We start from the raw sequence: 288,358 nt of genomic DNA, 5'->3' as shown, positions 1-288,358 counted from the left end.
ACTACCCGGAGGTTCCATATTTGAAAATTTGCCCACTAGCTAAAATTTATTTGTAACTTCAAAATCAATACTTGTGATACTTTGGACTATAAGTGAAAAATTTGAGTCACCTGATGCACATATTCCCAGCTAAGGTAGAACAAAGCCCTCTGCCTTCTTTCACTTCTCATATTGTAAACAAGTATTCTTTTCACAGTCCATTTAGTTTTATATTTTTCTCATTTTTTGCTTTTTTGTTGATTTTTTTCTTTGAAATGGTCTCCAAGTAAGTGCTGATGTGCTGTCTAGTGTTTCTAAACACAAGAAGGTTGTTATGTGCTTTATGGAGAAAATATGTGTGTTAAGTAAACTTTGTTAAGCATGAGTTATAGTGGTGTTGGCCATGATTTCAATGTTTATGAATCAGTCCTATGTATTAAATAAGGTGTCTTTAAACAGAAATCCATAAAACAAAGCTGTTTATTAATTGGTTGATGAAAATGTTGTGATCAGAGGCTCATAGGGGTCTATCCTTGGATTTCCCCTAGGAACGGTGGTTCAGTGTTCACTATTTCAGTGTTCATTGGATACTGTACAGAATGTAAATACTACAAATAATGAGAATCGACTGTATTTCACCCTGTTTTCTAAGAGCAAAGAAGGAAAATCATGATTATCTCAGCTTATGCAGAAAATTGTATTTGACAAAATTAAACATCCCTTCTTGTTAAAAACTCTAAGGAAACTAGGACTAGAGGAGAACTTTATTACTGAAAGACTGTTTTATTATATATATATATACGTGTGTGTGTGTGTGGTTGGAACTTTGCGGGGAGGGGGCATTGGATATAAAAATGCCAAAACTTATATTACAGATTTTCACCGCTGCTCCTGTTTCTCCTTTGTCCTCTTTTTCATCCTTTTCCTCTTCTGTCCATCAGTGCATGACGTCTAATACTACATATAGTCCTAGCTGATGCCAATAATAAAAGAAACCAAGAAAAACAAAACAAAAACACACACACATAAGTCTACAGCTAACATTTTTTTCCCCCATAAGATCAGGAATAAATCAAGGATTTTAGCCCCTGTGACTCCTATTCTCATCTTAAAATTTACAGTAACAGTACATAAAATTTGAAAAAACAAAAATGCATAAAATTTGATTTTTTACTATTACATTTAAAAATTATATGAAATTTCAAAGACCTGAAATTTATATTGAAATGCAAGTAGACAAACAATATTGAAAAATAACAATTTAAAGTTGAAGAACTTACACTATACTGCCTGTGGACAGAGATATAGCTCAGTGGAATAGAGTAGAATATCCAGAAATAGCCCACATGTTTCAATAAATGTTCCTAAGTTCAGTGGGGAAAGTATATTTTCAAGAAATGGTTCTGGAACAAATGTGTGTGTGTGTGGATAATCCTTGATCTGTTCCTCAGACTATACACAAAAATGAAATCTAAGTGGATCAAAGATCTAAGTGTCAAAGCTGGGGCCCCTGGGTGGCTTAGTCGGTTAAATGTCTGCCTTCAACTCAGGTCATGATCACTGGGTACTGGGATCAAGCCCCGCGTTGGGCTCCCTGCTCAGCAGAGAGTCTGCTTTTCCCTCTCCCTCTGCTGTTCTCCCTGCTTGTGTGTGCTCTCTCTCTCTGTCTGTCAAATAAATAAATAAAATCTATTAAAAAGAAAAATTTAAAAAATAAATAAATGTCAAAGCTAAAATTGAAAAATGTCTAGAAGACAACTTAGGAGCAAATCTTCTTGATCGTAGAGTAGGCAAAGAGTTCTTAGGAAATAAACTGTTAGAAGTAGTTGATAAATTTATTATATTGAAATTAAAAATTGCTTTTCAAAAAACATCACTAAGAAAATGAAAACACACACCTCAGACTAGACAAAAATTTTCACCTACATATATTTGATATAAAGGACTTGTGTCCAGAATACAGGCATACCTCAGAGATATTGCGGGTTTGGTTCCAGACCACCACCATAAAGTGAATGTTGCAATAAAATGAGTCAAATTAGTGTTTTAATTTCCCAGTGCATATAAAAGTTATGTTTACACTACACTGTAGCCTATTCAGTGTGCAATAGCATCATATATATATATGTATATATATATAAAAGCTAAGGTATACACCTTAATTGAAAAATGCTAACCATCACATGAGCTTTCAGTGAGTCCTCTTTTGCTGGTGGAGGATCTTGCCCTGATGTTAATGGCTGCTGACTGATCAGGGTGGTGGTTGCTAAAGGTTGGGGTGGCTATGGAAATTTCTTAAAATGAGACAATAGTGAAGTTTGCCACATTGATTGACTTTTTCTTTCATGAATGACTTCTCTGTAGCGTGTGATGCTTTTTGATATTTTTCATCTCTTTTAAAAGATTTTATTTATTTGACAGAGAGAGACACAGTGAGAGAGGGAAAACAAGCAGGGGGAGTGGGAGGGAGAAGCAGGCTTCCCGCCAAGCAGGGAGCAGGATGCTGGGCTCGATCCCAGGACCCTGGGACCATGACCTGAGCTGAAGGCAGACACAACGACTGAGCCACCCAGGCGCCCCTCATCTTTTTTTTAGATTGACAGAAATTGATAAAGTACACTGCTGAATGTGGGCAAATGAGTATTCTTGTGAGGGCAAAATGCTTTCTGGTGGGAAGCAATGTGGCAGTGCTTAAAATTTTAACCTATGTATGTCCTTGGATATGTAATTTTTGATGTCTAGATATTTTTTCACTAAGATAATTAAATGTAAAAAGATCTATATCTGCCTCTGGAAATGTCCATCGTTTATGGGATTAAGTCAAGGTATATCCATTCAATAGGATCCTATACAGGTATTAAAAATGGTAATGTACTGTAGATTTATATTTATTGCAATGGAAATAGGTCCTCAAGTCCGTTTCATTTCTCAACAATAAGTAATAGCACGCCTAATGGGGCCTCATTTATATAAAATTGTGTGTGTGAGTGGTAGACAAATTTCTGAAATAAATACTCATTAAAATGGTTATCTCTTGAGTGGTCGCCTGTTGGGGTTGCTTTATTTATTTGTACTGTTAGGTTTCTTTATGAGGAGTATTTATCATTTTTATACTTGAAAAAGGAGAGTTTTTTTTTTCCCCTTTCTGAACAAATATGAATACAGCCTTTTAAGGTGGTACCTGATTAAGTTCTGCAAATACCTAAATCTAACAAGGTCTGTAGAACCTGTTAATGTAATACCCAGGGGCTGTGGTTTGGGATTCTCTACTATTGTCATTGAAGTCACTCAGGAACCAGTAGAACAGGTCACAGATAGCTGGGGAGTTCTGAACTCCAGAGCCCAAGGCGCTGACTGCTGGTTTTTTTTAGTGCCACACCCTGCTGTGGTTAACTTCTTTAAAGACTTGATTGTTAAAAAACAAAGTCAAGTTTAAACCTTTGTTTTGTTGTTTTGATTGACTTTTTTTTTGTTCAGCTTTATTGACATAATTGACAAAGTAGTAAGATATTTAAAGTGCACACCACGGTGATTTGATAAACGCATACATTGTGAAAGGGTTCCTCCAGTCTGTTTAATTCACACATCCATCACCTTACATATTTATCTTCAAGTTCTGCACTCAGCAGATTTTAATTGTGCGATGCAGTGTTAATCAGCCCTGCCACGATGTTACATGTTAGAGCTTCAGACCTTGTTTATTTATTGTATAGCTGGAAGTTTGTACCCTTTCATCAACCTCTCCCTATTTTCTCATGACCTGGCAGTCGGTTTTCTGAGTTTCACTTTTTTTAAGATTCCACATGTAATTAATACCAGGCAACATTTGACTTTGTTGCTTTACTTTGGATTAATAAGAGTATCACAATTTATTGTGCACACTTGCCCTTGTTGATGAAGAATAGTAACATTAGAAGTCATTCTCTTCTCTGCGTGCATATCAGGTACTGTCTTAATCATTGGGATGGAGGGGAAGTAGAATTCCTGCCCTCCAAAGTTTTATTCTCTAGTGGAGCATTCAAGGGACTATTTCTGTGAACCATGCTATGGCAGCACACAGTAGGACTTTTGACTTAGAAGTTGATGTGTTTCTTGGGCTTGGGTAGCTGTTCAAGGAAGATTTTCCAGAGGAAATATCTGAACTGAATTTTGAATTTCAGTTTAGACAGCTGAAGTTTTGAAAGGTTAAACATGAATTAGCCAAACCAAAGAAAGGGATATCTAGGGAAATCTAAGTGGAGACAAAGGCGTGGAGGCATGCAAGGGCATGGCATTTGTTGGGAACTGCAGTTCATTCAGCAGGTAGGGATTGAGGTGGTGCAGGCAATGGAGTGAGGCTGGGGAAGCCCGATCAAGAAGGGTCTTGTCAGCTGTCAAAGAGGTTCTTTCTCTGGACTTCCTTATAAATACAGCCTTTGTTCAGGTAGGATGGGAATCTTTGAGTCATCTTTGACTCTTGAGGCTCCCTCCCATCCCTTAAACTCCCTCATAATTAGGCACCAAATCCTGTCAATTTTGGGAACTTGGATTGAAATGGAAATGTAGACTGTGCTCTTTACAAAAGGAGACTGTAACTTAGTCTTTTTAATTTCTAGGGCTTTGCACTGGCTCACAGACCTTTAATAAATGTTCAAAATGAATGGGTTACAGGAAGGGAGTTCTAAAGAGAAAATGTTTCGTATTTTTACATGTGACCATGTGTAATTTTCTATTCTCCCATTTCATTATAGAAAATTTAATAATCTTAGGAGGCTTGAAAAGTCAACTCTTGGATAATTAAAAGTCTTCAAAATGGAATCAGACCCATTAGTAAGGACTGTTTGATTAGTGTACTGGTGGGTGACTAAAGCAGCATCACAGCAGGGAAAAAAGTACCAGACAGCTTCTGGCAATTTCGTTTTGATGAATATACCCCAGTTTACCGAGTATATGTGTCTTTTTTTTTTTTTTCCTAGCTGAGAACAATCTTCTTATGACTGTCCCAATAGAGATTAATTTTTTTTTAAAGATTTTATTTATTTATTTGACAGAGAGAGAGAGAGAGGAATCACAAGTAGGCAGAGTGGCAGGGAGCGGCAGAGGGAGAAGCAGGCTCCCCGCCGAGCAGGGAGCCCAATGCGGGGCTCGATCCCAGGACCCTGGGATCATCACCTGAGCCGAAGGCAGATGCTTAACGACTGAGCCACCCAGGCGCCCCGAGATTAATTTTTTAGTTAAAGGAAAATTGTGAACATGTACATTTATTGCTTTTCACTTGTCATAATGTGAGAACATGCTTTCTTGAACTTGTGGATATGTACTCTATTTTCTGCTTATTATAAAAGGAAGACTACACAGAGATGGTTAGCATTTGTAACAATTAGGCATTGTTTTAGTGAAATAATTGTGCCGTTTTGAAAGCAAATTATGTATCTGAGGCATATCTGAAGCAGCTTTATGATTATCAGCAACACAGCTGCTGTAACTATTATGTTAGTGGAATTGAATCTTTTGTTATATGGGTCACATAACCAGCAACTGAACTTTTATACTTGTAACTATGCAAGACTCTTATTAAGACATAATGTAATACAAATGGGGGGTATCTCAAAGTGTTTTCATATGTGAGCTTAAGAAGAGCAAAGTATTTGTTACATAGAACTAGAATGATACCATTATAATACAGTCCTACTTACGCATATATTTATATTTAATATTTCTCAAGTCTTTTCTTTCTATGTTTATTATTTTTAAAACTTTTCTTTTCCTTCCTTGCCTGCTTGCTTGCTTCCTTGCTTGCTTGCTTTTTCTTTTTCTTTCGCTTTCTTTCCTTTTAAAGCATGAATTAGCTAAGCCTATTTCCTTCCCCCATTAAAAAAAAAAAGATATAAAGGTGTTTTTCCTATGTCACCTCTCACTTCCCATTACCTCTAATTTTTTTAGTTTTTATGTTTTGCTTACATCTAAATACATAACCTGTAGCTTGCAGTGGAAAAGACTTTTGCATTATGTGGGCTTCAACAATAGCTCCTGTAGCCTGGTTTACTGTAACAAAATCTACCTGAGATATGTGTCCTATAGAGCTGATTAAAATGGAATTTTCCTGTAACTTTGTCTTAACTGCCTTATATCATTTTGAGTATAGGTGGTGTAATGATAAGTATTTTGTGTGTTATACCTATTTAATCTTAAAACCAAGATGAACATTTTTAAAATGGGTAGATACACATTTGTCTTATTTTCTGTTTTTCTGTAGAGATGATTACAGTTGTAACAAATAATATAAGTCTTGTATACTTTGCCCCCGTCTCCCTCAATAACGTTTTGTAGAACTGTAGTACAATATTATAACCAGGATATGGATGTTGTATGATTTGCTCTTAATTCAGATTTTTCCACTTTTACTTGAACTCATTTGTGCATGTATATAATTCTGTACTGTTTAATCTCCTTTTTATGTTTGTATATCCATCACTGCAGTCAAGCTGAATAGCTCCTTATCACAAGGGTCTCTCTTGTTGCCCTGTTACAATGCCTGCTTCTCTTCTGCCACTTCATTTTCCCTCTCCTAGCTCTAACTTCTGGCAGCTACTAATCTTTCCTCCATTTCTAACATTTTTTTTCATTTCAGGAATGTTATATAAAGGAAATCCTACAGTATGTAGCCATTTGAGATTAACTTTTTCACTCAGTATAATTCCTTGGAGATTCATCCAAGTTTGTGTGTATCAGTAGCTTATTCACTTGTTTTTTCTATTTAAGTTATTTCCACATCGTTTAAAACTTAGTTTCTACTTTGTTTCCTTCCTAATCTGTTTTAAAAATACATGTATTTGTTTTAAATCTAGGTGACAAAACACGACCACCATCTTCGAGCCCCTCTAGTATTATCCGCCGGACTTCCTCTCTGGATACACTTGCTGCCCCATACCTTGCAGGACACTGGCCTCGTGATAGTCATGGGCAAGCTGCTCCTTGCATGAGGGACAAGGCTACCCAGGTAGGTGTATTAAAATTCTTATCCTGAAGTGTTTTACTCTTAAACCCGTTTCTTATAACATTATTTGGTTTATGCTGTGCTCAAATTCTTTTTTTTTTTTTTAAGATTTTTATTTATTCATTTGAGACACAGAGATAGAGAGAGAGAGAAAGCATGAGCAGGGAGAGAGGCAGAGGCAGAGGGAGAAGCAGGCTCCTCGCTGAGCCAGGAGCCCGATGTGGGGCTCGATCCCAGGACCCTAGGATCATGACCTGAGCCGAAGGCAGATGCTTAACCATCTGAGCCACCCAGGCGCCCCGCTGTGCTCAAATTCTTAAAACATTAGTGTGTATTAGAATTACCTGAGAAGCTTATCAAAAGTGCAGATTCCCAGGCCTGACCTCCAGATACTCTGTAGTAGGCTTTGGTTGAGGCTTGGGAATGTACATTTTAAACAGTTCCCAAAGTAATTCCAATACATAAGGATAATTTATGGATACACTTTTCCCCCCCACTTCCTCTTTATTGTTAGTTTAGAACATCAGAATAGATTTAATATATTGAATTTGTAACAGTAAGGATTACTTTACTTTCCATCTAACCTTATATTTTTGTGCCAAAAAATCGTCACATGTCGGGAGATAGGGATTATATTATGTTGCAGATAGATTCTGTAAATGTAAATATCCTGACAAAGAGACCCTGGAAGCAAAATTTTATACTTTTAGATTTCTGAAATTTTTTCATTAAAAGGATCTTAAGAGGGGCACCTGCCTGGCTTAGCTGCAAGAGCATGCAACTCTTGATCTTTAGGGTTGTGAGTTAAAGCCCCACGCTGGGTATAGAGATTACTAAAAATAAATGAAGAAAAGGTTCCTAGGAGATCATTTAGATCTACTTCCTGATTTTACAAATGAGGAAGCTGAGGTCCAAGATCATGAAGCCAGGTGATGACTTTCATAGCACTTATGGTTTAGTTTCTTTCATTACGCTTACTATAATTAAAGTTAATTAAATATTTGTCTAATCGTTTATTTAATATTTCTCATACTTACTAGATGTTGAGCCCATGGCCTAGCTCATCCATTTCTGTATTTTCATCTCCAGGATTTAGTACTGTACCTGAGAGAGTAAACACTCAAGGATTGTTTGCAAAGGGATGAATGAGCAGAATAGTTAAAGCTTTATTGCTAGTGAAGAATGAAAATCAGTTAAAGAGTTAAAAGATTCTTTATACTGACTATTGAAAATCAGTTAAGGTATATCTCGATTTAGACTTCAAATTTACATCACTGATGGTAGTTTGATCCCAGCACTTTATGAAGAGAATGTCCTTTTATAGAACCAAGTAAACATACTTTGTAGTGGTTTTTGGATTTGTATTTGGGTTTCCAAAATTCCACGTATTCTTGTTGGGCTTAGTTTGTTTTGTGGTCTGATATTCTTGAAACTGAGTCCCACTGTTAGGGTAGATGCTTGGGATATGAGATTACCTTGAGGTTTATATTCCAGTGGCAAATACAGAAATGAAAACAGAGCCTGTGCTCCTCAAATTTACAAATATTGTGAGAAACTGACTTTAACCAAAGAGTTATAGAAGATTCTTCATTTATTCAAAATCTGTAAGTTTGCTGAAATTAGGGCATATAGTATGGAAAATGAGTAATTCCTACTTGCTTTCTGCTTAATCCACATGCCATGTTTAAATTACTCTGGGTATATTTCCTTGAACATTTCTGCAACCCTTGTTATCTCCTCTGCAGTTTCAGGTTCAGTGGGTTCAGATACTTTGTCTTAACAGTAAGAATAAACAATCTTAGAAGCCACTGGGAGCCCACCTAACTCTGACTACATTGAATTAAAGTATAAAGAGTAGTCTCTTCACCTTTTTCTAAATGGCCCCCAAATTAGGAATGTTAAGGGTACAAATATAAAGAAAACTTATAATTATCATACTGTTAATCTTGCTTGTAAAGTTCACATTAGAATCTCCTAAGGTAGGGGCGCCTGGGTGGCTCAGTTGGTTAAGCGACTGCCTTCGCCTCAGGTCATGATCCTGGAGTCCTGGAATTGAGTCCCGTATCGGGCTCCCTGCTCGGCAGGGAGTCTGCTTCTCCCTCTGACCCTCCTCCCTCTCATGCTCTCTGTCTCATTCTCTCTCTCTCAAATAAATAAATAAAATCTTAAAAAAAAAAAAATCTCCTAAGGTATAATGCAGCAATAGCTGGGCACTCTAATCTTTCATTTACATAAGTTCTCAAATTCTCTATTGGTAGATGTTGGATTCCCTAATATATGTATGCTAGTTAATTAAGTCAGCTTTTTAAAGATTTTTTTTTTTTTTAAGAGAGGTAGAGAGCATGAGCAGGGGGGAGGGGCAGAAGGAGAGGAAGAGAGAGAGTCCCAAGCAGATTCCATGCTGAGCATGGAGCCTGATGGGGGGCTTGATCTCAGTCTCATGACCCGGAGAGCATGACCTGAGCCGAAACCAAGAGTTGGACGCTTAACTGACTGAGCCATTCCAGGCGCCCCTTAAATCAGCTTTTTAAAATTTGGTAAAATGAATTTAACATAAAATTTGCAATTTTTAAGTATACAATTAAGTAGCATTAATTACATTCACAACATTGTGCAGCCATTGCTGTTATGTTTCCAAAACTTCTCATCACCCCAAACAAGAACTCTGTAATTCCTCTTTCTCCAGCATCTGTAACCACTATTCAACTTTCTGTTTCTGTGAATTTGCCTGTTCTAGATATTTCATATAAGTAGAAGCATATAATATATATCTGACTCATTTTGCTTAGCATTATGTTTTCAAGATTTATCCATGTTGAACCATTTCTTTTTCATGGCTGAATAATATTCCATTGTATGGGTTCTCCATTTATCCGTTGATCCATTTATCTATTTGTGGACATTGGGTTTTTTACAAATTTTGGCTATTGTGAACAATGCTGAAATGAACCTTGCTTTATAGGTGTCTGTTTGAATCTCTGCTTTCAATTCCTTTTGGTACATATGTAGGAGTGAAATTGCTGAGTCATATATTTAGCTTTTAGGGGAACTGCCAAACTGTTTTCCACAGCAGCTGCACCAGTTTATATTCCCTCCAGCAATGTGAAGGGGCTCCAGTTTCTCCATATCCTCACCAAAACCTATTTTCCTGTTTTTTTCTTCAGTATAGCTATCCTAATAGGTATGAAATTGTATCTTATGGGTTTTATTTATTTATTTATTTATTTTTTTTTTTTTAAAGATTTTATTTATTTATTCATGAGAGACAGAGAGAGAGGCAGAGGGAGAAGCAGGCTCCCAAGGAGCAGGGAGCCCGATGTGGGACTCGATCCCAGGACCCTGAGATCATGACCTGAGCCGAAGGCAGACGCTTAACCATCTGAGCCACCCAGGTGCCCTCTTATGGGTTTTATTTATATTTTCCTAATGACTAATGATCTTGAGCATCTTTTCATGTGCTTTTTGTGTATCTTCTTTGGAGTTCAGTCACTTTTGTGCCTTTGTTTCCGCTTTGTAAAATGGGAAAAGAATAGTACCTATCTTTTAAGATTATTATGAGGATTAAACAAGGAAATACATGTAAAACACTTAGAACAGTGTCTGGCACATAGTAAGGATTTAGTAAATACTTGCCATTAAAATTACTACCTTTGATTATTGTCAGAACAAGGATGGCATGTCGGTTTTCTGTCTTAAGCAGTTTGTCAATTGCTGTTAGCTTCCTGGAGCATTTTGTTGAAAAAGGTTCGGGCTAACGATTCCTGATTGGCTATTTTGCTCTAGTTGAGAGGCCCTGGGCTCTTTTATCAGCCAGTCCATATAGTGCTAGAGCAGTAAGTATGATGGAAGTAATTTATTTTATATTATAGATGGGTGCTTCCAGGAAGTTCCTCCTAGACTTTTGACAAAACATATCATGTCACCACTCTGAGCCCTGGTTCTTCATTAAAAAAAAAAAAAATTATGTTTGAGTCTAAGGTCTAAGTATCTCAGGGATGAGTGGGAATGGAAAGAAGAGGTTCTGGAAAATACAGAGAAAGGCAGCATCAAAAAAGTTTAGGAATATGACAGCAGGTTTTTTAAAGATGTTAATCTCCCCTCCTCCCCTCCCCCCACGCCATTATTTGCTTTGGTCATGAGGATGAGTGGATGATTAAAATTTTATTGTACATGATTATTTGTCATCCTAATTACTTGACACAAAGATAGCAAAAATATGGCATCATTTCTTTTTTTCTGTATCTTTGGCAGACATTGCTCATTCCCTGTGAACTCAGATGGCCTGAGAGTCTCTCTAGCGCAGTGCTTTAGCTTGCCATTGCCAGTGGAGCGGGGCTGGTCTACCATTTCTGCTTTAGAGTTTGGTACACTTCTTAATACTACATTGTTCCCAACCTCTGCCTCCTGTCCCCCCACCTCCCATGTTCTTTTAAAGATTCCTTTAAAAACTGACCATTTATCAGTTTGCCCTCCCAATTTAGACTAACTTATATTCCCAGCATTATCTATGTTGCAGTTCTATTAATTTAATTCACTTAATTAGTAAGGGATGCCTTTTGAATTTTCTGACTGTACCAATTTGTGTGAGGGATAAAATGAAATGTGTATGTGTGGTTGGATTATTTGACATTCTTTTGACTCAAAACGTATTCTCTTCCCAACTTTCCTAACCACCTAGGCTTCTTTACCTTACTGGTGGCATGTATGAGTATGTGAATTTATGACTCATGTGATTGGGGTCTGGTTTTCTTTATTATTTCTTTTGTTTTTTTTAATTACATAAACCAGTCATCTTTTGCTTTTAAAAATCTTACGTTATTTTCTCTTGGAACTCCTACATTTCAGAGACTATTTTCCCTCTTCAGGGGTTGATTTTGATTAAGAGCTTACTATTTTATGCACTGGCTTGAAATTGAAATCCAAGTTCAGAAACTATAAGATGGTCTGTTACTAAAACCTAATAAAATTAGGGGCTTCTGGGTGGCTCCATCGGTTAAACGTCTGCCTTCAGCTCAGGTCATGATCCCAGGGTCCTGGGATCAAGCCCCACATCCGGCTCCCTGCTTAACGGGGAGCCTGCTTCTCCCTCTCCCTCTGCCTGCCCTTCTCCTTGCCTATGCTCTCTCTCTCTGTCAAATGCATAAATAAAATCTATTTTTAAAAAACCTAATAAAATTAAATACTTAGTAAATTAGAGACTAAAATAATGTTGAATTACTGAAGATAGCTGTTTATGAGTCTATAACCTTGTTTAGAGGTGGTTTTTTTTTTTTTTGAAAGAATGATCTGGAATTTATAGCAAAAAAATAACTTTTATATATTTGATATAAGCAACACTACAATGTGTCTTAGTGTTATGAAATGAAAGTACTGAAGAGGTGGATCAGCTTTTTTAAAAAAATTACTTTTTGAGGGGCGCCTGGGTGGCTCAGTCGTTAAGCGTCTGCCTTCGGCTCAGGTCATGATCGCAGGGTGCCCTGGAATCAAGTCCCGTATCGGGCTCCCTGCTCAGTGGAGAGCCTGCTTTTCCCTCTCCCTCTGCTGCTCTCCCTGCTTGTGTCCTCTTGCTCTGTCAGATAAATAAAATCTTATAAAATTTTTTTTAAAAATTACTCTTTGAGTAACTCTTGCTATTTTGTATAAAACCTTGGTCCACTGGTTAAAATTGGTAATATTAAGAGGGAAGGAAAGTGTTAAAATCTTTTTTTTTTTTCCCCCCAGACCTAAATCTAATGACCTCTTTATAAGCTCTTTGGTTGGCTTCTCAGTAGCTTTGCCTTTCTTGGTTAAGCCTAGGATTCTGAAATAATCTAGATTTCTAGATATTTTACCACTTGACTGGTGTTCCTGTCCTTTTTTCACATTTTAGATCAGATTTCTTTAGGCCAGCGACTCTATATGTTTTTTAAACAGGCTGGGCTATAAAATAAGGTTATATCATGGAATCCTTTAAAACAAATACAGTTTCTTGACTGTGTAAATCATATATATATTTTTTTACCTACTAAAAATAATTTAGAAAAAACACCCCTACTCTCAATAATGAACTTGCAGTGCCCTGTACTCTCTTCACTGATGCTTCTCACGTTTTCTATTTTATTTGGAGTGCCTTCCCACCATTTGCTTAGATACCTTATACTCTAATGCTCATAACAGCCTCCCCCCATCCCATAAAATCTTGCCTACCTCCTTCCCTGTCTTTCTGGTTCTGGGTTAGATGCCTTTCTTGGGGGGACCTCTTCATCACATGGTACCATAATTGGCTATTTGTCCTTTCTCTCCTAGAAAAAACCTTTTGAGAATAAGAAGTGTGTTTCTTCCTTAACCCTAGTACCTAGTCCAGTGCCTGACGCATTGGCAGTAGAGGCTTAATAGTTTTCTGGTATACAGTGCAAGACTGAACAAAGTTGAAATGTACTTAATTAAAACTCAATTTTACTTTTTATTAACATCTAAGTGGAACAAAGAAAGCAGTTGTCTTTTGAGTTAGGAGTTTAAGTAAAATTAGTGACTTTTGGTAAGTATTTTTTCCTGTTTGAATATCTTATAACTGAAATTAGCAAAGCTGTCTGTTGCTCTTCATGCTTACTTTTATTTTTCTTAATCAATACTCTTGTTCTCATTTTCTTTAATTTGTTCTTAACGAATCTGTAGGAAACTTTTGTATTCCTTTGCTTTTCCTTGAGTTAAATTTTATACTTAATATATTTAGATTTCCCTAATTTAAAAAATCTTTTTATTTGGAAAAAGTCTTACTTAGAGAAAAATTGTAAGAACAGATTAAACACCAGTAGACTCTTCACCTATATTCACCAATAAACATTTTTATGTTTTTTCTTTATTTTTTGGTGCAGATATAATTGCTATTGTTACTATTTACTAATCATTAGTAAGTTGCAGACATTCTGACTCTTTTCAAATACTTAAACGTGTATATGAACAAGGACTTAAGTAAAAATTACCAAAGTGATTACCAAATCCAGGAGATTTAACATTGATACAGTGCTTTTAAGTTTCCTCAATAATGTTCTCTTAGTAATTTCTCCTGTAAGCCAGGATCTAGTCAAGAAGCAGACATGGCGTTTAGATGTTATTTTTTTTTTTTAGTATCCTTTAATCTGAAACAGTTCCTTAGCTTTTCTTTGTCTTTCCTGACCTTGAAATTTTTTAAGAGTATAAGCCAGTATTTTTGTTGAGTATTGTCAACTTGACTCTGTTTTTTCACAATTAGATTCAAGTTATTACATTTTTGGCAGGAATATTATATATGTGATGTGTATATATTCTACAATCTTGTTTTTTACTTACGGACATTACTCCATCCATATGAAAGATTCTCCCTTAAAAGTCCTGCCCCCACCCCCCGGTCCGTATATAGAGAGGTATTTTTTTGAATAGGCTATACATTCATTCTTATAGTACAAAATTTAAGAGGTACAGAAGTACATACAGTGAAGGAAGGATCTTCCTCCCATGAGACAGCCACTGTTATGTTTCTTTTGTTACCATGTATATTCTTCCAGAGATACTTTACATATGTGTATATTCTTTCCAGTGGCACTGGTTAAAGGAAGTTGCTATACATACTGTAGTGAACCTTGAGTTTTTCACTTAATCTCACAGAGATTATTGTGAATTTCCTTACTCATTTTTTATAGCAGAATAAGTATTCTGTTGTAAAGACACACCATTATTTAACAAATCCTTTCTTTACATTGTTCTAATCTTTTACTTGTAAAAATAGTGCTACCGGGAATAATATGCTGTATTGTGCATAAAGATACATATTTTGTACATCTGCATGATAAATTACAAAAGAAGGTGAGTGAAACAGTATGTGCATTTGTAACTTTGACAGCAATTGCTTAGTCCCCTTCCATAAAGGCTGTACTAATTTAATTTACACTTCACCAGCAATATAGGAAAGAGTATGATATCAAATTGCCCAATCTCAGTGAAGTTTTAACTTAGATTTCTCTAACGGGTGAGATTGGGCATATTTTCACATACTAAGAACTCATTTGTACTTTTTTTTTCCTAATACAGTGTCTTTAAATTCTGGATTTTGTATAACCACTAAGAATTTGCCATTTTTGAGGCTATGTTTTGCAGATATCTAAATCAAGACTAGACATAGTATAGAGGTTAAGATTATGAACTTCAGAGTCTTAGGTTTTTATCTTGGCTTTGCCACTTCTTAGCTGTGAGACATTAGGCAACTTATCAAGCTTCCTTATCTGCAGAACTTGTAGAGCTTCTCGTATGTATTCAATCAGATAATACAGTGAAGACCTTTCACTGTACTTCCATAAAGCAAAGTGCCTAGCACATAATAAGATCACAGGAATGTTAGTTGTTTTTTTTTTTTTAAGATTTTATTTATTTATTTGACAGAGAGAGACACAGAGAGAGAAGGAACACAAGCAGCAGGGGGGGGAGAGGGAGAAGCCAGCTTCCCGCCAAGCAGGGAGCCCAATGCGGGGCTCTATTCCAGGACCTGGGATCGTGACCTGAGCCGAAGGCAGACGCTTAACGACTGAGCCACCCAGGCGCCCCAGGAATGTTAGTTATTATTAGTATACATTTGTTCAATAAATGCTATACTTATAATTATGTAAAAATAATAACTAAGAATTTATCAATAGAAATGAAGGAAATATGCTAAAATATTATAATTAAAGTAACGTGCTGGAAGAATTTTGGGTCATTGTGTTTTTTTAAATACTCTAGTACTAAATTTTCTTTAATGGGAATGTATTGTATAATAGAAAAGTGTATACTTTTTTTAGAAATGAAACTTTTTCAGATTTATTGAGATAAAATTGACATATACAGCACTGTATAAGTTTTTGTACAGCGTGACTTGGAATACATATATTATGAAATGATTATCACAGTGAGTTTAGTTAACATCCATTACCTTATATAGTTAAAAATTTTTTTTCTTGTGATGAGAACTTTTAGGATCTACTCTTTAACAGTTTTCAAATATACTATACCAGCAGTATTAAGTATAGTCATCATATTATACATTACATCCCCAGTACTTATTTATCTTATAACTGGAAGTTTGTACCTTTAGACCACCTTCATCCAGCTCCACCTCTGGTGCCTCTGATAAGCACAAATCTGATTTCTTTTTCTCTGAGTTTGTTTTTTAGATTCCACATGTGAGATCATATGGTATTTGTCTTTCTCTGCCTGACTTATTTGAGCATAATACCCTCAAGGTCTATCCATCTTGTTGCAATTAACCTACCCCTTCCCTCTTTTTCCCATTATAGACAGAGAGTGCATGGGCCGAAGAATACTCTGAAAAGAAGAAAGGGTCTCACAAGCGTTCAGCATCGTGGGGCAGTACAGATCAACTTAAGGAGGTCAGGAAAATGATTCCAAAGAACTGGTGTGGAAGTTTGATCCCTTCCTTGCCTAGTTCCTTGAAATTGTAGGCAACAAGGATTTGTCAGTTTCCATTGTTTTGTTCGGTGTTGTTTTATTTTATTTTTTTGGTTGTTTTGTTTACCTGAAAAATAACAGAAAAATAGTTACTACATTGATTGGATAAAGATTTGAATGGGGGAGATGTACACATTACTTACCAGATTATTTGGTTTCCTTTGTCCTTTTGTTTTATTAAACAAGAGTTTATAAGAGTTTATGTTAACATAACCTATGCATCAGATGTATAAAATTGTAATAATACAACAAATTCACATTTATTATTTCTATATATAATGGTAGTGTTTCTGAAATTCAGTAACCCAATACAACCAAGTTGATTATGCCCCATGTTGATTACCATTTTCTGTGCTTATAATTATGATATTTGTACTTTACATATAATATATAAATAAAACAAAGATTTGCTCAAGGAATAATACAGGATATTGATTGAAATTGTATTTGTTATGTAAAGATTGTGTCTGTGAATGCATTTCATGGCTTGAATTGATGTTTTTTCTCTTTATTTTTTTTTCAATTGCGGGCTAGTCAACCTTTTTTTTTTTTTTTAATTAACATATAATGTATTATTTGTTTCAGGGGTACAGATCTGTGATTCATCAGTCTTAACACAATTCACAGCACTCACCATTGCACATACCCTCCCCAGTGTTCATCACCGAGCCACCCGATCCCTCTCACCCCCCTCCACTCCAGCAACCCTCACTTTGTTTCCTGAGATTAAGAGTCTCTTATGGTTTGTCTCCCTCTTTGGTTTCGTCTTGTTTCATTTTCCCCTCCCTTCCCCTATGATCCTCTGTCTTCTCAAATTCCTATCAGTGAGATCATATGATACATGTCTTTCTCTGATTGACTTATTTCACTTAGCATAATACCCTCTAGTTCCATCCATGTTGTTGCAAATGGCAAGATTTCACTTTTTGATGGCTGCATAATATTCCTTTGTGTGTACACACACACACACACACACAACACAAACACACACACACCCGCATCTTCTTGATCCATTCATCTGTTGATGGACATTTAGGCTCTTTCCATAGTTTGGCTATTGAGGACATTGCTGCTCTAAACATTGGGGTGCACATGCCCCTTTGGATCACTACATTTGTATCTTTGGGGTAAACACCCAGTAGTGCAATTGCTGAGTCGTACGGTAGCTCTATTTTCAACTTTTTGAGGAACCTCCATACTGTTTTCCAGAGTGGCTGCACCAGCTTGCATTCCCACCAACAGTGTAGGAGGGTTCCCCTTCCTCCACATCCCTGCCAACATCTGTTGTTTCCTGACTTGTTAATTTTAGCCATTCTGACTGGTGTGAGCTGGTATCTCATTGAGGTTTTGATTTGGATTTCCCTGATGCCGAGCGATATTGAGCACTTTTTCCTGTGTCTGTTGGCCATTTGGGTGCCTTCTTTGCAGAAATGTCTGTTCATGTCTTCTGCCCATTTCTTGATTGGATTATTTGTTCTTTGGGTGTCAAGTTTGATAAGTTCTTTATAGGTTTTGGATACTAACCCTTTATCTGATATATCATTTGCAAATATCTTCTCCCATTCTGTCTGTTGTCTTTTGGTTTTTTTGACTGTTTCCTTTGCTGTGCAGAAGCTTTTTATCTTGATGAAGTCCCAGTTTTCATTTTTGCCTTTGTTTCCCTTGCCTTTGGAGACCTGTCTAGCAAGAAGTTGCTGCGGCCAAGGTCACAGAGGTTGCTGCCTGTGTTCTCCTCTAGGATTCTGATGGATTCCTGTCTCACATTTAGGTCTTTCTTCCATTTTGAGTCTATTTTTGTGTGTGGTGTAAGGAAATGGTCCAGTTTCATTCTTCTGCACGTGGCTGTCCAATTTTCCCAACACCATTTGTTGAAGAGACTTTTTTCCATTGGATTTACTTTCCTGCTTTGTCGAAGATGAGTTGACCATTGAATTGAGGGTCCATTTCTGGGCTCTCTATTCTGTTCCATTGATCTCTCTCTGTTTTTGTGCCAGTAACATACTGTCTTGATGATGACAGCTTTGTAATAGAGCTGGAAGTCCGGAATTGTGATGCCACTAGCTTTGCTTTTCTTTTTCAACATTCCTCTGGCTATTTGGGGTCTTTTCTGGTTCCATGCAAATTTTAGGATTATTTGTTCCATTTCTTTGAAAAAGTTGATGGTATTTTGATAAGGATTTCATTAAATGTGTAGATTGCTCTAGGTAGCATAGACATTTTCACAATATTTGTTCTTCCAATCCATGAGCATGGAACGTTTTTACACTTCTTTGGTTTTCCTCAATTTCTTTCATGGGTATTCTATAGTTTTCTGAGTACAGATCCTTTGCCTCTTTGGTTTGGTTTATTCCTAGGTGTCTTATGGTTTTGGGTGCAGTTGTAAATGGGGTTGACTCCTTAATTTCTCTTTCTTCTGTCTCATTGTTAGTGCATAGAAATCCAATTTATTTCTGTGCATTGATTTTATATCCTGCCACTTCACTGAATTCCTGTATGAGTTCTAGCAATTTTGGGGTGGAATCTTTTGGGTTTTCCACATAGAGTGGAAGAGTGAGAGTTTGTCATCTGCGAAGAGTGAGAGTTTGACTTCTTTCTCGATTTGGATTTTTTTTCTTTCTTTTTGTTGTCTGATTGCTGAGGCTAGGACTTCTAATACTATGTTGAATAGCAGTGGTGATAGTGGACATCCCTGTCGTGTTCCTGACCTTAGGGGGAAAGCTCTCAGTTTTTCCCCATTGAGAATGATATTCTCTGTGGTTTTTTCATAGATGGCTTTTATGATATTGAGGTGTGTACCTTCTATCCCTACACTGTGAAGAGTTTTAAGCAAGAAACGATGTTGTACTCTGTCAAATACTTTTTCTGCATCTATTGAGAGGATCATATGGTTCTTATCCTTTCTTTTATTAATGTATTACAATCAAATCACATTGATTGATTTGCGGATGTTGAACCAACCTTGCAGCCCAGGGATAAGTCCCACTTGGTTGTGGTGAATAATCCTTTTAATGTACTGTTGGATCCTATTGGCTAGTATTTTGGTGAGAATTTTTGCATCCATGTTCATCAGGGATATTGGTCTGTAGTTCTCCTTTTTGATGGGTCTTTGTCTGGTTTTGGGATCAAGGTAATGCTAGCCTCATAAAATGAGTTTGGAAGTTTTCCTTCCATTTCTACTTTTGGAACAGTTTCAGAAGAATAGGTATTAATTCTTTAAATGTTTGGTAGAATTCCCCTGGGAAGCCATCTGGCCCTGGACTCTTGTTTGTTGGGGGATTTTTGATTAAGACTTCAATTTCCTTACTGGTTATGGGTCTGTTCAGGTTTTCTGTTTCTTCCTGGTTCAGTTTGGTAGTTTAAACTTGAATTGATTTTTAAATATTGTTTAATTTTTGGAACTATTGAAGGTTAGGTGTTTAAAGAAATCTAAATAAAATGACTCATTTTTAAGACCATGGGAATAATTTTCATTATTTTTAAATTCTTTCTGACAGTTATAACGTAATTTATTCTAAGTGCTGAAAACTTCATTGGTTTAGTACTTGGGAAGCTTGAAGGCTGTGAACAGTGTTGGAACATAATTTTTGTTTGTCTCCAAAAGAAAGATACACATATGTGCACACATAATGTATGTGTATATATATAAATTTTGTACAATAAATCAGATTTTGTGACAGGGTTTTAAAAGTCAAAAGATGTATTAAGGTGAATTTTACTGGTTCTTACTAAGCAAGGATATGTTTTATGTAGCTTGGAAAACTCTGATGCACTTTTTATTTTTCCCCTTTTCAGATTGCAAAATTACGCCAGCAATTGCAGAGAAGTAAACACAGCAGTCGACATCATCGAGATAAAGAAAGACAGTCTCCATTCCATGGCAACCATGCAGCTATTAACCAGTGTCAGGTAGGAGCACAAATACCACAAAATCCAAACAAGGGATTTGTTGTTTTCCTGGTGATATGTTATTTTATAGGTAACTCTTCAGAACAAAAATGTCCAAAAGCATATTTGAAACCGTGATTAAGTGCTGAATCAGCCTTAATAAAAAAAACAACTCAGAATACTAAGTTGATAAATGATACTTTGCTTTAGTGATCTGTGATTTGACTTTTAGAAGGCATAACTAATTACATATTTTGATTTATCATATTTTTGTCTTTATCAATTCAGTATATTGAGGCAGAATAATAAGAGATATGCATTGGCTATAGAATCAGACCCTGGATGAACAACCTGTTCTAAGTCTCAATTTCCTCATCTGAAGATTGAGGATAATAATGATACACATCACAAAATCTTTTAGTAGGGGAAAACCTTTAACTGCTTTGATTCCTTTATAGAACCCTATGAACTGCTCTTGATGGCATCCTTGGCAAAAAAAAGCAAGAAAAAGTTTGCCAACCCCTTTTATAGGTTGATAGCTTCTGATAGCCAAGTATATGTGGATTTTTTTCAAGAGAAAGTGTAAGTAGAGGTATATATTTTTTCAAATTAAATTTGCCCTTAAATGTTGATACATGGGTCAAATTTGATTTCATAAATTTATAGTTTGGTTGTAGTTTCTAACAGCTTTTTTTCCATTTATAAGGTATTTTAATTATGAAATGTGAGTACACGCTAATACGTTTAAAAACCTAAACCAATTGGATTTGTGTTTGGAGAAATAGAAAATGTAAAATTGACAAAATAAATGAATAATTTGAATAGACTAATAACTGCCAAATTGGAATACTAATTAAAAACCAAATTTCTTCACTTTCAAAAGGCTAAAGACTCAGGTAGATAGCTTTATAGGTGAATTTGCCAACCTTCTACTCTAATTTATCCATTAATAATTTGTATGCATTTCTTTTTTTTTTTTTTAAGATTTATTTATTTGAGAGAGCGAGAATGAGAGAGAGAGAGAGTACATGAGAGGGGGGAGGGTTAGAGGGAGAAGCAGGCTCCTCACCGAGCAGGGAGCCTGATGCGGGACTCGATTCAGGGACTCCAGGATCATGACCTGAGCCGAAGGCAGTCGCTCAACCAACTGAGCCACCCAGGCGCCCAATAATTTGTATGCATTTCTAAGAGATAAGGCCACTTTTTATCTCCAAACTCATATTTTTACCCTCAAGTAGAATAGGGGTAAAGATTGAACTTCATTGAATTAAGTGATACGTTTTAGGAGTTAGTAAGTTTCTGAAGCGATTTTTTTTTATAGTTGCATTAAAATCAGCAATTAAAGTAGTAAAATTAACCAAAATTTCTTTTTTCCCCCTCTTGTAAGTTGAATTTGTTTAATAACATTATTGGTGTTTGCACAAAGTTCATGTTTAACTCTAAAACATCTCAGAGAAAGTAAGGACTAGAAAATAGAGTAACTTGAAAAATAAATTTATGTAACTTAAGTTTTGTACACTTGACACAGCAAACATCTTGAGTTTTTTGAGTGCTCATAGCCAACCAGAGATGAAACACATGTGCATCATAATAGCTATGACAGTAGTATTCATGTTTAATTGAAACTTTCAGACTCTGGAACGTGAAAATATTATGAAGTTACGGATTTTGTTTTGTTTTAGTTGGTTCTCTCTCTAGTGGAGAAAAGTGCCACTTTGAGATTGTGTACTTTTGAGGTCATTCCTCCATCCATGCAACATTTATTAAATATCTACTGTATGGCTCATACTGTAGTACTCATTAGGGGGATGCAGTGATATATATTGGGGCTTGCCCCCCACCAAGTCTCAGATAGATATAAGTAAAAAAATTATTACACAGTGTAATGAATGTGTTAGTAGTGTTTGGGAGAGTTTACACTGATATAGAAGGGGTATTATCCTTGGACTGGCTCTGGAGCCATCTATAAAGGCTTGTCAGAGAAAGTGGTGTCTAAGCGGATCCCTGAAAGCTGATTTAGCCAGTCTTCTAGAGGTGGAAGAAATCATGCCTCCAGGTAGGAATAATAGTAAGAGATTAGGCTAGAGTTAAAGAGCAGCCAAACCTAAAAGTCTTCATGTCTCAGTTGTTAAGAAGTTTGGACTTTGTCCTAGCACCAGAGAACTATTTTTTTTTTTAATGCAGGGGATTGATTTTAATAGTGGTTATTATGAGTTCAGAGTAGAGAATGAATTTGGAAGAGGACAAGATTAGAGGGAGGAAAACCATTTAAGAATAGGGTTTATAGGGACACCTGGCTGGCTCAGTCGGTTAAGTGTCTGCCTTCAGCTCAGGTCATGATCTTAGGGTCCTGGGATCGAGCCCCGCATCGGGCTCCCTTATCAGTAGAGAGCCTGCTTCTCCCTCTCCCTCTGCTGCTCCCTCTGCTTGTACTCTCGCTCACTCTCTCGGATGAATGGATGGATAAATAGATAAATAAAATATTAACAAAAAGAAGAATAGGGTTTATAATCCAAGTAAGAAATGACGGTGACCTAAACTAAGGTAGAAGCTATGGTGCTAGAGAGAATGGCCAAACCTGAGTGATATTTAGAAAGCAGTAATTAATAGTTGAAGTCTATTAAGTGCTTACGATATGGCAAACACTCTACTCAGCATTTGTATGTATTATTAGCACTTAATCCTCATTTTTGAGGTTGGGTTTGTTACTGTCTTTGTTTTACAGACAAGGAAATTAAGGCCCAGAGAATTTAGGAATCTTGTTCTAGGTCGTATGAGACAGAGCTAGTACTCTAACCCAGGCATTTTGACTTCAGATTCTGAGTTTTTAAAATCTGTGTTAGCTGATGATTGATGAGAGGGGAATGATGGAGAGATAGGAGTAAATGGGTAATGCCAATTCTAGCCTTTAAAACATGAGTTAAAAAAATACATCCACCTACCTCACACCATGTACAAAAGTAACTTAAAATGGATCAAAGACCTAAATGTAAGAGCTAATACTAAAAGCTCATAGATGAAAACACAGGCATAAATGTGGGGTTGGATTAGGCTGTGGTTGGTTAGGCATGACACCAAAAGTACAAAGAAAAAATAGATAAATTGGATTTTGTCAAAATTTAAAACTTTTGTGCTTCAAAGGACACTACCAAAAAAGTGAAAATATAACCAACAAAATAGAAGATATTTGCAAATCATGTTATTTGATAAAGCACTTGTATTTAGAATATATACAGAATTCTTGTGGCTCAGTAATAAAAAGATAACTCAATTTTAAAAATGAGCAAAGGATCTAAATAGAGAGTTCTCCAAAGAAGATATACAACTAGCCACTAAGCACCTGAAAAAGATGCCCATCATTATTCCCTGTTCAATAGGGAAATGCAAATTAAGAATTCCAGTGAGATACTACTTTATACGTACTAGGATGACTAAAATTAAAAAAGACTGCTAAGTGTTGGAGAGGATGTGGAGACATTGGAATCCTTAACATATTGCTGATAGGAATGTAAAGTGGTGCAGCCACTTAGGTCTGGCAGTTTCTCAGAAAGGCTGAACATAGGGTTACCATATGACTCAGCACTTCCTCTCCAAGGTATGTACCCAAGAGAATTGAAAACACGGGCACATGGGTGGCTCAGTTGGTTGAGTGTTTGACTCTTGGTTTCAGCTCAGGTCATGATCTCATGGGTCGGGATTGAGCCCAGTATTGGGCTCCGGCGCTTGAGATTCTCTCCCTCACTCTCTCTCTCCCTCTTCCCTAACCCCTGCTCGTGCATGCTGTCTCTGTCTCTGAAATAAGTAAATGTAGGGGCGCCTGGGTGGCTCAGTCAGTTAAGCGTCTGCCTTCAGCTCAGGTCATAGTCTGAGAGTCCTGGGATTGAGCTTCATGTGGGGCTCCCTGCTCAGTGGGGAGCCTGCTTCTGCCTCTTTCCCTCCTCCCTGCTTGTGCTCTTTCTCACACTCTCTCTCTCAAATAAGTAAATAAAATCTTTAAAATAAATAAATCGTAAAAAAAAAACAAAACTTGTACACAAATGTTCATAGCAGCATGGTTCATAAAATTTGGAAACAACCTAGACGTTTATCAACCGGTGAATGGATAAATAAAATGTAGTGTATCCTACAGTGGAATATTATCCAGCCATAGAAAGGGAGTACTGATACATGCCACAGCATGGGGGAACCTTGAGAACATTACGCTAAGTGAAAGAACTCAGATGCAAAAGAATGCATATGATTCCCCTGTAAATGTCCAGAATAGGCAAACCTGAAGAGACACTTTATAAATTGGTGGTGACCTGTTGCTGGGAGGCTTGGGTGGAAATGGAGTGACTGCTAATAAGTGAGGGATTTTTTTTAGTGTGCTTCTAAAATTAATTGTAATGGGGTGCCTGGGTGGCTTAGATGGTTAAGCGTCTGCCTTCAGCTTGGGTCATGATCCCAGGGTCCTCGGATTGAGCCCCATGTCTGGCTCCTGGCTCAGCGGGGAACCTGCTTCTCCCTCTCCCTCTGCCTCTCCGCCTGCTCATGCACTCTCTCTCTCTGTATCTCTGTGTCTCAAATGAATAAATTAAAAAAAAAATTCTTTAAAATTGTAATGGTTGTACAACTCTGTTCAATAATCATTAAAAAAGCAAAAGTTTTACACTTTAAATGGGTGAATGGTATGGTATTGTGAATTATATTTCATAAGCTCTTATAAAAAATACCTACCAACCAACATTAAAAACAAATACATAAAATACAAATATGTTTGTCTAGAAATAATAGGCGATATGGTAGAAACCAAAAAGTAAACTGGGAGGTCATATAACAGTATAGAGAGTGAGTGCAGGTGCTCTGAGGTCAGACTGTTTAGCTTAGATCCGGGTCCTGCCACTTGCTGACCGTATGAAGTTCCTCAGGTTCTTTGCATTATATCTGTTTGTTGTGTTGTCCTAAGGATTAAATGGGATAGAATATTATAAAACACTTAATGCAATTCTTGGTGCATAATAATTGCTCAGTAAATCTTAGGCTGTTTGAGGTAGGACCTAATATAAAAGAAGTAATGAACCAGTTGGGTTTTCACCAGGTTTTTCTGCCAATTTCATATTGAACTTATTTTTTAAAGCTTTTATTTTTTTAAATTTTGGGCTATATTTTATTTTGTTTTTATTTGTTTAAAGTAATCTCTACACCCAGCATGGGGCTCAAACTCATAACTGCAAGATCAAGAGTTGTGCTCTACTGACGGAGCCAGCCAGGTGCCCCAAGCTTTTATTATTAAAAGTATTTAGGGGCACCTGGGTGGCTCAGTCGTTAAGCGTCTGCCTTCGGCTCAGGTGATGATCCCAGGGTCCTGGGATCGAGCCCTGCATCGGGCTCCCTGCTCGGTGGGAAGCCTGCTTCTCCCTCTCCCACTCACCCTGCTTGTGTTCCCTTTCTTGCTGTGTGTCTCCCTCTGTCAAATAAATAAATAAAATCTTAAAAAAAAAATAAAAGTATTTATATGCTTATCACAGAAATTTTAGAAACAAAAAATACCAAATAGAAAAATTGTATCTTAATAAAGGTGTTATTTTTTTTAAAAATCAAATAGAAAAAAATCATCCAGAGTCTCATCCTGTAAAGACATTTTCTTCTGTCTTTTTTTCTTTGCATTTCTTGTTGAGATCATACCATATTTTCTTCTTTATATTTCTTTTGGTATTTAACATGGAAAAATGTTATTACAAATGCTTCAGGAATATTTTTAATATTTAACATTCTGTAGAGCATCTCCCAAATTTCGGCCATACTTAGTTGGGTCAAGTATCTGTGTGCTTAAAGCTTTTTCTATATTTTTACTTTTCTGGGGAATGATTTTCCATTATTTGGTTAAGAACTTTGATATTTTGGGGGAGGAGTCTTTGACTTTTCTCTTGGGCTTTCCAAGTTATTAAAATTTTTTGTTTGTATTTCATGATAACGTAGGTTACTTTTACTGGGGAAATTCCTTTACTATTCCTTAACAATCAAAGAACAGTATTGCTCTTCTGATAGTACTATAGTCTACAACCACTAGTTAACAAAAGGTCTTTTTCTTGGGCTTACGATGGATTTATTACAGTTGGAAAAGAATTCTCACATACTTTTTTGAGTGGTTCTTTCCCTGGAAATTCAGGGGGGAATTATTTGTTATGACGAATAAATGCTGCCAAGTTTCTTAGAAGAGAATCTTTCACATCTCATTGGTTTCCAAAATTGACAAAGCCCTCAGATGCTTTCCTTATTTCAAGAAATACTCTCATTAGAAAATATAGCCAACACATTTCAGAATTGTTTAGGGATTAGAATCAGATGTTAGAAACAGAGGAGTGGGAGATGCCGGCATCTTCACAGCCACATAAAATAATTTAGAGGTGAGAATTAAAATATCATGCAGGTGTTTTTTGGCTGTTTGTTAACAGCCTCAAGCAAGAAAGGCTTCCCCTAGGATTTCCTTACTTTATACGGGCTGGGGACACTATAAGTTTTGTAGCAGCCTAGGTGGGTTTGAGAGCAAAGGGATAGTGAGGTAAAAAAGGAAAGAACTTATTTTCATCTGAGGAATCAGGGGCATTGCACCTTAAAAACGAAATTGCTGCTCTGCACTGGAATCTTCATATGCTAGTCCAGAAAGTGATTGCTATTCTTAAATTTTTAAAGATCTTGCCACTTAGAAATCAAAAGAGTAAGTACTTCTGCTATGTCCTTGATTAAAGAGTACTGCTGCAGCTTAGAAGAACTAAGAGGTGGATACCAGATGAGAACAGTGATTGCTGGAGGACAGAACGAAAGTAATGGGGACAGGGTAGGAGGGATCAGGGCCACGCGCGGAAGCCCTGATGCGTTCTAAATTTTTTTTCTTCTTCTCTTACCATTGCAGACATCAGTTTTCCCCTCCCTTTTGTTATGTTGGGCTCATATTTGTTATATTCTGGCACATATTTCTCTCCTAGATCTATGTTGAATTGCTGACCAGATCTTTTTCTATCCTACTTGCCTCTCAAGGCACATTTTTCTTCCTTTGAAAATTTAACTCTGTATTTCTTTTCCCTATTCAGCTACTGCTTGAGTGGGTATTCTTCCCATCTTTCCTATCTCTCTATTGTACACAGTCTTATGTCCACACTTTGAAACAGGTATTTAAGTTGTAATATAGATTGATCTTAGAAGATTCAGTAGTGGCCAAACCTTTTGGTGATCTTTTCTTTCTTTATTGGCTAACTCTCAGTTTTTAGACAGAATTTGATCTCAAGATTTTATTTATTTATTAGAGCGAGAGAGAGAGAGAGAAAATGAGGGGAACAGAGGGAGAGGGACAAGCTGACTTCCTGCTGATCAGGGAGCCCAACGCGGGGCTCCATCCCAGGATCCTGGGATCATGACCCAAGCCAAAGGCAGACGCTTAACCAACTGAGCCACACAGGTGCCCCAGGCAGAATTTGATCTTTAAACTGTAATGTATATAGACATACAGAGAATGTAAATGGAAAAATAAATCTTTATAATGGAGATTAATCTAATTAAAACCCTTAATTGATTGGAAAATATTCTGATTTGAAGAGAAAGAAACAAAAGTTGAGAAAATAGGAGGTCCTTGTTCTTGATGTTTCCAAAGGATAGATCTTAGAAGAGAGATTTACCTTAGTACAGTGAAGAACTTTTAATCTTTCAGTGCTGTCTAAAGATGATCTCTCAGTTACTATGATAACTCACTTATATTTGCATATACTGATTTATATTTAGAAATACAAATTTTATTACAGAAACATATATAGATATGGGAAAAATAAATTATACACACATGCACATAAAATTCCCTAAGAGTCCTTGAAATGAAGCATGAAAGTTTGATCATTTTTTAAAAATTTTTAGATATTTTAGAGTATGGTTTATGTGAGGAATGAAATCAGAGGCCTGTTACCTTCTACTTCTGGAACAGTAATAGTGTGTTTAATAAAGAAAATCTTTCCTAGGCAGCTTGAGTGGATTACTTTTCTTCTAATTATATAACTAGTTAAATTAATTATCGTTGAACCTTTGCTTCATTTACTTATTAAATTGCTTTGTTGACCTTAGGGAATTGGCAGTTTTCTTTCTTTTCCTTCTTTTCTTTTCTTTTTTTTTTTTTTAAAGATTTTATTTATTTATTCATGAGAGACAGAGAGAGAGAGAGAAGCAGAAGGAGAAGCAGGCTCCCAAGGGGCAGGGAGCCCGATGCGGGACTCGATCCCAGGACCCTGGGATCATGACCTGAGCCGAAGGCAGACGCTTAACCGTCTGAGCCACCCAGGCGCCCTTTTTCCTTCTTTTCTTTCCTTTGCTTTAAATTGACTATTGATAAATACTTGCTGCTCTTTAGATGATATTTGAGAAAAGCCTACCAGCTGTGTAGGGCATGACTTCTTAGCTACCTTGACAAGCAGTAACTAGATGTACAGTTGGTTATGATATTGGCAGGTTTCTGTGTATGTGCGTTTCCCAACATAACAGCCAGAAAACTTAAGCTTTCTGTTCTGAAGATATTCATGGTTCTAAAGTCCAAGAAGGTCAACATTTTGCAAAAACCTTGTCAGAGCATCCTTCCCTTCTGGTCTCCCTCTTCATTTCTATAACTTAACAGAAACCAAATGCCATATCTGAAAATGGCATCCAGTGCAAGCTATTACTTGTTTTGTGACATTCAGAAAAGAAAATTAAGCTTAGAGTTGAGTATCTTTAAGTTAAAAAAAAAACAAAACAAAAAACCTGTTTGTTAAATATGTACTAAGTCCTGAGATCTTTCTTGGTCTGCCATTATTTCCTGACACGGGAAGAGTTCAGGCATAGGTAGGATGAGTGCATGACAGAAATGTTCTAATATGTTCTCCACTCCAGGCTCGTGAGCTGTAGATTTCTTTTAACCCCTAACTGCTTTAGTCTGAATCCGTTTCCTGTCACCTCACGATTTCCTTTCTTATATGGGATCAAGTCCTCATTCTTATGTAACCTTAATTACTTCCTTACAGCCCCCAGCTCCAAATAATAGCCACGTTGGGGTTAGAGCATTTTAAAAGGGGACACAGACATTCAGTTCATAGCACCAGCCTTGTTGAATAAGCCTCATGTCTTAGGCAGTGGCAATAAGGAGATGCCTAAGAGGCAACATTGCTTCATTATTCTTGGGCCCCTGAGTCTCACTTTCTCTGCATGTAACCTGGGGAACACTGCCACCACCTCGAGAGTGGTTCTGAAAATGACATGAGAGGACCTGTGGTGTTTGGCCCATGGTGGATGGATGCTCTGTAAACGGTAGCTACAACTTTTATTTTGTGTTTTCCCTATTAGGTATTTTATTCTTAAAATAATTTCTTGTCTTGGGGCACCTGGGTGGCTCAGTCGTTAAGCATCTGACTTTGGCTCGGGTCATGATCCCAGGGTCCTGGGATTGAGCCCCACATCGGGCTCCCTGCCCTGCGGGAAGCCCGTTTCTCCCTCTCCCACTCCCCCTGCTTGTGTTCCCTCTCTCACTGTGTCTCTCTCTGTCAAATAAATAAATAAAATATTTAAAAAAAAAAAATTTCTTGTCTTTTCACAATCTTTTTCAGGTATCATTTTCTTCTAGTAGTATCTTTTCATTTTCCCCTCTGTTTTTTTACAGTCCCTCTGTTCCCCAATATTCTCTCCATACCCTCAAGCTTCTCATGTTACTATTCCCTTTGTACTTCCATCTCTTCTTTCTGTCCACTCCAGATTGAAGCTTCCTCTTGGCTTTTTTCTCACAAATTTTCCAAGGATGGAAATTTGCCTTTTCTAAAGATTATTGTTGTGTTATGCTTATTTTTAAACGTTTTTATTTATAAATTTATATTTTATTTATAAATTTTATTCATAAAAATTTTATTTATAAATTTTAATTTATAAAATTTTAATTTATAATTTTTTATTTATTTTTATTTATTTTATTATATTACAATAAATAAATATTTTTATTTACAAAAGAGGAGAAATACAGGTTTAACACGAAGTTCTATTCATACAACAGGGTAGTATCCACTGAATGGAAACCAGTGATGCTTGGCAGCCCTGTTACCTTTGTCTCCTTGCCCACCTTCCCCTGAAAGAGGTTTTTCAAAGAAACCCCCCTAAATGAAGAATCACATTTCTTTACTAGATAGCAGGACAGTAGGTGGGATGATCTTCTGGCACGCTGTTGCTATTAACTTTAGCAGATACCTCTGTCATTCTTGTTTCATATTTTACTTTGAGTATCTTGTCAGGAAACCATGTAATATCCTTTAATTATGTAATCCATTTTTTCTTTTCAAAAGTAATGCTGTGCCAGTGGAAAAAGAAGAAAATGAATTATATCTTTTTTTTCCTTAATATATTAAAATCATCACAGGGAAGTTATGCTCATTTCTACAATCTTGCTGCTATATGTGGACTTTGAGACTGATTTTGTTTTTTCCAACCAAAATATTTTTCTTTTTTATTTTTTAAGACTTTTTATTTATTCATTTGACAGAGAGAGAGACAGCGAGAGCAGGAACACAAGCAGGGGGCAGTGGGAGAGGGAGAAGCAGGCTTCTTGGTGAGCAGGGGGCCCGATGCGGGGCTCGATCCCAGGACCCTGAGATCACGAACTGAGCCCAAGGCAGACGCTTAATGACTAAGCCACCCAGGCACCCCCAAAATATTTTTTTCTGATAAATCACCTTTTAAAAAACTTTTCCCAGGGTTGCCTGGGTGGCTCAGTCATTAAGCATCTGCCTTTGGCTCAGGTCATGATCCCAGGGTTCTGGGATTAAGCCCTGCATTGAGCCCTGCATCGGGCTCCCTGCTCGGCGGGAAGCCTGCTTCTCCCTCTCCCACTCCCCCTGCTTGTGTTTCCTCTCGCTATGTCTCTCTCTGTCAAATAAATAAATAAAACCTTTAAAAAAAAACAAAAGAACTTTTTCCTTGGACTATAGATAATTGTGACACTAGAGGACTTTTAAGTTGTGTTCTAAAATCTGAACTCTGTTACAGTCATAAAAGAATTTTTGATATTGACATTCTTTTAGTATTTCCCTTTATCCATACTCTCTTTACAGTCCTCATAGATGTGAATAAACTTCTGAATTCTACCTTGATTGTCTGGAGTTTTGGCTTTAAATTATATTTTGTGTATACCAAGGAGCATATTTGATGGTTACTCACGCTTTTTGTGAGGCCTGTAAGCTTAATTTTGATTTATTTTAGAGTTATGCATGTCAATGGGAAGTATGCTTCAAACTAGAGAATTTAAAGGAAACATATTAAAGCTCTCTTCTCCACTGCTTTTTCTTCAGGCTCCTGTTCCAAAGAGTGCACTTATTCCAGTAATTCCCATCACCAAATCAACAGGTTCCCGGTTCCGGAATAGTGTGGAAGGATTGAATCAGGAGATTGAAATAATCATTAAAGAGACTGGGGAAAAGGAAGAACAACTTATAGTAAGTAATCCTGTATCTTAAACTTGTCCTTCCACATTAACTGTTCTAATTATTTAAAAAGTTACAATTTCAGTTTCCATATTTACTTATGTTCCTTCCTCCCTGTTGAGAGACAATGAAAATATGTCTCTCTTGAAAAACTTTATCTTAGCAAGTGAATGAAAAGTTGTCGTTTCTTTGCATCTCCTAGAGACAACTGATACGGCTTAAATTTAGGTCCCTGAACAGAAACTACTTTTTGTTTACCATATTTAAAAATCACTAGACAGGTGATACACTTCTCATTTGCTATAACTCCATGTAACAAAAGTTTAGATTCCAAATTTGTTGGAGAGGGAGGGATATGACTTCAAATACTTTCTAAGCATGAATCTACCTCTTCCTTATTGTTTGATTGTGAGTTACTATTTGGTTGACTTTATGATCATGAAGTGCAGTTCTGCTTACCTATAATACACCGGGCATCTGGGAAGCTCAGTCGTTAAGTGTCTGCCTTCGGCTCAGGTCATGATCCCGGGTCCTGGGATTGAGCCCTGCATCCAGCTTCCTTCTCGGTGGGAAGCCTGCTTCTCCCTCTCCCTCTGCCTCTCTCTCTCTCTCAAATAAATAAAATCTTAAAAAAAAATATATATATATATAAAAATGATTCCTATGTAAGACACAGAAAATTCCTGTTTATATTTAAAATATTTTGTCACAGAGTATATTTAAGCTTTCATTCTTCAGTGAAAGAGGAATTGGGGAGTTTGAAGTAGTATTTTATTCATGCTTAAGATATCCTCTCCATGAAGATTAAAGGTTGGTTTAGCTTAGAAAAACACAGCTCCCACACCCTCTTGTCCATCCTGCAGGATGGGAGTAACCCCCCGATGTCATAAAGGTAAATGAATCAAAGGTGTACAGGGAGCTGGTTTTCCTGCAAAGTGAGCCACACAAGATATCCTCTGAATGTTCTTCTTGATTTCCCCCTATAATTACCATTGCTACCATTAACCTTTCCCTTATTAAGGAAGGTTTCTTTGGAAAAACTCTTTCAGGGGGATGTATGTGGGCAGAGGGAGAAAGTAACAGGACCTGTTATCAAGTATCTCTAGTTCACACAATGGATAACCTTCTCTTCCGATCTGGAACCTAGGGTTATACCTAGATTTCTCCTCTTTTCTCTTTTACCATGGCATCTGGCACAATAGGGGAAGGTTGATTTGGGGTGCATTTCTGGTGAATTTTGAAATCGATGATAAATACACATATGTTTTTAAAATTTCATCACAGCCACAAGATATTCCAGATGGCCATCGTGCACCACCCCCGCTCGTCCAGAGAAGTAGCAGCACACGCAGCATCGACACGCAGACCCCCGGGGGGGCGGACAGGGGAAGCAACAGTAGCAGCCGCTCTCAGTCTGTGTCCCCCACATCATTCCTCACCACCTCAAACGAAGGTAGCGAAGAGAGCCCTTGTTCGGCTGATGACCTGCTTGTTGATCCCAGGGATAAAGGTACAACGCAGGGGGAGTTTGTTACCAGATTAATGAGCACCACCTATTGTATTGTTCATTCTGTTCGTTTTGTGGTAGAACACACACACTTAAGGCTACTAAGGTAATTACTTTGACATACATTCTTAACATAGATTTTAAAAAATTGAAGTACAAAACAGTAAGTTTTACTGTAGCGCTCAAGTGATGGTCTAGTTGTGTGGGTTTATGGACTTCTGTTTGTACCTTTTTTTTTTTTTCTTCACTTGTTAATGCAAATTCCTTATTAATGAGAAACATTCTTTTTGGTATAAATGAACATTTGTCTTGAAAAGCACTTTTGTTCTCGGGCGCCTGGGTGGCTCAGTTGGTTAAGCGACTGCCTTCGACTCACGTCATGATCCTGGAGTCCCGGGATCGAGTCCCACATCGGGCTCCCTGCTCAGCAGGGAGCCTGCTTCTCCCTCTGACCCTCACCCCTCTCATGTGCTCTCTCTCTCATTCTCTCTGTCTCAAATAAATAAATAAAATCTTTAAAAAAAAAAAAAAAGAAAAGCACTTTGTTCTCTTTCACCTTAGTTGTATTGTTTTTACTACCTTAGTATTTTTAATTGAACTTGAAACCTTCAAATTAATGTTTTTTAGAATCACTTCGTGTGAAATTTCTAACAAGAATTAAGCTGATTTATGTCAATGCAAAATGAGTATTGAAGGCAAGCCTATAGTAAAAGGTTGGAAGGCTTAGAGTACTAAACTACCTATGCAACTTAAAAGATAATTTGGAGACTTAAGCTGTTTGAATATTAATTACTAATGTTCTTGACTTTTAAAACAAACATGACCTGTCATTTGTCTGTATCAGGACAAAATTTTGTTAGTCTAATCCAAGTTACTCTGTGTACTTGAGAGCAATAATATATTTGTAAATTCTGCAGCTCAGTTTAGTAGTCATTTATTGAGAACCTACTACTCACAAGTGTGTTGAATGTCCTAAAAAGTTACAATTGGCCATTACCATCAACTACCTAAATTACTGAGACTGTAACAACTGAAAAGAACATAAGATTTCCTGAAGAAGTCAGTTAAAGGTATGGGCAGTTGTAAATGTTATTATTTGAACCCTTTTTTACCAGCTTCTAGGTTAAGTAAAATATGGCTATTCCAACACCCTCCACCAATTAAATCACAACCCCTGGGGGGTTGGATACAGGTACCAATAGTTTTTAATGCTCTCAGGTGATTCCAGTGTGCACCGAGGTCTGACACTCACAGAATTAAACCCTTTGGTTGGGCTGTGTGTTCCTTATCAGGAATCTGCATAATTAACTACTACTTATTGTTAGGATTAAAAGGAATGGTAAATGCAAACCTTTTAGCACAGCTTCTGGTACTTAGTGCTCAATTAAATGTAACACTGCCCCCCCTTTAAAAAAACATGGCTATTAAAATCTTCCCCTTGTCGCCCATACTTTCTACTTTTACTTCAGTAACAAGTTGGAACTCCGTGAATTTTGTGTAATGCTTTATTTCACTTTAGGAGACTGGTGACTGGTTAGCTTCTCTGAATTTCTTTTATAAGAAAACAGGCCACAGTGCTACTGCCCGCAAAGAAAATTTATAGCTTAGTTGACACAGTCAGACTGAAAATTTAGAACACTTAGGTAACATATCAGGAATTTTAAGTTAATGTAGTAGAAACTGAGGATATCAACACTGAACAAGAATGCCAGAGTTGAAGTATTTGCTTTGATAGGGAAAATTTGGAAAGATTTCAAAACTTCGAGTTAGACTTTGAAGGAAGTTTTGGCAAATGAATAGAGATGGACCTCTGAAGTAAGGAGAAGCCTTTGGCGTACAGTGCAAGATGTCTCCTGACTGCTGGAACAGAGATTGTAACTTAGAGGAGCAGAGAAATCAAATTGAGAAATTCTGAAGGGCAGGCCGGGAGTGAATGATAAGCAACCAGCGAAGAGCCATCTCAGTTACATGTACTGGGAAGAAAGGAACTGGCATTTGAGTCTGATTGCTGCGTATATATCAGAAATAAGGGAGCAAGATATCAGTGTTAAGTGCTGTGAATTAAGTGAGATAGGCCTAAGCTGTAGTAATTGTAAGTGGAAAAGAAATAAAATTTTTTTGTTTATGCATTTATTTAGCAAACATTAATTATCTCCTCTTTAGCAGGTATTGTGTCAGATCTTGGGTGGTGGTATTGATGAGTAAAACACTGTTCTTACCCTCAAGTAGTTCGTGGTGTCGGGGGAGGCCATATACAATTAAAATTTAGTATGACTGCATTTATGTGGCAGTATTTCTTAGTAATCCAGCATGCCATTTTTTGCAGAGAATGGGAACAACTCTCCTTTGCCCAAATATGCAACCTCACCAAAACCTAACAACAGTTATATGTTCAAAAGGGAACCTCCTGAGGGCTGTGAAAGGGTCAAAGTCTTTGAGGAATGCTCGTAAGTATCCCCCCAAATAACTTTTATTATGAGAATTTTCAAGTAAGTTGAATAGTACAGTGATCACTCCTGTATATCCACAACCTGGATTCTGTAGTTAACATTCTGTTAATATGTGCTTTGCCTGTGCATGGTGGTGGTAGTTTTTGAAGTGTGTAGAAATAAGTTGCAGACATCATGACACTTAACTGTAACTACAATTTAATATTTGTTTCCTAAAAGTAACCATAGTACTCCTACATAACCACAAAACCATTATCACACCAAACAAAATTAACAGCAATGCTTAATACCAACTAATATCCAGTTGTTTTTCACGTTTCCTCACTTGTCCCCAGTGTATCCTCTGTGGCTGTTCTTTTTGAATCTGTATACAGTCAACTTCACACATTGAATTTAGCAGTATTTTTATTCAAGGTAGACTATGGATCTCACCTAGTGTGGTTTCCTTCTTTCACGGATTGAATTCCCTTCAGATTTTATGTACTTTTGGTCTCTAGTTCTTTAAACAGTATTAGAAGTATTTTGTCTGTATTGGAAATAGAATTCTACAACTTTGTAGAATCAGGTTACTGTGATGAAGATAATGTAAGAAGCAGGATTTTAAATAGTGTCTCGTACTGTTAGTATGTGATCTCCTATGCTCATATTTCTGCTGACTGGCACTCTAGGGAAGTACTATAATTTTAGACTCAAAATTTGCTCAGAATTAGCCTTAGTATTTTCAGTAGCCATGGCTCCTGGCTTTGTAAGTGATGGCTACAGGATTGTAGGTATGTGTGAGATAGCAGATGAGGTAATGAACATTATTTGGGGGTGTGACGGTAGTACCGAGCCCTTCCCTTCCAGTCTCACTACGGTTGCACGTCTAAGAGTCACCCTTCTGGCTTTTTCTCGTTTGCAAAACCTGAAACACAATGTGAAGATTGTCCAGCCTTGTCTGACTCACATCATTGATCTTTTTGCTCCTTTATGAACATCTTGGAATCATTTTGAAATATGGCATCCTTTTGTTCCTCCTGTGTGCTCCTACTGTCAGAGCTTCCTTTAACCTAAATTCTGAATAATTTTGCCACACAAAGAGCATTGTTTTTGAATTCCCTCAATTTCTATACTAGGAAATCCCAGATGTCAGTCTCCTATCTGCTTTTGTGACAGTAATTGAAAACTCCGTTTTAGCAACTGCTTCCCCCCCCACCCCGCCATGCCTACTATGTGCCTACTATGTTAGTCTAAAAGCTTGACTGGTGCAAGCGGAATTTCTCCGGATCTGTTCCATGGACTCCCTGAATCATCATCGTCTGGGATATGAGTTGGAACTGCAGATTCCCAGGCCCCATCCCAGGCCTAATGCATAAATATGGAGGTAGGACCTGGACTGCGCATCTCTAACAAATACCTCATATTTTTTATGCCCAATTTGCAGATGCTGGCTTGGACTTTTCCATGAGAATTCTTAAGACGTGGAATCATTTTACTAAGTAAAAATCACATGGTCTAAGTGGACCTTTTGGAGTTGAGCTCATTGATTTACTCATTGGTAGTTAAAATTGCCCAATGCAGGGATGCCTGGGTAGTTCAGTCAGTTAAGCACCCGACTCTTGATTTCAGCTGAGGTCGTGATCTCTGGGTCTTGGGGTCGAGCCCCGTGTGGGGCTCATACTCAGCACGGAGTCTGCTTGGGATTCTCTTCCCCTCTGCCCCCCCGCCCCCTACTCGTGCTCGTGTGCTCACTCTCTCTCTCTGAATAAATAAATAAAATCTTTAAAAAAAAAGATTGCCCAAATGCAGAGAAATCGTTGATTCGCTCAAAAGCAGTTTGAATTCCTTTTATAAATGACTTCAAGTGAATATTTGTTGTGTAGGTTGGTGTCCTGTGGTACCTGCCTTAAACTCTTGCATTTGGAACATTTCTCAGGACTTAATATCTGAACTATGTATATACTGCTACATTATTTGTATCTAAAGGGAGGGAAAAATGGATAGGGGTGTGTGTGTATATGGCTGGATAGCTAGATCAAAGAAATAGAAGGTAAACCCTAACATCTTACATGGTTTATGGCATATCCATCTGTTATTAGAAGAGTACTCTTTTTAAAATGTACATAGTTTGGGGCGCCTGGGTGGCTCAGTCGTTAAGTGTCTGCCTTTGGCTCAGGTCATGATCCCAGGGTCCTGGGATCGAGCCCCGCATCCGGCTCCCTGCTCGGCGGGAAGCCTGCTTCTCCCTCTCCCACTCCCCCTGCTTGTGTTCCCTCTCTCGCTGTGTCTCTCTCTGTCAAATAAATAAATAAAATCTTTAAAACAAAAATAAAATATACAGTTTGTTATACATTATATTGATATAAAGGATGTGTAGCATACAAAAACTTACTCTTTTTTTAAGCATTTTCATTACGTTTCAAAAACAAATGAACAGCAGTAACCCAACAATGGATTCCTTAGACGTAATTTTAACTTTCTGTCAACAAAACAAATTACTCAAGGTCTAAAAAAATTAGTCTCTTTTGCCCTACCTCTGTCAAAATGAGAGCAAAACCCACTGGGCACACTAGCAACAAACACACATAGATTATTGGTCCTAATTAAAAATTTTAGGCTTATTTAATCATTCTTCTAGAATATTTTTAACTCTTCTGGTCTAAAAGCAGTAACTCTGACCTGCCTGGAGATTGGAGTGGGGTGAGGGTTGATCTCTGGTTTCTAGAAATGCACGTTTATTTACCTGAAAGAAAATAGGTGGTTGAATTTAGACCTAGAATTTAAACCACATTTTGTACTTTCAGTCTCTATATTCTTTGTGATACAGTACATACCATAGCCCTATCGTTTCTACTTAGTCCTTTTTAAAAGAAAGTCAAATATGCTATTTCTTCCTCCAAACTAATAAATTCCTTGGCCTCAGTTACCTTAGAGTCCTAGATATAATGGCCTCTTTGCAGTATAGAGGTATTAGTAAAAATATAACATGACCCTCCTTGTCTCTCTCCCTCCTTTCGATTATAAGTAACTTGGACCCACCATTTTCTTTGCTGATAATTTATGCCTGCATTAAAAAAAATACACAAGCCTTTAAAAAAAAGGAAAGAATTCTTTGCATCAGTATCAGAATACCTAGAATTACTATGCAGCCCATCCATCAGTTTTTCAGAAAGTTAGCTTGCAAACAGTTATATCCGCTTTGAGACACAGTCCTTTTGGAATAATTTCTTAAGGAAAAATGAAAATTTTAAATTAGTTCTAAGATTTTTTTTTTTTTTCTATTTATGGTTATTAAGTTGAAGAAAGCTTTAAAGTAGTATTAGTACTTGCAGCTTCGATTACCATAGGTATATACCGGTTTTCCACTCCAGTGGTGGTTAATATGTTTCTTGGGTAGTATGCGTCTAGAAAAATGTTAGGGATCAGGAGTGATTCCTCTTGCTAGGTTGGGGTGGCCACTGGAAGAGGGGACATTAAGGAAGGTTTTTTGTTTTTGGGGAGGTTTTTTTTGGGGGGAGGTTGGTGCTTTTTACTGTTACTGTTTTGTTTGGTCTTGGTGCTAGTTATTACTGTTTATATTATTTTGTGTGAGATCTATTTTAATGAAAGCAGTAAGGAAATTAAGTAATTTTTAACAAGATAACCCCCCCAAAATTAATTAAGGAGGATTGGCCTTTTTTCCCTAAAAATGAAAGTTATTTCTAATAATTGTACCTTCAGAAGAAAATTCAAGCATTTTTTTAATTATAGAAACCTAACCTCGACCTCCTATCTTCTTTAAGGAATTGAAAACCATACTCCCATACAGTAAAAATAGAGGAGTGTGTGCCCTTCTTATCACTAATCTATCCAAATACACTTGTGGTCCTAAAAGTACTTGATGTTGGAACAGTGCACAAGTAAAACATCAGTTAAATGATTTCTTTGTTCTTAAATTATTGTATTTGTCAAAGCTGTCCTTGGGTAGTATTCACTATTAATAAAATCTGCCCACCAAAAACATGGTCTACTTGGAGCTTTTTTGGGGGGGGGCACCATTCCCATTCCCCAGGTCTGTTGTTTATTCATTTCTTTTTTATTTTAAGATTTTATTTATTCATTTGTTAGCACAAGCAGGGGGATTGGCAGGCAGAGGGAGAAGCAGACTCTCCACTGAGCAAGGAGCTCCATGTGGGACTCACTCCCAGGACCCTGGGATCACCACCTGGGCCAAAGACAGATGCTTAACCGACTGAGCCTCCCAGGTGCCCCTGTTTATTAATTTTTTACAACCCAGCTCAGATGTTACTTCCCTTGTAAGCCTTCTTGCTACCAAATTCTCCCTCTTCCTCTGTGCCACAGATTATCCACTCCCCTGTGCTATTTTTAAACCTTTTACAAGACATTTTTATCACATCTGTCAGACCCTTTATAGGCGTTCTTGACCTTTTTTTGTGCTGTGGGCACCTTTGGCAGTATGACAAAGATTAGAGATGCTTGAAGTAATTCATAACTTCTCTGAATAATGTTTTAAATGCAGAAAACATGTAAGATTACAAATGGGATTAATTATATTGAAATACAGTTCTATTCTCAGTATCTCCCTCCCCCCAAGAACTACATATTTAATCTGTCTCCTTGTAAATTGTTTCATTTTTGGGTCCCCAGAATCTATCTAGTGCAGACTTGGCACACTTGAATTTTAATTTTTTAAATTTCATTAGGAGACATGAGAACCATGCTTTTATCATATGATCAAATTACCTTTTCCTACCTGAATCTTGATTTACTTAGGTTCTCCCACCTTAATTTCTTTTTAATTTTGTGGCACTTCCATGTTACTTTAACAATTTAATTTTTTAATATCTTTATTTTCATAGAATACCATTAATACTAGTATCCATTTCTAAACATTTGGGTTAGTTTTCAGGAGTACCTGGGGATAGGAAGGGACAGTGATTAGTTTTATTTTGATTTTATGTTTCCATTATGTTTCTCAGAAAACCATCATGGTTAACTCAAAAAATTTCTTTCAGTCAGAGATTTTTAAGCACACTTGAAGAAAAAACTCATGCCTGCCAAAGTTTAGTCATGCACTGGTGGAATTTAGCAAAGATGGATATTGTATGTCATTCCTTTCAAGATAGTACAGGCTTTGGAAAAATTGTAGTAGTGGAACATATTTTTGTCTTTAAACAGCTAGAATTTCTTTTGCTTTAGGAAATTCTTTATTTAATGGTTGTCTTAGATCTTCACTGAGATGCGGTGGTCATCAGCCTGAGTCCCCTGTGTGGTGTACCGGGCTCTCCAGGGAATTGAAAGCGGCAAAGATGAGTGATGTCCTTTCGGCATTCTAAGATACATATTTTGAATCATGTGTCTCCTTCCACTTTGGCCCATAGCATTTGAAGCTTTTGATATAATTTGAGTTTTGTATTTGAGTTTTGTATTCATGTATCTATAACTTACCTGTTTAGAAAAAAAATAATAAAAGAACTTACTTCGGTGATCTGTGACTTAAAACTACTGGGTTGTCTGTTCTGTGCCTAGGCCAAAACAACTCCATGAAATCCCAGCCTTTTACTGTCCTGACAAAAACAAAGTGAATTTCATTCCTAAAAGCGGCTCTGCCTTCTGCCTCGTCAGCATCCTCAAGCCACTCCTTCCCACACCAGATCTCACCCTCAAAGGCTCTGGTCACAGTCTGACAGTTACCACTGGTATGACCACCACTCTGCTGCAGCCTATTGCTGTGGCCTCCCTGTCTACAAACACGGAGCAAGACCGAGTCTCTCGAGGAACGAGTACAGTCATGCCATCAGCCTCTCTACTCCCACCACCAGAACCCATTGAGGAAGCTGAAGGGTAGGTGTGACCGTTTTTCTGGGCAACTGAGAACCTCCTCAGATCATTTCATCGTGGAGGCATCGCACGCTCCCAGTTGGCTGTGAAGTGCTCCGGCTTTCTGCGGCGACGAGTCACAGTGTGACTTCTGGAAGAAGGCAACGCCCTCTGACGGCTTTGCTCACTCATGAAGGCCAGCCCTCATTGCTTAGCCTGCTTTTTCTGAAAGCACCGGTTGAAACAAGAAAGGTCTCATTATTTACTTTTGGAGGGCCGATATCATACTGTTTTTTGTTTTCAAATTAAACTTCTTAAAAAAAAAGACAACTGATCCCTGCAAACATAATTCCTGAAGGGAGACATGAATGATGCTGCAAGAACCATCTTTTATATGAAAATGACTATTTTATAATACCAATGTTACATTTTCTGAAATGGAGCAAACAGGATGTTCAAAGATTCTTTGGTGGCCTCTTGTTTCTTGTTTCCCTTTCTAGGTGTGTGCTTTTCTCAGCTGTTTTCAGCTTTGGGACCAAAGGGATTGTTGACATTTTCCCAGCAATCTTAATCTCATGACTATGTTCTTCTCCCAAACAAGAATTGATAGGTAAATGCATTGAACAAATATATAACAAGAGATAAAAAGCAATATTAAATATTAGTACATTATGTGGTTTATGTTTTTTGATGTCAGAAGTTTGTGCTTTGGGTGAAATACTTGTAAAACTGCTGTTTTCTTCACTATACTTGTACACATTTCACCATGTGGTCAGAAAAATTATAGTCTGGAGACCAGTGCTTTAATATGTTCTCACCCATCATTGGAACTTGGTTGAAAAGTCAGTGAGCCAAAAGGAAACTACCCAGTGTTGATTGCTAGCTAGGAATAAGGAGCCCCTTTGGTTTTCTACAAAATACTTACCACATGATCTCCCTTTATCATCACTGTATCATAGTTCTAAGAGGTCCTAAAATGACTGTGCATGGATTTCCTCCTTTGCTTTTGTGATGTTGTTGTCTTGTGGAATTGGTCAGGGTTAGTAGTTTGCCAGGAGTGTAATCCACTGAATAGCAATCCGGAGTCACAGAATCTTGCGACTGACATTTTCTTTATGGTGGTTGGCACTGAGATATGTTGCTTACAGATTTTGCTAGTTTTCCTCCAGCATTCCACACAGTGGGGAAGACAGGCCAGGAGAGCTTTGGAGCATATAAACAACAGGGATCTTTGAAAAATCCATACAGTTTTGGATTTAGGCTCAACTTAATACAATCACTGCCAGTATCACCTGACAACAGTATTTCATGTTTGTGTGTGTGGTAGTGAAATTAAGGAGTAGCTCTTTTTAAAAATGAGTTTCTGCAAACAGTATTGATAAAAAGCATCCTTCTAAGATCTTCATATACTACCTATGATGCAATAATTTAATGTTCCTATACGTATTATAGGGAGAAAGAAATTTAAATACTTGTAAAGGGGATACAGTTTAGAAGGTTTAATAGGTCAGTTCGGACATATACCATCAGGGGAAACCTAGTGGTAGCAATAAATCTTCTGAAAGGACTTCTTATACTCATGCACCTTTAAAACATCCAAGTAATTAAAATTATGCCCTGTGAAGTTTAAAATGGAGATGTATTTAGGCAAATTAGATAAATTCAAACATTTGAATAAGTCTGTCAGGTTTCAGTTGGTAGCACTGATGAATTTTGGTACCTTCTCCATCCAAAACTAATTTACTTGGAATTAGTACATTGTGGCTTCTCAATCAGTAAAACTCAGTTATTCAGGATCTAAATTTTCTGGTTGGTTGGTTTCTTGAGAACCTTGATTCTTTGCCTTATTTGTTATGTGTCTTGACTTTACCATTTCACCGCTGAGAACTGCTCTATCAAAAGTACAGAAGAAAAGGTAAAACTCATCAGGGGAGTTGGTATGAATGGGAGGAGGAGGAAGTTAAAAACAAGTTTTAAAAAACTCTCAGTTTTTTGATTACTTGAATTCCATTAAATCTGTTCTTTTCTTTACCTTACACTTGTTTTCTTCTGTCCATTCCTGTAAATCGCAAGGGTATTTTATAACTAAAATGCCACTTTATAAACAGTTTTTCCCTTTACTCTTTTGTGTATATTTGTGTAATTCACATCTTTCTGTAGAGTTTCATATATCCTTAATCTAAAGTAATTTAAAACCGGAACGGGAGAACAAGTTTAAGAGTTATTATTTACATAGTCTTAGAGGTGGAACTTCTAATGTTTGGTTGTAAGGAGAATGTGAATTTGCAGGTAAATTAATTGTATGGCAACCAAGCATATCCCTTGGGTTTGGGAGAAATGGAGCCTGAGATTTGAAAGAAAGCAAAAAGGTCCAAGGACAAAGAACTCTAACTGCCAGTGCCAAAGGGCTAATTTTTAAGCATATGAGCTTTATTGCAGTCTTGAAAAAATATTAACCATAGGTCCATTCAGCTCTTTTGCTTACCCTTAGTTCACAGATGGCTGATTTTTTAAAAAATGGATCTACTTTCAAAAGAATATTTTCTAAAACTACATTCCATAATTATCTTGTTATTCTGTAGAAAACTGTACAGAAGATAAATTAGAATAGCTTCAATGGGAATATAATTTAAATTTTTAAAAGTTTTAAATAAATTTACTTCTATTGCAGTAAAAGAAATAGGTGACATGTATATTTTGGCAAAAGGAGCTATTCTCTGGTTATTTACTTGGTCTTAAGTTTCTTAAGTTATTTTTTACTCTTGATTTCTTCCTTGTGATGATGAAAACATAAAACATTATTGTTTCTGATCATGACTAAGTCTGTTACTTGTCATGGCTTTTGTTAGCAGTTACATTTTTAAAATACCTGTTCTGCCTCTTTGGTTAATACGATGAACATGGATGCCAAAATTATTTTTGAACTAGAGTCTTCATTTTGTTTAAAATATTTCTTACTACTTAAGCCAAATCAGCCTTTTAGAAGGTGCTACTGCTAACTGTGGAGTAATTGGCAACAAGAAAGGCTCCCCCCCCCTTTTTTTTTCTTTTTAATGTTTGGCTTTTACTGGAAAAGAGATATTTTAAAAAAGGGCAGAATTTATAGCCTTCTGTATGTCCAAGATTAGGACTGGGTTGTCAAGATATTCTTCTGTTAAAGGAAATAAAAGAAAAATTGCCATTACTGAATTCAGTTTACTATTCTAAACTTAAGATTCATTCCTTAATGCTTGGAATTTTGATGTCTCAAAACTGGACCAGTGGAAGTGCTGAATTTGCATTAAAAAAAGCTAAGAATACTTCGCACTTTAAGGTTTAAGTTTTGCTCTGCTTAAATTAATGATAATCAGAGCAGCCCTGAACAATATTTTGTTTATACAATCCTGTTGAATATAATTTATGTTTTTTTTTGAAGTCTGTATCTTTCATCTCTGTTTAAGCTGTGTAAATCTTTTTAAGATGCAATTTTTAAAAATTTTGTTTTTCTAACAAAAGTCTCCCCCAAAACAGCATTTCTGATGGTGATAAATATTGTTATTATGTACTTATGTATTCCCTGTATCTGACACTGACACTTAATTGCTGCCTCACAAGAAAATAGAACTTTTATGTTAAAAATAAAGTCTGTTCTTCTTGCGAGTTTTTTTTTTTCCTGTGTACTTTTATGAATGCTGTTGCCTCTATTCAGATTTTCTTTTCAGACACTCCTAGCCTGAAATAACTTATAAATAGTATATTCCTTTTCACAAATGTATAGAAAAATGAGTGTGTCTAAGTAGCAGGATATATAATATTGTCAGTTGTTACTTCCTTGCTTCTCTTTACTTGTTCTGGAACTTAAAGTACCTAATCTTTGTGGTAAGTGATAAACACACTGAAAGATAATACATGTTTATAAGTAATTCATTACTTCATAGCTAGACATTTAGCTGGTACAGTCATTTAATTTTATCCTGAAGTACACATAGAGGATTTTTTCCTTTTGTTTGGTAATTCACTTTTTCTAAATCAGCCATTTTCTTCCATATCTACAGTGGTTTACATATGCAAGGTAGTTGTTTAGGCTCAGGGGTTTAGTCAGTATGCACAGAACTAGTTAGATATGCCCCAATGAAGGTTGCATACGGTGTATATATAACACATAGAAAGTAAAAGTCACCACAGCAGTCAGTCATAAAAAGTGGTCATCAAATTACATTGTAAAAAATTCTAAAAACTATTTGTGGGGGAAAAAGTTAACTAGAATTTGGGGATAGCTAATGAATATATATTTACATTACAATGTAACATAGCATCAAATGCAAAGAAAATCTCAAATTGGTTCCAAATCTTCCATTTTTTTTTTTCTCTTAGTCTTTCCCCTCCAACTTTAAAGAGTTTGAGAGGAGAAAATTTATTTTTTTTAAAGATTTATTTATTTTAGAGCAAGAGAGAGCACGCAAGCGTGGAGAGGAGGCAGAGGGAGAGGGAGAGATCTCATGACCCTGAGATCACTATCTGAAACCAAGAGTCAGTTTCTTAACCGACTGCGCCACCAAGTCACCCCAAGAGGAGAAAATTTAGGTCTCAAGTTGGGTGTTCCTCTCTTCTCCCATTTATTTGATTTTTCTTTGACTCATTAAATATACCACACACACAAAACTTTTTAGGTCTATCTTTTCTCCCTCAATTGCTTTTCAGTGGCTGGGTGTGAGATACAGTATCCTCTTCATAGCAGTTCCCTGCAAAGAAGTCACCTTTCTGAGCTTCAGTTTTCTTATTGGTGAGATGAAGGGAATAGTGCCACCCAGTAAATGACTACTGAATGAAAATAGCTTAACTTAAAAAACTGGAAGCAAACACTTGTTATCTCCTTTATATTTTGTTAGGTAAGTTTATTCATGCCATAAGAAAGCCAAAGTTTTCAATCTTAGGAAATGGTCCCATGTAATTCATTTTAGCTTATAAAGTTATAATACAATTAACCCTTGAACAACACAGGTTTTTTCAATAAATATTGGAAAAATTTTTAAAGGTTTTTGACAGTTTGAAAAAACTCACAGATGAACTGCATAGCTTAGAATTATAAAAAAAATTAAGAAAGGTATCTGATGAATGCATAAAATATATGTAGTCTATCTACCATCGAATATGCACAAATTTATTGTAAGTTAAAATTTATCAAAACTTAGTTGCACACACAACCATACATGGTGCCATTTGTAGTCAAGAGAAATGTAAACAAATGTAAAGATGCAGTATAAAATCATAACTGCATAAAATTTAGTACAGTGTATTGCTTTAGTACATAGTGTATTGCTTTAGTAATTTCATTTATACCTGTTGCTATTGCAGTAAGCGCGTGTTGAAAGTATCCTCTTAAAATGCTGTGTGACACTAATCACGAGCAGTTCATCTTTCCAGTAAATTGTGTATGGCAGTAAAAAGTGCTCTTGCGGGCGCCTGGGTGGCTCAGTCGTTAAGCGTCTGCCTTCGGCTCAGGTGATGATCCCGGAGTCCGGGATCGAGTCCCACGTCGGGCTCCCTGCTCCGCGGGAAGCCTGCTTCTCCCTCTCCCACTCCCCCCTGCTTGTGTTCCTGCTCTCGCTATCTCTCTCTCTGTCAAAAAGAAAAAAAGAAAAAAAGTGCTCTTGCAGTTCTCATGTATTTTTCATGTTTCGTGCAATACCATAAACCTTGAGTAACACCATGGGACCCATACAAAGTGCCACTAGATATGCTGGAATTTCTCCCAAGAAGCAGAGAAAAAAAGTAGAATTGCTTGGTAATGTATCAGATTGAGATCTGAAGCTGCAGTAGCAACCATTTCAAGATAAATTAATCCAGTATATGGACCATTGGGGAAAAAAAAAAAGATGTGAAGCCATTGTAGCTACATCAGCAGGCATGAAAACCTTGCAAAACACCTTTTCATCTTGTATTGAAAATGCAGCTTTTATGTGGGTGCAGAATTGCTGTAAGAAAGACATACCTATGGACTAATATGAGAAAACCTGAAGTTATTATATGACAAAGCAAAAAGAAAATGAAGGATCCAAAGCTGGAGAATTTAATGGCAGGAAAGGATGGTTTGATAATTTTAGGAAGTGGTTTGGCTTAAAAAATGTCAAGATAACAGAACACTTCTGATGACCAACAGGCAGCAGATGAGTTCCCAGACATCATTAAGAAAATAAGTGATGAGAAAGGATATCTGCCTGAACAGGTTTTTAATGCAGATGAAAGTCCCCTATTCTTGGGGGGGGAGGGGGAATGCCATTAAAAGACATTTAATAGGAAGAAAAGTGAGCACCAGGATTGAAGACAGGAAGAGAGAAGCTAATTCCACTTTTTTGTGCAAATGTAGTTGGATTTATGATCAGGATTGCCCTTCTCTATAAAGCTGCTAATCCCCAATCAAGGGAAAAGATAAATATCAGCAGCCAGTCTTCCGGTTGTGCAACAAGAAGGTTTGGACAATGAGAACTCTTTCTGGATTGGTTCCACTGATGCTTTGTCCCTGAAGTCAGGAAGTCCCTTGCCAATGAGGTACTGTGTTTTAAAGTTCTTTTGATATTGGACAATGCCCTCGCCACCATAAGACCCCATGAGTTCAGCACCAAAGACATAAAAGTGGTCTACTTGCCTCCAAACACAGTGTCTCAAATTCAGCCTGCAGGTCAGGAGTCATAGGGACATTTTTTGTTAAGATTTTATTTGTCAGTGAGAGCATAAGCAGGGAGGGCAGCAGAGAGAGAGAGGAAGAAGCAGGCTCCCCACTGAGCAAGGAGCACGATGTGGGGCTTGATCCCAGGACACTGAGATCATGACCTGAGCCGAAGGCAGACGCTTAACCGACTGAGCCACCCGGGTGTCCCAAGGGACTTTTAAGGCTCATTACACACTGTACTGAATGGAAAACATTGTCAACACCATGGAAGAGAACCCCGACAGAACATCATGAAAGGCTTGAAGGGTTATACCACTGAAGATGGATGGTGTCACTGTTACAGAAAAAGCTGTGAAAGCCAGGAAACCCAAAAGAATAAATTCCTACTGGAGAAAATTGTGTCTGCCTGTTGCATATGACCTCACAGGACTTAGGACAGTCAATCAAGGAAATAATGAGAGATTGTGGATGTGGCAAAAAAGGTGTGTGTGTGAAGAGTTTCAACAGATGGGTCCTGGAGAAATTCAAGAGCTAACGGACACCATGCAAGAGGAATTGACGAAAGATCTGAGGGAGACGAGTGCCCCCGAACCAGTGCCGGACCATGAGGAAGTAGATGTAGAAGCAGCAGCACCAGAAGACAAATCCACATTCGACCATGTGGCAGAAGGGTTCCGTTTATTCAAGACGACCTTTTATGATACAAGCACTGAAACTAAAGCAAATGGTGGAAGGAGCCTTGATACCAAATAGAAATATTTTTAGAGAAACGGAAAAGCAAAATCAGAAATGACAGTGTATTTTCATAAAGTTGGCACTGAGTGCACCTGCCCCCCTTGCCTCGTTGCCCCTCCTCTGCTGCCCCCGAGACCTGAGATCAGCTGCCCTGTCAACGTGAGGGTGAGGATGAAGACCTTTATGATGCTTCCGCTTAAGGAATAGTAACTCATCAGTAGGCCATGCTGTTAATAAACTTAACTGTTGTGTATGTTGTATCTTCGTGTGAAAACCTAGTAATTGTATGGCAGGAACCACACAAGACATTTTTGTGGCATCGTCATATTGCCTAAGTATTCATTGTGTAGAACGTCATGTGCAAGACTTCAAGTGGTTAGCCTGTCCGTACGGAGGCAGAAGGTGAGTGATCTTTAATATAAAATTAATGTGTTAGCTTTGTTTTTTAACATTGTTTTCAAGAATTACATTACCGTACAGTATGCGTCTCATATAATTGGAGCAACTGTATCAGCCTGTCATCACAGGGAAGTGGTATTTTTAAAAAAGTAGTTTCCAATGCCATATTATGAGTGCCACTCCTACTTACTGAGTGCCATAAAAATGGAACAATCCGCTCGTTAGTGTACAGGCCAGGCCACCGTGGGGCAATCGTATGGATTATACGAGGCTACTGCGGGGCAATCAGACTGATGCTGCTTCATTATCAGTGCACGAATTGTTATGCCTTTGAGTAAATATGAATTTCTTTTTCACATTATCTTCATTTTTGATGTCTGGTGTTAGTAATACAGAGCATCTACAGTGTCTTGTATAAGACTATTGATGTAGGTGCTGACAGTTGATTGAACTTGTGAACACATGACATCAATAAATTATAGCACAGTACTATAAATGTATCTTATCTCTTAATGTTTTCATTTCTCTAGCTTCATTCTAAGAATGCAGTATATAATATACATACAAAGTGTGTTACTGGTAAGCCTTCTGGTCAATGGTAGGCTATTAGTAGTTCAGTTTTGGGGGAATCAGAAGTTACACGCAGACTTTCAACTGTGTGTTGGGGGGATTGGATAACCACCCTGCACTGTTTGAGGGACAACTGTGTAGTCGAGGATATTGAGCCGAAATCATAATAAAAATAGGTAACACTATTGATAGCTTACCAAGTACCAGGCACCTTATATGATAACTGTTTACCCTATAAAGCCAAACACTGCTACTTTTACTATCTTATGGATGACCAGATTGGAATTAGATGAGCTCTTCATGGCCATGCGGGAAACATCAAAGTCTGACCGTAGGACTCAAACACAAAGCCTTCCTGCTACTTCCTCCATAACAGTGACATTAAATTAGGTGTTCAGTACACTGCAGATTATGTGCCACTCAGCCAGTGCCTTGTTTCCTTTGCCATCCTCTTCTTGACTTCAGCTACTGGCAGCTTGGTTCAGACGGTGAAGAGAAAGTACGCTAGTTAGACACCAGTTCCTTACCAGAGAAGTTACTGACACACATCCTCAAGCTGTTAGTTTTATGTTGCATAGCTGCAGAAGTTCCAGAGAAATATTTTAACTTGGGGAGCACAACTTTTAGAGAGGCAGAGCTGACTTCAGTCACATTTTTGGTGGATTTTCTTTTAACCTGATCTTTGAGGAAAAAACTTATTTAATCAATCACAATACATGTACTCCTTAATCCCCACGCCCTTTTCCCCCATTCTTCCCACCCACATTCCTTCTGGTAACCATCAGTTCTCTATAGTTAAGACCTGTTTCTTGGTTTGTCTTCTCTCCCTTTTGATCATTTGTTTTGTTTCTTAAATTCCACGTATAAGGGAGATCGTATGGTATTTGTCTTTCTCTTACTGACTTATTTCACTTAGAATTATACTCTCTAGCTCCACGCATTGTTGTTGCAAATGGCGATTTAATTCTTTTTTTTATGGCTGAATAATGTTCCATTGTGTATACACACACACACATATATACCACATCTTCTTTATCCATTCATCTATTGATGAATACTTGGGCTGTTTCCATAGTTTGGCTATTGTTAATAAAGCTTGCTATAAACATCGGGATGTATGTATCTCTTTGAATTAGTGTTTTTGTATTTTTAGGGTAAATACACAGTAGTGTGATTACTGGATCATATGGTAGTTCTATTTTTAATTTTTTTTTTTTTAAGATTTTATTTATTTATTTGACAGAGCGAGAGCACAAGTAGGCAGAGTGGCAGGCAGAGGGAGAGGGAGAAGCAGGCTCCCCGCTGAGCAGGGAGCCAGATGTGGGGCTCGATCCCAGGACCCCAGAATCATGACCTGAGCCGAAGGCAGCCGCTTAACTGACTAAGCCACCCAGGTGCCCTCTATTTTTAATTTTTTGAGGAACCCCCATACTGTCTTCCACAGTGGCTGCACCAGTTTGCAGTCCCACCAGCAGGGCAGAGGGGTTCCTTTTTTTCCACATCCTTGCCAAGGATGTTTGTTTCTTGTGTTTTTTATTTTAGTCATTCTGACAAGTGTGAGATGGTATCTCATTGTGGTTTGGATCTGCATTTCCCTGATAATGAGTGATGTTGAGCTTTTTTCCATGTGTCTGTTGGCCATCTGGATGTCTTCTTTGGAGAAATGTCTGTTATGGGGTCCCTGGGTGGCTCAGTGGTTCAGCAGCTGCCGTTGGCTCAGGTCATGATCCTGGAGTCCCAGGATCCAGGCCTGCATCGGGCTCCCTGCTCAGCGGGGAGCCTGCTTCTCTCTGTCTTCCTCTCCCCCTCTCCCTGCTCATGCTCTCTAATAAATAAAATCTTTAAAAAAAAGAAAAAAAAAAAATGTCTGTTATGTGTCTGCCCATTTTTAAATTGGGTTATTTGTGGGTATTGAGTTTTATAAGTTCTTTATATATTTTGGATACTAACCCTTTATCGGATATGACATTTGCAAATATCTTCTTCCATTCAGTAGGTTGCCTTTTAATTTTGTTGACTGTGTCCTATCCTGTGTAGAAACTTTCTATTTTGATATAGTCCCAATAGTTTCTGTTTTTATTTCCCTTGCCTCAGGAGATATATCTAGAAAAATGTTGCTATGATCAACGTCCTTGAGATTACTGCCTGTGTTCTTTTCAAGTATTTTTATAGCTTCAGGTCTCACATTTAGGTCTTTAATCCATTTTTAGTTTATTTTTGTGTATGGTGTAAGAAAGTAGTCCCGTTTCTTTTTTTGCGTGTTGCTACAAGTTTCCCCAAAACCATTTGTTGAAGAGACTGTCTTTTTCCCATTGTATATTCATTCCTCCTTTGTCAAAGATTAACTGACCAAATAATTGTGGGTTTATTTCTGGGTTTTCTGTTCTATTCCATTTATTTTTTTTATGTGAGTACCATATTGTTTTAATTACTACCACTTTGTAGTGTAACTTGAAATTTGGAATTGTGATACCTCCAGTTTTTTCTTTTTCCAGATTACTTTGGCTATTCAAGGTCTTTTGTGGTTCCATACAAATTATAGGATTATTTGTTAGTTCTTTGAAAAATGCTGTTGGTATTTTGATAGGGATTGCATGAAATCCCTTAGATTGCTTTGGGTAGTATAGACATTTTAACAATATTTGTTCTTCCAACCCATGAACATGGAATTTCTTTCATTAGTGTTTCATAGTTTTCAGAGTAGAGGTTATTCACCTCTTTGTTTAAGTTTATTCCTAGATATTTTGTTGTTTTCAGTGCAATTGTAAATGGGATTGTTTTCTTTTTTTTTTTTTTTTAGATTTTATTTATTTGAGAGAGACAGAGATAGTGAAAGAGAGAGCACAAGTGGGGAGGAGAGGGAGAAGCAGGCTCCCCACAGAGCAGGGAGCCCGATGCGGGACTAGATCCCAGGACCCTGGGATCATGACCTGAGCCGAAGGCAGACGCCCAACCGACTGAGCCACCCAGGCGCCCTGGGATTGTTTTCTTAATTTCACTTCTTACTGTTTCATTATTGGTGTGTAGAAATGCAACAGATTTCTGTACATTGATTTTGTATCCTATGACTTTACCAAATTCATTTATCAGTTCTAATAGTTTTTTGGTGAAGTCTTTAGGGTTTTATATATATATTTAGTATCATGTTATCTGCAAATAGTGAAAGTTTTACTTTCTTACCAATTTGGATGCCTTTTCTAAAATTGTTTTCTGATTGCTGTGGCTAGTACTATGTTGAATTAAAGTGGTGACAGTGGACATCTTCGTCTTGTTGCTGGGCTTAGGGGAAAAGCTGTTTTTCACCATTAAGTATGATTTTAACTGGGTTTTTCATATATGGCCTTTATTATTTTGAAGTATGTTCCCTCTACACTTTGTTCAGGGTTTTTGTCATGAATGTATGTTGTACTTTGTCAAATGCTTTTTCCTGCATCTGTTGAAATGACTATATCATTTTTATTCTTTCTCTTGTGTATGTGATGTATCCTGTTGAGTGATTTGCAAATATTGAAACACCCTTGCAACCCAAGAATGAAATCCCACTTGATTGTGGTGTATGATTTTTTTAATGTATTGTTGCATTTGATTTGCTACTATTTGGTTGAGCATTTTTGCAACTATAATTCATGAGTGATATTGTCCCATAGTTATCTTCTTTGTGGTGTCTTTATCTAGTTTTGGTATCAGGGTGATACTGTCCTCATAGAATGAATTTGGAAGTTTTCCTTCCTCTTGTATTTTTTGGAATAGTTTGAGAAGAATAAGTATTAACTCTTCTTTAAATGTTTGTTAGAATTTGCCAGGGAAGGTATCTCGTCCTGGACCTTTGTTTTTTGGGAGACTTCAAATTACTGATTCAGTTTCATTGACCAATCAGTAATTGGTCTGTTCAAATTTTCTACTTCTTCCTGCTTTAGTTTGGTAAGTATATGTTTCTAGATGTTTTTTTTTTTTTAATTTAAATTCAGTTAGCCAACATATAGTGCATCCTTAGTTTCAGATGTAGAGTTCAGTAATTCATCAGTTGCGTATAACACCCAGTGCTCATCACATTATGTGCCCTCCTTAATTGCCCATCACCAAGTCACCCCATCCCCCCCACTCCCCTCCCCTCCAGCAACCCTCAGTTTGTTTCCTATAGTTAAGAATCTCTCATAGTTTGTCTACCTCTCTGATTTCTTCCCAGTTTTCCCTCCCTTCCCCTATGATCCTCTGCACCATTTCTTATATTCCACATATGAGTGAAACCATATGATAATTGTCTTTCTCTGATTGACTATGTCGCTCAGCATAATACCCTCCAGTTTCATCCACATCGAAGCAAATGGTAAGTATTCATCCTTTTTGATAGCTGAGTAATATTCCATTGTATATATGAACCACATCTTCTTTATTCATTCATCTGTTGATGGACATTTAGGCTCTTTCCATAGTTTGGCTTTTGGATATTGCTGCTATAAACATTGGGGTGCATGTACCCCTTTGGATCACTACATTTGTATCTTTGGGGTAAACACCCAGTAGTGCAATTGCTGGGTCGTAGGGCAGCTCTATTTTCAACTTTTTGAGGAACCTCCATACTGTTTTCCAGAGTGGCTGCACCAGCTTGCATTCCCACCAACAGTGTAGGAGGGTTCCCCTTTCTTTCTCCACATCCTCACCTACATCTGTTGTTTCCTGACTTGTTAATTTTAGCCATTCTGACTGGTGTGAGGTGGTATCTCATTGAGGTTTTGATTTGGATTTCCCTGATGCCGAGTGATGTTGAGCACTTTTTCATGTGTCTATTGGCCATTTGGATGCCTTCTTTGCAGAAATGTCTGTTCATATCTTCTGCCCATTTCTTGATTGGTGTTGAGTTTGATAAGTTGTTTATAGATTTTGGATACTAGCCCTTTATCTGATATGTCATTTGCAAATATCTTCTCCCATTCTGTCTGTTGTCTTTTGGTTTTGTTGACTGTGTCCTTTGCTGTGCAGAAGCTTTTTATCTTGATGAAGTCCCAATAGTTCATTTTTGCCCTTGCTTCTCTTCCCTTGGCGATGTTTCTAGAAAGAAGTTGCTGTGGCTGAGGTCGAAGAGGTTGCTGCCTGTGTTCTCCTCAAGGATTCTGATGGATTCCTGTCTCACATTTAGGTCTTTCATCCATTTTGAGTCTATTTTTGTGTGTGGTGTAAGGAAGTGGTCCAGTTTCATTCTTTTGCATGTGCTGTCCAATTTTCCCAATACCATTTGTTGAAGAGACTTTTTTCCATTGGATATACTTTCCTGCTTTGTCAAAGATTAGTTGACCATAGAGTTGAGGTACATTTGTACCTTTATTTTTCTAGAATTATCCATTTCTTCTAGGTTGTCTAATTTGTTGGCATACAGGTTTTCATAATATTCTGTTACAGTTGTTTGCATTTCTCTGGTGTTTGTTATTATTTCTCCTCTTAGTGATTTTTATTTGGGTCCTCTTTCTATTTCCATGAGTCCTCCTAGAGTTTATCAATTTTGTGATCTTTTCAAATAAATAGCTCCTGGTTTCATTGATCTGTTCTATTGTTTTTTTAGGTTTTGTGTTTTTTTTTAAGATTTTATTTATTTGAGAGAGAGTGTGTGTGTGTGTGTGCACAAGCAGGATGAGTGGCAGGCAGAGGGAGAGGGAGAAGCAGACTCCCTGCTGAGCAGGGAGCCCAACGCAGGGCTCGATCCTTGACCCTGGGATCATGACCTGAGCCGAAGGCAGACAGTTAACCAACTGAGCCACCCAGATGCCCCTGTTTTTTTAGTTTTTATATCATTTATTTCTCCTCTAATCTTTATTTCCTTGCTTTTGCTGGGTTTGGGTTTTATTCTTATTTTTCTAGCTCCTTTAAGTGTAAGGTTAGGTCATTTTGAGATTTTTTTCTTGCTTCTTGAGGTAGGGCCTGTATTGCTCTAACTTCCCTTTTAGAGCCACTTTTGCTGCATCCCAAAGATTTTGGACCATTGTGTTCTTTTCATTTGTTTCCATGTAATTTTTTTTTTTTTAAGATTTTATTTATTTATTTGAGACAGAGAGAATGAGAGAGAGAGAGCAGGAGAGGGAGGAGGGTCAGAGGGAGAAGCAGACTCCCTGCTGAGCAGGGAGCCTGATGTGGGACTCGATCCTGGGACTCCAGGATCATGACCTGAGCCGAAGGCAGTCGCTTAACCAACTGAGCCACCCAGGCGCCCTCCATGTAATTTTTTATTTCTTCTCTGATTTCCTGGTTGACCCATTCATTGTTTTAGTAGCATGTTATTTAATCTCCATGTATTTGTGCTCTTTCCATATTTTTCTTGTGGTTGATTTCTGGTTGATTTCATAGCATGTGGTCAGAAAAGATGCATGGTATGACTTTAATTTTTTTGAATTTGTTGAGACTTGTTTTGTGGCCCTATTTGTGATCTCTTCTGGAGAATGTTCCATGTGCACTTGAAAAGAATGTATTCTTCTGTTTAGTATGGAATGTTCTGAATGTCTGTTAAATCCATCTGGTCCAGTGTGTCATTCAAAGCTACTGTTTCCTTGTTGATTTTCTGTTCAGATGCTCTGTCCATCGATGTGAGTGGGGTGTTAAAGTATTACTATTCTATCAGTGCTATTGTATTACTGTCAGTTATTTCCTTCATGTTTGTTATTAACTGTTTTATGTATTTATGTGCTCCCATGTTGGGTGCATAAATATTTACAATTGTATCCTTTTTTTTTTTTAAAGATTTTATTTATTTGAGAGCGAAGAGAGAGTGCACAAGCAGGGGCAGGGGCAGAGGGAGAAGCAGGCTCCCCACAGAGCAGGGAGCCCAACTCAGGGCTCAATCCCAGGACCCTGGGATCATGACCTGAGCCGAAGGCAGATGCTTAACTGACTGAGCCACCCAGGTGCCCCCACCATTGTTCTATCTTCTTGTTGGATTTTCCCCTTTATTATTACATAGTGTCCTTCTTGGTCTTGTTACAGTCTTTGTTTTAAAGTCTAGTTTGTCTGGGGGAGCCTGGCTGGCTCAGTTGGAAGAGCAAGTGACTCTTGATCCTTGGGGTCGTGAGCTTGAGCCCCATGTTGGGTGTAGAGATTACTTAAATAAACTAACTCAAAAAAAATTAAGCCTAGATGTTTGATAGAAATACTACTACCCCAGCTTTGACATTCATTTGCATGATAAATATTTCTCCATCCCCTCACTTTCAAAATTAGGTGTCTTTTAGTCTGAAATGAGTCTTCTGTAGGCAGTATATAGATGGATCTGGTCAAAAGTAATTTTTTAATCTTAATTTGGTATGCTCATTTCAGACAGAAGACAAAATAAAATCACCTGAATCACAATTTAATTTATATGTGAGGCCAAAGGCACTATAAAATAACAATATATAATGTTAATAGTGGTTATTTTGGGTGGTAGGGTTGTGGATGATTTTTCTTAAACAAGAGAGTATTACTTTGAAATGGGAAAAAGGAAACTTTTTTTCTTTAATGTAAAAACATGCACTTCAAAATCTTACCTATGAAAACCACCCAGGGGCTCCTGGGTGCCTCAGTCAGTTAAGCATCTGCCTTTGGCTCAGGCCATGATCCCAGGGTCCTAGGATTGAGTCCCACATCGGGCTCCCTGCTTGGTGGGGAGTCTGCTTCTCCCTCTGCCCGCCCCCCCCATTTGTGCTCTCACTCTCTCATGCTCTCAAAAAAAAAAAAAAAAAACCCACCACCCAGATCTCCTTTTTTGTATTTTACTCTTTGGATGTTGATTGGTTATTTATACCACTGAATGAAGAACCATGTTTCAACTTTAAATGCCAAAGACAGTTTTTAATTCAACTTTTTAGTGTCTTTAAATGGCACATAAAAAAGGAGGAGATATTTTATGGTTGGCATATTAAGGTGACCCATCCTGTTCAGTAGGTTTTTATTGCCATATTTAAACACCTTACCATTGTATGTGTTTTATGTGCATTACTTTCAATACTGCTGAATTAATATTTAAGTTTGTATTTCCTTCCTAGTTTAATTTCAGTATCCCAAGATTCTGGGGCTATTTCATTGCTCAAGGTAAGAAAACACAGGGCCCTGCCAATACTATGGCAGAAGATATAAACTAGATTGATTCTGGCTTCTTTTTATTCCTGCCTTCAGTAAATCAGGTTAAATACTATGCTTATATTTCATTGGTTATTGTTTCTAGGCTCAAATTTTTAATATTTGATGGTTTGTATTTTGTTAGTGTATTTACACAAAGAACACATTGTTATTTCCCATATGACGTCCCTTCTGTATGAAGTTAAAAAGAATCAGTCTTACAGAGATATTAATTGCCTTGGTTTTATTTTCATTCTGTGTTATCTGGATCAATTCAGACTACCTTTTACTACTATGGTCCTGAGGTAAAACCCAAATTTTTGAATACGTTAACAATAATTGGATTTGTATTGAGTACTTTAAGAAATCAACTTTTTTGTTTTATGGCATCTTGTAATCTTTATTAAAAGAGGCTCAGAAAAAGAGAGCACGAACTTCCTTTGTTCCTATGCTGTAAGACCTCTACATTTCCAGATGGTCTATAGTTATGTGAAGTAAATATCCATAGTTGAAATACAAACACTGAATTTCATTGTGCAAATACAGAAACCTATTTTTTTTTTTTAAAAATACAGTTCATTTCTAACCATATCAGAGCTATGTTTTACAATTAATGAAAGATTTCAAAAAATACAAAGTTACACCAGTCTGATCTTAATATGCCCTGGTATTCCTGTCTCACTTGTAAAGTGGTCGTAAGAAAGATTAGACAAATTTTAGTTCTTGGGCTTTTCTAAGGTTAAATGCATTCTTATTTGGTAATAAAAAGTAGGAGATATTATTTTCCCCCATTTAATATAAAAACATCCGTTTACTTTGAAAGAGTTCTCAGCCTACCTTTGGTTAAGGTTATTTCTTATTGAATGTTTGATCTAGATTTAGACAAATAGCAACTGATCACCTTTCTGTTCTATGTTTATCATGTCTTTCCTTCACTCCCTACTGAATAAGTGGTTTGTTTCCTCTATTAGCAATCTATTTTATAATATAGCCAGATTTCTGTTTCTGGCCTCTAAATGACTGAACTTCGAATAATTAATCTTGAAAAAATATGGTTACCTTCATTTTAATAACAAAGTTTTCAATGTGCTCTTCAAAAATGGAGTTGTTAGATTTGTTGAAATTATAACAACTTGCTAAGACAGTCAATGTGCTTTTGGATTAAATGGGCAACTACATACTCAGAAGAAATGTTAAGAGAATCTAAGAACTGAATAATAATAATCTATTGTGTGTTTCTATTTTTTTTTTTTTTTTTTTGAGGACTTTTGTTCTTTGGAAATTGAGGGCAATGTGAATACACTGATAGTCTGGGATTCTGGCTTCTGGCTTGGAAAGATCAGTGGTTTTCCTCTGTGTTCAGGTTTTATTTATTTGTTTATTCGAGATAACAGGGACCACTTTGCATGCATGTGAAGGAGATATAGAAATATTTTGTGAACTAATGTATTAGTGAAAAAATTAATGAAAGAAAAATGGCACAAACTCAAGATACAAAGTTAGCATTATTTTTGAAGTATTCAAAGTTGAGAGCACAGAGTCACCATAGGTACAGAATTTAGATTGTAATTACGAATCACAATCCTTGGTGACTGACTCTTCTGGAGAATTTCACTGAATAAAAAGGAAGAGGTAAAAAATGCTTCTGACTGAAAAGATAACTAAATAAAGAAATAAATAGGAATAAGCATGAAAAGACTACATAACCTTTTCCTGAGTCAATGCTTCTGATCCTCAGATAAGGTCTTGCCAGCCTAGGTGGTACGGCCCCACCACCAGTGATTTCCTGGAGGGCTCGGGGGCAGATCCAATTATAGCTAGGCCAGAGTGCTGTGCATGGAGGTGGACTGCACTTTACCCAACTCTGGTGTAGTCCCCAAAAATGTTCTATTTACAGTGACTCGGACATTACAAGCCATTCTCTTATAAACAATAAATAAGCCTGTTGAAAACTGGGAGCACATGGAAACTGCTGTGAACACCTCAGTTAAAATGTTCCCTTATGGAGATGTAATGGACTGGATGACAAAAATAAGACACCTGGAGAACTGCCTCAAATCTGAAGGATGGTCAAGAAAAAAGAACAGGAAATTGAGTGATATGTATATACAGTGGCTATGGGTTCACTGGCTTACACTAACCTCCCTCCAGTAAGGGTAACAATTTTTCCTCAGTCATCAAGTAGAGCCTTAGATGATGTCACCCACAGAAAGGGAAAAGTGGAAAAATAAGACCCTTTCTGTTTGATCATGCGGAGTCTTCTATGACTGCCAGAAAAGTAATCTGGATTAAATCGTGTCAAGAAATAGGTTATAAGTGTACAAATATGTACAAGGATAAGCTTAGAATTTTTCCCTCATTCAGATAGAAGTTTCTGGGTAATTTCAGGAATACTATTGCCAGGTGCTTAGGGATTGTCCTCCCCTTGCTTTCTTTTCAGAAAGAATATGAATACTGTACATTATGGTAACAATGTGTGAAAAACCAGGCCTAAAGACACCTGTACAATGTCTTGAATATTACTGGACATTCTTGTGGTTTAGGAGATGGGTTTATGAGCTTCTGCAGAGGATAGATTTAGCAAATGAATCCTCCTGCTATTTTCCCATGAAAACTCAATAATGGAATTGAGGGGTATCCATGATTTTCTGTGAAGGAAAAAAACTAAGTAATATTACATTTTAGCCTCCAAGTGGAGAAAAGCACCAAGTTTCTCTGGGATTTCATTAAAGCAAACTGAGTTCTCAAATCTTACTCTACTTTTCTAACTAAAGACAAAACTGTTCTGGTTCTAGTGTTATTTTCCACAACAGAAAACTCCCCCTGCTATGGTTTTATTTAAAAACCAACCCCAAATCACATCCAAATTTACATGCTGTTTTTATCCACATACAGAATTCTCAAAGCCAGCAAGGCAACTTACACATAAAAGGCTTTCCAAAGAAATAAGCCCAATTCCTTATTTACAGAAGTATTCCTAATTATTATTTTGAAATAAATTTTGGTATCTATTTCCGACTCAGTGGTTCATAGTATTTTCCACATATTATCAACAGCTGCAAATCCAAGATATTAAAGAAATACTTGATCTATTCAAACGTAGTCCTTACCATCTCTTTAAAGTTGGCTGAAAAGTGTTAGATTCACAAACACGATGCTTTTGTGTATGGGTTACAATATAAACTCCTTTCCACAAAGGCAATATGTTGTGAAATTGATGTTTCAAGGCCACTGAAGTGACGACATAGTTTCAGTCAAGCATTAAGTAGTTCATCATCTGAGTGTCCAATAGCATCTGGGTTTGAAAGTGGATCCAAGTCTGCAAATAGATTGAACCAGGCTGACATGTCTTGGTTACCATTGTTGAGAGCTATTAAAGAAGAAAAGACACATTGAAGAGTCTCAGGTTTTTAAAATCACATTACTGTACTATTTGTTTTTTTTTTTTTAAATGACAGATACTTCTACTTTGTTCTCCTGGGATGCTAGCTTTTATTTTTATTTATTTATAAGATTTTATTTATTTGCAAGAGAGAGCACAAGTGAGGGCAGGGGAGTGACAGGCACAGGGAGAAGGAGAAGCAGACTCCCGGTGGAGCAGGGAGCCCAATGCGGGGCTCGATCCCAGGGTCCTGGGATCATGACCGGAGCCGAAGGCAGACGCTTAACGACTGAGCCAGCCAGGTGCCCCTCCTTGATAATTTTGAAAAGCTAATAATGTAGATACCTTGTGCTTTGCTGAGGCCCTTCTATGTAAGTAATTTTATGTTGCTCTGAGAAATGATTAAAAGTGAACAGGCAGGCAGTAATAGTATTAGAAACACAGATAATTTATAGAAGTCTCTCAGGTAAGTTTCAAAAGTAAAAGTAACCTTTGTTCCTACAAAGTAGGAACATTACATTTATAAACTTGGTGCTTAAAAATCTATATTTATTATAAAATATTAAACATGGGGGAAGAAAATCCTTCTATCACATTAACATACCCAACAGTTCTCATTTCAGTTTACAGTTGTCTTTTCCATGTGCATTTTACAAATTTTTTATATATATTTTATGGAGTGGATTGTGTCTCAGATATAAGTTCCTGTTAACCAACTCCCTCTCACCTCCCTGTGGAGACTGGAAAATCACATGTATCAATAGTCTACAGGTTGTACTGTGCCAGAGATTTCAAGGATATACATTTAGGCTGAAGGCTGAAACTAGTAAAAGAATGCACAATGGCACAGTGAGTCATCTCAGAAGGCTAGGCTCTTGAGGGTTGAGGGGTCCAGTAGCAGCACTGAGACCCAGGGGACAATCTGAAGACCTAGATATGATATGAGAGACACAAGGGGCAGAGAATGGAAGGCAGTCATACTCAGAAGAATCTAAGGCAACCCTCTTTTACAAACATGGTTTCCCACTTTCTGCAGGTCAGAGGGCTGTAGTTTGGACTGTGGGGATTCCAAGCCTTAAAGAGCAGGGAGAATGAAAGGCTTCTGTGTGTGTCCACTTCTATTTCTGGGAGCCCCAGATTAGTGATACCCACACAAGTTGTGGCCTTGAGTCCTCAGCACACTACCTATTAATAAGTAATAATGGGCAAATCATTTAACCTCACAGGCTCTTATTTCCTCATCTGTAAAGTAATAATCATTTAGCATTAAACCAGGATACCTGAGAGGGAACAGGAGGCCTATTAATAATTATGCTGGGGGTGCCTGTGTGGTTCAGTTGGGTAAGCATCTGACTCTTGATTTTGGCTCAGGTCATGATCTCAGGCTTGTGAGATCCAACCCTGCATCAGGCTCCATGCTCAGCAGGGAGTCTGCTTCTCTCCCTCTTCTCCTTCTGCCTCGTCCCCACCCCCCCACCATGCTCACTTGCTTTCTCTCTCAAAATAAATAAATAAAATCTTTTTTTTTTAAAAATGATGCTGGAAGAAGCAAAAATCTCAAACAACCTTACACCTAAAGGAGCTGGAAAATGAACTAACAATACCCCAAGTCAGTAGAAGGAAATACTGAAGATTAGACTAGAAATTAACAAAACAGAATCCAAAAAAACAATAAAACAGGTCAATCAAACCAGGAGCTGGTTCTTTGAAAAGATCACAAAATTGATAAACCTTTGGCCAGACTTATCAAAGGACTCAAAATCAGAAATGAAAGAGAATAACAAACACCACAGAAAGGATTCTAAGAGAACATTATGAAAAATTATATGCCAACAAACTGGACAACCTAGAAGAAATGGATAAATTTGTAGAAACATATAATCTCCCAAAACTGAATCAGGAAGAAATAGGAAATTTTTTTTTTTAAAGATTTTTTGTTTATTTATTTGAGAAAGAGAGAGAGCACATGAGAGGGGGGAGGGTCAGAGGGAGAAGCAGACTCCCTGCCGAGCAGGGAGCCCGATGTGGGACTCAATCCAGGGACTCCGGGATCATGACCTGAGCCGAAGGCAGTCGCTTAACCAACTGAGCCACCCAGGCACCCAGAAATAGGAAATTTTGAACAGACCAATTCCTAGAGATGAAATTGAATCAGTAATTAAAAAAAAAAATCCCAACAAACAAAAAGTCCAGGACCAGATGCCTTCACTGGCAAAGAGTTAATACCTATTCATCTCAAACTGTTCCAAAAAATACGAAAGGAAGGGAATCTTCTAAATTCATTCTATGAAGCCAGCATTACCCTGATACCAAAACCAATACATCACCAAAAAGAGACAACTATAGGCCATTATCCCTGATGAACACAGATGCAAAAATCCTCAACAGAATACTAGCAAATCAAATCCAACAATACATTAAAAAAAAAAATCACTGGGCGCCTGGGTGGCTCAGTTGGTTAAGCTTGGCAGGGAGTCTGCTTCTCCCTCTGACCCTCCGGACCCTCCCCCCTCTCATGCTCTCTCATGCTCTCTCTCTCAAATAAATAAATAAAATCTTAAAAAAAATCACCATGACCAAGTGGGATTTATTCCTGGGATGCAAGGGTGAGTCAATATTTGCAAATCAATCAATGAGATACATCAACAAGAGAAAGGATAAAAGTCTTATCATTTCAATGGATGCAGAAAAAACATTTGACAAAGTATAACATCCATTCAGAATAAAAACCCTCAATAAAGCAGGTCTAGATAGAGGGAACATACCTCAACATAATAAAGGCCTTAAATACAAAACCCACAACTAACATCATACTCAATGGGGAAAAACTGAGAGCTTTTCCCCTAAGGTCAGGAACAAGACAAGGATGTCTACTCTCACCACTTTTATTCAACACAGTACTAGAAGCCCTAGCCAGAGCAATCAGACAACAAAAAGAAATAAAAGGCATCCAAATTGTTAAGGAAGAAGTAAAATTTTCACTATTTGCAGGTGACATGTACTATATATAGAAAATCTGAAAGACTCTACACCAAAAAAACTGCTAGAACTGATAAATTCAGTAAAGTTCAAGGATACAGTATCAATGTACAGAAATTTGTTGCATTTCTATAGCTAGTAATGAAGCAGCAAAAAGTGAAATGAAAACAATCCCATTTACATTTGCACTAAAAATAGTAAAATACTCAGGAATAAACTTAACCAAGGAGGTCAAAGACCTGTACTCTGAAAACTATAAAGCACTGATAGAAGAAACTGAAGATGACACAAACAAATGATACTCCCATGCTCATGGGCTGGGAGACCAAATACTGTTAAATGTCCATACTACCCAAAGCAACCTACAGATTTAATGTGATCACTATCAAAATACCAACAACATTTTTCACAGAACTTTGAACAAATAATGCTAAAATTTGTATGGAACCACCAAAGACCCTGAATAACCAAAGCAATCTTGAAAAAGAACAAAACTGGAGGTATCACAATCCCAGATTTCAAGATATATTACAAAGCTAGTAATCAAAACAGTATGGTACAAAAAAAAGAAGAAAAAACCAGTATGGTACTGGCACAATAAACACATAGATCAATGGAACAGAATACAGAACCCAGAAATAAACCCACAATCATATGGTCCATTATAACAAAGGAGGCAAAAAATGCAATGGGAAAAATTCTCTTCAACAAATAGTGTTGGGAAAACTGGACCACTTTTTTATACCATACATAAAAATAAACTCAAAATGGATTGGTGACCTAAATGTGAGACCTAAAGCAATAAAAATCCTAGAAGAGAGCACAGGCAGTAATTTCCCTGACATTGGTCATAGCACCTTCTTTCTAGATAGGCCTCCTGAAGCAAGAGAAACAAAAGCAAATATAAACTATTGGGGCTACATCAAAATAAATCTTCTGCACAGCAAAGGAAACAATCAACAAAACAAAAAGCCTACTGAATGGGATAAGATATGTGTCAATGACATATCTGATAAAGGGTTCGTATCCAGAATATATAAAAAAACTTACACAAATCAACACCCAAAAAACAAAGAATCTAATTAAAAATGGTCAGAAGACATGAATGGACATTTCTCCAAAGAAGACATCCAGATGGCCAACAGACACAAGAAGAGATGCTCAACCTCACTCATCATCAGGGAAATGCAAATCAAAACCACAATGAGGTATTACCTCACACCTGGCTAAAATCAAAAACACAAGAAACAAGTGTTGGTGAGGCTGTAGAGAAAAAGGAACTCTTATACACTGTGGGTGGGAATGCAAACTGTTACAGCCACTGTGGGAAACAGTGTGGAGGTTCCTCAAACAATTAGAAATAGAATTAGCATATGATCCAGTAATTCCACTACCAGATATTATTAGCCCAAAGAGTATGAAAACACTAAACTGAAAAGATATATGCACCCCTATGTTTACTGCAGCATTATCTGCAATAGCCAAAGTGCGGAAACAGTCCCAAGTGTCCAATATATATATATATATACACACACACAATGGACTATCAGTCGGCCATAAAGAAGAATGAAATCTTGGGGCGCCTGGGTGGCTCAGTTGGTTAAGCATCTGCCTTTGGCTCAGGTCATGATCCCAGGGTCCTGGGATCGAGCCCCCTGCTCAGTGGAGAGCCTGTTTCTCCTTCTCCCTCTGCCCACCCCCCCCCACCCCGCTCATGTTCTCTTGCTCTATCTCAAATAAATAAAATCTTTAAAACAAACAAAAAAAGAATGAAATCTTGCCATTTGCAACAACATTGATGGATATAGAGGGCATAATTCTAAGTGAAGTAAAGTCAGTCAGAGAAAGGTAAATACCATATAATTTTACTCACTGTGGAACTTAAGAAATAAAACAAACGAGCAAAGGAAAAAAGGGAAAGATAAAATAACAGACTCTTAAATATAGAGAACTGGTGGTTACCAGAGGGAGCATGTAGGGGGGATGGGTGAAATAGGTGAAGGGGATTAAGAGCACACGTATCATGATGAGCACTGAATGTTGTATGGAAGTGCTGAGCCACTATATTGTACACCTGAAACTAGTAACACTGGATGTTGACTATACTAGAATTTTTTTTAAAAAGTAACTGAAAAAATAATAATTATACTGGAAGAACAGATGTCAACGAGGATATGTCATTCCTGTGGTCATTCCAGCAATACCTGACCTTCTTGGTGCAGATGTGGAGAGGTTCTGATGAGTATATGAAAATTCTACAGCATTTTACAAATGTGGGATGGTTTTATATCATGACCTGAGCCTGGGCCGAAGGCAGGTGCTTAACCAATTGAGCAACCCAGGCACCCCGGTGTTTTTTATAACAAAAGAGAACTTTTTCTTCCTTTCCTAATGCAGGAAGCAATCCAGATTCCCACATTGCATTTAATATCATGTCTCTTCAATTGCTTTTAATCTGGAAGAGTTCCTAAATCTTTGTCTTTGATCATCTTGACTTCTCTATAGCATAGAGGCCATTAATTTTGTAGAATATTCCTCGAGTTGGGTTTATCTGATGTTTTTTCATAATTAGATTCAGGTTAGGGATTTTGGCAGGAATAGCATAACAGAAGTGATGTTGTGCCTTCTTAATATCAGGAGGCACATGATGTCTGAATGTCCCATTGCTTGTGATGTTAACTTTGATCTGTTGGTTAAGATGGTGTCTCCCGGCTGACTGCACTATAAAATTATATTTTTCCCTTTGTAAGATCTTGTGGGAAAATATTTTGAAACTGTGTAAATGGCTTGTTTCTGTCATTACCATTACAACATGAACCAGTTCTACAGATAACAATATGGTGAGTACTCAATCAATGTTAGCAATCACTACGTGCCAGGCCCTTTGCTAAGTGCCTGAATGCACTGTTTGTCAACAGGCATCCTGTAATCAAAGAATACCTTCTATCCCTAATGGTTATTATCCATTACCAACAAACCTTAACAGAAAATATAAAAAATTAAAGTACACAATTTAGTTGACTATGACAAGCTCACAAGTTCTATTTAATTTTTCCATGATGAGAGATAGCCAGGTATAACTTACATTTTATTTATTTAGTTAAAGACTTTATTTATTTTTAAATTTTTTTTTTTAATTTTATTTATTTATTTGTCAGAGAGAGAGAGCACAAGCAGGGGAGCGGCAGGCAGAGCAGGCAGAGGGAGAAGCAGACTCCCTGCTGAGCAAGGAGCCTGATGCGGAACTGGACCCCAGGACCCTGGGATCATGACCTGAGCCGAAGGCAGACGCTTAACTGACTGAGCCATGCATCCTTATATATTTATTTGAGAGAGAGAGAGCACACAAGCGCGCACTCACACAAGTGGGGGGAGGGGCAGAAGGAGAGAAGAGAATCTCCCACAGACTCCCCACTGAGAGCAGAGCCTGATGTAGGGCTTGATCTCACAATGCTGAGATCACGACCTGAGCCAAAATCAAGAGTTGGACGCTTAACCAACTGAGCCACCCAGGTGCCCCTATAACTTTCATTTTAATTTATTATTAACAAAATATTTTTCTGGACAATATGAGGCAAACACTATAAAATGATCCTATTCTAAATTTATCTGCATTCAACTGATTAATATAATGGCAAAGAATATAAATAAATAACTTACACTTTGTTAATTTCTTTGGACTCTGTGAAGGCACTGGCTGGTTATCAGTGTGTGAAAGAGGAACTTCTAATCCCCCTTGCAAGGCCCAGCCTGGGGGAGGGAAGGAATTATCCATTGTTAGTCAAGTAGGAAGCAGCATCAGAAAAAATAAGAAAAGGTAAAAATAACTAATGAGTCCTCAATTCTATCAGGGTGAGATTCTACAATGTAAGACATAGAAGACATTTAAAATGTATCTGCAATTATATATTTTAGTCAAATCATCTAAGTTTAGTTCCAGCTAGAATTAGACTTCCTTACAGTTTTCAAAGTGGTTTTGAAATAAATACATAAGTTTTCTTTTCAAACAACTGCAAATAGATAAGGTATAGAAAGAATTTCTAAGGAGTTGGGAGAATGGAAATAGACCTGCCAATTAGAATCTTGAAACCTTTAAGTATGTTTATACCCCTGGACTCAGTAATCCTATTTCTAGAAATTTATCTTAAGGAAATAATTTAAGTGAAGAAAAAAAAGTACATGTATGATAATGTTTATTGCAGCATTATCTATAAAATGAAAAACTCGAAACAGTAAGGAAGGAATTATGGGAGATAAACGTGACAAAATATTATGCGGTCATTAAAAAGTATCATTATGAATACTCTTAGTAATACTCTTATCACTAAGACATGAAATGTTTGCTCGTAACATGAGAAGTTATTTAGGCTATAATTAAAATACAGGACTAGAAATGAACTTAGATTGTCCTGCCTTCCACCTTCCTTGTACAGAAGAGATCATGTGAAGCCCAAGTTCTTACTTAGGGTTCCTAGAACATAGCTCTTTTAACTCAGGGCAGCTCACTTTCCTGTTTACATTGCAGGGGAATAAGAAGGCGAGTGAAGGAGGAAGAGTCCTGTAGTAGGAGGCAGAAGACCAGATTTTGGTTCCCTCTTAATTGTTGACTGCCTGGTGATCTTAAGCAAGACACTCATTAAACAAGTATCAACTGCCTCAGCCATTGCCTGGGAACATCTGTCAGCCTGCAGGCGGGGACCAGAACAGATGCTCTGAGTGGTGAAGAAATACTGTTGATAATGTACTGCCAGGAAAGAAGAAAAGAATCCAGTGCTGCTAGAGATGTGGCACGTTAAGGAGAAAGAGCAGTAGGATTTCACATGGAGAATGAATCTGTTTGTAAGTCTGTGTAACTATTAGGCCAGTGATAATGCATATGAGAGTAATTGTCTTCTAAAATTTTATAGTAAAACATCTGAATTATCCTAGATAGAGTGCCTCTTTATCAAATAATACTGTATTCTTACTTCTAGGCTATTTAACAAATTCTTACTGAGTGCTTATTGAACTGCTATTTATTTTATTTTTTGAGCTAAGTTTATGCTGCTGTCACAGAAAGAACAAAGATAAATCATCCCATAGATCGTGCCCTTGAGGTGCTTACAGATTGGATAAAGTATGATGGTCTTGCAGATATAGTATGAACATAAGTATTTTAATACAAAGTACAATGCATTAAGATACTGTTAGGTGTTGTGAGCCATTTTCTCAGGGATAAAATCTACTAGGGGATGGAAGACCCCTGTCTGGGACAGAAGGCAAGATGAACTATGATTATAGCCATGAAAACAGAGCACTATGGGAGGCCAGAGGCGGGAGAAACCACGCAATGGGCAGTACTGAAGAAATAGTCAAGTGTTGGCCGCCATGGAGAAAACACTGGACCGGGAATCTAACACACAGGCTCAAGTCCACGCTCCATTACTGAACATCATAAGTAAAAGCAGCAACACAAGCAATGATGTCTCAGAGGGATCTAAAAATAGTCAATATAGTTACAGAAAATGCTAAGTATTTTGAAGTAAGCTAAGAGATAAGAGTGGAAATACAGGCACAAGTTTTATCCTAGAGCCCATGATCCTTTTTTTTTTTTTCCCCCTCCCAAAGTATTTATTTTAAATCCTCTGCATGTGAAGTCAATAATTCCACCTGCAACAATGCACAACTTCAGGGGCATCATGCATTTTGTGCAACTCAATGATTCTGTGAGATATTATGCTACACATAGGTGTATAAGGACATGCAATAAAGGACATTCTCTGCCTTCATGATTCTTAAAACCTAACGGAAGAGCATAGACATAAATAAGGTCGCTATCAAATAAATGAAACACTGTAAAGATATAACCGGAAATGATGAGTGAGCCAGAAACTGAAGTATGAGGGAAAGATAAAGAGTTGAATATGGGGCGCCTGGGTGGCTCAGTTGGTTAAGCGACTGCCTTCGGCTCAGGTCATGATCCTGGAGTCCTGGGATCCAGTCCTGCATCAAGCTCCCTGCTCAGCAGGGAGTCTGCTTCTCCCTCTCCCCCCTCTTGTGCTCTTTCTCTCTCTCACTCTCTCTCTCAAATAAATAAATAAAATCTTAAAAAAAAAAAAAAGAGTTGAATAAAGGAGGATAAAAAGTCATGTGGGCAAATGTCTTGGGGCCCAAGCACTGTGAAGCATATTTGTCACTGAAAGCAGAGTGCTGACATCAGAATCTGCCTCTTGGAGAAAGAACTCTGGGGGAAGCACTAAGGTGACCTGGGATTTGGGCAGCCTGGTAGGAGGACTCCTGCAGCAGCCCAGGAAACCAAATAAGTCTCTAAATGCCTCTGGTAATAGAGGTAGAAAGGAGGAATGTGAAACTGGAGACATGTTTTAGAAATAGAATTGACAGTACTTAGCAACCAGTGTGGAAGTGGGGAACAAAAGAACTCTGAAGGTGCTGGGTTGGACACAGGCTGGTTGGGGCAGTAGGTCAGTAGAGGGAGTCCCTGACATATAAACAAAGCAGGTGACCCTTAGGAAAACACCCTGCCCAGCTTTCTACCACCATCCTCCAGTCCTGCTGCCTTGCCCAGGACGCTGCCGTGGAACTATCCTTGTCTACTCGGAACCCATGGGAAGAGAACACACCAAGCTTGGCTAGATGGAAGAAACGGTATTGCCTGCCCTATGCAGGGGTAACTTAGCAGGGCAAGAGTTTAAAATAAGACCCTGATTTTCTATGTAGAGAAGACTTCTGGGCAAGTCAATGTACAAAGTGTGGGGTTTGGCAGAGGGAGCAGGACAGCAGCTCTTGTTTCATGCCTGTCGATATACTCCAGTGGTAATATTTGTTATTTTTTCAGTTGATGGGTGAGACACAGATTTCATCTAGTAGTACTGAAGTTAAATCAATATCCTTGTTGATTTTTGCATCCACATATACATAGTTTTGCTTCACAAAGATAAAGTAAGTCATGAGTGTCTACATGTTTCATAGGCACTTACTGTTAAAAGCTCCGGCAGCATGAAGGCCAAGGTCAAAGAGCTGTGAAGGAAGGAATCGTGGGGAATGAGCAAGAGGCTGAGACCCCACAGCAGGCTCCCGCAACATGAAGCTGGCGCCAGGGCTCCCAAAGGCGGTCTGGCATTCTTGGGTAAATTCACCAGTACCTGAAGAACCAGGACTTAGGAGGTTGTTGAGAAATGAGAATTCCTTCTCAAAATCATCTTCCAGTGAATCTATAGGTAAATCTTTTGCAACTGTTGAGTGAAAATAAAAAGAGAATGGCTTTTTTCTTTTTGAGGAAATGAGAGTAGGACATGGGGCAAATCAAATTTGTTTCATTGTTCTCATACATTAATGTAATTTTTGAAAGTTTTTAAAACAATTTATAATGAACAATTAAACTGATTGGAAGTTTATGAGAAATTATTTCTAATTGCGTAGGTTAGTCTCTAGAAATTGTTCCAAGGACACACATGAGGAAACATTTACTCAAGACAATCTATTAAAATTCAGACTATGGTATTTGAACTAAGAATCACTCCCTTCCTACCACCCTCGCAATTCAGCACAATGGAAATTCAACTCTAGACCTGTGTGGCCAAAAACATAAGGCTCCCTTCTCCCCCCAGTTGTGTTCCCAGGAGGGGCAGGATGTCAGCATTTCCCATCCTGTCCTGAGTAACTTGTTGGCTAAGTCTGGGCAGTGCAGTCAAGAGGTGCAAGCTCCCATTTCCCACCCAGATAACAAGACCACAGTCATAAGATGGAGATTCTGATTTGAGTCTCAAAAGGATGGGGAAGAGGGGCAGAATTTGAAGAAAAAATGGATAATATTTCCCAAATTTCTTGAAAACATCAGTGTACTCATTCAACAAGCTTGATAAAACCCAAGTAGAATCAATATAAAGAGATCCATATCTAGATACATCATAGGCAAACCACTAAAAGTCAAAGAGAAAATCCCCACATTCACAGATTGGAAGAATCAATATTGTCCAGATGGCAATTAACTCCAAATTGATGTATGAATTCAACATAATACCTATCAAAATCCCAGTAGGCTTTTTTGGATAGAAATTGACAAGATGATTGTAAAATTTTTATGGAAATGCAAAGGAGTTAGAATAGCCAAAACAATTTGGGAAAAAAAAAAAGAACAATGCTATGGGACTTATGCCACCTAATTTCAAAATTTCCTATAAAGCCACAATAATCAAGATAATATGGTACTGGCCAAGGACAGATATACAGATCAGTGGAACAGAAAAGAGAATCCAGAAACACAACCTTACATTTTTTTTTGGTCACTGGATTTTAACAAAAATGCCAAGAAAATTCAATGGAGAAAGGACTGTCCTTTCAATAAATGGTACTGCACCAACTGGATGTGCATATGCAATAAACATAAACAAAAATTAAGGGGTGCCTGGGTGGCTCAGTCATTAAGCGTCTGCCTTTGGCTCAGGTCATGATCCCAGGGTCCTGGGATTGAGCCCCGCGTCGGGCTCCCTGCTGAACTTCTCCCTCTCCCAGTCCCCCTGCTTGTGTTCCCTCTCTCACTGTCTATCAAATAAATAAATAAAATCTTTAAAAAAAATTAAAAGACTTACCTACCTCACACCATAAACACCAATTAACTCAAAATGATCACAGTCCTACATATAAGAACTAAAATTATAAAACTACAAGAGGAATACATAAGAGAAAATCTTCGTGACTTTGGGTAGGGAGAGTTTCTAGATATGATACCAAAAGAACATACAAGAAAAAAAATAAGTTGAACTTCATAAAATTTTTAAAATTTTGTGTTTCAAGAGGCAAAATTAAGAAAATAAGATGACTGGGATAAATATTTATGAGTCATATATCTGACAAAGAACTTGCACCAAGAATAAAGAAATCTTGCAACTTAATAATAAGGTAAATAACCCAAATCTGCCTTCGGCTTGGGTCATGGTCCTAAGGTCCTGGGATCAAGCCCCGCATCGGGCTCCCTGCTCTGCGGGAAGCCTGCTTCTCCCTCTCCCACTCCCCTGGTGTGTTCCCTCTCTCTGTGTCTCTCTCTGTCAAATAAATAAATAACAAATCTTTAAAAGAAAAAAAAATAGGCAAATGGGTCTTCATAGATTTGTCAACAAAGAAGATATATGGATGGCCAATAGACATAGGAAAAGATACTCAACATCATAAATCACTGGAGAAATGCAATTAAAGCCACAAATTAAAAGCACTAGAATGTACATGTTAAAAAGACAATACCAAATGTTGACAAAGACATGGAAAAACTATACACCTCATTCTTTGCTAGTGGGAATGAAATGGTAGTAGAGCCATTTTGAAAAAACAATTTGGCAGTTCCTTAAAAAGATAAACTCAAATTGACCACATAACCTAAAATTCCACTCCTAGGAATCTAACCAAAAAAATGAAATCTTATGTCCATACTCGGATAAGTCTTTGAATGTTCACAGAAGCAACATTATAATAGCCAAAAACTGTAAATAAGCCAAATGCCCATCAACTGGTAAATGGATAAATATAATGTGGTATAATACAACCATGAATAAAAAGTAAGGAATCAGAGTTAGCAAAATGCAGCATATACATGTAATGGAATATTATTCAGCCTTGTAAAGGAAGGAAATTCTGCAACATGCCACAATATGGATGAACCTTGAAGACATTATGCTAAGTGAAATAAGCCAGTCACAAAAAGACAAATATATGATTCCATGTACATGACGTACTTGGAATAATCAAAATCACAGAGACAGAAAGGAGAATGTTGGGTGTCAGGGGCTGGGCAGAGATGGGGTGATGGGGAATTACTGTTTAATGGATACAGACTTTCAGTTTTATAAAGAAAAGAGTTATAGAGCTGCATGGTGGTGATGGTTGAATATTATGCATTTAATACCACTGAATTGTACACTTAAAACAAGATGGTAAATTTTATGTGTATTTTACAATTAAAAATTTAAGGGAAAAAAAGTAATGAACTACTGCTATATGCAACACATGGATGAATCTAGAAAAACCTTAGGCTTAACAGAAGACATCTAAAGCCAAACACAAGACTACCTTTTGTACAATTTTAGTTTAGAAAAGGGAAATTTATAGAGACAGAAATCAGATTAATAACCTCCTAGGCCTGAGAGTTGGGAGTGAGGATTGTAAACAAGTATGAGAGAATTTGGGGAAATATTCTAATATTCAGTGTGGTGATTGATGCACAACTCTATAAATTTAATAAAATCACTGAATTTTACATTTAGAATAGGTGATTTTTTTTTAAAGATTTATTTATTTGAGAGAGCGAGAATGAGAGAGAGAGAGTACATGAGAGGGGGGAGGGTAAGAGGGAGAAGCAGGCTCCTCGCTGAGCAGGGAGCCTGATGCGGGACTCGATCCGGGACTCCGGGATCATGACCTGAGCCAAAGGCAGTCGCTTAACCAACTGAGCCACCCAGGTGACCCTAGAATGGTAATTTTTTAAACTTATATCTCAATAAAGCTCTTAAAAAATCAAGAGATTTTTATACAAGTCTACGCAAATAAATCTGACAATCTAGACAAAATGAGTAATTTGAGAAAAATAAAATTTACTAACATTGATCCCAGTACATATAGAAAGGTTAAACAGACCAATTTCCGTAAATATTTATCCCAGTCATCTTATTTTCTTAATTTTGCCCCTTGAAACACAAAATTTTTAAAATCTCTCTATTTTTTTGATACAATTTCCATAGAGAAGAAAACACAAAAAAGTACCAGGCCTAGGGCGCCTGGGTGGCTCAGTTGGTTAAGCGACTGCCTTCGGCTCAGGTCATGATCCTGGAGTCCCGGGATCGAGTCCCACGTCGGGCTCCCTGCTCAGCAGGGAGTCTGCCTCTCTCTCTGTCCCTCCCCCCTCTCATGCTCTCTATCTCATTCTCTCTCTCAAATAAATAAATAAAATCTTTAAAAAAAAAAAAAAAAGTACCAGGCCTAAATGTTTTCACAGGGAAATCAACAGCAATGCAAAAATAGTAAATAAAATATCAACAAATTAATGCGCAGTGACAAAGCGGGACTTATAGCTGGAATGCAAAGATGGTGTAATGTCAGGAAGCCTATTAATACAGTTCATATTAATACATTTAAGAAAAATCAAATAATTGCTGGCATAGATACTGAAAAAGCTGTTGGCAAAATTCAACAACCATTCCTAATAAAAACTCTTCAGAAATTAGAAATGTATGGATACTTCTTTAACATGACAAAACATATATCGCATATCAAAAGCCAACATCCTAATTAATTCAGAAACATTACAGGAACTCGCACTAAAATCAGGAACTGCCCACCGCTATTTAACATTGTTCTGGTGGTAGTAACTAATGCAATTAAACCAAAGAAATCAATTACAGTAACAAGAATTGGTAAAGAAAGAACAGGATTATCTCTATTTGCAAATGACATGTTGGTATACCTGGAAAACCCTAGACAATCAATGATAAAACTAACTCAAACTAAAAAAAATTCAGCAAGGTAGCAGCATATAATATTAACATGCAAAAAATCAATAGCAATTATATACACAAAATAATAACCAGTTAAAAATACAATGGAAAAGGGGCACCTGGCTGTCTCAGTTGGTACACAACATGCAACTCTTGATCTCATGATCGTGAGTTCGAGCCCCATGTTGGGCATAAAGATTACTTAAAATAGATATATATTACACATATATATGTAAGACATATATACATATATATGTATATGAAAAGAAATATAAATATACATATGAAAAAAACCCTCATTTATAATGGCAACAAAAAAATAAAATACTTAGAAATAATAAGAACTGCTCAAATCCTTTATGAAAAAAAACCATATAAAAGATATACAAGGAAATTTTAACAAATAGAAAAATGTCCCTTGTTTCTGGTCAGGATGTCTAAGCACCGTCAAGCTGTCAGTTTTTCACATTTAATGTGATCACCATAAAAGTAACAATGAGCCTTTTTATGGAGCTAGACAATATGATGTAAAGTTTATATTGAAAAATAAACATGCAAGAATAGCTAAGAAAATAAGGAAAAGGATACTAGCCCTACCAGATATAAAAACACAAAAAAAGTTTCTGTAATTAAAACCACATGGCACTGGTGCATGCACGCATCAATGAAATATAAAGAAAGTCCACAAACAGACCCAAGTACATATAGAAACCTTGTATATGACTGGAAGTTATCTCAAATTCCTATGGCAAAGATAGCATTTAAAAAAATGATAATAAAAGGATGGCCACTTGCAAAACGATAACATTTAAGCCACTGCTAGTACCATATGGCTAAATAAACTCCAAGTGAATTGGAGATCTAAATGTAAAAAATAAAAGTATACAAATACTAGAAAACAGCATAAATGAACTCTTCTAACCTGGGTTTTGCATATGACAAAAATCAAGATCCAATAAAAGAAAAGATTAATAAATTTGACTACATAAAATTAGTTTTAAAATTTACATGCAAGAAACAACTACATGAAAAGTCAAAAGACAAGTGACAAAGTGGGGGAAAATATTTGCAACATAAGTGATTGGGAAAGATATTCAAAATCGTATTTACTGAGTGTCAACAACTGCTGGATGGTGGAGGTACACCAGACAGTGAGACAGACACTGTCCTACCAGTCCTCACAGTTACACAGATACGTTTGGACAAGGGCCCAAACATATAAAACAAATAATGACTTCATTTCCATTGTGATGTGCTACAAAATAGAAATAAAGGGTTGTATCCCTGTGTAGAGACCTATACAGGTTTTAATGTTAAGGAAATAATTATTAAATTAAAACTAAAGAATTTTAAATAATAAATTATCCATATATAATGAAATTATAATTTCTTACCATTTTCAGAATTAGAAAACTGAGGTGCTCCAAATTCTCTCATTTGAAAATGTTTTTCCTTGTGATCTTCGGCTGCTGAAACAAAAGCACATAAATGATAAGCTGAATAAGGAGAAATCTAGCATGCGTATTTACTGTAATATCTTATAATAATTCGGCCTAGGGGCACCTGAGTGGCTCAGTCGTTAAGTGTCTGCCTTCGGCTCAGGTCATGATCCCAGGGTCCTGGGATCGAGCCCCGCGTCGGGCTCCCTGCTCAGCGGGAGGCCTGCTTCTCCCTCTCCCACTCCCCCTGCTTGTGTTCCCGCTCTCGCTGTGTCTCTCTGTCAAATAAATAAATAAAATCTTAAATAAATAAAAATCACTCTTTCATATTAAAAATAATAATAATTCGGCCTAAGCGTGCAGTTGACCAAATCAGTTTATAATACATATAAAATGGAGATGTAAAAATTTAAAGAATTACTTTTTAAAAAATCACACTTGTGTGTATGTGTATATATATGCATATATACATGTATATTTGTGTGCACAGATGGTCCCCTACTTATACTGGTTTGACTTACAATTTTTTGACTTTATAATGACGCAAAAGAGATACACATTCAGTAGAAACTGTACTTCAGATTTTGAATTTGATATTTTCCCAGGGTAGTGAGACGTAATACAATACTTTCTTGTGATGCTGGGCAGCAGCAACAAACCACAGCTCCCAGTCAGCCATGTGCTCACAGGATAAACAACTGATATACTTACAACCTGCTGTACCCATAAAAACATTCTGTTCTCAGTTTCAGCTTTCAATAAATTACATGAGATATTCAATACCTAACTATAAAATAGGCTTTGTGTTAGATCATTTTGCCCACCTGCAGGCCAATGTAAGTGTCTGAGCACGTTTAACAGAGGCCAGGATAAGCTATGGTGTTCTTATGTTAGATATATTAAATGCATCTCGACTTACAATATTTGGTTTTTTTTTTTTTTTTTGGTATAGAAAGAAAATACCTTTTTTATTTTTTTGATTTAAAAAATTTTTTATTTTAATTCCAGTATAGTTAACATACAGGTGTTGTATTAGTTTCAGGTGTTCAACTTAATGATATTTTCAATTTACGATGGGTTTATCAGGATGTAACCCCATCTAAAGTTGAGAAAGATCTGTAATACTATATAATTTATATATATGTGTGTGTGTGTGTGTGTATACACACACAAATAACTTTATAATACGCATAGGTATTCAGGTCCTTTGTTGCATCTATGTCCCCTTGAAAGTTAAAAGTTTTCACATTCCATGTAAATTGGTACAGCTACTATGGAAAACAGTATGGAGGTTCCCCCCAAAATTAAAAATAGAACCACCAAATGATCCAGCAATGCCGCGTCTGGGTATTTTATCTGAAAAAACAAAACAAACAAACAAACCAAAACCCACTACCTCGAAAAGATATATGCACCCCCACGTTCACTATGGTATTATTTACAATAACCAAGACATGGAAACAACCTAAGTGCAACAATGGATAAATGGGTAAAGAAAAAAAAAAAAAATATATATATATATATACATACACACACACACAATGGAATGTTAATCAGTCATTAAAAAAATGAAATCTTGCCATTTTTAACAACATGGATGGACCTTATAGACATTATGCCATGTGAAATAAGACAGAGAAAGACAAATACTATATGATTTTGCTTATATGTAGAATTTAAAAAACAAAAAGACAAACAAAAACCAAGCTCACAGACCAGATTTGGTGGTTGCAAAAAAAAAAATTCTTCCAAAGAAGAATTTACCTAGACCTGAAGAACAGAAGGAAAGGAGATGGAAAATATGAAAGAGAGGCTGGGGATGGGGGGGGGGGGCAAAATAGGTAAAGGGGGTCAAAAGGTATAAACTTCTGGTTATAAAATGAGTAATAGGTATGTAATATAGCATGGTGACTAGTTAATAATACTGTATTGCATATTTGAAAGTTGCTGAAAAAATAAATCTCATCACAAGAAAAAAATGTTCTGTGTATGGTGATGGGTATTAACTATTGTGGTGATCCTTCTACATTATATACAAATATCAAATCATTATGTTGCAAATCTGAAACTAGTATGTCATTTATACCTCGATTAAAAAAAAGTTTTCACATTCAGAAGCCTATCCCTTCCCTGGTGGACTTGTGTCTAATTCTGTATTCTCTGAAAGTCCATTTTATGTTTTATTCTGCTTGATCTCCGTGTCTCTGCACAATAGATACTTATTTTACGTGCATAGTTGTAAGCAGCTTCTCTGCATTCCTCACCTCCACCAAAGTGAGAGTAGTAATTTCATATGAAGGGAAAGATCAAACATATGTGCTAAAAGACAGCATACTCCCAAAGCTCCCCAGGCAAAAAAATGTTTAAAAAAAAAAACACAAAACTATCTCCAAGTTTGGGGTGTATACTGAGACAAATTATGCCCTATCATTAATTTGGGATCCAGTTGCCCATATAATTCACCTGTACCTCATTTACTACCCAGTATAAACAAATAGACCAGAAAAAAAAAAAAGCAAAGAAAAACAAAAACAAAAAGCCCAAGATTTTGACATCTTCAACTATTATCAAGGATACTTTTTAAAGAGATAATGAAATGTAAATGTCTCCTATGTAAAACATGAATAGTGTTGCTGTATAGTGAGCTTAGAGGGTGTAATACGTCTAAAGACAAGGTAGTAATATCTCTACTACACTTTTCTTAAAATTTGATGCTCAATTTGGGATACTACAAAAGAAAATGGAAAAAGTTAAATAAACCAAAGCAATCAAAAGAAAAACAAAATCAAAAGAAAGGTATAAGGAATTCAGTGTTATTTAGCTTTAAGATAAAGAAGCAAAGGATAAATTAAGTTCAAATAGTATAAAGATGGTTTAAAACTACAAAGGATAAAAAATAGACTATCAGTAAAGATTTCAGTTGAACTTTGGAAAAATCTGAGTATGGGAAAGAGATTCTGGAGGTGGCTAGAGAAGGAAGTGATAGAGGAGAATAAGAGTTTGAGGGCAGGGAAAGAATGGGTGACAGACAGTCACACACCATGGAAATTTTGGTAAGCTACAGAAACAGTTTGGGGAATGGAGAGGTACTAAAGGATCTTTAAGGAGATGTTGCTGTATAAGACACAGGCTAATCTCCCTCCTCTCTCTTCCCCAGAAACCTTTAATAATGATCTGCTTTACTCCACATTGCTTTTGGTACTTATGTGGGGTTTGGTTTTCTTTCTTTCTTTCTTTTAAGATTTATTTCCTTAAAAGAGAGAGGGCATATGTGTGGGGAGGGGCAGAGGCAGAGGGAGAGGGAGAGAAGCAGACTCTGCTAAGCACGGAGCCTAACATAGGGCTCAATCCCATGGCCCCGAGAACAAAATTAAGAGTCAGACACCTAACCAAATTGGGAGAAACCAATAAATAATAAAGACACCTGACCAAGGACTTCAAATATGTGTATTTTTAGATATAGATATGAGACAAAAGGTGAGAAAGAACAAAATACTATAATAACCAACAAGGCAGAGATTTGTAAAAGAAACAAACAGGACTCTTAGAAATAAAAAGTAAGCTTGCTGGGGAGGTGGGAAACTCATATAGATTAAACAGATTAAATGCAAGAAGAGAAAATGAGTGAAAAACAGACCTGAAGAATTTACCTAGACCTGAAGAACAGAAGGAAAGGAGATGGAAAATATGAAAGAGAGGACAAAAGATATGAAAGATGAATGAAAAGTCCAACATAAGCTTACTGAGGTTCCAGAGGAGGAAATAGAGAAAACAGAGGAGAAGCAATATTTTAAAAGATAATGGTGGAGGTATGTATATTTAGCATATAAGAAAAAAAAGATAATGGTTGAACATTTTCCAGAACTGGTAAAAGACACAGACACAGGAAATACAACTTATACTATGAAAGATGAAAAAACAAAAAAACCCCTGCACATTTAGACACATTGTACTGAAACAGCAAGAACACCAAAAAACAAACAGCATATCCTAAAAGCAGCCAGAAAGAAAAACCAAATTCACTAAATAATTAGACTAACAGAAGATTTCTCAACAGCCCAGGGAAAGCAGAAAACAATACAACAATATTCACAAGATGGTGAAAGAAAATACCAACCAACCTAAAATTGTTTACCAAGCAAAACTGTCTTTCAAAAATGAGAAATAACAATTATTTCCAGACAAACATAAGCCAAGTTCACCACCATGGCATCTTTAGTTACAGAAAAGGAAAATGAGATCACAATGAAGATCTGAAATATATGAAGAAATAATAACAAAGGAAAAATACTGGTAATATATAAATAACATTTCTTCATAAAAAGATACTTTTTACTGATTTGTGGGAGGTCACAAAAAGAAATAAAACATTGAAGAATAATAGTTGGTGAAGTGAGATGGGAGTGACTGGGTTTAGTTTAAGATCTTTGTAATATTTTGGGAATATTGAGATAGTCATAAACCTAGCCTTTATTTCAAGTATGTATGATATGGGCACCTGGGTGGCTCAGTCGGTTAAAGTATGCATGATCAAATTCAAGGGAAATCACCAAAAACAGAAATAAGATGTGTAACTTCCAAACTAGTACATGGGAAAAAGGACTAAGAAATCTTTAATAACAAATGAAAAAACCTTAATCAATCCAAAATAAGGCAAAACGGGACAAAATAATGGGGTGGAAGAACAAAACAAAGAGAAAACAGAAAATACAAGTCCAAATATAAATCATGACAATAAATGTAAATGGACTAAATTCATCAAACAAAGGAATGACAAACTGATATATGGGGCCTTTAAAACAAAAATCCAGCTTAATTTTATTTACAAGAGGCACACCCTAAGATATAAGAACATGGGAAAGTTGAAAGTAAAAGTGCAGAAAACGGTATACAAAGCAGATACTAACAAAAATAAAACTACTTAAGCTAAGCTAATGTCATATAAAGGAAACTATAAGCCAAGAAGTAGTATTAGGGATAGAAGGGGTCATTATATTGATAACAGATTAATTTGCTAAACAGATATAAGAATTCTAAACTGGAGTGCCTGGGTGGCTCAGTCAGTTGAGTGTCCAACTCTTGGTTTCAGCTCAGGTCATGATCTCAGGCTTGTGAGTTTGGGCCCTGTGTCAGGCTCTGTGCTCAGCACAGAGTCTTCTTGCATTCTCTCTCTCTGCCCCTACCCCCACTTGTTCTTCCTCTCTCTCTCTAAAATAAATAAATAAGGGGCTCCTGGGTGGCTCAGTCGGTTAGGTGGCTGCCTTCAGCTCAGGTCATGATCTAAGGGTCCTGGGATTGAGCCCCACACTGGGATCCCTGCTCAGCAGGAGGTCTGCTTCTCCTTCTCCCTCTGCTGCTCCTCCTGCTTGTGTTCTCTTGCTCGCGTGCTCTCTCTCTCTCCCTCAAATAAATAAAATCTTTAAAAAAAATAAGTGGATAAAATAAGTAAAATCTTTAAAAAAAAAACATTTAAACTTATATACAACCATCACTCCAAAATCCTCAAAGTATATAAAGTGAAAAACTGCAGGAAGAATGAAAATCCACCTCAATAGCAGAGATTTCAAAACACATTTCTCAGGGCGCCTGGGTGGCTCAGTTGGTTAAGCGACTGCCTTCAGCTCAGGTCATGATCCCAGAGTCCCGGGATCGAGTCCCATGTCAGGCTCCCTGCTCAGCAGGGAGTCTGCTTCTTCCTCTGACCCTCCTCCCTCTCATGCTCTCTGTCTCTCATTCTCTCTCTCGCAAATAAATAAAATCTTAAAAAAAAAACAACAACACATTTCTCAATTATTGATACATCAAGTAAATTAAAAATTAGTAAAGATACAAACAAGCACAAATAATTAGCTTGATGTAATACTTATATAGGCTCCTGCATTCAACAGTTAGAAAACACATCAAGCATATGGAATATTTAGAAAATTCGTCCACTTCTTAGTCCATAGAGAGTGTCCCAATAATTTAAAGGATCAGTATGACAAGGTTACATTCTCCGACCATAATGGTTTAAGTTTAAAAATCAATGACAAAAAGATTAATTTCAGTATCTCCTTAATTTGGCAATTTCAGAAACACAATTTAAAATCACCCATGGCCATAGATGACAGAAGATATAATGAAAAGTTTAAAACAATTTATACCAGATTATAATGAAAATACTATATATCAAAGTTTATGGACATCCATACAATGGATTAAGCAATAAAAAGGAAGTACCAACACAAGTTGTGTCATGGATGAAGCTCAGAAGTGTTATATGAAGTGAAAAAAATCAGATACAAGAAGAACACATATTACATGATTCTAGCTATATGAAACGTCCAAAAAAGGATTAGGAGTGAAAATGGGGATTACAGCAAACGAGTGTGAGGGATCTTATTACTGAAGGGATGAAAATGTTCTAAATCTGACTTACAGAGATGGTTGCAATGCTCCATAGTAACTAAAAATTACTGACTTATACAACTGAATAAGTTTTATGATAAAGAAAATATACCTCAATAAAGTTTTTTAAAAAAAACTTGTGGGAGGGGCGCCTGGGTGGCTCAGTCAGTTAAGCAGCTGCCTTTGGCTCAGGTCATGATCTCAGGGTCCTAGGATCAAGCCCCGCATCGGGCTCCTTGCTCAGTGGGGAGCCTCCCTCCCCCTCTGCCTGCCACTCCCCCTGCTTGTGCTCTCTCTCTCGCTATCTCTGTCAAATAAAAATAAATAAAAATAATAATAATAAATAAATAAAAACTTGTGGGATACAGAAAAAGGGAAATTTTTAGACTTAAAAAAAAGAAAAAATAATAGAGGAAGAAAATAATGAAGATAAGAACTAAAAATTAATGAAACAAAGATTCAATAGACAGGTTTAACAAAACCAAAAGCTGATTTGTTGAAAGAATAAATAAACCTTTAGCAAGATTAATTAAGAAAAAGAGAAGGAACAAATATTTGGAAATAAAAAGTAGTCATAACGGGGCCCCTGGGTGGCTCAGTTGGATGAGCATTTGACTCTTGATTTTGGCTCAGGTCAGATCTCAGGGTTGTGAGAATGAGCCCTGCATTAGGCTCCAAGCTCAGTGAGTAGTTTGCTTGGGATTCTCCCTTCCCCTCTCCCTCTGCCCCTCCTCCCACTTGTGCTCTTTCTCTCTCTCTCTCAAATAGATAAATAAATAAAATCTTTTAAAAAAAAGTAGACATGGGGTGCCTGGGTGGCTCAGTTGTTAAGCGTCTGCCTTTGGCTAAGGTCATGGTCCCAGGGTCCTGGGATCGAGCCCTGTGTTGGGCTCCCTGCTCCGCGGGGCGGGAAGTCTGCTTCTCCCTCTCCCACTCCCCATGCTTGGGTTCCTTCTCTCACTTTGTCTCTCTCTGTCAAATAAATAAATAAAATCTTTAAAAAAATAAAATAAAATTTTAAAAAGTAGACATAATTACTGATACAGCAGTTTTTAAAGATTGAATAATGCTACAAATGAATGGTGAAACTACAACAATATGCATTATATTTCATCTGGGCCTTTTAAAAATATGCTCTCTACTTGAGTATTATATATGCACAAGAAGCTAACCTTTTGAACATATACTTGAAGCTATGTTAGGTATACAAGTCCATGATTATTATGGTTTATCAACATGGTCTGTATCTATGTGTACACTTAAAAATGCCTCTTGCATTAACAGTACACCTATCGTGTAGTTTATGTAGTTTATAAGTATCTCTAGTGTTGATATCTCTGTAAGGTAGGAGTATATGACTCATATTTCAGATGAGAAAAATGAGAGAGGTAAATGACTTGTTTTTAAAAGCTGGCATTCAAACTCTGATTTTCCTGGCTCCAAAGCTGCAGTGATTGAATATATACTGATTGTATACATAATATGTATTTATAAAAAAAAAAAAAAAGAACATTTATTGAAGTGTGAGGAAAAGCTTGAAACTTAATCATACCACCTGGTGAAATAAATGTCTACATTAAAAGCCCTTATCTTAGAGAAAATCAAAATTCCCTAAAGAAAATAAGTAGACCTTCTAATTAGGTACTGCTAGAAAGCTAACTCATTGCTGAGTATAGCCTCCAGTCCCACCTGACCAGGAAGCCTGGACTGAGACCCTGGGAAGTTACAGAGCATATCCTACCACCCAACCAGAAAGAGAAACAAGTCAGCAGCCCCAGCCAAGTATGAAGCATAACCTCCTGCCTAGCTCACCAGGAAGTCCTAACAGTGACCCTGGGGAGCATCACAGCCCAGCTTACGGTGCTGCCTAGCAGCAAACTCCAGTCTATAGCCCTGCCTGGCACTGAAGCCACACGGATGGCCATGCTCAATTGCTGAGCACAGCCTACAGTCTCACCCAAGCAGGGAGCCCAGTCAGTGATCCCACTCAGTTATAAAACACAGTCTCAAGCCCTGCCCAATCATGCAGTAAAGCATGAGGCCCACTCAACTAGGAAGTATGGCCAGCAATCTTGCTCAACAGCAGAGCACAGCCACCGTCCCACCTGATTTAGAACCCAGCCTCTGCAGTCCTGCTAGTTGCAAAGCATAGGCTGAGGCCATATCAGACCATGAAGCCCTGCCTGAAAAAAGAGGCTTGGCAGTGGCATCATTTGATCAGAGATGACTGTGAAGCCCAGCTAGTGACCCTGCCTGACCTCAGAGCACAGCCCTTTCCCAGGGATCCCAGCCGACAGCACCACTTAAACACAAAATACAGCCAGTGGGCCTCCCCCAACCTCAGAGCATGAGCAGCAGCTTTGTCCAGTCACATACAACAACACATTGTAATCACATTGTCAAAAGTCAAAGACAGAATTTTTAAAGCAGCAAGAAAAAAGTGACTTCTAACATATGAGGGAGCCCCTATAAGACTGTAAGCAGATTTCTCAGGAGAAACTTTGTAGGCCAGGAGAGAGCAGTATGATATATTCAAAATACTGAAAGAAAAAAACTCAATGAAGAATACTATACCCGGCAAAGCTGTCCTTCAGAAAGGAAAGAGAGAGAAAGCCCTTCCCAAACAAATGAAAGTTGAGAAAGTTCATCACCACTAGACCTCCCTTACAAGGAAGGCTAAAGGACATTCTACAAGCTGAAATGAAAGGATGTTAAATAACCTCATAAAACTGCACAAATGTGTACAACTCATCAGTAAAGGTAAATATATACTCAAAGTCAGATTCTATAATATTGGAAGAGTGGTGCATAAATCACTTTCAACTCTAGTTTAAAAGTTAAAAAAGCAAACATTAAAAATAACTATAACTACAATAATTTGTTACTGGATACACAATAAAAAAGATGTAAATGATACCATTAATAACCTAAAATGTGAGGGGGAGGAAAGTGTAGAGTTTCCATATGCTATTGAAGTTCTTATCAGCTTAAAATAGGACATTATAAATATAGATCATGAATGCATACAGAATTACTCAACCATAAAAAAAGAATGAAATCTTGCCATTCATGACATGATGGACCTAGAGGGTATTACGATAAGTGAAACAAGTCAGAGAAAGACAAATACCATATGATTCCCCTTATATCTGGACTCCAAAAAAAAAAAAAAAAGGCAAAACAAAACCAACAACAACAAAAAGAAACACACATAAATATAGAGAACCAGTGGTCGCCAGAGCAGAGTGGGGTGGAGGCAGAGGCAACATACATATCCAGTACAAACTTCCAGTCATAAAATAGATAAATCACGAGAATGGGAAGTACAGTACAGGGAATACAAATAGTAATATTGTAATAACTTTGAAGGATGACAGATGGTGACTACACTTATCATGGTGAACATTTTGTAATGTCCATAATTGTCAAATCTCTGTGTTGTGTACCTGAAACTAATATAGACTTTTATTTATTTATTTATTTGACAGAGAGAGAGAGAACAAGCAGGGAGAGTGGCAGGCAGAGAGAGCAGGAGAAGCAGGCTCCCCACTGAGCAGGGCTCAATCCCAGGAACCTGGGATCATGACCTGAGCCAAAGGCAGATGCTTAACTGACTGAGCCATCCAGGCGCCCCCAATACCTGAAACTAATATATGTTAACTATCCTTCAATTAAAAAAAATACTAGGGAAAAAACTCCTTGACATTGGTGTTGGCAATGATTTTTTTGCATTGGACACCAAAAGCACAAGAAACAAAAGCAAAAATAAAGAAGACTACATCAAACTAAAAATCCTCTGCACAGCAAAAAAATAACAACAATCAATAATCAAAAATCCCAATCACACTGGCCTACAGAATGAGTAAAATACTTGCAAATCATCTATACGATAAGGGGTTCCTATCCAAAATCTGTAAGGAACTCATAACTTAATAGCAAAAACAAACAAAATAACCTGATTAAAAATGGGCAAAGAACCTAGATACACATTTTTCCAACCAAAGAAGACATATACACAACACCACTCATCAGGGAAATAGAAATCAAAACCACAGTGAGCTATCACCTCACACTTGTTAGGATGCTGGTATCAAAAAGACAAGAGATAGCAAATGTGGGATAGGATGTGGAGAAAAGGGAACACTTGTGCCCTGTTGGTGGGAATATAAATTGGTGTAGCCATTATGGAAAGCAGTATGGAGGTTCCTCAAAAAATTAAAAACAGGGGCGCCTGGGTGGGCTCAGTCATTAAGCGTCTGCCTTTGGCTCAGGTCATGATCCCAGGGTCCTGGGATCGAGCCCCGCATGGGTCTCCCTGCTCAGCGGGAAGCCTGCTTCTCCCTCTCCCACTCCCACGCCCCCCTGCTTGTGTTCCCTCTCTCACTGTGTCTCTCTCTGTCAAATAAATAAATAAAATCTTTAAAAAAAAAATTAAAAACAGAACTACCATATGCTCCAGCACTTCCACTTCTGGGTACATATATCCAAAGGAAATAAAATTACTATCTTGAAGAGGTATCCGCATCCCCATGTTCATTGCAGTATTATTTACAGTGGCCAAGACATGGAAACAACTGAAATGTCCATCACAGATAAATGGATAAAGAAAATGTTATATATATGCATATATATAATAGAATTGAATATTACTCATAAAAAAGAAGGAAATATTATTTACTCATAAAAAAGAAGGAAATCCTACTATTTGCAATAACATGGATGAGTCTGGAAGACATTACACTAAGTGAAATAAGTTAGAGAAAGACAAATACTATATGATCTCACTTAAATGTTACATCTTAAAAAGTCAAACTCAGAAAGAGAAAGTAGATTGGTGGTTACTAGGGCCTGGGAGGCAGGAAAAAACGGTGGAATTTGGTCAAAGGGTATAAACTTCCAGCTAAAGATGATTAAGTTCTGGGGATCTAATGTATAGCATGGTGACTATAGTTAACAATACTGTATTACCTACTTGACAGTTGCTAAGAGAATAAATTTTAAATGTTCTTGCCGCCAAAAGATACATAGTAACTATGTGCAGTGATGCATGTATTAACTATGTTTATAGTGAAAATCATTTAGCAATATGTACGTATATCATCACACTGTACACCTTAAACGTACAGTGTTGTATGTCAATTATAACTCAGTAAAGCTGGGGGGAAAAGAAATCTAACTCAAAAGTGTTTATATAGAAGAGATTTATAAATTGACTTAACATGTTTTTTAAATGAATGGATATTCATACAATCTGTTTTAAAAGGTTGTGACAAACTATTTTGACATTTCAAATGTGATCATTTCACATTTTAATGAATTTACCATCTTACCTGGTTCATTTCCCAAGCTCACTTCCTCATCTGACAAAACTAACCTAAAGTAAAAACCAAAAACGCAAAGATTTTGGTTAAAATATACTTGGGACTCATATTCTACAGTTGTATATGGTTAAAAAATATTTTTAACTGAGATGACATATAAAATAGTTGTCTTGTAGATAGATCTAAAATCTGAGACAGGGCGCCTGGGTGGCTCAGTTGGTTAAGCGACTGCCTTTGGCTCAGGTCATGATCCTGGAGTCCCGGGATCGAGTCCCACATCGGGCTCCCTGCTCAGCAGGGAGTCTGCTTCTCCCTCTGACCCTCCTCCCTCTCGTGCTCTCTCTCATTCTCTCTCTCTCAAAAAAAAAAAATTTATAAAAATAAAATCTGAGACAAATGTCACTTCTCTAGATCTACATAGACTATGAAAATGATCCTTCATCCCTTATTCTTTCAACAACAGTTACTGAGTACTGATGAAGCACCAGGTACTGTGTTCAGTATTATAGGCACCGTGTTAAGTACCACATCATAGAGAACATCTGTCACCAAAGTCACGGAGTATGAGGTTTAGTTTTCAAGCACTGAAGCATCTGCTCAATAATACCTGGGATCTAAATAGAGGGAATGAAGAATTGCAGAAAAAATGGAGTACTCTATTTTGAACAGCAAGGTGACATTTGCAAAAGAAGATACATTTGCCTAAAATATTCTCAGTCAATACTAACTTTGGATATTTATATCATCCATCTGCAAGAAAAAATTTGACAAAGAAGTTGAACATAGATTTAGGCATTATACCTGGGGTGTAACCTCACAATTCTAGTATTAGAGGCTGTTTTTAATAAATCTTTAAAGATACGTAAAAAGCAATCCAGGTAATCCCCTGCTTTTCAAAAGCTTGCATTATGCTTCTACAGAAGTTAGTTAGTACCCACCTTTGCTAACTGAAAGTTAGTACCCACCTTTGCTAACTGAAAGAAGCCCAAAGGGGATTTTCACTTTTACAAAAAAGGCAAAAAGCAAAAACAGCGTTAAGTGTTTGTTTTGCAAGGAGCCCTTTTAGAGGCAGCGTGCACACTGAGCAGCGGCAGCGGCCCCACCAAGCTCCTTCCCCGGGAGCGACACTTGGCATCTCCGCGCTAAGCCGCTACAGCTCTGAACTGTGTCTGTGCGCATCTGTGCTTTATCTCCATTTATTTTGTGCATACATTAGCAAGATGTGTGCTACGGTGTCAGAAAAACCTAAGAGAGGTTATTTTTTGGGTCTAAGAATACTAAAAAAAATTTTCACAAAAATTAATGGTAATTGCTTCTTTGCCTTACACTGTACTGGCTTATTAAATATTTCATTGGGACCTTCACTTTCAGATAGCAGGGGAAACCTATACAGTATTTATTTGCAAAAAACACAAAAATAAACCTACAGAGCAAATAGATACTAATGACTTGGAATGAAATTTCCAATGACAGCATATATATATGGGTTTTTAAACAACTTAGATGGAAGAGAAAGTAAAGTGCTTTGGACTCTGTTGGTTAACTCAAAAGGTAGTTCTCATAATGCTGAAGATGCATGAGAGGATTCTGAATAAAACTTACATGAAATGTGATAATGGAAAAAATTTACTAAATGAATATATTTCATGTAACAGGATTGTAAATGTCAATGGATAAGTTTCATTTATAACTATACATTTGATTAATCTACATCTAAATTGTTTACATATTCAAGTTAGCCAAAAAATTTGTTTGGATTTCCCCATAGAGAAAAGAGGGACATGCTTATATCCTGAATCACCTTCCACTCAGCAATATATGGTTTGTCACAGTTCAAGTCTTATTTCTGGGTTTGTTACTACACTCAGTGCAATCTAGTTAAAATGAGAAGTAGCAGCTCTGAAAGGAAAACAAGGGTACGATATAATAAAATGGAAAGAGGCAACATAAAGGATGTGCATGGCAAGAACCCCCATTTTCAGGTAACCAGCCCCAGTCCCATTTGTGTTGCTCTAGAGACAGATTTTCAACAGCTTCTGTTTCATAGCTGCTGGCACTTGTCCCTTTCTCTTTCAAGCTGGCCCTTCTGGGATTCGCTAGGTAGAGGCTCTTACTACAAAGCTCACTCTCCCAAACTATAGAATTTGGAGTTATCCCCAATCTGTTCTGTACTCTTATCATCAACTTTGCCTGCCATGTTTAAAATAGGGGGAAAAATAAGGCTTCAAAACAAATGTTTAATATTAACTGGAAAAATGGGGCACCTGGCTGGCTCAGTCGGTAGAGCACCTGATTCTTGATCTCGTGAGTTCAAGCCCCATTCTGGGCACAGAGCTCACTTTAAAAAAAAAAAATCCCTTAAAAATACTAATTGGAAAAATGACATAGAAATAAATATTCAGGGGCGCCTGGGTGGTTCAGTTGGTTAAGCGTCTGCCTTCGGCTCAGGTCATGATCCCAGGGTCCTGGGATGAAGCCCCACATTGGGCTCCTGGCTGAGCGAGGAGCCTGCTTCTCCCTCTCTCTCTGCCTCTCTCCCTGCTCATGCTCTCTCTGTCTCTGTATCTCTGTGTCTCAAATGAATAAATAAAAAATCTTTAAAAAAAAAAAAAAGAAATATTCAGTAAGTCAGAAAAGAAACAACTCTTTCCAAATATATTCTGTATCAGTATCCACAGTTTCCAAATATATCATATATCATGTATCATTATCCATAACACCATACTTCTGCCTGCTTACTTATTGAGGTTTTCAGTGAGAGAATTGTTTTCTATTTGTTCTTTGTGGTCTCCGGTAAGCTTGCTTGGAGTGTCTTGTAGTTGCTAAGGACAAGAAATTCAATGTTAAGTAGATGGAATCTGTTTCTCTCTTTGTGCAAACAAAATGAAAATAAAAATTTTAAAGAACAACATAAAATAGGGATAATTATGAAGGAGACTAGAGAGTGAGAGATATGGGAAAAATATGCTAATGTAATTTGAACTAAGCCCTGTGTCCCTGTTTATCCTGGTGTCTATGGCAACCATACAGCCTGTGACACGGGCTAGCCACAGGGTTTCCAAGTCTGTCATATGCCAAGGAAGACACACTGTGTTTCTGGCTTTGACTGCAATGCTCCAAATACGGCTAAAGATTTTCAACTTCATCTGAACAGAAATTAGATATTAAATTTGCCTAAAAACACAGTATGCTATCCAGTGAAACACTGATATAGAAAAAAATAAAAAACCAAAACATACACACAACAAAAAACATAGACTAATACAAGGGTATCTATTAGACTAGAAGATGCTATGTCAGAACATGACTTAAAAATCCATACCAAGCCCCAGGAATACACAGGTGCAAGATATGAATCTATCACAGATAACACATACAGTTTGAGTAATCTCAACAATAACATTTTCAAGCTCTATTTAAAATAAGGCAGAGGGGCGCCTGGGTGGCTCAGTTGGTTAAGCGACTGCCTTTGGTTCAGGTCATGATCCTGGAGTCCTGGGATCGAGTCCCGCATCGGGCTCCCTGCTCGGCAGGGAGTCTGCTTCTCCCTCTGACCCTCCTCCCTCTCATGCTCTCTGTCTCTCATTCTCTCTGTCTCAAATAAATAAATAAATAATCTTTAAAAAAAAAATTTAAAAAAATAAGGCAGAATGATAAGTTCAAAGGCACTGAAACCTAGCCTACCCAAATTAGAGAAATGATTACCATGGTGTGACTCTGCTAGATAAGCCATATGCAAAGGCTGACAGGAAGATATGCAAATGTTAAAAACCTGAGAGTACCTTTTACATGTAGGCATTACAGAAAGAGCTGATCTAATACAATACAGTAGTCTCTTAAGCTGGAATCACCCATAATTTTTGCACCATGAATCACATCTACAACATGAGTATAAAAGTAAAGCAAGGTAATTTTTAACTTCTAAAACTGTCAGGTAGGTAGGTACTCTGGTTGTTTTTGAAAACCAATAACCATTTTCCATTGCTTGTTCCTCCGAAGTTTTTCTTTTCCATAACTTTTTCTTATCTCGTTTGCATTTTAATTTTCTTTTCTCTTGCTTGCTCTTTTACTCCCCGCCAACCCCACCCAATATCTTGAGCCCACCAGCAGTATTCTCATATTTGTTTAGTGTTGCTGGTAGCACTTGGAATCAGGGAAGTACAGAAAAACGACTGGTTGAAGGAATGTAGAAAAATGTTTCCCAATATTTTGTAAATTCAAAGTTAGGCTCAGTACAAAGTAGTTTCAATATCCAAATGAAGTATAATATATCTAACAAAAGAGCATGGAAAGAAATGTACCTTGAGAGCTACAAAATCATATGGATGGAAGCCAGTACAGGCCCCATGGATCTGGGACATCAATCGGGCTGTTTTCTCCCAGAATCCAAGCAGTGTCCTCTGCAGAAAAAGAAAGGTTGTCACTACAGTTATGATTTTTTTCCCTGCTGTTTTTCCTCACTAGTGTAGGTAGATGAATGGTTGCTGAATAATAAGCAGTAGGAAGTAAAATCAATTTCCAAGTTTGAGGAACCAGAAAGCAGTGTAAATAGTAATTCTGCATAAGAACTGGCATCTATCAGCATATATATGTGCCTATCTGTATACAGAACTGGAATGTACACTGGAGTCAGCCAGAGAGTAATGCTAGTGGATTAGAACACCTTCTGAAGAGTCCAAAAGAGAAATGTTAAAAGCACAAAAATACCATATTTATATTAGGGGTATATATGTAGATCTTTATGTTGGTAAGCATATATAAACCTTTATTAATTGGGAAAAATAGTATGTACCACTAACTTTAGTCTTTCATTTAGGGCACAAGAAAGACCAAAAAAAAAAAAAAAAAAAAAAGTGTTCTCAAGCCAACTCAAGTAATTGGACACTTCCCTTGGTGCTTCAAAGTTTGTATTCAAAGTGGGCTGAGTGGAGAGAATAAAGGAGAACTGAACTAACAGCTATTGTGTTTCAGGTGTATGCTACATGGGTTTGCAGATACTTTTATTTTTAAGTGCATCCTTTCTTGACTCCTGAATTCCACAGGACTGAACCAAAGCAGGTAGATTTCCTACAAGGCCCAGTGAATGTCCATTCCCTTTAGTTTATTATTCTTATCTTATGTAAATACAGTTGATTCTGTTTTGCCATTCACGAATACATGTTAAAATCAGTCACTGCTACTAATTAACATCTGCCTTACTCACTGCATGCTGTTTATGTGTGATTTGGGGTAGCAGAAGCACAGGTGAGACCGCTGAGGTTAAAGTGGTGGGAGACGGCGACTTGGCAGAACGAAAACATGGGACCCAGCATGAGAAAACTTAAGTTTTTAGCCCAACACTGTCATTTACTTTAATTCTCCTAGGTTTCATTTCCCTGAGCTACAAAATGACAGAAACGGTTTAAACTATTGGGCCACAGCATTTTTGCTTCAAATGAAACTGTGTGTAGAAGTTCAAAGTGGAGTAGTTCTGGGTGAACCAGGGTTAGTGAGCTGTGAATTCTGCCTAACACCCCCACTCAAACCTAGATGGCCCCAAAGTCTCCCTCTCCTAGGACACCAAGGAGAATAACATGAAGATACAGAACTAGGCAATCCCGAAGGTCTTTTTCAGTCTAGAATTCTATGATTCTCTGTCACAACCTCAATAAATCCATTTTGAAAGTCAAAGGAATCTGATTAATTATGCAATTTTTAACACCCTTTAGACAACTTTTAAAAAGGAATCTCACCACTCATCTTTACTGCAAGGACATGCTGACCATGGAGGTGGGTACCTGGTAGGTAGTGAGGGAGTGAGATAACATATTGCAGCGACTAGCTCCAAGTAAATCCACTTTCTGACAAACATCCATCTTTAACTTGTCAAAAGAAGCTTTGCTATTTCTCACTTGGATCTGTACCTGCAACCACAATAATATTTATTATTATTACTGATAATACAGACATACCATACAGGCTCATGATACATATTTTCAGACAAATGAAATTGTAATAAAGAAGACTAATTCTCTTTCCTTGTATTATTATTTCATGATTAATGGTAAAGATCTTGGCTATTTTTAGTAATTGTAGGAGATTCTTTCTAGCAGATATCTTTATGCTGAGAAAGTATGCAGTGATAAATGGAAAGTATATAGTTAAGAAGAAAAAACCCCACAGATTCCAAATAAAAAGAAATATCCCAAACCACTGATGGGTAATATTTAGCTAATAGAAGAATGAATGGAAAGGGGACATAGTTAAAGTGTTGAGAAGCAGTAATAATAATTCTGAATCATGGAGATACATTTATAAATTTAAATATAGGTCTATCATATTTCTTACACTTAAGGTAAGTCATATGTCACCAAGTGGCATGAATATTCAACTTTTAAATATACTTATTCAGTCATTCAACAAGTATTTATAAGGTATCTATTATGTGCCAGGCACCGGGATATTGTGGTGAAGAAAACAATGTTCTTTCCCACCATCCCTGAGTGGGGAGGCACAGGAAAAAACAGTAGTAAATAAATACGTAAGATAATCTCAAGTTGCAAAGATAAAATATAAGTGAAAAGAAATGACTGCTTTTGGTAAGATGATCAGGAAGCCTTTGATGAGCTCATGCAAGATGTTTGAACTGGGACAGAAAGATGATAAGCGAGCCATGCCAGGATTCTGAGAAGAGCATTCCAGGCTCAGGGAAAAGCAAGGACAAAAGTCCTGGGCGTGGGAGGTGGGTGAAGAGCTTAATATGTTTGCAGAACAATACGGAATAGGCTAGAACATATTCCTTCCTGGGGCACGGAAAGGGCTAGAGTATAGGAAGTGCAAGATGTGGCTGCACAGGGACCAGAAACCAGACTGTGCAGGGCTATCTGGGTCCAGATAAGTTTAGAATCCATTCTTTTTTAATTAAAATTTAGGTGAAATTCAGATAATATAAACTTAACCATTTAAAAAATATATAATTCAGTGACATTAGTGTATTGACAGTGTTGTCTGACAACTCCCTTGGATTGTATTCTAATTGTCATGGACTATAAAGGGGAAAGAATAACAGGTTTCTGTGGCCTATACGGCTGGTAGAGAGGCTCCATCAATAAATATGATTTGTATTATATGTACTCTAAATATTTATGAAGTGAAGGAGTGAATTTTATTATTTATATATTGTAAATTTAGGGGATACAATTCATAAGTAGTTTATTTAGCAAAAACATAAGTCCATACATACTTTAAAGGTCTGTGGTCAAACTATGTATTGTAGCAAAAGAAGAATCTGATAATCTTCACTTTTTCTTATAATAATCGAGTTACCTGAATTTTTACTTAAATTATTTTTTCCTCACTAATGAATTATTTCCCCCTCCTGCAAACAAATCCCAGAGGCCAGGGAAACAACATTTAAAGGGTAGTGACAGCTACTGTGAGAGGGATTAAAAAAAAAAAATTAATAGAAAAGTTTGATGGGGTGGGGATGTCACTCAAAGAATAAAAAAAAAAAAGTGTAATAACCTTTTGTACTTCAAAGATCTCCAAGCAACCAAGAATTTATAATATAATGTGTTTCAAAAATAGCCTGATATTTTATGATCTTGATTCAATTATTCTGTGTAAGTTCAATAGGTTTATATATCAAGAAAAGGAAAGGGAAGGGATTTTCATACTTTTCTGAACTTTTCCATTTGTTTTAGGGTGTCTGGGTCCAGTTCTTGGGACACATCCTTCATCCACAGCAGGGCTCCTCTGTATTCTGTGCGCGCTTGTTCCATACGATTGATTGTCATCAAGGTATCAGATACCGCCCTTTGACTGAATGTTTCTACTTCTTGCTTCAGACGAGACAGAGGAGTATACAGGGCCAATCTAATGGCAGAGAGGTAAAAACCAGAGGGATGTACATCCCATAAACAAAACAAAATAAAAACAAAGGTTTAAAACCATAAAGCATATCTGCTGTCAAGATGAGTCTAGGGGCGCCTGGGTGGCTCAGTCGTTAAGCGTCTGCATTCAGCTCAGGTCATGATCCCAGGCTCCTGGGATCGAGCCCCGCACCAGGCTCTCTGCTCAGCAGGGAGCCTGTTTCTCCCTCTCCCACTCCCCCTGCTTGTGTTCCCTCTCTCGCTGTGTCTCTCTCTGTCAAATACATAAATAAAATCTTAAAAAAAAAAAAAAAAAAGATGAGTCTATAAAATAGGAAATTATTAAGATGCCTAAGGAACTTTAGAAAGCAAATAAAGATCATATAGCCAACTTTGAATTGCTAATAATGATGTGTCTATCTCTCTCCCTTTTCTTATTTTAAGAAATATATTATTTTTGCAACATTTTGGATGTTAATCCATGTATAAATAACCTGCCAAGTAAATCTGCCATTTAGAAAAGAGTTCCATGGGTAAAAGAGACCCTGTATTCACAAAACATAATCCCATAAATAGAAAGCCTTTCATGTGACAAATTGAGGTAAAACCTAAGCATAGAAAAGCAGATAAAATGCTAGAAGAACTAATGAGTGTTGAGTTCTCAGCAGCTGAGGATGAGGACAAAAAAATCAAGAATTTAAGAAACAAATCAAACCCAGCTCCTCTAAGTCTGCGTTTTTGACTTAGTGGCACTGAAGGGCCTTGTACTGAGTGTTCCTTAATGATGGGCTTTTGCACTGATGTGGTGTTTCAGAATAAAGCCACTTAATTTATACGTTGTCATTACAGGTCTGATAAGACCTGTTTTTATTTTTCTTCTGAAAATGCAAAGATTTTGGCTGTATTTAGTAAATGTAGGAGATTCTTTGCAACAGGTATCTTTATCTTAAAAATCTGTAAAAGTGATAAATGCCAAATAATTAAGAAAAAATGCTCTCTGCTTAAAAAGAAGAAAAGCTCTAGGGGTGCCTGGGTGGCTCAGTCGTTAAGCGTCTGCCTTCAGCTCAGGTCATGGTCCCAGGGTCCTGGGATCGAGCCCCGCATCGGGCTCCCTGCTTGGTGGGAAACCTGCTTCTCCATCTCCCATTCCCCCTGCTTGTGTTCCCTCTCTCGCTGTGTCTCTCTCTGTCAAATAAATAAATAAAATCTTTAAAAAAAAAAAAAAGAAGAAAAGTTCTAATGTACTCCTAGATAGTACAGTATCCAAAAAAAGAAAGAAAATAATTAAAATATACATATTTTTATATGTATGTACCTGTTATATTAGACCATATAAGAAATTTAAATGTAGGCTTAAAGCCTATTTCTAGGAATTAAGCAACCTATAATGTCCATTTTTAAGTAATTCTTTTACATACAAAATAAATAAGAGTTAGGCATCAAAACAATTATATGGTGTAATATATCTCTCTTTTAACCCTATACTGGAATGATCAGTAATCTTTACAGATATTAGAAACATAGGTCAAGGGGCGTCTGCCTTCGGCTCAGGTCATGATCCCAGGGTCCTGGGATCGAGCCCCGCATCGGGCTCCCTGCTCGGCGGGAAGCCTGCTTCTCCCTCTCCCACTCCTCCTGCTTGTGTTCCCTCTCTTGCTGTGTCTCTCTCTGTCAAACAAATAAAATCTTTAAAAAAAAAAAAAAATAGGTCAAAACTATCATGTTGACTATAGATTTAAGGACGATGTAAAACATAGTAAACCTTTGCTTGGCTGAAGAACAGAGTGCCTTGCCAGTAGCATCCATCATTTTACCAGCTTGTGTTGTATCCCGTTCTGCTTGAAACTTTAAAAAGAGCCCCAGTTCATTTTCTTCCTCTGATATAACTAGGAAAAAATTACAGTATAGTTAATTGTTTCATTTCATCATTTGTTTAAAACACACAACTAAAACTCTCACAGCAATAATTCTCTATATGTAAGAATTACTTGGGGGAAGGAGAGGCTTATTTTAAAAATGCAAATTCCTGGGGCTCTACTTCCAGAGATTCTGATTATATAGGTCTTAGGATCTGCTTCCTCCCACCTACAAGTGCTCCAGATGGTTTTGATGTAGTGAATTCATGGACCTTGCTTTTGGGAAAGGCTGATCTTTAGTGGAAAAAAAAAAAAAAGATTCCAAAATGACAAAACCACAAATGATGCATTAGCAATTGTGCAGACATGCATTTTAGGATCATTGCCTCTTACAAAGTATTTGTATCCTATTTAAACTTAATCTTGACTCCCACCCTGGCTCAGTATCCCAGGCCCATAGACATCCACAATTTTACTGAAACCCTAAGTTGTCATGTAGTATACTGCTACTCAGAGTGTGGTCCACTGACCAGTTCCAACCCAGAACCATTTGTTACCAGCCTGTAACAAGTACCAAAACTAAGAAGCTGTTTAGAAACTTACTAATTTGACTATTTTATATCTATTGAATCTAATAATAATAAAAAAGTGTGTTTATATTTTGCATGTCTTCTTTAATTTCATTTTTCTAGAAATCAATTTTTATTGTATATTATAAAAGTGTCAGTTTACAACAGATTGAAAGTAAAACACGGAACAAAAGTGGTCTTTGACCACAGAGTTTTAGAAGTCTGACCCTCTAATCACAATAAGACTAATAAGGGGGGGAGCCCATAAAGTGTTCAAATTATAAGCTTAAAGTGACAAATGACTAACATCATGCCTAATTTCACCCCGGTTTACTGTTGGAAAAGCTGAAGTTAAAAACTGAAAGGGGAAGGGGTGCTGGCTGGCTCAGTCCGTAGAGTATGCAACTCTTGATCTTGGGGTCATGAGTTCAAGCCCCACGTTGGGCATAGAGCCTACTTAAAAAAAAAAAAGCAAACACAAAACAAACTGAAAGGGAAGTCCCTCAGGACCTCTGAGGCAGCAGCAGAACTCAAACCCACTCACATGCTAGCTCCCCATTCCCACTGCTCCTCACTGTCACTTCTTTGTCATAAGGAACCATTCACAAAATAGTTCAGTGAACTATTGTTTTTACATTAAATATTTCATTCTCAAAAATGCAAGTGAATTATTTATTTTAAATGAGAATTATTGGATAGATATCTAGGATTTCATACCATTGAGTCTTAGCTGATATTTCTCAACTATCTTCAGAAGTTCAGTGCATGTCTCTTGAATGGAGTGAAAAACCTTTGAAATATAAATTTTATTAGGACAATCTAAAGAACCACAAACAAATATAACATATCTGTTATAAGCACTTCAAAAGCACAACATTTTCTTATAAGTGTTGTCTGTTTGCCTTGACTTTGATGTACTTCAGTATTGGTTTTATCTTTGATATAGAAAATTTAGATTCCCCCATTTAGATTCCCCCCATGAGGGTTGGAAAAAATGGTGATAAATACATGGGGACTAATAAAAATTTATAACTGTGGAGTTTGTCCTCCCCTCAGCTCCAAACTATCTAAATAGCAAAAATGTAAATCCAATATAAACTGTATCAAATATTGCCAATTACAGATGAAAATAGTATAGATAATTTTAGAAAATGTTAACTCTCAATCTGGCTTTTCTACAGGATTATTTTAAGCATAACATGTGAGTGAATTACCAAAAAAATTAATGTATTACAACATCAAAAATAAATTACTTTTGGATTGTTTTTGTTTGAAATTTTCCCTTCATTACTACTGTTGCTAATAGCTAACAGAAAAATAAAACATCCAGTAGACACCATTTCAAAGTAAGCACATGAAAATTTGAGATTTGGACATATTATACACATGAGGTAACTCTTCACACACATCTAAAAATTTAGGTTTTCCCAGGGAAATGAGGTGGCATAGATTTTAGGGTATAGCCTTCTTCCCACAAAGTCCTCTGCTGAAGAATTGTTACAAGACTTTAGTTCAAAAAGACCTTGGCACGGTAGCATCGTATTAGGCACTAACCCTTTGAGTATCAAATAAATTTCCAATACTACCTCTGAGCCTGAGTATTCCCTCTCTGAAACAGTTTTGTTATTATTCTGATATGTGATCAGACCTAAGGAAGATCATTGATAGACACTAAAATCTAAATGGAGGAGCAACCATCAACTTTTCACATAAGTTTAGGTATGTTTGAAATGAATTTGGTATATGGACTTGGCAATTTAAAAAGCTGCTTTAAAATCATATGGAAGACTAGTAAAAGATATAAAAATGATTGTTCTACTAAGATGAAATGGTTATAGTTGGTTTTTCCCCCACGGGTCTTTGAAAGATTTATATATAATTGCTTTTTATTTTTACAATGAAAGTTTTTTAACCTTAACTATTTTACAATGAAAGTTTTTTAACTGAGGGAAAAATTTGTGTTATTACAAAATTGTAATATATTTAAAGCATACAACATGATGATTTAAGTATACATAAAATGAAAATTTTTCTCATTCTTAAAAAATATACTACAAATGTGGGAAAAAGTACTTGGGTGATTTCAAATATTTGTCTAATGGACAAAAATATAAAATAGGTCACACAGATTACCTAACAATGTAAAAGACAGGAAAATTTACTTCTGTGGGAATATACGTGGAAACAGTAAACAGTTCCTTTAGCATTAAAACATTTATTACTAATAATCAAGTCCCTTCATTTATTCCACATTTGTCATTGAATCATAAGAAGAATACTTTTCAACACAAATAGTAAAAGCTTGTTAATTTGTTATCTATTTCCATATTTGTTATGGCCATGACATAAGTTTACATTTTGTAGAATAAAGATACTTAGTAGATTATGACCTGTTTAATGGGTCCTATACTTTTGAGGATTGCAACAAATGATTATATTCCAAGCATAATAGAACTCCTGCTTGGAAATATTTTTAAAAGGTATCTTCAATTAGTAGTATACATACATGGAATTAGTAAACCTGCATTTAAAAACCCAGAAATTTTTGTATATATAGGAGACAGTTTAATTACTTAAAAATGTAAAACACTTACAGGTTTAAAGTAGTTTCATGGTAATTGCTTTTTTTATTTAAAATGAAAAACACAGCCAAAAAACACATTACAAAACACTTCAATAACTCTATCCCTTAATTGTAGAAACAAAAACTCTAACATAAAAATCCTCACTCGGGGCCATTGGCTGTCTCAGTCGGTGGAGCATGTAACTCTTGATCTCAGGATTGTGAGTGTGAGCCCCACGTTGGGTGCAGAGTTTATTTAAATAAAGAAATAAACTTAAAAAAATAATAAAAAATAAAAAACCTCACTATTTGATTTCAATTAATTTCATTGAGATATGACTTCACATAAAAGTGGTACAAAATATTACAACATGATATATAATGAGTATATGGTTTTAATTAGGAATATAATTAATTCATTAATATTTAGCTTAAAAACTAATACTTGTGCCAGAGAAATTATTCTTTCTCTAATTTATGAATACCAGTTCTGCCAATTCTCAATTTGTGAGAATTGTGACCTCCTACCTAGAAGATCTGATTGACACATGAATACAATTAAACATTCTATTATCAAATCTGCAAGTTCTTCAGTCATAGTCCCAAAGAATAACCACTTATATGCAATATAAAGAATCCTCAAATTTACCTCGAGTTTAGCATCCAGTTCAGCATCAGATGCCACCACGTGCTCATCCTCCTTTTTTCCCGTTGCTTTGATAAAGACCTGTTTAGTTTTCCAGTATTTCTTTTGCATTCTGCTAACTACTGACTGATTATCTTCTGGTCTGGGTTGTCCAAAGGAATCCATGGAGTGACTACAAGGAACAGATTAAAATTTCTTAAATTTTTTCAATAATATATATCTAGTCAGTGAGTATTTAATCCAATTGAAAAAGTGAAAAAGATACTAAATGGAATATTAATGTTAATAGCTATACATACTAATATTTGCTCTGTATGGTCTAAACTTATGCTATAACTTGCACAAGTAACAGACAGAAGAAAGATTAATGATATTTACATTAATTTCAGTTACGAGACAAAGATGATAAAACTATTATAATATTGCAATAATGACTGGAAATAATTTTATTTAACCAATCTACTTACAGACATCTATTAGTTTCTAATTTTTGCTTTGTAATAATACTGCAAATGAACTTATACACACATCTTTGCATACTACTATCATTTCCTTAAAAAAGTTTGCTATAGTTATAACTGCTGTGTCAGAATACACATTTAATAAATATTCTTAGATATGCAAAGATTCAGATACATACTCTTCTTTAAAACTCAAAGAAATACTTTGGTATCTGAAAAAAAAAACAAAAATAAAGATCTTAAGTATAGGAGAGATATGTTAGCAATAAAGATGGGGGGGTGCCTGGCTGGCTCAATCAGAAGAACACGTGACTCTTGATCCTGGGGTCATGAGTTTGAGCCCCATGTGGGGTTTAAAAAATTATAGAAAAAAAAAAAAGATGGAAATTGTAACCTGTCGATTTGAAAATTAATATCTAAGTAATTCTTAATATGGTTAACATGGCTATATAAGGAAATGCAAATGTAAAAAGTATTCCTTAAGGAGATGTAAAAATGGAAATAATAATAGTTTTAAAAGCCTAAATTATTCCAATAACCGGTGGGAGGCAGGACCACAGGGAGGTACTAAAGTATGTGATTCATTCATCATTTTCAGGGGAATCAACAGATATTGATGTATTACTGTTAGTAAAGAAAAAAGTTTCGGGGGCGCCTGGGTGGCTCAGTCGTTAAGTGTCTGCCTTTGGCTCAGGTTGTGATTCCAGGGTCCTGAGATCAAGTCCCACATCGGGCTCCCTGCTCAGCGGGAGGCCTGCTTCTCCCTCTCCCACTCCCCCTGCTTGTGTTCCCTCTCTTGCGGTCTCTCTGTCAAATAAATAAAAAAAAATCTTTTAAAAAAATGAAAAAAAAAGAAAGTTTTATTTTTTTGAAGTAATTACAAATTAAATAAAAATAGAATGTCTACTTTCTAAATTACTAGGTGCAAAACAAAAAAGCAAAAAACCAGCAAAAGCAAAAGCAGGGTAGGAAAAACAAGATTAAGAACAGTTACACTATTTAGTATGATAAATGCAAACCTCCTCTCAGATATAAACAATTTCAAACCATAAAAAACAAAAAATTATATCCAACTACATACTATTTGGGGTCTACCTCAAACAAAATGATATAGAAAGATATACACAAACAAAATTAAAGCAGGAATAGCCATATTAATATCAGACCAAGTAGGTTTAAATAAAATGTATTAAATAAAACAAAGATAAAATGTAAAATCCCCAGATGGCCACTTTCTAGACATTCTCTGAATATTCTGCTTTGGATATCCTCCTGGATTCCTAGAGTTTAGATTAGTTACCAGTTAATTGCAGAACCTCTCATATGCGATGCTGGATAACGTGGCTGGACATAAATTGAGACAGAAAATAGAAAGAGAATTTAATCTTGTTACAGAGTCAAATTGGATTTGATATAATCATTATACTGTTCCAACACATAAAGAGTCTTGAGGGAAAACTTGCAGTTCATCTTTCCCACCCAATTTCTGTCTGCTTTTGGTTGCTCTTGACTGCTTCCAATTAGTTTTTCCCCCAGACTGTTATTAGCATGAGGGTCAGCCCAATTGTATGACGAACTGCTGATTTCTTCTACTAAGCTGACTGCAAGCTTAGGCCCAATCAGTTAAGAGAACAAAATTCCAGGGAGTATCAGAAGAGAGCATCTTTTCCCTGCCTCGACTTCAATGCTGACAGAGCTCAAACAGTATATTCCTTGCCTCTCTCCACTCCCTCACGATCTCCTTGGTGGAGGAGAAAACGTAACTTACTGGACTAGACTTGAGAGAAATAAACTCAGTCCTCCCTTTTCTCTCTGGAAGCTATCCTGCCTGCAGAGAACACATATTACCTGGCAAGGGGAGGATAGTGGCTGGGGGGTAAATCTGCAGAAGATGAGATTTGCAATTTGTAGCTTTTTTTTTTGACAAGGGTACCGTTGAATCTGATTGCCACTGGAGGTAGGTTGAATAGAAAGCAAAATTTTATTGGCTTGAGATATCAAGTTCAAGGCTGACAAACTATAGAAATTTAGGAAGGATATTCTAGAAGAGAGGGAGCCAAAGAGATGATCTCCAAAATCTGTATACAAAGTCCTCCCAAGACCTGTGCTAATCACTAAACTAACCATGAAGTGAGGGAAGGGACCCCAAGGGTGCTGGCAGAAAATAAGCAGCTGGAAACTGAAGTAACTGAAGTAACTAGTAAAGATTCAAGCTGCTATCACTACAGAGGAGACAGAGTCTGGAATCTGAGTTCAGCCAAGTCAACTGCCTTCTAGAATAAAAATTATTCTTCAGAAAAGCAAAACAGAATCCAGAATCTCTAAAACATCATTTAAAATGCCAAGTAACCAATCAAAAACCACTAGACATGCAAAGAACTACAAAAATGTGACCCATACTGAAGGGGAAAAAAGCAGTCAATAAAAACAAATTCCAAAGATTTCCTGGATATTACAACAATCACACAAGTACTTTAAAGCAGCTATTATAAATATGTACAAAGACTAAAAGTAGGATATATGCATAATAAACAGAAAAAAGTCAGAGTCTCTAGTTGCAAAGTTCAATGACTACAGTTAAAAACTAATTGGATAGACTTAAGAACAAATCAAAGATGGAAGATAAGTGAAGTTGAAGATGAATCAAAAATTACATAATCTAAAAAACAACGAGAAAAAAAAAAAAAGACCAAGAAGGAGGGGAGAGATAGAATGGAGAATGGGGGAAAAAAAAAAAAAGAAAAAAGAAAAAAGGAATAAAACATCCCAGATTTTGTAAATGACTTTAACTTATAGATCAATAAATACAAGGAAAACCACAAATAGGCATATCATAAATAAACTGCTTAAATCCAAAGATAAAGAGAAAATTTATCTTAAAAGCAGAGCAAAATGGCAATATTATATACAGGGCAACAAAAATACAAATGACAGGCAGTTTTTCAACAGAAACAACAAAAGCCAGACTACAACAGAGGAATATATTTAAGGTATTGAATGAAAGAAAACAAACTATCAACCCATAATCTGTATCTATCAAAACTATTCTTTAAAAATGAAAGCAAAAAAAAAAAAAAAAGCAAAATACATTTTAAGATAAAAAACTGAGAGAATTCATGGCTGGGGGACTTACAGAAATGCTACCAAATTTTTCAGGCTGAAGGGAAATTACAACAGTAATTTGGATCCACAGGAAATAATGAAGATAACTGGGGGTGGCTGGGTGGCTCAGTCGTTAAGCGTCTGTCTTTGCCTCAGGTCATGATCCCAGGGTCCTGGGATTGAGCCCTGCATCGGGCTCCCTGCTCAGCAGGAAGCCTGCTTCTCCGTCTCCCACTCACCCCTGCCCCGCTTGTGTTCCCTCTCTCCCTGTGTCTCTCTGTCAAATAAATGAATAAATTCTTTAAAAAAAAAATGAAGATAACTGGAATTGGTAAATTTCTGGGTAAATATGAGTTTTTTTCTTTAATTTCTTTAAAAGTCTGGGTGCCTGAGTGTCTCAGTTGGTTAAGCAGCTGCCTTCGGCTCAGGTCATGATCTCAGAGTCCTGGGATCAAGCCCCGCCTCAGGCTCCCTGCTCAACAGGGAGTCTGCTTTTCACTCTGCCCTTCCCAACCCCCTCATGTTCGCTCTCTCTCTGCAAAATAAACAATCTTTTTTTTTTTTTAAAGATTTTATTTATTTATTTGAGAGAGCGAGAATGAGAGAGAGAGAGAGAGAGCACAAGAGGGGGAAGGTCAGAGGGAGAAGCCGACTCCCTGCTGAGCAGGGAGCCTGACGTGGGACTCGATCCAGGGACTCCAGGATCATGACCTGAGCTGAAGGCAGTCACTTAACCAACTGAGCCACCCAGGCACCCCAAAATAAATAATCTTTTAAAAAAATTTCTTTCAAAGTTATAGTTCAACATATGCAGACAAAAATAAAATAAGAGCTCATCTGTCAACATTCTGCCATTTAAAAAATTGGGGGGGGGGCTGGATGGCTCAGTCGTTAAGCGTCTGCCTTCGGCTCAGGTCATGGTCCGAGGGTCCTAGGATCGAGCCCTACATCGGGCTCCCTGCTCCACGGGAAGCCTGCTTCTTCCTCTCCCACTCCCCCTGCTTGTGTTCCTTCTCTCACTGTGTCTCTCTCTGTCAAATAAATAAAATCTTTAAAATTTTTTTTTTAACTTTTTTTTAAAGATTTATTCATCTTAGAGGGAAAGAGCGGAAGGGGCAGAGGGAGAGGGAGAGAGAACTACAAGCAGACCCCACGCTGAATGCATGATGGGGGGGTCTCGATCCCAGGACCCCAAGATCATGACCTGAGCTGAAACCAAGAGTCAGACACTTAACCGACTGCACCACCCAGGTACCCCAATATTCTGCCATTTTTATATCATTTATACTTTCACCTACTCCCTACCACTTCATTCTATCATCATCATCAATACATGGTTCTTTTTGGTAATATTTACATACATTGAAGTGTACAATTTCTAGCTGTGTACTTCTGACAAATGGATATTATGGTATAGAACATTTCCAAGGCCCCAGAAAGTACCCTTGTATCCTTTCTCAGCCAATGCTTAGCCTATAAGAAATAGTAACTGTTGTGATTTTTTTCACCTTAGTTTTTCTTTCTCTAGTGTTTTTTATTATTATTATTATTATTGCTGAATAGTAATCCATTGTGTGAATGTAACACCAGGTTTTCATCTTTTACTACTGTAAATAAAGCTGCTATGAACGTGGCTATACAAGTCTTCTTGTGGACAAATGTTTTTTTCTTTTGGATAAAGACATAGAAAAGGATTCTGTCAAATAATTGGCATATACTTAACTTTATAAGAAATTGCCTTTTTACATTCCCATTAGCAATGTATGAAAGTCCCAATTGTTCCACATCCTCACTCACATGTAATGTTAGCAGTCTTACTAGTTTTATCTGTTCTAGTCATTGTGTAGAGGTATTTCCTTATGGTTTTAATGTGAATTTTACTGATGACTGATGATGATGAGCACTTTTTCATGTGTTAATTGGCCATTTGTATACACTCCATTGTTAAGTATTTGTATTTGCCCATTTTTAAATTGAGTTATCTTTTTTACTATTAAGTTGTACAGCTCTGGGATTTAGATAGGAGTGGCAATGAACCTACAGAGGTATTTGTGGAGGACTGGAATCTTAATACTGAGTCTTTCAATGCAAAAATGATAATATGCATCTCCATTTATTTAGGTTTTCTTTAATTTCGCTCAGTAGTGCTCTGGAGTTTTTAATATAGAGGCATTGCACATCTTTTGTTTAATCCTAAGTATTTTGTGTTTATTGATGTATATTCTACTGTGTATTTTACTACACCAAATTCCACACTTTTCTCAATGTTCTCATTACTTGAAATGTTTGAGTCTCTGAGGGGACCCAATAAATGGCATCCCTTTTCTCTGCATTAGGTCTAAACAAGTTAATAAATAAATAATATAAGGTGTAGTAGCTGAAGGCCAAAATCCCATTTTTTGTTACTAACAGTGGCAAAGTTTGTGGATATAGCTTAGTGTGAGATCTAAATGGTCCTCCTCACTGAGCATCAGGACTAAATAAATTTGTCAACCAGTCAGAGGTAACTGGATTAGGGCAGGTTTTCCCATATGGGAAGAGGAAGAAGGATGGCTAACCATTATTTCTTATTTCTATACTTTCCTTCTTTGCTCTTGAAAAGGTCCCTTCTTTAATAGTTCTTCTAGTGAATCCTGTGGGTAAAAAATGCTTGATCTTGATACCTATGAAACTCTGTTTTGCCTTCATTCATGTTTCTTTTTTCAAGATAGATTTATTTGACAGCGAGAGCACACGGGGGGAGGGGCAGACGGAGAGGGAGAGAATCCTCAGGCTGACTACCTCCTGAGCTCAGAGCCTGAGGTGGGGCTTGATCCAGGGACCCCGGAATCATGACCCACATGAAAACCAAGTGTCAGGTGCTCAACCGACTTGAGCCACCCAGGCACTGCCATTCATGTTTCTTGTATATAAAAATCTAGACTACCAATTTCTTGTATTTTTCCTTTTTTTTTTTTTTTTTTTTAGTTATCATTATTGGTCCATGCAAGACTCATATTTTTGTTTGTTCATTTACTTGTATATTGATCCTTTTTTAACTTCTTCCTCATTTCCATCTCTCCTCACAATCATTCTAATGTGCTTGAATGTGTACTTTTTAATTTGAATGTATTCTTGTAAAATGGGTTATGTACACATCCTAATATATAAAAATGATATGGTGTTGTAGATTTTATTTCTGAGTTTTTGGGTGTTTTTCACTCAGCCCTTTGTTTTCAGGTTCTATATATGTTGCTATGTATGCATCTGTTCTGTTGTTTGATTACACATCATTCTTTAGTGTTTAATTCTTTGAAAATAGAATCCCCATGTCTTAGGGCATCTATTGTAGTCAATGAGAAGTCTGGGGACAAACTATCTCTCCTTTCTGAGGAAGCTTTATGATCCTTTGAATCTTTTTAGAGTGTTCTATTTAACCTTGATGCCCTCAGGCTCTCTAAGATGTGTTTTGGTAGAGTATTGTCATTCTGAAGATTCATGTCTTCCCTCAGTTCTAGAAAATTTTAAGCTATTATCCCTTCAAATATTTCCTTTAAGCCATAATTTCTTCTTTTTATCTGTTTCTTCTATTGGGTGTTATTCTTTATAGGTCTTAATGGCTCATTTTTATCTCTGTTTTTCTGTGCTATCTTTTCAGTAAATTCCTCAGTACAATCTTCCAATTTATGAATTCTCTTTTCAGTTTTGTCTAGAGTTCATCCCAGCTATTGAGATTTGTTTTTTAGGGGCGCCTGGGTGGCTCAGTTGGTTAAGCGACTGCCTTCGGCTCAGGTCATGATCCTGGAGTCCCGGGATCGAGTCCCGCATTGGGCTCCCTGCTCGGCAGGGAGTCTGCTTCTCCCTCTGACCCTCCTCCCTCTCATGCTCTCTGTCTCTCATTCTCTCTCTCTCAAATAAATAAATAAAATCTTAAAAAAAAAAAGAGATTTGTTTTTTTAATATCCAGTGACTCTTTCTTTCTTTCTTTCTTTTGTAATTTCCAAGATTTCTAATTGGTTCTTCTTCATAGTCTCCTAACTTCTTGTCCTTTTTTTTTTTTTTTTTTTTTTGAACTTCTTGTCCTTTTTAACAGTTACCATTCTATAATTTTTCTCTTTGGCACCCTAAATATATATAATTATTATACTTTTCTATAAAATCATTTTTTTTAAGATTTTATTTATTTATTTGACAGAGAGAGACACAATGAGAGAGGCAATACAAGCAGGGGGAGCGGGAGAGGGAGAAGCAGGCTTCCTGCTGAGCAGAGAGCCCGATGTAGGACTCGATCCCAGGACCCTGGGATCATGACCTGAGCTGAAGGCAGTCGCTCAACCAACTGAGCCACCCAGGCGCCCTCTATAAAGTCATTTTTATCTGGAATGAATTCATGTTCCAAAGGTTGATTTTGTTGGTTGAATTTTATAGGCTCATTGTGAGTACAGAATCTTTAATTCTAAAGGAAGCAAAACAGACTGATGGTAATATGCAGACTGATGGAAGCACTAAAATCTTCCTGAGAAAAATAATCTGTAAAGACTTTTGACTAAATATAACATAATTGCTTGATGCAATTAAGAAAATACATTAGACAAGTTTGCTGTTTAATATTAATGTAGTACTCCTGATTACTCTGGCTCCCAATCTATAACTTTTCTTACAAACACAATCAGCATGTCCTCAAAGAATCAGAGTTTGTTAATGATTTCAACTAATGATATGAAACAGTCCAAAATGTCAACAAATTTTTTCTCTGCAGTGGGATAAAGGGTGATAATTTTCTGTAGTTTCCAAATTTACTAAAAGTAACATGTATAACTAGCTTTTGCATAACTATTATTATTTTGAAAAATGTTTACTTGATTATTAAGCCCATTTATATCTTTTTGGTTTTGTCTTTTTCATATTTCATTTATTATTATTATGCAGCACCAGCAAGCCCTTATCCAAAGGTGAGAGTCATTCGTTCATTCATTGTTAAAGTACACATTAAGTAGTTATACTTTTATATGTCAATTTTACTTATGAATTAGTAAATGTATAAAAGAAGTCTGAGAAGTTAAAAGTTATTACAAGAACCATGTATTAATATCACATGTACATTATTTACAAGGGAGCTCCTATTCCCCTCTTGCCAATAATCTCACACCTATTAATAACAGAAATAAGATTAGAATTCAGGTGTGCTAGGTCCACAAGTGAAATATTGAAGAAAAACAGAGATCTTAACAGCATGAGACAAGGAAATGTCATTCCAAAAATAGGCTGAAGAAGGAAAAGGTAGATTGGTGATAAGATTGTAGAGGTCTCTATATTTTATTTAATAGGTAATGTGGAGCCAATAAAGGTTTTTGAGCAACAGAAAGATTAAACAGACAGCTCATAACAATCTTTCCACATTCCAGACATAATCTAATAAGAATGAGGACCAAGGATTTGAAGGAAGAAGGCCCTGGCTGGCTCAGTCAGTAGGGCGTGTGACCCTTGATCTCAGGGTCGTGAGTTCAAGACCCATTTGGGTGTAGAGATTACTTAAATTTGTTTAATTAAAAAATAAAAAATAATAGTAAAACTAAAGGGGTGCCTGGCTGGCTCAGTCAGTGGAGCATGTGACTCTTGATCTCGGAGTCATGAGTTTGAGCCCCACATTGGATGTGGAGATTACTTAAAAAATACATTAAGGAAAAGGAAGTGAACTACAGAAGAAATTATATTTTTGAAAGAATGGCTGAAAACTATATTTCAAATCCTTTTAATTAAAGTATCAAACACTAAATTTTTACATTAAAAAGATATTAAAGCTAATCTCCTATGAAATTTAAGAATATTTCCAACTTCACTGCATACTTCAGGCGAGCACCTCTTCCAGTCCTCTGCTATGCCCAACCTTCCCAAGTGCGCAGCCTTTCATATTCTGAGGATCAAATGGGATAACATATGCAAAATTGCTTTGAAAAATATAAAGTTGTGGGGTGTCTGGCTGGCTCATTCGGTAGAGCATGCAACTCTTGATCTCAGGGTTGTGAGTTGAAGCCCCACATTAGGCACAGAGCTTACTTAAAAAAAGAATAAAGCTGAATGCAAGTATAAGACATTCTTTTAATTATTACATATGGCCTATAAATATATGTGATCTTAGCCAAAAGGCTGAGAAGTGATTACATATAGCCTATAAATAAACAAAACGATATAGGATGTAAATTTTTAAAACCTGAAACTCTTATTTAACTGACATAATTTTAAAACTCAACACTGAGAAATAACCTGGAAGTGGTTATTCAGATATTAAAAAACAAGGTGTTCTGTTAAAAATGCAGATTGACCTCATGCATATATCTGCTTTCCCTTCCCTAACCCACTAAAATAACAGTAAAAGTATAAAACAGAAATGTAAGCAATTAACTCATAAGTATAGGGAGAGTAAGTATAAAGACAAGAGCAGATGAGAGACTTCAGTACATATTTGGAGAGAAACTTGTCCGCTAAGCAACTAACAGAGGAATACTAATAAGCAATGAGTTAATTACCTTGCAGAATATCTGAAAGACTTACCATTTGGAAGTGGAAGAAGGATTCATTGAAGTCTGTATACAGCTGGCTGGACCCTGAGGCCCCTTTCTAATCTGTGTCACTCAATGGGAGTTGAAGAAATTGAACCCAGAGAGTTCTGGACTTGGGCAAGAAAACACAGCAGAAGACTTGGCCTAAAAACAAAATGATAAAGTGAAAGTCCACATACTAAACTGTTGAATGTCAAGCGCTTTTCCCATTCTTTGCTCACCAGTAGCAAAGCATTCTCTCTCTCTCTCTCTCTCACACACACACACACCTTTCCATTCCTCAGAAAAGACTGTAACATTCTTTTTTCTGGAAAGAATTAAAAGCTCCAGAGAAAAGGAATATATCATTTGGACATTATAGAAGGATGACTCTTTGCCTATTCACTGTAGAACAAAATTCGCTCACTCATACATACAAAGCTTCTGATTAGTTTTGTTATAGTCTTCCTCTTAAATATAAATGGAAACCCAAAGATCAACAGCTATGAGGAAAGTCTCCATCAAGAAAGACCTCTGACCTAAACCAACAAATAGAAAAAAGAAAATAGCTGAGGGAAATTAAGACAATATAGAAAGGAAACAAAACAAAACACAACCCTCTAACTAATACTCTCAAAGAGGAATAATAAAAGAATAAGAAAGGGGTCTCTGGGTGGCATGGTCGGTTGAGCATCTGACTCTTGGTTTTGGCTCAGGTCATAACCTCAGGGTTGTGAGATTGAGCCCCATGTCAGGCTCTGAGCTCAGCATGGAGTCTGCTTGAGATTCTCTCTCCCTCTGCCCCTCCCCCTGCTCACACACTCTCTCTCTCAAATAAATTAATCTTTAAAAAAAGAATAAGAAAGAACCCTTGAGGAAAAGATAGGATAGCTGAAATTTTTTAAACATTTAATAAAAATGTTGAAAAATAACTGAAGGACCTAAATTTCCATCCAAAAAGAGATTTTTACTCCAAAAATGCATCATTGTGAACTTTCAGGAAACTGGGTGTAAAAAGATCCTAGAAGCTTTAAGAGAAAAAGTAGATTATGTACAAAGTATTGGGAGTCAGGAAAAGAAATTTCTCAAAAGTAGCAATGCAATATAGAAGACCAAAATCCAACCCAGAAGAGCAAAGATGGAAAGGCTCAGGATGACAGCTGCATAGAACAAGTAGCTCAGGGGCACCTGGCTGGCTCAGCTAGGAGCATATTTAACTCTTGATCTTGGGGTTGTGAGTTTGAGCACCACGTTGGGTGTAGATATTAGTTAAAAATAAAATCTTTAGGGGCGCCTGGGTGGCTCAGTCATTAAGCATCTGCCTTTGGCTCAGGTGATGATCCCAGGATCCTGGGATCGAGGCCCACATCAGGCTCCCGGCTCGGTGGGAGGCCTGCTGCTCCCTCTCCCACTCCACCTGTTTGTGTTCCCTCTCTCGATGTCTCTCTCTCTGTTAAATAAATAAATAAAACCTTTAAAAAAATAAATAAAATCTTAAAAAAACAGAAAAAAAGGAACAAGCAGCCCAAATTTAAGCAGGAAGATGGACTCTGGAAAAGAGACCTCTAGGTGGGCTTCTGGGTGGCTCAGTTGGTTAAATGTCTGCCTTCTGTAAAATGTCTTATTTATTCACTTGAGAGAGAGAGCACAGAGGGAGAGGGAGAAGCAGACCCCCACTGAGCAGGGAGCCCAATGTAGGGCTTGATCCCAGGACCCTGGGATCATGACCCAAGCAGAAGGCAGCTGCTTAGCTGACTGAGCCACCCAGGAGCCCCATTATCTTTAAATTAGAGAACTCATAAGTGAAAAGACAAACTCACCATTTGAAAGATAAGGACAAAACAAGAAGAGGCAATTCACAAAAGAACTTCAAAGATCCAATGAATACACAAAGATGTTATTTAATCTCTTTTGTAACTCAAGAAGCACAAATGAAAGAAAAATATGTTTATCTGTTAGATGAGCAATGATTTTAAAGGTTAACAGCTTCTGGGAAAGAGGGGGAAATCCATGCACGTTTGCATAATTCCTTTCGCTGACCAAAACAGAACCAAAATTAGAGAAGGAAACCCCTGTGCAAATAGCCACATCTCACAGCACTGATGCCAACGAATAAGTCTCAGATACAATGAGGTATGCATCATCGTTAAAGAGGATGTCCAAATCTGCCATGCATCTCCTCTAATCTCAAACAGATTCAGTTTCGGCAAATTGAGTGGGTCCTGAAGAACAATTCCATAATCAATCACTAACTTGAAAACATGAGTCCTTAAAGGCATAGCAGTCAGACTTATGGAGGAAGCAGACAGCATTCTACTTGGTACATATCTCCCTATCACAGTCTGGCAAAGAAGACTTATAAAGAAAAGCTCATGATGTTTAAGGTGGGGGATATTTCTTCTAGTTTCCATGAGGACAGAGTTTCCATAAATCTTCCTAGCATCTTGCCCCTCTACCCCTTAAGTGAGAAACCTGACTGGCAAGTTCACCATGGTCCACATTTTTTGATTGGGCAGAGCTAATTTACCGAAAGTCTTAGGTAAGTATGTCTATTACAAAGACCCAAAGTTTCCCTTGGTTGGGTTATTCCAGGCCTGGGCTGGGGAACAGACATATTAGAAGACCACCCATACCATAAATATCTTCCAACAGCTCTCTCAACAGTAAAGCTGATATTTTATCTCCATCTGCCTAAGCTCCTTTGACCACATCTGAAATGGTTCCAATCTCAGGAGAGAACAAAAGAGCCAAGAGGTATCATGCACTTGGCTCCCTAAAACTTACAGTTGCCATGACATTTTTTATTTTCCTTGCCAGGAGCCAAAGCATGGCTGTAGAGAAACAGAAAGAGTAAGCTAGTGGTCAACCCTGCATAGCAGACTGAAGTAGATCAATCAGAGATATGTCAGCATTGATCTGCCTCCAGAATGAATGTTTACCATATGCTGTGGGAACCTGCTTAGAGAGAGCATATGACAACTGTGTCACCAAGCAGCCAGTTTAAAGAAGAGAGATCACATCAATGTGTTCAGTCTCTTGTCTCAGCCTCTAGGCAGCTATTCCAATGGCTTATGCCATTCTTGGGTAAAGAGCAGGCCAGAACACAACTTTTCAACAATAAATATAACATAAAAAAATAGGACTGCAAAAAAGGAGGAGGGATCATAATGTGGAAGAGAGAAAATAACCCACACATTTGGAGAACTGCTTCATAAAATAGAATTTTAAAGAAAAACTGCTTTGCATCAAATAAATAGAACATAACTCCATAAAACAGATTTTTAAAAAGAACTGAAAGAAACAAAAGATAAAAAGAAAAAGAGAGAAAAAATACCACAGTACTTGAAATCATGTTAGAAACAACTCCAAGTAGAGAAGATACTTCAGAAAACCAAGTTAATAATATGGATGACAAGCCAGGGAAAATCATTCAGAATGAACATGACAAAGGTGGTTAAGAGTCTAACAAAGTAGTCAGAACAAAGATAGATTTGTAAGATAAACAACTGAAATCTAACATAAGTAATATTCTTAGACAAACAATATGGAACAGCCAAAATATTCAAGGATTTAGAGGTGAAAAACTGAAAGGTCTTGTCATGTATCAGGAAAAATTAACAGGAAATGATCAAAATTTAAGATATATTATGGAGTGTTGCCAAATATTAAGGATAAAAAAAAGATGCTTTTAGCATCTAGAAGAAACAGGGCCACCTACAAATTAAATAATTTATGCTGGCCTCAGACATCTCCTCAGCAACATTAGACAATGGATACAAGTGATTTCTGTGTACAATGTGAAGTGAAAAAGAATATGACATGGGGGCTCCTGGGGGCTCAATCAGTTAAGCGTATGCCTTCAGCTCAGGTCATTATCCCAGGGTCCTGGGATGGAGCCCCATGTCGGGCTCCCTGCTCAGTGGGGAGCCTGCTACTCCCTCTCCTTCTGCTGCTTCCCCTGCTTGTGATCTCTTACTCTCTCTGTTAAATACCTAAAATATTAAAAAAAAAAAAAAAAAAAAAACGAATATGACATGTAATTTTCTACTTAGTGAAATATAATTTTAATGGATATTTAAAATTCCATTTAATGGATGTATTATAATTTACTAAAATGGTCTACTATTGATGGATATTTAGATGGTTTCTGGAATATTATTACACCATGCTGAATAAAAAATAAGAATAAACATATGTGTATTATTTAAAATACATGCAAGTTTATCTATAAGATAAAATCCTGCAAGTATATTGGCTGAATCAAAGGGTATATACATTTAACATTTTTCATTTTCCTAAATTGTCCTCCATAAAGATTATACTGATTTTTATGCCCACCAGTAATGGAGGAAAGTGCTTGTTCACTGCAACTCAGCACACTGTTATTAAATTTCTGATCTTCCTCAACCTTATAGATAAAAATTATTTTACGGTAACCTAATAATTTGGAATTATCTTACCATATTTTTAAAAAGATTTATTTATTTATTTGAGAGAGAGCACGCACATGAGCGGGGGCAGAGCCAGAGAGAGAAGGAGAGAGAAAATCCTTAAGCCCTGACTCCCCAGTGAGTGCAGAGCCTGACATGGGGCTGCAACTCACAACTCCAAGATCATGACCTGAGCCACAACCAAGAATCGGACGCTTAACTGACTGAGCCACCTGGGCACCCCATCTTACCATATTTCATCCACTGAAGACACCATCATTTGAAAGGTACACCATTATTTTATATACCTCTATTTAAGAAAAAGATCTATAAAGTAAACTGTTTCAAATCATTAATTTCCAAATACATAAAAAATTCAGATTTCAGAAATAATTTCAGAGATGTGAAAATATGAACAGGTGCTTCTTAGAATCAATGAGATATGATATATAAGAAAGGCTGAGTATCTGGAAAGGTCTTTTAAATATGCAAGGATCAGGAATACAGCACATACAAATGCCTCCCAGAACAAATAAGCAAAACAACTAAATTATTTGAAGCTACAATCCATACAACTAAAATGTATTTTTTTAAAGTTCTTTTTTAAGATTTTATTTATTTATTTGAGAGAAAGAGAGAGAGAGAGCACAAGTGGCGGAGAGGCAGGTAGAGAGGGAAAAGCAGACCCCACTGAGCAGGGAGCCTGACATGAGGCTCGATCCCAGGACCTGAGCTGAAGGCAGATGCTTAACCAACTGAGCCATGCAGAAGCCCCTAAAATGTCTTTAAAAATGAAGAATTTATGGGATGCCTGGGTGGCTCAATCCGTTAAGCCACTGACTCTTGATTTGGGCTCAGGTCATGATCTCAGGGCTGTGGGATGGAGCCCTGTGTCCAGCTCCACTCATCATGGAGTCTCTCTGCCCCTCCCCCTGCTGGTGCTCTCTCTCTCCCAAATAAATAAAATTAAATCTTTAAAAAAAAAAAAAACACTACTAAATCAGACAAAAGACTTCAAAAAGATAGGGCTTGTTCTCGGATAGGAAGACTCAATAAAACAAAGAGTTCATTTTTCTCTAGATTAATCTATGCATTCAATGTAATCTAAATCATTACCAAGAGGTTGTCTGCAATTCTTTTTAAAAGACAAATGGAGTCTAAAATTCACTGGGAAGGGACGCCTGGGTGGCTCAGTCAGTTGGGCGTCTGCTTTCGGCTCAGGTCATGATCCCGGGGTCCTGGGATCGAGTCCCGCATCGGGCTCCCTGCTCCACGGGGGGCCTGCTTCTCGCTCTGCCTCTGTCTCTCTGCCTCTCATGAATAAATAAATAAAATCTTTAAAAAAACAATTAAAAAAATTAAAAAAAATAAAATTCACTGGGAAAACAACTGTAAGAATACCAGAAAAAAAAATCTGGAAAATAAGAATAATAAAAATCTTTTTAAGCAGTATTAATTCAGTCAGCATTATACTGGTCTTCCATATGCACTTCAGAAAGTTGCAAGAGAACATTAATTCCATCCTAACAATGAGAATAAGCTAGATAACCTACAAAATTTAGTGTTTTTTTAAAGCCCATCAGAGGGCCGAGGATGCAGGAAAGCTAATGATCTAAAATCCAGAAAAGGACTAGCCTTACCTAGGACTGCAGAGACCCCTGGCTGCTTTCATTTTTTTTTTTTTTTTAAGATTTTATTTATTTATTTGACATAGAGAGAGCGAACAAGCAGTGGGAGCGGCAGGCAGGAGAGGGAAAAGCAGGCTCCCCACTGAGCAGAGAGCCTGACATGGGGCTCAATCCCAGGACCCTGATATCATGACCTGAGCCAAAGGCAGATGCTTAACGACTGAGCCACCCAGGCGCCCCCCTGGCTGCTTTCATCTTTGGCAGAGCACCAGGAGGAAGAGGCAGCTGCTTCACAAAATAATGGAAGGCAAAAGATAAGCAAACTGTATCTTTAAGTCCTGAAATAAAAGTTGGCCAACAATTCTATATCCGATAAAAATATCCTTCAAAAATGAAAGCAAAATAAAATTTCATACAAATAAAGATGAAAGAATTTGTGCCACATTGACCTGCACTACAAACAAATCTAAATATTCTTTAGGGTAAAGGAAAATAACACATAGAATCTCAGTTCTACAGGATGCAAGAGAGAAATCAAAAAGGGTAAATAGGATTTCTCTTTCTGCTACTTCATTATTGATGTACAGAAATGCAAAAGACTTCTGTGCATTGATTTTTATATCCTACGACTTTGCTGAATTCCTGTATCAATTCTAGCAATTTTCTGGTGGAGTCTTTCAGCTTTTCTACATAGATGTCATCTACAAAGAATGAAAATTTGACTTCTTCCTTGCTGATCTGGGTATCTTTTATTTCCTTTTGTTGTCTGATTGCTGAGGCTAGGACTTTCAGTACTGTTATTAACAACAGTGGTGAGAGTGAACATTTCAGTCTTGTTCCTGACCTTAGGGGAAAAGCTCTCAGTTTTTCCCCATTGAGGATGATATTAGCTGTGGGTCTTTCATATAAGGCCTTTATGATGTTGAGTTATGTTCTTTCTATCCCTACTTTCTTGAGGACTTTTTAAAAAGATTTTATTTATTTATTTGAGAAAGAGTGACAGAGATATGAGAAAGAGCACGAGCAGGGGTGAGGAGGAGAGGGAGAAACAGGCTCCCCACCTAGCAGGGAGTGGGATGTGGGGCTCAGGACCCTGGGATCATGACCTTAAGCCCAAGTCAGACATTTAACCGACTGAGCCACCCAGGTGCCCCCTCCCCCTTTTTAAAGATTTTATTTATTTGAGAGAGACAGATATCGATAGAGAACACGAGCAGGGAGAAGAGGGAGAAGCATTTTCTTGAGGATTTTTTATCAAGAAAGGATGGTATTTTGTCAAATGTTTTTCTTCATCTATTGAGAGGATCATATGATTCTTATCCTTTCTTTTATTAATGTGGTGTTTCACACTGATTGATTTGTGGATATTGAAACACCCCTGCAGCCCAGGAATAAATCCTACTTAGTCAGGTTGAAAAGATGTGCTATATATACACAACAGAATATTACTCAGCCATCAAAAAGAATGAAATCTTGCCATCTGCAGTGACGTGGATGGAAACTAGAGTATATTATGCTAAGTGAAATAAGTCAGTCAGAGAAAGACAAATACCATATGATTTCACTCCTATGTGGAATTTAAGAAACAAAACAGATGAGCATAGGGGAAGGAAAGGAAAAATAAAATAAGATAAAAACAGAGAGGGAGGCAAACCATAAGAGACTCTTAAATATAGGGAAAAAACTGAGGGCTGCTGGAGGGGAGATGGGTGGAGGGATGGGGTGATTGGGTGATGGGCATTAAGGAGGGCACTTGATGTAATAATGAGCACTGGGTATTATATGCAACTGATGAATCATGAAATTCTATCCCTGAAACTAATACTACACTATATGTGAACTAACTTGAATTTAAATAAAATCTTGAAAAAACAAAAAGGGTATATATGTTGATAAATACACAGGAATTTTTAAACATTTTAAACATTACATATACACATGCATCTTTAAATTTCACTAAAAGATTGATTCTTTAAATTAAAAGTAATAAAAATATAGAGCACATGTAGAAGTAAAATATATAGACTATATAATAAGCAGATATATAGAAGTAAAATAAGAGCACAAAAGGTGAGAAGATGGTATTGCAAGTATAAAGGGTAATATTCTTACGCTGTTCATGAAGTACTAGAATATGTTTGAAAATCAGCCATGATAAATTCAAGACACATATGTAATCAATCTCTAATACCACCAATAAAAAAATAACACGAAGGGACAAAACTAAAAAGATAGGTGAAAAAATGTTTTTCTAAAAACTCAATTCACCCAAAAAGAAGGCAGGGCAAGAGGACCAAAGAGTAAATGAAAAAATGGAAAAAGAACACCAATATGCTTAATCCAAACACAGAAAAAAGTTATAAAACTATAAATGGACTATATACCACTATTAAAACACGGAGATTGTTGTGAGACTGGATAAACAACTTCAGCCCAATGTATGTAGTCTATAAGAAACACATTTTAAACATAAACACACAGATGAGTTAAAAGGAAAAAGCAAGGGGCAAACATCAAGCTTATATTAATGTCAGAACAGGCTTCCATGTAAAAAGTATTTTCAGGGATAGAATGGGCATCTCATAATGATAAAAGGGTCAATTTGGCAAAAAAGACAAAGGTATCTTAAAAGTGTATCTGATTAATAACACTACCAAATAGAAGGAAAAAACCTGACAGAGCTGAAAGGAGAAATAGACAAATCTACAATAATAGAGACTTGAGACTTAGCACTCCTCCCAGAGTAACTGACAGAATAAGGAGACATTAAAAATGTGAAGATAAAAGGCTTGAGCAACACTCTCAACCAGCTTCCCTAACTGACATTTAGACTACTCTACCCACCACCAGTAGAATACACATTTTTCCCAGCGGGTAAATGGAACATTGACCAAGAAAGACCATAGGTTAGGCAAGAAAAAAAAAAAAAACAAAAAAAACCAACTCAATAAATTTAAAGGTATTGAAATAATACGTATTTTCTGACCACAACATCGCTAATTTAGGAATCAACAGCAATGATCTACCTAAAAAATTCTAAAATATTTGGAAATAAAATAACACACCTAAATAAATAATGGATCAAAGAAATCACAAAGATTTTAAAATATCTTTAAATGATAATGAAAACATTCCAAATTTGTGGGATCTAGCTAAGCATGCTTAGAGGAAAACTTACAGCTTTAAATGCTTATATAAAAGGAAAAGAAGATAGAAAATCAATTATTTATGTTTCCAACTTAACAAGTTAGAAAAAGAGGAGCAAATTAAACCCAAATTAAAAGAAACAAAATTAGAGTAGAAATCTGAAACAGAAAACAGACATATAGAGAAAATCAACAAAGTCAAAAATTTTAAATATAGGACGTAGCACACATGAAATCAAAGTCAGACAGTGTAAACAAAACAATTTCTATCATGTTTTATATCTGATAAATTTTGATATTTGGTACTAGTTCAGTCACTGGTATAAATTTTATTAATTGCTTCATGATAAATATTTCTAATAAAAATGTGGTTTCCTAGTTTTTCCACCAGCCTCATGTTGGCACCAGTCTCATGTTTGCAGCTTTCCCACTTTGGACTGGCTGAGCTCTGAACACTCATTTAACTCTGAAATTATAATGATTTGTCTGGCAATTATAATCACTTATAATTAGAGCAATGTCTTGCACGTAGTTATTTCAATGGCTAGATGCACAATCATTCTGCACTATTAAATACAGAAATTTCAAAGAATATTGGTAATGCTGGGCACAGATAAATATAAAACGATTAAAATTTTTCATCATATAAAAAGTATATACATACCATTAGTTGTTTATTTGGCCAATACATGTGTAATTAACTCCTACTAAAGGATGAGGCACCTGTGGCTACTCCATAAATATTGATGTTAAGATGATGAAAGTAATATCGCCTTACAGTAAGTTGCCTAAGTCTAAACCAAATAAATCAATACATAAATGCTTAGAGAAAATCCAAAACCATGGATAAACGTGATCTTCCCAATAAGCTATTTTACAGTGACCCATAGTTTATAAGAGGGTTTGGGCTCTGCGCATTAACAACATCTATTACATGAAAAATAATCCCACCCCCTCTACTGGCAAACCCACAGTATCGCGGGTTGGTTGCCAGGTCGGATTTTTTTCCCCCTCTCCATCTTTCTCAGAGCATCAGGTATCTGACCATTGACATCATCTGGGCACCCGACCAGGTGATCCGCGTTTCCACGAGCCGGATCGGTGCACGGGGCTGGGTTCATGGCCTCAGGCCGCAGGATTTGTGCGCGGAAGCCCTCGGGAGCTCGGCCATTCCGCAGCTCGCCTCAAACCGCACATTTACTTATGTTTTGTTTTTAGCAAACGCTTGCCACTTCGTTTCTAAAGAAGGCATTTCCATTACTAAATAATGACATAAAAATAAGCACAACAGAAAAAAGGAGGTCAGCAGGGAAAGCACCTAAGCGCTGGGAACATCTGCTTCTATTGGAAGCGAGCTCCACCTTCGAAAGAAATCACCCAAACAAGCCTCAGGCTACTGCGCACGTTCGCTAGCGGGGCCGGCGTGAAGGGAAGCTCCTTTGGTTAGGAGAGGACCCAGCCTCCCTAAAAACCACTCCTGGCCCGTTCTGCCCCGGGGAGCTCCGACCCGGACCTCGTCCGGCGGGAGGCCGCAGGGAGCGGCCAGGCCCTGAGAGACCGCGTGCGCGCGTGGCGTGCGCCTCCCGCCGCGCCTCCACCTCAGGGCGTCGCCACGGGAACCAAGGGTTTGGCCTCCGGCCGGGAGGCCGGGGCAGGGCGCGGCCCGACCGCCGCCCGGAGGGAGGGGGGCCGCGGGAGGCCGCAGACTCTCACCGCGACGCTGAAGCCGCGACGCACCGGTCCTCCGCCACCTCGGGTCGCGCCTGGCTGCGCGGAGGTCCGTCCCGGCACCCGTTCCTGCCGCCGCCGCCCGCGAGCCCCGAGACGCCGCGGGCCACTCCCGCAGCCCGTGCCCCTCCGCACCCGTGCGTGGAGGTGTTGGGCTCCGGCTGCGGGAGGCGGGAGATTTAAGCCCGGCGGCCTGGCGCGCGCGGAAGCCGCGCTGCCCTCGGCGTCTCGGTCTGGCGTCCGCGTTCTCGCCCTTTCGGGCTCTAGCCTAACCCCACCGAGGCCCGGCGCTCGGTCCGTTTCCTGATGAACTCCGGGGCCCATTCTGTTCTTCCTTTACCAAATGCCAGGTTATTAAACACGAAAACGGTCAGCACATCAGAATTAAGGAACTGCGTGTGAGACCCCTGAGGCATTCTCGGGTTCCTTTTCTAAGCCCAGCGCCCTCGGGCCGGGTCCCTCCCTGCCTCCTCCGAGCCCGCACCGCACCTGCCAGGCCTTCCGGTGTCACCTCTACCAGGCTAGGAGCTTCTGAGCCTCAGTCACTCCTGAATCCTGGGGCGCGTCTCAGGACCAGTGCCCGCACGCGGTAACTGTACACGTGCTATATTTAACTCTTACCGTAAGGGTTTAAAGAGGATTAGGTTAACAGCTGTTAATAACTGACCTCAAATGCACATATACATAACCATAATTTGTGTTCATAAATGAGTCTTCAAGAGTAAAAGGCAAAATTTGAGCCTAAAAACTAAAGAAAAAAATGGAAATAAGACAACAGTAAATTGTTCCTGGTGGAAGATAATTTAAATTCAAAGAACTTTCTTTTTAAAGGTGATTCAAAATATCCTATCACTTTACTAAAGCTTTACAGAATATTAATTACAACTGTGACACAGCCTAGTAAGGAAAAAAGCTTACACTCCAGGTAATAACTAAGTCTGTAAGATCGTGAAAGATGGAGTGAGATTCTAGAATATGATTACAAAGTACTTACCTTAAAAACCTGAAAGTAGTCTTAGAATAGAAAAAGGAATAGGCTATTTATACTAGAGTTAATATGGACTGAAAATAGTGAGAGGTCTTTAGGCCGGGGATTCTTACCCTGAAATATATGGTGTTTCAAAGAAAGGGTGAATACCTAAAATAATATGCAAAATTTTGGCATGGGTCTTCTAAAAATATTTTCTGGAAATGTAACCAAACCCAAGTTCCACTGTCCAAAGCACAGCAAAGCCAATCACTGAGACATCATGTATGAAAGAGAAGGGTTTATTCTAGAGGCAGCCAAAGAAAGATAATAGGGCAAGCTTCAAATCTGCCACTTAGAAGGGGGAGAGAAGTTTTTTTATAACCACAGGGGTTGGGATTACATATATATTGATGAAAAGGATGGTGAAAACTTGTGGTTATTCATGAGGAAAGATGGAGCATGTTTATTGAGCAAACGTAACATACATCCCATACTCACTTGTGTGGAGACTTAAAATGAGGCAAAATTCAGCCCCTGCTGTCAGGCATCTTAGGACAAGGAAAGGGACTATGGGTTTTCTCCAAGAGAGCCCAGATAAACGGAAGGGGGTTTTGGGCTCATTATCTAGGGTAAGAAAGACAGGGCCTTGATGTTCATAGGCTGGAACCTTATCACTGACTTCTAGCCCAGGTCTCCCTAGTGGATTTGTAAACACACAATAGCTGATTAGGGTCTCTGAAAAATAAGCTTTAGATTTCTTAATTTCAACCTCAATCCTATAGGAGACAACCTCAAAGAGTCCACAGCTTTCCTCAGATTCAAGTCCAGATCCTTAGAAGGGTAAGAATTAGCATTTGGCAATAAGGATGACTTCTGTACTTCCTCAGATCTTTCCTCACTCATGATAGGTTTGGCATCCCTCCTAAGGACATACTTCTACTCAACAAATGTAATTATTTTTCTGCCTGCCTTCCTCACTGGATGCTGAGCTCCTCCAAAGTAAACATTTATTCATTTCAGTAGCTTTATCTCTTGAACACAGTGCCTAATACATATTGCATTCTGAATGAGTTTATTCTATCAATAAGTGAACAGAAGCAAAGACAGCTCATTGACAACTGAAGGATACTGTATAAAATATCTAAAAAGAACTGAACACCTTTCTTCCCAAAGAATAAATGATTCTAATATAGTAAGAAAATGACTTTCAGAATGTTACCATGCACACGTTAAGTTTCTTGGGGTATTTTAGAAAATGCTTCTTCCAACAGGATGAAGTTTTGTTTTTTTTTTCAAAGATTTTATTTGTCCATTTGACAGAACACAAGCAGGGTGAGCTGCAGAGGGAGAGAGAGAGAAGCAGGCTCCCTAGTGAGCAGGGAGCCCGATGAGGGGCTCCATGTGGGGCTTGATCCCAGGACCATGGGATCACGACGCAAGCCAAAGGCAGAGGCCCAATCGACTGAGCCACCCAGGTGCCCCCCAACAGGATGAAGTTTAACTCAAGAGGATATTAAACATCAGCTCAATCTGAAGCAGAGAAAGGTCCTCCAAGAAATATACCAGAAAGTCGGAGTGACTGTGCGCAAGGCCTGTTGGTTTTGTTTACTTAACTGGGGAAAATTACTGGAGATACACAATGTCTCCAAGCCACCATATAATGTAGCATTTATACATAACCACATTTCCTTCACAGGTGACTAACAAAGGTGGGCAAATGGTGGCAAGGTATAAAAATTGTTTCAGCAAACAAGGTCGAGCTACTGACACTCCTGGGCAGGAATCAGGTTTTCTTAATCAGGTATTTGATATATGTTTGTAGAATGAATCAATGACCTTGTTAGCTGTTGGATTGATAAGAAAATACCTCAATGCCTGTACTAGTCCCTTAACAGATAAATGAGGCACCCAGAGTAGTTAAAATGTCGTGTTTCATAAATAAGCTTTTTTTAGGAAACAAGAATTTAACACTATTAAAATGCTTTTATATGGGAGGATATAATTTCATCTAGAAGTGCAAATATTTATAGAAGTGTTATTTAATTTTCTATCAACAGGTTTATCCTAATATAAAGTGTTTTCCTCCACTGTAGGCTTCTACAAGTGAACTAGAAAAGACAATTAGATGACTTGGAATGTGGGGCTCCACAAATCTGAGACCCAAAGCAATAAACAGCAATGATCTTTTGTACTATCAAGCAAACCTCTTGTTAATCTAAATAAAACTTCAATTGATATTAAAAAACATACTAAGAATTCTACACTTTTTGTTATTTTACTTTTTTTTTTTTTTTAAGATTTTATTTATTTATTTCACAGAGAGAGACAGCGAGAGCAGGAACACAAGCAGGGGGAGCGGGAGAGGGAGAAGCAGGCTTCCCACCGAGCAGGGAGCCCGATGTGGAACTCGATCCCAGGACACTGGGATCATGACCTGAGCCGAAGGCAGACGCTTAACGACTGAGCCACCCAGGCACCCCTTGTGTTAGTTTACTCTTATTAAAGATTAGGGATCTACTGAACCTGATGTCATGGAAATAGCTCCATTTCTTCAAGGTGTTCCACTTTCCTTGTAATCTCTTTGATCTTATCAAGAAAGTCAGAAGTAACAGGTCAGTGGCAGTTAGTAAGGATATGGAGAGCTATCTTCCCAGATGCCTACACTAGTACTTACATATGGCAAGCCAAACATGCTCTCTACCATACTGCATTTTTGTTGATTCTAGTAAGGCTAGAATTAGAGACAGTATTATTAGGATGATTCTTTTAAAATGAAATGTTATAGACCTATAAAAAAAATATTTCCTCCCCCTGAAACCACTGAACTGAATTTGGTATTAATAATTCCCCAGCATTTGTCTGTACTTCTACTATCCATACAGATTATTTGACAGATTGTACCTAACAAGATCATTTCTCTGTATCTCTAATTACTGACGAATGTATCCTATCTCTATCATTAATTGGCTGTACACCTTCACACAAGGTATTTAAGCTGTCTGGGTTGTGGTTTCCTTTAATAACATGAATAATGTGATAATTCAAATGATATGAATGAGTAACAGGATAATTTCTAAAGTTACCTTTTGCTCATATACAATTCCTATATGAAAAGAAATGGGTCTTTAAAAAAGAAGACTGTATATTATTATGCTAATACACTTAGTAATATACTAAAATTGAAATTAATTTTAAGGCAAAAACATGCAAAGCTGAACATAACATTATGGTCATTTGTTAACAATGAATGCCACTTAAATTTATATACAACCTTTCTTTTATGTAGGTAAAGACATCTTCAAACTTACTCTTCACATTTATAAAAATATCATTCTTATGAATGACTTAAGAATTGGCAGAATATATATGTAGTAAAGAGCTGGAGCTCTAGACTCAGATACATTCAAATTCAAATCCTGACCCTGCTATTTACTGGCTACATGAAATCTAGTCAAATAACTTGACTCTTCTAACACATATATTCCTCCTTTAAAATAAAGGTCATTAGGCATCTGCCTTGGGCTCAGGGTCACGATCCCAGGGTCTTGGGATTGAGCCCCACATCAGGCTCTCTGCTCCGCGGGAAGCCTGCTTCTCCCTCTCCCACTCTCCCTGCTTGTGTTCCCTCTCTCGCTGTGTCTCTGTCAAATAAATAAATAAAATCTTTAAAAAATAAGTAAATAATAAAATAAAGATCACTTAGTCATTTTAATGTCAGGATTGCTATGGCAGCATACAGGTGGATTTGGGTGGATTTTTTTTTTCTTTTTTGCCATTTTAGTAAACACTGCCAGAAAATAATTTACTTTAGGGAGCCTGGGTTGCTCAGTCGTTGGGCGTCTGCCTTCGGCTCAGGTCATGATCCCAGGGTCCTGGGATCGAGCCCCGGGTCGGGCTCCCTGCTCCGCAGGAAGCCTGCTTCTCCCTCTCCCACTCCCCCTGCTTGTTCCCTCTCTCGCTGTATTTCTGTCAAATAAATAAATAAAATCTTAAAAAAAAATAATCTACTTCTTCAGATCTGTGAATATCAGTGGATATTGTAACAAAGATAGCCTATCTAACCCTATGAACTCCCCCCAAAATTCAAAGTTACATTAAAGACATTATCTAGTTTAAAATCAGAACCACAAGAAACTGGGACTCCTGGGTGGCTCAGTTGGTTAAGTGTCTACCTTCGGCTCAGGTTGTATCACGGACCTACATCGACCTGCTCAGTGGGGAGCCTGCTTCACCCTCTGCCTGCCACTCTCCCTGCTTGTGCTCTCTCTCTCTGACAAATAAATAAAATCTTAAAAAAACCCACAAGAAACAGCAAGTGTTGGCGAGGATGCGGAGATAAAGGAACCCTCTTGCACTGTTGGTGGGAATGCAAACTTGTGCAGTCACTGTGGAAAATGGTATGGAGGTCCCTCAAAAAGTTAAAAATAGAACTACCCTAAAATTCAGTAATTGCACTACTGGCATTTACCCCTAAAATACAAAAACCCTAATTCAAAGGGATACATGCAACCCCTATGTTTGTTGCAGCATTATTTACAATATCCAAACTATGGAAACAGCCCAAGTGTCCATCAATAGATGAATGGATAAAGAAGATATGGTGTATATATATATATATATATACACAATGGAATATTATTCGGCCATAAAAAATGAAATTTTGCCATTTGCAATGACATGGATGGAACTAGAGAATAATGCTTAGTGAAGTAAGTCAGAGAAAGACAAACACCATATGATTTCACTCATGTGGAATTTAAGAAACAAAACAAAGCAAAAAGACAAACCAAGAAACAGCCTCTTAACTAGACAGAACAAACTGATGGTTACCAGAGGGGAGGTGGATGGGGGGAATGAGTGAAATAGGTGATGGGGATTAAGGGGTGCACTTGCTGTGATGAGCACTGGGTGATGTATGGAATTGCTGAATCACTATATTGTATAACTGAAACTAATATCACACATTATGTTAACTCTATCAGCATTAAAATGAAAATCTTAAAGAAAAGAGGTAAATTTAGCTTATATAACAAAATACTAATTAACATAGTGGTTTTTTTTTTTTTACAGCTCACACCCCCATCCTCTACCTCTTATTAGTATGTTTGATACTAGAAGTCTATGATAGTCTAAAACTCTCAATATTAAAGTAAATAAAAATTCCTTTTATTAGCAAAATTTGGATTTCACTTGCCTTTTTAAACCTGATTCCAATTAGTGACTTTTTAAATAGAAGCAATAATTGAATATTGCTTACATATGCAGAGTCTCAAATGTCATTTTTTTCCTTTTAGAAGTTACAGTAGTATAAAGATTATTTCTCCTTATATTTGCTTTATATAAGCAAATGACTTTCCAAGATAGAATACAGAAGAATTTTTGTGAAAAGATTTCAATGTTATTATCAGAAATTCCCAGATAGTATTTGGTTTGCTGGGTTGTTTGTTCAATTATGCAATTATGTGCATTTTATATCAATTTAAACTTTCATTTGTTCTTTTCCCCAATAATGCTAGGAAGCATTTTGATATATTATTATGCATCGATGACAGAAGTCCCAAAATGGCCAATCGAAATTCAAAGGACAAAGCAAATACCAGTCATCTATTCATAGAAAATCTATTATGTTTTTCTGCATTCTATGCAGAATTAAAAATCTTACGTAACTCAAGTTTCTACCTAATAATCTCTAGGTAATTGTCACAGCCAGGTTTTGTTTTCATGGTTTCCAATATAAAAAGATCATCATGTCTTAGATAAGACCCGGAGGCAGCTTTATCTAAGAGGAAAACAAAACTGAGCTACTTAGCGTATGAAGAAATATGCTTTCTTCCTTCCTCATGGTATTTCTGAACTATCATTTCTGCCAGAGATAACAGCTCCACCTTTCCCAACCTGTATCTGTCCAGATCTGGCTAAAGTATCACTCTACTACAATGCTTTTCTTGACATCCAACTTGCTTCCCACAAAGCTAATTGGTTCCTTCTCTATGCCACCTTTCTACCTTACATTTACATCTTTTATGCATTTAAGTCACTGTTATAACTAATTCTTAAATGAGTGTTTCTATGCAAGCTTATCTTTTTGGAGGTAGTGTCCATGTCATACATTTTTCTGCGTTTTTTCCCCTTTCCCTCCATCTCCAAAGAGACGCTGGTACATGGTAGAAGTTCAGCCTTTGTTCTTGAACTAACAATTAGGTATACTTTGAGTCTAATTTTTAATATTAGCAAGATTATCGTTAAACAGTAAGAAAGGAATTTCTTAAAACTGTGTTCGATGAGGTAAAAGCAAGTATCAACATGGTTAGGAACGTCGTAATTTGTGTCTTCTAGGCTTTGGTTGGCCTCTCATATTTTTCCTGTTTGAGGAGTAATCTAACCACCTGAGTTACACAAGGAGAGAAATTTGGCAGAGATTGATCCCAGAAACTTGATCACTAATGTTACACCCATCCCAAGGGAGAATGCCTGAAGCATGAATGTATCCTCCTTGGAACCAGGGTTGAGAATAAGTGAGGGACCAATACTTGATGCTACTTCCTTCTTTGTCCACTACATCTAATAAATAAGCCTCTTTACCTTTGCTTCAACTACCTAGTGTATGCATACTACAACTGAGCCCAGACTGGGTGAGTTAAGAAAAACATTTAGATAACTCTGACAAAGGCTCATTCAGAGAACATTTAAAACAAGAAATTCTTCTTTGTCCTATAAAAGTTAGACTTCCAGACACTACAGATATGATGAAATTTATACCAGTCTACACTAAATGATAAAAAGAGACTGGTATATTTTCTAGCTAACTTGAAATTCACTTTTTTTTAAAAGATTTTATTTATTGGAAAGAGACCAAGAGAGGGAAAGCACCAAGGGAGAGGGAGCAGACTCTGCTGAGCAGAGAGCCAGATGCGAGGCTTTATCCCAGGACCCCTAGATCATGACCTGACACTTAACTGACTGAGCTATCCAGGCACCCCTGGTTTTTTGGCATTAAAATACACTTTCTTTTAAGAAATTATATAATAACTATAGCTCTAGCTCTTTGTGAAGATGAGGACCATATCCTAGGGATTGACGAAGCCTGGGTCCCTAAGAGTGTGGAAAAAAACCACTCTCTCCCAGCCCTGGACTGCCTCGATTTCAACTTGTAAGAGAACTAAACTCCTAACTGGCTTAATCCACTGTTAACTTGGCTCTCAATTGCAGCCAGGTATATATATTACTTCCTAGACCTCTGTGATAGGAACATTTTTTTGACATATACTGCATTACAGTCTAGTGATGAGACTAACCTTATTTTCCATATATTAGAGGCTGAAGTGCTCTGCTTGAGGAATACCAATCCATTAAAGATGGAAGTCACACTTTAAGAAGACATTTACTTTAAATATTTGGTATATAACATACGTAGTAAGATAAATGCTAATGATATAAAATTTATAGAATGTTTACTATCTAATACTGACTGAAAGTTTTTGTCTAAAGATTCTATTCTATACAAGGATAGGTTGGGGAAAAAGATTCCTGGTTACCATGAAATCTGTATGCAATTTCTAAAGGATTCTAACATAGCTTTAATACAAAGTACTTCACTTAAAATATTTCAACAAACTCTTAATTGGCAGCATCTATATGTTTTAATGTTCTGAATACCCACAAAGTCTTATTATAGTTAGACATCACTATTTTACCTAAAGCAAATTGTATTTCTAATTTTTTCTCTATTAGAATTTATTACTTTCCTTAAGATACTTTTTTTAAACAGCTAACATTGGAAAACTTAAGTTTCCCCAACAGAAATAAAAATCTGGACAATTACTATATTTTTAATATATGCTTTTACAGCATTTCAAAAGCAAATCTTAATTCAAACCAATACCTATAAAAGGAAATAAAAAAACTCAGTTTACTTTCAGAGTTTGCATATGGCAGAGAGAGCAGGTCACATTTAAATTTTAACAACATAAACTATTGTATAATAAATATAAAATAAAGAAATAGACAGTGATAGCTATTATCAAGGGTGAAAACATATAAACTTAAAGAGGCTGCTTTCTGAACCGTCACTGATGTAATCTGAAGCTTCTTTATCAATTTCATTTACAGAAACAATCTCTGGAGTCAAATTTATCATTCACTTTCATGCCCCCACATGAGAAGTAGTAGGTGAATATCTGTAGGAATACAATTTATTGTCTGCTCCTCCACTCAGAAGTAACTGTGTAAAGGGAGAGGAAAAAAAAAGACATTTAAGTAAACATAATTATAAACATAAATACTGACTGATTACAGAAGAATTATGGATGAGCAGTTAACTCGCATTTAGAGCTAATACTTAAATGGACCAATTACATCAATTTTCACTACCATATTATAATACACTCTATTAATACTTTAAAAGTGATCATTTAAATTTGGTTGAGGCATGATATGCTATTGTACTTTCTATGAAGTATTTGTTAAGAAATATAATAAAATTTAAAAGTCTTAAGGGGTGACATAGTTTTACCTATTTAAGAAAATTAAGTTTTATAGGAGAGTATCTTAACTGTTTGCAGGTAAATGGATATTACAAATTATTCAAGTAGCCCTAGGACATGTATTTGGAAAGAATTCTTTAGCAATAACAGCTAATATACACAAAAATAAGTAAATTGTAATTCTTTAAGCACATTTTGTAGTCTAGACTTATTCTGCAAGATTTTTTTAAGGGGGAAATACTTAGAACTAACTGGACTAGTGGAGCAAATTTATGGATTTAAAACATTTCATTAAAATACTTGAAGAAAAAACCACTTCAAAATTTTCAAATTTTACTACTCCTAATTATAAAGAACAAATTTGTTTCTTCTTTGAAAGTAATGTGAGATTTTTATGACTAATATTAAGGGAAACTTAGAATACAGAATTATAATTATCAGCCACATTGAAACCAGTAACTCCCTAAATACACACACCAGATTTATTCTCTATTTTTCCTCTTTACCAAATAACTAATAAATTCTTACCCCTGTGTCTGTCCAGTCTACACTCAGAACTTTATCTTCATGAGCAGCCAGATCATAGAGAGGAGCTTTACAACTAAAAGATCAAAGTATTACCATGTTATATGCATTTCACAATATTAAAACAACATTTATGACTAATCATATTTTTCTGAAAACTTTACAGACTTTTACCATCCTTGCCCCAATAACCAGTTAATCTTAAGATTCTGAGTATTTACTTGACCATCTCTCCTGATATTCCCCTATCATTAGCAGAATACAGAGATTTACTACAACAAATATTCAGGAAAAATGCTATTTATTTATAAATATTTATTCATAATTAGGCCTATTTTCACACTTCCTTGACCCTCAAATCATAGCTTTATATATCCTTTGTCCATCCATGTATACGCTGATAACTCTCAAGTTTATATCTTTAGTCCAAACTTCTTCCCTGATTTTGATATGCATATTCAATTGCCCATCATCTGGATGTCTCATGGCCCTACAAATTTAAAACAACCCAAACAAAACTCTTGATGTTCCCTCATAAATCTGTTTCTCTACTCTTTTCCATCATAGTAAATTGTACCAGTAATGGTGCAATTGCTCAGGCAGAAAATAATGGGCATTATCCTTTGATTTCTATCTCCATATTCTGTCCATGAGCTAATAGAGCTGTCTTCAAAATATACCTAGAATCCAACCTAGAACCTCCCTGCTTCCATTCTTCCTACCCTCTTTAGAGCCTGCACAAAGCCTTCCCCATTATACTTAGAATGGAACCCAAATTCCTTACCATGGTCCATAGGATCCTACTCAGTGTAACTACTACCTGCTTCATCTCCAGCCACTCTTTTCCTTGCTTACTCCATTCCATCAACACGGGCCCTCTTGCTATTTTGCCAAGATTTTCGCCACCTTATCTGTTGTTCCCTCTAACCATGATTTGTGCATGGCTAATACCTTCCCATTGTTCAGTTCACTGGGAAATCACTTTCAAAGAAGAGCCCATTCCTAAAGAAGTATCCCTTTTACTCTGCTTTACTTTCTTCACATCACTTACTACTATTAGCAGAAACTATACGCTAATTGCTACATAAAGTATCCAACTAAAATGTAAACAAACTTCTAGATATTAACAAATCATGCATCATAAGGATGTCAGAATACAGATTTAGGTAAACAACAAACAGGTATTTGGTTAATGCTTCTCCATTCTACTTGTAAAAATATTTAAGTAAGTTGTGTATGAAATTCATTGGGGGTACTCTGTATATACTACTATCAAAAAAGAAAACTTTAATATCTAGTTAGCTTTTAAAATACATATTTTATTTATTTTTCTATTAACATATAATTTATTATTTGATTACAGTTCCATTTATTTAGAGACCATTGGCCTTCTATATCATATTTATATTAAGGTTCAAGATAATAAGATAATTTTTTTCAGAATGCAAAAAATAACCTATCAACATGAAGAAAATCCCTTTGACCCTGGCTTTTCTTTCTGACACCAATATTTATCATCTCAGGTCATATAACCAAAAACTTTTCTTTTACCCTTCTGCTTCTGGATAATCTTTTCAGCATTCATTTCATTTTCTCTGTATATGATAAGTAATCGATGTATTTTCTTTGTAGATTATAAATAGGATATACCTTCTTGTATCCCACAGTTTGACGATATTATCTAAAGAACCTGAAATCAGCTGCTGCTCGTGGGTAGGAGACCACTTTAATGATGTGACCCAGCCTGTATGTGAGGTTAGGGACAGCGACACCAAAGAACCATCTGAACAAAATAAAAAAGATAATAATTATTGAATTTTAGAAGAGAAGTAGGCAGAACCCAAAACAATGTTTGTAGAAAATTGTCTTTTTATACACATCTCTAGTGAGAGGAGAAACTGATGTTATTTACACATATTTCTCCTCCAGTGATTTACACAACTCACCTTTAGTTCGGGGATCCCACAGTCTGATATGCCTATCTGTGCTTCCAGATGCTAAACGTTTACAAAGTGGAGAATAGGAGATACAATTAAACACCTTATTTCCTGTCTGAAAAACAAACAGGAAAGAACATTTAACCATGGTGGGCTAGAAATAACCATCTTTAGATGGCTCAAAGTTAAACAGAGAATCACTGAATTTATGTCTTACCAAAGTTGACTTAAGACTGCCAGACTCTACATCCCACACCCTAATTGTGTGGTCCCAAGATGCACTGCAGATTTCTTCAGCATCTGACCATAGAACCGAAGAAATTGCTTCCTTGTGGCCAGAGAGGGTCACTATGGGAGTCTAGAAATGAAAGATACCCAAAAGGAAAAGCGAAAAGCATTTTCAGTTTAGAATAACTGAAACAGTAACAGTAGTTATTTACTTCTGAAGCCCATATGCCAGATGCTTTAGCTTTCATATCCTGCCTTATTTTTTCTTTACAACAATCCTCCAAAACAGATATGTATTTTTATTTTATAGATGAAGACAATGAAGCTGAGAAAGAGAACTTGCTCAAGGTCATACAGCTTACACATGTCAGATTTAAGTTTGAAAACAAATATTACTCCAAAGTTTGTAGTCTTTCCTCTATAGCCTGCTGTTTTCCCATTTGTTCTACTTTTTATTTTGAAAAGTATTAATATTAACCCTAACCTGGGGCGCCTGGGTGGCTCAGTCATTAGACGTCTGCCTTTGGCTCAGGTCATGATCCCAGAGTCCTGAGATCGAGCCCCGCGTCGGGCTCCCCGCTCAGCGGGAAGCCTGCTTCTCCCTCTCCCACTCCCCCTGCTTGTGTTCCCTCTCTCGCTGTGTCTGTCAAATAAATAAATAAATAAAAATCTTAAAAAAAAAAAAATATTAACCCTAACTTAACTCTCTCATACGTACATGTTATATGTAGAAGTTAGCTGAAAAAGTGCTGGGGTCAGGGAGATCTAGGTTTGAGTCAAGGTGCTGCCTTGTAGACATTAATCTACTTTTATTAACTTTGTTAATTTTAACCTCCTTAAATATTATCACCTCATCTGTAACGTGAGGGGCTTATATCAGATCATAGATCAGCAAAGGTTCTCATAAAGGTCCAGAAAGTATTTTAGCCTCTCTAGTCTCTGTTGTTCATTGTTTTTTAAACCCCTTAAAAAGGGCGCCTGGGTGGCTCAGTTGGTTAAGCGACTGCCTTCGGCTCAGGTCATGATCCTGGAGTCCTGGGATCAAGTCCCACATCAGGCTCCCTGCTCGGCTGGGGGTCTGCTTCTCCCTCTGACCCTCTTCCCTCTCGTGCTGTCTCTCATTCTCTCTCTCAAATAAATAAATAAAATCTTTAAAAAAATAAAAATAAAAAAATAAACCCCTTAAAAATCATGCTCTCTGTAGTACAAAAATACTTACCCTTGTTAGTCCCAACTGCTCTGTTTTCTGTTTCTTTCTTGGTCGATTTGTGGATTCCTCCATTTCATCTTCTTCATCTGTAGGAACTGTATCACAAAAAATTAGATTTGATATGTTAAAAATTTATGATAAATATTAATTGCAAACGATTATTTATTTATTTAAAGTAATCCCTACACTCAACATGGGGCTTGCACTCATGACCCCAAGATCAGGAGTTAGATGCACTACCAAGCCAGCCAGGCGCCCCCTGATTGCAAATAGTCTTAAAAGAATTCTTATTTTTCTGGGTGTATGTTTTCTCCATGTTATCTCAACTGGTTAGGGAATGGATATTCTTCCTTATTCTGGTTAACAGAAATTTATATATAAAAACTATACCTGGGTTAGCAATCTTCCAAAAGGAGAAAGCAAAAACCAGAGTACACTAAAATCCTAAAGTCTAACCAGTTTGATATTTTGCTATATCTTTAAGAGCATCATTATGAATATTCATCACCTTACCATATCTATGAAAAACTGCTTACTCTTAGTTGTTGGAGAGTTCGCCCACATTGCATTTGTATTATAAAGGAATGACAAGGTTAAACAAACACATTAAAAGAAGATACAATCCAGTCATGTTTATTTTTCTTGACTATTTCACTTCTCTGACAATGAATTAAAAGTATTTCACACAATAAAATATTCCACAAAAGGAAAATTATCCAAATAAACCAGAAACTTTCTGCCTCAAAACTGTTTGCTTTAAGGGGCGCCTGCATGGCTCCGTCGGTTAAGTGTCCAACTCCTGATTTCGGCTCAGGTCATGATCTCAGGGTCATGAGGTCAAGCCCCGAGCTTCAGGCTCCACACGTGGCAGGAAGTCTGCCTGAGATTCTTTCTCTCTCCCCCTCTGCCTTGCACTCTCTCTCTCTAAAATAAACCTTAAAAAACAAAACAAAACAAAACTATTTGCTTTAAGCATTACTGGGAAATCTACTGGATTGACTTCTATATTTCTCGCCATCTGACACTGCTCAGGCTTTTCTTGATCTCCCAACTCTACTTTGTGAACTGTATTTAGGGTATTATACTATAATACAGCAATTCCCTCAAGTAACAGGGATTCTGTTCTGTTTACCTGTTTAAATAATTCTAGACTACCAGTTCTTTTTAATTTAAATATCTGTGGGTCTTCCCCGTCTTTTCTCCTATTATCAAGGCACCTTCCTCTAAGAGTCCTCCCTCCTCCAACTCTTTCTCTTCTAATTGTTCCTTCTATGTTTTCAAAGTAAAAAAATTAAGTTTGGTAAAACTGCATTAAAAAATTTTTTTAAGTAGATCAACTTAACTAAGAAATTTCTCTAACAGTGGAGTATATCAAAATGACTCAGAAAGTATTTTTATTTCCAGGTTCCGGAATAAGAGAACTCCGAGAACTAAGGCAGTTATGTCCTATTACATCAATCATGTTATTGGTTACTTGCAGCAATTCAGTGACATGGTTCAATAAATAAGAGGGTGGTAGATAGAAACACATTTTTAAACACAAAGAAGTATATTAATTTTTCTCTATATGCTCCTTTGTTTGTATCCTCAAAAGCTCTGGTTCATTTTTATGGAAAAATGTGTGTTAAATAGTCTTTCACTGAATTTCTTGAAACACCACTAGTAAGTCAAAGTACAACAAATATTTAATTTACCTGTAGACCAGATCTTTAGCATCTTATCCCAGGAGCCACTGCAAAACTAAAAAGATATACATAAAGAGAAAAAGAGTATGTAATATAACCTACCATGTTATTTGCCTTGTTTTTTCTATTGTAACTTTTAAAACCTTTACTTTGTTCTGAAATCCTTTACTACCATGGTATCTACATGGCTTCCTAGTTTCCTAGAAGTTTTATCCTCAATCTCAAGGCAACTGAAGGAGCTTCCATTCTTATATGGCCCTGTGCCCTGGCTATGGTTGCTTAGATCGAGGTGGACAACTGGTCTACACTGTGCACACAGGTCCCTTCCTCCTTCAGGACGTTTTTTTGAAAACTTGTGTTCCACAGAGTTGAAGTTAGTCTTTTTCAGGGACTGATGGTATAGGATGTAAAACCTAGGAATACTGAAAGCCAGACTGCTTTTTTTATTGCCATGTGGAAAAAGCCAGTTTGAGGTAAAAGAGAATAAAGTCAATTTAGGGAGATGAGTGGCGGAGGGGGGGTGTTGGCCACATTCAAGCTCAATTCCTTTGGTTCCTGAGACCCAAATGCTGGTGATGTGATTGTTCACTCCTTCCTGGATCTCACAATCTTTTAAGCTGAAAAAAGTTCAAGATGAGTTTCTGTCTCTTACGGCCAAAGGATAGGGTATGATTAATTCATTTAAGTTTTGACTTGACAATAGGAAAACCTTATTTATGGCTCAATATGAATAATTATAAATCTTTACCTCTGAATGCATGAAATATCCTCTGTTATGCTAACTGGCAAGGAAATGCTGAAGAAACACTCTTAAATCCAGAATTTTCAATGTGCTTTTAGGGAACTTTCAAATGGCAAGAGAATTTGTAATCCCTCATAAGTCAACAAAGTGTTGTACTCAGGTTTGTTTCTTTTTAACTAATGTGGACCATTCTGTCATGATAGAGTAAATCAGCAATACTCGTAAAACAACCTCTATTAACACTAACCTTAGTGTATGCTAAGGCTTAGATGATCAACTAGACATTTTCAATTGATGACAGCACTGAGAAGCTCGAAGATTGAAAATGTCAATCACTATGATTAAAGAATGTTACACTGCTTGTTTACCTGATTTCGTAAAATTTCTGCAGTTTAATATAAAGTCTAAACCAGAGAAACCCAGACTGAGGAGGTGAATCTTTCTCTTATTTTAAGACTATTTACTTTGGGTTCAAAATCATATTCTTTAATTATCAACTGTTACGAAAGTAGGACAATCACAATGAATACATGAAGAAAAAGTTGTTTGCATAAGAAGCTCAAACTCTAGTTCAACAGTACTAGTACTAGTACAACTAGTACAACACACCAGCTACTTACTTTAGTTCCCGTGCTATCAACAGCTATAGAATCCACACTTCCGGCATGGCCTCTGCAGCAGTGCAGGGCTTTCACTTTGTTTCTCTCCACGTTCCACTCCCATAAGAGAATCGTCTGATCCATAGAAGCACTCAGTAGTAGGCAAGACAAACTATCTGAAGAAAGGAGAACAGAAGAATAAGAACAAATTAGTATAAAAATTTAAAATACATTGTGTTCTGAAACTGAAGAACTGAATTTTTTGTTGTTGAGAAAGACATTAGCCAGCTTTGAAAAAGAAGTAACTTATGGTATAAAAGGATGATTCTTCAAAAATACTATAAAATAGGAGTTTGACCCAGTATTAACTTGAAAGCATATTTTATCTGTTATAACTTAGTAAGGATTTAACTCTACCACTTACAGATTTTCTTACTTAGTCTTTTTCTTCTTGAACACTATATGTTTGAAAGACCTCACAAAAACTGAGGTATGAGGCCCTTCCTACACTGTCCCCATTCTGCCCCAGCAGTGAAAATGGCTTATTTCCAATTGCCTATGCAGGATTCCTTTCAGTTTAGGCAAAGAGTCCTAACCTTTTTTCACCCAGGCCACATCTTTTACAACGTCTGTATGTCCCACAATTGTCATTATTGACTTTCCTTCCAAGGACCAGATCCGAGAAGTCTTATCATAAGAACCAGTCAAGATCCTATGAAGAGAAAAAAAAACTGTATGAAATAGAAAAAGCAGCTTTTTCAAAACCTGAAATCAATTATATTTCTAAAGCAATGACAAAGTAAACCTTCAGGATTATACTTAAAAAAATTTTTTTAACATGAAGACTAAGATTTCAAAACACACTAGAATAGATCAGAAGAGGTTATATTTGACTTTTCCTGACCTCCTAAAAATGAAAATGTAACTGAAAAACCCTAGATTTCATTTTTACTACTGTTGTAAACATTACAACTCTCAGGGAATTTGCTTGTAAGGCTTAACAGTCCTTTGTACTGAACTAGTTAAAACCTTTTAATAGAAAAACAGTAAAATCATCTAAAGTAAAAGTAAAACCAGTAAAAACATCACTTGGGTAACAACTCCAGGAAGATATTCTTTGAAAGAAGTAAGCCTGTACTATGATCCACTCTCAAAGGGCTTTTCTACAAGTAAGCCCAGTGAGGGTTTGCTCTGGGCCATCCATACCTGCTCGAATCTAGTCTGCCCTTTTTAGTCCTAAAATAGCATGATCTGCATCTTCATGGTAGTAGGCTAGGAGATCTGTGGCTATAAAAAGGTTTTTTTCCCCTCTATGAAACAAATTTATCTTTGGTCTTATAAGCAACACACAAATGCCCTAAGACACTTGTCTTATCCAACAGACAAATGCCACTACAACATCTTGAGACAGAAAAGAAAACCTATTAATAGATAGGTTTCTTAAATAAACTAAAGAGAAAGATCTTTGGTATGGTCACCGATACATACAAAATTACTTTTACAAAGAACAGAGTCAATCAGAAAAATATTCACATAGTACACTTAAAAAAGACTAATAAAATGGATAGAAGAACATTCATATGGCAATACCATTCCTCTGCCCCTCGAACAGAACTGATCCAGTCATCGTGGAACATGCATTGCTCTGGCTGAGGGGCAGTGTACTTCTCCACATATTCCAATTCCACAACCTCTTCCTAGTCAAAGAGAAAAACCAGAAATCAATCAGGCGGGACAGTTGTAAAACAGTACACTATGAAAATAAAGGACTCCCAGTTTAATAGGTCTCCTTCATGTCAGTCCCCTCCATAACTCAGAAAATGTGGAGCCATGCAAAAGGTGAAAAACTTTATCTGACCTAAAAGTAGTATTAAGAAACACTAATGACCTTGGAAAATAATGCCAAAAGTGGGGGAGAGGGGAGAAAAGAAAAGAAACTTTAAAAAATAAAATCATAAAAGCATTCTGTTTAATGAGGATGATGAAAAAGTTCTGGATATGGGGCGCCTGAGTGGCTCAGTTGGTTAAGCGACTGCCTTCGGCTCAGGTCATGATCCTGGAGTCCCTGGATCGAGTCCCACATCGGGCTCCCTGCTCGGCAGGGAGTCTGCTTCTCCCTCTGACCCTCCTCCCTCTCATGCTCTCTGTCTCATTCTCTCTGTCTCAAATAAATAAATAAAATCTTTTTTAAAAAAAATAAATAAATAATAAAAAAAGAAAAAAAAAAAGAAAAAGTTCTGGATATGGACAGTAGTGATGCATGCATAATACTGTGAATGTACTTATTGCCACTGAATTATACACTTAAAGATGGTTAAAATGATAAATTGCAGTACATTTTATCACAGTTCTAAAACCTGCCTAAAAGTATAAAAGCAATTATAAATTTTAAATTATAAAAGCAATATTAAAGAAATTAAATATTAGAGGAAAGGGGAACCACTATAAATCACTATAACCTAACCCATAAGTTTTTTATGTGCATAATCCTTTTGTACACCTTTATTAGTAAACATATATTTGTTATTCCCTTTCTTGACAATTCTTCCACAAATACGAAAATTCCTTCCCATATCCGTTCATCTGCATTTCTTAATACACCTTCAGAAGAGGGGATTTCAAAATTTAATACACAAAAACTGAAGTTCAAATTTCTAGAAAAAAAAACAATAATCAAAAAAATCTTGGTTGCTAAAGATTCAGGTGATTCTAAAAGTTTTCCACATTATCTGAGAACACCGGACATAAAACAGAACAGGTAAACATTTGAACTTACTGATGAGATGTTTTCCAGTTCCATGTGTTTGAGCAAGGGCATTCGCAGAAACTGGCCCTTGATAAGGAAATCGAACTCCACGTGTTTGTGGAACTCTAAAGAAAATGCATAATAAAATGATCACAACAGCAAAGGTATATGAGAAACCCCAAACCTATTTTCCCTATTATCCCCAGTGTGGCCTCTGAGTTTCTCCGGAATTTCTTCGTGGTATGATCAGGCCATGTATTCCAATACACTATGTGATTTTTAAGAACAGAGTACTTTCTTCTGTTGGTGTAATTTTTTATTGGTGGTACTGGTATTTAAACAAACTTTTTATTCAATGGATAATTCCAAATATATATAAAAGTAGAAATAACATTATGAATCCCCATCTCCATCCCATATTATGACAATTACCAACTTATGGGCAATCATCTATACACCTCATTCCACGCCTCTGCTGGTTTATTTTAAATCAAACCCTAGAAATGCTATCATTTTATCTGTAAATGCTTTAGTAAGTATTTCTAAAATATAAAGACTTAAAAAAATAGTGGCAATGATAAAAAATTTAATCATTATTCCTTTTAATATCGAATAGCCAATGTTCATATTTCCTTGTTTTATAAATGTCTTTTCACAGTGAGTTTTTTAGAATTAGCATCCAAAGTCCACACATATTTGATTAATGTCTTATTTAATCTTTAACAGTTCCCACTCCTCCTTTTTCTCCCTTGCCATTTATTTGTAAAAGACACTAGGTCATCTGTCTTCTAAATATTTCTTACATTCTGGATTTGATTACATCTCCAAGGCGTCCCTTAACATGTTTCCTCTACCACCTACATGTCCTGTACACTAGGCAGACCTAAACACTTGATTAGAGTTCAGGTTTGCTTTTTTTTTTTTTTGGTAAGAATATTTACACACAGTATTATGTGTTTCCTATTGCATCACATCAGGAAGTGCATTATCTTGTTGTATCTCTTTCTGTGATGTGAAAATCTGTATCTGGGCTCTGATGATGTCAGTCTTATCCCATCCATCATAATATTCTGTCAGCCTTTTAACTAATTAATAGTTTTATCAGCTATTGATAATTACTACTTAACCCCATTATTTCACTTGGAGTTACAAAATGCTAAAAATTCTTCATTCTTTCTGCATTTATTAGCTAGGATATTTCTGAAAGAACTCTCATTGGATTATTTGGATTGTTAATTTTTAAAAATCTGAATCATTTGTATCTTTAACTCAAAAGCAATGACTTTATTATTTAATTTATAAAAAAGAAACCATTGTTCATTCTACAAATTTAGAAAAATATGCAACTGTTTGGGCAACAACAAACATCCATATACTGGTAATGCAAAACATCTATTTCAAGAATAATTTTTTTTTTTTTAAGAGCGAAAGAGTGCGAGTGGGGGGGAGTGGCAGAGGGAGAGAGAGAATCCCAAGCAGGTTCCACACCCAGCAAAAAGCCCAACGCGGGGCTCAGTCTCACGACCCCTGAGATCATGACCCTAGCTGAAATCAAGAATTGGAGGTTTAATGGACTGAGCCACCAGGGTGCTCCTATTATGTATTTGAATAATTCTTATTCTAGTTCAGAGACTTTTTTTTTTCTTTTTTTAAAGATTTTATTTATTTATTTGTCAGAGAGAGAGAGAGAGCCCAAGCAGGGGGAGCGGTAGGCAGACCAGGCAGAACAGGCAGAGGGAGAAGCAGGCTCCCCGCAGAGCACAGAGCCCAATGTGGGACTTGATCCCAGGACCCTGGGATCATGACCTGAGCCAAAGGAGTCGCTTAACCAACTGAGCCACCCAGGGGTCCCTCCCAGAGACTTTTTCAATAAGAAGAATATGTGATAGTCTGGTAATTTAGAAGTAACTATGTATCAAAATCTCTATACATCAACAGATGAAGTAAAGATAAGGACCTATGAGAAATGCTTTGTGAATATCTCTGAATGAAGAACAATAGCTTGTTAGTAATGAAAAAATTGCAGACCCTGCCACCCACCCCACCAAAAAAAAAAAAAAAATTGCTCAAAAACATCTCAGGGGCGCCTAGCTGGTTCAGTTGGAAAACCATGAGACTCTTGTTCTTGGGGTCATGAATTCAAGTCCCACAATGGGTGTACAGATTCCTAAAAAAAAAAAAAATCATCTCAAACTTAACAAAAAATTATGCAGTTACTTGAAGATGAAAAGGGGAAAATATTAGGCATTAGTTTATAACTCTCACCTCTCCATTCCTCCAACTAGGGTAGAATCAAAAGAACTCTGAAGCATCAGAAACATGTTTAAAAATATGCTTGCTTTGGGGTACCTGGGTGGCTCAGTAGGTTAAGTGTCTGCCTTCGGCTCAGGACAATCCTGGAGTTCCCAGGATCGAGCCCCGCATCAGGCTCCCCCTTCATCGGGGGGTCTGCTTCTCCCTCTCCCTCCCTCTCTCTCCCTCAAATAAATAAAATCTTTTAAAAAATAAAATAAAATAAAAACAAAACTTGTCAATGACATCACCATTTGGAAGCAAGCATAATTTATTTTTTTAAATTTATTTTATCTTTTTAAAAGATTTACTTATTTGACAGAGAGAGATTGAGAGAGAGGGAGAGAGAGAGCATGCACAAGCAGGGGGAGTGGGAGAGGGAGAAGCAGGGTCCCTGCTGAGCAGGGTGCCTGAGGCGGACCTCGATCCTAGGAGCCTGGGATCACGACCCGAGCTGAGGCAGACATTCAACCAACTAAGCCACCCAGGTGCCCCAACAAGTTTTGTTTTTAGAGATTATGCTTTATGTTATTCTCAATGTTTCTGTTTAAATCTTCTATTTTTTGTATGGTTTCATTAATTTTTAAAAAAAGTCTTATTACAGAAAATGTCAAACATAAGCAAAAGTGGAGAATAACATAATAAACCTTCATATACCTCTCACCCAATTTCAACAACTATCAACTCATGGGCAATCTTGTTTCAGTATTTTTGCATACTCTGTTCATATTAATTTTATGGGCTAATAATTTATTTTCATACAACAGCATATGTTTTAATATTTATATCTTTTAAGTGTTTTACTTGATACCCTATATAAACCTTTATCCATTAATTTTTCAATGAATTCTAAATACTTAAAAAAATACCAGTAATAATACTGGCATCTGTTATTACATAAAATAAATACTCAAATAGTGACACTGTCATTTTGCTTTGTAGAAGTGTAGCAAGTAAGACCCAAGCACCTAGATGCCTGTTCTATGCCTACCCATCCCAGCCCTCCCTAGCACAATCACAATGTCATAACTATTACACTAAAATATTATTCCTAAATCTCAACCACCTTACCTCCATATTGCCTTAAAAGCAGATTAAACTGAAATAATTTTTTCTGAAAACTTCTATTTCAAAGCACTTAAAAAAGTATCATACAGCAGGGAAACCCATGTTACAGTTTATAAATTTTACCATTACAAAATGCATACAGTATCATTAAAATAAGGCCAAAAGAGGGGGAAATTAAATACAAATGTGATGTCTTTTAGTGTAGTTAGTGGCACCGCACCCTCTCCTAACTTCTCAAAGCCTTTATACCCACCATTTTTGGCCTCCAGCAATTTATTGATGATGTTACTAAGGTCAGCAATTTCAGAGGCTGCAGGAATTGAGAAGGGAACATCATCTACTGCATATCTGTAAAAAGGAAATGATATGTCAAAGTCAAGTCTACAGATATTTTAACAAATGTGCATTTATTCATTCAACAAGTATTTACTGGGTATTTAATATATGCCAGACATTTTGCTACGTCGGGTCAACAAAAACCAATTAGCACATGATCTCTGTTCTCAGAAAGGGTCAGATAATCAAAATACAATAAAAGTATATAAGAACAATGTCTTTTTTTATTATGTTAATCCCCATACATTACATCATTAGTTTTTGATGTAGTGTTTCATGATTCATTGTTTGCGTATAACCCCCAGTGCTCCATTCCATACGTGCCCTCTTTAATACCCATCACCAGGCTAACCCATCCTCCCACCCCCCTCCCCTCTAGAACCCTCAGTTTGTTTCTCAGAGTCCATAGTCTCTCATGGTTCATCTCCCATCTCCAATTTCCCCACCTTCATTTTTCCCTTCCGGCTATCTTCTTCCTTTTTTTTTTTTTTTTTTTTTAACATGTAATGTATTATTTGTTTCAGAGGTACAGGTCTGTGATTCAACAGTCTTACACAATTCACAGCAATGTCTTAAGTGATGTATAGAATGGGAGAACAAAGAAGCTGTAGATCATTTCAACCAAAGGATAGAAAAACGGGGTGTAAAAGAATGCACAAGAAAGATCATTCTTAAGTTTTATCTGGAAAGTGACTTTGTCAGGTAACGGGGGTAGACAGAAAGGGTGCAGAAAAGCAAGAGCAGCAACCAATAGCTAAGAATTATTAAACTGCCCACTCAGCCTATTCCACAAAGTGTGATTTTGCTCTAGACAGTGACCAAAGGTAAGGTTAAGGAGATGTGCACAGAGTGGTTAATCTACTACGTGAAGTAATTTTTACTTCTTTCCCTAGGCAATGAGGTACCACTGTAGTAGTCCTAATTAAAGAATAATATCACCGGAATTTTGTTTCATTAGATCTTCTTGGCAGCACTGTTGAGACCGGATTAGAGGAACACACCACTAGGGTCAAATTAGAAAACTCTTGTAAGAGAGAATGGGAGAAAATATGTGCAAATCACATTTCTGATAAAGAACTTGTATCTAGAATATATAAAGTACACTTACAACTCAATAATAAAAAGACAACTTAATTTAAAAAATGGGCAAAGAATTAAAAGACATTTCTCCAAAGAAGATATACAAATGGCCAACAGGCACATGAAAAAGATGCTCCACATCATTATTCACCAAGGAAACGTAAATCAAACCACACAAGATCAGCTTGCAGTCACTATAACGACTATAATAAAAAAGAATGAACTGTTGGTAAGGAAGTAGAGAAATTCGAACCCTTATTCATTACTGATGGGAATGTAAAATGGTGCAGTTGCTTTGGGAAAACCTGGCAGTTCTTCAAAAAGTTAAACATGGAACTACCATTTGACCCAGCAACTCCACTTCTAAGTATATACCCAATGAAATGAATTCATATAGAAATGAAAATACATGTCCACACAAAACCTTGTACACAGGGGCGCCTGGGTGGCTCAGATGGTTAAGCAACAGACTCTTGGTTTCAGCTCAGGTCATGATCTCAGGGTCTTTCTGATGACCTTCCCCAATAGGAAGAAGGAAGGGAGACGAAAGAAGGAACAGAAGAATAAGAGGCCATCACAATTCAAACTACAAATGGCAAATTTTAGTCACCACATAGAGTGATATATGGACTGATTCCAGAGAGGATGGCTAGCTAGCTACCTACATACATACATACACACATACATAGATTTAAACCTGTTGCATTGACCCACAATACACAAATATCTCCAAAAGAGGGAAAATTAGCATTCCTTTATTTTTAAAGATGTATCAGTAAATGAGAGACACACAATCTGAGCCCTTCCTCATACCGAAGATCAGCAGATAAACTGAATAAAAATCATTGTAAATACGCTGTTTGTCAGCAACCAGTCAGGAAAAATGGAAGGCAACAGCGGAGAGATGAAAAGAATAACTAATAAACAACCACAGAAATAGTCTGCCACACATTGGGCTTTACTGTGAATTCGGCAGACCTGATCATATTTAAGAGGAGGTAACACATCTGTGAGCCAAGACAGGACTCTAGCCCAGAAAGCACACTGGATATCTTAACAATGTTTTCCGCAACATTGTATGAAAAAACAATGACAACAAGGAAGTTTGCTTCCCTGAACCACACTTTGACCCCACATTTTCTTTAATAACTAGCCTGAATTAAGGTAACTTGTTGGGGTTAATGCAGAGCATGAAATCAGTCATAATACCTGGCTTGCTAAAATGTAACACAGAGGCCCCTGAAGGCGAGGGAGGTTTTCGGAGAAGGGCGTAGGCCTTTGGAATGCCGAGGCCCGCGTGACCACTCTGCCCTAGGAATGCCCTGGGGAGTTACCTTCCGGAAGCTCTCTTAGCCCAAACAGCCACCCTGTGATCTAAGAGATGTGTGCATTGTCCCTTAGGCTATGTTTAGTAGAACATGCAGATTAGCATATCTTATCTTTCCTGTAAATCCTCTCAGTTTCAGTAAGACCCCTTGTCACACATCATGTGCTTGAGAAACAGTGATAAGAATATCCTGAAGGACCAATAAAAGTGGGACAAGAAGAGCAAAGGGTCTTCGGTTCTGAGCGCTGACCCCCCTGACTTCTCCTCTCTTCACAGCAAAGTCTGGAGTCACCTTTCATCCGTCGGTACAGGGATTGCTGGCCATTCGCAGCAGTAACTCCATTAAAAAATTAGTAATTATAACGAGAAAGTTTTGTGTGATAGTACAAAATTAGTTACGGAAACAAAATACCCCAATAATTGCTTCATGGGGAAAAAAAAGGACAGTATGCTTCTTTATGAGTCCAGTGAAATTCAAGAAATCTGCTGCTTTTAAATAAAACAACAAAATCACAAAATAATAGTAATGGCTAACTCTACATGCCAAGAAATGATCTCAATTTATTGCTCAACCCTATGATGCAGGTGTGATTATATCTGAATTTACAGATGAAAAAACCAAGAAGCAGAGAATTGCATAATCTATGCAGTCACACATCTAACAAGTGGGAGATCCCGGATTCATATTTGGGCAATCTAGGTCCACAGTCTGCTGTCTGCACCATTATGTGATGCTGTCTTTATGGATACCAAAATCAACTTTTAAGTCATTTAAGAAAGAAATGGAATTCGGGCGCCTGGGTGGCTCAGTTGGTTAAGCGACTGCCTTCGGCTCAGGTCATGATCCTGGAGTCCCGGGATCGAGTCCCGCATCGGGCTCCCTGCTTGGCAGGGAGTCTGCTTCTCCCTCAGACCCTCCCCACTCTCCTGCTCTCTCTCTCTCTCAAATAAATAAATAAATAAAATCTTTAAAAAAAAAAAGAAAGAAAGAAATGGAATTCAAAAAATAAATTTAATAATGAAGACTACTTTAAAAGCAGGACATAGAATTTAAATAAAAATTTGAATTAAAAAAAAATAGCAGCACAGGCAGTGGCTTCCTTTGCTACAGCTTGTGGACAGGATTTGCTATTTCATTCTGGGTATATTCAGAGTAAAATATCTCTAAATCATTCTCTTCAGTTCTAATATTCTTATAACCTTAAAGCTTTGCCACGTTTTAAAAAGTAACTAATACAGGAGCTTCTGGGTGGGTCAGTTGGCTTGATTTCGGCTCAGGTCAGGTCATGATCTCAGGGTCATGAGACTGAGCCCCACGTCAGGTTCCAGGCTTAGCTCTGAGTCTGCTAGGGACTCTCTCCCCTCCTTCTGCCCCTCTCCCCTGCTCACTCTCTGTCTCCCCCCTCTAAAATAAATAAATCTTTAAAACAAGAACAACAATAAAACCTTGTAAAAAGTTCACATCATCACAACTCATAATAGCCAAAAAGTGGAAACAATCCAAATATCCATCAACTTAAAAATTGGAAACAAAATTTGGTATCCCATATATCCATATAATGGAATATTATTTAGCCATAAAAAAGAATGAGTACTGATATGTATTACAATATGGATGAGTATTGTAAACATCCTAAGTGAAAGAAGCCAGTCACAAAAGACTACATATTATATAATTACATTTATTTTTTTAAGATTTTATTTATTTGAGAGAGTGTGAAAGCTAGAGAGAGAGAAGCAGACTCCCCACTGAACAGGGAGCCCGACGTGGGGCTCCATCCCAGGACTCCAGGACCCTGACCTGAGCCGAAGACCGTTGCTTAACCAACTGAGCCACCCAGGCGCCCCTATATAATTACACTTATACGAAATGTCCATAACAGACAAATCCACAGAGACAGAAAGTAGATTAGTGGTTGTCAAGGGCTGGGGTTGGAAGGATTAGGGGATAATAGCTAAATGGTGGTGGAAAATGTTCTAAAACTATAGTGATGGTTGTACAATTTTGCAAAAACTGGACACTTTATTTCTATTTTATTTTTTTAATTAAAAGATTTTTTTTATTTATTTGACAAAGACACAGAGAGCACAAGCTCAGGGAGCAGGAGAGGGAGAGGGAGAAGGACCCTGGGATCATGACCTGAGCCAAAGGCAGATGCTTAACTGACAGAGCCACTCAGGTACCCCAATATTGCACACTTTAATGTGTGAATTCTGTTGTATGTGAATTATATTTCAAGAAAGTTGTTACTACAAAAAAAAAGTCTAAAGCCTGATTTAAAGCCCTAGCTGTGGGGAATGGAAAAGTTTCAAAAGATGTTAAGGTAGAATCCAGGGGCTCTAAGGTAGAATCCAGGGGCTCATCAAGACATGATACAATAAATCTCTTTTTGCCACAATGAGGGAGGGGGCTTCAGATCTTGTTAAAATGTAGATTTTCAATCAGTAGGTCTGAGGTGGAGTCTGAGATTCTGCTTTTTCTAATAAGCTCCCAAGTGATGCTGATTCTGCTGATCTTCAAACTACACTTTTAGTAGTAAGGCTACAGTTATATTTATATGTATCAAACCTAAAAAAAAAAAAAGCAATAATTTAGGTTCTCCAAAAGGTAACAAAACCTAGGTTTTTCTGGGGGCGCCTGGGTGGCTCATTTGGTTGAGTGTTCAACTCTTGGTTTTGGCTCAAGTCCTGATCTCATGGGTGGTGAGATCGAACCCTGTGTTGGGCTCAACACTCAATGGGGAGTCCACTTGGAATTCTCTCTCTCTCTCCCCCCCTGCCCCTCCCCCACTTGCACATAGGTGCTCTAGCTCTCCAAAATAAATAAATCAATCTTACAAAAACCCAAAACACTCCCAAAAAGTTTTTGGCTTTTCCTTTCACTTACTATTTGGTCAGTAAAATGAGGGGGAGAAAGCATAATTCATATACATGTATATGTAATTTATATACATATATGTGAAAAAAACTAGTCACCCCCCCCATTTTACTCACCAGAACATATTATGTATAAGAAGCAAAAACTTAATTTTTAGGTTTTGTTACCTTTTTGAAGAATTTAAACACACACACACACACACATATATAATGTTTATCCATTTATCTCAGGGGTTAAAACATAGTGGTCTATTATTTCTTAAAAATTCATGTGAATCAACAATATCTCAATAAAAATTTCAATTAGAAAAAATACAGTGGTCATGTTATTGTACCACATTCCTTGAAAAGTATCTAGACAAAGTATAAATACTCATGTGCACTGATAATACAATTTATGTATCCTGTAAGCAACAAGAGGAGTGAATATGATTTACCCCGTCAACTCATAAAACTACAAAGAATCAAAGACATCATCTTAATTGAGGTGGGAGTTTTCTAGTTTACCACTGACATTAGCTTGTTAATACAACAAATATTCATTATATATTATCAGTACGGAAGAACTTGACAAACATTTGTTGACTCAGTCAATCCAAGAACTGTAATACACGGTCCCCTACCATCAAAAGACTTACACTATACCTGAAGAGACACTAAGAAAAATTAATAGTGTAATATACACCGCAAGACTGAATACAATTAGATTTCAAATGAATGCTACTAACCTAGGGACCATTAGTAAAAATGCTCATATATACATATACACACGCATATATATACACATACATGTGCAAGTATGTATATAAATACACAAACCTGTAACTGAATTGACTTTATCAAAATACTCCTAAATACTCTTTATCAAAAACCAGTTCTACCAACCCCCTATTCAGAGTTCCACTATCTAGCCTGGTTTAGAAAAACATCGTCTGGGCGCCTGGGTGGCTCAGTCGTCAAGCGTCTGCCTTCGGCTCAGGTCATGATCCCGGGGTCCTGGGATCGAGCCCCGCATCCGGCTCCCTGCTCTGCGGGAAGCCCGCTTCTCTCTCTCCCACTCCCCCTGCTTGTGTTCCCTCTCTCGCTGTGTCTCTGTCAAATAAATAAATAAAAAATCTTAAAAAAAAAAAAAAAAGAAAAACATCGTCTATCACCTACAAAAAGAAAATAAACCTGTGTTTTCTGAAACTGTGAAACACCACTAGCAGGCAGCCTGTAACGACTAGGTCCATTGTTCACTTTTTTAAATTACGTATGTGCTTCATTCAGGAAGCAAACTTGAAGCCCTTCAGATCCCTCTACACTCGCAGTTCAAATTGTACACAGCCTAGGAAGCTAGGCAAATAGGATCTGTGATCTCAGAGGTCGATCCCGGAGAAATCCTGGCAAGGTATAGCTTCCGCTTGAGCGGAAAACTCGCTCAAGCCAGGAGTACGGGGGGGGGGGGGGGGGGGAGACACTGAGAGCAAAGACAACCGAGGCTCCACAAAGTCATACGGAAGGAGTTCTTGGGAAGGATCCTAGGGAGGCGAGAGGAGAGGAAAGAAAAGGACGCTTACTTACTTCTTGTTGTCAGTGAAGAAGCGTGTCTGGAGCTGAGCCATGGCTAGGAGTACACACAAGGCTTGTCTACAGAAACGTAAGGGGTAATAGTCAGACAACAGGCTCTCTGGTCTCTTAAGACTACAAAAAGAGGCAGCTCAAAATTAACTTGCACAGATAAGCGAGAAGATGCAGTCTTCTGGGCTTCCGCTTTCCTTCCTCCGGCCTCCACAGCAACGAGACAACCACGAGGCTGCTCTTACACAGAGACCCAGCCCACAAACATCAACTACCTATTCCTAGATTTAGGAATCATCGATTAGTGAAGCATAGTTTTAAAGCCGGAGTGTCCCTAATTTTTAAAATTTCTTTTAATATATTTAGGCCTGTGGTCGATTATGAAGATACGGAAAGGCCCAATTCAAACTGTATCTCTTTTTAATTTTAAGAGGTTGTCTTCCGAACCGATACTTCAAACACAGTTCCTAGACACTACCACTCCCAGAAAGCAGCGCTTCTCAGACGCTGTAACCACTGGGAATCGTAGTTTTTTTTGCCATGCTGTCCTCAGGATATCTTATTTGCTCCAGTCAGATATCTATTATATTTCCTCTGCCTTCACCTTTAATTTACTAAAGGCTTTTCGGCTTTATTTTCTTACGCATACTCCCAATCATAACCTCACTCTACCGAGACTTTCGGAGGGCTCCCACCTCTAGCTTCAGGCTTTAGATCCAGGTGAGAGTCAGGGATACGAAAAAAAAAAAAAAAAAGAACGAATCAAAAAGGAAACGGACGACGGTGGCCGATAGTGGTCTAGTCTCACAGTACTGCGCTGCGCGCTCTCAGAAGGATGCGCCTGCGCATTGTGCTGGTCTCCATGGCAGGGCCTCGGAGCCAAGACGAGGTTGAGTAGACTCGTTTTGAATTTTCTCCCCTCTGCTCCGGCACCTTGTGAACTTCCCTCCTCGCCCTGTAGGGCTCTCGGAAGCGGCGGGACTAGGGGAGTTGGGGGTTTGACCGAGTTGTCGGCGCCCACGAACGGGACACTACCTCCCAACCCCCATCTCTTTCCTCCTGCCTCCTCCTCCCGTCACCTCCTGACCAGCCTGCTCCCTGAGCAACCGCTGGTCCCCGCCCCCATCTGCAGTCGGGTCCGGGTGGTGCCTTCCGCGCCCAGCCTCGGGGCCTTTTCGGGGCCCCACACGATGAGGCCCACTACTCCCCTCCCGGGGCCGCGCTGGGGCGGGGGGTGGGGGGTGGGGAGGCGCTCGGGAAGGCAGGCTGGAGAAGGTGGAGATTAAGTGTCTGGAGGAGGGTTGCTGAGCCTCAGGACGCGCCACCGCCGTGGAGAAGGACCCGGACCCCCTTGGGCGGGAGCGCCTAGTGTGTGGTCCTTCGCGCAGCCAAGAGCCCCGCTTTTTAGATGTTGTGTTTTTTGTTTTGTTTTGTTTTCTCCTTATGAGCCCATTTATATCTTCTGGTTAGAAGGGGAAAGGCGTCCTCCCCCACATTCTCCTGCAATTTTTGACTTTTTTTTTTGGTCTTGAAGTTACCTAAAGGCCTATACCCTAATCTAAATGGTTCGGAGAGTTATTCTAATTGAATTTAGTCATTTCTCTGTGAGAGGATGGATGGAGAGATACTATCTAGATCTCAAAGTCAAATTTTAAGTCGTTCGCCAAAACTGCAAGAGGAGGACTTCAAGAGACAGCAGTTTAGAATCAGGCTAAACTGGATTGCAGAATTTGTGGGCAGAGCGGTATGTGTGCAGGTGAAAACAACTAAAACTTTCCTTTACGTTGTTTAAAGATGCGCTGCAATTAAGTAGGCACCTGGTATTTAAACCATAGCCTATGAGAAAGTATTTAAACAATTGTAAGCGGAAAAATAATCTTTTATTGGAAAGCAATGATAATGTAAGTAGGACAATTTTCAATTCACTCACCTTTCTAGAATGCGGGCTCTTGAACCTGAATGCCTCAACTATTTATTAACCGCTCTGTGCCACACTTGGGTCACTGTGAGAATTAAATGCCACAAGTAAATGTTAAATTTATCACCATCATTATCATCTAGATGTCTGTTGGCTAGAACCTTTGCCAACCTGAACAAATAAGAGAATAGCTTCATGGTTAGAGGAATAAAAAGAAAATCTCTCTGCTGAAGTCCTAGGAAAGAAAGGACTGGGCTTGCAAATAGAACCTGTGGTCATTTAACCATGTGACTCATTGTAATGGTGAGAATTGTATGCCTTAGACCACCTGAAGCTTGAAACACTTTCTTAACTGAAGTCTTGCTATTTAATCCATATTTTCTGAATTTGGTAGACGTGGAAAGAAATTTAACAGTTTTAAACATTTTCCTTTAATCATAAGTGATTTTTTAGTTACAGCAGTAAAATTGACTGAATTAACATTCATAGAGCTGGAAATAATCTTCAAATAATTAGGTTCTTTTTCAGATTATTTTTTTTACTATTGATAAAATATTATTGGTTAAAATATCTCTTAAAAATTTATAGTTAGAGGGGTGCCTGGCTGGCTCAGTCAGTGGACCATGCATCTCTTGATCTCTGGGTAAATTCAAGACCAAAATTGGGGGGGGGTGGAGATTACTTAAAAATAAAATCTTAAAAATAACAAAAAAGGTATGGTTAGTTTAATAAACTTTAGCGATCATTAATTTGACATTTAAGAAAGTACAATACCTGATAATCACTATAGGTTGATCTTAATTTGAATTGAGAGGTATGACCAGTAAGATACAGAACCTAAATATATACTTAATAAGATAAAACTTCAATTTGCAAAGCAGAGATGTTGAATTCACTAAAGTACATTTTTCATTTGAGACCTTTTTTTAGTTAAGGAAAATTTTAAGTGTTCTAGAGTAACTGAACACCCACTATGATGTCTTTGGTGTTTTTTTAGTAGTGACTCGTGTCATATTTGGTGTTCTCTCCATGCAGTACTTAGGGTAGTACTTTTGAGTGTTTTTCTTAGAACATTAACTTCAAGCTTTTTGTTCTTGATGATTTCGTACGTGATTCATTTACTGTGGTCTTCATGAAGACACATTGTTATCTGGAAAATCACAGCTTGGAAGATACGTGTTTCTATTAAAGGTTTCTTTTTTTCTGCATGTAATGGCATGGTATGGTATGATCTGAAGACTATGCATGGGCTTCAGAGTTGTGTTTTTTTTTTTTTTTTTTTTCCAGCTTAGTTTTGAATCTGAGCTCTAATGCTCTCTCTGATCTTAGGCAAGTTACTTGACAGCTTTGGTTTTCTTATCTACAGAGATAAGATCCAACTCGGTGAATGTGAGGATTAAATGAAATAATCTGTATAGCTCTCAAAGAGCAAAGAGGTAAAATGAGGTATGTATTTACAGGGTAAGAAATGGATAGAAACCAAGATTATAGGGAAGCTTATAGAGAGGGCAAACCTTAGATTAAAGAGACATTGTGAACACTAGCCTTAAATTTTTTTCAGTGAAAAGTTAAAATAAGTTATTATTTATATATATTTGCATACATTTAAAATTTTGATGTTGACTTAACACATTATAACTTTCCAAACCCATCATTAAAAAAAATAAATTGTTGGGCGCCTGGGTGGCTCAGTTGGTTGGGCAACTGCCTTCAGCTCAGGTCATGATCCTGGAGTCCCGGGATCGAGTCCCGCATCGGGCTCCCTGCTCAGCGGGGAGTCTGCTTCTCCCTCTCCCGCTCCCCCCTCTCGTGCTCACTCTCTCTCTCTCTCAAATAAATAAATAAAATCTTAAAAAAATAAAAAAATAAAATAAATAAATTGTTCTTTTTTTTTTTTTAAAGATTTTATTTATTTATTTGACAGAGAGAGACACAGCGAGAGAGGGAACACAAGCAGGGGGAGTGGGAGAGGGAGAAGCAGGCCCCCCACTGAGCAGGGAGCCTGATGTGGGGCTCAATCCCAGGACCCCGGGACCATGACCTGAGCCGAAGGCAGACCCTTAACGACTGAGCCACCCAGGCGCCCCAAAAATAAATTGTTCTATCGAATACTTGTGAACTAGGAGTCTTGATTTAATTTTTGACACCACTGATTGATAATAATTTTGTATACATCATAAAAGGAATATTGTGTCATTTACCTACCCTAAAAGATGAGAGAAATTTTTTTTTCTAAAGTACTTTTGAGCAACATTTTTTTAATGTTAATAAGTTAAAATATCTGGCCCTGATATTTAATATATTTCAAGATCCTTTAAATCTTAGGACACTAACAAGGGACCTAGAATTAGGAGAATCTCTAAGACTAAACTAAAAGTGGCTTCATCATTCAGTTATCCTGTTTGGGGATTTATTCTCAGGTAATTGGTTTTAACAGATACATTTTACCACACAAAAGTCTGTAGAGGAAACTCAACAGAATAATCAGATGTTAAGAGAATTACCTGTAAAGTTTTGAACAAATAAAATTTGCTATTGAACAAAAGCAAAACAGCAGTAGCCCAAATATGGTCCACAGAGATATGAGTGAATACAGCCTGAATAGTCAGTCTTTTCCTTTCTGCCATGCATTAAATATGTATAAACAATAAAAAGCCCCTTTTCCCTATAAAACATGAAACTTCTATTTTAACAGTTTCTTCCTAATCTTTGCTTTTGATATAAGGTAAAATCCACTTTTTTAAGTGATGTGAAATATTCTAGAAAGCAATTTGACAGCAAAATGTAATGCTTTAGTGTGTGTTGTGAACTCCAATCATTAGCTGTCTATACATGTAATACGTTCTTCTTTCTGTTTTATGTAATTCCAATATGATTTGCTTAAAAACTAACCTTGTCAAACCAGTTCCAGGATTTTTTACAGGGTGTACAGGTTTAGGGAGGGCAGTCTTTGTTCTCAAGCTTCTATGGTTCCAAAAAAAAATGCCCTGTTAGTAAATATTTCATGAGAGATGCAATTTACTGGGGAGGTCTTTGTTTCAGTAGTAGTTAAAGAATGTGAGTTGCAACAAAACCATAGTCCAAACACCTAATTTTAGATAAGGAGACTGACACAGAGAGATTAAGTCACCTACTCCTGGACACATGCAGTTATCTATAAAGTCAGTCCTAATCTTTAGTTTTCTTCAACTGAGTTATTTGATGGATCTACTGTACTGGGATGGTAATGGCTATTTTATAATAAAACCTGGATAACAAAATCTGGTAGTTTTCTTTATGTGTAGGAAAAGAAAATATACATTGAATACCTTCTCATTACAGAAAAAATGCTGCTGTGAAGACATAATTATAGCTCTCACGCAAATGAAGCCACAACTATCATGATCTAGTGCCCCCCAAAGGAAGAACTTAAGTGGACAAGAGAGGGCATTTCTGGGAATGGTAGAATGCTTGAGGCCTGAATTGAAATTTGAGCTACTACCTGAAGGTAATACTTTTATTTTTAACTAATTGAAAGTAACAGCTCTATAAAAGTTAATTATTACCTATTATATATTAATGAAAAATCAAATTACACTTTGTATATAGGTACTTTGTTCTGTTTATGTTTACCAGTTGGAAGAAAATACCTAGATACTTAATATCTTCATTCTTAAAAATTTCACTTTGACATAGTTAATTGAAAGTTAGGGGGCACCTGGGTGGCTCAGTCATTAAGCATCTACCTTCGGCTCATGATCCGAGGGTCCTGGGGTTGAGAGTCCCACATCATGCTCCTTGCTCAGTGGGGAGCCTGCTTCTCCCTCTGCCTGCCACTCCCCCTGTTTGTGCTTTCTCTCTCTCTATCTCAATCTCTCTCTTTCTCTGACAAAAAAATAAAATCTTTTTAAAAAATGTTAGATATAATAATTTCTAGCATGTACTGACATTGAGGTTAGATGGGAAAATTGGATATTTTAAGTCACCCTGCATTTGTCAGGATTGAAAAGCGTAATGCAAATTGATGGGGGAATTAAGGGAGGAAGGAGTAATGCTTTTCTTTTCGCTTCATTCATATATTTTTTTTAAAGGATGTTTGTAACATAGGAATGTACTTTGAACTTCCAATTAAACAATGGGTTAGTCAATAGATATTGAAACCCATTTTTCCGTATAGAAGCTAAGTAGTATTTACCCAGTGTAACCATAAAAAACTTCTTTAACCTGTAGTATAGATGTACATACTGAAAAGAAAATTTTGAGTTTTCAGTTCCCAAAAGACAGCAGAAAAAGAAATTATCTTTGAGTGGTAAAATCCCAGTCTGAACAAAGTCCTGAAGTAGGTGTTTTTCTGTAAACAGCATCCTCATCATCTTTGCTGGTACAATTCCCTGGGGCATCCATCCTGTCCTCTTCATTGCAGCATAGCTCAGGCCTCTGCTGAAGCCCTTTTAAGTGTTCTGAGCTTCAAGTGTACTTGCTTTCTCACCTCCAAATTAAACTTCCCAGGGTAGCTATTCTGAACTCTTAAATGAAGAAAGTGATTTAAATTTACACAAATTTGTTAATGACTGATACTCTGTCCAGAGTTTTTTCTTTTTTAAGAGAAAATGCTTATTATCTCCAATGAAAATTTCAGCTAGGGTAAGAGAAAGTAAATAAAATGAAAAAGATTTAGGCCAGTAGCGATAATTTGTAATGGCATCAGGGCAGCTATTAGGAAACTGGGAGTAAGATTTTAGAATTCTTTCCCCTAAGCTATTTGCACTTTTCACTTCTTCTCAAGCTCCACTTTTGAATCTATTTGCAGAATGTTTTCTCAATGACTACAGTGCCTGCAAGATTAGAACTCTAGCTTTTTCAAGAGATCAGAGATGTTTAGATTGTTTGCAGGAGGGCTTTGGTGCTTTAGGGACTGCCTCTAACTGAATTTGAACCAGGAGAAGTGGAGAACAAAAATGAACGAAGAATTTTCTTTTAGCATCTATAATTTGTTAACCTATCAAAAAAAAAAATTAAAGCCATGACTAATGAAGGAAGGAGGGAGTTTTTTTCTGTTACTTTGAAAGCGTTCCTATTGTAATAATAAAGAGTAGGCTTTGGGATCAGTACATGTACCTTGCTCAGCCACTTAGTATATTTGTAATCTTGAGAAAGTTACTTAATTGCCTGAGTCTTATTTCCTTACACGTAAATTGGAGCAAGTAACTGAATCACAGGGTTGTTGAAAGGATTATATAAAATGACATATATAAAACACTTTTAGGGGCACCTGGGGGGCTCAGTCGGTTAAACCTCTGACTCCTGATTTCAGCTTTCATCATGATCTCAGGGTTGTGAGATCCAGCCCTATGCTGTGCTCCATGTTCACTGGGTAGTCTGCTTCTGTCCCTCTCCCTCTGCCCTAACCCCCTCTCACACTCTCTTTCTCTCTCAAATAAACAAATAAATCTTAAAAAAAAAAAAAACCTTTTAGCATAGTGCTTTACCGTAGTACTCAATAATTGATAACCTTATAACCTTGAGCAATGAGCCTCAGTTTCCTTTTCTGTAAAATGGTGGTAATAGGTTCTGTATCACAGAATATAGAGTGATTATTAATAATTCTAGCTAATATTAAGTATAATAAATATTAAATTATATAGCTATGACAAATTCATAATCTTCATCTATTTTGTCATAATAGTGTTTATATTTAAAACTCAAAGGGCTCTCAAAAATATATATATATTTTTTTAGAGATTTATTTATTTTAGAGAGAGAGGGAGAGTGAGGGGGGGCAGGGAGGAGCAGAGGGAGAGAGAGTCCTAAGCAGACCTCACACTGAGCATGGAGCCGGACGTGGGACTTGATCTCACAATGCTGAGAACGCAACCTGAGCCAAAACCAAAAATCGGAGGCTTAAACAACTGCCCTACCCAGGTGCCCCTCAAAAATATTTCTTAATCTTGGGGCGCCTGTGTGGCTCAGTTGGTTAAGCGACTGCCTTCGGCTCAGGTCATGATCCCGGAGTCCCTGGATCGAGTCCCGCATCGGGCTCCCTGCTCGTCAGGGAGTCTGCTTCTCCCTCTGACCCTCCCCCCTCTCATGTGCTCTTGCTCATTCTGTCTCTCAAATAAATAAATAAAATCTTAAAAAAAAAACTTCTTAATCTTGATGTCATCATGTTTAGACAGTGAACATTTCAGTATAATTAATTTACTTTAAAAAATTGAATTGTAGGGACGCCTGGGTGGCTCAGTTGGTTAAGCAACTGCCTTCGGCTCAGGTCATGATCCTGGAGTCCCGGGATCGAGTCCCACATGGGGCTCCCTGCTCGGCAGGAAGTCTGCTTCTCCTTCTGACCCTATCCCCTCTCATTCTCTCTCTCAAATAAATAAATAAAAATATTTTTTAAAAAATTGAATTGTGGGCGCCTGGGTGGCTCAGTTGGTTAAGCGACTGCCTTCGGCTCAGGTCATGATCCTGGAGTCCCAGGATCGAGTCCCGCATCGGGCTCCCTGCTCGGCAGGGAGTCTGCTTCTCCCTCTGACCCTCCTTCCTCTCATGCTCTCTGTCTCTCATTCTCTCTGTCTCAAATAAATAAATAAAATCTTTTAAAAAAAAAATTGTATTCTTGACAGCAATTATTTCAGTTTTAATACATCCCTCAGTAGTTGAATCTAACTTCGTAAGACTTTTCTTTTTGAATAGTGTTCTTTTATTTTTCTACTCTGGACATTGGAAGATTTACAGAAAAATCAATAGATTTACAGAAAAATCGAGCAGGGGCACGTAGGTGGTGCAGTCAGTTAAGTGTCCGACTTGGTTTCAGCTTGGGGCGTGGTCTCGGGGTGGTGGAATCAAGCTCTGCCTCCAGCTCCACACACAGCACGGAGTTGGCTTGAGATTCTCTTTCCCTCTTCCTGCCCCTCCCACTGTGCGCGCTCTCTCTCTAAAATCTTAAAAAAAAAAAAAAAAAAGAATCAAACAGGGAATACAAAGATTTCCATATTCCCCCCCACACACATTTCTTCCTCTATCTTCTAGCACACAGTTTTCCCTTTATTAACATTTTGCATTAGTGTGGTATGTTTCTTTTTTTTTTTTTTTAATATTTATTTATTTAGTAAGCTCTATGCCCAGCACAAGACTAGAACTCACAATCCTAAGATCAAGAGCTGCATGCTCCACAGACTGAGCCAGCCAGGTGTGGCATATTTCTTAAAGTTAATAAACCAATATTGATAGATTATTGTGAACAAAAGTCTATAGTTTGCATTAAGGTTCACTATTTGTGTTGTATAATTATATGGATTTTCATAAAACCCATATCAAAATGTCATGTATCCACCATTACCGTATCAGAAAGAATTGTTTCATCACAATAAAAATCTCTCAACCTGGGGCAACTATTGATCTTGTTACTGAGTCTATAGTTTTGCCTTTTCAAGAATGTCGTATATTTGAAATTATATAGTATGTAGCCTTTTCAGAGTGACTTCTTTCACTTATCAGTACGCACTTAAGGTTTCCCTTGTCTTTTGTGGCTTAATAGCCTTTTTCTGAAAATTGAAGTTCACATATAATAGCAGTTTCAGGTGTACAACATAGTGATTTGACAATTATAAACATTATGAAATGCTTACCGTGATAAGTGTAGGTGCCATCTGTCATCTTAAAAAGTTATTACAATATTATTGACTATATTCTATGTGCTGTGCTTTTTATCTTTGTGACTTACTATTTTTTTGAGAGAGAGCAAGCAAGCAGGGAGGAGGGGCAGGGGGAGAGAATCTTTTTTTTTTAAGATTTATTTATTTATTATTTTAGAGAGAGAGAGCGGGGAGGGGGATAGAGGAAGAGGGAGAGAGAGAATCTCAAATAGACTCTGCACTGAGCACAGAACCTGACATGGGACTCAATCTCAAGACCCTGAGACCATGTCCTGAACTGAAACCAAGAGTTGGGACACTTAACTGATAGAGGCACCCAGGCACCACATGACTTGCTTATTTTATAACTGGAAGTTTGTATCTCAGTTCCACATGTAAGAGATCATGTGGTATTTGCCTTTCTCTAGCTGGCTGCATATCTTCTTTAAGAGTAAAGTGTTTGTTCAAATATTTTGCCCACTTTTTGTTTGGTTGTTGTCTTATAATTGAGTTGAAACAGTTCTTTACAGAGCTGGGATACATATTCCTGTATCAGGAATATGTTTTGCAAATATTTTCTCCCAAACTGTAATGAATAAAACTTTTTACTTTTGATGATGTCCATTTTATAGACTTATATTTTCGTGCTTTTTGTGTCATGTTTAAGATATTTTTTGCCAAACCCACAGTCACAAAGATTTTCTCCTATGATTTCTTCTAGAAGTTTTATAGTTTTACAGGCCGTGATCTGTTTCAAGTTAATTTTTTGTTATGGTTTGAGGTAAGGGTCATTTACTGTTTTGCATATAGCTATTGTTTCAGCTCCATTTGTTGAAAAGACTATCCCTTTTTTCTTAATTGCCTTGGCACCTTTATCAAAAAGCAGTTGACAAGGGGCGCCTAATCTCGCTTGAGATTCTCACTCTCCCTCTGCCCCTCCCCCTGCTCATTGTCTCTCTCTCTCAAATAAATAAATCTTTTGTTTGTTTTAATTTTATTTTATTATGTTATGTTAATCACCATACATTACATCATTAGTTCTTGATGTAGTGTTCCATGATTCGTGCCTTCTTTAATACCCATCACCAGGTTAACCCATCCCCTACCCCCCACCCCTCTAGAAGCCTCAGTTTGTTTCTCAGAGTCCACAGTCTCTCATGGTTCATCTTCCCCTCTGATTTCCCCCCTTCATTTTTCCCTTCCTACTTTTTTTTTTTTTAACATATATAATGTATTATTTGTTTCAGAGGTACAGGTCTGTGATTCATCAGTCTTACACAACTCACAGCGCTCACCATAGCACATACCCTGCCCAATGTCTATCACCCAGCCACCCCATCCCTCCCACCCCCCACCGCTCTAGCAACCCTCAGTTTGTTTCCTGAGATTAAGAATTCCTCATATCAGTGAGATCATATGATACATGTCTTTCTCTGATTGACTTATTTCACTTAGCATAATACCCTCTAGTTCTATCCACATCGTTGCAAATGGCAAGATTTCTTTTTTTTTTTTGATGACTGCATAATATTCCATTGTATATATATAAACCACAACTTCTTTATCCATTCATCTGTTGATGGACATCTTGGCTCTTTCCATAGTGTGGCTATTGTGGATATTGCTGCTATAAACATTGGGGTGCACGTACCCCTTCGGATCACTATATTTGTATCTTTGGGATAAATATCCAGTAGTGCAATTGCTGGGTCATACGGTAGCTCTATTTTCAACTTTTTGAGGAACCTCCATACTTCTTTCCAGAGTGGCTGCACCAGCTTGCATTCCCACCAACAGTGTAGGAGGGTTCCCCTTTCTCCGCATCCTCACCAACATCTGTCGTTTCCTGACTTGTTAATTTTAGCCATTCTGACTGGTGTGAGGTGGTATCTCATTGAGGTTTTGATTTGGATTTCCCTGATGCCGAGCGATGTTGAGCACTTTTTCATGTGTCTGTTGGCCATTTGGATGTCTTCTTTGGAAAAATGTCTGTTCATGTCTTCTGCCCATTTCTTGATTGGATTAGTTGTTCTTTGGGTGTTGAGTTTGATAAGTTCTTTATAGATTTTGGATACTAGCCCTTTATCTGATACGTCATTTGCAGATATCTTCTCCCATTCTGTCGGTTGTCTTTTGGTTTTGTTGACTGTTTCCTTTGCTCTGCAAAAGCTTTTTATCTTGATCAAGTCCCAGTAGTTCACTTTTGCCCTTGCTTCCCTTGTCTTTGGCGATGTTTCTAGGAAGAAGTTGCTATGGCTGAGGTCGAAGAGGTTGCTGCCTGTGTTCTCCTCTAGGATTTTGATGGATTCCTGTCTCACATTTAGGTCTTTCAGCCATTTTGAGTCTATTTTTGTGTGTGGTGTAAGGAAATGATCCAGTTTCATTCTTTTGCAAGTGGCTGTCCAATTTTCCCAACACCATTTGTTGAAGAGACTGTCTCTTTTCCATTGGACATTCTTTCTGCTTTGTCGAAGATTAGTTGACCATAGAGTTGAGGGTCCATTTCTGGGCTCTCTATTCTGTTCCATTGATCTATGTGTCAGTTTTTGTGCCAGTACCATACTGTCTTGAAGATTACAGCTTTGTAATAGAGCTTTTGAGTATTGTAGCTTTGTAGTAAGTTTTGAAATTGCAAAGAATGAGTCCTCCAACTTTGTTCTTTTTCAAGATTGTTTTGGCTATTCAGGTTCCTTGAAATTCGATATGAATTTGGCTTTTCCATGACTAAAAAAAAGGCATTGGGATTTTGATAAGGATTGCATTGAATCTATACATTGCTTTGGGTAGTATTACCATATTCATGTCTTCCAATTCCAGGAGCACAGTTTATCCATTTATTTAGATCTTTAATTTTATTCAGCAATATTTTGTAGTTTTAATGTACAAGTCTTATACTTCTTTGCTTAAATTTATTCATCAGTATTTTATTCCTATTGATAAAATTGTAAATGAATCATTTTCTTAATTTCATTTTTGGTTTGTTCATTGCTAGTATAGAAATACAATGGAATTTTGCATATTGATCTTATATCCTGTAACTTTGTTGAATTTATTAACTCTGATGGTGTTTTTGGGAATTCTTCAGGATTTTCTATATATAAGACCACATGCAAATAGAGATAGTTGTACCTTTGTTCTTAGTATTTTCTCATCATCCTTTTAGTTTCTGCAATATTTTATACTCATGTCCCACTTTGATTTCTGATTTTAGTTGTGTCTTTCTTTTTTTATTGTCAGTCTAGATAAAGGTTTGTCAATTTTGTCAATCTTCTTGAAGAACCAACTTTTAGATTCATAAATTCTTTTGTTTTTCTATTCCTGATTTTGCTTATCTCTTCTCTAATCTGTATTATTTTCTTCCTTCTGCTAGATTTCAGTTTAGTTGGCTCTTAAATTTGTTTTTGAGGAATAAAGTCAAGTTATTGTTTTGAGATTTTTTTTTTTAATATAGGCATTTTTGCTCTGTATTTCCCTCTGAGCACCACTTTCCCTGCATTCCATAAATTTTGATATACTGTGTTCATCTGTCATTACCCCCTCCTGAGTTATGTGTATTTTTAGTTCTTCAGTATCTTATTTTTATTCTTAAAACACACATACACAAAATTATAATAGCATTATTGTTATTTATACAGTGTTTATTTAGATTTTTCATAGAGTTATTAACTTATTAGCTTACCATTTTGTTAGCATCTCAGGACTTCCTTCTGGTATCATTTTTATTTTATGTATTCTTTAGAAATTTCTTTCATGTAGGATCTGTTCATTGTAAACTCTGAGTTTTTTATTTTTATTATTTTTTTTTTACTTTTTTTTAAAGATTTTATTTATTTGTTTGACAGAGAGAGACACAGTGAGAGAGGAAACACAAGTGGGGGAGTAGGAGAGGGAGAAGCAGGCTTCCCACTAAGCAGGTAGCCTGATTCGGGCTCGATCCCAGGGCCCTGGGATCATGACCTGAGCCGAAGGCAGACGCTTAACAACTGAGTCACCCAGGCGCTCCTAAACTCTGAGTTTTTTAAAATCTTAAAGTATCTTTTCTCACCCTGTTTTGTGAAAGAAATGGTCTTGAGCATATGTAATCATATACTGATAATTACTTTTTTTTTATTCCCATGACTTCTGCCATTGTTGCTATTGAGTAGACTGCTGTATATCTAATGTCAGTACCCCACGGGTGATCTTATCTCTCTGGCTACATTTTTAGATTTTCCTTTCTCTTTAGAATTTTGTAGTTCTACTACACTGGGTATGGATTTCTTTTGATTTATTTTGGTATATTTTGTACTTTATCTGTGGATTCACTTTTGAAAAATTGTTAGCCATTATCTCCTCAAATACTGTCTCTCATCCATTTTCTCTTTTCTTCTGAGATTCCAATTATAAGTATGTTGTACTTTATTTTTCCTAGTTTTAAGTCTCTTCATATTTTTTTTATCTTCTGTTTTTCATATGGTGCATTCTGAGTAATTTTTTAAAAATCTGACTTTTAATTTAGTAGTTCTTTCTTCTGCATTTATTCTATTTAATGTATCCATTGACTTACAGTTTTTATTTCTGAAAGTTCTGTTTGGTTTTCTTTCAGATTAAACTTTTCAGGCTTGTTGCTTGCTTATTCCTGTGATTCAGTCATGTTTATTTCTTTGAGTTTTAAATGATTTTTATATTCACTGTTAGATGGTTCCAATATTTGAAGTCTGTAGGAGGTGTCTAAATTTGCTGGCTCTTTCTTTTGATGGTTTATTTCCTTGTGTTTTTGACACTCTGATTATAAGCTTATATTTAATCTTACATGTAAGGTAACTAATGCCTTAACTGGGTTTGTGTTCCTCCAAATAATAGCTCCGTTTTTTCTTACTAAACTATTGTCTCAGGATCTTTCAGGTTCCTAGTCTTGGGAACTTTAAGTTCCCCTCCCCTGAGAGCTGCTTATCCAAGCCGTGGTTTCCCAACCATAAAATCTGTGTATTAGTAACGCTCTTGCAGAAATTTTCCTCTTTGCTTGTGCTTATCACTTGGGTTTTGGCTCACATCTTTTGCTTTTCTTTTGTGGTGGGGAGGAGATATGGAGGGCAGGGAATGGCCTTTGATTTTTGTTACTTCCTGTAGCAGCTCCCAGTCACAAAATATTTTGTTTTAGATAAACTTTCTGGGTTGTTTTGTTTTGTTTTGTTTTCTAGCAAGAGAGCCTTCTATATTATCTAATCTGCCATATTTCCATTAGTGGAACTTTCTTTTTATTTTTTAAACCATATATAAAACATTATTCCTAAGTTTTATATGTAAATTAAATTAGAATACAAGTGGTAATTTAAAATCTGCAATTTTAAGATATTTTAAAATTATATATTAAAAATAAGATTGATTTTAACTTATTATAATTTATATTTGAGTAGAAGTATTTATAATATTTTGGAGATATGAAGTGGCAAACCTTGTAGATTTTCTGAAATGGTTAATTTTACAAATGTATGTGTGGATGCTATCACAGAAAAATAAGTTTTCAGTGTGTTCTTTTTTTTTTTTTAAAGATTTTATTTATTTATTTGACAGAGAGATAGAGAGAGAGTACAAGTAGGCAGAGAGGCAGGCAGAAGGAGAGGGAGAAGCAGGCTCTCCGCTGAGCAGGGAGCCCAACGCGGGGCTCGATCCCAGGACCCTGGGATCATGACCTGAGCTGAAGGCAGCTGCTTAACCGACTGAGCCACCCAGGTACCCCCAGTGTGTTCAAATATATATACCAACTGAGTACAAGGTATAAATTTAATTTAGGGCATAGGATGATTTCATTATTGTATATCCTGACTGTGATGTGGTTACATGTGTTAAAATCCATAGAACTGTACAGCAAAAACAAAAAAAGGAAGTTCAATTTAATACATGTTCATTTAAAGATAAAATTTTCAGGATTTTTAAAAAACAATTATGCTGTCTTATGAAAAATAAAATGTGTGGGTTCTATGAAGTTTATATTATAAATTTTTCAGTGGTATTCTTCAACAGTTTTGTTTTGACTTTACTCCAATTTTGGGACTTAAATCATCATTCCTTTCAGATAATGCAGAATCCAGTATTCACTATAATATATTAGGCCAGGGTTTCTGAACCTCAGTACCACTGACATCTTTGTTTTGGGGGCTGCTGTGAGCATTCCAAAATACTTAGCAGCACCCCTAGCTTCTCCCCATTAGATTCTAGTAGCACTTCCCTCTCAGTTCTGACAACCAAAAATATTTCCAGACATTGCTAAATATCCCCAGGGGGCAGTGTGTGTGCATGTGTGTGTGCATGCACATGTGTGTGTAAAGACAAAATCACCACCAAAGCTAATCACTTTACTAGGCCTAAGTGGCTCAAACTTTTTGGGATACATATTTCTTCATTTTCAAAGTTTGTCAACCCAGTATTAGTGGTATGATGTGTATTATGATAAGAGCTATGTGTATATAATCTCTGTCTACACCAAAATATCTTTTCTTAAATTATCTAATGCTACAATAGTGCATGCCCAACTCATAAAATTAAGAACCTTTATTTGCATTAAATCTTTGTAAAATAAGAATTTTAGAAGTATTTGAAAGGGTGAAAAGTACCTGTCCCATAACAACAATCTTAATTAACCAGTACAGGAGTGTAATTAAGGGTAGGATGAGGGAACTACATAATGGTAATCTCTGTTTTGCTTTGAATGTATTCTGGTGCCTTGGCAAGTCATTTTAAAAAAATGTTTATTTTCTTAATCTGTAGAATGGAAATGATTTAACCTGAATTGTATTGGGTAACACAGTAGGAGAAATGTGAGATTTGTTTAAGACAAACATTCCATAAAAATGTTAAGTGCTTTAATCAGATACTTAAATTTTTTTTCAGCTATTAAATAATAGAAGAAAATGGAATTGAATATACCAGCATGGAACAATCTAATGATTCACTAAGAGTCAACAATAATGATTCTGAAGAATCAAAAACAGATTCTCAGGTATTTGAGGTAGGAATTCAACTGGGAACTTTTTTCCATTCCATTTAACAACTTTTTTTTTTTTTAAGATTTTATTTATTTATTTGACAGAGAAAGAGCATAAGCAGGGGGAGTGGCAGGCAGAAGGAGAGAGAGAAATAAGCTCCCTGCTGAGCAGGGAGACCAATGTGGGGCTCAATCCTAGGATCCTGGGATCATGACCTGAGCCAAAGGCAGATGCTTAACGACTGAGCCACCCAGGCACCCCCATTTAATAACTTTTTAACATATAAGAAATAGTATTATATTTAATGTACTTAAGACTATTACAGTTTATCCACAATTCTATCATATATTTAATTTTATAATATAGAGCTTTACTTTTAATTAATATAGAGCTTTATTTTTAAGTAAAGCTCTATATTATAGAATTCTATATTCATAAAAATCTATAAAGAAAAATCTGTATTTTGAATTACATATCATGATTTCATGTTATGTTCCCATGGACAACTTTATTTCAATAAAATTGAAATAAAATATAAAAAATCAACAATTTCACTTAAGAACTACTTTTTGTCTGTATCAGTCTGTGTGAATTGACAACTCTTACAAAAAGTGAGGTGAATAATTAACTGAAAAATGAATCTTTCCATTTTTATTATAGAATTGTATATATTTTATTTTAAATTCCAGTGTAATTAACAAATTATATTAGTTTCAGGTGTATAATATATGGATTCAACAGTTTCATACATCACCCGGTGTTCATCAAAAGTGCACTCCTGGGGCGCCTGGATGACTCAGTCTAAGGTTAGGCGTCTGACTGTTGATCTCAGCTCAGGTCTTGATCTCGGAGTTGTTAGTTTGGGCCCTGGATTGGGCATGCAGCTTACTTTAAAAAATGGTAAAAAGAAAACAAAAAAATAAAAACAAACCCAAAAACAAGCGCATTCCTTAATCCCCATCTCCTATTTAACCCATCTGCCCATGGTCCACCCCCCCCCCAGCCTCCCTCCTCTCACTGCTCTGGTAACCATCGGTATATTCTCTATTATCAAGAGTCTGTTTCTTGGTTTCTCTCTTTCTCTCTCTTTTTCCCTTTGCTCATTTGTTTTGTTTCTTCCATATATGAGTGAAATCATGGTATTTGTCTTTCTCTGACTGACTTCACTTAGTATTATACTCTCTAGCTCCATCCATGTTGTTGCAAATGGCAAGATTTCATTCTTTTTTTATGGCTGAGTAATATTCCATTGTGTCTTATACCACATCTTTTTTTTTTTTTTTTTAAAGATTTTTTATTTATTTATTTGACAGAGACAGCGAGAGCAGGAACACAAGCAGGGGGAGTGGGAGAGGGAGAAGCAGGCTTCCTGCTGAGCCGGGAGCCCGATGTGGGACTCGATCCCAGGACCCTGGGATCATGACCTGAGCCGAAGGCAGTCGCTTAACCAACTGAGCCACCCAGGCGCCCCTTATACCACATCTTTATCCATTCATCAATCAGTGATCACTTGGCCTGTTTCCATAATTTGGCTATTGTAAATAATGCTGCTATAAACATAAAGGTTCATGTATCCCTTTGAATTAGTGTTTTTGTATTTTTGGGTAAATACCCAGTAGTGTGATTACTGGATCATAGGGTAGTTCTATTTTCAATTTTTTGAGGAAACTCCATACTGTTTCCCACAGTGGCTGATAAACATTCTTTTTTTTTTTTAATTGTAACATTAGGGGCACCGGGCTGGTTTAGTTGGTAGAGCATGCTACTCTTGATCTTGAGGTTGTGAGTTTGAGCCCCATTGGGGTGTAGAGATTACTTAAAAATAAAATCTTTTGAGGGGGACAAGATGGCAGAGAAGTAGGGGACCCTGTTTCAACCGGTCCCCTGAATTTAGCTGGATACCTACCAAACCATTCTGAACACCCACAAAATCAGCCTGAGATGTAAGAATATATATCTGGATCTCTACAAGCAGAAAAATGCTGCCTCTCGCAAGGTAGGAAGGGCAGAGTCATGAATATGCAGGCAAAAGTGTCTTGCGCCAGAGCCGGCAAAAACTCACAGAGTGGTAATGGCTGGGAAAGGGCTTTAGAGCAGCACTCAGACAGAATCCAGGCGCTGCGGGTGCACACGCATGGACCTAGGACCGCTTGTGGTTTTAGAAGCGCAAAGGGCAGAGACAAGCCCAGGCCCTTGGGTCGACCACTGAGAAGGTTGCTGTGGGTGCGCACCCCTTATGGGAGGCTGCAGTTTTCAGCAGCACCTACAGAAAGGGAGATGTATATTCGGAGGGTTCAGAGAAGAGCAGACTGATTTCTCTGCTCTGGGACAGAGATCTGGGTGTGGCCATTTTTGCTCTGACCCTCAGAAGAGGCACAGAAAGCTGCCAGAGAACAAAAGCTTAAAAAACCAGTTTCTATGGAGCCTAGGTGCCCCCCGCCCCCCGCCCCGACAAGGGGCAGGGCAACTCTGCCCAAGCAGGGTTCCTGAGAAACAGCATGTCAGGCCCCTCCCCCAGAAGACAGGCTGGAAGAACAAGAGGAGACAACCCTAGGGCCCCCATAAAACTGTAAAACCCCCATAAAACTGTAAAACCCCAACATCAGGGGAAAATAGTATATTGAGCTCCAGGCGTTGCCTCACAGCTTGTGTATTTTTCAGATACAACTCCCTTTTTCTTTTTATTCTTTCTCTTATACTTCTTCTCTGTTTTTTCTTTTTACCTTTTTCTCATTTCAACCAGATTTTCAATATATCAACTTACAATTCATAGTAGCTTTTTAGCTTATATTTTTTCACACCTATATATTTTAATATAGATACATGCTTTAATGTAGTCTTTTTTTCCCTATTCAATATTACCTTTATATATATACCAGTTTTACTTTCCCTGTAATTTTGGGAAGTAGTGCCCTTTAGCAAACAGAACAAAATACACCCGGGAAGAACTGAAACACCCTACTTTGTCCACACTGAGGGATTATATCCCCCTTTCCTTCACTCCCCCCCTTTTTTTAAATTTTTAATTAAAAAAAATTTTTTTTTAATTCTATAAATTTTATTCTTCGGTTTCATTTTGGCTTTGTTTTTTCGGTGGTGGCTTCCGACTGCTCCAGATTTTCCTAGGCTGCATCTTGCTTGGGTCGTGGTTGATATTTTGGACTCTGTACATTCCCTGAACCATCCCTCAACAGAATGACTAGGAGGAGGAACTCCCAACAAAGAAAAGAACCAGAGACAATGGCGTCTGCTGCAGACCTAATGGATATGGGTATAAGCAAGGTGTCAGAGATAGACTTCAGGGTAGCAGTTTTGAAGGCAATAGCTAGTCTTGAGAAAACCATTAGCAACAATATAGAATCTCTTAGGGCAGAAATGAAATCTAATCAGGCCGAACTTAAAAATGCTATGAATGAGATGCAGTCTAAACTGGATATTCTAATGGCCAGGGTAAATGAGGCAGGAGAACAAATTAGTGATCTAGAAGATAAACTGATAGAAAGGAAGGAGGCTGAGGAAGACTGGGATAAACGATTAGAAGCCCATGAGAACAGATTTAGAGAGATCAATGATGCCATGAAATGTTCCATTGTCAGAATTATTGGGATCCCTGAGGGGGTGGAGAGAGAGAGGACTAGAAGATATATTTGAGCAAATCATAGCTGAGAACTTCCCTAATCTGGGGAAGGAAACAAGCATTTGTGTCCAAGAGGCAGAGAGGACCCCTCCCAGGATCAATAAAAATAGACCAACACCCTGGCATGTAATAGTAAAACTTGCTAATCTTAGAGCCAAGGAAACTATCCTGAGAGCAGCTCGGGGGAAGAGATTTCTTACGTATGGAGGGAGGAACATCAGAATAATGTCAGACCTATCTACAGAGACCTAGAAAACCAGAGAGGGCTGGCAAGAGATATTCAAGGTCCTAAATGAGAAGAACATGCAGCCAAGAATACGTTATCCAGCAAGGCTGTCATTCAGAACGGACGGAGAGACAAAGAACTTCCAGGACCAGCAGAAATTGAAAGAATATGTGACCACCAAGCCAGCCCTGCAAGAAATATTAAGGGGGATTCTATAAAAGAAGAAAGACCCCAAGAGTAATATAGACCAGAAATCTACAGAGGCAATCTATAGAAACAGGGACTGTACAGGCCATATGATGGCACTAAATTCATACCTTTCAATAATTACTCTAAACATGAACAGCCTAAATACTCCCATGAAACAGCACAGGGTTTCAGATTGGATACAAAGACAGGACCCATCCACATGCTGTCTACAAGAGACTCATTTTGAACTTAAAGACACCTCCAGACTGAAAGTGAGGGGATGGAGAACCAGTTTTCATGCCAACGGACCTCAAAAGAAAGCTGGGGTAACAATTCTCATATCAGACAAATTAGATTTTAAACCAAAGACTATAGTAAGAGATGTAGAGAGGCACTATATCATACTTAAAGGATCTATCCAACAAGAAAATCTAACAATTGTAATTATCTATGCCCTCAACATAGGAGCAGCCAACTACATAAGCCAGCTGTTAACCAAAATAAAGAATCATATTGATAATAATACATTAATAGTAGGAGACCTTAATACTCCACTCTCAGCAATGGACAGATCATCTAAGCAGAAAATCAACAAAGAAACAAGAGCTTTGAATGACACATTGGACCAGATGGACTTCGTAGATATATATAAAAGATTCCACCCTAAAACAACAGAATACTCATTCTTCTCGAATGCACATGGAACTTTCTCCAGAATAGACAACATGCTGGGTCACAAATCAAGTCTCAACCAATACCAAAAGATTGAGATTATTCCCTGCATGTTATCAGACCACAGTGCTTTGAAACTGGAACTCAATCACAAGAAAAAATTTGGAAGGAATTCAAACACTTGGAAGTTAAAGAGCATCTTGCTAAAGAATGACTGGGTCAGTCAGGAAATTAAAGAAGAACTTAAACAATTCATGGAAACTAATGAGAACGAAAACACATCTCCAAAACCTGTGGGATACTACAAAGGCGGTCCTAAAGGGAAATACCTAGCCATCCAAGCCTCTCTCAAAAAAGTAGAAAAATCCCAATTGCACAAACTAACCTTATACCTAAAGGAGCTGAAGAGAGAACAGCAAATAAAACCTAAACCAAATAGGAGAAGAGAAGTAATAAAGATTAGAGCAGAGATCAATGAAATAGAAAACAGAAAAACAGTAGAACAGATCAGCAAAACTAGAAGCTGGCTCTTTGAAAGAATTAATAAGATCAATAAACTTCTCGCCAGACTTATCCAAAAGAAAAGAGAAAGGACCCAAATTAATAAAATCATGAATGAAAGGGGAGAGATCACGACTAACACCAAGGAAATAGAAACAATTATTAGAAATTATTACCAGCAACTATATGCCAAAAAATTAAGCAACATGGAAGAAATGGATGCCTTCCTGGAAACTTATAAACTACCAAGACTGAGGGGTGCCTGGGTGGCTCAGTCGTTAAGCATCTGCCTTTGGCTTGGGTCATGATCCCAGGGTCCTGGGATCTAGCCCTGTATCAGGTCCCCTGCTCAGTGGGAAGCCTGCTTCTCCCTTTCCCACTCCTTCTCCTTGTGTTCCCACTCTCACTGTCTCTCTCTCTCTGTCAAATAAATAAAATCTTAAAAAAAAAAAAAAAACTACCAAGACTGAAACAGGAAGAAATAGACAATCTCAATAGACCAATAATCAGTAATGAAATTGAAGCAGTAATCTAAACCCTCCCAAAAAACAAGAGTCCAGGGCCAGATGGATCCCCAGGGGAATTCTACCAAACATTTAAAGAAGTAATAATACCTATTCTGATGCTGTCTCAAAAAATAAAAACAGAAGGAAAACTTCCAAATTCATTCTATGAAGCCAGCATTACCCTGATCCCAAAACACTCCACTCTCAAAACCAGGCAAAGACCCCATCAAAAAGGAGAATTATAGACCAATATCCCTGATGAACTTGGATGCCAAAATTCTCAACAGGATCCTAGCCAATAGGATCCAGCAGTACATTAAAAGGATTATTCACCATGACCAAGTGGGATTTATTCCTAGTGGGATTTATTCCTGGGATACAAAGGTGGCTCAACATTCGCAAATCAATCAACGTGATAGAGCACATTAATAAAAGAAAAGACAAGAACCATGTGATCCTCTCAATTTTTGCAGAAAAAGAATTTGACAAAATACAGCATCCTTTCCTGATTAAAACTCTTCAAAATATAGAGATAGAGGGAACATATCTCAATATCATAAAAGCCATCTATGAAAAGCCCACAGCGAATATCATTCTCAGTGGGGGAAAAAACTAAGAGCTTTTCCCTTAAGGTCAGGAACACTACATCAAAAGCTAATGATGTACTATACAGTAGCTAACTGACATGATGACAGGGATGCCCACTCTCACCACCTTTGTTCAACATAGTACTAGAAGTCTTGGCCTCAGCAATCAGACAACAAAAAGAAATAGAAGGCATTCAAATTGGCAAGGAAGAAATGAAACTCTCTTCGCAGATGACATGATCCTTTATGTGGAAACCCAAAAGACTCCACCCCCAAATTACTAGAACTCATACTGTAATTCAGCAACATGGCAGGATACAAAATCAATGCACAGAAATCAGTTGCATTTCTATACACTAACAGTGTGACTGAAGAAAGAGAAATTAAGGAATTGATTCCATTTACAATAGCACCAAACCCCATAAGATACTTAGGAATAAACCTAATCAAAGAGGTAAAGGATCTGTAGTCTAGAAATTACAGAACACTTAAAATTGAGGGAGACACAAAGAGATGGAAAAACATTCCATGCTCATGGATTGGAAGAATAAACATTGTGAAAATGTCTATGCTGCCCAGAGTAACCTACATTTTCAATGCAATCCCTTTCAAAATACCATCGACATTTTTCACAGAGCTGGAACAAACAATTCTAAAATTTGTATGGAACCAGAAAAGACCCCGAATCGCCAGGGGATTGTTGAAAAAGAAAGCCAAAGCTGGGGGCATCACAATGCCTGACTTCAAGCTATATGATCATCAAGACAGCATGGTATAGGCACAAAAACAGACACATAGACCAGTAGAACAGAATAGAGACCCCAGAAATGGACCCTCAACTCTATGGTCAACTCATCTTTGACAAATCAGGAAAGAATATCCAATGGAAAAAAGACAGTCTCTTCGATAAATGATGCTGGGAAAATTGGACAGCCACATGCAGAAGAATGAAACTGGACCATTCTCTTATACCTTACACAAAGATAAACTCAAAATGGATGAAAGACCTAAATGTGAGACAATCCATCAAAATCCTAGAGGAGAACACAGGCAGTAACCTCTTCGACACTGGCCACAGCAACTTCTTTCAAGACACGTCTCCAAAGGCAAGGGAAACAAAAGCAAAAATGAACTTTTGAGACTTCATCAAGATAAAAAGCTTCTGCACAGCAAAGGAAACAATCAACAAAACTAAAAGGCAACCCACGGAACGGGAGAAGATATTTGCAAATGACATTATGGATAAAGGGCTTGTATCCAAGATCTATAAAGAACTTCTCAAACTCAACACCCAAAAAACAAATAATCCAGTCAAAAAATGGGCAGAAGACATGAACAGACATTTCTCCAAAGAAGACATACAAATGGCTAACAAACACATGAGAAAATGTTCAACATCACTAGCCGTCAGGGAAATATAAATCAAAACCACAATGTGATACCACCTTATACCAATTAGAATGGCAAAAATTAACAAAACAAGCAACAACAAGTGTTAGTGAGGATGTGGAGGAAGGGGAACCCTCCTACACTGTTGGTGGGCAAGCTGGTACAGCCACTCTGGAAAACAGTATGGAGGCTCCTCAAGATGTTAAAAATAGAGCTACCCTACGACCCAGCAATTGTACTACTAAGTATTTACCCCAAAGATACAGATGTAGTGAAAAGAAGGGGCACATGCACCCCAATGTTAATAGCAGCAATGTCCACAATAGCCAAACTGTGGAAGGAGCCGAGATGCCCTTCAACAGATGAATGGATAAAGAAGATATGGTACATATATACAATGGAATATTACTCAGCTCTCAGAAAGGATGAATACCCACCATTTGCATCAACATGGATGGAACTGGAGGGGATTATATAAGTGAAATAAGTCAAGCAGAGAAAGATAATTATCATATGGTTTCACTCATATGTGCAATATAAGGAATAGCATGGAGGACCATAGGGGAAGGGAGGGAAAACTGAAGGGGGAGAAATCAGAGAGGGAGACGAACCATGAGAGACTGTAGACTCGGGGAAACAATCTGAGGGTTTCAGAGAGGAGGGGATAGGGGGATGAGGTAGCCGGGTGATGGGTATTAAGGAGGGCACCTGTTGTGATGAGCCCGGGTGTTATATGCAACTAATGAATCATTGAACACTACATCAAAAGCTAATGATGTACTATACAGTAGCTAACTGAACATAATAAAAATAAAAAATCTTTTTAAAAATTTTTTTAAAAATTTAAAAAGTACAAATTGTGACATATTTTACAAACACCCAAGTGCTTTTTTTTTTTTCTTTGCAAAAGCATCTAACCTGTATGGACTCCAGGGATCCTTCCTTTGGACAGAATGGTTCTCCTAGAGTTTTACCCATCACCTCTCATGAAGCAGATAATTCACTCACATCACAGAATATACCAGGGGCCCTGACTCAGACACAGACTCTTTCTTCAGAACAGTTCCATCTAGTGGACCAAAATGAGCAGCCTATTCAATATGAACTCCAGTCATTGGGGGATTCTAATGCACAAATGGTGAGTGTATTTTATAAATAACCAGTTTTATGCCGTTTAGCAAAATATATTAACCTTACTAGACCTTAATTTCTTGAAACTGTTGACTTGCATTGCTTTGAAAATACTGTTTCTGTGACGTTCATTTTGTTATGCGAAGATTTCAAAAGATTTTCTTTCAGGACTACTAATAGAACGTTAAACCACTGCTTACCAGTCACTTCGTCTAGGTACACTGTCACTTTAAGATCAATTGGAAATATATCATAATCCATACTAGTGCCAGAGTTTACATGTAACTTATGTTTATTTTGGTGTATACATTTGACTGAACTCAAAGTTACTGCTTTATCTACCTCTCAGTCACTCACTTGCTTGCCACAGGCTGGTATGCCTTCTTGAAGCAAAAGAAAGCAGTGGAGGTACCAGAGGTATACTGGCAGTTAGACATACTTGCTGATGGGTAGATATGTATGTGTCACGTATGTGTCATGCATATAAAGGTATATGTATATGTCACATATGTGTCGTGCATATAAAGGTGAGAATGCTGCTTTAAACTGTTAGCTGAAGTATTCATGGCCAAGTTTATAGTTTGAATAGAAGAAATGAAAGATGGTTTTGATTGAAATTAAAGAGAATTACTGAGAAAAACTTCTAAGTTTCTCTCTGGTTAGTAAGAATATCCTTACATTAATAATATGAAGAATAATGTATCTTTTGTTTACCTGTTTTCCAAATTTTCTACAATGGATATTTATTAACTACATAATAAATATTATTTTAAAATTTATAATTTCAGTTATAAATTATAACACAAGTGAGCAACCGTTTTACCTAAAATTAATCCCTCTTTTGTTTCTAGTCTAGAGCATTCTAGAGTTAATCTATATGCTATTGTATGGAAGGGTTATCATTTTACACATGGTAGCTTTCTTAAAAAGCACATTAAAGTCATTTATTTGTTTGAGTCTAAAAAATGTTTGAGTTCCCATTCTCTTTGCAATTTTATTAAACTTTCTTTACAAAGTGGTCATAACGGTGATTTTACATGGTCTGGGGTAAGAGAGGATACAGCTATGAAATAGAAAACCTATGGCATGAAGCATGGAATAAGTGTAAGAAACATAGAGTATAAGAAAGTATTTTCGGGGCACCTGGGTGACTCAGTCGTTAAGTGGCTGCCTTTGGCTCAGGTCATGACCCCAGCGGCCTGGGATCAAGCCCCACATTGGGCTCCCTGCTCAGCAAGGAGCCTGCTTCTTCCTCTCCCACTCCCCCTGCTTGTGTTCCCTCTTTCGCTGTGTCTCTCTCTTTGAAATAAATAAATAAAATCTTTAAAAAAAAAAAAAAGAAAGTATTTTCTTCAAAGAACCAATGATCAGAAAGTGGTGATGTTTTGGGAAACTTAGTGGAACTTTTCAGGGTTTTTGTTTGTTTTAATAAACTTTATTTTATAGAGCAGTTTTAGGTTCAGAGCAAAACTGAATGGAAGATACAGAGATTTCTCATGAAACCCCTGCCCCTATATATGCATGGTCTTTTCCATTTTCAACATCTTCCACCAAATGGAGTTCTTTTTAAAGAAATGGTTTTTTTAATATAGAAGTTATCAAGGAAGTAGTAAAGATTCAGTACTGAGTGAATCTGCAACAGATGAAGAAGTTATAAAGCAAAGCAGGGATGGTATTTTGGATTTATTAGATATATTGTACAGTACACAAAGAGCCCAGTAAATATGACTACTTATTAGCCAAGGTTTTCTTTTTTTTTTTCAAGGTTTTCTGATAATGTTTATGGTCTGCCTCAAATAGAATGCATTGCAACAGATGACTTTTCAAAACTCTGTTTTCATAGCAAAGATTAAAGATAATTAACTTTTTTAAAATAGGAAAAGTAATATTATTGTCACCATTATCAAATTACATGAACTGAAAATAGTTTTTTAGGTACCAGGTAGAATTAGCTAAGAAAGAGAAAATGGAGGAGACTCTTCTCCACTATGCATAGGAAACATTTTCAAAATTAAGAGGATATTCCACAGATCATTCTTAATTATGAAATTTTCATATGATTGAATAAATTGTAAATATGTGTTTTATTTGGATTTAGTAGTAACCACAGCAGTCTTATTTTCTAAGAATGAATGGAATATTTTTCACAAACATTTAATCTTAAGGAGAAAAGAATTTAAAATCATGTTATTACTGTTGCCTTTTAAAGTCCAGCAGTATTTTTTGTCTTTTTTTTTTTAGGTTAAATAACATCATCAGATAATGGGAAGCAGTACAGAGCAGTTGTTTGAATTTGGGTTTGAATTTCAACTCACCACTGTATAACTCTGTGTTACCTGCATGAGTTGTATAACCTTTTATGACAATATTCTCAAGTATAAAATGTATATGCTTTATATACATGTGATAAGGATTAAATACAGTAATGCATGTAAAGTCTTGTCACTTAGTATGCACTCAACAACTGTAAAGCAATTATCATCATCAGAGTTTACAGTTGCTTTTTCATGATGAAGTGATAAGAGGTAGGCAAGATATTTTTATCTCAAGAAACTTGATAAGCATTGGGGGAGGGAAACAATTCCTACTCTTAATTTCTGGGAAATGTTTACAATTATACTTAAAGCATCTACTTTGGGGCGCCTGGGTGGCTCAGTTGGTTAAGCGACTGCCTTCGGCTCAGGTCATGATCCTGGAGTCCCGGGATCGAGTCCCGCATCGGGCTCCCTGCTCAGCAGGGAGTCTGCTTCTCCCTCTGACCCTCCCCCCTCTCATGCTCTCTCTCTCTCATTCTCTCTGTCTCAAATAAATAAATAAAATCTTAAAAATAAAAAAAATAAAGCATCTACTTTGTTGAAGTTTTTTTCAAATTTATTTTTTTTTTCAAACTAAAATTTTCTCAAATGACCCTCTTAAAACTAGGACTGCAGTCTCTGTCAGGCATCAGTAATGTTTTCATGTTTCACATAGCAAAAAGGCAGTCTTGGAAAGTGGGTTGGAAGGATTGCAAAAAATTATTTGAGGGAGAACTGAGGCTAGCCGACTTTGGGTAAAACAGTAACACTGTGTCAATAGAAGAGTAGTATATTAGGTAATAAAGTTTACAGGGTGTCTGAAAAGTCTGGAAATTTAGGATAAATTTATTTTCAAATAATACATTAGTTTTATTTTTCAAATGATAGGCTTAAAATTGTTTTTCTTCAGCTTCAGACACCCTTTTAATTGACAGTTCTCTAAATTTAAGGTAATGGATTCAATTGTTAAACTGAAGGAAAAAAAGGAAATAATAAACAAATGATTTTTCTTATATTTTCAGACTTTTTGGGCATTCTGTGGTATTCCTTATGTACCAAGACAGGAAATATATAAATTCAGAGATATAAAAATAAATTCTGTTTAATTAGACATCTAACAAGGTACTGTTTTTAAACTAATGAAAGTGACTTAAAATATGGAACAAATGATTACCACACAAATAATTCAAACACATAGGGATATAATATAGTAAGTAGAAGAAAGTACATATATTAAGTCCAGTCAGAGCCTTGTTCACATTATTATTAGACCTCATACATGTGTAATGATTAAGACCATAGGTGGTTAAGATCATAGGACATAGGGTCAAACTGCTTTTTTTGAATCCTAGCTTTACCACTTACCAGTTCCGAAACTTTGGGAAAAAATTTTTAAGTACCTCAGTGTTTTCATCTACAAAATGAGGGAAATGATAGTATCTACCATACAGATAGGCATGTCTTTAATCATCTATTTAAGTAATAATTCTGCTAAATCATTGTTGGCTTATGCATTTGATTTCTTTTTTAATGCTTCCAAGATGATTGTTGCCAACCCGTCAGAAAATGGACAGGTGCTGCGTGTAATTCCATCTACCCAGACAGGAATGGCACAAGTGATTATACCTCAGGGGCAGCTTGTGGATGTGAATAGTCCTCAGGGTGAGTAATCATGGCATATAGGGGATTTGAGAATGTTTTAAAGAACAAATGTATATTTCAGAAAATCACCTCATGAAAGTCAGCTAAAATTGATCTCTTTGGGTAAGATTGTGAACTGAATAATTAGAAAAAGTTTCTTAGCCCAAATAAATTTCAAGTTCATTTTTCAACTCCTGTCTAGGTTAGCTGTCTATTTCATTTTGGAATTCTATGAAGCTGGTTGACTCTTGCTTCCTCCCAAATGACCAGTGAGCATAAAATAAATTCTTCTTTATTACAATAACAGTAATAATAACAGCAACAATAACAAGAATATAGTGCTAATAGCTTTGGAGAAATTTTTACATTTATATTTTTATCAATATTGTTAGCCATGTGACTCATTACTCTTTTATTTAACTATTCTTTTCATCCTCTTTGCTCTTTTCCTCTTTTCTTTTTCCTTCAGATTCAGAAAGGCGAATTATGCTCCCCATTTATTTACTCTTTCTTAACCTATTAGATAATATCCCTGCTAGTTCTCTTCTTTTACTTCCCTTCCTTTTCCATCTGTTTCAATCTCTTTTCTAACACCATAGCTACACTGTTTCATCGTTCATTCATAGCTAATGATTTAGAGTAGATATTTTTACCTTAGTTATATGATTCTTCGCCTTTGTTAATAGTTAAAACTTAAGTTTGCAGACAAAATGATAAACATGGTACAGAAATGAAAAAGAGTCTGAAACTAATGATGTATTATATGTTGGCTAATTGAATTTAAGTTAAAAAAAATTAAAAAAAAGAAATGAAAAAGTTTTACATTTACATTATATATTATGAAACTATTAACATAACAATTCTACCACTTTTATATCCTAGCTGTTCAATATAAGCTTCAAAAATTTAATTACAAAATTTCAGTAGTCAGTATTATAATTTGAAACTAAACAAGTGTATTAAGGAAATTCTCAAAGCATTATAAGTTTTACTATCTTTAGAATATATCTTGCCTTTCCTATTTCAAATGTATGAGTCCTAGTTAGTTACATTCTCGTGGTCTTATTCAAGATACTGATGTCGCTTTGTTCTTGTTACTGCTGTTAAGATGTCTCTGAAGAGAAACCCAGTGATAGAAATTTACCAACTGTAAGAGTGGATGTTCTAGCGGATAATACCAGTAATTACACTGTTCATCCACAAGCATCTGTCATATTACCCAAAAAGACAGTGGCCAGGTGAGTCAGTGGGAAAGAGGAGTTCATGTTTTGAAATTATTGTGGAAATCTTTTTTTTAATTATCATATCTAAAGTGGGCTGACTATAGAAAAGATCGGAAATTCAGGAAATAGAATAAACTCATCAAATTATCAAATAGCTTTAATTATTTTAATGGCATCTTGGCAACTAGGAGACTATCCTAGAAGCCCTAATGTCTAAAGTGCTACTTTTCCTCAGTGATACTTGCCTGTTATCTTTTTTTATATATATATTTTTATTTATTTGAGAGAGAGAGAGAGCACAAGCAGAGGGAGCAGCAGAGGGAGAAGAAGTAGGCTCCCCACTGGGCAGGGAGCCCAATGCAGGGTGAGATCCCAGGACCCCAGGATCATGACCGGAGCTGAAGGCAGACGCTTAACCAACTGAGCCACCAGGCACCCCTTGCCTGTTATCTTTTGAAGCAATTTGAAAACGTCTAACACTAATAGGGTTTTTATTTATTTTTTATTTTTTTAAGATTTTTATTTATTTATTTGACAGAGAGAGACACAGCAAGAGAGGGAACACAAGCAGGGGGAGTAGGAGAGGGAGAAGCAGGTTTCCCACGGAGCAGGGAGCCCAACGCGGGGCTTGATCCCAGAACACTGGGATCATGACCTGAGCTGAAGGCAGATGCTTAACAACTGAGCCACCCAGGCGCCCCACTAATAGGGTTTTTAGAATAAAGAAATATCCATTCTAGTTCCTAAAATGTTTAATGGTTCATCATCTTTTTATGCATTTAATTCCTCTGTGGTAAAGTATTTAAGTGTTTTTTGTTAACATGTTTCAGCTTTTATTTTTGCCTTAACATTGTTTATAATAATTTAGGCAAATATAGACATAGATTTTGAATTATTTATATTCTTTTAACTGTTTAAGAAAATATTTAAAAATTAACACAGTATTTATGACATTTAGTCTTAGAGTTTGACATAAATATGTTAACAAGTCACCTGAAGATGTTTTATTGGCTCATTTTTTTGTTAAATGAAAAACAATTATATAATGAGAAGACTACAAAATAAGCTTTGAGGGAGATATATAAAACACTTAAATTTGTTGGGGCTACAGATATTTGGAAGAAGAAACTGAGGCCTTTGCTTTAGCAGTTAATAAAATAGTGATGTTTAAAGAAAATTATAATTAATACACCCACCAATCTATTATTATTATTACCATTAAGATTTCATTTATTTATGGGGCACCTGGGTGGCTCAGTTAAGCATCTGCGTTTGGCTCAGGTCATGATCACAGGGTCCTGGGATCGAGCCCCACATCGGGCTCCCTGCTCAGCGGGAAACCTGCTTCTCCCTCTCCCACTCCCCCTGCTTGTGTTCCCTCTCTCGCTGTCTCTCTCTCTCTGTCAAATAAATAAAATCTTAAAAAAAAAAGATTTTATTTATTTTTTTAAGTAAACTCTACACCCAGCTTGGGGCTTGAACTCATGACTCCAAGATCAAGAGTCGCACGCTATACCATTTGAGCCAGCTAGGTGCCCCTATTATTACAGTTTCTTATTGATGACTTCAATATCTTGTCTGTAACACTGGCTAAGGGGATAAAACAGTTGAATGTTGTATGTGTGTTTGTGTGTATGTAACTTGTAATTTATATTTATGTTTATTCCTCCCTTGTCCCAGAATGCTTGAAGAACCCTTTCTGGCTCCTCTCCAGCCACTTTCTTCTAATACACCTATGTGGGCCTGCCGTCTTAGGAGCTGTGAGGTGAGTTAAAAATAATCCTTACCTAGAATCACTAAATTGATTATCACTATAATGCATCCCAATATGTCCACTTTTGAGTACAACTAATATAGACTGTATCTGTAATACTTTGTGCTAACTCTGATCTCATCTATTATTTTATTCCTTAGAGATTGTAAGCTCTGTTAAAGCAGAGATCATATAAATCCCTTCATACTTCAGTCATTTCTTCTCTTACAGCTCTTTTCTATTGTCTTCCATGAAACTTCATTATCATGTTTTTCTACTTTTATTTTTTGACCATTACTTCTCTTTACTTGTACTTACTTCTTTTCATATTCTCAATGGAAACTCTTTAAGTTTTGGTATTTGACCTTGTCTTATTTCTCTACATTTTATCCCTTGGAGAGCTGATCAACTTTGTTAACTTTCACCTCTCACTTTTATAAAAATGATTTCCAAATCAATATCACTGGTTCTTTAATTATGCCCTTGTCTTGCCCCAGATCTCAAGCTACTTACTTGAAGCTTTACTTGAATTTCACCTCAAATTCACCACGTGCTAAACAGAAATTACCATGTCACAACTAGCTCTACTTCCTAAATTCCTTGTCTGTTTAATGACAAATACCTTTTCCTTAGACATTCAGGCACAGTGTTTTATTTTTTAAAGATTTTTTTTTTATTGAGAGAGAATGATAGAGAACATGAGAGGGAGGAGGGTCAAAGGGAGAAGCAGACTCCCCGCTGAGCAGGGAGCCCGATGCGGGACTCGATCCTGGGACTCGATCCTGGGACTCCAGGATCATGACCTGAGCTGAAGGCAGTCGCCCAACCAACTGAGCCACCCAGGCACCCCATGGCACAGTGTTTTAGATTAATTTCTTCCTTCCCCATACTAAGGTAGTCACCTGATTCTTTTAGTTTTTCATTTAAAGTATCTCTTTTTTTGTGAGGTGGTTGGGCTACCTCTTCCACAGACTTGTGTTACCTTGAACTTTTTTTTTTTTTTAACAGTTTATTTATTTGACAGAGAGAGAGACAGGAAGAGGGAATGCAAGCGTGGGTGGGGGGGTGGGAGAGGGAGAAGCAGGCTTCCCACTGATCAGGGAGACCGATGCCAGGCTTGATCCCAGGACCCTGGGATCATGACCTGAGCTGAAGGCAGCCACTTAACGAGTGAGCCACCCAGGCACTCCATCTTGAACTTAATTATAGTGACAACCTTCCCTCTAATCTCTTTGACTCTTCCGTTTCTGGGCCCTACTATCTAGTTTTCTAAAACTACTTGTCTTTAAATATTGCTTTCATTATTTTTTTCTCATTGCCCAGTAAGTTCAGTGTTATTTTTTCCATATCATTTACCACTATACATAGCTTTCAAGATCTTGCATAATCTGGTATTACTTTATCCTATTTTATTTACTACTTTTCTCCAGCTCATCATTCATTCTTGTTAGCCTTATCTTCCTACTTTGTACAAACACTTCAGAATCTTCTCTTATCTCTGCCTTGACTTGTTTTTATTTCCATTTCCTAATATGTTTTATTTTCTTCTGCTTACCTTTCTAACTATTCTTTAAATCCTAATGGAAGTCCTATATATCTTTTCTGTAAATAATAATTATTTTAGCTCTTACCTTTTTATCTCTTTAAGTTCTTTGGTATTTATTGTCATTACTGTTGTAAATTATTTGCTTAATTTTTTGTTCATCATTACATAGCATTTAGACTATACACTTTGTGGGGGAAGGGACCATGCTCCTGTACATGTAAACCATATGTGATGATGACTAATTATTAAAATGCCTCATTGTTTTAAACAAATTTTCAAAATAGAAAGGGAAAACATTATTTCAGTTTTAATATTTTGTGAAAAGTTCTAATAATAAAGTCTAATGATGTGATGTATTGCACTGAGTAGGACATTTTTACTATTGTTGCTTTTCTAAGTCATATTTATGAAAGTCTGTATGTATAGGTAGGTAGATAGATTTTTTCCCTCACGCTTTTTGTTACAGTTTTTCACTGGTTTCCAAAAGGAACTATTATTGTTGTTTGATAAAGGTTTTTTTTTTTAAGATTTATTTATTATTTTATTTATTTATTTATTTTAAAGATTTTATTTATTTATCTGACAGAGAGAGACACAGTGAGAGAGGGAACACAAGCAGGGGGAGTGGGAGAGGGAGAAGCAGGCTTTCCACTGAGCAGAGAGCCCGACGCAGGGCTTGACCCCAGTACTCTGGGATCATGACCTGAGCCGAAGGCAGACACTTAACAACTGAGCCACCCAGGCACCCCTAAAGATTTATTTATTATTTTAAAGAAAGAGAGCGTGAGCAGGGTGAGGGGTAGAGGGAAAGAGAATCTCAAGCCGACTCCCTGCTGAACACAGAGCTGTTGCAGGGCTCAATCCCAGGACCCTGAGATCATGACCTGAGCTAAAATCAAGAGTCAGATGCTCAATCTACTGAGCCACCCAGGTGTCCCTGATGAGGGTTTTTATTTATTTATTTATTTATTTATTTTTAAGATTTTATTTCTTTATTTGACAAAGAGAGACACAGCGAGAGAGGGAACACAAACAGGGGGAGTGGGAGAGGGAGAAGCAGGCTCCCCGTGGAGCAGGGAGCCCGATATGGGGCTCCATCCCAGGACCCTGGGATCATGACCCTGAGTCGAAGGCAGACGCATAACAACTGAGCCACCCAGGCGCCCCTGATGAGGGTTTTTAAAATTGTTATTATAAACTTTACAGAATGCTATAGACATTAAAGCATTAGCAATTATGTAATCAAATCACTTTGTTTTACAACCATTTGCATTGTGTGGCTTACCTCATGTCATACATCTTATAAGAAACTAATAGTTAAAATCTCTTCTAGTTTCATTCTGTCCAACAGAATGAATATCTCCATCAGTGAAGGAGTCTTTCTTCTCTCCTAAGCTGTATCAATAGTGAAAAACAATTTTGGTTAATGGCTGAAGAGATGTTTTCTGCATTTTGCTTCAAAATATTGTTTAATAGGGGCACCTGGGTGGCTCAGTCTGTTGAGCATCTGACTTCAGCTCAAGTCATGATCTCAGGGTCCTGGGATTAAGCCCTGCATTGGGCTCCACACTCAGTGGGGAGTCTGCTTGTCCCTATTCCTCTCCCTCTGCCCCTTCCCTCCACTCATGCTCTCTCTCTTAAATAAGTAAAGTCTTTAAAATATATATGTGTATTTAATAATCCTTTTTACTTTTTGACTTTTCATTTAATTATGTTTTTCCATAAGCATTTTTTGGATTTGACCAAAATGCACTAGTTGAATAAATTTCAAAACTGTGTTAAACTTAAAAAAAAACAAAAAAAAAACTTAAACTTTTTATCTTCTGATAGAGACCTGGTTATATTGTACTAATTCTGAATTTTTCCTTTCATTGACAACGTTATAAACTCTGTTCATTTTATTTGTTAAAAATTGTTAATAAGCTGGACTTTATGTTTCTACTTTTATTTGCAGTCAATATTTTTTTTTTAAAGATTTTATTTATTTATTTGACAGAGACAGAGATAGCGAGAGCAGGAACACAAGTAGCGGGAGTGGGAGGGGGAGAGCAGGCTTCCCATGGAGCAGGGAGCCCGATGTGGGACTCGATCCCAGGACCCTGGGATCATGACCTGAGCCAAAGGCAGCTGTTTAATGACTGAGCCATTTAATGACCCAGGAGTCCCTGTAGTCGATATTTTGATGCAGAAATATCTGGGCTAGAAAAATATTTGTAAGCCTAGGCATTTTTGTTATTTTTAGGGGAAATTGGAGATAATGTATTGCTTGGCATCAGATTATCTCTTATTATGACCCAAAGTACAGCCACAACAGTATTTTGATACCTTCCTTTCTTAATTAATTAATTAATTAATTATTTTTAAGATTTATTTGAGGGAGAGAGTGTGAGAGAGAGCACAAGCCAGGGGAGGGGCAGAAGGAGAGGGAGAGGGAGGAGCAGACTCCCTGCTGAGCAGGGAGCCCGATGTGGGACTCGATCCCAGGACGCTGGGATCATGACCTGAGCTGAAGGCAGACCCTTAACCAACTGAGCCACCCAGGCGCCCCTATACCTTCTTCTTTTTAAATGTATGCCTGCAGGGTGAAAAATTTAGTCTAGTAAAAAGATTCCTAGTCCCACATCTCTGCTCTTGTTCCCTTTAATGGAGAAACATACATGGAGTCAGTTCTAGATCTGTATGCTTTAATGTAGGAGATCACAGTTAATAGATTTTTCTCTATTGGTATAGAAAAAGCTTCTACTTTTGTTGAGGGTTACTTACATGCTTATGGGTAGATAATATAATTTTATTTACACGATTTATTTACACCTTCCTTGTTTCAGGAAGAATGAAGACAGCTTACAAAAATACATAAAATATATTAGTAAGGTGGAAATTAAAATGGGAACTAAAGAATAAAGAAAAATAAGAATGTAACCATAAAATGGAAGTACGAAATGTGTATCTTAATGAACTGTATGTACACACACACGTATATGTGCACACGTACATATACACTTGTCTATAATTTAAGCATCTACATTTCAAAAAGGGAAAACGCAGTTAGTCTGTTTCCATTAGATAAAAGTAATTAAGTTAATTTCCATAAAATAAAACGATTAACTATTTTTGGTACTAAGTTCAGACAGGATTTTCTCTGAGAGAAGGATCTTCTTAAAAAGAATCTTGATATAATGAGCAAATTCTTTGATACCATTTAGGAGATACCATCACAATTTTCATAGGCTTTCAAAAAGATTCATGTCCTATCAAAATTAATTTTAGCAAAAGAAGCCCCATAGGGAACCAGTACTTTATGGCTAGTTTTATGCTGATCTGGTTGGATCTAGGGGTAGAATTTTAAATATATGGAAGAATAGATACACAATATATTCTTCAAACTACCTCCCTAAGTATTATTTCTCTCAAGCAAGATTTTGATACTGATGGTGTGGCCATGAGTTTGACATTATATTCTCTTAACAAATATTTGGAGAATATCTATTTGATAATGTTGGTTGAAAGGAAATCAGATACACTTGTTGTACAAGATCATTGATCTGAGGGGAGAATGACATTCTCTTTTGAAAACCAATGAGTCTTTTATCTTGGACAACCACTTCATTAAATTTTTTGTACAATGAAACATACTTGCTAATAATTTTGTTATTTAATTTCTACTACATGCAGAAAATTGGAGATTCATACCGTGGCTACTGTGTAAGTGAGACTGAATTAGAAAGTGTCCTAACATTTCATAAGCAGCAAACACAGAGTGTTTGGGGGACCCGCCAATCTCCAAGCCCAGCCAAGCCAGCTACACGCTTGATGTGGAAATCTCAGTATGTCCCATATGATGGAATCCCATTTGTCAATGCAGGTACTTTTTAAAAGAATTATTTTAAAAGGTTCAGCACAGCCATGATCCATTGTGAAAATGTGTTTTCATAAAAATTTCCTACCAAAATTTTCATTTTTGTGGATGACAACTGAATATTAATTGATGAAAGTACATATTAAATTAAAAAGAAAACTTGAAGTAAATATGACCAATTATTTTATGAAATTGTATTTTAATACATTAGAATAAATAAATAATACTTCCTTAGATATTATGCTGATAAATAGAAAATAAAAATATTAATAGAGCAATTTTATTATTCTAAATATGTATATCTGTTGGATTTTTTTTTTTTTTATCCAGTCCAGATATCTCTTCTCTCTTGATTCATCTTGTGGGACAAATTTGTATTCATTTTATATAGCTTATAGCTTATAACTCTGGAGTTACTGTGTAGAATTTGTATGCAATCTGGAGTTATAGCATACAGAATTCCAATATTAGGATTCTCAAGCATCAAATCTGTTACATATACTATTCTCAAATATTGGGCTAGTGTGTATTAAAATGGTAGAGTTTTGTGTGTGTGTTTTTTAAAGATTTTATTTTTAAGTAATCTGTATTCCCAACATGGGGTTCAAACTCACAACCCTGAGATCAAGAGTCGCATGCTCCACTGACTGAGCCAGCCAGATGCCCCTAAAGTGGTGGAGTTTCAAACAATTTCCAGAGATTCACCCTAGGACTAGTCAAATCCCAAAGAACATAAAGAAAAGTGATTTATTTTAGGACTATGGAAATACTGATTCAGCTGGAAGAGTTGCATTCTCATCCTGGACCTCTGAAGGTAAAAAAAGATATGTGGAGGAAGATGAGATAAATGTAACCTCTTCTACCCAGGTTTCGTCAGTATTCTGTAAAAGATGGAACATTTTTCCCCTCCATAGTTCTAATCCCCATGTTAACTCTCCACAGGCGGCCACTACTTAAATTTGCTGTGTATCTTTCCAGTCTATATTTTTATACTTTACCACACATATTTGTATTTATAATAATGTATTTTATTGTTTTGAATAGTTTGAAATATTCATAAATAGTAAACTATGGACATTGTTATGTAGATTTTCACTCACCCTTATTTCTTGAAATCCATCCATATTGATACTTACAGATCTTAATGTAACCAGTATGTAACATTCCAGCATATGACCAAACCACAATTATTTTTCTACTAATGATCATTTAGGATGTTTCTAATTTTCAGTATTACAAAGAATGCTGTAGTCAAACCTTGACAATATACATTTTCTGTTGAAAAGATGTAAATAAGTTAATAGTGCATGCATTAAAGTGGAATTGCTAAATTGTGAAGTATGACCATTTCATCTTTACAAGATTATCTCAAGTTGCTCTCTAAAGTGGTTGTACAAGAGCCATCCTCCCCCCCAAAAAAAGAAATCTTGCCATTTGCAAAGACGTGGATGAAACTAGAGGGTATTATGCTAAGTGAAATAAGTCAATCAGAGAAAGACAATTATCATATGATCTCACTCATATGTGGAATTTAAGAAACAAAACAGGAGCATAGAGGAAGGGAGGTAAAAATAAAACAAGACAAAATCAGAGAGGGAGACAAACCAGAAGAGACTCTTAATCATAGGAAATAAACTGAGGGTTGCTGGAGGGGAGGGGGGTGGGGGGATGGAGTGGTTGTGTGATGGACATTAAGGAGGGCACTTGATGTAATGAGCACTGGGTATTATATAAGACTGATGAATCACTGACCTCTACCTCTGACACTAATAATACACTATATTTTTTTTTATTTATTTGAGAGAGAATGAGAGACAGATAGCAAGAGAGGGAAGAGGGTCAGAGGGAGAAGCAGACCCCCCGCTGAGCAGGGAGCCCGATGTGGGACTCCATCCCAGGACTCCAGGATCATGACCTGAGCCGAAGGCAGTCGCTTAACCAACTGAGCCACCCAGGCGCCCAATAATACACTATATGTTAATTAATTGAATTTAAATTTTAAAAAAGACCACCTAATAAAAGAATTAAAAAAAAATAAAGTGGTTGTACAGGTGCAAAATCTCTTCTCTAAATTTTTTTGGCCACATGTATTTCAGAATTTTTGGAATGTAATATGATAATATTACAGAATATTCCCAGCAAGTATTCTGTTGACCATATCACATAATCAAATACAGTAATATTTTATGGATAGTAACACTAAGAGGAATAAAGATTATAAATAGCCACATAAAGTTCAGGTCGGGTTTTGCAGTCAAATGGGTTCCAAAAAATTTTGTTTTCTGAACTTTTTCAGTTTCAGAATTGTATATGAGGAATTGATGACCTATACCAATTTTTACTTGTTTCAGCAATGTATGAAAATTTCCCTTTCCTTCATTTACCTTATGACTTAGCATTGTCAGAATTTAAAAATCTTTGTATTCTGGAAATTTTCATATATATATGACACACATATATACATGTATATACATATATATACATATATTAAAGGTAATATATAATAATATGTATTATATGTGTGTATATATATATATCTCAAAGTAAAGGTAATACTATATGAAATCCCATGACTCTCCTGTATTCATCATCCAGCTTCAACAAATATTAGCGTATGGTCATTCTTGTCTCATTTATATCCCTACCCACTTCTTCATTCCCACCTCCAAGATGATTTTATAGCAAATTCCAGATTCCAGTTGCTTTATCTGTAATTACTAAAGTATATATTATATACTAAAGTATATATCTCTAAAAGATAAGGATTCTTTATGTACATACTTATATACAATGGCAATCACATTATCATACTTTAAAAGAATTAACAGTAATTTCTTAATGTCATAAAATGTCAAATGTTCACATTTCTTTACTTATCTAATAATTCTTTTTCCATAGGTTTGTTCAAATTCACATCCAAACAGATTACATTTGGTTTTATCTCTTAATTTCTTTTCATCTAAAAATTTCTCTCCTCTTTTCCCCCAGGTAGTTTATCCTGTAGTTTTCTATATTCTGAGTTTTGTTGATTCCATCTCTGTGCTGTAGTTTAACATGTTTTTTAAAAATCTCCTATATTTCCTGTGAACTGTTAGATCTAGAGGCTTAATTAAATGAATATTTAATCTCCATTAAAGTATTTTACAAGAATACTTCATAGGTGTGCTGTGTACTTCTTATTGCTACCTATGTGCAACACCTTTTTGTGATGTTAAAATTCATAAGTGGATTCAGTTATTTTAGTATATGTGCTGCAGAAGCGAGCACTGGATTCAGTTATTTTAGAGTATTGTCAAATTTTTTATTTTGCCAATATGAAGAGTGTGAGATAGTATTTTACTATTGCTTGAATTTGCATTTCCATATTTACTAGTAAAGTTGAACATCTTTTTATTTGTTCATTTAATATCTTTTTTTTTCTTTCTGAATTGCCTATTCGTAGTCTTTACCCATTCTTCTGTTTGGTTCTTTATTTTTAAAAATTACTTGTAACTCTTTACATTCTGCGTATTAATTCTTATTATCTCTATATTAATATAAATTCTTAAATTTATATTTAAATTTTTAAAGTTTTAAATTTTAATGTTGGCTTTATCAACACTTTCACTTACGACATTTTTTTATTTTATATTTGAAAAATTTGCTGTACTCTACCTAGAATAGGATATTCTACTTAAAGCCATGAACTTTTCACATCCATTTATTTATATTCTATTGCTGTGTAACAAATTACCCAAAACTTGATGGCTGAAAATAGCAAACATTTATCTCCTGGTTTCTGTGAGTCCGGAATCCAAGAGTGGCTTAGCACGGTGGTTCTGCCTCAGGTTCTGTCACAAGACTGCAATTCGGGTGTTGGCTGGAGCTGCAGGCATCTCACTGCTTGGCTGGGGGAGGATCTGCTTTCAAGCTCACTCATGTGGCTTATTCCTTGCCACATGGGCCTCACCACAGAGCTGCCTCACCTCAGACAGCTGATTTCGCCCAGACAGACCAATCCAAGCAAGAGCAAGAGTGTACCCAGGATGGAAGTCACAGTCTTTTTATAACCTTATATCAAAAATAACATCTTGTCACTTCTGCCATATTCATTAGAAGTAACTTAGTAAGTCTAGCCCATGCTAAAGGGGAGGGAATTACACAAGGACCTGAGTACTAGGAGGCCGGGATCACTGGGGACCATCTCAGAGGCTGGTTATTACATTATTGTAGTCCCCCCTTATCCGCAGTTTCACCTTCCAAGGTTTCAGTTGCCTGTTCTCAACCACAGTCTGGAAGCAGATAATCCTCCTCCTGACGTATTGTCAGAAGGTCAGTAGTAGCCTAATGCTACATCACAATGCCTTCGTCATTCCCCTCACTTCATCTCATCATGTAGGCATTTTATCATCTCACATCATCACCAGAAGGAGGGTGAGTACAGTACCATAAGATATTTTGAGAGAGACCCCATTCATATAACTTTTATGACAATATATTGTTATAATTGTTCTAGTTTATAAGTTATTGTAGTTAATCTCTTACTGTGCCTAATTTATTAATTAGACTTTATCATAGGTATATATGGATAGGAAAAAACATAGTTTATATAGGGTTTAGTATTATCCATCCTTTCAGGCATTCACTGTGGGTCTTGGAACGTATCCCCCATGAATAAGGGGGAACTATATTTTAACAGTACAAATAGAAATAAGGAAATAACTATAAAAGGAAATAAAACTTTACATGACAATATTTACTAACAAATGTAGCTTTTGCTAATTTCTACTTATAAAGTGGTGACATTTTATTATTAAAAACCGTATGTATGTAAATATCAGTTAACATTCAGTAAATGTGGTATTTGCAAATTTCTTTACCATAATGTACATTTGGTAAATATTATAATAAACTTTTAAACTTATGTGTTTGTACAACTTAGTAAGACTTACTGATGTTTTCTTTCCTTAAAGTTGTGTAATTGAAAGTGTAAATTTTGACATTGCCACCACCAAGTTATTTTTATTCTAGTGTCCAGAACAGATGGATACTTGAATTAATATCAATAGTTGGTTTTGGCCCACAGGGAGTAGAGCCGTGGTAATGGAGTGTCAGTATGGGCCAAGGAGAAAAGGTTTCCAGTTAAAAAAAATCAGTGAGCAGGAGAGCAGGTCTTGTCAGCTCTACAAAGCCACTTGTCCAGCCAGGTAAGCTTTATTTTCTTTAATTTCCTTTTTATTATAAAAAGTATTTATTTTCTAATATCTAATATGCACATTTTTATTAAGTTTAAACAGTGCCGATAAATATACAGTACAATGTAAGTTTCCTTTTACTTCTACGCCCTATGTCCCTTTTTATTTATTTATTTATTTATTGTGTTTAGTTAGCATATAGTAGATCATTAGTTTTTGATGTAGTGTTCAACGATTCATTAGTCCTATGTCCCTTTTTAAGGCAACAACTCTTACCAGCTTCCTGAGCAACCCTCCAAAGATATTCTGTGTATGTGCATGCATATATATGTATATATCCTCCTTTACACTCATAAATGTTGAAATCTCAGTAAAACTTACTAATATTTTCTTTCCTTAAGGTTAGGTAGTAGTATACCTTCTTTCCTGCTGTGAATTCACATTGCTTTATTTCTATTTTGAATGCCTGTTGTGGTTATTTACTGCACAACTATTGCTTCACACTAATGTGAATGTAATGACATATACCACTCTATGCTTTCTTTTTATTTTTGTTATTTCATTCCCAGTGTATCTCAAAATTGTCTCCATATCTGCATATAAAAGGAAGGGTTCCTTCTTTGCATTTAGTTATTTTAAAAATTGAAATATAATTGACATATTAGTTTCATGGTTCCTTCTTTTCAATAGCCATACAATATTACATTTATGGATGGGTGGTCATTTACTGAATTAGTCCTCTAGTGATGGACATGTAGGATCTGAAAAGTATTCTTTATTATTATATACAGAGCTGCAGTTAATAACATTATACCTATTTGTATACTTGTGCAAGTATATCAGTAGAATAAATTTGTTGAAATGAAATTGCTAGGGCAAAGGTTATATTATTTTAAATGTTTACAGGTGTTATAAAGATGATTGCTCTTTAGAGAGATTTTATCAATGTATGAGATCAACACAATAAGTTTTAGATAGACTAGGACTACAGATTGGTCATTGCTTTGGGAGAGAATGAAGAATTTGAAGCAATACAAGATTTTGTAATGTTCTTTCTAATATTTTTTTAGACATTGAAAGTGTTAAATTCTCAGATAAAATTTAAAAAGATAACATATAAAGGTTGGGTATAGTTGATCTTTGAAACATTTTATTTCAGCATCATATCTTATATGACAAACCTGCACATTCTCAAGTTTTTCAAATTAGTTCAGAAGACTTTTCATGTTTAATCTGATAATATTAACTTTAGGCAATATTTAAACCTGACTGTGAAGCAAAACTTTTAACTGCTTTTAAATATAAGCAATATAAAACTTTAGATCTAACTTAGGAGAAAGTCTCTATGTGTAAAGAAATAATTTTATTCCCTGTGTCATTCTACAAGTAGTTTTTGAGTATCTGTTGTGCCCAGCAATACTTTGGGTGCCATGGACTGAAAGAGGTACAAGATTTTACTTATTCACCGGGAACTTAAAATATTGTTGAGGTAGATCAGAAAACAAAAAACTGTTGGAAAACATAATGGTATAGTATATAGTACCAAATGTGTCAATTAGCTAACTCATCAGAGAAGGAACATATCCATGCAAATTCTTTAACAGGAAAGTGCAACTTAACCTGAATGCTAAAGTTTAGATTGAATTTGGGTAGGTAAGGAATTAGAGGGGAGATACTGTAGGCCAGGAAATTACATGAATAAAGATATGGTGTGATTGTATTTTTGGTATCAGAGGAGGAAGGAACATTGAAATGATAAACTTCACCGAAAAAGCAATTTTACATTTGAAGTAATTGAAAGTAAGATTAGGTAAATAAGCTAGAATCATATGGGATGGCTTGAATGCTGCCAAGAAATTCATACTTGATTAAAAAGCAGGTAGATTCTTCAACAGAAAAGTACAAATGTGAAGAATTATTGTAGCATTAATATATCAAGTGGATTTAAGGAACAAGGAAGGAGGCTATTAAAGTAATCCAGGCATGAGTTTTTTGTTCTTTTTTGTTTTTATGTTTAAGATCTATTTATAATTTATTTTTACAAGTAGGAAAGTCCCTCCATTTTTTCCCGGCTTAATGTATATGAATATAAAGAAGTATTGATTTCACACTGCCTCCCACCCTGACAGAATGGGGTAACAGGAAGTTGTGAACTGAGAGCAGCCTTCTGACACCAAGATGGTTTCCTCTCTATCTGGGACTTGAACTCTGGTGCTCTCATCAGTCATCCTCTTGCCGATTTCTTTTCAGTTTATGAAAATCTATGAGTTTATAAGCATCCTCCCCAGTAGATGGGTCTACAAAGTCCTTGGGAAGTCAGTAACTCAGGGACAGGGTTGAACTGTCACTTCACAGTTTGTTTACGTAATGGAAAGCTGAAGAATTAACTCATACCATTTTCAAAGAACAAGCTCTTATTCTATACAAGGATGTGGAGAATCATCAGTACAATGAAAAAATGGTTGAGTAAAGTCATGAGTGATGAAATCAGAACTCTTGAACAATAGAAAGACTGCACTGAGGGTTTTACATTTCAGAGAACTGTTTATTGCTACCCAGTATGTATCCCTTGGGGCACTCCAATTAAGCTTAGGAAATACACTGTCCCCCAGGGAATCGATAGCTTCTTGACCTTTAGTGGTGACTTCGGGAAATTCTGGTGCCATAAGGGTAGCCGTGTTCTCATCATCCGACCACTGTATTTCTTCTGCCTTATTATCACTGTTTGGCTGGGAACGTGTTGGCGGAGCTTCTCTTCCTGAAACCACCAGAGTTCCATCATCAAGTAAATAATCCTTCACATTCTGAGGAGTGGAAGAATGACACTCTTGATGGTAAGGCTTCCGAACAGTGGCTACCACACAGAGAACTGACAGTGCAGCACATGCGCCTTCTTCATCCTCCAGCAACCGCAGCTGCTGCCCATCCCCCTCCTGCCAGCACCCTTCTGGAACCCCCAGGCATGCGTTTTTTATGGCTTCCAGGAGAATTGGGAAGAGGCAAATCCAGAAACAAAAGTTAATATCCATAAATATTCAGATATTTTTACTGATGTCATGATTATTGTTAATTTGCTAAATATTACGCACTGAGAATATGGCTTATTTTTCAACGTAATCCTCTGAATGCTTTCTAGTTTAATTGATTTTTCTCTAAACTTTAATGCTTAAACTTCTGCTTGGTAAGTTTGATTTTCTTGATATTATATTATGAAAGAAATTCTACTTTTACTTATAAACAGGATTTACATTAAAAAAGTACAGAAGTTTCCTGAATATAGAGTTCCCACAGACCCCAAAATTGACAAGAAAATAATTCGAATGGAGCAGGAAAAAGCCTTTAACATGCTAAAGAAGAACTTGGTAGATGCTGGCGGTGTTCTTAGGTATGACATTTATATTATTATTTTATTTTTTACAAATTAATTAGCGCCATTTACAAAATTTTTTTCTTATAAGAGAAATTATAATTATGTTTTCTAATTATTTCATTAAGAATGATTTTTATAAGGGAGATGTCTCATTAGTGGTTCCCTAGGTTTTAAAATTTGCCACTGTGTAAGCCATTGAGTTTATCAACCAAATGTTCTGATAATGCCTACCAAAGAATTCTGTATACCATATGGAAATTTTTCCCCAAAATGACAAATAATGTGTTTAGCAACTTATATAATTATATATTTCATACTTTGTTTCTGATACTTCTTAGGAGCCAAACTTGCAGTCACCTGTATATCTTTCTAACCCATCTTTGATTACCTATACCAGCTAGAAATTAATCCTAAGCCCTACATAAAATTCCATTTTTATATATTTTTTGTGCTTCAGATTTTACATAAGAAGAAATATTAGCTTGCTTTCTTACTTTTCTTTATGTGTTAGTCCAGGTGAAGAATTTACAGTAATACCAGGGGATTAAGTGTACAGAATATAGCTTTTGTAAAAACAAAACAAAACAAAACTTTTGGCTATGGGCGCCTGGGTGGCTCAGTTGGTTGGGTGTCCAACTCTTGGTTTCAGCTCAGGTCATGATCTTGGGGTTGGGGGATCAAGCCCTGGGTCCGGCTCCATGCTCAGTGGGGAGTCTGCTCCTCTCCCTCTCCCTCTGCCCATCCCCCTGCTCATGCGCTCTCTCTCGCAAAAAGATAAATCTTTAAAAAAATAAATACATAAAATAAACTTTTGGATATATGGAAAATGAGTAGCCAATAATTAGATCATTCAGTTTGGAGAACATTGCATATAATTTTTAAATAAGCCACCATTTCATGAGTATCAGTCATTGCAAGCACTTTGTATAAAAGTATCCATTAAAACAGTATCCTACCAGATCATTTCATTTTCCTAGCATCTGTTTTTTTGCACTCAATATGAAAGACCTATATTCATCTTTTAGTTGATTCTCTTGCTCATTGGGGCAATAGGAGCTGTGTGCAATAGAGGGGCTATGGGGCAATAGAGGTAGTGTATTGAGCTCCTGTCAGATAAGATTCTCCCACTCAGCTCAGTCTTGGTAGACTGTGATTTATAGCCAACCTTTGGAAGGATTATAGGATTTACTTAACATGAAATTTAAAATACCATTTTCATATATACTTAACTCCTGTACCCTCCTTAACTATAGGGCCATAGTGAAAGTCTATAAAGGTTTGTAAAGATTTTTATTTAATTGGGTATAAAGCCAACTTAGAGGAGTCAAGCAGAGAGGGCACCTGGGTGGCTCCGTTGGTTGGCTGTCCAGCTCTTAGTTTTGGCTCAGGGTGGTGAGATGAGCCCCAAATTGGGCCCCAAGCTCAGTGTAGAGTCTGCTTGAGATTCTTTGCCTCCTCCTCTCTCCCTCCCCTCTCCCTCTACTTGCCCCCATGCATGCACATGCTCTCTCTTTCCCTCTCTCTCTCAAATAAACAAACAAATAAATAAAATCTTTCTAAAAAAAATCAGAGGACATTTTAAATTTTATTTATATCATTTTAAAATTTTTATTATATTTACTTACTGATATAATCGTATCTTAAAAGATTATTCTTTTTCTTGATGAGTTTTAACATAAGTAACTATGATTCTTGCCTTTGTCTAGTAACATAATTTTAAATTTTTCTTCTTGTCAGGTGGTATGTCCAGTTACCTACAAAGCAAGCTCATCAGTATCATGAATTAGAGACTTCCTGCCTCCCTTTGCCACCTTCTCCTTTTCCTATGTGTTCTCTTGAAGAAGAGGAAACTGCAATTAGGGATGAGAATTGTGCATTACCCTCACGTCTACATCCTCAAGTAGCACATAAGATTCAAGAATTGGTGTCACAGGGAATAGAACAAGTATATGCAGTAAGAAAACAGCTAAGGTACAGTAAAAACAAATTGTTCTTTTACATTTTTCATTTTTGTTTGTTGGTTTAAATAATTTATCATCATAGACATTTTCTAAGATATATGCTATCAGAGGAGATAAGGAATATAATTTATTAATTTATTAAAATCTTATTTATGAACTGATCATTTTCTAGCAGATACTTGGCAAGCCATTAGTAATGATTCAGCTTACTCATTTGAAATATTCCATATTCAAACTTAGCTAACTGGACTATTTCTGAATTATATATAAATTGAATTATATAATAAATGCCTTTACAGGAAAAAAAAGCCTTTGCAGAATCAAAGATTTTAAAACCTAGGCCAGGATGCTTATTTAAGCTATTTGAAATGCAATTAAATTGTATTATAACAAAAGAACCTGGATAGTTCTTTGTATGATGGAAGTTTACATGTAGCATTCTGGTCCACTGTTACTGATTCTCAGGATACAATAATCATGATCTCATTTATTCTTGCAAGTCTATAAAATTGGTATATTTACGGGCACCTGGGTGGCTCAGTTGGTTGAGCAACTGCCTTCGGCTCAGGTCATGATCCTGGAGTCCCTGGATCGAGTCCCGCATCGGGCTCCCTGCTTGGCAGGGAGCCTGCTTCTGCCTCTGACCCTCCCCCCTCTCATGTGCTCTCTCTCTCTCATTCTCTCTGTCTCAAATAAATAAATAAATCTTAAAAAAAAAAAATTGGTGTATTTACCTCCATACTGCGCAAGAGAAAACGGACACTATGAGTGGTTAAATAACTGGCTTAAGAGGTAGAGGCAGAACTGAAATCCAGATCCAGTTCTACAACCTGTGCTCTTTCACCATGATTTCTGGTACTTAACTGGCCTTATTCCCACTGGTTACTGTGTAGTCCCGTCTGAACAACACGATGAGTATTTCCTAGGTTAATATCTTAATTAATACGTGATTTTCCCATTTAGCAGCTTTCTCAGACATTTTATATTCATTTTCATTGGGACATTGTTAGAACAGAGCCAAAATTTGGTAAAGTTCATACATTATTTACTAAACTTGAACCTTAAGAACAGAGGTATGGTTCAGCTCTGCAGTGTGGTCTATAGAATGTAATGCGCAAACCATATGAATATTGGACTTTATAATTTTTTGTGTATTTTTGTATATTGATGTGTCAATGCTGCCTTCTATTTCTATATTTCTCTTTTGTCTACTTAAAAAATTCAAGCAGGGTGCCTGGGTGGCTCAGTCGTTAAGCGTCTGCCTTCGGCTCAGGTCATGATCCCAGGGTCCTGGGATCGAGCCCCGCATCGGGCTCCCTGCTCAGCGGGAAGCCTGCTTCTCCCTCTCCCACTCCCCCTGCTTGTGTTCCCGCTCTCGCTGTCTCTGTCTCTGTCAAATAAATAAAATCTTAAAAAAAAAAAAAATTCAAGCGGGTCATATTTTATATAGTAAGTGATGCCTTTTGGCAGCAGTGTAACTTGATGTTTATACAATAACCTGGGTGTAGGCCCAACCTCTCTTACTTACTGGCTAGATGTATAACTTTGGCAAATTATTAAACTTCAGCAGCCCTCAGTTCCCTGGAATGATAATTGGGAGTAAAGTGGGAATGATCATTGCACTTACCTCACAGGATTATAGTAAGCATTAAAGGAGATCCTCGATGTGAAGAGTTCAAGTACACTGCCTGACATAGTTAGCATTCAAAACATATTATGCTTAAACTGACAATAATGATTCCTATAAAAATGTCAAAGCTTATTCTAGATACAGAGTTATTTAACCAATGAAAGTATTATATTGCTTTTAATCTGCATGATTTCTTTGATTTAATGTATGGAAAAAATTAAAAGTGGAAAAATATAAATTATAAAACTGTAAACCATGCTTTACAGAAGTTTATGCTAAAAAGGAACATTTTCTCATTTGATCTGAAGTATATTACTATTTATGTTTTTATTCTATTTTATGCTCTCCACAGAAAATTTGTAGAAAGAGAACTATTTAAACCTGATGAGGTGCCTGAGAGACATAATTTATCCTTTTTTCCAACTGTAAATGATATTAAAAATCACATCCATGAGGTACAGAAATCCTTGAGAAATGGAGATAATGTGTATAACTCAGAGATTATTCCAGCAACGGTATGATTACAATTATAGTTCTTTGTTTTATTATAGAATCTTTCTCAACTTCTCTTACTATTTGGCCTAACGGGGTGGTTGTTATTTGGCCATATAAATAACTGTGATGAAAGAAAAAAATAGTAGTTTTGGGGGCGCCTTGGTGACGCAGCTGGTTAAGCATCCAACTCTTGGTTTCAGCTCCGGTTTGATCTGAAACGGAGCCCTGCGTCAGGCTCCGTCCTCAGTGTGCAGTCTGCTTGAGTTTCTCTCTCCCTCTTCTTGTGCCCCTCCTGCCCTGAGCTCTGCCTCTCACTGAAATAAATAAATCTTAAAAAAAAGCGGGGGGGGCTCCTGGGTGGCTCAGTCGGTTAAGCATCTGCCTTCAGGTCAGGTCATGATCCTGGGGTCCTGGAATCAAGCCCTGTGTCAGGTTCCCTGCTCAGTGTAGAGTCTCCACTTCTCCTTCTGCCTCTGCTCCCATTCCTCATTCTCTCTCCCGCTCACTCTCTCAAATAAATAAAAACTTTTTTAAAAAAGAAGAAATAGGGCGCCTGGGTGGCTCAGTTGGTTAAGCGACTGCCTTCGGCTCAGGTCATGATCCTGGAGTCCCAGGATCGAGTCCCGCATCGGGCTCCCTGCTCAGCAGGGAGTCTGCTTCTCCCTCTGACCCTCCCCCCTCTCATGTGCTCTCTCTCTCAAATAAATAAATAAAATCTTTAAAAAATAATAAAATTTAAAAAAAGAAGAAATAGTAGTTTCTTTTTCTTAAAATGTAAACATTGTGAACCCTAGGTGACGATTTGACTAAAATTTTTTTTATTACTCTCACAAGAAGAAATATCAATTTCCAACTCTGACTATAATAACAATAGTAATCTTCATTTAAAAATCAACATATTTTATTTCTGTAAAAGTATATCTTATTCATCTAACAAATATTTATTGGGTATATACTGTGTATACCTTCCTCTCTTTTTAAAAATAGATAAACAGGCGGCGCCTGGGTGGCTCAGTAGGTCAAACATCTGACTCTTGATATCTGCTCAGGTCATGATCTCCGGGTCATGAGATCAAGCCCCACATCCCATCGGGCTCCACCTCAGCAGGGAATCTGCTTGAGAGTCTTTCCCTCCTCCTTAGCCCCTCTTCCCTGCTCGCTTACTCTCTCTCTAATAAATAAATCTTTTAAAAAAATGGGGCACCTGGGGGCTCAGTCAGTTAAGTGTCTTGACTCTTGACTTCGGTTCAGGTCATGATCTCAGGGTCATGAGATCAAACCCTGCCTTGGGCTCCGTGTTCAGTGGGGATTCTGCTTAGGATTTTCTGCCTCTTACTCTCTCCCTCCCCAACGCTTGCATGTGCTCCTTCTCACTCTCTAAAATAAATAAATAAATCTTAAAAAAAAAAAATCTCAGTAGCAATACCCTTTGCTCTCCAAATTTTTACTACCCAAATTATGCCTTCTGAACTAAATAGATTCAGATTTTAAGCTAGTGCTACTATTCTTTTCCAACCCAAACTCTCTTATTTATTCACTATCCAAAGTTCAGGAAGTAAAATGGATTTGGTTAGCACTGATCTTTGCCATCTATACTTGCTATCCAAATTCTTGCTGTCTGAACTGGGGAAGCTAATGTATTTGGATAGTGGACTATACTCATATTTTGAGAATGTAAACAAGTGAAGAGAGTAATTACTGAATGAAACACAATTATACTATCACTGAATAAAATATGACAGTTGTATTGATATTTTAAAACATTTTTTTACTATAAATGCTTTATTGTTTTTACTGAAATAAATGTTCCCATTTCAGCTTCAGTGGACTACAGATAATGGGCATATTCTCAGAGAGACTGTGACAGTTACATTTGCAGAAGGTAAGTTATCTTGAATATATTTAATATATAAAATCAGTGTTAAAACTGGAAGACATTGGGGGCGCCTGGGTGGCTCAGTCATTAAGAGTCTGCTTTCGGCTCAGGTCATGATCCCGGGGTCCTGGGATTGAGCTCCACATCAGGCTCCGTGCTCAGAGGGAAGCCTGCTTCTCCCTCTCCCACTCCCCCTGCTTGTGTTCCCTCTCTCGCTGTGTCTCTCTCTATCAAATAAATAAATAAAATATTTAAAACAACAACAACAAAAAACTGGAAAACATTGAAGATATTATGTATAAACAAAAGGATACCATGTTAAATGCAGAGATAAGTATAAAAGAATGAATGTCTAACTTTATATAGGGGGTGAAGTTAAGAGAGCACTTAAAGCCAAATAGATTGATTTGAGTAGTGAGAGGAGTTAGCCATACAGAAGCAGAGAAAACACATTTCCAGAAGAGAAAAAAACAAGGGTAAAATAAGCTTGGAACACGAGTAAGAGCATATGAAAAAAAGCAAACCATATAAAATGGACAAAGTTTCCTGATCAGGGTATCTTAAGGTTATCACTACTGGAATTAGCCTAGCTTTATAGTAAGCTGTACTAGCAGTTGGCCTCAAAATTTTAATCATAAAGCATAAAAGCCTATTATATGAGGAAATTTATTTTTTTTTTAAGTTTATTTATTTATTTTTGGTAATCTCTACACCTACTGTGGGGCTTGAACTCACAAACCCAACATCAAGAGTCATATGCTCTTCCAACTAAGCCAGCCAGGCACCCCTTATTTTTAATTTTTGTTTGAATATAGTTGACACACAATGTTACAGTAGTTCCAAGTGAGTAACACAGTGATTCAACTTCTCTATATATTATGCTATGCTCACCACAAGTGTAGCTACCATCTGTCACCAAACATTGTGATTATAGTATCATTGATTATATTCCCTATGCTGTGCCTTTTTTTTTTTTTTAAGATTTATTTATTTATTTGAGAGGGGAGGGAGGGGTGGTGGGACAGAATCTTCAAGCAGACTCCCCACTGAGCATGGAGCCCAATCTCATGACCTGAACTGAAACCAAAGCCAGATGCTCAACCGACTAAGCCACCCAGGCAGCCCTATGCCTTTTATTCCCATGACTTACTCATTCCATTACTGGAAGCCTTCTCCCACTCCCCTTCACCCATTTTGCCCATCCCACCCCACCTCTCCCCTCTGGCAACCATCAGTTTGTTCTCTGTATTTATAGGTCTGATTCTGTTTTTTGTTTATTCATGTGTTTTGTTTATCAGATTCCACATATGAGTGAAATCATATGGTATTTGTTTTTCTCATGAGAAGTTTGATTTATTTTACTTAGATTTATTTTACTTAGACTCCCTAGGTCCATCCATGTCATTATAAAAGGCAACATCTCATCCTTTCTTATAGCTAAATAACATATATGAAGAAGTATATATGAATAACATATAAGTATATATGTTTAAACAGCTATAATTATTTTGACAAATCCTAACATAGTTGTTCCTGTCTCTTTGGGCCATAACAAGAGCATATGACTCTTGATGTTGGGTTTGTGAGTTCAAGCCCCACAGTAGGCGTAGAGATTACCAAAAATAAATAAATAAACTTAAAAAAAAATAAATTTCCTCATATAATAGGCTTTTATGCTTTATGATTAAAATTTTGAGGCCAACTGCTAGTACAGCTTACTATAAAGCTAGGCTAATTCCAGTAGTGATAACCTTAAGATACCTTGATCAGGAAACTTTGTCCATTTTATATGGTTTGCTTTTTTCATATGCTCTTACTCTTGTGTTCTCTTACTATTCCAAGCTTATTTTACCCTTTTTTTTTTTTTCTCTTCTGGAAATGTGTTTTCTCTGCTTCTGTATGGCTAACTCCTCTCACTACTCAATCAATCTATTTGGCTTTAAGTGCTCTCTTAACTTCACCCCCTATATAAAGTTAGGCATTCATTCTTTTATACTTACCCCTGCATTTAACATGGTATCCTTTTGTTTACATATCTGTATCTTTCATTATGATTTGAGCTACTCAGTGGCAAGGGTTATATTTTATTCAAGTTAACATAACTAGTGCCTAGCATAATCCCTGCTACAAAGTTAACATCTAAATAAATGCTTTAGAATAAATTAATGAATAACTGTATACAGTACAATTATTTCTTTATTCTTTGGCTGTTTAACCTTTAAAAGTCACTGTGCATAGAGAATAACTTTCAAATTCTTTATCATTATTCATCTGTTCTGCACATATTTTACTCACTGTGATAAATGCTGGACATAAAAAAGAATAAGTTTCTTGCTTCATTGAATTTCAAATTTAGCAAGAGAAAAAGACACTAAGCACATATATTCTAATTACTGTTATGAATAGTGCCATAAAAGAGTTGTGCAAAATTGTGTGAGAATAGTGACAGACATATAACTTAATCTAGGGAGTAGGGAACTAACATTTGAGAAAGTGGCTTTTAAACTAAGAACTGAAGAATGGATAGGAATTTGTCAATCAAAAGGATACCATGTTTGAAAACTAAGCAAGAAAGAGCTTGTCATGTTCAAGGAACTTAAGAAAGTTGATATGGTTTTAAGCATAGACAATGCTTGGAGATAAAACTGGATATGCAAAATGGGCTTAGGAGGCCCTTAGAGCTGTCCAAATGAAAGGTGTGATAGTGGTTTAGTCTACAGTGAGTGGCATTTATACTAGAATTGGACAGATGGGGCGCCTGGGTGGCTCTGATGGTTAAATGTCTGTCTTCAGCTCAGGTCATGATCCCAGGGTCCTGGGATCGAGCCCCGCATCGTGCTCCCTGCTTGGCAGGGAACCTACTTCTCCTTCTCTCTCTCAGCTGTTCCCCCTGCTTGTGCTTTCTCGCTCTCTCTGTCAAATAAATAAATAAAATCTTAAAAAAAAAAAAAAGTTGTTTTCAAAGGTTTTGGTTATTGATTGAATAGGTGTGGGAGGTAAAAGAATGGGAATGATCTGGGATGACTCCTGGGTTTCTTCCATGAGCAACTGACTGATAGTGGCATTTACTGAGGTAGGCAACACTGGTGTAAGAATAGGATTTGTTAATGGCAAGGGGAAAGAAAAAAATTCATGAAATCAGGTTTGGAAAGCTTAGATACATATCAGAACCATTTCAGTGGAGTGGATTGGGAATAAGCCACATTGGGATGGTTGAAGAGTGAATGATGAATGAAGAAGTAGAGACAATGTGCTATGAGGGGAAAATGGGTTGAGAGAAGGTATTTTCAGATAGGAGAAATCTGAAGAGAGAGATGAAGATGGAGGTATTTGATAGCTTTGATGATGGGAAGTTGAGGAAATTTCTGATAGTTTCTCTTTTCTCTTCACGAGTGCTGAGAGTGAAAAAGATCTTAGGAAGTATGGCCAAGATTGGACAATTGAAATCTTCTAAAATATAGAAACTTTGTGAGGTTGTCAGATACAGGTGAAAGTCCTGTTGAAGTTGATGATCATGAATTGGTATTAGTAGTAGCAGCAAGTTTCTCTTTCATTCGCATTCAGCTTCACGTATATGGGCCATTTTCATTCAGTGTTAGGATTTTACCAGGGGTTGTAACAAAAGTACAAAGAAGCAAGGGAGGTTAGGGGATTTGCAAGAGAGTGACTGAAACTATAACCGTAGGATTCGACTAAGCTGGATAGGGAGAGAATTTTAATAAGAAAGAAGTTGATAGGGGCACCTGGGTAGCTCAGATGGTTAAGCATCTGCTTTCAGCTCAGGTCATGATCCCAGGGTCCTGGGATCAAGCCCCATATCGGGCTCCTGGCTCAGCAGGGAGCCTGCTTCTCCCTCTCCCTCTGCCTCTCCCCCTGCTTCTCCCCCTGCTCATGTTCTCTGTCTCTCTCTGTATCTCTGTGTCTCTAATGAATAAATAAAATCTTTAAAAAAAAAAGTTGATACATCTGAAGAAAATTGAGGAATCAATGGACTGGAGGTTCACATGAGGTTGAATAATTATAGTGAAGTACTTACGCAGAATCCCTGGAAAAATAAGAGGTTGTGATCAAAGAATGGGATGTTTGAATTAGAGATTTTTAGATGTAAAAGAGTCGAGGGTATGACAGTAGTAGTGGGTGACTATAGCAGAGTGACGTACAAGGACAATTAGAAATGAAGAAGCCAAAAGGTGAAAGAAGTCAGGCAGAGAAAGACATATACCATGTGATTTCATTTATATGTAGAATCTGAAAACCAAAACAAACAAGCAAATGAAGAGCAGAAACAGACCCATAAATACAGAGAATAAACTGATGCTTCTCAGAGGGGAAGAGTGGTAGGAGACGGCAAAATGGGTGAAGGGGAGTGGAAGATACAGGCTTCCAATCCTGGAATGAACAAGTCACAGGGACAAAAGGAAACATAGTCAATGGTACTGTCATGGCATTGTATGGTGGCAGATGGTAGCTACAATTGGGATGAGTATAGCACAACATACAAACTTGTGGAGTCACTGTATTGTACACCTGAAACTAATTTAACAATGTGTGTCAACTATACTTTAATTTAAAAAAAGAACTAAAGAAACCAAGAAATGTGAGAGTGCTGTTTAATCCTCTCAACAACGCTTTGAGGAAGATTCTCTTACTATCCTGATTTTACAGGTGAAAAAACTGAAGTTTAAAAACTAAGTTAAGGGCACCTGGGTGGCTCAGTTGGTTAAGCGACTGCCTTCGGCTCAGGTCATGATCCTGGAGTCCCTGGATCGAGTCCCGCATCGGGCTCCCTGCTCGGCAGGGAGTCTGCTTCTCCCTCTGACCCTCCTCCCTCTCATGCTCTCTGTCTCTCATTCTCTCTCTCTCAAATAAATAAAATAAAATAAAATAAAATAAAATAAAAGAATTGTTAAAAACCAAGTTAAGTAGCATGTTGAAGGTTACAGAGAAAAGCTAGCTAGTGCTTAAATTCATCCTTGTCTGACACCAGGGCCATTTTGAAAAATTACTTAGTTACAGTATGGAAGCAATAAACGGTTGTTGATAATTGGTTTTTGATTGACTTAAAGAGATGAATATATTTGGGTTAAAACATAGAAATTACATGAGAGGAACTATATTCCCTAAGAACAATTACTTTAGCAAATGAGATTTTAAGAGAACAGATTTTTACTCTTAGTCATTTATTACAAAATGAGTTATTGAAAGAAATTGAATGCTGTTATATTGAGGACCAGCTTTATGCCAGGCGTTATCCTAAGCATTAGGGCTACCAAAGATGAATTAAGTTTGGTCTTTGTAATTGAGAGGTTCAATAGCTTTCACACATCCAGAGAAGTTTAGATGTAGTCCAACATCATAGCATAGAAAATGGACTAGATTTGAGTTACAAATACATAATCTTTCAAGGAAAAAAATACTTTTCCAACATCACATCCTAGATATACTGAATTAAAAATTAATGGAGGTTGAACCTAGGAATTTATATTTTTAAAAAGTTCCTGAGTGATTCTGATTCTACCAGTTCTGGAAATAGTGGACAAAATAACTTCTTAAAGTCCTTTTCAAACCTTTGAATTTATTTCCTATTCTAATTAAGATAGTAAGTGTTGTAATAAAATACAGTGTCACATAGCATAGAAACCATAAACATTATTTTGTTTTGATAGCTGATTTTTTTTATATAACTTAGGAAATTCACCAGGGGAATCAATTAACACCAAAGTGGAAACAAATCACACAACGGGTTCTTTGTCTCCAGAGCCAGCCCATTTGCTTTCTTCACTTTCCTCATTTCAACCAAAAATATTTACACAACTACAGGTAGGTATCCAGTGAAATAGACAAAATTGAAGCCCTTCCCTTTCTTCCTTAATCTCTCTTCTTCTTCTAGGGATTTTATAGAATTATTATAGAATTATGGTAATGATCACAGATGTTTTTATTATTAATTTCCTGACTTTTTTGTATCTTGATATAAGATCATTTAAACAATACATTTTGAAAAAGTTGGAGTTGACTATGCATGCAATAAAGTTTAGTTGTACTACTTTTCCTTTGATTCTTGTTTCTGTCCTCGATATTTGTTAGTAATTATACACCTGTATTTTATTCCAATTATGTGTCAAAAGAATAATATATCCTATGAGAAAATTATACTTAGTAAATTTAAACATTTTGATGTGACTCTTTTTGGTTTAAAAGGGTTTGCAGTTGCAACCAAGATTCACTGCTCCTGATGGATCAACGGCTCCGATATCAGTAAATAACCACCCTTCCTCCAGTCCTTCAAGACTCCTGGATTCATTAGAAAGTACTGTAATGAGTAATAATTCTCTACTGCTTGGTCAAAGTCATAGTCTTCAAACAGATACATGCCTTACCCCAAACAGTAGCATTATTACCTCTACCATGGGTAGCCTTCCGGGACCAGATCAAAATCTGGCTGCAATGGACCAGCTGGTGGAAGTTGGAGATGTTGAGGATACAGAGAATATGGAAGGAAGTGTTCATCGGATTCTTCTGGGAAATGTGCAGACCATCCCAATACAGATTATAGATAGCCACCCAGCTATTAGTAAGTTAAAAGCAACTTGTGATTTTATTTTTTTAGCCTTTATGGACTATCATTACTGTTACACTACAGAAAAAAAACAATCATTTCTACTCAGGGGTTTATAAAATATAAATAAAGTAAAATTACTAGAAAAAGGGAAAAATATCAAGAGCATAATAACTTTTAAACTTTATTTTTTCTTCTCCATCAAAATTATTCATTCCCTAATTACCTCAGTTTACATAGAAAATCTATGGTGATATGAAACCAGAGAGTCATTTTAGAATGCATGAAAAAAATGAGAAACTTTTTTTTTTAAGATTATGTATTTATTTATTTATTAGAAAGAGGGCATGAACGGGGGGAGGAGCAGAGGGAAAGGAAGAAGTAGACTCCCCACTGAGCAGGGAGCCCGAAGTGGGGCTTGATCCCAGGACCCTGAAATCATGACCTGAGCTGAAAGCAGATGCTTAACTGACTGAGCCACCCAGGTGCCCCATAAAATGAGAAACTTTAAAAGGAAAACATTTAGTGTAAATGTTACTGTGGAAAAAGTGTTACAAGGAAAAATGGAATGAAGTAGGCAGATATAAATATTAATGATTTTGAGTTATAAACTTAGATGTTGACTTCTATGGAAATTGAAAGGGAATTAGTTAAGCCTTGGGGACTTGGGTTTAATCCAAGACCTTGTTATCTTCACTTTGTAACAAACCCAGTCAACCTAGTGATAAATTCTAACTGCTACTTGACCTATGTCGCTCCCTTCCACATAGAATGTTTCGGATTGGGCACTTTTGTGCAGAAAGATTTGCAGTTTGCTTTGAAGAACAAAAATCTTCATAGAAATTATCCTTAGAACATACAAAGTATTTACCCTCCATTCTTAGTCATCATTCTTCTGGGTAAGGAAAAGTGTAAGGTAGTTCCTTCCAGAAAGGAATCATTATCTTTTAAATTTATTGGAAGTGTTACTTTTAAGAAAATTTATCCAGAGAGCTGTGGCAGTTGTCACTACTGAATAAGTTTAGTAGAAAAGAGGGAAAAGGAATATATGTGAATTAATCCTCAGAACTTCATGAAATAGTTGATGGTGTGCCCATTCTACAGATAGGTAAATCAAGGCTCAGGGAGGTTAAGAGATTACCTAAAAGTGATAGAGCAGGGATTTAAACCCAGATCTATCTGCCTCCAAAGTTTCTTTCCATTCTAACATGCTTCCTCCCTCTATGTTGTACCAAGGTATTTCTGGGAGCTCTAATTCAGATTGTTTTAAAGGAGACCCTCTTTGTATCTGAACTTGTATGATTTATCAAGTTAGATCATGATCTGAGGGACTACTTTACCTGAATATGAATTCTCAGGGTCACTCAAATCCATCTTCTACTGGTTTTCTTTATGGTGTGGGCTAAACTCCTAATATGCCCATATGTGACAAGCATTAGGGGTATTCAACATACTTTCCTGAGTAAATATTGGTCCCCTTAATCTTGGTTCCCTATAGCAACTGAAAAACTGATATCCCTGAGAAAGAGAAAGATTTTATCTTAGACATCCCACCTGCCAATTCAAGATAGTGTTGCTGGTATCCTGCAATCAGATTAATTTGGTCATAAGTACTTTAAAATCAGAATAGTAAGTGCATTGTACAGTGTTTCAGATAAGCAAACATACAGCTTGTAGAGCTAAGTCAGAACTATCCTTTAAGATGTGGCATATTTTTTTCTAAAGTACTTATGTAGTTGAGTTTCTTTAGGGAGGGAATATTTTCCTTATATATGGCCACATGTGGAAACCATATGGGATTGGTAACAAATTTGTAAATTTGTAATACATATACCTACTGTTTGCAAAACATCATTTTCAAATAATAGACTTCCTGACTTTTATTTACACATATTTTTAAAGGCAGTTAAGTTTAAATATGAGATAGTCCTCATAATTTTATCAAATTATGGACTGCTTTTTTGTCAAATTATCTGTAGAGGAGAGTAACTATGGTTTTCTTAGTCTCTTCTTGTTTTTATTACCAGAAACATACTGAAGGAATTTTTTTTAACTTCTCAACATTTAATTTTTTATTATTTTTCATTTTCTTTCCTTTTTTTATTGAAGTTTAGTTAACACACAATGTTTCATTAGCTTCAGGTGTACACATCCTGAGAGAATTTATTATGAATGACTATTAAGATGTCAGAAATACTGAGTTCTCAAATACACTGTTTTTTGCTTCTGAATTCATATAATTATTAAGATTCCAGTGTTATAAGTTACATTAACCTTTAGGGTTTTTCTTTTATGTTTGGTTTTAAAGTTGAAGAAAATCCAGAAGGTACCATTTCTGTGAGCCAAGTTAAGCAAGAACCCAAAGAACCAGCATTGTCTATGGAAGCAAAAAAAAATTTGGACTGTAAGAAATTATCTGCCACATAAATTATTGAAGCTTTTCAGAATTTACAACTTGGGTAACTTCTGATGTCATAAAAAAGAAGGTGAATATTGTCAAAGTGCAGCAATGTGATAAATGGACTGAAGACTAGTTCAATGAGCAACTTTGATTTAAAACTGATATGTTTGTTGCCAAGTCCATATTTTTGGAAGCTATTTTACTGCTCTCATTTTGTATAATTCTTATGCTTTTTGATTATCTGGTAAGGCCAGTATTTCAAAAGATCATCTGAATTTATTCATGACAATATAGTCTGAACACAAATAGTTACCTAACTCATCCCTTGGAAATATCCAATTTGGGTTCTGAAAAGACAAAAACAACAACAAAAAATAGTGTGTGAGTGTGTGTGTGTGTGACTGTATGTGTGTGTGTGACTATGTATGTGTGTTGACTTTTTTTAAAGTTATAAAGTAACTTATTTCCTCTTTAAAGTTGTGAAGAAATTCTTTACATTAGCAGACAGGTGAGAGATTATTTGTAGTCTGTCGCATTAGGAAAGATAAAACAGTAGTAGATCTGAATCATAACATGAAGCCCAGCATTCACATCTGTGGAAACTAGTTGCAATTTGGCTTCTTCCATTATAGTTTTTATACCTGAAACTACAAACCAATAGCATACTAATGGTCATCTAATAGAAATTTAAAGTGTCTTGGTAAGTACTCAGAATTTTAATTTGAATTAATCAGATAAGCAACAGAAATAAATGTATATTGCATGGGTTTATATAGTATTGTAGGTAAAGCACTACTTATGGATAGGAAAATGTAGAAATTGAGAGAATTCAGAAAGAATAATAGACTTCCCCTGGTGTTTACAGATGATTTGGGGGACTTTTTGATATCAGCAGAGGATTTTTTTTTCCTATTTTGTATTGAAGATTCAGCTCTGGATGGAAAAGAATTTGAGTTGTATTTATTTTTCTATGCCAGAGTTCTTACTGAATTGGTGGTATTAGAATTTATAGTATTTCAAGGTAAGTATTTGTAGTTAAAAAATTAGTTCATATTTAAAACTTTAAAACAACTATGTGTACATATGTTTGCTTGTTGAGTAAGTATATTTACTCCAAATACTGAACAGGTACTAATCACTATATTCATTGTAAGCTTCTGTTTTCTGGAAGGTTGGTAAACTAGAAATGTCAATTATAAATGGTCAAGAAATCAACGTAAAGGCTTTTTTCACCCCAGGAACCATGTGTGGGTATATTTAAAATTTTATTTTAAAGTAATAAGGATTTCAAATGGATATTAATGTTTAATATTAAATGCATATGAAATATATGAAATTTAACCTTAATATCTTACCATTTTTGGCTTTTCTAAGTCCAGTCTCCCATTCTTAATTCACTTTAATTGTTGCAGGTACACAGCATGTATCTAAGTATAAAGCATTGTTATATTAGAAGTCAGTGGAACTCTAATAAAAAGACCTTGCTCTTTAGATTTATACCCTATTTAATATAAAATGTATTATTTATACCCCTATTAATACAAAGTTAATATTCAATTACATATATGCTTTTTAGTTAGAATGGCTAACTATTCTAAGATTTGAAAATATTTGATGTCAGCATTTTCACACAGGCTGCCAAATCTGATTATGTTACTCTAAGTTAAACACAGCTCTTAGTTACCTCAAACCCAGATTTCTCTTAGTCTGTGTGTACTTAAAGGGTATAAGTCTAAATTTATAGTTTAGTATTACATTTTAGGTAATATTCTTTTCATTTGTTATTTCTAATTTTTATGGAAATTGTTTTCAAGATTTTAAGTAATCTTCACTTTTCATTAATGGCAATAGCTTATTAAATATTTTACCAATTGAACTATATTCCTTTGGAGACATTCTTTTCTTTTTTGATGTTGAGTTGTTAAGGAGAAATGCTTGTTAAGATACAAACTCTAGTGAGTTACCTAGGATGTAACTAGATGTTAGAGGATTCAGACTTTGGCACTTGATTAAGAACAAAACATAGTTAAAAAATATTTCTCTCACTTCATTCTATGTGAATGTCTCTTTCTGGTACTGATTTTTGGTTTTGTTTTTTGTTTTTATTTTTGTTTTTTATGAGGACAGAAAGTCACAGTGCATCCTCCTCACAAACAAAAAGCAAAATTAAAAAAGAGCATTGAAGGAAGGTTTAAGTCCCTAATTGTATACTCTTTTGGTTTTTAGGTAGAAACTGGAACTATCAATATTTTCATGTAAGTATTTCAATGAGTAGCTCTTTAAAAATAGTTTCTAAATTTTTAAAAATTCATTTGTCCTCTAAATGCATGTTCAGTCACAATATACCAGTATTGTGTTTTAAAGGTGCTTAGCATCGCTTTTTAAAAAGTATGTTTACATATTTTAAATATTCAGTTATTTTTTAAATGCACAGGGTATTAAATACAAGTGCATAAAATTTTCAGTATCTGTATTTGGCATTCTCCTAACAGCTCTACAGCAAACTTTGACATGTGCTCTTTTGTGTCATGTATTACAAGGTGTAATATCTGTAGTAGTGAGTTGGACATTCAAAATAAGCCGTTAGAAATTCATAATTACAGCTGAGCTTTTTTCATCATTGTGGTTTTCATGTTCCAAAGCCTCCCAGTGAACTTTATATATACTACAGTGAATTAAAGATAAACACCACCATGGTGGGCTTTTTCCTCAATATTGATTTTCTCCATAAGCAGTTAACATGCTTAAAAGAAAAAGCTTTTTATACAAAGTACCTTATCTTATCCAAGGTAAATGTTTTCTAAAAGTCACAAAATGATAGAAAACAGATTTTAGAAGCTGGTCCTGCTTCTGAGTTTCTGATTTTGAGGCCCACCAGCTTGTGTTTCATTTTTACATCCTGTCAAAATACATACTTAATCATGTGAGTATGTGAAAGATGTCATTTAATTTGTACCAGGTTTTTTAAAAAGTTTTAAAATGTGTGTATATATATATATTGTAACTTAATGTATAGTGTCCTTGTTATAATGTAATTTTTTTCATTAAAAATCCTGTTATTTTTTTCTTAAACTTGTTAGTTTTCTTTTTATACTTTTTTCTGGGGATAGTGGTAGTTTTGTTCATCTTAAAGATGTTGAATAAACACTTTAATTACATGAGAACTTAGGCTAGAAATTTATGTTCAATTTGGGACCTGAAAGTTTTTCAGCATAACTACCAGTAACTCCTCTTATCATTACATTTAGGGACATATATGCATTTAGTACTCTCAGCTCAGCCAACCATCAACATTTTAAAACAATGCAGGTAATAAGGTATTAGTAATTCTTTTTCTCACATCTTGGCATTGTGATATCTTTAAGTACAGCTTTTTATTTTTTTGGCGTAATGAAAGAAGTATGTGGTTTTTTTTAAAAGAGGAAGGATCATCAGTGTTTTTCCTCTTGGGTTTTTTTTTTTTTTCCCTTTATTCCACCTTGTCTATTTTATAGGACCGTAGAAAATCTTACTCTCTCCAGAAGGGGTACTGTATTAACTATTCCCCATCAGTTGATTTAGCTTTAGACATCTTAAATGGTGTATTACTTTGGTATCTAAATATCTGTAATTCTACTTAATTAACTTAGTTGTAATGGCAAAGCCTTAGTGTACTTTTGCCACATACACATTAACTATGAAAACTATTGTTAAATAATACAAATATTCATTGCTGATTGAATTCTTAAAACTTCAGGAATAAAATCAGAATCTTAAAAAAACTCACTAATGGATTCTAAATTTGATTCATGAGAAAAATAAATAAATTGTATGGTTAATATTGAAAACCTTTGAAAATGTGATATGGGTATAATTGTGCAGAGGAAATGTTGTTTAAGGGTAAAACTTGAAATTAGTAAATAAGTCCTGGAATTCTAAGGTACAGCATAGTAATTATAGTCAATAATACTGCATTATAAAATTCAAAGTTGCTCAGAGACTACATCTAAAAGGAAAGAATGAGGGAGGTAATAAAAAAGGGAAAAAATAATTGTGTGGCATGATAGTGGTTATTAGCTAACTCTGTGGTGGTAATCATATTGCAAAATATAAATTACCAAATCAACACATTGTATACCTTAAATTTAATGTTATGTGTCAGTCATATCTCAGAAAAAAAAAAATAATTCTGAAACCAGAGGACAGAGGGGGAGTCAGATATTGGCAGTTTTTAAAAATATTTTTATTGAGGTATAATTGACATAAAATAAATTGCACATATTTAAAGTGCACAATTTAATAAGTTTTGATATATGTATATATCTATGAAACTGTCACCACAATCAAGATAATGAACATATCCATCACCTCCAAAGATCCTAGTGCCTCTTTGTGATCCATCCCTTCTTCCTGCCTCCCACCCCTACCTCACCATCCCCAAACTACTGATTTGCTTTCTGTCACTAGAGATCAGTTTTGTCTACAATTTTATAAAAATTATATAGTATAAACATTTCTTTTTCTGACTTTTGTCACTCAGCATAGTTATTTTCAGATTCATCTATGTCAGAGTATATGAATAGTCCATTCCTTTTTACTGCTGAGTAGTATTACATTGTATGGATATACCACAATTTGTTTATCCATTCACCTGTTGATGGACAACTGGGTTGTTTACAGTTCTTGGCTATTACAAATAAAGCTGCTATGAAAATTTGTATAAAAGTCTTTGTATGAATATATGCTTTCATTGCTCTTAAGTAAATAGTGGAATGGCTGGGTCATATGGTAGGTATATATTTAACATTTTAGCAAACTCAAGTGATTGTTTCCAAAGTGGTCATACCATCTTACGTTCCTGTCAGCCATATATGAGAGTTCCAACACTTGGTATGGACAGGCTTTTATATTGTAGGCATTGTAACAGGTGTGTAGTATCGCATTGTGGTTTTAATTTCCATTTCTATAATGACCAGTGCTGTTGAACATCTTTTCATGTGTTATGTTCCATCTGTATATCTTCTTTAGTGGAGTGTCTGTTTGAATCTTTACCTCATTTTTAAATGGAATTGTTGTTTTCTTATTATAGAGGTTTAGAAAGTATATTCTAGATACAAATCTATTTTTTTTAAAGATTTTATTTATTTATTTGACAGAGCACAGCAGGGGGAGAGGGAGAAGCAGGCTCCCCGCTGAGCAGGGAGCCCGATGTGGGGCTTGATCCCAGGACCCTGGGATCATGGCCTGAGCTGAAGGCAGCCACTTAAGACTGAGACACTCAGGCACCCCCAAGTCCATTTTTTAGAAATGTTATTGACAAGTATTTTCACCTGATCTATAGCTTATCTTTTCACTTTCTTAACATAATCTTTCAAAGAACAGTTCTTTTTTTTTTTTTTTTTAAGATTTTATTTATTTATTAGAAAGAGCACACAAGCAGGTGGAGGGAGAGGGAGAGGCAGGCTCCCTGGCTGAGCAGAGAGCTCGATGGGAGGCTCCATCCCGGGACCCCGGGATCATGACCTGAGCCGATGGCAGATGCTTAACCAACTGAGCCACCCAGGCACCCCTCAAAGAGCAGTTCTTAATTGTGATTAAGTCCAGTGTATCTTTTTTTTCCTTTGTGGATCATGCTTTTGTCTAAGAGATCTAAGAGATCTTTGCCTAGCCCAAGGTTAGATTTTCTCCAGGTTTTCTTCTCAGAAGTTTTATAACTCTGAGTTTACATTTAGGTGTATGATCTATTTTGAGTTAATTTTTATATACATAGTACACAACCCTTTTTGCTTATGAATACCCAATTGTTTCAGTACCATCTTATGAAAAGACTATTTCTTTTTTTTTTAGATTTTATTTATTTATTAGAGAGAGAGAGAGACAGCGAGAGAGGGAACACAAGCAGGGGCAGAGGGAGAGGGAGAAGCAGGCTTCCCGCCAAGCAGGGAGCCCGGTGCGGGGCTCGATCCCAGGACCCTGGGATCATGACCTGAGCTGAAAGCAGACGCTTAACGACTGAGCCACCCAGGCACTCCAAGACTGTATTTCTTTATTGAATTAAATTTATACCCTTGATGAAAAATTCATTAATCACATATATTTGGGTGGCTTTCTGGACTCTCTTCTTTTTCACCGAGAGATTGTCTATCTCAGTGGTCTCAAGCAGGACAATTTTGCCTCTAGGGGACATTGCACAAAGTCTGCAGATAGTTTTAATAGTCATAGCTAGGGAGATACTACTTGTTTCTGATAGATAGAAGTCAGAGCTTCTGCTCAATATCATACAATGCACAAGGACAGTCCCCACAACAAAGAATTATCTGACTCAAAATGTGTATAGTACCAAGATTGAGAAACTCTGGGCCATACTGATGCCAGGACCACACTGTCTTGATTACTATAGCTTTACGGTAAGTCTTGAAGTCAGGTAATACAGTCTTTGAAACTTACTCTTCCTTTCAAATTTCTTTTGTCTATTCTGAGTTCTTTGTTTTCCCATGTGAATTTTAGAATCACCTTGTCAATTTCTTTTTTTGAAAATGCCTGATGGGATTTCAACTGGGATTATGTAGAATGTATAGATCAATTTGGGGATAATTGAAATCTTAATATTGATACTTTATTTTTTCCTCTGCAATGTCTTAGAGTTTTCAGTGTATAGGTCTCTCATATCTTTTGTCAGATTTATCACTAAGAACTTCTAAATGGCATTGTTTTTTCATTTCAGTTTCTTATTTTTTGCATTAATATGGATATACAATTGATTTGTTATATGGATCTTATATCTTGCAACCTTGTTAAACTCACCTATTCTCATAGCTTTTTGATACATTCTATTAGATTTTCTACATAGACAATTATGCTGTTTTACATCTTTCCAATCTGGATGCTATGTATTTCTTTTTCACAACTGTTACACTGACTAAAACCTAAACTACAGTTTTGATTAGAACTCGTTAGACTGGCCATCCTTGCCTTGTTTCTGATCTTAGGGGAAAAGCATTTAGTCTTTTCACTATTACGAGGTTAACCATAGTTTTTTCATATGTCCTTTATCAATTGAATGAGAGTCATCCTGTTCTTAGCATGCTGAGAATTTTTGTTAGGAATGGATATTTGATTTTGTCAAGTGCTTTTTCTGCATAGATTGAGATGATCATTTGGTTTTTCTTTTTTTAGTCTCAACAATGTGATAAAAGACTTTGACTGAATTTCAAAGGGTAAAACAGTCTTGCATCCTTACATTCCTGGAATAAATCATACTTGTTCATCAGGATGCATTATGCTGTTTTATATATTGTTGGGTTTCAGTTGCATTTAATGTTACTATTGATATGGTTGTGTTTGAGTCTTCCTTTCCATCTTGCTATTTGTTCCATCTGTACTTTGTTCCTTTTTCTGCCTTTTGGTGCAATTGCCCTTTTTTTATGATTCAACTTTACCTCCTTTATTGACTTATTAGCTGTAACTCTTGTTATTTTAATGATTGCTTTAATGTTTATACTGTACTATCCCAGGCTGCCTTCAAATACTATTCCATCATTTCACATATAGTATAAGAATCTTACAATAATATACTTATGTTTTTCCCCTTCTTTGTGCTATTGTGGTCACACATTTTATTTCTATATATCTTATAACCTAATAGTACATTGTTACTATTTACACTTCAAGAATCCATTATCTTGTATATATTATTTTTATATATTTTCCTGCTTTTTTGCATTTCTGGTAACTTGATTGGATGTCAGATATAACTTTTACCTTTTTGGGTGCTGGATATTTTTGTATTCCTGTAAATATTCTTGAGTTTTGTTGTAGGATACAGTTAACTTTCTTGGAAACAATTTGTTTCTTTAATGTCTTGCTTTCAAGCTTTGTTAGGTAGGACCAGAGCAGCATTTAATCTAGTGTTAATTTTGTCTCACTGTTGAAGCAAATCCCTTCTGAGTACTCTATACTGCTTTTGAATTAATAAGGTTTTCTACTCTGGCTGGTGGGAATAGGCACTCTTCTGGACCCTGCGAGCCTCAGAGGGTTGTTCTCCCCCTAGTCTCAAGTAATTTTCTTATACTCATGCACTGATCATTAAGTACTCTGTTGAATGTTAGACAGTGATCTTCCGCAGATCTCTGGAGTTTTCTGTGTAGCTCTCTCTTCTCCAGTACTTTATCCTACAACTCTAGTTGCTTTGGCCTTCCTCGATTCCAAGTTTCATCTCTTCCACTCTGAAGGCTCTGCCTGGTTTTCCACTCCGTGTGCCACAGCCTGGAAACTCTTCAGACAGCTATCTTGGATGACATAGGCCTCATCTCATTTGTTTTCCATCTCTCAGCGATCACTGTCCTCTCTTGCATGATGTCCAATGTTTTGAGAATCATTGTTTCATATATTTTATTCAGTTATATAGTTGTTTCAGCCAGGAGGATAAATCTGGTCACTTGTACTCCATCCTAACTAGATACGGAAATTCTCCAGACATGTTGATATCATGTCACATTTGGGTTTCTGCAAGCAGTCAAACTGGGAGATGATGTAGAGGTTGTAAGGGAAGCATAACGATAGATTATGAGATGGAGTAAGGTACAACAAATCTGAGTGAGACAAGTAGGTATATCATGGTGGGATTTAGGGTATAGGATTGGTCCAAAGTAATTCTCCAGAACAGCCTGATTGTATAGGGACCACCTTCGGTGGTATAGTTTCCAATCTCCAGTGGCCGGGGTTCCACTAGTCATAGTGACTCAGCCTTCTGTGTACCTTACAGAGTTAGGCCATGCAGGATACCAAAATGAATGATATGGAAGTTTGCCTTAAAGGAACTTAGTGTCTATTACAGGCGATATATAACTTTGTACAAGATAGAAAATGGTAAATTTGATAATAGGAATATGAATAAAATAAGAATTAAGAAGAAGAAGACATTACTTACAACAGACATTTTAGTAAGCACCAGGCATTGTACTTGGTGCTTTATATTGTTTGGTTAAAGCACTTGGCATTTTGCCTGGCAAAAAGTAAGTAGTTTCTTATTATTATAGCTAAGACTGGTGGTTAAGAGCATGTGCTCTGAAGTTGGGCAGTTTTGAATTTGAATCCCACTTCCTCTTAATTAGCTGTGTAACTTTGGATAAATTAATTAAACTTTCAGTTCTTCATATTTTTCTTTCTTCTGAAGAAATAGTAGTAGCTACCTAATTGAACTACTATGAGGATTTAATGAGGTAACCTATGTTGAAATCTTAGAAACTGTAACATACCAATCAATATATGTTCATTTTTATAATTAATATTAATAAAATTTTAAATCCTGAAAGTAAGCATGATCCTTATTTATTTATTTTTTTAAATAAGTTTACATCCAGTGTGGAGCCCAACATGGGGCTTGAATTCATGACCCTGAGATCAATATCTGGGCTGAAATCAGGAGTTGGATGCTCAGCCAACTGAGCTACCCAGGTGTCCCATCCTTATTTTCAAGATGATATATCTGTTAGGGAGTGTCTTTGGCTGCATGCAACAGAGACATGATTATGGTGGTTTAACCAAATAAAGGGGTCTTATTTTTTTATGGAACCAAATCTGAAGGCAGTCTTACCGGGGCTGGTATGGTGGTTCCATGTGGCCACCAGGAACCCAGTCTCCCTTAATCTTTTCATATAACCATTTCTAACATGTGGCTATCATCTATGTACTTGTTGCTTTTTGGTCCATGATGGTTGTTGCTCCACTTCCAGCGTTGATCAGAGTTCAGACAGGAAGAATGGAATAAGCAAAAGCCCTGTGCTGGGAGAGTGAGCCAAAGGTCTTTTTTAGAAGACCCATCAGCAACTTCCACTTTTATCTAATTGGTTAGAAGTGTTATGTGACCACCCTACTTATAAGGGCTGCTAGGAAATGTAGTTCTTTTAAAATCTGGACACCACCCCGAGAAAAATTATATTTTAGTAAGACAGAATTCATTGACTATCATTTAGGCCATTAATGGTGTCTCCCACAAATGGGAGAACTGAAATTCAGAAATTCAATTACTTGCTTGAGGTTGTTAAACAACTATTAAGTGATAAAGTTAATATTGGTAGCAAGGTCTGCCCAATACCTTTCCACATTCCTTTTGCCACACAGTCCAGAAAACAAGTGATCTTTCATTTTAGGATCTTTGAGTTGGATCTTTCATGACAGAATATGGACATGAGATTAAAATGCAGATGTATAGAATTCAAGGAGCAAGTAGAGGTAATTATATGGCTTATTTGGGGATACAAATATAAAGTTCATTTTGATGAGAACTTTAGGATTCAATGAAGGAAAGAAGCTGGGGAAAAGACTGGAAAGATGAGAGAAAACTTAAATGGTAGAAATTCTAGAAGGCCAGACTAAGAATTTTATATTTTGCTTAGTATGTGTTACATTTAAAGTCTTATTGAAATGATCCATTAAAGGAGCCCATTGAATCAAAAAGCTTTCCTAGGGGCACCTGGGTGACTGAGTCAGTTGGGCGTCTGCCTTCGGCTCAGGTCATGATCCCAAGGTCGTGGGATGGAGCAGCCCTGCATCTGGCTGACTGCTCAGTGGGGAGCCTGCTTCTCCCTCTCCCTCTGCCTGCCGCTTGCCCTGCTTGGGTGCGCTCTCTCTCTCAAATAAATAAATAAAATCTTTTTTAAAAAAAAGCTTTTCTAAAATCTGGATGAAACTTTAAATTTCACAGATTTCTGAAGGTAGGTATAATGACCAAATGGAAGTGATAATTTTTTGATTACGATAATAAAATTGTATAACAAATTTCTGGCCTTGACTACTGTATCTATAACTGCTTTATAGAAACTGTTGGGTTGGGGCACCTGGGTGGCTCAGTCATTAAGCGTCTGCCTTCGGCTCAGGTCATGATCCCAGGGTCCTGGGATCGAGCCCCTCATCGGGCTACCTGCTCAGCGAGAAGCCTGCTTCTCCCTCTCCCACTCCCCCTGCTTGTGTTCCCTCTCTCGCTGTGTCTCTCTGTCAAATAAATAAATAAAATCTTTAAAAAAAAAAAAAAGAAACTTGGGTTTTTACATTTATGTTCTACAAAGACACTCTAAAATCTTAAAGATGGACATTTATTCAACAAAACAGACATATTTCCTGCCCTTTTGGAGCTTACATTCCATGAGAGGGAGATAGATAAATAATAAACATAGTAAATAAGTATATATAAACATAAGCACATTATATATATTTATATTAAATATATGTACTTAAATGTATTATTGTATGTATACTATATACTTATACATTAGGTTGACAAGTGATATAGCATAAAAATGGAGCAGAGAAAGAGGGACATATAGAGTTAGTATGGTAAGAGTTGCAATTTTTAAATAGGGCAGCCAGAATGGGCCTCATTGAGAAGGTACATGCAAGCAAATTCTTAAAGACAGTAAGAGGGTCATTCAGATACCATGCAGAGCAGTGCAAATAAGGGGGAACTGCAGGATTGGGCAGTATTCACTAAGCCTGAAGGTCAGCAACAAGACTAATGTGGCTGGAGTGGAGTGAGCAAGTGAGAGAATACTGGGAAATGATATCAGAAAGATAATAGGGAGTCCGATCATGTAGGGTCTTATAATCAATCCATCATAAAGATTTTGGCTTTTACTCTGAGCAGAAATGGGAAGCCATTGCCAAGTTTTGAGCAGAAGAGTGAGAACATAATATGACTTACCCTTTAAAAGGATCATTTTGGGGATGCCTGGGTGGCTCAGTCAATTGAGCATCCAACTCTTGATTTCAGCTCAGGTCGTGATCTCAGAATCATTAGATCAAGCCCCACATGGAGCTCCATGCTCAGAGTGGAGTCTGCTCGAGATTTTCTCTCTCCCTCTACCTCTGTTCCTCCTCCACTCTCTCTCTCTCTCATAAATAAATAATAAATAGGTCATTTTGGCCATTATGTTAAGAACAAACTTTATAGTTTGTCTGTCTCTCCCGACTAGATTAAAGCTGCAGGGGCAGGGATCTTTGTCTTTTTTTGTTGTTCATTGACAGTGGCAGATGCTTAGAAAATATTTTTGAATGAATGACCATCCAGATTTTAGATTTTAGAGTGTCCTTATAAAAAATAAATGGAAAACAACCTAAAGAGAGAAGGGAAAGTTGTTGAGGAAATTGCTGAAGAATTATTTTTTAAATTATGTTAATCACCATACATTACATCATTAGGTTTTGATGTAGTGTTCCATGATTCATTGTTTGCGTATAACACCCAGTGTTCCATTCAGTACATGCCCTCTTTTTGAGTAGGAGAAAGGGGATCTAGTGTCTAAGTAAAGGGCTTGACTTTAGATAGGACCATGGATACCTTATCTATGGATAGATGACAAGGCAGACTACATGGGTAAAGATGCTGGTAGGGGGGTACAAGTGAGAGTGGAAATTCTCTTGATTGTTTCAGTTTTCTCAGTGAAATAAGAGGCAAGGCCCTTAGGTAACTGTGAAGATGGGTGTGTGGGGGAAGCATGTGGAGGAGAAAAGCTAGTATGAGAGTAATTAGGCAAGGGAAATATAATATTAATGGTTATTAATGATTAAGGGTTCATTTAGGGTTCATGTTCATAAATTGAAAATTAGTCAGCATGTTTGTGTGTTTTTGTCCAGTCATGATCAGCAGTGGCTGAGTGTTTATTGAGAACCAGACACTTTGTTACCTGCTGGCTATATAAAAGATTAATAAAACCTAATCCTAGCCCTATAGGGACTCACGGTGTAGTGGCAGGCAGGTTTTTTTAAGATTTATTTATTTCAGAGAACACACATGCAAGGGAAGGGGCAGAGGGAGAGAATCTCAAGCAGACTCCCTGTTGAGCTGGGAACCCTATGTGGGGCTTGATCTCACTACCCTGAGATCATGACCTGAGCTGAAATCAAGAGCTGGCTGCTTAACCAATTGAGCCACCTAGGCACCCCATGGCAGACAGTTTTTTAATCAACTAGTTATAAAATGGTGTGATAAGTACTTTCGATTCAAACAGAGGAAAAAGCATTGTAAATCAAAGAAGTTCCAGGCTAGTGAACAATTCAGGTTATGGAGGGAACAATGGATTAGTCTAAGAAGGCAAACGATTGTGAATCACTTCCAAACTCTTACTTCCCAGTGTCCAATCAAAAAGGTATTATGTATAAACTTTGTATAATTCCAATCAGATTCTCTGCCTTGCAACTCATCTTAAAATAGATCCCAGAACTCATAAATATTGCACGTCTGACTTCCCCTGTGAGATACTAAGACTATCCAGATAGTATTCTCCCGTACTGCAGTAAGCAAAAACCTCAGTTTTGCTTTATCAACAGGTTATTTTGGAGGTATTTTAAAGGAGCCAGCATTTGACGGTCTTGGAGGTCTTATCAAAATCTGGTCACCTTGGAAACAGCATGCTTTTCTGAGGCCTTTGAGCCTCCTGCACAGGGTCTCTCCAATGACAGTGGTGAGGTAAGTTCATATTGGGTTTGAGCTCTGATTTCTAATTTTTTCATCAAATACCCCAAATGCTAGTTTTGTTTCGTTTGAGAGTGGTATCTAGGAATAAACTCTTTTTAAAAATCCATTGATTGATCAGGTTTGAAAAACTTTTATTTGGTAGAAATCTACATTATTACTGTCAATACTACTGTTTGTTTGTCCTTGTCATTTCTTCATTGTGCATCTATAAGAGGAAGTTCATAGGGATGAAAATGGTTGTAAATTTATAGGTTCAGAAGGTTTCTCTTCAGACTGCCATCCTTTGGAAAAATTGTCTCAAGTCATTTATGAAAGTTTTATGAGAATTTTTCCCACTCTTGTTTTGTCCATGAAAGTCTGGTTTTCTTTAGGAGGGGGCCCCAAGATTCAAGGTTCACATTTGGCTAAGTGTTGTCAGACTCATAGGTTTATCTTTAGTTTGGTTCTGTAGCCATTCTGGACTGGGCTCCCACATGTTAAATGTATTTATGTTAGAATCAAAATGTGTTTTGTTGCTTTATAAATGATAAAAGAATTATTTGGAATTATTGTTTTTTGGGGGAACTTCTGATATAAGCAAAACTGTTCATTTGGGGAGGTACTTTGAAGCAAAAAGGAAGCAATATCCCAAACATACAGTTGTCTACATTTTAAGGCAAGAGGAAAATTCCAAAATATATTGAGGGATTATGAAATTGCCTCCTTAAAAGATTCTTTGGCAAAGGCAAGAAAAAAATATGAAAAATTTAGAACTGTCTTTTCTAAATCCTTTAAAATCACAAGTTGAACATGATCCCTTTATTCTTCTATTCCACTTCCTCCTATGTTCCTGCATTCCCCTCTGTTCTGTCTCTCCTTCTGACTTTTTCTCCTTCCCTTCAAAATGCCCCATAAAGAGATAGTTTTATTCCTCTAAAAGAGAAAGATCACTTTAATATAAGAAATACCCTCTCATTTTTATACTTAAAGTATTAACAATTACTGGCGTTTTTATCGTATAAAATCAAATTGTCAAGGTGCCTAAATTAATGTTTAAACCAGCTGTAATGATGGACGCCCCCTCTCCCTCATCCTCTTGTGTGCATGTATGTCAAAATAGGTTTTCCTGCATCTAAACTTTCCCCTCTCTTTAATTAAGGAGAGATAATTAGTCTTTTACAATGGTAATTTTGTCTTTGACTGAAGCTGGCTCCCTCTCATTTTTAATTTCTATTCTTCTTTTCCCTCCTTAGGGAAACATTAAAGATTAATTGATGAAAACAATTATTCTGTCATTATGTGCTCATTCTAGTCTAATGAAGAATTTCTAAAATAGAAAAATCATTAAACTGTGTTGTGTTTCTTTTTCTTCAAAATTGTTTTTAAGAGATATTTCTGGTTAAAACTACAAGAAAAGGGGCACCTGGGTGGCTCTTTTGGTTGAGCGTCAGTTCTTAATTTTGGCTCAGGTCATGATCTTAGGGTTATGAAATAGCGCCCCACCTTGGACTCTTGTGTTCAACGCAGAGTATGCTTGTCCCTTTCCCTTTGCTCCTCCCCATGCTCGCTCATGCTCTCTCTCTGTCTCTTGCTCAAATAAATAAATAAATAAATAAAATCTTTAAAAAACTGCAAGAAAAGAAAAAATCTTGGTTCCAAGATGAAGGACTTTGAAACAGGATTTAAAGAGTTTTTATAATTTCATTTATGAATACAAAGTTTATATGTCATGCAGAAACTGTTCATAAAATATTCCTGATAGAGGAATCATGGACAAATTAGAATGAGTTAATCATATTGGTTTAAAGGATTAAAAACAATTATCTTCCTGACTTTAATATATTACATTAATACCAACACAATATGCTAGTTTATACAAGAAGATTGAACATCTCATAATTTAAACTTTATATATTTCTTGCATTGGTTTTATGGGACACAATATTATCATTATTTCTACAAATTATGCTACAAAAATGTGGAGTCATGATTAACTAGATAAAATTGTAATGATAGATAACTTTTAAAAGTTTATAGTCTTATTTCTATAATATCAAAAATCTTAAGAACTTTATATTAGGGGCACCTGGGTTGCTCAGTAGGTTAAGTGTCTGCCTTCGGCTCAGGTCATGATCCTAGGGTCCTGGAATTGAGCCCCGTGTTGGGGCTCCCTGCTCAGTGGGGAGTGTGCTTCTCCATCTCCCATTGCTCCCCCGCTTGTGTGCTCGCTCGCTCTCAAATAAATCTTTTTAAAAAAAGAACTTTATATTTAACTAAAATGGTAATTTCTAGTTCCTTAGCTAACTTAAAGACCTTAGACAAAGGTTAAACTGAGTTAATTGATACATAATTTTTGAATACTTGGACAAAATCTAAAGAAAAAAATGAGTGACATTGGCCACAAAGCAGTTTTATTTTACTGTTATTCTTATATATTTAAAAATAGATACAGATTAGGGCTCCTAGCTGGCTTAGTTGGTAGAGCATATGACTCTTGATCTCAGAGTTGTGAGTTTAAGCCCCACATTGGGCCTAGAGCTTACTTGAAAAAAAAATAAAATAAAAATAGGTAGATTTATAGGATGTGAAAATGCTTTTGGAATTTTTTTTTTTAAGTAGGCTCCATACCCAGCTTGGAGCCCAAAGTGGGGCTTGAACTCATGACTCTGAGATCAAGACCTGAGCTGAGATCAAGAGTCGGACACTTAACCAACTGAACCACTCAGGCATCCCTGGATTTTTTAATATACATAATCTCCTTAAAATTTATAAGGACAATATGACAAACATGCTCATTAGAAAAATAACTAAACAATTCCTTATTTTCTGTTTTCTAGTTTAGCCTAGGGAGAAATAAGGTTAAATGGAGCAAGTAAGACTATATTCTGTATAATTACAGAGAGATAGGAATATGTATGCAAAACCATGTGTGTGGTTTGTTTCTTAAATTGTTGCACTTTGTATGATACATTGATAGAATGCTGAAGTGCACTTCTAAAAGCAGAGCATCAGCATTAACTCAGAGGCAGCATTCTGAAAGGATGGGTGCCATCCTTGAAGATGTAATATATGCCTTATTTCAGAGAACTCTGTATGTTGCTGTGTTCCTGACAGGAAGAATACATGGGTCCAGTCACCAAGGACAGAAGCAGGAGTAGCCCCGATGACATTCCCCGATGACATGACTGGGAGATTTTCTGCTTCCCATCCTTTTAATTCTGGACTCTGTAGGTCCTGGTCCCCAAAGGGAGCATACTCTTGCCAGGGGGAACACAAAGTTTTTATTCAACTATAAGACAGCAGCTTTATCTTATAGAGCTGCTGTCAGTGCACTTTGATGTCCCTGTATCCAGGCACCAACAGGTAAGAAGAAGCATCAATATACTGGCAGGGGTGATCAACCCAGATCAGCAGGAGGACGTAGAACAGGGAGACTGCAGGTGGAACCCAGATGATTCATTTGGGCACCTTTTGGTATTTCCATGCCCCATTGTAACTGTGAATGGATGCATGCAGCAGTGTCAGCGTCAGAACAATATGATTGCTCGATTTGAGTCATACTGATGTGGGAAACAAAGGCAAAAGAAAAATTAAATTTCCTTACTACCTACAGCCCATTGACAAGTCCTTGAAACAAGCGGAGTGACATTCCTCTAGGAACTCAGCTACCTCAATGTTACACTTCGCTAAGGGCAAAAGGCAATCTTAGCCTGACCCCCAGGATCCTGTAAGTCTCCTCTAACATAAAAAAATTCCTTTGGAAACTTCATCTCTACACCCCAAGATATATGTTGGCAGTCAGATATACATCTGAAGGGTCTCATGACTAAGGTGTTATTAGACAGTAATAGATGACCTTTTCCTAATAATAGCTTGCCCCCTCAAGGTTCTGGAAACCTTGCTTCCAAAATTTCTTAGAGACTTACACTATCCCTAACCCCCTCCCAACTTGAAAGTATATAATCACCACTCCTCATGACCCCAGTGCACCTCTTTCTGCCCACGGGTCCTGTCCCTGTGCATTCATAAAACCACCTTTTTGCACCAAAGACATCTCGAGAGTTCTTTCTTGGCCGTCGGCCCCGAACCCTAACGTCTTTCCTACATCAGTACCACCAGTAAACCTCCAAGACCTGGTGAGGTAATAGCTGAGGGCGAGGGAAATTAGAATAACTACTGGAAGTGGGAGAGCATGAACACCAGTTGTAACTCTAAAGATCAACTCCAGTGTCAGAGGTTCCTTCTGAGTTTCCCCTCAGGAAGACAGACCCAGAAGAACCATGGAACACTGGCACTCTGACCTGTGGGAAGAGAGAAATCTGCTCAAGACAAGAGGTAGGCCACGGCAGCTATGAAAATGAGCCGCTCAGAGCTCCTGCTGCAGATGGAGTAATTGAGAAATGGTCCCAGCTGCTGTGCTCTGGATCTACCATGGTGCTTGTGCAGAAGCTGTGCTTCCCACAGGCTGCTCCCAGGCAATGGCTGAGATGGCAGAAGTACAAAGATGGTCCCATTTCTGTGAGAAGGAGGACTCTTTGACTTGAGGTTTCCCCATCAGCCTTGCAGACTTTACTCAATACTAATGAGGCCCTTGCATTGAAGAACTGAAGTTAGAACCCCCAAACCTCATAAATATCTCACCTTTGCCCTTCCTCCTCAGAGACACTGCTAAGATCTGTCAAGGTAGTATTCTCCTTACTGCAATAAGCAAAAAACTTAGTTTTGCTTTATCAACAGGTTATTGTAGTGGTATTTTTAGGGAGATAGCACACAATAGATAAAAAGGAACCATCATTCAAAAAGCAAAGGGAAGAGCTTCACAGGTAGGAGGAACAGTAAATGCAAAGGCCTTGAGGTGGAAAAAAGGTATTAAAGGACAGAAAGGCCAATGTGGTTTTAGCTTAGAAGCAATAGAAAAGGTGGTATGAGATGAGGTCAGAAAAGTGCAGAAGGCCTTGGAGTCCATGGTAATTATAGTATCAATATCATTCTCAGTAAAACAAAACCCATTAGAGGATTTTTAGTGGAGGAGTGATATACCTGGGTGTATATGTTGTAGAAGAATGTATTTTGGGGGACATGAATGGAAACGGGGACAACAATTAGGAGGTTATTGGAATGGCACAGGTGAGAGCTTAGGTGATTTGGATCTAGAGTGATAGTGATACAGGAAGCAAAGAGAAATGGACAAATTAAGGATATATTTTGGAGATAGAATCATAAGGATTTGCTGATTGGTTGGCTGATGGAGAGGACATGTGGGGATGCATGTGAAGGGAAGGAATGAAGAATGACTCCTGCCAAGTTTTTAGCCTTGAGCAACTGTGTGAATGGTAGTGAATTCTACTGAGTTGAGGAAAACTGAGGGGAGGAATAGATTCAGAAAAGAAAAGCAAGAGCTATTTTTTGGGCCTGGTTGGTTTTGACTTCCAAATGGAAATGTTAAGTAGGCATTTGGAGTTATAAGTATAGAGGTCAGGATTGGAGATAAATATTTTTGTGATCTCTCAACATATGGATGGTAATGAAAAACTAGAGAACAGAGAGATCACCTGAGGAAAAAAATGCAGATAAAGAAGAGAAGAAAAACTGAGGGTTCTAGAGGGGAGGGGGGTGGGGGGATGGGTTAGCCTGGTGATGGGTATTAAAGAGGGCACGTACGGAATGGAGCACTGGGTGTTATATGCAAACAATGAATCATGGAACACTACACCAAAAACTAATGATGTAATGTATGGTAATTAACATAACATAAAAAAAAAAAAAGAGAAGAATGCACAGGATCTAGCCCTGAGGCCCTCCAACATTTAGGTTAGTTAGAGAAGGAAATACATCTAAGAAGTTAAAAGGAACACCAAGAATGCTTAAAACAGGTAAATTGAGTCCACTTTGGAATCTGTGAGGAAATGTCGAGGCAGGAAGCATCTCAGATTAGATTAGTTGCTAATTAAAGCAATCTCTTCAATCCCTTAGTTAACAAATACATATTCAGTATATACAATGTATTATAACAGAGGTGTCCAAGAGACATTACAATATAAGGTGGTAAGTCCAGTCTGAATGGCCCTTAATAAACCGTGTTTATATATAACACTCCCCTACAAGTGAGGCATATCAGATTTTTAGACTTGATTATAAAAATATTTCAGAAAAGTCTGTCTTTCTGCTCTCTAGTCTTTTTTTTTTTTTAAAGATTTTATTTATGAGTGAGAGAGTGCACAAGGCGGGGAGGGGCAGAGGGAGAGGGAGAGGCAGGCTCCCTGCTGACCCCAAGATCATGACCATGACCAGAGCAGAAGGCAGACAACAACTGAGCCACCCAGGTGCTCCTGTTTTCTAGTCTTTTTTAAACCAACTACCTTAAGCTTTCAATTTTTATCTTCTTTATGCATTAGTCAATTTTTAATTTAATAAACATTAAACTTTTTTACTTATTTTGCTTTTACCTAAAATATGGTTAGGTGGCAGTAATAAATTCTGCCTTTAAAAAGATGATTAGAATTATATAAATATATTAACTATCTTAAGAAGACCCTTCCTGTCTTTTCAGGTTTGATTAATATTTGAAAATACATTGTAATGCTTTGATATTCTTCAAAAATAATTTAACCAAAGGATATAGGAAAGAACAAAACAAAGCAAAAACATCTAGCTTGTAGTAGCTATAAAACAATTTGTGGCTTTCATAGTAACAGACTTCTGTATCAGTTGCATAATAGTGATTATTTATTCATGGAGTCTTTTTAGTTCCATGGAAACACTGAGATCATTTTAATTTTTAATTACACTAGAGTTTACAGTTCCATAGATTTTAACTCTGTAGTAGCAAGTACAGAAGCTAGAGCTTTACCCATTTCCACTTTAAAAAATATAAAGGAGGAAGAGAGGGTTTAAAATAATCATGAATTTCATTTAGTTACAACCTTTAGCTGTATAATTTCTCCTAAACCTGCCCTGCAATTTTATGTCCAATTAATTCTTCGATTTTTGTCTCTACCCTTTGACTAAAAGTGTTTTCACAGGAAATAACTGCAGTGCGAAATTCAGCAATGGGTGCTGTTAAGTAGTTTGTGAGATATCTAAAGTTGTTGTGAAGTAGTAGAAGCAGAGGACTAGATCTGGCACTTAGCTGAATTATCTTAGGTGAATCACTTTATTTCTCTGGCCCTCGATTTCTTCCTCTGCAACCTGAGGACTGAGGTTGAATGATAGAATTCAATGGTTCTCTGAAATAGCTTGGCTATGTGGTGCCCAGGACCTGTGGCAACTATCCACATGGGCCCTACAAATATGTTGATAATATTTCTCATGATAGGAGTATTTGTCAACAGGGACTGGAAGCAGAACAGTAATAAAAAGCTATTAAGTGGAATAATTTGTACACGAAGTAGGTCTGATGAAGATTTTATAGATATGAAATCTTTTTTTTTAACCCCCTCTCTAAATCATTAAATTTCCTGATACATAAGTTTTACAGGTTCGTTTCCTATTTGGTCAAAGTGATTTTCAGAGTGGAAACGATGTTATTGTAGTCGTTCTAATTTATTACTAGTTGTTGTTAATCTCTTACTGTGCCTAGTCTATAAATTAAAATTTATTGTAGGTATGTATAGGAAAAGACGTGGTATGTATAAGGTTTAGTATTATCCATGGTTTCAGGCATCCATTGAGGGTCTTGGAACATTTCTCTCATGGATAAGAGAGGATTACGGTAATTTGTCTTCTTTAAACATAATTTGGATCATATGCAGTTATAAATCCTACCTTTTTAAAAAATGAACACTACATTGTATTAAAGGTTTCTTCAAAATGTTTTTAATTGATGCATAGTATTGCATAACATGTTTTTCACATCTATTTTATTCATCCTCAGATTGTTGAAAATTTAGACATTTTCAATATTTTTAATGCCAAATATTTTTTGTATAAAAGTCAGTTTTTGCGTCTCTGACTACTATGTTTTTGGTTTGGATTCCTACACATAAAATAACTGTTTGAACAGCATAAGCATTTTTACTCTTGGTAATATTATCAAATTTTTTTCCATAAATTATTGTCTATCTCAAAGTAATTTTTGATTGTGCATTTAATCACATCCTCATGAGAATTAAATATGATAATTTAAAGACTTCTAATTTGAAATACCTTTTGTTCAGATTAACATTTTTTATTAGTGAAGTGTTTTCATATCCACTAGCCCATTTTTATATTGCAATTCAGTTAAAAAATCAATTTCTGTTGGCCTTGTATTTAAAAAAAAAAGGGAGCACCTGGGTGGCTCAGTCATTAAGCGTCTGCCTTCGGCTCAGGTCTTGATCCCGGGATCCTGGGATTGAGACCCGCATCGGGCTCCCTGCTCTGCGGGAAGCCTGCTTCTCCCTCTCCTGCTCCCCCTGCTTGTGTTCCCTCTCTCGCTGTGTCTCTCTCTGTCAAATAAATAAATAAAATCTTTAAAAAAATAAAAATAATAAAAATTTAAAAATTAAAAAATGTTAAAAAAATATATTTTTTTATTTTTCATTTTTAAATTTTTTGTTGAGATCTTTAAATCATTTGATTTATTAAATCAATGAAAAACATTTAGGGAAAAGCAGTAGGAAAGAGATGGGGAAAGTTATCTCCCTTAGGATAGGGTGTAAATCAGTGGAAGAACTGCCCAGATGTGAATCCTGTGTTATGTAATGTTTGTAAATCCTACCTTTCTCTCTGCAGTCCTTTGTTTATTTTTTAAAAACATGTTTATGGGATCATTGTTTTTCTTTTATTACTCGAATAGATCTCTAGTTGTAAAAGATTCAAATATGGAAGCATACATAGGAAATTACTTCCTCCCTGACACACTTCCTTATAGATAACCATTATCAACAGCATTTTAGAGTATAGTATTCCTATTCTTATTCTACTAATATGTACATATCTCCATATTCTTTAAGTATGTATATGTAAATATACATGGATATATATATAAATGTAAATAGATCATATAATACCTACTATTCAGAATCTTAGTTTCTTTACCTAATAGTATGTCGTCAAGAGTTTCCTTTTTCTCCCTACAATGTAAGAAGCATCCTTTCCCTCATTATATACATGACACATGACACATGATCATAATAAAAAATTTGATTAAGATATGAAAGATGTTTTTAAAATAGTAAAAATCACCTGAAATCAGTCCAGAGATAACCACCATTAATATTTTGGCAATCATTCTTTCATGCATCTCTTAATAGATCTTAAGTAATTAATGTTTATTCTGATACCAACTGGTATACTGCAATTCAGTTCTGGCATTAACCACCCAAAGTTAGCACAGACCACACAAATTTAAAGACATGGTCTCCAACAAGACTGCCCCTACTTCAGATACCAGTCAAAAGTGGAGTCCCCTGGCCCCTGCATGTCCAGCTGCCTACAAATCTGGGACAATCCCATGACCCCTGAAGGTTTGATAATTTGCTGGAATGACTGAGAACTATACTTAACAGGGCGCCTGGGTGGCTCAGTTGGTTAGGTGACTGCCTTCGGCTCAGGTTCTGATCCTGGAGTCCCGGGATCAAGTCCCGCATCAGGCTCCCTGCTCAGCAGGGAGTCTGCTTCTCCCCCTGGCCCTCCCCCCTTTCATGCTGTCTCTATCTCATTCTCTCTCTCAAATAAATAAAATCTTTGAAAAAGAATAACTATACTTAACAATTACAGTTTATTAGAAGAATACAAGACAGAAACAGCCTAATAAGAGACATTTAATGTGAGGTCTGGGAGAGTCCTGAATGCAGAGGTTCCCATACTTTTTTCCTCATGGAATCAGGGCACTTCACCCTCCCATCATATCAATGTGCTCACTGACCAGGAAGGACCACTGAGCTTCATGACTTTAGCTTTTATTGGAGTTTCATTACATAGACACAATTGATTAAATCATTGGCCTGTGATGGAACTCATTCTCCAGCCCCCTCCTTTTCCCAGAGGTCAGGAGGTTGAGTTGATATCATATGACTCAAAGCCCCAGACTTCTAATCACATGGTTGGTCTTTCAGGCATGACCAGCTATCCTGAACTATCCTGAAGGTATCTAGGGCCCACCATGAGTAACCTCATTTGCATAAATTCAGATGTGATCTAAAGGGCTCATGAATAATAGAGACATTCCTTTTACTTGGGAAATTCTAGGAACTTAGTTTACTCCCAGGAACCAAAGACAAAGGTGAGTTAAATCTTTATTATACAGAAGTGTCATATATAGTTTGTTTTTTATTGTAGATGCCTATTTTTATCTCTGATTTCTTACTGTGTCTGTATATTAGTTCTATCTCATCTTTTCCCCAAGGCTACAGTATGAAACTTAACATGTTTTATATTTTAATGTATTAACTCTGTCTATAAATAGTTCTTTTTCTCATTTTCTAGTTTGCCCTTTAATTTGGTAATTAAAATGCTTAGTCCTATGCCTAGTCCTTCTCCTTTAGACAGTAAATAAATATCTTATAGCTTTTAAGTCTTTTTTTCCCCCGTATATTGAACTTATTTCGGTACAGAGTGCAGGTAAAATTTAAATGGAGTTTTGTTTTGTTTTGTTTTGTTTTTAAGTAACCAATTGTCCCAACACAATGAATTTTCATTTTTCAGATTCACCTTTGCCAGGAGTGGGTGAGTTGTAAGGAATTAGGGGTTTGATATGTTGTGAGGAAGGTATTATTATCCCCATTTTTTAGATGAAGACACTGATATTCAAAGTGGTTAAATAATTTTCCCCAGTTTATCTGGAAAGGACAGAATTGTCTATCTGAACCTGAAGCCTAAAAAACACATTTATTAAATACATTTTTTTGAAAAGGGCATTTAATAACCAACATTGGAGTCACACGTAAGTACCAAATGACTTAGTGGGTACGTAAGATTATAAAATAATTTGTTCTGATATGAAGATTGAAAATTGAGCAGAACATAGGTGAAAATCTAGTCATGACAGTGGAAAATTACATTAAGCATAAATCTGGATCTCCAAACACAAAATAAATTTCCATTGTGTGGATCAATTTAAATTAATACTCTACTTGTTACTGAGTCATACAGAAATGACTAAAAATGTTCACCAAATTTTGGGAGTATGTTTATAATGGTTCAACTGGTAAGTTTTGTGATGCACATACTAAGAAAATTCATGTGAAGAAGTCCAAAGAGGCATATTAAAGAAATAGCGATCTTCCTGAGCCGCTCAAATTCAGAGACTCCTGCATTATAGAGGACTATTCAAAGACACGTGCTGTACATTGAGACAGAAAGTGATTAAGTCCCAAATTGAAGGTCACAAGAGATGTTGATTTGTCATCAAGTTACTTCACAAAAGCAACTCCTTGTACTGTACTTTAGGGTGAACAGCACAGACTCATTTGCTTAATGATGGTTATGATGGGTGATAAATTTCAGGAGGGCCAGCTAGTTGGTAAAAACAGTTTAGTGGAAAGTATCCCTTTTTTTCTCTTCGCAAGTCTGTGTTGGGGCATACTGAGAAACATTTATACTTAAAAACTAGAATGTTAAAATGAAAAGAAGGAGCAAAATAATTCAGATCGCTGGAGATAAACCAAGTAGTTAAAATTTCATAGATACAAAGCAAGTGGAGAAGATGCCATTTTGTGAAATATTGCATCAGCCTTCACTATATTTATATAGTAATACATTTACTTTTATTTTTAAAGTAGGCTCCATGCCCACAGTGGGACTTAAACTTATGATCCTGAGATCAAGAGTCACATGCTCTATGGACTGAGCCAGCCAGGCACCCCATAATATATTTACTATTAAATATATTACTACATATATTATAAAAATTGACTACTACTGCATGCATTATAAATATCTGTAGACTCTGACTTCCTACAGTAATCTTCCCTTTAGATACTATTGTATTGGGTTAATGGCTTTATAGTAATAATAATATTAACAACAATAAAAATAACACTTTGAGAAATGTATAGTTCGTAGAAAAATCTGTAATATATACAATATCTCATTTGCTCTTTATATTTCCCTCATGGGATAGGATTTGTTATTCACTTTATTTCTATTTGCACATATTGCCTAACGTCACAAAATTTCTGTGCTAGAACCAAGTAGTCTTTTCTTATTTTATAGCTGAGGACACCAAATAATAGGGAATAAGTGACATGTTTATTACATGCAAAATCATTTGGAGCTGAAATTATTTAGACATAATCATTTGGAAGTAGTCTTCTTATACTTAGCTGAGTAATTTTAAAATTTGAGATTAGATAAGCCACAATTATTAAATCTTAGAATTTTTAAATTTCCTATTTTCTTTAGCTTTGCAATAATTCTGCTCACAATGCAGGACTGAAGCATTTATTTTATATAGAAAATGAGCAGAAATTAACTAAGTCACTTGTCATGAAACAGGAATTATATTCATTTATGAAGAATTGTGTGGACCTTGTATGTAGATATTAAATGCACAGCAAGTGACAATATGTTTAATCATTTGTTCTTTTAGTAATGTATATTGAACTTACAGTGCAAGCCCTAATGTTTCAAAGGTCATTTAAAAGGAAAAATATTGGGGCACCTGGGTGGCTCAGTTGGTTAAGCATCTGACTCTTGGTTTTGCTCAGGTCATGATCTCAGGGTCCACGCTTGGAGTCTGCTGAAGATTCTCTCCCTCTTCCCCTCCCTCCCCCCCTCCCCCCCCCCCACTCCCCCTCTTGCATTCTCCTCCTCCCTCTCTCTCTAAAATAAATAAAATCTTTTTTTAAAAAAGAAAATTCTTTAAAAAGAGAAATAAAAGGAAAAATATTATGATTTGCTACCTAGCATCATGCACTTTCTTTTTAACTTGCTTGCCCTATCCTTCCCCAAGTTATACAGCATTCAGACTATAAGTAATAGTGGATCATAAAGCCATTGTTTATTTTGTTAGAGTAGGCAATTAGGTTCTAGCAAGAGGCCTAGAGGCCACCAAAGAAGAAGTCATGGCCAGCTATCTGGAAAGTCAGAGCCTGTCCTAGCAGCACTCCACAAGAAGCCGGATCAGATGAGACAGATCCAAGATGACAGGGGCCATGACAAGAAACCCCTGACCAACTAAGGAGGAAAAGGCTCCAAACCCTGCTTCTAAGAAATCCTTGCCTTGAGTAATGAGTATGCCACCCCCTTGTCAACAACTGTCACTAAAAGATAGAAACCCAAACTCAAGAATCACAGCTCCCATGCTTGCTCTTTCTTTTTCACTCTCACTCTTGCTCTCTTTTTTAATTCCAGTATAGTTGACATACAGGGTTATATTATTTTCAGGTGTACAATGTAGTGATTCAAAAATTCTATACATTACTCAGTGCTCATCATGGTAAGTGTACTCTTAATCCTCCTCACCTACTTCACCCATCCCCCCACCTCCCTCCCCTCTGGTAACCACCATTTTCTTCTCTATAGTTAACAGTCTGTTTCTTGGTTTGTCTCTTTTTTCCCCTTTGTTTGATTTATTTCTTAAATTTTACGTATGAGTGAAATCATATGGTATTTGTCTTTGACTTATTTCGCTTAGCATTATACTCTCTAGCTCTATCCATGTTGTTGCAAATGGCAAGATTTCATTCTTTTTGATGACTAATATATATATATATATAAAGGGCTGGTGTATATATATATTTTTTTTTTTCCCTTCTTTTTCCATTCATCGGTTGATGGACATCTGGGCTGTTTCCATAATTTGGCTATTGTTGATAATGCTGCTATAAACATCAGGGTGCATGTATGCCTTTGAATCAGCATTTTTGCATCCTTTGGGTAAATACCTAGTAGTGTAACTGCTGGATCATAGGATAGTTCTATTTTTAGCTTTTTGAGGAATCTCCATACTGTTCTCCAGAATGTCTGTACCAGTTTGCATTCCCTCCACAGTGCAAGAGGGTTTCCCTTTCTCTGCATCCTTGCTAACACTGTTGTTTCTGTGTTGTTGATTTTAGCCCTTCTGACAGGTGTGAAGTGATATCTCATTGTAGTTTTGATTTGCATTTTCCTGATGATGAGTGATGTTGAGCATCTCTTCATGTGTCTTTTGTCCATTTGTATTTCTTTGGAGAAATGTCTGTTCATGTCTTCTACCCATTTTTAATTGGGTTATTTTTTTTAGGTGTTGAGTTGTATAAGTTCTTTATATATTTTGGACACTAACCCTTTATTTGATAGGTCATTTGCTAATATCTTCTCCCATTCTATAGGTTTCCTTTTGTTGACTGTTTCCTTTGCTGTGCAAAAAGAAGCTCTTTATTTTGATGTAGTCCCAACAGTTTTGTTTTGTTTTGTTTGCTTTTGTTTCCCTTGTCTCAGGAGATGTATGTAGAAAGATATTGCTATGGTTGATGTCAGAGAAATTACTGACTGTGCTCTTTCTTCTAGGATTTTTATGGTTTCAGGTTTCACATTTAGGTCTTTACTCCATTTTGAGTTTATTTTTGTCTATGATGTAAGGAAGTGGTCCTGTTTCTTTCTTTTGCATGTAGCTGTCCAGTTTTCCCAATACCATTTGTTGAAGAGATTGTCCTTTTACCATTGGATATCCTTTCCTACTTTGTCAAAGATTAATTGACCATAATGTTGTGGGTTTATTTCTGGGTTTTCTATTCCATTCCATTGATCTATGTGTCTATTTGTGTGCCAGTACCATGCTGTTTTGATTACTACAGCTTTGTAATATAACTTGAAATCCGGAATTGTGATGCTCCGAGCTTTGGTTTTCTTTTCCAAAATTGCTTGGGCTCTTCAGGATCTTTTGTGGTTCCATACAAATTTTAGGATTGTTCATTCTAGTTCTGTGAAAAATACTGTTGTTATTTTGATAGGAATGTTTAAATTTGTAGATTGCCTTGGGTAGTAATGACATTTTAACAATATTTGTTCTTCCAATCCATGAGCATGGATTGTCTTTCCATTTCTTTGTGTTATCTTCAATTTCTTTCATCAGTGTTTTATAGTTTTCAGAGTACAGGTCTTTCACCTTTTTGGTTAGGTTTATTCTTAGGTATCTTATTATTTTTGGTGCAATTGTAAATGGGATTGTTTTCTTAATTTCTCTTTCTGCTGCTTCATTATTGGTGTATAGAAATGCAACAGACTTCTGTACATTGATTTTATTTCTTGCAATTTTACTGAATTCATTTATCAGTTCTTACAGTTCTTTTGGTGGAGTCTTTAAGTTTTCTATATATAGTATCATGTCATCTGCAATAGTGAATGTTTTGCGTCTTCCTTAATGATTTGGGGCCTTTTATTTCTTTCTGTTGTCTGATGGCTGTGGCTAGGATTTCCAGTACTATGTTGAAAAAATGATGAGAGTGGACTTCTTTGTCTTGTTCCTAACCATAGGGGAAAAGTTCTCAGTTTTTCCCCATTGAGTTTGATGTTAGCTGTGGGTTTTTCATACAAGGCCTTTATTATGTTGAGGTATATTCCTTTTACACCTACTTTGTCGAAGATTTTTATCATGAATGGAAGTTGTACTTTGTCAGATGCTTTTTCTGCATCTATAGAAGTGATCATATGGTTTTTATCCTTTTTCTTATTGACGTACTATATCTCACTGATTTATTTGGGAATACTGAACCACAGTTGCATCCCAGGAATAAATTCCATGTGATGATGGTGAATGATTATTTTAATGTTTTGTTGGACTTGGTTTGCTAGTACTTTGTTGAGGATTTTTATATATATGTTCATCAGAGATACTGCCCTGTAGTTCTCTTTTTTTGTGGTGTCTTTATCTGGTTTTCGTGTCAGGGTGATAGTGTACTCAGAGAATGAGTTTGGAAGTTTCCTTTCCTCTTCTGTTTTTTGCAGTAGTTTGAGAAGAATGGATATTAACTCTTCTTTAAATGTTTGGTAGAATTTGTGAAGACATCTGGTCCTGAATTTTTGTTTTGGGGGAGTTTTTTTGATTACTAATGCAATTTCATTGCTGGTAATCTGTGTGTTCAAATTTTCTATTCTTCCTGATTCAGTTTTGGGAAGTTATATGTTTCTAGGAATTTATCCATTTCTTCTAGGTTGTCCAATTTGTTGGCATATAATTTTTCATAATATTCTCTTATAATTATTTGTATTTCCTTGGTGTTAGTTGTTATTTCTCCTTTCATTTGTGATTTTGTTATCTTTCCCTCTCTCTCCCTTTCTCAAGCTCATCTGCTCTTACATCTCAAGAGTATACTTTCACTTTAATAAACTTTCCTGCATGTGTTCCTCCTTTGCTGTCCTGTGTCTGTCCTTGAATTCTTTCTTGTGATGAGAACAAGAACCTTCAGCAACCTCTTTGGGATGGGCTGGGTCGAGGCCCCAGGGCCTGGGGTCTCCCAAGTTCACTTGGCAACAATTTAAATTACATTTACTTTACCTGGTTCCAAAATATGATAATAGATAACATTTATTGAGTGCCAGATGCTTTATATTCATCAGTTAATCCTCACACCTGGCCTGGGTATTATTATCCCAACTTTATGGAAGAAAAACAGGTAGATTAAGTACCTTGCCCAAGATTATACATAGCTAGGAAGCCAAGAATCAAATATCTAAACCCAATACTTTTTTATTCCAAAGTCTGTGTTACAATCAGATTTAACTCTAAACAATTTGTGAACTATTAAATTCACCATATGGAAGAGTATACTCCTGCCAACCTAGAGTCTATAAATTAAAAGATAAGGGACTGTAGGATATGCATTAATATATTAATTGTGGTTTTAACTTGCATTTCCTTAAGTGCAATGAGTTTGAGTACCTTTTTTTTTTTTTTTTTAAGATTTTATTTATTTGTGAGAGAGAGAATGAGAGACAGAGAGCATGAGAGGGAGGAGGGTCAGAGGGAGAAGCAGACTCTCCACTGAGCAGGGAGCCCGATGCGGGACTCGATCCCGGGACTCCAGGATCATGACCTGAGCCGAAGGCAGTCGCCCAACCGACTGAGCCACCCAGGCGCCCTGAGTACCTTTTCAATATATGTTCACCATTTGTATTTCCCTTCCTGTGAATGGCCAATCCAAATATTTTGCTCATTTATTATTATTTTTTTTATTTTTATTTTTTAAAAAGATTTTATTTATTTTTTAGAGAGTGAGCGAGAGAGAAACAGCATGAGAGGGGAGAGGGTCAGAGGGAGAAGCAGGCTCCCCGCTGAGCGGGGAGCCCGATGTGGGACTCGATCCCAGGACCCCGGGATCATGACCTGAGCCGAAGGCAGACGCTCAACCATCTGAGCCACCCAGGCACCCTATTTTGCTCATTTAAAAACTTAGTTTCTTCTCAAGAAACAAGAAAGGTCTCAAATACACAACCTAACCTTACACCTAAAGGAGTTAGAGAAAGAACAGCAAATAAAGCCTAAACCCAGCAGGAGAAGAGAATTACTGAAGATTAGAGCAGAAATCAATGAAATAGAAACCAAAAGAACAGTAGAACAGATTAACGAAATTAGGAGCTGGTTCTTTGAAAGAATTAGTAAGATCAATAAACCCCTGGCCAGACTTATCAAAAAGAAAAGAGAAAGGACCCAAATAAATAAAATCATGAATGAAAGAGGAAAGATCACAACCAACACCGAAGAAATAAAATTATAAGAACATATTATGGGCAACTATATGCCAACAAATTAGATAATCTGGAAGAAATGGATGCATTCCTAGAGACATATGAACCAGCAAAACTGAACCAGGAAGAAACAGAACACCTGAACAGACTCATAGCCAGCAAGGAAATTGAAGTAGTAATAAAAAATCTCCCAACAAACAAGAGTCCAGGGCCAGATGGCTTCCCAGGGGAATTCTACCAAACATTTAAAGAAGAATTAATACCATTCTTCTGAAGTGGTTTCAAAAAAAAGGAAAGAAAGAAAGAAATGGAAGGAAAACTTCCAAACTCTTTCTAGAGGCCAGCATTACCTTGATTGACCCGAAACCAGACAAAGACCCCACCAAAAGGGAGATTTACAGACTAATATCCCTGATGAACATGGATGCAAAAATTCTCACCAAGATACAAGCCAATAGGATCCAACAGTACATTAAAAGGATTATTCACCACGACCAAGTGGGATTTATTCCTGGGCTTCAAGGGTGGTTCAACATCTGCAAATCAATCAATGTGATACACTACATTAATAAAAGAAAGGACAAGAACCATATGATCCTCTCAATAGATGCAGAAAAAACATTTGACAAAGTACAGCATTTTTTCTTGATTAAAAATCTTCAAAGTGTAGAGATAGAGGGAACATACCTCCATATTATAAAAGCCATATACAAAAAGCCCACAGCAAATATCATTCTCGATGGCAAAAAAACTGAGAGCTTTTCCCCTAAGGTCAGGAACATGACAGGGATGTCTATTATCATCACTGTTGTTCAACATAGTACTATAAGTCCTAGCCTCAGCAATCAGACAACAAAAAGAAAGAAAAAAAATCCAAATCGAGAAAGAAGTCAAACTCTCACTCTTCGCAGATGACAAACTCTCACTCTTCCACTCTATGTGGAAAACCCAAAAGATTCCACCCCAAAATTGCTAGAACTCATACAGGAATTCAGCGAAGTGGCAGGATATAAAATCAATGCACAGAAATAAATTGGATTTCTATGCATTAACAATGAGACAGAAGAAAGAGAAATTAAGGAGTCAACCCCATTTACAACTGCACCCCAAACCATAAGATACCTAGGAATAAACCAAACCAAAGAGGCAAAGGATCTGTACTCAGAAAACTATAGAACATTCATGAAAGAAATTGAGGAAGACACAAAGAAGTAGAAAAACATTCCATGCTCATGGATTGAAGAACAAATAACACTAAATGTAGGTAACATAGGCTACCTAGAGCAATCTACACCTTCAATACAATCCCTATCAAAATACCATCCACTCTTTTCACAGAGCTGGACAAATAATCCTAACATATGTATGAAACCAGAAAAGACCCCAAATAGCCAAAGGAATGTTGAAAAAGAAAAGCAAAGCTGGTGGCATCAAAATTCCAGACTTCAAGCTTTATTACAAAGCTGTAATCATCAAGACAGTATGGTACTGGCACAAAAATAGACACATAGATCAGTGGAATAGAATAGAGAACCCGGAAATGGACCCTCAATTCTATGGTCAACTAATCTTTGACAAAGCAAGAAAGAATATCCAATGGAAAAAGACAGTCTCTTCAAGAAGTGATTTTGGGAAAATTGGACAGCCACATGCAGAAGAATGAGGCTGGACTGTTTCTTTACACCATACACACAAATAGACTCAAAATGGAGAACAGACCTAAATGTGAGACAGGAATCCATCAGAATCCTAGAGGAGAACACGGGCAGCAACCTCTGTGACCTCGGCCACAGCAATTTCTTGCTGGACACATAGCCAAAGGCGAGGGAAACAAAGGCAAAAAATGAACTGTTGGGACTTCATCAATATAAAAAGCTTTTGCACAGCAAAGAAACAGTCAACAAAGCCAAAAGACAACCAACAGAATGGGAGAAGATATTTGCAAATGTCTTATCAGATAAAGGGTTAGTATCCAAAATCTATAAAGAACTTATCAAACTCAGCACCCGAAGAACAACTAATCCAATCAAGAAATGGGCAGAAGACATGAACATTTCTCCAAAGAAGACATACAAATGGCCAACAGACACATGAAAAATTGCTCAACATCACTTGGCATCAGGGAAATACAAATCAAAACCACAATGAGATACCACCTCACACCAGTCAGAAGGGCTAAAATTGACAAGTCAGGAAACAACAGATGTTGGCGAGGATGCGGAGAAAGGGGAACCCTCCTACACTGTTGGTGGGAATGCAAGCTGGTGCAGCCATGTTGGAAAATAATATGCAAGTTCCTCAAATAGTTGAAAATAAAGCTACCCTACAACCCAGCAATTGCACTAGTAGGTATTTACCCCAAAGATACAAATGTAGTGATTCGAAGGGGCACCTGCACCCCAATGTTCATAGCAGTAATGTCCACAATAGCTAAACTATGGAAAGAGTCCAGATGAATGGATTGACAGATGAATGGGTAAAGAAGATGTGGTGTACACACACACACACACACACACACACACACACACACACAATGGGATACTACTCAGCTATCAAAAAACGAAATCTTGCCATTTGCAACGAAATGGAACTAGAGGGTATTATACTAAGCAAAATAAGGCAGTTGTAAAGATTATCATATGATCTCACTGATAATGTGGAATTTAAGAAACAGAAGATCACAGGGGAAGAGAGGGAAAAATAGACAAAATCAGAGAGGGAAACAAACCATAAGAGACTCTTAATCCTAGGAAACAGACTGAGGGTTGCTGGAGGAGAGAGGGATGGGGGGATGGGGTAACTGGATGATACACTGTATGTTAATTAATTGAATTTAAATAAAAAATTTTTTTTTAATTTTTATTTATTTGACAGAGATAACAAGAGCAGGAACACAAGCAGGGGGAGTGGGAGAGGGAGAAGCAGGCTTCCCCTGGAGCAGGGAGCCCGATGTGGGTCTTGATCCCAGGACCCTGGGATCATGACCTGAGCCAAAGGCAGACACTTAACAACTGAGCCACCCAGGTGCCCCCAAAAATAAATCTTATAAATAAAATTTATAAAATAAATCTTATAAAAAAGTAAAAAAAACCTTAGTTTCTATTACTTTTTTATTAGAATTCTATATATATTCAAAATAAGAGTGTTTTATTAAAAATATATGTTGCAAATGTATTTTCCCATTCCAGGGTGTCTTTTTTTTTTTTTTTTTAAAGATTTTATTTATTTGACAGAGAGACACAGTGAGAGAGGGAACACAAGCAGGGGGAATGGGAGAGGGAGAAGCAGGCTTCCCGCGGAGCAGGGAGCCCGATGCGGGGCTCGATCCCAGGACCCTGGGACCATGACCTGAGCTGAAGGCAGACACTTAACAACTGAGGCACCCAGGCGCCCCATCCAGGGTTTCTTTTTGCTCTGTCTGTGGTGCTTCGGAGGAATACGCTTTTTAAATTTTAATGTAGTTAATGTTATCAGTTTTTTCCCTTATGGCTAGTGCTTTGTTTCTTTTTTAAGAAATCACTGTGGGGAAGTCTAAACTGGCTCATGCAGACAGACCACATTTAACAGTTTTTTATGTTGACAGTCCAGCTAAAGTTCCAAGCCAACAGCCAGCATCCAGCACTAGCCATGTAACTGAAGATGTCTCCAGATTATTTCAGCCCTCAGCCATTGAGTCATTCCCAGCCTTTGAGCTTTCCAGCCAAAGCCCCAGACATGATAGAGCAGAGCCTAGTTATCTCTTCTGTGCTCTGCCCACATCCCTGGTCCATAATCTGTGAGTACAATAAAATAGTTGTTTTATGCCATTAAGTTTTTTTTTATGCATAGCATAATTGTATTTTGTTAAAAATTATACTTGCATCATTGAATAAATTAAGAAAAATGGGGGGAAATGCACACTGAGTTGTCATGGTTGTCTCCTGGATCACGCGTATTTACAAATAATGACACAAAGTTGGCTAAAAGGAAGAGAAATTTTACTCAAATTTGAAGATATCTGATGATCTTTCCAAATATTTATTTTTTATTTAATTTATTTAAACAAAAACAACAACAGTTCATCCATTTCTCCCACCCTTCAACCCCTGTCTCTGGCAACCACCAGTCCATCCTCTGTATCTATGAGCTTGGTTTTTGTTTTTATTTTTTTAAGATTTTATTTATTTATTTGACAGAGACACAGCAAGAGAGAGAACACAAGCAGGGGGAGTGGGAGAGGGAGAAGCAGGCCTCCCGCTGAGCAGGGACCCCGATGTGGGGCTCGATCCCAGGATCCTGGGATCATGACCTGAGCCAAAGGCAGACGCTTAATGACTGAGCCACCCAGGTGCCCCTATGAGCTTGGTTTTTATTTATTTAAAAAATATATATATTTAGATTCCACATATAAGAGAGATCCTGCAGTGTTTCTCTTTTTCTTGTTTCTCTGAGCACAATGCCTTTGAGGGACACCACTAAGTTTTAAAATTGTTATATAAGAATTATAGAATAAAAAGACCAGGGGAACCTTTTAAAAGAATGTGATAGGTGCAAGTTAATAGTTTTAGTCTCTGGAGATAGTAAGAGAATCGAACAAACCATGTGCAGTCATCCTGATGACATTGGGAATAGGGTAGTATGGCAGACTGCAAGTTGTTCTCCCCAAATCCATTTTTATAGTATTAGCTAGGCATATGGATTCCTAGTGTGAAATAGTATTTCCCATTATCCTTTCCAGCTGGATGTAGGTGTTGACTAAGGTCTTGCTCATGGAATATGAGAAGGGAGAGCAACTTCTATATTATCTAAAAGGAATTGGCCCTTCATTTCCACTTTCTCCTCCTTCCTATAAGCTAGTTAATAAGGACAACATCCTGGGGTTTGGAAGAGCAATGAGAAGGGGAGAGCTAGGATCCTTGACTCTTTGTGGAATGAAGTTGCCCTATTACCTGGACAGGTTTTCCTACCTTAAGACTGTTAAAATGCTTAAAAATTCCTGTCTTATTTAACCCATTGCTTTTTATATCTGTGTTACATTAGTCTACTCCCAGCCCCCACCCCCACCCCTTAACTTAAACAGGTAGTTAAGAATAGGAGTGGAGAGACAGAAAGAAAATAGGATTCCCAGGAGCACAGCCTAGGAAGTTGGCAAGATTGGAAATTATCAAGACATCCCTTTAAAGCAAAATCTGTAAAGGGGGAATTGGGAATCTAAAAGGGAAATGAAGTTGCTGTCTTTAATCATATGCTGACTCAGCTGGTCAGTTACTGGTCACTCAGGTCTCTGGAATTTATAATCACTTCTATAACCTCTATTTTTTAATAGCTATTACAGCTGACTGATGAGAAATAAAATTTATAATGCATAAAATATTACACAAAATGTCCTAATTTGGCTTTTAGAATTTCTTGCCTTTTTTTCCATATCCTAGTCAAGTGGAATAATTGCACCCCTCTCTCTCTTTAATGATAAGCTATACATAAGGTAAAGTTTACCATTTTAACTATTTTTAAGTGTAAGTTCATTACCATTCATTATATTCACACTATTGTGCAACCATCACCACTATCCATCTCCAGAACTTTTTCATCATCTCTAATTTTAACTCTATAACCATTAAAAAATAACTCCCCATCCTACACCATCCTAAGTGGTTCTCTTTTTTTGTAATAAAATATCAAATAAAACATCAGAAAACCTTTAATGAAACTGAGTGGTTAACTGCAAACAGTAAGAAGATATAATTAGGAAAGTAGACTTTTGTATGCCATTTCTATTTGTGAAATTATTCAGATGAGAATATATTCTTTACAGAGGCTGCTTGATTTCTCATCTAGAAACCTAAAAACTAAAATGAAAATTTTTTTCTTTAATTTTCTATTCTTCCTCTTAATTTGTACTGAAACAAGCTTTTGTTTCATTCATACTTATTTCTTTAGGGCACTATTTTCCATCTGCTTATTCACAGCTGGAAACCATAATCTTCTTAATCTACTAATGTGTTTTACCATGATGAATCATGTGATAAACAAAAGCTAATGATCCTTTTGGCAGGAAAGAAATATGAGAATGTAATGCTCAGTAAACAAAGATCTTTCTCCTTAATTAAATCCATTTTAATGAAATAGGAAAAATGAAATATGTAAAAATATGTAATTTTTTTCAGAAATGTCTTAAAAAAACTGTGAAGCATTTCATGTTTTAATCATTGTTGAGTTGACTGCCTTTAATATGTGTCAAAGTGTCAATTTAAGTAGGAACTACCTGATCTCAGATTTTTAAAAAGTGTTACCTTTTTGATTACTATTAAAATTTTGTTGTAACATGGAAAAGTAAAGCCCTATGAGTCATAGTTATAGGCCTTTACCTCTGAACTTTAGATCTCATAATCTTAATTCCAAATGAGCTGATAATTATTAATCCACTTTATTACTCAAACAGAAAAAATAAAAGTCAGTAAATCAAATGAATATATAAATCAAAAGAATTATCCAAAAAACTGAAAACCAGTGCCAGATGTAGTTCCTAAGAATGCTACTAGATTAATGTCAGAAATATCACACATTCTTTACTTTTACTATGAAGAATGTAGGGGAAAAAAGTAATTGAGATGTATGGTTGTACCGCATACAAGGGGTAGAGATTACAAGGAGGTTTTTTTCTTTTCTAAGATTTTATTTTTAATCTCTATACCCAAAGTGGGGCTCAAACTTAACCCCAAGATCAAGAGTCAGCCAGGTGCCCCTTATTTTCTTGCTAATTCTTATAGTATTGTATTGCTGTAAGAGATAAATAATACTTGATACATAACAACAGATCTCGGATATTGATTAACTTGAATTTGAATTTGAGCAATTGGATTTCAAAAAAGCTGCTTTCCTAGAAAAAGAAACCTCTCCCAGTCTCAAAATTTTCTTTTCTTCACATTTAAGTAAAAGGAAATAATAATTTAGAAAGAGAAAATATTAATTTATATGTAAAATTTTCCTGTAATTTCTTTCTTCTTTTTTTAAATTTTTTTTTTATTTTTTAAGATTATTTATTTATTTATTTGAGAGAGAGAGAATGAGAGAGAGAGCACATGAGAGGGGGGAGGGTCAGAGGGAGAAGCAGACTCCCTGCCGAGCAGGGAGCCCAATGCGGGACTCGATCCAGGGACTCTGGGATCATGACCTGAGCCAAAGGCAGTCGCTTAACCAACTGAGCCACCCAGGCGCCCCTCTCTTTTCTTCTTGATTAAAGACTTTTTTTTCTCTACTGTACACTGTGGAAGTCTTAACTTTCAATTAACTTCCCAGGCACCATAGAAAGTTCATTATACATGAAAGTGAAGTGGTTTTCTTTCATGTTTCAACTGAATTTTAATTACTGTATTCTGTGTGTTGTGAAGAGTGTAGGATTACATGTTGCCTTGGGAAAGATATCACGAGGTCTAGGACAACAGTTATAATTTTAATCTTGTCAGGGCCTTGCTTTAAAACTCTCATTTCACACAGAATGAAATCTCAATCATTGAGCCAGCATTCAGGACCCACTGTGAGCTAGTTGCAGCCTTTATGTTCCCAACCTCATCTCCTTCCTTCTTCCACCCTAGTTAGACTGCTCAAGTAAATCATGGTCTCTTCAAAATTCAAAGGAGAATTTCCTCGGGAGTCAATCCTTTACCAAAGCATTCTCTTTTCAGACTTCTTTCTTTTTTTCTGGACACTCAAATTCTGACATTCTTTCAAGGTCTAGCTCAGGTACCACTTCCTTCCTTAACTGTAGTAGTAATCATTTGGTGGTATCTCCCTGCACATCTCTCCACTGAATGTCCCCACTCCTTTAAGAATTCTCTTTATCCTATTTATATTCCTTTCTCTGTCTTATGTTTCAGATATGCCTCTTCAGTCCTGAGTCCTAAAGAGGTTGTTAGAGAGATGTATACCTACATAGAAAATAACATGGGTATAAAATTCAGATCTAGCTAATTGGTATGAATTTTGCATTTCCCTTTTGCTGGCCTGCTGTGTGACCATGTGCCAGTTAAACTTTCTGAACCATGGTTATCTAATCCGTAAAATGAAGAGAATTCCATTTGCCTTGCAATGTTAGTTTGAGAATTAGAGATAAAATATGTAAAGCATATTGTTCTATGTACATAATAAATGCTCAACAAACTATTATGCATACTTGATTTTTGTCCCCATTCTAGTGGTAGCCACCAATAGGCAGCCCTGTTGAATTAATTTGCACTGTCAAGTTGGATCTACCTTGCCTCTTATGGGGACCCTGAAGGACATCTTTTATTTATTTTTTTTAAAGATTTATTTATTTGAGAGAGAGAGAGAGAACACTTGAGTGGGGGGGAGGGGCAGAGGGAGGAAAGCAGACTCCCCACTGAGCATGGAGCCTGACACAGGGCTCCATCTCACAACCCTGAGACCCTGACCTGAGTGGAAATCAAGATCCAGGCGCTTAACTGACTGAGCCACGCAGGCACCCCCCGAAGGACATCATGTGATTAGGAAATCCTGGGAATCTGAGGTTCTCAGCTGGGGATGATTTTGCCTCCAGTTTTGCCCCCAACATATATGGCTTTGTCTGGGGACATTTTTGGTTGTCACAGCTGGAAGATACTATTGGCATTTACTGGGTAGAGGCCGGGGATACTGCTAAATAGTTTACAATGAACAGGACAAAAAAAATTAGTCCAGTCCAAAATATCAATAGTGCTGAGGTTGAGAAACTTTGCTTTAAAGTCATCATCCTATGGACTCTGAAAAGGCGGCACAATATAGTCAAAAAAGCCTAAGATTGAGGAACTCTGGGTTCTAGTTCTAGTTCCTGCACAAGTGGTGCATTGCAGGACAAGTCATTTAACTTATTCCTCTATCCTCTGTGTTTTCTACAATGTAAATTAGCTCTAGAGCTGCACTATCCAAAATGGTAGTCATTAGCCACAGGTGTCTATTTAACTTAAAATTAAATAAAACTAAAATATTTCTCTGTTGTACAAGCCACATTGCAGTTGTTCAGTAGCAATGTATGGCTAATGGCTACTGCACTGAACAACACACGTGGAACATTTCCATCATTGCAAAAATTTTTATTGAACCGTGCTGGTCTAGAGGTTTGGTTATATTCAGAATCAGGCCTTGATTTTTCAATATTTAAAATGGAAATATGAATAACATGATCTCTAAGGTAACTTCCAGTTCTCTAATTTTGTGATTCTAATTTTTTAAAATTTTATTTTAAGTGAACTTTGTGCCACATGTGAGGCCCAAACTCACAACCCTGAGGAGCGTCTGGGTGGCTCAGTCGTTGAGTGTCCAACTCTTGGTTTGGGATCAGGCTGTGATCTCAGGGTTCTGGGATTGAGCCCTGCGTTGGGCTCCCCGCTCGATGCAGAGTTTGCTTGTCCCTCTCCCACTGCTCCTTCCTCCCACCCCTTTCTCAGATAAGTAAAATCTTAAAAAAAAACCACTCACAACCCTAAGATTAAGAGGCACAAGCTCTGCCAACTGAGCCAGCCAGGCATCCCTAGTTTTGTAATTCTGAAGGAGAATACATAAAGTAATGTACCTTAATAAAAGAATTGTAAATGGGTGGCTAGGAAATTCTGGAATCACCGATATTCTAATCAATGTAATCATAATCAGAGTATTTGTATTAACATGTCTGACACTGAAGCTTAAACAACTTTATGGTACCTACTACAAAGGTATGGACTGGACTTCCAGTTTCTGGTTCAGCATGTAAAGATCTTCAAAGTCATCACTCCATCCTAATACCAAGTAAAATGCCAGACAAACTGAAAACTCAATTCTACTTAGCTCCATCAGAGATGTGAAGTCACAGGACTTCCTGTGACAATACTCCCAAAATTGAAAACAATACTCCCAAAATTGAAGAGACAGGTGAATACAGAGAATTACAACTTACCAGGGCAGAAATCCTGTGCAAAATCTTCAATAGGGACTCCTACTGTGATGGGAAACCTAAATTATAATTAATGAATTACTGGAGGCTCAAAGTGGACAATTCTGTGAGTTAAAAAATCTAGAGGGTCCCAGTCATGGGCAGAGGGCACAATTTTGTGATTTTTATTTCTAGGAGCTTGACCAAGTTTTCACAGTAAATATTGGAGAAAAATCCCCTCGTGCTTCTGGGAGGGGAAGAGGAAAAGGAACCATTTTCAAATGACCAGAGCATTCTGTTCTTTTTAACAAGGCCTGGCATCAAGAGAAGCTATTTTACCAGAGCCTGACTGATCAGGGGGTCAGGAAAATACCCAACTCCAGCCTATTCTAGCCATCCTTTCCCATTTAATTGGGGAAAAAGTTGAGAAACACTTCTGAAGTTCACAGTCCACAGGCACAGGCTCACTAAAAGACTGAGACCTAATCATAGGACTATAGAAAGCTTCCCTTATTGGGTGCCTGGGTGGCTCAGTCATTAAGCGTCTGCCTTCGGCTCAGGTCATGGTCCCAGGGTCCTGGGATCGAGTCTCACATCGGGCTCCCTGCTCGGCAGGAAGCCTGCTTCTCCCTCTCCCACTCCCCCTGCTTGTGTTCCTGCTCTCGCTATCTCTCTCTCTGTCAAATAAATAAATAAAATCTTTAAAAAAAAAAAAAAGCTTCCCTTATTGTAATATCTTAACTCCTCACTACTGAAGGTGTATTTATTGCAGTTCTTTTTACCTTGCACATCATGGCTGGTTATCAAAAACTTACAAGGCATACTAAAAGGCAAAAAACACAGTTTGAAGAGACAGAGCAAGCATCAGAACCAGACTCATATATGGCTGGGATGTTGAGAATTTTCATACAAGGAATTTAAGACAATTATTATTAATATGCTAATGGCTGCAATAAAGTAAACAGCATGCAAGAAGTGATGGATAATGTACACAGAAAGATGGAAATTCTAAGATTCAAAAAGAAATGCTACAGATCAAAAGCACTATAACAGAAATGAAGGATGGCTTTTATCAGTAGACTGGACATGGCTGAGAAAACACCCTCTGGGCTTGAGGATATGTTAATAGAAACTTCCAAAATGGAAACGCAAACAGAAAAAAACCTGAAAAAATCAGAACAAAATAGCCAAGAACTGTGGGACAACTACAAAAAGTGTAATGTGTGTAATGGGTACACCAGAGGAAAAAAAGGAACAGAAGAAATATTTGAAGCAATAAAGACTGAGAATTTCCCCAAAGTAAGGACAGACACCAAATCACAGATCCAGGAATCTGAGAGAACATCAAGTAAGATAAATGCCAAAAAAAAAGCTACACCTAGGCATATCATAGTCAAATATTAGAATATCAAAGATAAGGGCGCCTGGGTGGCTCAGCTGTTAAGCATCTGCACTCGGCTCAGGTCATGATCCCAGGGTCCTGAGATTGAGCCCCGCGTCGGGCTCCCTGCTCGGCGGGAAGCCTGCTTCTCCCTCTCCCACTCCCCCTGCTTGTGTTCCTGCTCTCGCTAACTCTCTCTCTCTCTGTCAAATAAATAAATAAAATCTTAAAAAAATAAAATTTAAAAAAGATATCAAAGATAGAGAAAAATCTTTTTTTTTTTTTTAAGATTTTATTTGTTTATTTGTTGGATTGAGAGCAAGCACAAGCAGGGGGAGCAGCAGAGGCAGAGGGAGAACAAGGAGCCCCATGTGGGACTCGATCCCAGGACTCTGGGATCATGACATATGCTGAAGGCAAACACTTAATCACTGGGCCACCCAGGCGTCCCAAAGATAGAGGAAAAATCTTGAAAGGAGCCAGAGGGGAAAAAGTATTATAGAGCAGCAAAGATAAAAATTATGTCTAACTGCTTTTCAGAAACCATGCAAGCAAATAGTGGAGAGAAATATTTAAAGTACTGAGAGAAAAAATACCAACCTAGAATTCTGTACTTTGTGAAATTATCCTTCAAAAGTGAAGGGGGTGGAAATAAAGACTTTCTTAGACAAAATAAATACATATAAATAATAAAAAATTAAGGGAAATTCTTGCCTTGCAAGAAATGTTAAAAGTTCTTCGGAGGGGCACCTGGGTGGCTCAGTGGTTAAGTGTTCCACTCTTGATCTTGGCTCAGGTCATGAACTCAGGGTTGTTAGATTGAGCCCCGTGTTGAATTCCATGCTGGATATGGAGCATGCTTAAGGTTCCCTCTCTCTCTCCCTCTGCCCCTCTCCCCAGCTCGCTCGCTCTCTCTCTCTAAAAAAAAAAAAATTGTTCTTCAGAAAGAAGAAAAAAGATATAGGTCAGCAACTCCAATCTACATAAAGAAAAGAAGAGCATCAGAGAAAGAATAAGTGAAAAGTAAAATAAAACCTTTTACTTTTCTTATTTTTAAATGGTCTAACAATTATTTAAAATAATAGCAACAATACATTCAATTATGTGTGTTTATGTATATACGTATATACATGCTTATGTGTAGGTGAAATGAATGGTGGCAATGATATAAGGGATGGAGGGAGGAATTAGGAAATATTTTGTTATTATAAGGCTCTTATAATATCTGTGAAGCAGTATAAGGTTATTTAAAAGTGGATTTGTTTGAGTTGTAAATGTATATTGCAAATTCTAGGCAACCACTAAAAAAAAAAGCAAAGAGAGGGCACTTGGGTGGCTCAGATGGTTAAGCGTCTGCCTTCGGCTCAGGTCATGATCTCAGGGTCCTGGGATCGAATCCTGCATTGGGCTCCCTGCTCCTTGGGAGCCTGCTTCTCCCTTTGCCTCTCTCTCTCTCTGTCTCTCATGAATAAATAAATAAAATCTTTAAAAAAAGAATTCTGGCAGAACTTTAAAAAAAAACAAAGAGAAGAGGAAATGATATTATATAAAATGTTCAATTAAAACCATAAAAGGAGGAAAAAGTGGAAGAAAAAAATAGGAACAAAGAATAAAGGCAACAAATAGAAACCAGTAACAAATATGGTACATATTAGTATAACTATATCAATAATCACTTTAAATACCAATAATTTAAATACACTGTTTAGAAGACAGAGATTGTTAAAGTGGATCCAAAAATAAGACTCAGCTATAGGTTGTCTACAAGAAACCAACTTTACTTTTTTTTAAGATTTTATTTATTTATTTGACAGAAAGAGACATAGTGAGAAAAGGAACACAAGCAGGGGGAGTGGGAGAGGAAGAGGCAGGCTTCCCACTAAGCAGGGAGCCCGATGTGGGACTCCATCCCAGGACCCTGGGACCATTAACTGAGCCAAAGGCAGATGTTTAACAACTGAGCCACCCAGGTGCCCTACAAGAAACCAACTTTAAATATAAAGACACATATAGTGAAAAATAGATGGGCAGAGAAAGATAAACCATCGTAACACTAATCAAAAGAAAGCAGAAGTAGCTATATTAACCTGAGATAGAACAGACTTCAGAGCAAGGAAATTAATCACGGATAAAGAGGGGCATTACATAATGATAAAGGGGCCAATTATCCAAGAGGATATACAAATTCTTGGGGTGCCTGGCTGGCTCTGTCAGTAGAGCATGCGACTTTTGATCACAGGTTTGTGAGGTCGAGTCCCACATTGGGCATGGAGCCTACTTTAAATAAATAAATTAACTAATTAGATAAAAAATAAATTCTTAATGTGTGTGTTCTTAAGAAAACATCAAATTATGTGAGGAAAAACTGATAGAACTGCAAGGAGAAATAGATGAATCTGCTCCAACTATATAAAAAAATGGACAAATTCAGCAGGCAGACATAGGACAGAGTTGAACTCAACATCACCATCAATCATATTGGATATAGTTGACGTCTATCAACTGTTTCACACAACAACGGCAGAATACATATTCTTCTTAAGTTTACATGGAAAATTCACCAAGATAGACCCCATTCTGAGCCATAAAACACATCTTCACAAATTTAAAAGAACAGAAATAAGGCGCAAAACTGGGAGCTTTTCCCTTAAGGTCAGGAACAAGACTAGAATGTCCATTCTCATCACTGTTACTGAACATAGTACTGGAAATCCTAACCACAAGCCATCAGACAACAGAAAGAAATAAAAGGCATCTAAATCATTAAGGAAGAAGTAAAACATTCACTATTGCAGATGACATGATACTATATATAGAAAACCCAAAAGACTCCACCAAAAGAATTACTAGAACTGATAAATGAATTCAGTAAAGTTGCAAGATACAAAAGCAGGAGGAGGGGCAGAGGAAGAAGCAGACTCCCGACTGAGCATGGAGCCTGACCTGGGGCTGGGTTCCAGGACACTGAGATCAGGACCTGAGCCAAAGGCAGATGCTTAACTGACTGAGCCACCTAGGTGCCCCTAAACAACATAATTCTAAATAATATATGGTCAAAGAAGAAATTCCATGAAAAATTAAAACATATTTTGAACTAAATGAAAATGTAAATACAATTTATTAAAACTTGTGAAGTGTGGGGTGCCTGGGTGCCTCGATTGGTTAAGGGTCTGCCATCTGCCTTTGCCTTAGGTCATGATCAGTTCAGTCCTGGGATCGAGTCCCGCATTGGGCTCCCTGCTTCTCCCTTTCCTGCTCTTCCCTGCTCGTGCTCTCTCTCTCTCAAATAAATAAATAAAATCTTTAAAAAAACACAAAAACTTGTGAGGTGTGCCGCAAAATCAGTGCTTAAGGGAAAATCATAGCACTGAATGCATTAGAATAGAAGAAAAATCTAAAATCATTCACCTAAACTTTCATCTTAGGAAACTAGAAAAAAATAGCGGGAAAAAAATAATAAGAAGTAGAGCAGAAATCAGTGAAATTGAAAACAGGAAAACAATATTGAGAATCAATAAAACCAAAAACTGGTTTTAGGAAAAGATCAACAAAATCAACAAGCCTGTAGCCATGCTAACTGAAAAGGTATGGATTGAAGGCAAATGTGCAAGACAATTTATGAAAGGGGAAGTTGAGAGCGTTAACTTGTTTACATGTCTCCAACTCTGTCCAAGCGAAACAGTGTTCTATCTAGCACAGTTGAGTATCTGCTTCAATTGACAGGTTGTCCATAATGGGAATGATTGCATGTGGGTTTTTACAAGATATCACTACCTATCAAGTTAATCTTATTAATTTTACTGGCTCTGAGTCATGGTGAAAAAGCAATCCCAAGATTATAATTTACCTCTTTTTTTTTTTTAAAGGAAGAGTTTTCTTTTTTAAAAAGATTTTATTTATTCATGTGAGAGAGAGAGCGAGCACAAGCAGGGGGAGCAGCAGGCTCCCTGCTGAGCAAGGAGCCCGATGCAGGGCTCGATTCCAGGACCCTGAGATCATGACCTAAGCCAAAATCAGACGCTTAACCAGCTGAGCGACCCAGGCGCCCCTATAATTTACCTCTTTATATAATTATTTCGCTGGGGTGATAATGCCCTGATTGATTTACATAAGTTATCCAATGGTCTTGGTAGATGTAATTTGCATTGTTAATTAATTTAGTAACAATCTAAGGTTATATAGGTGAAGGGAACTGAAACTCCTAACCCTGTCATCAGATGAGAAACTATTTGAACACAGAAGCATCCAGTGGATTTAGGCAGGGCCATTTCAGTTCATGAGTATGCCTTTTGAAAATAACGAGAATCCTCACTACAGTAGAGTAGGAAGGATAGAAAGGGAGGTTAGAAGTGGGAGCCAGTACCACTCAACATCAATTACCGGAAGAATTGTCAATTATAGACCCCAACAGAAGAATCTTAAACAGGGAAGAATCATCAATTACCGTCTCCAATGGGGAAAGAAGTACATTGCATCTTCTACAAAAAATCTACTACCCCTGCAACTCGGCCAGTGAGAAACCATCATCATGTAGAACTCATGTCCAGTGGATTTTCAGAACAATCTCTCCCAACTTCCTCCTTCTTCTCCATAAAATAATGTTCCTCTCCTTTGTTTGTTGGATTTGCCTATGGTTTTACCTTAGAGTGCATGTTCTGAATTGCAATTCTGGTATTCCCAGATAAAACCATTTTTGCTGGCTTTCTTTTTAAGGTTAACACCTTTTGTCATGAAAATTAGGGCCATGTTGTTTCAGAAGGCAACTAATAGTCTTAGTAAGAAAATGTGTTTTCCAGGTGGCAAATGTGTTTGTCTTGAGGTATATCTGAAGATAAAGTGGTTATAGCTTCATTGGTGGAGACACCTAAGTATTGGTTAAGGACCACTCATAAAACCAAAGCTTATCCCCACTCCAGGGATCTGTCAGAAGTCTCAGCAGTGGAATACTTATTGGCATCTGGCTGACTCCAGCAGAATTTGACAGACTCAAGAAGGGACTTGGAATAATACACAGACATATAATGAAATAGGTAATTTCATTTTGTAGTCTGCAAATATTTATTGGGCACCTATTGTGTATAAGACACTATTCAAGGACCTGAATGTATATACCAGTGAATAGAGTCCCTGTTTTAATAGTGCTTACATTTTACTAGGGGAATTCCCAAAAGACAAAGAAATTATATGTCAGCTGTTAAGTTCTACAGTGAAAAATAGAGTAAGGGAGAAAAAGGGATGCTATTTTCTAAAAAAAGGATGAGGAATGCTTTACTGATGTGTTAGAATGTTTGGGCCACTATAACAAAACACCACAGACTGGGTAGATTACAAACTTTTTTTTTTTTTTTAAGTTCTATGGGCTGGAAGTCCAAGATAGGGTGATTATGTGAATGCCATCTTTCAGGTCCCATACTTCTTGTATTCTCACATAGTGCGAAGGGCTAGGGAGCTCTGTGAAATTGACTTCGTAAGAATACTAATCCCATTCATAAGGGCTCCTCCCTCAGGATCTACTTTCAAAGGCCCTACCTCCTTCAAAGGATGTCAACATATGAATTTTGGGAGGACACAAAAATTCAGGGGTATGACTATACAAACAGAAAAGGCGATTCTTCAGCAGAGACTTGAAGATTGTGTGTGGACATTTGGGGAAGGAGCATTCCAGGTAGAGGGACAGCTTATGTAAAATCACTGAAAATGAAGTAAGTATCCTTTGTGAATTTTAGGAGCAGCAAGAAAGCCTTTTGTCTGGACTGAAATAAAGGAAAGCCAAAATAGTTGAGAGAAGTTAGAGAGCTAAGTGTGGGAGGAAAACACAGGTCCTTGCTTGCTATTTTAAGTGGGATGGGAAACTACTGGAGGGTTTTTAGCAGAGGAGTGACATCTTACTTCTATTGGGAATAATCCATGATTATAATCCATGGGTAGGGAGAGTGTCGGGAATAATCCATGGGTAGGGAGAGTGCATAGGCAGAGGCTATCATAATAATCTAGAAAAGATTTAGTGGCAACTCAACAGTGGTAGTGGTGGTGTGTATAAAAAGAGTAAAGGAATGGACATGGCTGTGTTCCAACAAACTTTACAACACTAAAACTTGAATTTCACCTAATTTTCAAACGTCACTAAATTTTTTTTTTTTTTTAAGATTTTATTTATTTGTGAGAGAGAATGAGAGACAGAGAACATGAGAGGGAGGAGGGTCAGAGGGAGACGCAGACTCCCCGCCGAGCAGGGAGCCCGATGCGGGACTCGATCCAGGGACTCCAGGATCATGACCTGAGCCGAAGGCAGTCGCTTAACCAACTGAGCCACCCAGGCACCCTGTCACTAAATATTCTTATATTAATTTTTAAATACATACCAAGCAAGAGAGTCTGCAAAACCTAAAATACTATGGCTGTTCACAGTTTGCCAAGTTTTGGTATAGATGAAACAAGATAGGACATTAGTTGGTAATCTTTGAAGATGGGTGATGGTATGTGGAGTTTCATTATACTAGTTTACTTTTGTATATGGCTGACATTTTTCATAATACAGTTTTTAAAATGTTCAAGTGTACCAGAGGTGATTAATCTATGTGTCTTCACATCCCCTTTAGACAAATATGCCCTAGAAGTTGTCTATATCTAGTAAATGCAGCCTTTGCTTGTTTTCCTGAAAAAGCAAAAATCCTTTGAAGCTTTTAGTATTGTCAAAATAATCCCTTTGGATTGGACATTTCGCAACTGCGAAAGTAGAAGGCAGAAACGCGATTGGGGAAAAGGACTTCTGTTTTTGTTTTGTTTCCACAATAGTATACGCTCCCAAGACCAATCCCCTTTTTACAAAAAATGAAGACAAAAATCCCCTTTAGTTAGCCCTCCAGGATTCTCCGCCCTCAGATGAATCCCGGAAATGACGCCATCAACCAAATGCGACCATCCCCAGTAGTGGCGGGGCAAGAACGTCAGCACGTCGATCATCCTACACGTCCAGCCTGGGTAAGACTGACTGGAACGCCCCAGCTGGCGCCGGTCCCCGAATCTTCGGGAGCACGGCCGACTGCGACTGCGCAGGAATGCTGGGGCGTGTCTTCAAGTCACCCCGCCCCCTTCCAGCCTGTGCGACCAATGAACAGCTCCTGCCCCGGGGCCCGATAAATCCTTAGAGGCCGTAGTGATTAGCCGAGAGGACAGCCCCGCCCTTGGCTCTTCCAGGCCCTCACTCCCCACCTCGCGCCGTCGCCGCCCCGCCTCCTTCTCCCGCCCGCCTGTCCTGCTGCGAGGTGACACGGGACTTCGGCTGGGGAAGGGGGCGAGGGAAGTAAGTTAGATGTCGGCCTGGCGGCCTTGGCGCAGCCCCCAACGTGAGCGCGGTGGAGGGAGCGGGTCGTAGGGAAGACGGGGCCGCGTGGCAGATGTGGGAGGGCCCAGGGTGCGTGGTGGGGAACGCGCAGTAGCTTCTGGGGCGGCTGTGAGGGGGCGAGGTTGACCCGGGTGTGTCCCAGTGCTGTCGGCCGGGCGTGGATAGCGGGTCGGTGGATGCCGAGCTCGCGTCGTTCTATTTCCAAAGCCTCTCTTGGCTGCTTGGCACACCTTAGGTTTGCCTCTGTTTTGGTTGTCTGGGATGCGAGGAGGAAATTTAAAGATCCCTGAAAACACATGGAGGCTTTCTCTGGGTGTTTTCCGTGCGGGTTCGTGCGTGCTCCTTCCTCCTTCCCGGTCGGAGAGGTAGAGAGGCCAGGTGGGCTGGTCTGCTTTCACTCTCTTGAGTATTAAAATAAACAAACCAGGGATTCGTCTCCCTCCTCCCCACGCCCTGCCCTGTAACTCAACGACAAACATTCCCAACAAGTTTTAAGAAGCAGGCTAGAAAATTCTAAGGGATTCTTTGTCTTTGAAATACAGCACTAGTGAGTGTTGCTTTCTTTATATAGAAAATACGAGTGGCAACGGGGCACATTTTTGGTTATGAGTACTCACCTTTCAGGGTCTGCCCTAGAGAATTCTAACTTTATATCAGTGTGAAATACTGTGTTAGCTGTGATGTTTTCCTGAAGCACTAGTTTCTGTGAACTCGATCACCATAAAAGCTTAGCTGATTGTTTGCGGGAAGTGAAGTGGATAAATCTATAGTTCTGGTGAATCTAGTTTTTAATATGGTCTCTGTTTCTAGCAAACCTTTACGTATTTTTCTCTTTCTCAGATTATTTAATCGCCCAACTACCACTGATGAAGATAAGTTGGAGTAACTGCTTGAACTGAATTTTACCGACCAGAAGAGAGTCCATTTGTTCCACTTCTTTTTGTTCTTCCCACTGCTTTGAGCTTTACTGTAACGGCTGAAAAACTTGGAAAATAAAATGAACATGCTGTGGTCTTGAACATAATTTTTTTTTTTTTTTTTGAGGAAAAATTAAAGTGCCAGAGTGAAAGCCAGAATGGCATCCAGAGAGAGGCTCTTTGAACTTTGGATGCTTTATTGTACAAAGGTAATTGCTTTCCTTTTTATTTCTAAGTTTTAAAATACTTTGTTATAAAATTTTGTGACTGGCCTTATTTAATGGATAGTAGCATATTTTTATTCATAGTAATGACCCAAAATTTAAAAGCATGGAATTTTCTGTTTTCCACTTTTCCAGGTTTGAACACATACACAATATTGACACATTTTTAAAACCTGTAGGTATGGTTTTGATATTTTTCTTAAGTGATCCCCAAATTATGTAAGTAACATTATGACCTTAGGAGAAAAATAAAATATTTATGTGGTGTTTTTTTTTTTTTTTAAAGATTTTATTTATTCATTTGACAGAGAGAGATACAGCAAGAGAGGGAACACAAGCAGGGGGAGAAGGAGGGGAGAAGCAGGCTTCCCCGCGGAGCAGGGAGCCCGATGTGGGGCTTGATCCCAGGACCCGGGATCATGACCTGAGCCGAAGGCAGACGCTTAACGACTGAGCCACCCAGGCGCCCCTGTTTATGTGCTTTTCTTTTTCTCCCACAAATTGGGGGTGGGATAGAGATATTTTTATGAGCCTTCAGCATTTTTACTATAATTAACCTTTTTAATTAGCTTTAAAAAGGTTATTGTTATGTAAACATGTTACTGATTTGAGGTGGTTTCTGTAAGCTTACTGTGATGATAGCACCTTATGAGTATTGTCTCATTTGACCCTCACAACAATCCTGTGAGATGGGTATTGTAATTATCCCCTTTTGCTGATAAGAAAATTGATGCAGAAGTTAAAGGGGCTATTGAGAAGCAGAACCACCTGAGTCAAGTCCACACTTTTATCCATTATGACTCCTTAATATTTTTTATTTTCGCATTCAAAAATAATTTTTTGTTTGTCTTTATGTGAGTTTTTACATGTTAGCTTTGATTTTAGGTTATTGGAGGAGAAGGATACTACTTAAAAACATGTTTTTCAAGAGAGGAGCTACATTACTACTATGAAGATATTGGAGAGGGTCAGAGAAACATCTCTAATTTACTACTTGAGTTACTTTAAGTCTGTGGTGAAGTTCTCAAGTCTCAGCTTCTGTTTCTGCATTATCCCTTTGGGTTTCTTTTTTATTCAGCTTTTTAAAGAACAAGTTATTCTTTAACAAACCATCTCAGTTATCTCTAATACTAAATTTTAGAGGTCACACGGGAATTTTCTTTGACTTCCTGGTTTGGTATTTCTTAGAGTTACTGAAGGACATCTACTTTGAAATGTTTGATATGGATTTTTAAAACAGCTTTTTAGTCTTGTGTAATTTAATGCCAGAAATGTGTTTTTAAAAATAGACCACTCTTCTAATAAAAAAGGAATCTAATTCACCACTTTTTTTTTTTTTTAGATTTTATTTATTTGACAGAGAGAGACACAGCGAGAGAGGGAACACAAGCAGAGGGAGGGGAGAGCAGGCTTCCCACAGAGCAGGGAGCCCGATGTGGGGCTCGATCCCAGGATCCTGGGTTCATGACCTGAGCCGAAGGCAGACGCTTAACGACTGAGCCACCCAGGCGCCCCTAATTCACCACTTTTGAAAATAGTCACTAACACATGTCAGCCAAAAATTAAAATGCATTTTAGTATGAATGTCTGGTGGTTTAAAAATGATTTATTTAAAAATACATTTAACTTACTAGGTTTTACATTTTCGGGATGATAAAAGATAAGGGTTACATTGTGTTATTAATTAGTTATGTTGCTTATAGGTGGAGTTCTTGTTTTATTTGTCATTGTGCTTATTGAAAAGATAGTATAGGGGTACCTGGCTGGCTCGGTTGGTAGAGCATGCGACTCGTGATCTCGGGGTTTGTGAGTTTGAGCTCCACGTAGGGTGTAGAGATTACTTAAAAATAAAATCTTTTTTGGGGCGCCTGGGTGGCTCAGTTGGTTAAGCAACTGCCTTCGGCTCAGGTCATGATCCTGGAGTCCCGGGATCGAGTCCCGCATCGGGCTCCCTGCTCAGTGGGGAGTCTGCTTCTCCCTCTGACCCTCCCCCCTCTCATGCTCTCTCTCTCTATCTCATTCTCTCTCTCAAATAAATAAATAAAATCTTTAAAAAAAAAAATCTTTTTTTTTTTTTTTAAAGATTTTATTTATTTATTTGACAGAGACACAGCGAGAGAGGGAACACAAGCAGGGGGAGTGGGAGAGGGAGAAGCAGGCTCCCCACGGAGCAGGGAGCCCGATGTGGGGCTCGATCCCAGGACCCTGGGATCATGACCTGAGCCGAAGGCAGATGCTTAACAACTGAGCCACCCAGGCGCCCCAAAAATAAAATCTTAAAAAAAAAAAAAGAAAAGAAAAGATAGTATAGTTTGTTGGCATACCCAGAGTTTTATTCTTGATGACTTTTAGTATAAATATGAATCTTTACTCCTTTATAAGATGTCTAAGTAGATAATGAAGACCCTTCATGGTCAAATTGTAAAGCCTGTTTTTGGACAGGAAGATAAATCCCCCCGCCCTTTTTTTTTTTTTTTTAATAAATCCCGTTTTTATGTTTAAGATTTAAATCAGTTGGGCACTTAATAAGATTTAAAATTTTTTTCAACTATTTTCAAAAATTGTTATTAAAATAATGATTTTATGTTTCATCATTTCATGTGTAAGCTTGTAAACTAGACGACGACTTTCTTTTTTACAAACACTTGGAATTCAAGTAGTTTCCAAATATATATCATAGATTTAACACTTCTGCTCCCTGGTGAGGATGATTACCAAATGCCCAGTTGTCCTCTATACCCTCTAGGCTTATTGCTCTTATTCTAGCATATTGCCTTTCAAAACACCTGCCTCTTTTTTTCACCTAACTTTTAAGACTTTTTTTTATACCTTTGATGGGTTATCAGACTACTTCAGGATTGCACAGATCTTATCACTTAGCTCCAACTTGGATTTCTTTGTGGGCTTGTAATTGTTAAATTTAGTTTTGGCTCTGCTCCTGTTTTATTTTGTCACCTTGAGCAGGACTTACCTCTTTGGGTCTCACGTATTCTATTTCATATAAGACTGTGTGTGGTACACGTGTATCTGTGTGTATAGGGAGAATGCTTGTCTAACTCACCACTAAGATTTTCATTTGTTTTGACCTCTGAGGGACGTGCATTTGTTTTGTCCTTATGCTTATGGATTGTCATATAGACCTTTTAAGTTCATCTTCTTTTTTAAGCTTTTCCTTACGGAAAATTTCAAGTGGGCATAAATAGAGAAGATAATACAGTGAACCCTTTTGTATCTGTCATCCTGCTTCAATCCAGTTCATGTTTGGTAATGTTTTCATCTATAACCCTCCACTACGCCTGCATTATTTTAAAGCAAATCCTAGACAACATAATCTTATCTATAAGTATTTAAAAGTATATCTGTAAAATAAGAACTCTTCTTAAAAACATCATCACAATATGATAATTCTTGGAATCATCAAATATCTGGTCAGTATTCAAACTTCTCTGATAGTATCATAAAGGTTCTTATTTTCCTGCTGTTTGACTCAATATTTAAACAAAGTATACACATCATATTTTGTTGAAAATGTGTGTTAAATCTTTTAATCTATAGGCTGTCCTTCACCATACTATTTATTCCTTCTATTTATTTGTTGAAGAAACCAGGTTTTTTTTTTTTTTTTTTTTAAGATTTTATTTATTTATTTGACAGAGGGAGGGAGAGAGAGCACAAGCAGGGGGAACAGTAGAGGGAGAGGGAGAAGCAGGCTCTCCGCTGAGCAGGGAGCCCGATGCAAGACTCGATCCCAGGATCCTGGGATCACAACCCGAGACAAAGGCAGACGCCCAATCGACTGAGCCACCCAGGTGCCCAAGAAACCAGGTTTTGACATTAGAGTTTTCCTCAGTCTGGGTTTTGCTGGCTTAATTCCTTGATTTTAATTAATTATTTTTCTCTCCTGGTGTCTGCAAACTGGCAGATCTAGAGACTTGGCTGATTCATGTTCTATTTGGCAGGGAAAGTCTAGAATAATTTATAAGTGTCTCCACCATCAGTGAGTTTTACCTAAATGTATTAATTATTTCATTAGGAGTTTGCAAAACTGTGATATTCCAATTCTATCATTTCTTTCTTAGCAGAACATATATAGACAAGTGTTCCCTTATTAGCTGTTTGACAGTTCCTTAAAGGGAAGGCAGGCAGAATAAATATTTGATTATTTCTCTTTGTTTTCAGAATAATGACTTGATTTACTAGCATCCTCCCAAGGTGACCAGTTATTTTTCTTAAGTATCAAGTTCATCTTTTTTTTTTTTAAGACTTTTTTCTTTTTTTTAAGATTTTATTTATTTATTTGACAGAGGGGGAGAGCAGAAGCAGGGGGAGCAGCAGGCAAAGGGAGAGGGAGAAGCAGACTCCCAGCTGAACAGGGAGCGTGATGCGGGGCTTGATCCCAGGATCCTGACCTGAGCCAAAGGCAGATGCTTAACCGACCCAAGCACCCCTCAAGTTGATCTTTAATGATTAAAATTTAAATATTGTCTACCATTTTGCTGCCCTAGTTGGTGTGCTATAAATACCAAAAATTATATGCATACCTCACTAAAGAAGATGACTTCGAAGATTTTTCTTTTTCTTTTAAGATTTTTATTTATTTATTCATGAGAGACAGAGAGAGAGAGAGGCAGAGGGAGAAGCAGGCTCTCAAGGAGCAGAGAGCCCGATGCGGGACTCGATCCCAGGACCCTGGGATCATGACCTGAGCCGAAGGCAGACGCTCAACCATCTGAGCCACCCAGGCGCCCGACTTCGAAGATTTTTCAAAGTCTGCTTCAGAGTGGTAAGGTTAGGACATCCTCCATATTTGCCACAGTGCTAACCAGCATAGGTATTCCACAGTGTATTAGCCACAGATCAATATTAAGGTATTACCATAGGGTTTCCATGTAATGTGATATTTTAAAAGTTACCATTGAGAATTAAAAAGTTTAGTAGGTGTTTAAATAGGGTAATATCAGAAATAATCATTGGGTCATACTGTTTAGGTAGGCAAAAGAAAAGAGAATATATAAATACGTTTTCTATTAGTCTGGGTTTGGTTGTAAGCCTAAATGCTAGTGATTAAATCAAGTACAATTAAAATAAATTACTGGTTTCAGTATTTAGCAGATGGCTTCCCACATATTAAACTTTATATTTGAAAATTTGGGTAAAAAACTTGGCAGTTTGTTTTTCTAACCAAACTTTTCAGGTCTAATTTTTCATTTTCTCCTTCTAGGAATAGGATTTAATTGCATTTTAGAAATATGCATCTTCTTAGTAGGTTATTTGTTAACGTCATGTAGTTATTATTACATAATAGAGACCAGATGATTTCTGAAGACCCAGCATTCCTGCTTTCCACAGATAATTTCACTAGGTTATGTAGTCTGAACTTACCTCCAAATGGTTATACCCACCCAGGGTCAAGGATTTCATTAACAGTACATTTCATATAGCTCTTCTAAGTTAAACATTAATTTGAACAGGTTTAATCATGTATCTGGATTTTAGTTTAATAGTTAACTACTTCTTGTCTGAGCATATTTTTCTTAAGTATTAAAGGCAAATTGATTTACTTTTTAATATCTGAAGATTTTAGTTCATATTATCTGTCATAGGTACCATGTTATTCCCTGTATCTTTTGACATTTTTTTACATAATGTGCTTATGGTAAGAGAGACAGTGCTGAGAACAGTTTTCGTCTCTACATTATCATACAACTTTTTGGAATTCATATATTGCAAATAGCAAGACATAATATGTATCATAAAGTCTCTCAACTCCCCTGATAGGCATTAGGATATATTTGTGTTCCACATTCAGCCTTTTGGGAGTGCTATAGTTGATTACCAGAATATGCAGAAGAGAAACTGAGCCTCTCAAATTCTTAGATAAGATTAAGTTATTTTTGTTCTGTGTAGTGGAAAGTATCAAATGCATGAACTCACTGAGAAGACACAAGGCGACTCAAAAGCATCATGACATTTGAAATGTGGCAATGTGGGTTGAAATTTATGGTTCATTTTTATCATTTGCTTTTCTTTTTTTTTTTTTGATACTCATTTTACACTAAAAAGTTTTGTGAAGCTATAGAATTAGAGCCAAGATTTAGTCCCAGTTTTGCTTCTGAGCTTAAGGAAGGACTTGAAAAGAGGTTACATAATTTCTTCATGTTAACAGTTTTCTCATCTGTGAAATGGGAAAAAATAACTGTTTTTGCATCTCAAAGTTGTTGAGAAAAGATGAATTGATTATATTGAAATGCACTGTAAGGGTAAGAAATATAAAATGTTATCTCTATTAGTAGTTTTAAAATACATGTATGAGCTCGAGAGTGTGTATCAATACTTCCATTTTGCCTTTATTTAATATAGCAGAGAACAGTATTATCTTTTTGTCTAATGATGAAGCACTGCTCATCAGTGTCTTAATTTTTAATCTGTTTTTATTTTTCTTTCAAGCATAGTGCTTAATTATCCTAATAATATGAATTTTTTTTTTTTTTTGTTACTCTAAACCAAGTTAGTTTTGGACCTTGGTGATGTTCCATTTCCTGCTGTTGCCCTTTGTCCTGCTAAATCTGGAATATGACTGAAATAGATAGTTTTGCAGTGAGCTCAGAGTAAACTTCCTTTTCAGAGTAAGTTTTGCTTCATAAAGAAAATAGAATTTAGAGTTTTTATTCAGATAAAAAGGCAAGTACCTCTTTTTATATATAGATTTAGAAAAAATGGAATGAACATAAACTCTTCCAATGAGAAAATTATAATTTAATTATAATCAGAAGTGAAGCTTTTTTGGTAAGATGCCTCAGTATACATCAGCCCTTATAATTTAACCTAGTATGTGCAAAGTGTAAAATGGCTCTTAATTTTCTGTGATTTAATAATGACTTTGTATATAAGGAAAGTAACATTTGACTTGAAGCAAAACAAAAAAAATTGCTAGCAGCTCAGTAGTAGTGATTACCTGTTTACTTTAGGAAGTTAGATGTGAGAGCAAGAAATGAATATTTTATATCAATAGACATGGAAAGGAATATATTACCTTTGTGGTTTGACTTGAGCTTACGCACCACTCTAAAAAGTTGTTAAGGTACATGAATATTTTTTTTTTTTTTTTAAGATTTTGTTTATTTGACAGAGACACAGCGAGAGAGGGAACACAAGCAGGGGGAGTGGGAGAGGGAGAAGCAGGCTTCCCGCAGAGCAGGAGCCCAATGCGGGGCCAGATCCCAGGACCCTGGGACCATGACCTGAGCTGAAGGCAAATGCTTAACGACTGAGCCACCCAGGCGCCCCAAGATACATGAATATTTCTTATTCTTTTCTTTTGAATATCAAAATTTGAACTTCCCTGGTAGAAAGTAGAATTGATAGCCCTTAAATGTGTAGATAGGAGCATGAGTGAAAAATAACAGTCTAAAATAATTCTCAGGTTTTTTATTGGCAATTACTGAAGAGTTATATAAAAGTAAGAAGAGAATAAGGTCATAGGGAGTGCTGGAGAACATTATCATTTAAGAAGAGTATAGAAGAGTTTGTAGGAGTTTGAATGGGAGGACAACCAGGAGTGAGCAGTTGCCTCAAGTAGAGGACTTTTATAAAGGGAGTAGTCAGTACTGTCAAATTCAGTATGGCAATAAAGAAAAGCATTATGGAGCATATATTGGAATTGATGAGAGATTATTGGTGGGGTGCCTGGGTAGTGCAGTCGGACTCTTGGTTTAGGCTCAGGTGGTGATCTCAGTGTTGAGAGATTAAACCCCACATGGGGCTCTGTGCTCAGCGGGAAGTCTGCTTCTCTTCCTCTCCCTCTGCTCCCCCTGTACCCCACTTTGCGTGGCACTACTCTAGAATATCTGAAAATTTTTGGATTGCCAAGAATCCATCTGTAATTTGAAAAATACAGCTCTACAAATTGAATAGTCATTGATGATTATTGGTAGCAGTGCAAATGTGACCAGTGAAATTGAGTACTGGGTAACAAGGTAGTCAGCTTTAATAGACTTAAATTAATTTGAAAATTCATAGAAATGTGAGTACAAACTTTACAAATTTTTATATGAAACTTACGGACCCAGAAATATTTCTAATAACTCCCAGGGTTCTTGGACATGTTTTAGAAACACAAGCCTTGGTCAGTATCTGACATACTGCTGCTACCTTACCTTTTCTATAGCTTCCTTTCCTTATTGCAAAATTACTTGGCAGATTTACTACAAGGGGGTGAAATTTGGGACCAACAATCCAGTCTGCCACAGTCTGATTTCTTGGTTACAATTATTTGTATCTCTCCCATATACAAAATCTACTTCATGTCCATTTTAAGAACTCCAGAAGTCTCATCCAATCCTGGTATCAGTTGAAACCCAAGATCTTGTAATACATATCAGGTCCAGTTGTGGTTTTTATTGCTGAGACCCGTGACCTCGGATGACAGTGTTGATATCTGGCCCTTACAAACCCAACATTGTGATGAAACTGAGATAGTAATGCCACAGTAAAGACTCTTGAAAAAGAAAGAATGAGAGGCATATCGGAGGCTTTGGTCCATAGCAATTCTGAAAACTGGGCAAATGTCGCCTGGTCCCTCTACTTTCAGAGAAGGAATGTTCCTTGGTTCTGTTCTTGGGAGTAGCTGCATGGGCCACTGTTCTTTATTGCACTTGTCTCCATATTCTTAGAGGTTCTTTTTCTCTCATTGTCCTTTTGGTATGTCTGAGGAGGGCATTGGAGACTATACTTTCTTATGACTGAAAACTCATCTGGCTTCCTGCATATAGAAAGGCCCCTATAGAAAATGGGAAGTCCACTTTCTAATTCTTCTGCCTTCACTTATTTTCTCTTGTCTTAACTATATTGTCTATACTCTGGTTTCTCTTCAGATCGTATAAATCTTTCCCCTTAACTATATTGTCTAGTAACTCCAACATGATGTTCTGTAGTATTTGAAATAAAAGACATACTTGTTGGGACACCTTGGTGGCTCAGTCGGTTAAGCGTCTGCCTTCAGCTCAGGTCATGATCCCAGGGTCCTGGGATTGAGCCCCACATCAGGCTCCCTATTCAGCAGGGAACCTGCTTCTCCCTCTCCGTCTGCCTGCGGCTCTGCCTACTTGTGCTTTATCTCTGTCTGCCAAATAAACAAAATCTTTTAAAAAAGACATACTTGTCTTCCTCTTCACTTTAGGGGGGAAAAAGGCTGAGGTTTTCTATTAGGTTAGCTTCAGACTTTGGGACTGAGACATGTATATGTATAATCCCTTTAACTCAGATCAGATTTATGGTAGGTAAATGATAGATGTTTTACTTTCTTAATTTTTTCTTAGGTATACTGTTGATATTTCTAATGCAGGTTTGCTACTTTTACAATATATTATAACACTACTTAGAATAGTTTTATGTGTGTACTTGTTAAGATGTGGATAATTAGACTATTCCTAAGTTCCAGAAAAATATTAAAGTTGAAAAAGTAATGAAAAAATCATAACTTACTTTAATCATTAGTACTTAGTGGTTGCCATTTTAAATATTCTCCTTTATTAGAATCATTATGAATTGTAAGTAGGTACATTTGGAATCAGGTGCTGCACTTACTTCTCAGTAGTCCTTCATTTTAAAATATGTAAAATATAATGCTTATAGATCAAAGTTTAGTGCCTTATAGTATATGAATTTAAGTGTTTGGCCACCTAACTTGCTTTTTCGGTTTATTCTCAGAGGTTTTGACAAAAAATTTGATTTATTTTGTGAAAATGGAATTTATTTTTTCTGAAAATTTTATTCTGGTATTTCAAAATCTATTGAGATGTGGGTAACTATCTGAAATGACTGGAATCTGCCATAACTATAAATCAACTCCTTTGATGATGTCAGAATTCAAGCAAGAGTTAGAAGCACTGATTTCCTCATCTTTTCCTCAGCTTTTACTGAAAAGAATGGAAATCACCTTATAATGTGCCATTTCTTTTTCAATAAGGGAAACAAGGAGCTCTGCTCTTAAATATATTTATATGTACTATACTGTTTTTTTAAACCTTTTTTTTTTTAATTGAGTGTGTGTGCATGGGCCAGCGACAGCAGTTGGGGGGTGGGAGAGAGGGGCAGAAGGTGAGGGGGAGAGAGAGAGAGAGAATCTTAAGCAGGCTCCACACCCAGCACCAAGCCCAACGTGTGGCTCAGTCTCATAATCCTGAGATCATGACCTGAGCTTAAATCAAGAGACAGACACTTAACTGGTTGAGCTACCCAGGCACCCCTGGACTATACTGTCTTTTAAAATACTGAAAGTAACTTGTTCTTACCTATACCTAAGTCATACCAACATTTTCTTTTTTCTTTCTTTTTATTTTTTGATTTAAAAAAATTTTTTTAAATTAACATATAATGTAGTATTTGTTTCAGGGGTACAGGTCTGTGATTCATCAGTCTTACACAACACCCAGTGCTCACCATAACACATACCCTCCCCAATGTCCATCACGCAGCCACTCCATCCCCCCACCCCCCTCCCCTCCAGCAGCTCTCAGTTTGTTTCCTAAGATTAAGAGTCTTTTATGGTTTGTCTCCCTCTCTGGTTTCATTTTGTTTCATTTTTTCTTCCCTTCCCCTATGATCCTCTGTTTTGTTTCTTAAATTCTGCATATCAGTGAAATCATATAATTGTCTTTCTCTGATTGACTTATTTTGCTTAGCATAATACCCTCTAGTTCCATCCACATTGCAAATGGCAAGATTTCTTTTTTTTTTTTTTTTGATGACTGCTAATATTCCATTGTGTGTGGGGGGGTGTGTATATATATTTATTTATATATATATATACACACACACACACCCCACATCTTTATCCATTCATCTGTCAGCGGACATATGGGCTCTTTCCATAGTTTGGCTATTGTGGACATTGCTGCTATAAACATTGGGGTGTTGGTGCCCCTTTGGATCACTGTATCTTTAGGGTAAATACCTAGTAGTGCAATTGCTGGGACGTAGGGTAGCTCTATTTTCAACTTTCTGAGGAACCTCCATACTGTTTTCCAGAGTGGCTGCACCAGTTTGCATTCCCACCAATAGTGTAGGAGTGTTCTCCTTTCTCCGCATCCTTGCCGACATCTGTCATTTCCTGATTTGTTAATTTTAGCCGTTCGACCGGTGTGAGGAGGTATCTCATTGTGGTTTTGATTTGTATTTCCCTGATGCCGAGTGATGTTGAGCAATTTTTCATGTGACTGTTGGCCATTTGGATGTCTTCTTTGCGGAAATGTCTGTTCATGTCTTCTGCCCATTTTTTGATTGGATTATTTGTTCTTTGGGTGTTTCAACATTTTCTTTTAATTTATGTCTTGTGACTTAAATTCAGGCTTATAGGGTTGTCTACTCACATTGAACCAAAGCATTAATTGATCCATACTTCTCTCACAAAATTTCACAACAATTTGCCTCTAAAAAAATGTAGTTTTGTTTGATATATTTAACTGTTAAATTATTTTTTGTGACATTAAACATTTGCATAGTAGGGAAGAATGGTACTATTTTAATTCATGATATCATTGTGAGGTGAATTTATCCTTTTTATTGAATAATTTTGACTTAGGATTTTTGTTAAAATACAAAATTTAAATAGCTTTAAATATAAAATTTCATTTTTCTAGTGAGTGAATTTCATTTTAGGGATAAAATATAAATTTTCTAATTTAGATTTATATTCTTAGAAAAGTAGTGTTTTATGTTAGGATTGAAATTTTTATTTTTTTATTTATTTTTATTTTTAATTAATTATTTTTATTGAAAGATTTTTATTTATTTTTTGACAGAGAGAGAGACAGCGAGAGAGGGAATACAAGCAGGGGGAGTGGGAGAGGGAGAAGCAGGCTTCCAGCTGAGCAAGGAGCCCGATGTGGGGCTCGATCCCAGGACCCTGGGATCATGACCTGAGCCCAAGGCAGACGCTTAATGACTGAGCCACCCAGGTGCCCCAGGATTGAAATTTTTAAAATTTAAGATAAAATTTATAGAAATATAGACATGCTGAAAGTAAAAATTTCATTTTTCAGTGATTTTCAGTTAATGTACTCTATCGATGTGATTGAAAAGTCTATAAATTAATTACATTTACTACTACAAATCATTAAGATATTAAATTTGAAAAACTTCAACCTGACATGAAACTTCAACTTGAAGCTTTTAAGCTCCATTTAAAAAGTATCAATGTTATATTTAGTTAATACATGCACAATGGTAGGCTTTTCTTAAAAGAATTCACTGTAGGTAGGAGTGCCTGACTGGCTCATTCGGAACAGCATGCAACTCTAGATCTCAGGGTCTTGAGTTTGAGCTCTGTGTTGGGTGTAGAGATTACTAAAAAAAAAAAACACTTTAAAATCTTATAAAAGAATTCAGGGACGCCTGGGTGGCTCAGTCCGTTAAGCGTCTGCCCTCGGTTCAGGTCATGATCCCAGGGTCCTGGGATTGAGCCCCCTCATTGGGCTCCTTGCTCAGCGGGGAGTCTGCTTCTCCCTCTCCCACTCCCCCTGCTTGGGTTCTCTATCTGGCAAGTAAATAAATAAAATCTTAAAAAAAAAAATTCGGGCGCCTGGGTGGCTCAAAAAAATTCAGGCGCCTGGGTGGCTCAGTTGTTATGCATCTGCCTTCGGCTCAGGTCATGATCCCAGGGTCCTGGGATCGAGCCCCGCTTTGGGCTCCCTGCTTGGCGGGAAGCCTGCTTCTCCCTCTCCTGCTCCCCCTGCTTGTGTTCCCTCTCTCACTGTGTCTGTCTCTGTCAAATAAATAAATAAAATCTTTTTTTTGAATAAATCTTAAAAATAAAATTCACTGTAGTCCAATTAACTAGTTATTGGGTACCTGCTGTATACCAATGTTATTTACTATCATTTTATCTCTTGAATTGTGTATTTTCCTCTTTCTTTTTAAAAATTTTTTAAAATAAACTTCATTTTTTAGAGCAGTTTTAGATTCATAGCAAAATTGAACAGAAAGTACAGAGAGTTCCTTTGTATTTCCTGTCCCTACATATGTACAGCCTTTTCTGCTATTAGCATCCCATACCACAGTGGTATGTTTGATCACTTGACTGATTTCCCAAAAACACCTAAGCCAGACATTTCTTTACCTGTCCATCATGTGTGAAACTCCAAGGTAAACACAAAATTAATGAGCAAGTCATGTTTTACCTAACATTTGAACATTCCAGATGTTGGCTTTTTCAAGTCTTGCTAAGTTTAACTGTGAATTTTCTATGCTATGTTGATCAAACCTGGAACTTAGTTATCTGAATGGCAAGTTTTTTATTGTAATTTAAGAAATATCTAAAGTAAAATATGAAATCTGTTCTCTAGGGATTCGTGTATTCTAAGCCTATTTTTTATGTAGACCTCTATATGAATATTGCTTTTTCATCTATGTTAAAATGACTTCCAAACCTTCCAAGATGTGACAGGCTTTTCATCAAAATTTTGTCTCTTTTATCTATTTAATTGACTGACTTCATCTATGGGCATGCTTTTCCAACTAGAGTCAGTTTCCCATTTAGATTGTAGGCTTAGATGTGAGACCTTAGGGAAGATGAATGAAGTCATCAGGGATTGATTAAAGAGAAAGCTTTGTTCAAGGTTTTAAAGAATGGATTGTAGTTTAAGAGCCACAGAATATGTTCCAGGCACATAGAAATCCTGACCAAAAGTACAAAGGAAAAGTGACCTTAATTTAGACTTTCCGTTTGGTAATAAATTAGGCTAGGTTGTTGGACCAACCTTTCTGAAAATTCTAATTCTGAATAAAATTTAAGAAATATCTTGATATCATTGAGAAGCTGGCAAGATGATGGTAAGGCTTTATGAGGCTAAATCTTAGTAGAAACAGGAATTTAGGTAGATGGAGAATGGAAGCTACTTTTTCTGGTGAATTTGAGCTTTTGTTTTCATGGTCTTGTGGATGGAAGGAGGAAGTCAAAGCTAAGGGACTAATCAGAGTGAGAAGTCTTAATAGATTTTCTCTTATGATCCCCAGAGGTGTACACCTGTGGGGTAAAGATCAACTGGGAACAGACCCACCTCACTCTTTCATCTTTACTTGGGGACTCCAAGGGAAAATGGCTTTGTGTTAAGCAGAGCCAAAAGGTGAAAAGTCCCTGAGAGGATGGTACCACCAGTTGATTCTTTCATAAATTTGCAAATCAATTTTACCTTTTGTTGTAGGGAAAGTCCAGAAAGCCCCAGGTCATGCAGACTAGTCTGGTGCTTGGTACAAGCAAATGCAATCCTTCTGGAAGAAGAAACTTCAGATACCAAGTATTTTTTCAATTGCAGCTTAATACTTTAATTCATGATGTATGAATCAACCATACCAGACTTTCATTGCCTTGGAATTTCTTTCATCTTTTCCAAGCGATTTGATAGGTTCTCTTGTCTTTATTTGCACTGACTGGCATTGGTAGGTAATTCTTTTGCATGTATTTCAGTTTTCCTCTTTTGAGGGTATCTCCCATTGTCAGTTTTATAAAGGACTTAGCTGTTGCCTTGCCATAAAACATAAAATCGTGATTATTTCTACAGTAACAAATAGTTGTGTCATTACTGTCAAATTATACCCTACTGCTCTATTTTCATGTCTTTTTTGTGTACACAATAACTTCATTTTATTGCCTAATCATCGTATAATTTTTTGAACATTTTGAACAGCGATTAAACTCAACATGTGGTAGTACTTTGTGCATAAATCTAGTGAAAGGATATCAATATGAAACAGCTGTTACCAGGTTTGCACAGGCATTGACAGATAGGTCTTAACAGCAGCCTCTCTGAGAGCAATTGTAAGATGCATTTTGATTTCAAAGATACCAAAATTTAAAAAACAAAACAACTTAGAATCAGAGAAATATGATATAAAAAGTGAACTAGCAGTTTTAAAAAAGAAATAGAATATCTAGAAATAGGGGGAAAACCCAATAATGATATTTAAAAACCAATAAATGTGGTTGATAGGAGTTTAGACAGCAGAAGAGAATTAGAGAATTGGAAGGGAGATAAGTCCTTTTTACAATATAAGCTAGGAGTCAAAGAAATGGAAAATATGGAAGGAAGGTTAAGAGATATGAAGGCTAGTGTGAAAAGGCTTAATACATGTTTAATTGGACTCTGAAAAGGACAGGAAAGGAAGAATGAAACAAATGTAATATTTGAAGAGATTACAGGTGAGAGCGTTCCAAGATTAATGAAAGTCCACTGAATTTCAAGCAGAATAAGTAAAACTAATTCCATACCAAGGTACATTGTAGTGAAATTGTAGTGGTTTTGCAGAAAATCAAAGAGAAAGAAAAAGCTTAAAAGCTGCAGAGGAAAAAAGATTATCTTCAAAGGGATGACAGATTAATAGCTGATTTTTCAGTAATAACGACAGAAGGGAAAAGGTTGACATCTTTAAAGAAAAGACTTACCAATCTATTATTTCCAACCAAATGAAATTTTTTCCAAGAGTAAAGTGAAATAAAGCCATGTTCAGCAAAACAAAACAGTTCAATTCACCAGGAAAATATAACAATTTTTTTTTTTTTTTAAAGATTTTATTTATTTGACAGCGAGAGAGGGAACACAAGCAGCGGGAGTGGGAGAGGGAGAAGCAGGCTTCCCGCTGAGCAGGGAGCCCGGTGTGGGGCTCGATCCCAGGACCCTGGGACCATGACCCGAGCCGAAGGCAGACGCTCAACGACTGAGCCACCCAGGTGCCCCAAAATATAACAGTTTTAAATTTGTGTGTACCTCATAGTCTCAAAATACAGAGAAATGAACATATGACAATTTTAAGGTTTTTTTTCTATTTAACTTGCCTTAGTAGTTTAAAAAAAATGTCAATAATTGATGGAATGAATAGACAAAAAGGTCAGTAAAGATACAGAAGACTCAAACGATAGAATTGACAAACGTGAGGTTAGGGATTTATGTAGAATTCTGTATCCAGCATACAGTCCTTTGAAGCACACGTTTACAGAAATGATGACAGCAAATTTCAACAAATTTCTAATGATCAAAATAATAGATTATGTTTAACAATGACAATGAAGGAAGAAATCAGTAGCAAAAAGATTAAAAAGGAATGTTTGGAGGCTGTGAAATACCCTTTTAAATAAACCTTTGATTAAAGAACAAGTAATAAAAATTAGAATTCTGAGGGGCATTGTGTGGCTCAGTCAATTAAGTGTCCAACTCTTGATTTTGGCTCAGGTTATGATCTCACGGTTGTGAGATGGAGCCCGGAGTCAGGCTCCACGCTGGGCATGGAGCTTGCTCTCCCTCGCCCTCTGTCCCTCCTCCACCTCTCTCTCTCTCTAAAATAAATAAGTAGATAAATAAATTAATAAACACATTAATTAATCAATTAGAATTTGGGGGGACCTGAATGATAAAAGTGCTGCAATTTTAGAACTTGATGGGAAGTGGCTACACATTACTTAGGAAAATTTATCACTCTAAATACTTAATGTTTAGGGGCGCCTGGGTGGCTCAGTTGGTTAAGCATCTGTCTTTGGCTCAGGTCATGGTCCCAGGGTCCTGGAATCAAGTCCTGCGTCGGGCTTCTTGCTCAGCGGGAATCCTGCTTCTTCTTCTCCCTGCTGTTCCCCCTGCTCCTGCTCTCTCTGTCAAATAAATAAATAAAACCTTAAAAAAATAAATAAATATGTTTAAAAAAAGGCTAAAAATTAGTGAACTAGATAGATATTTGTGGTCACCAGCCTTTAAGATCCTCACATCCTGGGTGCCTGGGTGGCTCAGTTGGTTAAGCGACTGCCTTCAGCTCAGGTCATGATCCTGGAGTCCCAGGATCGAGTCCCGCATCAGGCTCCCTGCTCGGCGGGGAGTCTGCTTCTCCCTCTGACCCTCCCCCCTCTCATGCTCTCTCTCTGTCTCATTCTTTCTCTCTCAAATAAATAAAATCTTTAAAAAAAAAAAAAGATCTTCACATCCTGGTATTCATACCCTTTTACAGTCCTCTCCTACATTGTACCAGGGTTCTTTTGTGACCGTAGAATTTGGCCGAAGCGATGGTATATCATTTCCGAAATTAGAAAAGACACTCTTGTTTTCATCTCGGTTACTCCTTTTTTTCTTGGATCATTGATTTGGTGAAGCGAGCTGCTATGTTGTATGCAGCCCAGTGGAGAGCCCCATGTTATGAAGAACTGAAGCCTTGCCAGCCACCAACCACACGAGTGAGGTTGAAAGTAGTTCTTCCAGCCCAGTCAAGCTTTGCTATGACTGCAGCCCTACTTGACATCTTCACTATGATGAAGGCTCAGAAATTCTGAGCTGGTTTTGAATTCGTCACCCAAAAAACTGATAAAATATTTGTTGTTTAGGCTTCTATATTTAATTTATTTAATTTGTTATACAGAAATAGATCATTAATATGCCATCCATTTCAAGAAGACAAGAATAAACTCAAAGTATAGTGAGGGAAAATAAAGGTTTTTTTAATGTGAAAATTCTCAAGTTTATTGTTTGTTTTTTAGTTGTTGCTGGAAATACACATTTTTAGAAGGCTGACGTGTGTTGAGTATATTTAATTTTAATAAAGCATTATATAACATCTTGGGATGAATGGCATGAATATCTGGATATAATCTTAATTAGGACTGTGGAAGTGAGATTGAGAGTATGTTAATAGTGGTTTCTTTTGCAAATATTTCTAGTAGTCATGGTGACATAAGAAAATTGTAAGGTTTATTGCAAAAATTACTCATAAAATACTGGATGTAGAAAATGATCAGTAGCTTTAACATCACAAAAGAGGTAACTTGATATGTACCTTCTGAAGGACATGTTAATAGGTGTTGCTAACATGTTAGCATGTTAGCTACCTATTAAGTATTTTTTTGCCAAAAAAACCTCAGAAGAACCTAATTTTGATAGTCTCTAGATCTACTAATTAATTAGAAATATAGAGGACTGAGGAACATGTTAAGTGACATAAGAACATGCAGTCAGCAAAATCCTGATGTGAGAAATACTACCTTATAAATGACCCAGTGTCTTCAACAAATAAATTAGGACAAAAAAAATAAAATTAATAGAAACCTATGGGTCTAAATAGACCTAAAAAATACATCAACCAAATGCAATTTCTGGACTTTATTGGGTCCTAATCTTATCACACAGTTAAAAAAGAAGGGCATTTGAACACTGACTGATTTTAAGGAACTGCTAATTTTTTCAGATGTGATAATACTGTCATATTTTTAAAAGATACCTTTTGGGGATATGTATTGAAATATTTGTGGATGAAAGGATATATCTGGGTTTGCTTCAAAATAATATAGTTGAAGATGGGGATACAGGTGAAAGAATATTGGTCATGCATGATTTGGTAGTTGTTAAAGCTGAGTCATTCTATTCTCATTCTCTCTACTGCTAAGTATGTTTGAAATTGTTCCGTAACATGCTTTTGGAAAGAGCACAAATTAATAAACATAATGGAAAAGATCAACCAAATAAAAAGTTGTTTCTTTGATAAAAACTAATGAAATTGAGTCAGGAAGATAAGGTTTGTGATTATATATGTTTTGAAAATTTCACCTTAGAAACACCACTTGCAGTGCCATTCACAAGGCATATTTCATCTTCAAGATAATATATTGTTAAAAATCTCATTTAACCTAACTAGTGCTTCTCAAACTTGATTAAACACAGCCATCCTTCTTTTTCTTCTTTTTTTCTCTAACTTCACATCATACTTGTCATCCAAGTAAACAGTGTCCCTAAGTACTTGCTCAGGAAATGCTGACTTCTCCAGGTTTATCTATTTATTTAACAGGACCAAATATTGTACATCTTTGAAAATATCTTGTTATTTTCTGTCTGGAATTCCCCTCTTAACCTCCTCCATCCTTGAATGTATCTGCTTATGATGATCTGTGAAAACTTTTAAGTGCTTCTGCTCTTCAGTTATTTCTGATTTTGACAGTAACTCCCTTTTTATTCTTTTTTTTTTTTTTTAAGATTTTATTTTTAAGGAGTCTCTACCCCCAACCTGGGGCTTGAACTCACAACCCCAAGATCAAGAGTTGCATACTCTACCGACTAAGCCAGCTAGGCTTCCCCCTTTTTATTATTTCTATACTTTTTATAACTGCTTTACTTCTTATGCTGTTGTGCATTTATTTGTTTATGCCTCTCTTCTATTGAACAGTGAGCACTTTGAGGATGAGATTATAGGGTTTGTTTGTTTGTTTTTTAAGTAAAATTGACTTAAGATTACGTTTTAGTTGTCGTCATAGCTGTAGAGTCTAGTACTGTTCTTGATTGTTACGTGGTTGGTATGTACTTATTAAATGTTTTTTGAGGTAGCTAGGTTCTGTCAGAAAAACCTGAGGGCTGACTTGAGAGATGAATTACCATTAATAATTATGTTTCTATTGAGGGGAGATTTATCTTCTTTTGGTAGGAATTAGAAACTATATTATGAATATAACTGACTTAAATGAACTTTTATAAATGCAACTCATATGTAAGTTGGGAACTGCCCAATATTGGTTGAAATATGTATATGTATTTAAAAGTTTATAGTTTTAAAACTTGAAGGACTGTTACATCCTAAATATTGCATGGAGGAAGTAAGGTGTTCCCCTATTCTTACCTGTAACCCCACCCCTTAAGAACTAGGTGAAATTATATGGATCTCTTAATTCCATTACCCACTAATGCCTCCCACCAGGGGAGTGGGTGTTAAGAGAAGGTAAAAGCCTTCTGTGCATTAATGTAATTTAAATATTCACATTTGGCTAGTGGTCACTGTATTGGGCAGTGTTTAAACTTCATCCTGTGGTAATGGGGGCCATTGAGGGTATTTGAACAGGAGGGAAGAAATGATTAGATTAAAATTTAACAAATTCCATTAGTAGCTGTATATAGGGAGGATAAATTGAAGCTATAAAGACCAGTAGAGAACTATATAACAGTTCAAATGAACGACTATTTTAAACAATGGCACGTGATTGGATGAATATTTGATTTTGTAATTATTTCATAAGTGCTTATTTTATTACATTGAATCATGACCAACTTGATGGCAGAGTCTATATCTTAATGGTAACCAACATGTTTTGAGTAATTGCTAAATGACAGGCATTGTTGAATGTCTTACGTATGTTATCTCATTTTGTGCTCTCAACACCCTATGAGGTAGGAAATAATATAGATGAAGAACAAATTGGAGAAATCAAGTAACATGGCCAAAGTTACACAGATAGTAAATGCAAAGAGATTTAAAAAGAGGAGAATAAGGGCGCCTGGGTGGCTCAGTTGGTTAAGCGACTGCCTTCGGCTCAGGTCATGATCCTGGAGTCCCTGGATCAAGTCCCGCATCGGGCTCCCTGCTCAGCGGGGAGTCTGCTTCTCCCTCTGACCCTCCCCCTTCTCATGTGCTCTCTCTCTCAAATAAATAAATAAGATCTTTAAAAAAAAAAAAAGAATACAATTAAAATCATATGTCAAGGGGGATTATGAAATATTTAAATATGTTTGTTGCATAGATTATTCCTGTTTTATGGGAGTTTCCTAATTTTGGCACATAGTGGGTTATAAAAATAAAATTAATTCTTGAGCATATCCTCTGTGCTAGGAATTATTCTAAGCCCTTGACATATATTAGATTATTTAATTTTTATAATGGCCCTGTAAGAAAGGTACTATCATTATATTCGTTTTTATAGAGGAAAAGACTGATAGCAAACATAGGATGACTTGTTCAAGAAAGTGGCAAAGCAAGTATTAGAGTCCACGTAATTTGGCCCCAGTGCTCCTGCAGTATGTAATACATTTATGTGTTATGTTAATAAATAGTGTACAAATGGAAAAATAGATCATACTGTGGTGTTTCAGTATAACAAACTCTTAACCATGAAAGTGACTAAACTTGAGATTTAATTAATATGGTTTCTGGGTATGTGGAGATCTTTCTTTTTATGGTTTTTGGCAGTAAAGTGTAGATTCTCTAAGAATTTTGTCAGGCTGTGTAGAATATGGTTGTTTTGTGTATTAAATTGTGTACGACCTTGAGTTTACTGACCCTGATAACTCTTTTTCCTCTATTTGCTCACTAGAGCTGTGCTTATAGTTCAAAGACAGTATAGGGTAGTAGAAGGACCACAGTTGGATTCATATATCTTGCATTTTAATCCCAGCACTATCAATAACTAACTGTGTGATTGGACAAGTTATATATTCTAGAACATCCCTTTTCTAACCTACAAAATGGGGAATTGAAACCTCTGGATAGATGTAAGGAGTAAATGGAATGATATATCTTATTTAAAAATGCTTGCTGTAGTACTTAGCACATGGCATATGCTCAAAAAACTGCAACTACTTTACTTCTTACTAAATGAAACATTTCCAGATTTAAGTACCATTTCTTTCCTTATAGTTGGTCAGCTTCCTAGGAGAACCTTGTACCTGCCAACCACTTGGTAACCCTGACTTTTAGACTTTGAACCAGATACTGTAGAGTTCCTAAATAAACTATGAGGAGAAATGCATTAATTCTTTATGGTGTTATGAGACTGTTTTGTGGCTTTATTAAAAGCAAAAATGATAAGGAAAACTCCAGCTACTTGTATTTCTGGATTCCTATTCTGAGTGGATAAATGAGTAATGAATACATGAATAATGTGCTAGTTGGAAATGAAAATAGCAAGTAATGGAATCCTTGAGAAAATTTCTCACGTGAGAAATCTTTTTCTGAAATATTTCCATCTTATTTCTCAGTGATGATGTAGATAGTGGCAATTTACAATCTGATTTTGGAACAGTATATTAATAGAAAAAACAAATACACAAAAGGTCAGCAGTCTCTGTACATTCTGGGAACATTCTTTTAGTGATTCTGATTTGTAGTGTAATGCTTTTATTTTAGGGAAATAAATTGAGTTCCCTTTATCCAAGTGCGGTGCCTAACCAGTAATATTTAATGACTAAGTAAAACTTCTGAGTATTGTTGAAATTGACTTCAGTAAAGAACGGTTAAGGAGAGGGAGGAAATAAATTCGAGCATCATTTTTAATGATGCAGTTTATATTTAAAAAGACATTTCTGAGGAATCATTTCAAATAAACTTTGAGATATGACTTACAGACCATAAAATGCACACATTTTAAGTGTCAAATTTCATGTTTTGATACAGGCAAACATTTGTGTAACTACTATATAATAAAATAGAAAATTTTTATCACCTAGGAAAGTTTCTTTTGTGTCCCTTTGTAGTCAGTCCTCTGAAAAACAACCAGTAATCTAATTTCTGTCATCATAGCCTGCTCTAGAACTTTGTATAAATGAAATCATACAGTGTATACACTTTAATGTCTGGCATTTCTTGCTCAATTACGTTTTTAGAATTTCTGCCTGTTGTTGTATCAACAGTTCATTCAGTGTTATTCCTGAATAGTATTACATTGTATGAGTATACCACAATTTCTTTGTCAGTGAACAGGTTGATGGAATTTTGTGTTGTTTCCAGCTTTTGCCTATTAAAAATAAATCTTCTATGAACATCTTTGTATATTTTTGTAGTTCTGTGTTTTTTCCTCTTTCACGGAAGGGCCATGTTCTGTGTCTATGTTTAACATTAAAAGAAACTACCAAACTATTTTCTAAATAATTATACCATTTTATACTCCCACCAGAAGTGTGAGTTCTAGTTGCTCCACATCTTCTCCAACACTTGGAATGGTCAGGGTTTTTAGTTTTGGCCATTCTCGTGAGTGTGTAATGGGTGTTCCATTTGATTTTTATTTGCTTTTCTCTGGATAGCTAATGATGTTGAGCATGCTTTCACACACTGGTCATTCCTGTATCCCCTTTTGTGAGGTGTTTGCCCTTTGCCCATTTTTAAATTGAGTTGTTGTCCTTTTGGTATTGATTTTTAGGAGTGCTTTATATGTTCTTGGTGTAAGTTCTTTGTCAAATATATGTATTAAGAATATTTTCAGCTGGTATATGGCGTGCCTTTTCATTTTCTTATTGGTGTCTTTTGGTGGGTAGATTTTTTTTTTTTAAGATTTTATTTATTTATTTGACAGAGAGACAGATAGCGAGAGCAGGAACACAAGCAGGGGCAGTGGGAGAGGGAGAAGCAGGCTCCCCGCAGAGCAGGGAGCCTGATGCGGGGCCTGATCCTAGGACCCTGGAATCATGACCGGAGCCGAAGGTAGACGCTTAACAACTGAGCCACCCAGGCGCCCTGATGTTTTTAATTTTGATTAAGACTTACTATTATTTTTTTTGGCTTTTGATTTTTGTGTGCTCCCAAGAAATTTTTGTCTACCCCAAGGTTGCAAAGGTATGTCTCCTATAAAGGTATATTATATCTCCTATAGTTTCTTCTAGAAGTGTTTAATT

The 288,358-nt window shown here is 36.9% G+C and overlaps 5 protein-coding genes and 1 pseudogene across 20 annotated transcripts in view; 3 read left to right on the top strand and 3 right to left on the bottom strand.

Annotated features, from left to right (window-relative positions):
- Nucleotides 1–45,140, top strand: part of FAM117B (family with sequence similarity 117 member B) — a 76,737-nt gene extending 31,597 nt beyond the window's left edge. Inside the window, exons 2-8 of one of the 2 annotated variants that reach the window (XM_035007354.1) lie at nt 6,807–6,958; nt 16,240–16,332; nt 20,204–20,317; nt 31,618–31,761; nt 33,034–33,259; nt 35,583–35,703; nt 41,215–45,140. In XM_035007354.1, coding sequence (XP_034863245.1) covers nt 6,807–6,958; nt 16,240–16,332; nt 20,204–20,317; nt 31,618–31,761; nt 33,034–33,259; nt 35,583–35,703; nt 41,215–41,533 — 1,169 coding nt within the window. In that variant the 3' untranslated portion in view covers nt 41,534–45,140. The remainder of the gene's footprint in view (nt 1–6,806; nt 6,959–16,239; nt 16,333–20,203; nt 20,318–31,617; nt 31,762–33,033; nt 33,260–35,582; nt 35,704–41,214) is intronic. The other variant, XM_035007355.1, reaches the window with a different exon arrangement.
- Nucleotides 45,141–59,460: 14,320 nt separating this feature from the next.
- On the bottom strand, nt 59,461–125,732 carry ICA1L (islet cell autoantigen 1 like). Of its 2 annotated transcripts, XM_035007352.1 has the most exons (15): nt 123,912–125,732; nt 112,504–112,655; nt 104,171–104,214; nt 102,413–102,581; nt 99,918–99,990; nt 98,538–98,661; nt 96,581–96,779; nt 94,703–94,828; nt 93,227–93,325; nt 91,665–91,747; nt 88,935–88,978; nt 77,173–77,247; nt 71,276–71,530; nt 67,959–68,048; nt 59,461–61,307 (listed from the first exon to the last, which is right to left on the bottom strand). In XM_035007352.1, the coding sequence occupies exons 2-15, from the start codon at nt 112,504–112,506 to the stop codon at nt 61,192–61,194; spliced, it is 1,500 nt and encodes a 499-aa protein (XP_034863243.1). In that variant the 5' UTR covers nt 112,507–112,655; nt 123,912–125,732; the 3' UTR covers nt 59,461–61,191. The 2 variants fall into 2 exon arrangements, with proteins under 2 accessions (XP_034863243.1, XP_034863244.1); XM_035007353.1 differs by lacking the exons at nt 104,171–104,214; nt 123,912–125,732 and adding an exon at nt 122,359–123,192.
- A 6,277-nt stretch (nt 125,733–132,009) lies between these two features.
- On the bottom strand, nt 132,010–153,865 carry WDR12 (WD repeat domain 12). Of its 3 annotated transcripts, none has more exons than XM_035007350.1 (14): nt 153,783–153,865; nt 153,091–153,156; nt 146,161–146,255; nt 142,578–142,672; nt 141,392–141,498; nt 140,398–140,513; nt 139,823–139,977; nt 138,470–138,515; nt 136,785–136,870; nt 135,555–135,695; nt 135,347–135,452; nt 135,051–135,183; nt 133,404–133,476; nt 132,010–132,613 (listed from the first exon to the last, which is right to left on the bottom strand). In XM_035007350.1, exons 2-14 carry the CDS (start codon nt 153,129–153,131, stop codon nt 132,536–132,538), a joined length of 1,272 nt encoding a protein of 423 aa, XP_034863241.1. In that variant the 5' UTR covers nt 153,132–153,156; nt 153,783–153,865; the 3' UTR covers nt 132,010–132,535. The 3 variants fall into 3 exon arrangements, with proteins under 3 accessions (XP_034863241.1, XP_034863242.1, XP_034863240.1); XM_035007351.1 differs by lacking the exon at nt 153,783–153,865 and adding an exon at nt 153,243–153,649; XM_035007349.1 differs by lacking the exon at nt 153,783–153,865 and having other exon boundaries at nt 153,091–153,647.
- A 48-nt stretch (nt 153,866–153,913) lies between these two features.
- On the top strand, nt 153,914–238,237 carry CARF (calcium responsive transcription factor). Of its 5 annotated transcripts, none has more exons than XM_035007346.1 (19): nt 153,914–153,976; nt 158,327–158,492; nt 169,489–169,597; nt 178,201–178,428; nt 182,257–182,377; nt 183,465–183,594; nt 185,260–185,344; nt 190,551–190,740; nt 195,800–195,920; nt 199,150–199,293; nt 201,016–201,249; nt 203,222–203,384; nt 205,183–205,246; nt 210,930–211,060; nt 211,442–211,814; nt 214,099–214,285; nt 216,427–216,455; nt 227,503–227,641; nt 230,744–231,259. In XM_035007346.1, exons 3-16 carry the CDS (start codon nt 169,529–169,531, stop codon nt 214,224–214,226), a joined length of 2,181 nt encoding a protein of 726 aa, XP_034863237.1. In that variant the 5' UTR covers nt 153,914–153,976; nt 158,327–158,492; nt 169,489–169,528; the 3' UTR covers nt 214,227–214,285; nt 216,427–216,455; nt 227,503–227,641; nt 230,744–231,259. The 5 variants fall into 5 exon arrangements, with proteins under 5 accessions (XP_034863237.1, XP_034863236.1, XP_034863234.1 ...); XM_035007345.1 differs by having other exon boundaries at nt 169,489–169,606; nt 214,108–214,285; XM_035007343.1 differs by having other exon boundaries at nt 169,489–169,606.
- LOC118012592 lies at nt 198,269–198,807 on the bottom strand (annotated as a pseudogene).
- Nucleotides 238,238–263,557: 25,320 nt separating the features above from the next.
- The window catches only part of NBEAL1 (neurobeachin like 1), a 192,830-nt gene continuing 168,029 nt past the window's right edge, over nt 263,558–288,358 (top strand). For 3 of the 8 annotated variants that reach the window (XM_035007340.1, XM_035007339.1, XM_035007338.1), the window contains exon 1: nt 263,908–264,953. In XM_035007340.1, coding sequence (XP_034863231.1) covers nt 264,903–264,953 — 51 coding nt within the window. In that variant the 5' untranslated portion in view covers nt 263,908–264,902. Of the gene's footprint in view, nt 263,829–263,906; nt 264,954–288,358 lie in introns of those variants that run through there. The other 5 variants (XM_035007337.1, XM_035007333.1, XM_035007336.1 and 2 more) reach the window with 5 other exon arrangements.

The sequence above is a fragment of the Mirounga leonina genome, unplaced genomic scaffold (genome assembly GCF_011800145.1).
Source record: "Mirounga leonina isolate KUSES-001 unplaced genomic scaffold, KU_Mleo_1.0 Mir_151, whole genome shotgun sequence".
NCBI lineage: Eukaryota > Metazoa > Chordata > Mammalia > Carnivora > Phocidae > Mirounga > Mirounga leonina.
Note: the sequence above shows the minus strand (reverse complement) of the source record. Positions and strands in the feature narration are given on the sequence as shown.

Bases quoted from the DNA above. Each gene is read 5' to 3' on its own strand.
- ICA1L (XM_035007352.1), bottom strand. The intron at 99,991-102,412 runs GTAAATTTGAGG...TATATTTCAAAG, and splicing joins AACTGGATGCTAAACTCGAG to GTTTTTCACTCCATTCAAGA. The intron at 98,662-99,917 runs GTATGAAATCCT...ATTTTTTCCTAG, and splicing joins ATATCAGCTAAGACTCAATG to TTATATCAGAGGAAGAAAAT.
- WDR12 (XM_035007350.1), bottom strand. From the start codon at position 153,131: ATGGCTCAGCTCCAGACACGCTTCTTCACTGACAACAAGAA. The intron at 146,256-153,090 runs GTAAGTAAGCGT...TCCTTTTTACAG, and splicing joins TTCTTCACTGACAACAAGAA to ATATGCAGTAGATGATGTTC. The intron at 135,184-135,346 runs GTGAGTTGTGTA...TATTTTGTTCAG, and splicing joins GTGGGATCCCCGAACTAAAG to ATGGTTCTTTGGTGTCGCTG.
- CARF (XM_035007343.1), top strand. From the start codon at position 169,529: ATGGAACAATCTAATGATTCACTAAGAGTCAACAATAATGATTCTGAA. The intron at 183,595-185,259 runs GTGAGTCAGTGG...CCCTTGTCCCAG, and splicing joins CCCAAAAAGACAGTGGCCAG to AATGCTTGAAGAACCCTTTC. The intron at 203,385-205,182 runs GTATGATTACAA...TTCCCATTTCAG, and splicing joins CAGAGATTATTCCAGCAACG to CTTCAGTGGACTACAGATAA.